Genomic DNA, 288,358 nt, shown 5'->3' on the forward strand with positions numbered 1-288,358 from the left:
ATGAGCACACAGTGCCACCATTTGCTTCAAAACCATTCAACACGGTTCCCCTATAGGCTTAAGCTTGCTGCATGGTCACAGCTTTGAGCACAGCCAGGGTTAAGATGCCTAGCCATAGCCATGGGTTTGCTGGCTATGCATCTTAACCCTGGCTGGGCTCAAAGCTGTGACCATGCACAGCTTTGTCTTTAATACATTTTATTTACCATATTGCTTTGAGTGCTGCTTCTTTGTTTTCTCGTCTGGGAAAGCAATGGTTCATATATATGTGTGTAAACTCTGTATATAATACAGTAATGCACTTCATAATCAATAATACAGCATACATGAAGATGCTATTCAACAAATATCATGCTAATATTTCTTTTTTAAATGGTCATTAGTTTTATTAATATTTTCATTTTAATGTCTCAAACTTCTGGTCACTAACCCCTAAATCACTGTAGCGGTTAGTAATCGCTATAGAAATTAAGGGGTTAACCCCCGTCCCCTGCTACCCACCCAGGAGGCCTAACCATCCTCCCTGGGGACACTACCCCCACCCCCTCCACCCATTGATTGTCACAGTGGTAAACCATGCCCCCAATATGGGCATGGATTGCCACAATGACAATGAATGGACAAGCAAAAAAAAAAAACCCCACAAAATACAATACATTCCAATGAAATAAAATCAAGCATTTGCAAAAAAAAATTAAAATAAATAAATATGCATTGTTTGTCACTGTGCTTATCTATACCGAGAAAGGGGCATAGATAAGCACACTGGTAGTCAATTGGCAGCCTAAAGAAAATACACAATTAAATAACATTCAATCAATGTGTTTCTTACCTTTGCTGTCTTCACCCTCCGAATCCTACTCGGGCACCATCTCTTGGTCCATGGTGTATACATTTAGCCACGCTCAGTAGCACTCCTTTTAACACACACACACACACACACACACACACACACACACACACACACACACACACACACACACACACACACACACACACACACACACACACACACACACACACACACAATGTGGTAATTTTTGGGGGGTTTCTAGAGCTTGCTGAGTATCTGTGTGTTTATTAACCTTGTCCAGGTGGTCTCAGCTGTTTTTGGAGGCTAGTGGCTCATCCTCCCCAGGGTTTAAGCTCACCCCTCCATACTTTACAAGTTGGCAGGTCAGTTTCATTTTGCTGGGTTAGGGCTGGAATCCCCACAGATTCCTGAGGACATGAGAAACACAGACCACTGGATAAAATCCTCCCTAAAAAGCAGTTTGCAGCTCACCACCAAATCTCCCTGCTTCAGCACAGACCAGAACAGTAAGACCGGGCAGGGAATTGAATTGCATTCAAAGGTCCCCGGTATACAGTATGCCCAAACCCCAGAACCCAGTGTGGGGTTCAGTACATCTCTCACCAGGTATAAGGTGGCGAGAGGTATGTTTTAAGTTACAGTAATGTTCAGTATGGGTAAAAATCCATTTGCATGGGAGACAGAGAGGCTACTCCGTCCTCTAAACTCCAAAGTTAATCCAGGATATGAAAGTATTAAACCCTTTGTTATCAAGGAAGGGTAAAGGAAGAAAAGCTTCAATAAGCCATCTTGGCAAGATGTCACCCTGCCCAAACTGAGCGGCACCAGGTAAGAGGGGCAAGGTCTCATATGCTAAGTGGCAAAGGTGCAAAGTTCGCACATGCCCACAGCAGAATGAGAAGCCCCATCTGTCAGGTTTGCAAAGTATTTGCAACTCCGTGATAGGGGGACGGAAATATTCCCACGGAGAGATAGGCTGCACTAGTTAGGTATAGGAATATTAACCCTATAAGAACCCGTGCTCAATCAAAGGATTAAGGTGTTAAAAGTGCTGGTCTCCCGTGACAATGACTTTGGGCGCTATTGCTAAGACTGCTGTCTACAAGCACTCCTAAATCCTTCTCCATCAAGGATTCCCCCAATTTATCCCCATTTAATTTGTAAGTCGCCAATTTATTCTTGTATCCCAAATGCATAACCTTACATTTATCTCTATTAAACCTCATCTGCCATTTACCTCCCCACGTTTACAGTTTCTCCAAGTCCTTCTGGAAAGAATTTACACCCTGCTCTGATTCTACTACCTTACATAATTTAGTAACATCAGCAAAGATGGAGACTTTGCTCTCAATGCCAACCTCAAGGTCATTAATAAGCAAGTTAAAAAGCAGGGATCCCAGTACCGATCCCTGAGGTACTCCACTCATGACTTGAGCCCAATCTGAAAAGGTTCCATTTATGACAACTCTCTGTTGTCTATCCTTCAACCAGTTTTCAATCCAGGTGCATACATTATTACTGAGTCCAATTTGCTTTATTTTGTACACCAACCTCTTGTGTGGAACCGTATCAAAAGCCTTTACAAAATCTAAGTACTGTAGACCAAATCAACTGCACTACCCTGGTCTAAATTCTTACTTACCTCCTCAAAGAAACAAATAAGGTTAGTTTGGCATGATCTATCCTTCATAAATCCATGATGACTATTACTAATAATTTTGTTTTCCATTAGGTATTCCTGAATATTATCCCGTATTAAACCTTCAAGTAGTTTCCCCACTATTGAAGTCAGGCTTACAGATCTGTAATTCCCTGGTTGTGATCTACTGTAGCTCCCTTTTCAATATCGGCACCACATATGCTTTACGCCAATCTTGTGGTACTGAGCCTGTGGAAATGGAGTCCATGAATATTAAATGTAATGGTTTGGCTATTACTGAACTTAACTCCTTGAGAACTCTTGGATGTATACCATCGGGACCAGGTGCCATATTTACTTGAATTTTTTCAAGCCGCTTATGAATTTCTTCCTCAGTTAACCAATTGTTAATTAATATGGAGGTTGTGGCTTTCTCCTGTGGCACTACTATTAAAATTGATTCTTCCCTGGTAAACACAGAGGCAAATCATTTGTTTAATACCGCTGCTTTTTCCTTATCTCCAATTATCTGCCTGCCAATCTCACACTGAAAGGGTCCTATATTTTCTTTTCTCATTTTTTTGTTATTAAGGTACTTAAAGAACTTTTTAGGGTTGATCTTACTTTCTATTGCAATCCTTTTTCCATTATCCATTTCTGCTAATTTGATTGCCCTTTTGCAATTTGTATTACATTCCTTATAATTCTGAAACGATGTCTCCGTCCCTTCTGACTTAAAGAATCTAAACGCCTTCCTCTTCTTGTCCATTTCCTCCCCTACCTGTTTATTTAGCCACATTGGTTTTGACTTATATCTTTTATACTTATTACCCAGGGGTATACACTGATAAGTGTGCTTTACTAACAATGTTTTAAAGACTGCCCATTTATCTTCTACATTTTTCCCTGCAAAAACATCATCCCAATGTATAACTTGTAGATTAGTCCTCAGTTTATTAAAGTCTTATTTTCTTTAAGGTCTTTGTTGAACCCATGTAATCTGTTTTTTGATAATTTATTTCAAATGAGACCATGTTATGATCACTGTTAGGCTGCGGCCCCGCTGCCTGCGCTGCACGCGAGCCTGCGAGGCTGGCGGCGCATGCAGCTGAATTCCCCGGTCTGCAGAGAGCTGCAGGGGGAAAGACAAGGGGGAGCGTGACTGGGGAGTGACGGGGGCGTGGCCATGACGTCACCCAGCAAGTTCACCCTCATTGGTTGAACCACCGGGGGGCATGGCCTAGTGCTCCGTGGTGACTCCTGATCTCAATTTTCTTGAGAGCAGGAGTTTCTGTCTGCGCAGCGGCCACCCAGCGGGCCTAGCCCCAATGTGGGGCAGCTCTTGTCCCTGCAGCGTCCACCACAGCGGGCACTGCATTAGCCAGCAGGGACCTGGCCTTACCCAAATGTTCCAGGACTTGAATATTTGTTATTAATTCTACATTGTTTGATATGACCAAATCCAATATTGCCCCTCTCCTGGTTGGTTCCTCAATAATTTGGGTAATTTAATTCCTTTAAGCACCCCCAAAAACCAGTTTCCTTTTGTTGTAATGCTAATCTCATTGCTATAGTCTATGTCTGGATAATTAAAATCCCCCAATATGCAAACATGACCTAGTTTTGATGCTTTCTCCATTTGCAAAAGTTTTTAGCTTCCTCAATCTCACAGATATTTGGTGGTTTATAGCATATCCCTACAAACATTTTCTTTATACTTTTACCTCCACTGATAATTTTTATCCACAAGGTCTCTACATTTTCATCATTCCCTTCATAAACATCTTCCCTTAAAATAGGTTTTGCTGTAGATCTGGTTTAACATATAAACATACTCCACCTCGTCCTCTATTTGCTTGATCCTTCCGAAAAAGGGAATAACCCTCTAAATGAACTGCCCAGTCATGAGTTTCATTCTACCATGTTCCAGTAATGCCTATTATATCATACTGCGCCCTTGCAGCTATTAATTCAAGCTCCCCCATTTTATCTGTCAGGCTTCTTGCATGCATTTCAGTTTTTTTTTGCCTGTACTATTATCTTATCTGCTCCTTCCTTTCTGCGCCAACTTGGTTTAGTCTTTAGAAGTTTTCTAGAATTATCTGTATGTACGATAGGTGTCTCACTGCTTGTCAAACTCGCAATTGTGGTCATTCTTCTTCTAATTATAGAGGTAAATAAGAATTTTTAACTCAGACAGTGTTAGGACCTGCCTTGAAAGTGGCAGCAGGCATAAGATGCTTTGGCCAAAGGGTTAAACTAAATGACCTTTTTCCAAGAGAATATATAGGTATTTCACTGTGTATTTTTGTCATATTGGAAGTAGCACTGGGCTTCTTTGTTTTTTTGTTGTATAACTAAATGGTCCCTGGACTCAGACCCTTAGGGCCTCAAGCTACCTGGGTTATCCTCATCTCTTCCCCTATTCCCTCATGAAATAGGGGGTAGTGGTCCCTTTCCCCTAAGGGAGGGGAAGGAAGATGGTCAGAGCCCTGACTCCACACTCCCTAGAACTAGACTTCTCCAAATGTTGGCTGTGCAGCCCCTTTTGTACACAGAGGGAGGGTCCAAGGTCTAAGCCCCTGATTGGGCAGTACACAGGCCTTTGCCCCCCCACTGTCACTCAAGGGAGCTGCTACTGCAGAGGGAAAACCCAGATTAACCCTAACACTACCTGCACTGGTACCAGGGTTCAAGGCAGATTAGTAGCCAAAAAGGATATATATATATATACGCTTGGGTATGGTGTGACAGCAATAGTATAATAATAAATGATCAGAAAATGTATAAATATATAAAAAACCTAAATGACAATAATAATATTTAACTGTGCAATCAATACGTTCACCAAATGCATATATAGTTATAAAAAGATGTGCTGTGGACCCAATAACAAACTTTTGTCACAAATCATTTGAAGTCCAAAAAATGCAAGAAACAGAAAAGCACTGACAGGAAAAAGGCTGCTTCTTTAAAGGGCACAACGACCTCCCTCTCCACCTGCATAGAAAATAGAAGAAAAAAGCGCCCAATCCTAGTGCATTACTGTGCAAAAAATGGTTTAATTCCCAATAAAAGGCTCATAAATTGACCTCACAAACATAAAAGATAAAAAAGCATTGTATGAGTAATACTCATGCTCCAAAGGATCTGTAAGGGCTGCTGCTCTGCTACTCTGCTCCGTGACACCACCGCATCCAGTACAGCCCTCGTGTATCTCTGCCAGCAGGAACTCACGTCATCAGGCTCCTCACAGTATTCTTTCCCCGGGAACACACCTCCAGATAGTTTAGGTTCCCACCGGGGACAATGTTTGCGGCGGAACGAACAGATGACGTCACGCCGTGCACGGAGATGGCAAGCAGGAGAATGTCAGGCAGAACTCATAAATCAACGCTGCAGGAATCCGCAGCACACCTGGCCCTACGCGTTTCAACAGCTAAACTGTTTTCATCAGGGGATGGACTATGGGTGTGCTAGACACATATATATACACCCACACATCCAATTAGCTATGCAAAGATAGATTAAAAAATCAGGTGTAAACAATTAGCATAATGAGAATGAATCTGATACCCCCACATAAGAAAGACATATGCAGCTGTAGATTTAAACCATTAAAATCTTAATCTTACACAGAATAAACTTGTAAAAAATGTATATTACATAAAATTACTATGCTTGCAATTGTCAAAATATTTCTGAGGTAAACAGACCATAAAATATCTATATATAATAAATATCTGAAATCAACTGAGTGAACAGTGAAAAAAACCATGGTAATGTTATCAATAATTAGCTTGAGGAGAATGGACTTGATAATAATACTAGATCTATAATCTATATAAAAATAAAAAGAAAATTATAAAAAAATATATAAAATAAAAGGAAAAATGAATATAAATAGAACCTAAAATAGACAAAATCAACAATTAATCCAAATAAAATAAAAAGTTACAAAGAAGAAAATATATAGGTATACCAATATGAATTATAGAAATGTTAATACAATATAGAATAAACACAACATGTATTAGATATATCTATTAGTTCATGAAAAATAATATATTCAATCAAATATGAAATGAACACAGAGAGAGGGGGAAACCTTAAATGTGCATGTATGTACTCCATGTGAGTGTAAGAATACACTCAGAGAACCAATATATGTGTATATAAAGAGACTGATTGTCTCATAAAATACCCCAAAGAAAGATAGATAAGCAGATAACACATGTATCCAAGATGAACAAGAATCTCTGACCTGACCAGACCGTGCAATACAGTCACTGACACCTCACTTCTCATAATGTGAATTGAAATAGTGATATAAATAACCTAAATCTGAATGTATAGTATTTATAATAAAATACGTGATGTATACTAATTTATAATAATTTGACATTACCACCCTGTGTAGGTATCAGAAAAGTGACCTATACTTTATACTATGTGAACAGTATATGTGAAAGTACATGAATAAAGACTACATAATATATTGTGTCTAGAGTTAATAAATAAAAAATCACATCTCCATATGGAATGACACGAAGGGAACATGTCTAGCATGTTCAACCCAGACCTCCGTGCCCATCCCACATGGGGAACAAAGACCACTAGGCAAAGGGAAGAAGAAAGAGGGAAAATCAAATAATCCCAGGATTCAAACAACAGTGCTGATGTCAATACAATCATTCAGTCCTTCTGGACTGAGTGTATTTAATACAGAGATCCAGTATGTCTCTCTTAAATTAACAAATTTATGCCTGTCTCCACTTAGAAGTGTTGAACTAATGGCTTCAATACCCATAACTTTCAAAGAAGAATGATCTTTATTGTGTTTGAGATTGTAATGTCTAGAAAGACTGTGTGATTGTAATCCATGAATTATATTTCGACGATGCTCTAAAAATCGTGTTTCCAGGGACCGTTTGGTGCTGCCAATATATTGAATCCCACAGGGACACATAATGGCATAGATGATGAAAGTAGACCGCAGTTGATGTGACCCTTAACTTGATGTATGGATCCATTTGAATGAGACCTGATGGTATTGGACTTGTACAGATGTTTGCACGTCAGGCATCTCGGACGGTTACAACAAAAATTCCCATCTTTTATACTTATACTGGGAGTAACGTCAGTATTGTTCTTGAGTTTTTTTAGTCTACTAGGTGCTACCATAGATTTTATATTTCTTGCTTTCTGAAAGACGATTGGTATTTTAGAGGGTAATTTCTTTCCTATAATGGGATCACTAAGTAAGATCTCCCAGTGTTTGTTGAGAATGTTTCTTATTTTTTGAGAGGCACAATTGAATTGAGTAATAAAGAGGGGTGAACCAATCTGATCCTGATTTTGTACAGTTGTTTTCTTTTTTCTAAAATGTATGTTAGTTTTTGATTTTTCCAACTGCATATGTCTATCATATTTAATAGATGCCTGACGTGCAAACATCTGTACAAGTCCAATACCATCAGGTCTCATTCAAATGGATCCATACATCAAGTTAAGGGTCACATCAACTGCTTGTCTACTTTCATCATCTATGCCATTATGTGTCCCTGTGGGATTCAATATATAATGGCAGCACCAAACGGTCCCTGGCAACACGATTTTTAGAGCATCGTCGAAATATAATTCACGGATTACAATCACACAGTCTTTCTAGACATTACAATCTCAAACACAATAAAGATCCTTCTTCTTTGAAAGTTATGGATATTGAAGCCATTAGTTCAACACTTCTAAGTAGAGACAGGCATACATTTGTTAATTTAAGAGAGACATACTGGATCTATGTGTTAAATACACTCAGTCCAGAAGGACTGAATGATTGTATTGACATCAGCACTGTTGTTTGAATCCTGGGATTATTTGATTTTCCCTCTTTCTTCTTCCCTTTGCCTTGTTGTCTTTGTTCCCCATGTGGGATGGGCACGGAGGTCTGGGTTGAACATGCTAGACATGTTCCCTTCGTGTCATTCCATATGGGGATGTGATTTTTTATTTATTAACACTAGACACAATATATTATGTAGTCTTTATTCATGTCACTTCACATATACTGTTCACATAGTATAAAGTATAGGTCACTTTTCTGATACCTACACAGGGTGGTAATGACAAATTATTATAAATTAGTATACATCACATATTTTATTATAAATACTATACATTCAGATTTAGGTTATTTATATCACTATTTCAATTCACATTATGAGAAGTGAGGTGTCAGTGACTGTATTGCACGGTCTGGTCAGGTCAGAGATTCTTGTTGATCTTGGATACATGTGTTATCTGCTCATCTATCTTTCTTTGGGGTATTTTATGAGACAATAAGTCTCTTTATATACACATATATTGGTTCTCTGAGTGTATTCTTACACTCACATGGAGTACATACATGCACATTTAAGGTTTCCCCCTCTTTCTGTGTTCATTTCATATTTGATTGAATATATTATTTTTCATGAACTAATAGATATATCAAATACATGTTGTGTTTATTCTATATTGTATTAACATTTCTATGATTCATATTGGTATACCTATATATTTTCTTCTTTTTAACTTTTTATTTTATTTGGATTAATTGTTGATTTTGTCTATTTTATGTTCTATTTATATTCATTTTTCCTTTTATTTTATATATTTTTTTATAATTTTCTTTTTCTTTTTATATAGATTATAGATCTAGTATTATTATCAAGTCCATTCTCCTCAAGCTAATTATTGATAACATTACAATGGTTTTTTTCACTGTTCACTCAGTTGATTTCAGATATTTATTATATATAGATATTTTATGGTCTGTTTACCTCAAAAATATTTTGACAATTGCAAGCATAGTAATTTGATGTATTATACATTATTTACAAGTTTATTCTGTGTAAGATTAAGATTTTAATGGTTTAAATCTACAGCTGCATATGTTTTTCTTATGTGGGGGTATCAGATTCATTCTCATTATGCTAATTGTTTACACCTGATTTTTTAATCTATCTTTGCATAGCTAATTGGATGTGTGGGTGTATATATATGTGTCTAGCACATCCATAGTCCATCCCCTGATGAAAACAGTTTAGCTGTTGAAACGCGTAGGGCCAGGTGTGCTGTGGATTCCTGCAGCGTTGATTTATGAGTTCTGCCTGACATTCTCCTGCTTGCCATCTCCGTGCACGGCGTGACGTCATCTGTTCGTTCCGCCGCAAACATTGTCCCCGGTGGGAACCTAAACTATCTGGAGGTGTGTTCCCGGGGAAAGAATACTGTGAGGAGCCTGATGACGTGAGTTCCTGCTGGCAGAGATACACGAGGGCTGTACTGGATGCGGTGGTGTCACGGAGCAGAGTAGCAGAGCAGCAGCGCTTACAGATCCTTTGGAGCATGAGTATTACTCATACAGTGCTTTTTTATCTTTTATGTTTGTGAGTTCATTTTATGAGCCTTTTATTGGGAATTAAACCATTTTTTTGCACAGTAATGCACTAGGATTGGGCGCTTTTTTCTTCTATTTTATATATATATATATATATATATATATATATATATATATATATATATATATATATATATATATAATCAGCAATTTGACTGAGTACAACAATCCATGTAGCTACATGAATAAACTTCAATATTATTAATCTTCAGACCTCAAGTACTGTAAATTTTATTGAAGGTACTAGAATGAGCCCCTATGACAGCTAATGACAGGCCAAGAGCCGTTTTGTTGGTTCAATTAAAGGTATCACAACCAGCATATCTATGCATCTCCAGCACCAATGTGGCTACCAAAACGTTCTACTAGAAATGTAAACCGATAATTTCTAACAATAGATTTCAGGGAAGATTCTGTATGTGGTATGTTTTAATTTGATGATAAATTCAAAGAAGGAAACCATATAAGGGAACTTTTAGCATAGTTTGTTTCATTATGTATGGGTTGTATTGTTTACTTTTGGGTTCTTTTACTGTTTGACTAATTAATAGTGTACGGGAATATAAAGCATGGGGAAAATGTTGAATATATCTTGCATAAACAAGTTTTTTCGCTGCATTATATTTGCAGTACAGTTTGGTATTCTTTCAATCCTTCCACTGAACAGTTTCCCAATACATTACGCTTCATTTACTTGTGTGTTTTAATTAACATTTTGTAGTTTATAATTTTATGAATAAATCAACTTGTAATTGATTTCTACATTTTGCGATACTTACCCTGATTTACTCCCCTCTAGTGATTCTGGCTTTAAGTCGCCAATAAAAATACAAATACATATAGAAGATCCTTGTAGATCTGCTTATTTTTATTTGTAAAACAACTGCCAGCAATCAGCTTAGCTAGACATATAGACCGCAGGAAGGAAATTAATGCCGACTTCTGGATTCTCAGAAAAACAGGATCATATCATATCAGAAACAACTTACAGACAAAAGGACATATTTAAGCCTTCATCAATTGGACAATTAGGCTTTGTTATGGTTCATAGCTGTGGGGCCTAGCAAAATTGTTTATACCCATTTAATGTTGGAAAGCCTGAAACTCACTGCAGGCCAATACTTTCCAGGAAAATAAATCTAGTTTCTGTTGACTAGATCTTATGGCATATATTGATGAAAAATGTATGGCAAATACTATATAGGACAGGGAGGTTATTGAAATATTTACCTAACACAAACATGCCTACAAAGGTTTTCCTGTATTTCATTAAAAAACTGAACAATCAAGTAAGACATCATTAAATAAATATACCTGTTAATAATAATAATAATAATAATAAAAAAAAAAAGTAAGGATTATGGACATATACATGGAAAAAAGTACAGGGTGTTATACATTAGAGTTTGTTTTTTATTTCTAAAAAAGGAATATAACCACAATTAATTTATTTCCACTTTATTTTTGTAAATAGAACATTTGTATAAAGAATTAATGTAAAGGAAAAATGTATATTTTGAAAATGCAAGCGTAATTATATTTATATTTTGTGGTGTACTAGAAGCAGTAGAATTACAGTACAAATTTTATTAAAATTGTATAGTTTTAAAAATGGTAGTACAGTTCACAGTTTAATTTATGTGCGTTTTTGCATACTACAGTATATATACAGCATTAGCCAAGCAGCTTATATTTAGTTTGTTCAAGCAGAAGTTTCTAAAGATGTTTTAACTGGACAGTAGCACTATTTCTTTACCACATAGCTGTAAACTGCATAAAGGTGAAACGTAAACTGTATGACATAACATTTTTTTTTTTTGGGTAGTCCAACAACTGAACTAATTTTCTATCTTGTTCACAACAATTTGCTATAATTTTACCATTACCAAACACAAGATCAAAATAGCTGCCATTGTGAGGATGAAATTAACCTTTGTGTTAATTCCATCCATTGGAAAAAAAAAGATAATGATTGTATTGTTAGAGGCGATAGCAGCATGTAGATGTTCAATGCACCGTAAGCCCCACCTGCACAGAAATTGTTAAAAGAACTACCTCACAGAAGAGGTATGGTGAATTAATTTTCAGAAGGGATTCAGTCGTATTCCTGTTCCTAAAGGTGAGAAGGGATTAACTTTTGCCCACATCAAAGCATCATTCAAAGAAATTGCAGACTTGCCATCTTCTAGAAGGAACACAGGCCCCTGTAAAAAAAAACAAAAACAAAAAAAACACAATGACAAAATTATACGATTTGGCTAATTCTGTGACTAAAAATACAAATTGTGAGCAAATTCACATGTCTCAGACAGGTCTGCAATCCTGCTTTTCACCATTATCTCCTAACATTCATTAGTTCCACTGCAGTCAGGGCTTCTGGGTAATGACATGCAAATGAGCACACAGCTAAGTCTGTGCAAACTGTGTAGAACAAATGCAACTAATGGTTTCCACCGTATGTCCTGGTCACATGTAGTTGTTTAAGGCTTCACATGACATTCATTAATAGACTGCTAACAGTTATTGACCACCATTATATGTCTCTTTGTTTAACCCCTCTTATGGCTGGCAATGGGAGACTTCTGTCAGCTTGGAGGGTCTTCCTAGTTCTATGTTCTCTACAACCTCCACATCTAAGCATACTTGCTTCATTTTAATAAACACGTAAAATAATATTTTTAAAGTTAATAAATTATTTGATAATCATAACACACATTCAAATACTATATGCATTGAGAGCTGTTTAAAAAAAATTAAAATCTTTTTGTGCCAAACCTTGTCATTTTTGTCTCCCTTTTGCAACTGGGAGAATTTAATATTCAACCACATCAGAGTAATCAGCACTATGTGATAGTTCACAATAAATAATTGATAAGGTATGTTGTTCAGAACAAATCTATAAACCATGTATATATCCTGAAGTAAAAAATATATAGACTATGCAGTCCGTTTGCTGGTAAGTGGAACTGCGTACTTTCAAACTTATAAATATGGTCAATGTGCTCAATTACAAACCATAATTGAAACCAAGCAAACCATAATCTTTATTTATTTACAAAAATGTTACCAGAAAAAATATAACTGAGTTAAATATCTCCTTATCAAGTATTGTGCATCTTAGGTGCCATTTTAGTAGCAGCCAAAATACTTCAAAGTTTATACAAACTGTCCCCATTTGTGAATTTAGTATATTCTATGAAAGTCAAACCCACCCCATGGGCTCTATGTATTAAAGGAAAAGTTATTAATTTGTTGCAACAGGTGCTGAACAATACCTGCGCCAGGCAGCGTCTATGTATTAATCTTCGTTGCATACCATTGGGTCTACGACGAGATGAGGGATTTGTGGAGCACGTGGGAGGAGTTAGGGCTGAGTTACATCTGCATATTGCTGCAGGTGTATATATTAAAAATGTGCCGCTTGTGCTACATTTCTTGACAGTTTTCACCGTTAGTTTTTACGTCACCTTAATGGTGGCATAAGTCATTCTTTTAGAGCAGAATACTAGCGCAGAATGGACCAAATTCTACGAGGATATAAATACTCCTAATAAATATGTTGCGTTTCACAAAAGAAAAAATGCTAAAAAAAAATACGCAAATGCATCAACTCAGACTAATTTCTTAATACAGAGACTCCCATATGTTTTCCATTTGATAACATCCCAAACGTGTTAATTGGTTGTTTAGAAATACAACATCCAGCAACATTGGTTTAATCCAGGGGTGTGCAATATATTTTTGGGGGGTGTGGCAGTTACCGAGGCCCCGTGCTCTTCCTCAAGGCATTTCAATTAAATGCCAGGGGACCACGCGAGGCCTGTGTAACTCACTTACCTTGCCTCAGCTGGGTTCAGGCGACATGTCGCCATGGCAACGCTGCATCAAATGACGCCGTGGGGTCACGTGATGCCACGTCGCATGACTCTGTGGTGTCATTTGACGCCGACGCAAAGGTAAGGGACACTGGGGGAGAGCAGAAAGGGGGGCACATCACCAAAAGTTTGCGCACCCCTGGTTCAATCCATCTTTTTTTATTTCTTAGATCCATTATAACTTTGGTTGAGACAGTAACTTAATAAAAATATACATTTTGATACAAATTCAGAAATATAGTTTGTATTCACAGAAAGTTTGACACAAAATATCAGTGCCCATTGACAAGGGGGACATTTAGAACACCTATTTTAATATTTAAATGTGGCTTTTACATTTATGTTTGTTACATACCCTTCAAGCAAGTAGCTGTATACTTTTTATTTAATGCTCCATCCTTACAAATTCTTCTATAGAAGAGGTCGTCTGGGGCTACTACCTTGCAGTTTTCTATTGAAGTTGAAACCACCTTTATGTTAAAGATTTCATATAAGATAAGTCCATTACAGAAAATGTGCAATCAAAATATTTCACTTATATTTTTCAATAAATATTTCTCTTTATACTATATTTGTATATCAAACAGCAAGTGCTTATAAATGTTATTTTATGTTTTTTTTTTTACATTTTTATTGAGAGGTACTTTTTGTTCATGGAGAATATTTCACTTAATCAAGAAAAACAAACCTACTTACCTAATGATCATGAATAAACTCTTCTGTGATTATTTACATGGAAACATTGCTTTGCTTGACCTTCCACAACATTAAATAAGTTTTTTGGAAACTTATGATGCATGAGGCTTCATAGGAAGTTTAATGTAATAATAATTTGAGTTGTGAAAAGTGTAACACATACAGTATCAATGCATCAAGACATACCTGTATTCGTAATCCTGTCAAACAAGATACATGAACATCAGAGTGACTTGGAAGATTGGTTCCTGTAACATAGTCTGGTCCGATCATTCCTTTAAGAGGTTCTTCTTTTATTTTCAATATAAGACATGCATAAATCTTTCTTTGCGATTCAGTAGGGGGGGTATATGGAAGCTCTTCACTGGATCTATGGATTAAAGAGCAAAAGAATAACGAGGTCAGATTGCAAACATACTATCTACATACCTAATATTTATTGTTTTTTTTAAATCATAGATACTGTTTATATCAAGGAAACGTAGACATTTAAGGGATAAAGAATTACATGGAGGCGTTTATTGTTATGAGAGAAGGAGCGACTCAGTGAGTAAAGACACTGACTGGCACTGAGAACAGGGGAACCTGGTTCAATTCCCATTGTCAGCTTATTCTGAATTTGGGCAAGTCACTTAATCTCCCTTTGCCTCAGGCACCAAAAACATAGATTGTAAGCTCCACGGGGCAGAAACGGTGCCTGCAAAATGTCTCTGTAAAGCACTATGTAAAAACTAGCAGCGCTATACAAGAACAAATTATTATTATTATTATTAATAAACACAATAAATGTCATATGACAATTTAAAATCATGTGATTTTGTACAAAAGAACACATTTCTTAACTTTGAGGTCTGTGAAGTTTTTTCCATTAACAAAACATAACCAAATACAGTAACCAATCCAAAAAGATAACTAGAATTTTAAATAAACACTGGCATGTGTTACATAAAGATGACTGGCTACAAAATATCATAGGTGAAAAACAAGATGTAATATTCTCTAAGGCCCCTAATTTAAAACAGAAATTGGTGCCCAATTATCTTAAAACAATAAGACAAGACTGCTGGCTAAGAAATAATACGACAAGTTTCTTTAGATGCCTCAATTGTAGGGCCTGTAATAATAATAGGAATAGGAATCCAAATTGAGAGAGTTTATTGCTGTCAATACTGGGATCAATTACAAATACGATCTAATATAGCATTTCAAACCAAGGGAGTTGTTTACTGTATGTGCTGGAGTGCAGCTGCAAACTCCATTACATGAGCAGAACTATCCGCAAACTTAAGACACGAGTGGGAGAACATGTACGTAATATTATTCAAGGTCTTGAGACACACAATGTGTCCAACCATTATAGATTAGTACATAGTAGCAATCCCAATTGTTTTAATATTTATGGAATAGAACAGGTTAACCATGTTTGGAGGGGGGGGGGGGGGGTGTGATTATATCCAGAGAATTTCCCAGTGGGAGTCCTGCTGGATTTTCACCCTCCAGGCATTAGCCCTTAAAGGACTTAATATTGATATTGACATTGCTTAATTTCTCTAATCAGTATATATATAGACCATTAATAAACAGCTAACCTTACTAATTTTAATATAAGAACACACCAAGTGGCCAAGCAAGGTCACTGAAAGTCCCTCATAATTGCACTCATACCTCGGTCCAAAATATTTATCAAAAAGTATCAATAAAGTGACTGGTACCAATAGTATTATAGTGGTATATAGACCAATATGAAATAATAGCCACTAGAGCTAATCTAAAGCTAAACAGACAATCATGACAACTTTAATACAAAATAAAACACGGCGAAATGCATAAAATTACATCTAAAGTACATCTAAAGTACACAGAAACTTAAAAGATCCCCTGATGGACGTACAATGAGCAGTAGGGTAATATTCAAAGGTTAATAGGACCTATATTAGTTTCCTCATGACATATATGGAAAAGGGTCAAATTTATATTAACCTGACTGTGTAGCTATACCTTACTAATGTGCAGAAAATACACTGTTCGTAATGGGGAAGTCCCTCTTATAAGGAAAGCTAGACACACTGAGTATATAGCTCTGCTAGAACATAACTGTAGTGCGACATACTATGATTGTGGTTAACCCTCCGAGTGAAAGCCAGCAGAATGTCACTGTGTCTGGTATCACTGGTAGGTAAAATACACTTGTAAATAGGTGTACAGAGGTAATGCAGCATAAACAAGAACAAACAGGATGAATACGACCTGGTAGATGTTGCTGCAACAATAGCTGAGTGATTAGAGCCCAGTATGTATAGCCATCTGTGTAGCTTTCTGAGAAAACTCCCAATCGTGGGAGCTGCAAAAACGCTCAGACGCCGTCCACGTGACCGTCAACTTGATGACGTCACTATAGCCCGACGATCGTTTCGTGCTATGACGCCCTCCTCCCCATGAAGAAGCGCGTGGTTTTGTGAAACTACGGTGGCGGACTAAGCTCATACGCCTTCTGCCAGTAAGAGGAAGACTTTTCCTGAGCCGCACGGACTAATCTACACTGCGTGATAGGAACCATAGACTGTCGGTCTGAACTGCCGGAGGGACGATTCTTCGTGATACGCCGCTAGCAGTGAAGACTGACGTCACGAAGCAAGCAGGCGGTGAGCAGATACATGTTGGCGCATGGGATTACCCATACAATGCTTTTATTGCATTGACAAATTGTGAGTGTTCATTTGTCTTGTCATTCTTTATTAAGACTTTGTATTTGGATTTTACACATGGATCGGGCGCTTTTTCTCTTTTTTTCTCATATATATATATATATATATATATATATATATATATATATGTATATATATTTATATATATATCCTCAAACGTCCCCCCAAATAACATATGGAGAGACACCGCTCAAAAATGAGCACACCTTAGATTCCTGGGAGATATGGAAAGTATATTTAAATGACTCACATCCAACACTCCCTAAAAAGATTTCCATAAGACCTATATTGGCAAACATTGTGAGCAAGGGGGTACTGGTTCCAGGCTCAACAGGATTACAAACCACAACCTCTGCTGTTCAGGATAGGAGCTCTAACAGTGTGAGCTAAACCAGCTCTTTTTTCCCCTGCTGACGCCGATATGAAATAACATCAGGGGAAGAGACGGGCGGCTTTATAAGAAGGGGGATGAAATACAACACACAGTACTTTTATATGTTTTGTAGGATACATGCACTAGAAATCCTGATCATGAATCTAAACAGCAACTAATTTCATAGCCATTTTTTTGTCAGGACTCAGACATTTGAATCTACTCCCTTAATCTGCAGAAGCAGTGGATTATCCAGCCCTTGACCTATCCTGTTGTTCACTAACCCATCCAATGTCTAGTCACTGGGGACCTGATTGCCTCCCAGTACTTTTATGAAAGCAACATTAGTCACATGCACAACAGATATGTAAACCTACTGTCAACAGCAATTAGTTGCCCACTCAGCATGGCTTCTAGCCTATTGTCCTAATCACTCCTATTCTTCAACTGGCCCTGACCATGGCTTGTTTTGCTGTTTTACTTGAGAGTGGACAGTTTCGATCAGCAACACATGTGAAATCTTATGGTTTTTTTTTTAAAATTGATCAATGCTGTAGTATTAGATAATACTTTCAGTATTTTTTTATTATTATTTAATTCTTAATGCCATTTTTAATCAATTTTAAAGTATGGTTTGATTTCAATAGCAGGTTTTAGCCCACCTCCCAAGCAGTGCAAGCTCTTTGCAACACTTTCCTGTTTGTAATAATTTGTTGCCAATATTCCCAGCAGTTTGAGCTGTAAATTGTAACAATAGATAATGTCACTCTAGTAATTTAAGGATACATTGTAGCTGCTGAGTTACACTGACTGAAGCAGCCATTATGTTAGCAACACTATAAGGATTTTGCCACAATTATAACAGGAGCACCTAACAATTGCCAGCTTAGGTAAGAATGTAGAATGATACATTGCCTCATGCTTTACATCTACAAATAACAAGAAAAGAAGGCAAATGTAGCATATGCTGCTTTAACCACAACTCTGCCTGAAAATGTGGCCCTGAAATAACATATTTTTGACATTTGTTGTTCACTTACTTGTTAGTGGACTGGCTGCAAGCTCTCCAAGCATCTAGCTCCACTGAAAGCTGCTCAATCTGCAAGGGAACACACACCTCACGACGTTTCAAAAGCTGACTGGAAATTGTTGCAAGGGGAAAAAAAATCCAAAATATAACAATGCTAATATTATATATCAGCTGAAAAGTAACAGCTGGAAAAATAACTAAATATATATTAACCATTTGAGCATTTATGGGAATGCGGAACAAGAGTGTACAGGCCCTTCGGAATGTAGTGATCATATGATTCTACTGCAGAGCACTGAACACGATCCCCCTCCTGCTACGGATGGCCCACTCTTCTGCCTAATCATCCTAACTGTCGGGGGATTGTGGGTGCTGTCACCAGTGGCCCATGCCTCTGCTTGAACGGGTGAGTGGGGAAGGAAGTGGAAAATATAAGCATGTGTTGAAGGACCACTCCTGTGCCTTATCAGGTGGGGAGTTGAGTTGCTGTGGTCAGCGGAGGCCCTCCAGCCATAGGGCCGAAGGATGTTACCTATGCCTTGATCCGGCTATGCCCAATAGAAGGAACATTGAAAGCCTTCTATAAATAGTCTAATTGAACACTTACTGCACTATTTATGTATGTTTCTCACAAGACTGCATACAGTAGATTGTATGTATGTATGCATGTATATCTTTATTTATATAGCACCAATAAAGTACATAGCGCTTCACGGCAGTAATACACGTGACATAATCATAATAAATAATATAAATAACACATAATGGGAAGAAGTGCTTCATACATAAAAGGGAGAGAGGACATCCTTGCACAGAACGCAAGATGGGATGGTGTGTAGCGAGAAATTAGGGCTTGTGTGTGTGATACGGGGTTTAACCTGAAACCAGAACAGGGCAGGAGAGACTCTTAGACAGATTTAGGAAAGAGTAAAGTGATTCTAGCAGCAGCGTTTAGGATAGATTGTAGGGGAGACAGGCAGGAAGGCCAGACAGTAGGAGTTACAGTAATCGAGTCACGAGAGAATGAAGGCCTGTGTCAGAGTTTTAGCAGTAGAGCAACAGAGCGTATCTTTGTAATATTGCAGAGGAAAAAACAACAGGTTTTTAGCTACCTTCTGAATGTCAGAGGAGAGTTTGAAAGAGGAGTCGAGTTTGACCCCTAGGCTGCATGCTTGTGCTACTGGGTGTATTATACTGTAGTTGTAGCGCTATTTCCCCAACGCTCTGGAAGATGTGGCGACTACTGAGTGTACTGTATGTGGTGCTTTACCTACGGCTCACAGGAGGCCTGAACCTCCGTTGCTGGATCATCCAGTGACAGCGCCTCCACCTGTGAGGGATCCTGACAGCGCCAGATAACCCCTTCACAGGACCCAATACAATAATTATGCATAGACGTATATAATAACAGGTTTACTGCAGGCAACTTAGACTACTATAACGCATATAACACAGAACTCGCACAGCCTTACCCCCACACTGTACCCCACTGTTCAACCTCCTTATCCACACACTAGTAGGGTCTTCTCCAATGTACCGAGATGCCCTGGGCACCTAACCACCCTGGTGTCCATAGGAGCCAACCGACCCCAAAGTGTGTGAGACAGCGCTGCCCACCGTAAGAGTATAGATGCACTTGGTGACTTTCTGATACCTGCCACGTGCTCCAGCACCTGGTACCGCTGACTAAAGAAAGGGCCCTTCTGTCCCACGTTGTCACCGTCAGCAATGGCATCCACCCCCACGTGGGGTGGTATCCAGCTGGAGGATCCCACCATGAAGAGAGTCTCTATCTGTGGGGTGGTCTGGTCCCAGACCACAGGCCGTTGATACGGCGCAGCATCTTGTTGCTGTGTCCCTGGCACTGTGCACAATACAGGGGCAATGTCCCTATCCAGAGGGGCTGTCCCAGTAGTATCCACACACTAGTGGGAGCTGAGGTCTAGCTGGGGCCTATAAGGGGGTCTCTGGCCTAGCTCAGGGGACACTGACACCATGAGCACACCCTCACCCTTCTCTGTCCCAGCTCCGACTATCATGGCTACCTGCGCACCAAATGTATCTATTCTAGGTGCAGGGGATCTCTGCAGCCGTATTGTCTGGTGCACACCATGTGTCCTTTATTCCAGAGGCTCATGGGACATGTAGTCGCTGTATAGAGCCTTTCCCTACTGGCCACCACTTGTGCTACCTGTGCTACCTTCTGCGCATGCGCACCATCTCGCGCATGCGCGGGCACCAACAAGATGGTTGCACCCTGCTAAGGGTGCCACCAGGGACCTCCGGCGACCTGGTCGCCCCTCCACCAGCCGCAGCGCTCCCTCCGGCACCCGCCGAACGCACCCGCGCACCTTCCTGCACTCTCCCCAGCCTCCGCTGCCAGTCGCAGCAGGAGGTAAGGGGACAGGGTGACCCAGGGGGGACCTGGCCACATAGTGCCTCCAACAGTAATGTAGAAGGAGGTAGTAGGGCCAGGTTTGGGAGAAAATATGACAAGCTCCATTTTTGTTAAGTTTAAGCCAGTGGAGTGCCATCCAGGATGATATAGCGGAGAGACATTCTGAAACTTTGGTCTGTACAGCAGGTGTAAGGTCAGAGGTTGAAAAGTACATTTGTATATTGTATCATCAGCATAGAGGGGGCAGAGATGCCATCTTTCTTATGTTTACTTTCATATCTGATTCTCCTCCTTAATATGCAGTTGCCTGCATTTTAAATTGCATATATGCTTCTATGTTTCTGCTACTATACATAAGCATAAAGTCATAAACAATAGCATTAATGCAGACTATTGTACAGCAAGTGTCAACCTCTCAGCATCTGCTTTTATCTATTGCTCTAGGGATTCTGAAACTCTGAATGCAGTAACTGGGGGTTTGGAATACTGTCTTCAAGATCTGTATGTTTGGAGTTTCATGTCCCCTTATCTATAACACTATTTAGTAATCTGCTAATGCTGGGCAGATGGTAATGCAAATGTGAAGATTTATTCAATAAAATGCTTGCCATTATGTAGATTGGGAAACTAATGTTACAGTTGTGTTAAAGCTAATCTCATGTACTCATTGAGATCTGTTGAAATGAAGCATAAGGTACTGAAGTTAAAGTCACTGGCAGCACATTGTAACATAATTAAAATGATTTTAGATGTCAAATTACATTTCTAGACTTATTATGCATGCCCCAACTGAATGCCACATAATGTTTACAGAATATTGAATTAAGGGGAAACTATTTCTTGGAACACCACTAAGCCAATAATTGTATTATCAGCATTTTTGTAGGTTTTCTATTGTCAAACTTTTAAAGATGCAAACACTATAATTCTATAGATTCCAAAAGGATTATTGTGAAGCGATACTTCAAAATATAAGGGTTTATACAACGAATGCAAATAAATCCCAGTAATAATACCTCTGAAGATTAAATACAATGATGCATTAAGCACTCCCATTAATGGGAGTAAAGGCGTGCTACAGCTTAGCACCTCTTGTGGATCTGGGCTTATGGGAAAGGGTTATTGAAAGGATTGTGTGTTGGAACTGTTTATGTTTTGCTTTTGTATGTAAAGTCATGCCCCTACAGCTCTCTCACACAAAAATGCTAAGGCCTATATTTACTAAGCCCTGCTATTCTGTAAAACACATTTTAATTTCATTCATTTAAGCTGGTCTTCTGTCTCATGGTGTAGCACCGCTTACTAAATTTGGGCGTAAGTCTGGAATTATAATGAATATGGGATGAGCTTGGCAAACTGGGGATTTAAGTTGTATGATAGCCTCATAATACACATTCTCCTATTTAAAATGTTATTTGCAGTTTGCTTTTCAACACATTGAAGGAGCCATCCATATTATATCCCTCCCCCCCCCTGTTTTTCCCCCTTCATTTTTCAATACAGGATTAAAAAATGGGGTCCCCGGAGCTGAAATGAATTGGGTTCAGATCCGTAAAACTCCCTGCTTCAACCCTGTATAAAAAAACAGCTTGGATTGCCTCTAAGTATCTTAGTGGTCAGCAATGTACTGAAATGCAATGTTTTGTTGGTACCATCTGGCACTCAATTGGTTAAGCCAGGGGTTCTCAATTCAAGTCCTCATTGTCCCCCAACCTCCAACAGGTCAGTCTCTGCTTCAGCACAGGTAGCTCAATTGAGCCACCTGTGCTGAAGCTGGGATACCTTGAAAAGCTGACCTGTTGGGGGCGCTTGAGGACTGGAGTTGAGCACCCCTGGGTTAAACATTGCTTCATTTTGGTGACTGTTCCATAAGCAGATCTTCCATAAATGTATTTTCATTATTATCAACTGATTATATAGTTAAAAAAAAAACAGCATTATTTACCTTGTGTACTCATAAAGTGCAGGAACAATGCTTGTGTAGTGTCTTCTAATAGCAAGCAAAGCACCGGTGTATCCACATAATATGAGCAGCTCATTGCGCACTCTGTAAGAAAACACAATGTTTAACGTTGTTTCATGTGAAATCAAATTGGTGGGAAAATGAACTCATGGTATATGTAACAATTCATTGCGTTATAGCACGGTCTATAACATTTACATTTGTGACATTATATTATCACCTTAGGTACCATTATATGAGCTGGAGCCTCTACGGCACTTACAGCCTGATGACATTTGTCACTAAAGGACAATTCACATTAGAGATTGTGCAAAGACCTACTGAATAAGAAACTATTCCTAAGGTCGCTGTTTAAAGCTTCATTTGCTTGATTTTTGTGAAGACAGTGATTGATTAATAAACCATTAAAGTAAATGTTACATATCATGAAAACAGACAATAGGGGTTAATGTATCAAAGCAAATTTGGAGCTACAGATGTACTGTAGCAGGTGTTATTACACCCGTTAACACTAGGCATTCCATCAACATGGGCATGTTATTTAAAAGAAGGGCATTGAAAACAATGGTTAAAGAGATGTATTTTTAAACGCTTTATTGTGTGTGTTATTGCGTTTTAATGGGGTTAATATTCTCTGCTATCATCTTGCATTTGTTTGTGTCAATGTATCACAGTCTTGGCTCCAAGTTTTGCCCTACAGTATGTGTGTCAGCTTGCGATTTACAGAGTATCCATAGGAGGAGCTGCAGGATGCAAGAATTGAAGTTGCAGAAACTTTTCTGGCTAACAATTTGCATTAAAGGTAGGAAACAGTTTCTTACATTTGATGCAAACACAAGCAGAAAAAACGCTTGGATTTCCTTCAGCTAGTGCATTTGTCATTCAGTTTGTAGAGAGAAAAATGTACACTACTACTTTTTCCATTTTTATCTATTATCTTTTAATACCCATGCTTCCTCTTTCTTTAACTCTCCCTACATTATAATCCTTTTGACCTGTTATCACCTCTCTACATTTTTTTGTAGGTATTTCTCCAAATTTATTAAGAAATTTATAAAGAAAAGATAAAAAGTCCCTTAAATGCTATACTCTATATTCTAAGTAAAATATAAAACGTAACGTTGAATAAAATATAGAATCCTATATTATATAATATATCATTTAACCTTTACTAATTGTGCGACCTTTGTTAATCATTAAGATTGGAAGTGTAAGGATTGTTATAGTATATTTTATTAAAAGTGACGTTTATACAGAATGTAAGGGACGTTTCCCCTCTCTGTTCTATGTATTTGTCTAACTTTTGCACCTAACCTTCATGTTATTAGATACATAAATTAGGCAGAGTGGATTAATTTCCTTAGGCCAAGGGTGCACAAATTGGGGGGCACAAGATTTTCCAGGGGGGGGGGGTTGCAGCGGTTACAGAGGCCCCACACTATTTCCCAAGGCATGTAAATGATATGCAGTGTGTAAGGGTTCCTGTCCAGGCTTTGGCTGGAACTTGCCCTTACCTGGTTGCTGTGGACATTTTGGTACCTGCTACATTGGCAGCACTTGTTCAAGGGGTTAAATAGCAGTCAGTGACTTCCAGTCCCTCCCTGGCTTTCGGGCAATGCCTTGCCATGGCAATGCGGTGTGATGCTGGAGCCAAGGTAAGGGGGGGGTAGGGGTGGGGAGAGCAGACAGGAGACACAGACTGAAAAGTTTGTGCACACCTGCCTTAGGCTATTCATGTTCTCCGGATTTGTAAGACCTTTGCAAGCAGAGCTGAAACAGTTTAGTTGAAGTAACAAGGAGTAGTCAATAGTCAGGAATTGTCACTCAGAATGTTTCCATTTGAAGCTCAATGTACAGTAAATAAAAATTCCCCTTGTGGTTCATTTCCATGTCTCACAGGTCTGCAATCCTGTCTTTCCCCATTATCACTAAGCAAACAGTGCTTCCACTGCAGCCAGGGATTCTGGCCAAAGACATGCAAATGAGCACAGTGTGTCACTCTTTACTTCTTATTTAACATGGGACCCTATAAACGTATGTCTGCTGTATTACACAGCTTTTCAGCATAGCCTGAGCTCAATGTAAAACTCACATAGATTAAGAGGAATTATTGAATATATTTTATAGTTAGATATAGATATCGGTTGCAGTGTTGACCCAAAACACACCAGCATGTGAGTTTGATTAAAGCCTCAGTCACTAGCCGCCTTGGCAAGTCTTTATCTCACTGTTCTGCAAGAATCCGACAGGAGTGTGCAAGCTCTATGGCTGAGGGTCACATTGTCTGTATCATTCAGTAATGTTCAGTGCAGGATACAACAGAAAAAGGAAAATTAGGTATTATTATTACTATTGAAATGAATTAAGGTGAAAACCTGTAAATACAGTGGCCCTGAGATATTTGTACCATGCATTGCGCACAGATGTCTGTTGGAAACAGATGAAAACATACTCACTCACTACATTTATGGAGTACTAATCTTTCAGTTCGGATGTAACTCAGAAGGTCAAGAACAGGGCAAATGGAGTCCAAAGTCCAGTCTGAGCTGTTAATTTGCTCTGTGGAATACAGAAAATAAAAAGATAAAAAGTAACTAGTAAGCAATGAATAATAAAATTATCAATGAAGCACAGGTGTGCTTAAAAATAAGGACTTTCATGAAGACTTCTCATGTAAATTGAAGGAGTTGGAGTAGTTGAATTAATAACGTTTGCAGAATGAAGAAGAGGAGCTAGATATAATGCACTGAAAATATAAAAATAATAATGTACAATATTAAGCACATTTCTTCTCAGTAAAAATCCATATTATAGAAAAATGTAGTGTATATTAAAATATTTAGAGAAAAAAAATATTTAACAGGAATTCCTGTATTCACTATAAAGTACCAATTGAGGATAATTGGCAATTAGCTGGTAATAGCGGCCACAGATTATATATATATATATATATATATATATATATATATATATATATATATATAGGCTATACGATACCGTGTAAGCAGATATCAGAGGCAGCACTCCAGTAGATAGTCAAAAAAAAAAGGTTGTTTAATGTGACATATAAACCAACGTTTCGGTCCTCCACACGGGACCTTTCTCAAGGTGATGGGTTCATCACCTTGAGAAAGGTCCCGTGTGGAGGACCGAAACGTTGGTTTATATGTCACATTAAACAACCCTTTTTTTTTTGACTATCTACTGGAGTGCTGCCTCTGATATCTGCTTACACGGTATCGTATAGCCTATTTGATTTATATAGGATTAGCACCCACCTATATCTACCTGACGGAGTGCCTTGTTCTCATTTATTCACTATATATATATATATATATATAACGCCCAAACTATCTGTCTAACGGCGGTTACTTTTAATGTATGCTAAATATCATGTTAAAAGAATATTTAAAAAAATGGACAGCAACACATTAAGCCATATCTTTCTCCATCTTATATTCAGCCTGAGACATTGTTGGTCTTTATAGTGCACGTATAAACTGGCTGAAAGTACAGTACCCAAAGTTCCTCGGGACTCTAAGAAACCACAAAATACTAAGATTTATAAATGGATAAGTACATTTTTTAGTTTCCTAATGAACATTGTTTATGTATTATTATTCTAATGCTGTTAAACTATATTTTTAGTTTTTCCATCAGGAGCAAAAAGATGCACATTTTTTCCAGTTCCCATAAAGTTTACCATGTCCAGCTAAATCCAGTTCTGCTACTTTAAGCTAAGCCAAGTTCCATGAGATTCCATTTTCTGATGTGATGTGATCATGCCATTTGTGATGTGATATGTGATCTCTTCAGTGATGTCATTTGTGACGTCATGTATGATGACATCAACAAAGCATGAGGGAGGGGGTGGGAGTTAATGTTGCATGTCACCTTAACTTCAAAATGTACAGACTTTTGAATGGTTTACTTACAAACCTTAACTACAGTATGTTTTATCAATTGAATATATATTTATGTGTTTGGTGTGTCTGTGTATAAGTGTATATATGTATGGTAATAAAATAGCCTGTTTGTCTGTCAGTAAGAGCAATAGCTCCAAGACCATGAAGCATATGTATATGCAATACAATCCTGCCGAAGTTGGTTAAAATCAGTGCAGTTTTTAAAGGTTCAGTCTGCCATCTTGATTCAAAATGGTGTCCTATTGTATGCAAACATAAACAAAAACCTGCTCCTGGATCTCAGGAACCACCATGCAAAATGTGGTTATAATATCTTAAGAGGTATCCAAATACATAACGAGCAGGCAAACAATTTCCCAAAATATATAGTAGAGATGTAATAAGGAGTCAAGAAACAGCCACTAGTTATTTGTTTCATCAATGTCTGAATGGATTAAGTAACTAGATTACTTGATGCTGCTGCTACCCATTTTACATTTTTTTTAAATGTTTTATACACCCGGATTTGGAGTAGCACTTAAACTGTGATTAACACAAATTTTTTAAATGTTGGCCTTCTTTTTCTAGTTTTAAGTCACATTAATTTGCCCTTCTATTCAAAACATCCCAGTAAGGTAACCCTTAAAAAGCGAAGAATACTGTAGCTTATGTTCATATATGCACAGATAAAAGAACCCATAAAAGCTCATTAAAGTTAAAGCCATATTAACCAAGTGTTGCTATTCCATAAGACACCTTCCAGCACTGGAAGGTGTGTTTTCAAATGACACTGTTATTAAATATGGGCCATAAATAAGATATGCAAGTTTTCAAATAATAAAGTATTCTGATATCCATCAATGAAGGTGGGTAGAAGATAAGATGCCTGTAGGCATATAGGAGACCTCTTACCCTATTGCTTCAGCAGCTTCCCTTGGAGGACATTCTATGGTTCTTTTTATCCTTGTCTGGAGTGCTTTTAGCTTAATTATATTGTTTTATCTTCAGTAGTTAGCACCAATGCCCACATCTATCTATGATGATTACACATAATACCTACTGACATAAGACAACTTCCTATTCCAGGGAATGGGCAATTGGGTGTTTCTTGTTGCCAGGTGTCTTATGGCAGAAGACTGCTTAGTAAATATGGCCCTGTATTCTTTATATATTGTAGTGGGATTCAGGCTTTGTTATTAGTTTTCCATTAGCAGGATTTTTTTTGTATCTCCTGCCTAAAACAGAACTTGCGGAAGCCAGGAGAATGAATGCATTTTTAAGGTGTCTTTAAATCTGGGCAAAAGGTCAGAATACTATAGTTGTGAATCTATTATTGGATTTATTGGACAAAGGGTAATATTTTAGTGACTTCCAGTACCTTTTACAAAATGAATTCCAATAGGAAGGGCCTTTTCAGGTTCTGAACTTAACAAGCAATACTTGACAGCCTGAAAGATATCTCCATCTGCACGGGAACTCTCTGCTAACGTCGTACATTCGTCCAAACTTGGCAGGTTACACTGCAAAAGCAATCATTTAGAAAAATTATCTGAAAATAAGCCAATTTATAAATGATTCACTAGAGAAGATACAACATTACCTTTCTCTTTTCCTAACTTGGTTGTGCTAGCAATGTAGCACAGTAAGCAATCTAACTCTGTGCTTGACCTGTGGTTGTATTATACACATGAAGCAAGAAGTCGTGGCACTACAGATAGTGCTCCCGCGTTCCGGCTGCAGGGGGGTCCATTCTTCCAGATCGGACCCCCCGCAGTAATAAATCTCCTACACTGTGGCAGTCCTGCAACTTGCCCCGGTGCCGAATACGATAAGTCTTGCGACATCTGTATAATGCATTTTCTCCTAGGCAGAGCATCGCTGAGAGGTTCACTGTGTTTTCTTTACCTTGTGCTGGTGTGTGGAAGGAAAGATGCTTTTAGAAGCGTGGGAGGAAAAAGCCTGGGGAAATATCTGTAAGCAAAGTTCTTTCTAACTGGAGTGCAAACCAGCAGCCAGGGAGATAAGTTGTGAAAACAATGCGGAGGATACTAAATGTGGAGGATGCTAAAGGCACACTCTCAGTTTTATTAAGTCTCTTAATTTCATGTTTTTAAACATCTCTGATATGGAAGACAATCTGTACATACAATTTACATGTGCACTGAATCTCTGCCTAGAAGTGCTTATAATGCAATGTTTTGTGCTCAAAGCACAGCCAAATAATAATATTTCATCAAAATCTTCCATATTTGGAGACTGTGCCATACACCTGAGAAGGGGCACATTACAAACCTGAAATGTGTCTTCAATGTTTTTTTGCCAAATTATTTTGAACACAAATATGCTCCAGGTTGGATATTTTGAATGCGATTGGCATTTGGCCCCTCTTTTTACAAATCATTTTACTTTTGATCTAATTTTCTGTAGGTGCCATACATCTGTGTAGGAATATGTCTGCAGTTGTGCTGTTTATTTACATTAAACTACAGTAGTTACATTTTTTTGTAACCACTGGAGTTCACTATATTCAACATTTCCCTTTAATTTTTATCCTGATAAAATGCCATTATGAAATATTGCAAAATGGGTAAAAAATAATAATGTTTGCTGACTAACAAATGACCATTAAATGTGAATTCCAGAGGCACGTTATTTAAATGTATATTTACATACAGTAAGGAGGTTTTGGGGAACAAAACACAATACAATTCCACTTCTGAAACATACTTTTTCGTGTAGATCATTTATTTCTGCAGTGCTTCCTGGATAAAATGTGCACAGCTTTACTAGGAAGAGGTGATTGCTTGGGCTCATCCTGAGAAGATCTGCTGCTAAATCCCTGCACAAATAACATGTTAACATACATTTATCAGCAGCTTTGACAATATCATTTTCCAGTGTGCAAGGCTCTTAACTGTACTGTAGAAAGCACCATTCAAATGAATGCCGGGTATCGATGCAGAAGGATGAGAGATCTCTGAGAAGTAAAGGCCTTTCAATGTTACAGTGGGATAAATAGTTTGAAGCTTATACATACACCTTACAAATTATATTCCACAAACACAAATGAAGACACTGAAAAGAATGTGATTTGCGGTGAAATAATGATTTCTTCCACAAAATATGTGTATCCCATTTTTTACATATACAGTAACAGATATTTGCATACTTATTTTGACCTGAAATATTGTTAATGGTATGAGAATAGCAAGTGAAAACTGAAATTGAGCTACAATTTTAATGGTTATGATGGCTTTCATAAAGAAAATATTTTCCTTGGAAAGTATACAGCACAGTGGCCCATATTGACCGATGTAGCAGACGTAATTGCTCTCCTTAACGCAAGATGTTGCGTCAACACTGGTGCAATATTTAATGCAGCTCTACTGAAACAAAATTGTAAGTTGCATGTCATTTTCTAACGCACAAATATTTAAAGTGTTTTTTTCATAATGACTGAGCCACTGATCGAGTCACTTGTGCTGAAGCAGGGATATCCTGAAAAGATATTCCTACTTCAGCACAGGCGGCACTGTCATAATGACTGAGCAACTGACTGAGCCACATGTACTGAAGCAGGGATAGCCTGAAAAATTGATCTGTTGGTGGCCCTTGAGGACTGGAGTTGGCCACCCCTGCCCTATGGGTCTGAAATAGAGCTGCATAGGGGTCATACCGTGACGTGGCTGCAGGCTAAGCCAAAGGCCCATTGACGGATCTCTTGTTTGGAGGGTACGAACATGGTTCCCTAAATTTGGTTCTGCTATCTCGGGCACCCTAGGTTTGAATCTCAGCAGCGCCTTCAAATGTAGCCCCCTTTCCCGATGCCTAATGGAACTACGCGCCAACTACGTGTGCTGCTGTACCTGTTGCTCACAGGAGGCCTAATCCTCCGCCTCTGGGAGCCTGGGGTGAGCTCTTTCTCCTTGCGTGCAGCACCTCCACCTATGAGGGATCCCAGCATTGGTGGGATAACCCCTCACAGGAACCAATTCACAGTAATGAGTAATACACCACACAATGTATGTAACTAAGGTTTACTGTACACACATACTAACATATATATCATATAACATCTGTACCTACAGTAAAACCTCAGTGACCCAACATTTGCTGGTTCCCCCAAACTACTGAGAGTGCTGCGGCACCAATACCCTGGTGTCCTGTCCCAACAATTACCACCCAAGTGTGAGGTAGTGCTACCCCCTGTGGATGTAGGTGCACGTTGGGTACCTGCCTGGGTACTCCAGTACCCAGGTGCTGCTTCGCGTGGTGAGTTGGAGTGACTCCCACGCAGCGGAGCCTCCAACATACGTCCCCTCACACCTTAGAGTCCTGGATGATATCTGTCCTGTAGGCCTGCACATGTGGTGGAGTCTCCGTCTGGAGGTACTCCATGCTGTCTGATGTTCTGCTCCGCTGCTGGGAATCACTGAGCTAGGGCAGACCCCACAACACTCCTCTACTGTGCTGGGGAAGCTAACTGGGGCCTACGGGGAAGTCTGGCCTAGTCCATGGGCTTACTAGCTCCCTGGACACTAGGCCTTTGCTGCCTCCATCAGGACTGCCTCGTGGGCTTTCCGTGCACAGAGGATATCCTCTTCCTTCTGCCTAAGTGAATCCCATTGACTGGGACGGCTCCACATGGGCAGTCCCTCCCACGAGGGATTCTGGGACATGTAGTTCCGCTATACTCTATGCAGAGCCATTCTAAGATGGCCACCGCCTCCTCCACTGCGCATGCGCGCCTCACTGCACTGCACATGCACGACTTGCAAAATGGCCGCTCCCACACTCCCGATCGCGTGGAGCCCAGGGCAAAAGACGGGCAGCTCCCCTGCACCGGAGGCAAGGTAGGTGGACTTGGCTACATAATTTTTCATGTTTCAATAGAATAAATACATTTAAAATAAACACAATACCTGTATCCAAGAGATGGAAAGCTAAAGGAAAAATATGACAAAATTAACAAAACCAGGCGCCATATCCCATTGCGACTTTGAGTGGGGAGAAATGTCTTATTAGATGTAAATGTGTGAACAGAATGTTCAAATCCTCCTACTTCTCTTGTTTGTGTGTAAATCGCTCCAGGACCCATGCTGCTTTTGGAATGTTCTCTGTCTTACGATTAAGTATTTGAAAAAGGCCCGTCACACCCAAAAGTATAATTTTGCTACACTTTGTAATACCTTTTTATATGCTTTCATTGCATATACTGTACATGTGAAGACGAAACTTTGGAGGTCTTGAAAGCTTGTGCAGAACTAGATTTATGATAAACTACCATGTTAGGACATAAAAAGATCTCAAACTGTATCCTACACTTCTTCACCAATATGGCTACTTGGCATGGCTACTAAACCTCTGTAATAAAGTGCCCCTTGGGAAGTGAAGACTATGGAATGTTTAGTTTCAAATGATCTATCTTTACAAATAATCTAGCGTTACATCTCTCAATCACTCTCACAAATATATCTGCTGCTTTAGGAACATGTCAAAGACATAGCTTCTCAGTTTTCCATGCAAGCTACTGTACATCCCAATGTAATAGTACTGTTTATCTCACACACTTACCAAGTGGTAACGGTCATACATTTTCTTGCGAGTAGCTCTAGTGCATACTGTGTTGCTTGTGCAGCACTTTCTCCTATGACTGTGCCCACACACACTGCCAATTCCAGTTCATTTCCACGGATGAGGTTTGCCATGGCGAGCTTGCTCAAAAAGAAAAATCAGACGTTCACTTTAGAATTTGCTAAATAAAACCATAGCTTTGAAAATGTGCCTATGTCAATTCCTGTGCATAAACAAAGTACATTGTGATGGTGAGGGGTAACCAGGCTCTCAAATAAAGGTTTGGTTACCTCTGATCCGTGTATTGGGGTTCAAGAGTCTCAGCTCTTGAGCCTAACTGTTTTATCTGCATAATATGTAATTGCGTGACAATAAAGAATTTTTATGGTTTTGCCTTTCAAGGGATGCCAGCAAGCAGGGATTGCTAAGGTATGAGTTTCAAGGGTGGGTTTGCAGAGGAATTGTTATCAGAATGTGCCTAGCTAATCGGGGTGAAGAGAAATCATGGTTCCCCTAAAAATGTACCCCAGAATCATGTTTGGTTCTCGGATACATGTAGGCACATTGTCCCGGCAATATCTCCTCTTGAAAATGCTTGCGTGACTCACCGTTAGAGTTCCCTGCTTTAGCACAGCCCAGAAAGGTAAATGGGGCAATGGGATGTAAAGTGTCCCTGTAACTATGAGGGGTCCCTAGGTTAAGGGGGATACCCAGTTAATGCCTAGGTAGCCCAGAACCTGTATTGGGGTTCATGGGCACTCCAACCATAATTATGAGGTTGTGAGGGGACCCTTAGAGTCCAGTCCAAGGCTATGAGATAGTGTGTGGGGAATAAAGGCTAGTAGAAAATAAAGTGCAGCTTTCTATTCTATTCCCCATACCCAGAGATTTACGACAAATAACAGTATTTTTTCTTTAACATTGTGTTTAATATAGTATGTACTATTGTGCACGGTAAATGAGCTGGGACTTCCAGAACCAATGTTTCGACAGGCAACCAGGGTTGTCTGTAGGACATCGCAGTTGAAAGCCACCAGAGGATGCCCGAGGTGTGAAGACCATTTGGATAACAGAGAAGGGCTTAAGTACTCACGTCCTGGGATGAATGGAAGTCGTCCGGACTACCATTTGCCCCACCAGACTTGGAGGAGCCTGACCCAGCGGGTGGCATCTGAATAGTAAGGGACTAGGTGGCAAACTTGTGCATGTCCCTTTGCAGATTCAGAATCCCCTCTTGTCTGGCTTCACAAGACCAGCTTCATTCTGATTGGCTGGTAAGAAAGTTCCCAAGATGTGATTGGCTGTAGTATTTTGTGAATGAACTCCAAAATACTATAAGAAACCCCTCAGCCAATCACCCGGCAGATTCTCAAGCGCCAAAAAAATGGCAGGCTTTTTGAATGTGTTAAAAAGTGCTCTTGCACAAATAGCAAGGCTCCGGCTTCAGAAAAACCTACCCAGAATAGTCCACCTTTTTGCGACCAAGTTCTGAGAATTGAACATAGTGGTCGTGGCTGGGATCTCAAGCCAATTTTAGTTCCAGGACGTTTGGAGCTAAGTCCTGGTCAAGCAAAACCAAGTCCTCCGGAGAGAAGGGAGCGGTGGCGTCTGGAATTGCATGCCGATTTGAGTTCCAGGACATTTCAGGCTAAATCTCAGTCAGGGTAAACTTCTTATTTTGAGGTCCCTGAAACTAGGACAGTCTAATTTTGACCCCCAAAACCCCAGTAAGTGTGTCCTTTCTTATGTAGTTTGTGTATCATAGTGTGTATGCCTTTTCATGTGAATAAATCACAATTTATTTTACTTTACATGTTTTGCTCAATGTATGATCCTTCTAAAAAGGTGTAAATGACAGGTCTCCTGTGACATACATAAATATTGAAAACCCTTCCCATGTGGAAACTTATGAAAGCTATGTATTAAAACACAGAAAAATGTATTTTTCTTATACATTGCACTATTATTTCTTCCAAGCTGCATCATATGTAACAAAATAGTTAACAATATTTACCAATGTAATAAAGTTGATTAACTAATTAGCTTATGACACAGAGAAAACTGAAAAGATTAAGCACAGAAGAGCATCTCAGAGAATGTGCATCATGTAATCCCCCATAAATTCTCCTATTTACCTCCTAATACCGCAAATTGATACACATGGTACCAAAATGGAGTCAAATTGCATTGCATTTAAGTGTGTTGCATTTTAAAGTGGGCATTTTACAGATGCAGCGGACGTTATTTTAACAAATAAAGTGGTGTATACCTCGGAATATCCATGTCATGGCGCGGGATTACAGGGTGAATAACAACCTACAACATTACTGAATACTAAGAAGTTAAATGAAGATAAGCGATAGAATCCTTATTGTAGCAGTTCAACATTCCCATGTGTTGTTAATATGTGGAACAAGAATGTATAGTGAATCCAACCTCAATATCATCCACAGCCAAATGGCAGCATGCTGCAAGGACTGCCCTTCCATCCTGGAAATACCATTCCGCTAACTCTGCACTGACTTTGTGAAGAAGTCTGCAAGTAAAAAGGAGGTGGAATGACTTAATTTCAATGTATCTGTTGTAATTAACATATGGCTGCTACAGATGCCGCAGATGTTATCACCTCAGTTGACTCAAAATTACGCATGAAATAACACGTTAAAAAACCTGTGCATTTTCTCCTTGCCCATTGTTTTTAATAGTGCTACTGTTAAATAATGCATCACGTTAACGGGAGGAGTAACGTCTGCTACATCTGTCCTCGCGCATTCATGCGCAGCTGGATATACAGTAACACATATTTTTGGAAGCTTTTTCAACAGGTACATTTTAGTAACAACTAATGAATTAGTAAACACACATGGATGCATCTTGATATATATTTTCATATACAAGGAATATTGGTGGTCAATCCAAAATGCCCGATTGTGCATTTAGGTTAAGAACCAGTTCTCTGGGAAAACATACACATCGGGATATTCCAGTACTCAGATATGAAGTCAGAAAAATATGTTCGTTCTGCAGAATGTACTTGTAATTTTATACCATTTTGATTGCTGTTGCTGTGATGCACAGTAATACTTAACTAAACAATAGAACTAGCTTTATAGACAGATAATTAACTTGACTTACTCATTATAATCCTCTATGTTGTTTCCATCAGTTGGAGATACAGTAGATATTGAAATATGTGCAGATTGCATATTGCCTTCACAAGCTGCCTAGAAATGAAGAAATCAGTTAACCAGTCATACTGTTTTCTGCAACTATTAAATTAAATTGAAACAAATGTGCATTGATGTATACAGAGTTTGAAGTGTACTGATGGAGGGCTGAGGGATGATCTTAATGTAAAAAGCGTTGTAAGTAACATGCCGATCTTTAGAAACAGTGGAAACCATGTTACCATTAATGTTTATTACCGTGTATGGTTGAGAGTCAAATGGAGAATAAAGTTTTCCTGTTTGCTGTTTGCTGTTGTTGAAGTACCATATCACCCACCCTAATGTTGGATGGCTGTGCTCTGGAGGGCTTATCGGCTATGGTAGCCAAAATAGGTTTTTTAATACACCGCATAAAACTTTCAGCTTCAACACTGGCTTTCGGAAAGTAAGGGGTGATATTTTGATGTTTATATCCTCTATAGTCAGCAACATTTCTAAATTGATGACTTGTTAACACAGGCCTATTGTCTGTTTTCATTTTGTGAGAAATGCCAAAAGTGGAAAATATGTTATCCAAATGGGTAATGACAGTTGAGGCCGAGGTGGATGTTATAATTTCCACAATTGGATATCTAGTTTAGAGTTCTTGTCCACTGTCACAAGAAAATATCTTGATGGAAAGGGGCCACAGAAATCAATATCAACCAGTAGCTATGTTCCTGGATTAGTGCAGACATACAGAGTGGTTCTAAGTTTCTCTGGGGTAAAACAGCTGGACTGGGAATGCCATATTTAGCCATGAGTTCAACCTTTTATCTATGCATGGGAACCACACATTCTCTCGTCAACAATGCTCGGTTTTTATTATTACTTGATGGCTCTCAAGCACAAAGCTATAGGGCATGGTCTTGTAATCATTATGGTATTATGAGTTTGTTACCCTTTAGCATATAGTCCTGAAGTCACTAGGTGTTAGGTTGGTGGGTTGCTTTCTAGAATACTAACGATTAGTCCAGTACTACCAGTTTGTAGTCCATGCCACGACAGCAGGGAGGAGTCTCTGAAAGAGAACCTCTGGGTGCAGCTTCCCCCTGAATGACTCCACTCTCAGGCAAGAAGGTTCTTTCAAATTGGACATTCTTTATTGTCATCTTTAGTGGCAGACTGCCTATCAGAGCCCTGGCAATGTGTTGGGTCAGACAGTCTCATTCAAGTGGGATGAGACACTCACACACCCTAAATTCAGGCAGTGTTGTACACTATATATCTCTAGGAGGCACCACCCCTGTGTCACTGTAATTGGACACAGAGCATGATGTCACTTCCTTCACTACACAATACACATCACAGGGGATGAGGGCAAACCTCATGATTACTCCTGGCAAACCTGCCCTTTTAACAGGGATTATTGCACAAGAGGAGAGAGGCATGTAACCCCAAAATTACACAGGGCTACAATCTCCCTCTGGTGGATCGAATGGTCCCCACTTGGTCCTAAATTTGCGGGGCCTTCCTTCAAACAGGCAACTGCAAAACATACAGGAAACAACAATATCCTCAATACAAAAATACATTGGCACACACCATACATAATTGCAATGTCCTCACAGCTATCCTCCTGGGTTGCACCCCGGGAATTCAGGCAGGACAGTAAAGGTGCGGCCACAGCTTTCGCGCCACTCCACAGCCTACTCAGTATAGGCGTCTCTGCACACTGTTCCTCCGCTGTCCACACAGCACGTGCGCTTCCCATCTCTGGCGCGAACCGCAATTTCGGACTCTCCGCACCACGCGGGACCTCATCACTTATAGTCGCCATCTTTACTTTTTCTTTGCAATCGCACATGGTGCTCCTCTGCTTGGCAGTCACCATTTTGATGTAATAAAGTATGCCAGTGCACCTCTACAGTATCGCAAGTGTGTCTTACTCAGTTGTGTTGCACTACCTCAGGCTAGGCTAAACTCTTTCTGGTGTATGCTGTACACGATATCAGTCCAGTATACGTGCTCTGTGGTTAGTAGTCTGGTTACTGGCTAGAAGTACTCTGGGCTTCTCCATGCAGTACTTTGGGCGTCACCTACTGTTGGCTACACCTAGCGCAGACCCTCCCAGGAGTTCCTGACCCACGTTAACCAGGCTACCCCCTAAGCCATCCTATGATTAGCTGCCTCAAGGTGACTAGAACAGCAATAGCCCTGTCTCCAGATCTACTTTACACCATACAGGGCCCTAGGGTGTGCGTTGCGAGCAGCCATACTACTCCTGACTACCCCTAGGCTCCCTTCCATTCTGCAGCACTTTCCTGGTAGCATACATGTTCCTTTCCTACATCAGTTCGCCTAGCTAAAGCCTGTCCTGATCTCAGCAGCGCCTCCAAAAATGTGTTTCCCCCCAATATCATATTGGCCCCTTACGTGAGGAAACTGCCCCATATTACATGTACTATAGTGTGGTGCACCTGCTGGCTTAAAGAACTCCTGAGTCTTCCGCGGTGATATGGGGAAATACATCAGGACTGGCTCGTGAGGTAATGCTGAGAACTACTCACTTCTGGTACAGCACCTCCATCTCTTCCAGGTCCCCACGACAGCAGGGAGGAGTCTCTGAAAGAGAACCTCTGGGTGCAGCTTCCCCCTGAATGACTCCACTCTCAGGCAAGAATGTTCTTTCAAATTGGACATTCTTTATTGTCATCTTTAGTGGCAGACTGCCCATCATTGCAGCCGGTCTCTAGCCGCTCATCATAAAGGTTGTCCACCTCAATGAAGTCCCTGGACACCACTCCTAGTTAGGGCCCTAGAAGCTGTCCTTGCTCTTCCCTTACTCTCTAATAGAGTAAGGGGAATAGTCTGCCACCTCTCCCCTAGGGGAGCGCCACAATTCTTGCCAGAGCCCTGGCAATGTGTTAGGTCAGACAGTCTTATTCAAGTGGGATGAGACACTCACACACCCTAAATTCAGGCAGTGTTGTATACTATATAGCTCCAGGAGGCACCACCCCTGTGTCACTGTAATTGGACACATAGCATGATGTCACTTCCTTCACTACACAATACACATCACAGGGGATGAGGGCAAACCTTATGATTACTCCTGGCAAACCTGCCCTTTTAAGAGGGATTATTGCACAAGAGGAGAGAGGCATGTAACCCCAAAATTACACAGGGCTACAATAATATCACATGAGTTGTCATGCTTGGATAAGATAGCTCTCAGGCCTAATGGGCTGGTATCCACCATCACTTCTGTAGGTTTACAGTAGCTGTGTCTAGCATCAATTTCAGTGCTATTCCTTATGGTCTGTTTTAATTTGTCCAGTGAGGATTGATGTTTGAGTTCCCAGGTACAGACCATGTCTTTTTTTTGTGAGCTGTGTTAGTAGCTCAGCTATTGGTTAAACCTGGCACAGTAACTCATCATTCTGAGCAAGCTTCGTGCCTCATAAGAGTTTGCTGGAACAGTCAGGTCAAACTTTAAACCACTCTAGGGTCATTGAGGTTATGTCACCTCAATGTTACCCATCAACAGTGGGTGCAATGTGGTGTTCTCTGTGGGCATTTGCCTCCACAATTCTGTCATGTGCTATTGTAATTAAAATGTATGAACCTTTCGTCCATGTTGGAATGTGTTTTGTCTCCGATTTGGTTTATAGACATGTGATTGTTAGTTCCTCCTTCTAAGCACTTTACTTGCTCCCTCCCTGTACTTGGTGTTCTAAGCTTTTAATGTTCTCCAAAAGGTTAGTAAATCTGTTGTTGTTGGCAACTTTATTTCCTATATTGGTAAAGTCACATGAGACTGCTAATTGTCTTAGTCTGGTCTGATATTCCTCCTGAAACTGCCTGGACAGTCTGAATGAGTACATTTATTTTTCCATTTTTTTTCTTTGCATGATATTGAGAAAGCTGACTAGTTTATTGTCTATTTCATTCACATTACCAATGCCTGTTAGAGTATCAAATACATCATAGACGCGTTCCTCTGCAGAATGAAGGAGCATGTCACTTTTTCTAGCATTGTCTGTTATGTTAAATGCAATAAGAATATTTTCAATAAACCACTTATTCCATCTTGTGCCAACAGAAGCGGGCTCTGAGTCTATACCAAATGGAGGAAATATTTGTAAGCTGTGTGTAGCCATGTTGCTTGGCAGAGGGTGGGTATTTATGACTAAGCTAATATATTCTTATTTGTTACTTGTTTTTATTTCATATATATATTCTTCACATAGATCACGCCCTTGTTGCCATTGTAGTGTATTTAGATCAGAATAGAGCCACACACACTCAGTATTAACTGGATATAACTTGTATTGTAGACAAGCAGCTAGTGTTCTGGATTCTTACATCAGATACATTCCCAAAGCACAGCTATATCCCACAATTCCTAGCAAAGTGGAAACACATCTAATGTGTCCTGACTCACAGTTGTTGGAACTGGTACAGTACATTACACTAGCAATTTTTTGTTTCAGCTTGTCAATTCCATGTGATGCAAATTTAGCATGCAAATGAGAAAATCTCAGCAAATGAAGTCTTTACATGATATTCAATGAATCGTGCAATTGGAAACTAGGGTGTTAGAGAGGGATAGACAGGAAAAGAGAGAAAGAATTGTCTAAACTTTCTCCCATTTTCAGACAACTTTGCACCTATTTTTTTTTTTTAAATGAAGAGGCCCCTTAAAATCTGCTTCACAATTAAGGATTTTAGCATCAACATCATGACACAAGAAAACAGCTGTATCTTACGTCAGTTCACCCGAAGTTTAGTTATGCAAAGCAAACCATTTTGGTTGGTTTACAGTAATGACCTTACTTGACTCCAAAGAAATCCCTCCAATCCGGCTTTATTTAGCTAAAAAAATGTAAGCCATGATAGTAATAAAATCTCCAAAATAAACTGATCTGAAAGGGACTTTAAAGATTATATTGATACCTGTGCCACAAGCAAAGCCTCTTTAAGTTGTCCTCTGGAAGTAAAAAAATTCACAAGCTTCTTCACATCAGCGGTAGCTATGCAGTAGGGAATGACAGCATCATTTTCTTCTTCAATTAGTTGACTTGCTCTTCTATAATTAAACAAGATGTGTTCACTTTGTTTTATAGCATGAAAGAAGGGCGCTAATGAGATAGCATCATCGTTGTGCCTCTGAATCATGCACCTTTAATAAAAACATGGTTCGACTGACTTTAAAGCAGCAATGCGTGATACTAATAATTGTTTTACTTTTTCCTCTCTCTCTCTCTCTTTTTTTTTTTTTAATGAACCTGAACCGAGAGCTAATCCCCTGTAATCTGACACAAAATGACCCCCTGGTTCCCAAGATATTATTCATGGTTAATTCCCCTGGATAAGAATACTTGCCCATTCAACACAAAATGGCTGCCGTGGTCAGCTGCAACATTATCGGGAGATGACGTCGTGTCTTTCTGTTGAGGCCCCCCCAAGTCCATATTACATCTATTTTTTTTTTTTAAAGAACCAAGAATATCTCAGGGACAGGGTTTCAGGAGTTTGGACAGCAATGTATCTCTTCCAGAGACCCCATAGGTTAAGTAACAAAATAATAATAGTTGGTGGATTACTGCTTTACATAGTGACACTGATTAACGGCAAATTTTATTTCTTTACCTCTGCATTAATTTTTTCCAGTATTTCATAGAAACACCAGGGGCAACTGATAATGCCTTGTCCCACTGAAAAAGAAAAGCCAAACAAATTAAATTGTTTCACAGCATTTCAAAGGTTTATGTATTTTTCACAGTGAAATGTATATTCACTTATTTTACAAACAATATACCACTAATATGATATTAAATCACGTGTAAGAAACATTGCACTAAATAATTCTTGCACAGCATTTTTCTTTCTTACTCAATATAACACTATCCACATTGAGTGTTCGGAAATACAAATGATTTCATTTGAAATCCGCTGTCTGCTTCCACACATAATGGGTTAATCAAACTTTGGGAATTCCTGCAACTTTCACAAATGCATTCATATATACAATACATCGAAGTGCACTGTTTTTGCCTACGGGCATTACAGTCCAACAGGATATCACAAGAAATACAGGCAGCTACACTCCTATGCTGCACTGCTGGGCATTTCCTGGTTCCTGTTTACCTGTTTTTTTATGCTTGATCCTTACTCTTGCTGATTGGTGTAGCGGGTAACACTGAGGCTTTTTTACTGAGGGAAGTACTTCAGGTTAGGTAGAACCTGGAGAGACAGGCCTGAAGATGGGGTTCTCCCCCGAAACTTTGCCACCCATGTCACTTTTTTTGTGTTTTTTCTCTCCCCCATCCTGCCTTTTTTTACCCCCGCCTGTGTGGTAGCTTATTCACTTATGGATATCAGTGTCCCCCCGTTTTATGTCTCCTATATGTACCGTGCCCGAATACCAGCTTTATTTTGTGTTTTTTACATTCAGTACTGTGGAGCTCACAGATAAGCATGTTCTGATTTATTTCAGCTGTCTCTGAGTGTGAGCCTCCACAATTTATTGTAGGTTTGATGTTTTGTTATTATCTTTCGCTATGTGTCTATACACTATGAGCTAATACACTTTATTTTTGCTTCATTCTTCCTTGGCTGCTGTGTATTCATTTTCTTTATGAGTGTTGGCTACCAATTTTGATTATCACAAGAAATACTTGTACTATCTTATTAATTCCCCCCTTTTTTTAAATCTATGTTCCTGGATATCTTCATCTCCCAAAGATATTGTATGTTGCTATCCTAAAATATTCTTATACTGTAATCAGCTATAATACTATGGGACAGATCCACAAAGCTCCGTCTGTTACTTAATGAGATGTTAACTTCAGTTAACGCCTGTTGTTTCTGCATAGATCCACAGTAGCTTTGTGAATCTACGTAAAAGTCAGGGAAGCAAACGTCTGTTAACTATTTGCGTAACATCACGTTAATTGCTGTGCCTTAAAGCAATAGTCCAAGCTGCCGTTTTATTTTTAATTTAAAATTTTTCTCTTTAATATGTGCATCAATACAATACACACAATGATAAGTAATTAGCTGATTGGCCGATCGATCCGTTCTCCTGTGATCGATCGGTGAAGATTCGGTTCTGGGGTTTACTAAATGGCTGTCAGTGCAGCAGAAGGGGACCAAAGATACAAAGTTCTGTGGGGAAGATCATGTGATTAGGCAGTCACGAGATATAATTGGTGCATTGCTAGAGAGACAGCGGGGCACAAAAAGGGGTGTGCCAGAGCCTGTTTCAGAAGAGATGGGGATGTGACTTTGTAAATGGTTTCTATAGAAATAAAATATGCTTGTTACATAATAGAACTTTAAAAATGACATTCGGAGTTATTTTAAAAAATGCTACAAGAATTTTCTCATAGTACAGAACTGATTTATTAAAAACAACATACATGTAGGATATTGCTTGGTCTTCAGCTGTAATGGAGATTGGTGGATGTGTCACATGAATAAAAACACAGTACAATTGTATTGAATGCTTCTTTTGCTAGCAAATAAAAACAATAATTCTTCCAGTTGGATGAAGAAAAGAATACCTCTCCAAGCTCCACCATAAGTTCACAGTATCTCTGAATCTGTCCTAATCTCAGGTGAATCTCTGCTGCATCTTTTAGCCTTTCTTCTTTGCTCGGTGCACCAATACCACCACCAAATTTTGACATCTTGACTGTTGTTAGTTCTTGTGCTTTCGACTGTCGAGAATAAGAAAGCAGAGAACATTGAGTAGCGTACAGTATTTGATCACAATAAAGCATTATTGCAAGTTATATAAATGTATTTAACACCACAGAGCATTACAGTTTACGTAAAGGTGCAATCCCAACCAGAAACAATGTGGCTCTACACGTATGAACAAACGAGTACTAGACACATTTTTTCACAAATTACCTAAAACAATCCTGATTGAAATGTACAATAGTTTTAAGGATTGACACCATACTAGGAGATTATGTGGTTACAAATATTCTCTGACACCCCTGCTTTCTGGTTCTTCTACCTCATCAAATGTCATCCCATCATATTCACGTTTTTCTATCCCAGCCATAGAAAGGTATAGAAAAGTTTAGTAAAACCTAAAGGAATAAGGAGGGATACTACTGTATTGAAGTTAAAGAAAACAAAAAAAAAACATATTTTAGAGTAGAGTGGATTGCATTTTTACATTTTGTACTTCTGCAATTTTTATCCATTGATTCATAGAAACCCCATCATACAGATAGTGTAACTATTTAACTTGACATACATAGTCATGTGATAAAGTGCAAAAAATAACCTGTCACTCATATAATTTAGTGACTTGGATTACAATTAGTACAACAAACCCAAAATATTGAACAACCTCTAGGTTCAGGTGGTAAGAATGAAAGTGAAGAAAAGATAAAAAAAAAGAGTCTATGTATTAAGAGTTGCAAATGGAATATTTGGAATTAAAGCAGCAGTCTCGCCTCACTAAGAATTTTTTTTTTAAGCATGGGAACTGGAACTTGGAATGAATAATATTAATTTCAGCTCTGGGTATCCCCAATATTCCCACTGAATTTACTAGCGTTTCCCCACAGAGATTTAAATGGCAGTCAAATAGGAATCTGCAACAAATGATTCTGTGTCCTCCTATTGGTCTGCTGGATCTGTGATGATATGGCAGCCATTTTGTTTCCACTGGAGGGACATTTAACTCTGGTAACCTCAGCATTAAGTAGAAATATATGAGGTTCAGTTCCAGAGGACCTTCCTGTTTCTATGCTGTAAAACAAATTCAGCCAGGCAGGATTGTTGCTGTAAATTGACTCAAGAAAGCCAACAAGTATATTGCATGTATGTCTGTACTAACCCTTTTTTTTTTTCAATGTTCAAAGGTATATTGGCACAAAGAGGTAATAAACCTTGCAGTACCCCGACTACCTGATACGTCATGTGCCCTGGTACGCCTGAGGCCCTCACGACATACCAGGTACATCAAGGACACTTGCTCAATGGAGAGGCCATCCGGATTGAAACAAAAGTAGAGCCCTCTCCATGTCTGTTTCTGGCATCCAGGGTACAGTAGATACTCTAAGGCCGCAATTATAGTGTTCGCACGTCCCCAAACAAAAGGCCGTACCACTATGAGGCAGACCATAGAGTATGCGACCGCACGCGTGACCAAGCTCGACCGCGTTCGCGATTCTCGGCCATACAAATGAATTTGTCTTTGCCGTGGTTCAGCCAATGAGGGCGAACCGCTCACGTGAAGTAATGGCCACGCCTCAGCCATGCCTCCCGATATCCTCCAGCCTCAGTGTATGTTTCGCACGTGATGTCACACGCTTGATCGCGCTAGCACTATAATCGCGGCCTTAAGGTTGAAAGAGGAGAGTATTACTGATGCCCATCATGCACAGATGTTAATGTTATGGATTAAATTCATTTGTACATATGCGTCAAAAAATGATCCAAAACTGCATCAATATTGAACACCAAGTTAACCACATTTGTAGTATTTAAGATGATATGTATCAATGCAGCACAGATATATAATTATACAGTATGCATTACACTCCAGGATATGTAGACATGTATAATGATTTAGGTAGATTGGAGGAATGGTCCAGAGTTTAGCAACTGCGATTTAGACCCCAAAGGGAAAAATAATGCTATTTGGTCACAAAACTCCAAAGGCACCATATATGATTAATGGCACTATAATATCAACTACTATAGAGGAAAGGACCTGGGAGTCATTAATTTAGGTGACTTAAATGTAGGCAAGCAAAGTAACAAAACAATGATTAAAGCCAGCAGGTTGTATAGTGAGAGGTATTAGCAGCAGGAAGAGAGAGAGAGAGAGGCAGCGATACCATTCTAGTAAGACCTCACCTAGAAAACGGGGCTAATTTCTAGAGACCATATTGGAGATTGTGCACAGAAGGGCTACTAAAATGGTGCATGATTTACAGCACGGGTGGAAAACCATTTTTTTTAGGTGTGCCAATAAATGGCCACACATTGCTTGCAGACCACCATCCTAGTGCCCCCCATATCCACTCTCTCCACCTCTTCTCTCACTCTCCCTCCCTCCTCTCACTCACTCGATTCACCCTCCTCCTTTCTCACTCAATCCCACCCCTCTCTTACTCAATTCTCTTCCCCCTCTAAGAATTTTATCTTGGAGATTGGGGGTAGGTTTTCGGTCCCTCAGCAGAGTGGAGCTGGGGCTCTGCATGCAGGTACTGAAGTTGGGCCAATTTCTGGGTGGGCCCAACATCCGGCACTAGCGGGGGAGGGGGAAGATGGCAAGCCATTCCAAATGCCATTGTGGCCCATAGGCCAAGGGATGGCTACCCCTGATCTAGCCAAGCATAAGACTCATCAGCAAAGGCCTTAATATGTACAATTTAGAGCAGGGGTCTCCAAACTACGTCCCGGCGGCCACATCAGGTCCCCCACAAGATTTTATCCGGCCCGCAGCAACTTTAAATATATATATTTTTGCTCATTATATATAATTTCCCAGTGTAAGCATCCTTCCTTTGTAATTGTCACATTTCTCTTTTGTTCTGGATCATATCATACTGATTACCCCAAAAAGATCCAAATAAAACGTATTCATTCATTTATAAAATATATAAATATATAAAAATGATAAAAATATTTTTTTTCTTTGGCCCGCAAAAATGTGTAGAATATACGATGTGTCCCTCGTACTGAAAAGTTTGGAGACCACTAGTTTAGAGGACAGATGGGGGGAATATGATTGAACGTTACAAATACATCAAGGGTTTCAACAAAGCACAGGAGTGAAGCATATATCAGAGAAAGGAGTGCTAGAACAAGAGGTAATTCTCTGAAGCTGGAGGGTGGCAGGCTAAGAGGAAAGATGAGGAAGTACTTCATTACAGAAAGGGTGGTCAATTCGTGGAATAGCTGCTCAAGCGGTGGTAATACAGTAAGGGAATTTAAACATGCTGGGTTTACACATAAGGTGATCCTAAATACGAAAGAAAGCCAAGGATCAAATACGGTGTGATGATTTATAGCAGTTAGCAAAATAGGCCAAGGTGTTCTAATCTGCAGTCACATTCTACAGTATGTTTCTCAAATGTAATACTTTCACAGGATTGCTATTACAAAATATATTAAACTGATATTTACTAATACTAGTTATGAACTAAAAAAAATACACATAATTATGTTTTCATTTAAATTGCATCAAGCAAGTATGTGATACAATGCGTCAAGCATCATTTTAGATGAGACACTGAGGGGCCTATACACTAAGCGCCGATAAAAAAAAATCGCCAGGGTTTTTAAATTGCCATTTTTTACAGCGTTGCTATCACAATAGTTGATGTAGGTAATAAAAAACAGAGCACAGCAAGCAAAAAGTTGAGGGCTGCAAACCAAGAGCTAAATAAAAATAGATTTTAATCAATGAAGTGACAACATGGAGGATGCCGGTATACCACTCTAACGCGTTTCGCGTGTCTTGCGCTTTTTCAAAGAGTGCTATCACGGTATGCAGAAAGCCCAAAATACCAGTGATAGCAACATTTGCAAAAATGTCGAGAAGCCGGCGACGTGAACATCACCCCTCTTAAAAGGGCTCTCTCGGCAAGTTCTTTCTGCTGCAGAGAGAGAGAGCCGCCTCTCTCTTGGCAAATCTAGTCGAGAAAATCTATATTTTTAATTTAAATTGTATTACTAGTGTATTGTAGCAGGGGGTCTCTGGAGCAGAACCATGTTTATTATTTGAGGTCCGGGGACCCCTTGCTTCCTGAGATAAGGGTCCCGTTATGGGGTGTAGGTATCTCTTATGCATTTTATTCCCACGGTCATGTGATGCATAGGAGATGCCAAATACACAAAAGACACAGCGCACAACGCTCATAGTGCATTAAAAATATATTTAAACAGTAAATCAATAGGGTAAGTATTGTGCGTACTGCACCGACACACTTTATTCGAGCAAATACCCGGTATGTACCTGGCAGATACCTGGAATGCGCCGCTCCTGACCTCTGACAAGCCCCGTTGCATTTGCCTTCCCAGCCTGGGTTCATGCCTGGCTGATGGGCGGCTGATCTGTTAAATGATAATGATTAGGATTTAATAGGCTGCAATGCTTCGCGTGTCTACCAGATGGCATAAATTCATGAATTGTAATGCAGTTTATATATATATACTGTGCAGTATTGCAGCCAGAGGGAATAAAATGCTTCAATCCCTGCTTGGAAAATAACTCAATGCACTCGGGCAGAAAACAGTCACAAACCTCAATACACCCGGGTATACCCGAATTCGTGGGACTAGCCAAGCTCGAATAAAGTGTGTCGCCAGTGTACATCAATAAAATTCAAATAGGCATGTTAGGGGTGAGTTACCCATACACCAACACTGTGGACCGGATCAGATGTCATCAGCAGGTGATGGAGCTGTTTCGTGATACCAGGTTCCAAATCGGTCGGTTTTTATTTGGAAATACGAGTGTTCTGAGACTTTATCTACCCCGTTTGTGCTGGTTGATCGCGCTACTGGAGAGAGACTGTCACGCGAGCAGCGCTGCACTTGAGTGATGACGTCATAACCCGGAAGTGCCGCGACGGAGGACTGAGAGAGTACTATAACCACCGTGTGTATCCGTGGGACAGGATTGTCTTCATATGAGCTGCGGAAGCTGGACACTGTTTATCCAAGAAGTGGTTACCTCTAAAGACCCCCCATCGACTGATTTGGAACCTGGTATCACGAAACAGCTCCATCACCTGCTGATGACATCTGATCCGGTCCACAGTGTTGGTGTATGGGTAACTCACCCCTAACATGCCTATTTGAATTTTATTGATGTACGCACAATACTTACCCTATTGATTTACTGTTTCAATATATTTTTAATGCACTATGAGCGTTGTGCACTGTGTCTTTTGTGTATTTGTCTGACGTTCTAGGGGGTGCTCTGGGCCATCCCCGGTACCACAGCTGCAGATGCTCCATCTTGCCTAATTATTATTAGGTCACGTAATATACTTCTTTATTCTCACTGTATTATCACTTCACGTGTGTGATATTGTTTAATAGTTGCGCACTTTGTTCCCTCACTTTGTCACATAGGAGATGCCAGCCTGTATCTCGGGAAGCAGCGTGTCCCCGAGGCTGAAATCAATGCGGTTCAGCTCAGGAGAACCCCTGCTCCCACACACAATTAATAAAAATTACATTAAAGCAGCTTCATTGCCTTAGCGGATAGCCGCTAAGGCAATGAAGGGGTTAAGGCACAATAGCAGCTTTATTGAGGACAGAGCGCGTGAGTGAAGCGGGTACTTGGCCCTTCACTCACTCCCTCTGCACCCAGTAAACATTACAATATGTACTAAACACCAATACACAACCAACCCACCTCCAGTTCACCCAACATAAAACCAGATTTAATATTTTAATACACAGGATTTATACCAGAGGCCGGCGGGATTCCCCGGATGGTCCCTGCAGATGTCCATGGGCCTCCAGCTGGTCCCTGTGGGTGTCCAGAGGCCTCAATGGGGTCCCTGAGTGGTCCCCACGGTTGTCTGGGGGCCCCTGGGTGGTCCCCACGCGAATCTAGAGGCCCTCGGGTGGTCTCCATGGGTGTTTGGGGGTCCTCAGATGGTCCCCGCGGGTGTCTGGGGTCCCTCAGGTGTCCTGCTGTACCAATCTTGTATCAAAAAATAAAATTTGGAATACATAGCAAGTGATGATGAATGAAGAAAAGGAGCACAGCAATCAGCAAGCAAACCGAAGAAATCCTGAATGGAAAAATATCACCTTGAGAAAGTCCCACGGGACGAAACGCGTTGGTGCGTTTGCCTTTTTCACCTTCCTGTGAACTTATTTAATAAATACCCTTCAGTTTTATTTTGGAGTTGCCCGTGATATTTTTTCCATTCAGGATTTCTTCTGTTTGCTTGCTGATTACAGTGCTCCTTTGCTCCATTCATCATCACTTGCTTCTACTCGTCAGGATTGCACGCAGTGGAACACTATCTACTACTGGACTTCAGGATACCCTCAAGGGCAGGTAATGGGCAATAGCCCTTATATTACTACCTTTGACCCTATTAGTGGGGATGCTCATATACTAAAAAGGGGTTGTGCATCACTGATCATATGTTCGGTAGTCTGGCAGACTGACCGCTAGGTCTGTATTTGCCCCCCTATATATACATTTATGAAACTTTATACCCTATGGATGAATTACAGTGTTCCTATATTTGATCTTTCAAAGACTGTGATGGTATATTAACTGTGTTCACACTGATATTGAGCACCATTTTCTACACAACTCTACATCGGAATACACAGCAATAATTACACCTCCCCCCCCAACACATACAGTACAGTAATGGATAATAGCTCATTTGCCCATTATTAAATCAAACATTAGCCAGGCAGCAGAAATAATGTAAATAAACCTTTCTACTTACCCCTGCCATCATGAAGGGCATCCTCGTCAGCATACTGCAGGTCCATGTCCTCCGATGCCAGCAAGAATACATACAAAAATACAATCTAATGGCCCCTAACCCCTTAATCACATTAGCGGTTAATACTCGCTACAGTAATTAAAACCCACCCTCCCCCGCTACCCACCTGGGAGGCCTAACCACCCACCCCGGACTCACTATACCCACCCTGTAACCATTGATTGGCATAGTGGTACATCATACCCATATCATATGGGCATGATAAGCTACTATAGCAGTCAATGTTCACCCTAATAAAAATACATGAAGTCCCAAAATACACAATAATAAAACATACACAAGCACCTAAACACCACAATTCAATTAATAAAAGCACTAACCAACAAAACAATAAAATAATTTTAACTAGTAACCAACAAAGCAATTGATTAATAAAACCACTAGCCAACACATCAATTCAAACAAGGAGTGAACAAAATAATTAATTAATTAATAACGCTAAGTAATTGAAATAATACATAAAAACAAGCCCCCCAAATTATAAACTATTTAATCCAAATAATCAAGAAAAATAGAAAAAATATCACTCAATAGAAAATAATTATTTGCCAAAAAAATGCATTGGCTATCACTGTATTTATCTGTACCCTAAACAGACACAGATTAATACATTAGTAGTCAATGGGCAATGAAAAACATTAAAAAGAATTAAAATTAAAAAACCTGTAAAAAAAAATAACATACGTACAATATTTTACTTACCTTTAGAAGCGTTGGCCCTCCGAATACAGGGGTATAAGGAAGCTCTTGTACCGAGACGTCATCAAACTCAATCCAACGCCAGCCACCTTGAAGATCCGGAACAGGTAACAAAATTCTTCTTTCTTTGATCTTCTATCACCTTCTTCTTTCTTCATCTGTCATAATTTCTATCTTCTCTTTAATCTTCTATCTTCATCTGTTAATCCACAAAGCCCCATGGTAAATCCACAACATGATGTTGTCACGTCGGCTTCTTGATGTAAAATGAGGCATCACGGCCTTAAATATGGCCTGTGACATCAAATTTTTAGGTCAGATGGTACAGCTCCAATCTGATTAGACGCTGTATCATGTGCCATTAATCTGTGTCAGAAAAATACAGTGATAGGCAATGCATTTTTTGGCAAATACTTGTTTTCTATTGAATGCTATTTTTTTCAATTTCTCTTGATTATTTTGATTAAATAGTTTGTGATTTGGATGGCTTGTTTTTATGTATTTTTTCAATTGCTTAGCAGTTTTAATTAATTAATTAATTATTTTGTTGGCTCCTTGTTTGAGTTGATGTGTTGGCTAGTGGTTTTATTAATTAATTGCTTTGTTGGTTACTAGGTGTATTTATTACAATGTATTCCAAATTAAATTTTTTGATACAGGATTGGTACCGCAGGCCAGCAGGGATCCATGGGGATCCATGGGGACCACCCCAGGACCCCCAGAAACCCATGGGGATCACCCAAGGACTGCTGGACACCCACGGAGACCACCCGAGGGCCCCCAGACACCCGTGGGAACCACTCGAAAGTCCTCAGACACCTGTGGGAACCACATGAGGGCCCCCAGACCCCTGTAGGAACCACCCGAGGGCCACCAGACACCTACAGGGACCACTTGGAGGCTCATGGAAACCCGTGAGGACCACCCGAGGACCTGCAGACAACCGTGGGGACCACGGACACCAGCAGGGACCACCTGGAGGCCCGCTGACCTCTGGTATCAGTCCTGTGTTTACAAAAATAAAATCTGGTTAGTTTTTGGGGGCAAGGGGGTGGGTTGTGTATTTGTTTTTAGTACATATTGTAATGTTTATTGGGGGCAGAGGGGGTGAATGAAGGGCCAAGTACCCGCTTCACTCTCCCCCTCTGCTCCCAATAAAGCTGCTATTGTTCCTTAACCCCTTCATTGACCGTAAATGCATTTTTCCATATTAATGGATATCAGCTCCAGAGACCCCGGCATCAATCCGATGCAAGAAAATGCTTTTTTTTTTCTAAGTCCCATCTCGCCGCTTATCACCACCTACTTGCCGACTTTTCCTGGCGGGACGATTTTGAGAGGAAATCTCAATTCTAAGCTAATCGGGGCTACTAGAATAGCACAAGTTTGAAAAGCTGGCAATAAGTGGCTTATCGCCACACGTTTGGCAAATTTTTTTTCTCGGCAAAATGTTTTGCTGAAAATGTCTTTTATCGCCGACTTATCAGGGCTTACTGAATCGCTGTAGGCTTTTTTGGCGATAAGGTGGCGATAAGTGGCTTATTGCTGCTTAGTGCACAGGGCCCTGTGTGTCATATGTATCAAAGTCAGAAAGCAACCTTCACAAATACCACACACATTTTTGTTAAAGTTTACTTGTGCTACTTTTATTTAGCACTATATTCTTGACACAAACATATTACAAAGATCATGTTAGTGTAATCCATTTACCATTAACAAAGTAAAACCACATCCTTAATTTGCACCTGGTCTTCAATCAGATTGCTTGTGTTGATTATCTAAACATTAATGGCAAAAAGCACAATTTCTTAATCAGTCTTCCAACAGGCAGTCTGATAAATACTGTCTTTAAAGCATTGGAGATTATTTAAATCCTTGCAAATAATTATTTTGATGTAGATTCATTTAGAAGTTTTGCCAGTCAACACTACAAATATAGCATACTATAGTGTGTTTTACTTGTGCTGCATAGTAGTGTAGAATGTGTCTCAACTACTGAGATGTCCTATATTTACACATTACAGTAGTATGTTCTAAATGCAATGCTTCTTTCTATTAAGTCTCTTGGACACGTTCATATATCATCGATATTATTAAGTATTTGTACTTACGGTTTTAAATCTAACCAAATGCTTCATGTGCATTATTCCTTTGCAGTAGTTTTGCGGAAGTAAACTATCATCTTGACCTTTCAATACAGCAACTAAATCCCATAAATTCTTACTACCTCCGGGGGGCTAAAACAAATACATAAGAATAATATTAATACATTGAAGTGAAGATATTGTAACCCATTTTTCCACATTGCTGAGAATAACCAATACATACAGTCCATACCAGGGGTGGCCAACTCCAGTCCTCAAGAGCCAACAACAGGTCAGGTTTTAAGAATATCCCTGCTTCAGCACAGGTGAGGCACCTGTGCTGAAGCAGGGATATTCTGAAAACCTGACCTGTTGGGGTACTTGAAGTCTGGAGTTTGCCACTCCTGGTATATACTATACTGTAAGATACATTTAAGATCCATATTTATTAGGTAAACTTGAAAAATAAATAAAAAATACAGTGAAAAATCTTAAAGGAAACAGTAGATGTGATTTAGCTGTGGGCTTGCAATGTGCAATCTGTGGGGGTTATTAATTAAGCTGCGATCATGATTATCTGGGCACTTTGCATATAATTGATTTAAATGGGAGTTTACATGTGAGAATGCCCCGATCGCACAATCCCATTTTCATCAATAACCCACTTTGAGTTTAGCCCTACTGATAGGTCAAATTCCCCTGCAGCTACCCTATTATATTTCCAAATGGTAGGGTAATACTTACAGAGAGACATTCTGAAAACCATCTCAGTTTCTTCCCCCTGAGGCTTCCAGTCAGTTTATCCACCTCTTGTTTAATATCCCGAGACACTTTTCCGCACAGTAAGGGTGGAGCACCAGGCTCCATAGCCCGATCTAAGAGACACATTTTTTTTTACACCAAACAAAAAACATTTACTGTAGCTTTTCTGAAAGTTTCCATGAAAACAGTTTTATCTCTTAACTTTTGTTAAATGCTTAAGGGCCATTTGTCCGCAAACCCTCCATAATGGTTTTGAAAGTAACACAGAAGGAATTAGATATTCAGCAGGTATCAATTTTATATGTATCGTCAGATACATTACAATTCATAAGCATTAAATCAAAACATTTGTTTTATTTCCATGCATTGACAAATCACAACCTCTCTGGCGCACTACACTGTAAAAAGAAAGTTACGGTATCAAGGCAATGTATGTATCACAGCATTTTGCTCCAAGCATAGCTTGCAACTTGGGGAGTGTCCGTAGGATGAGTTGGGGAGCGGTTATAATGAAATGTATCCTATTCTATATCTTATTTGCCAGAAAAGATCAGTCAAATCTGTGGTGGTTTAAGTTTAAAATTATGTATCAGATGTTTGAAACTATTCTTATATATGCCGCAATTCTGCTCCAAAAAAACAGAGCATTGTGTCTAAACCATGGCTGGGCAACTCCAGGCCTCAAGGGCCATGAACGGGTCAGTTTTTTTATTTATTTTTTCAACTTAATTTTTTTTAATGGAGTTACATGTTCATACAGTACATTGTATCACAGCCCAATGTGTCATCCCCAATCACAATTTTTATAACATACAACAACAACCTTCCATCCGAAACTGAAATGCAAGCTACTAAAAACCAAAGACAATACAGACAAGACATACCAGACAAGGGGGAGGGAAGAGGGAGAGGGAAGGGGGGAGGGAGCAAAGGGAATTGGGGCACCGTGCTTCCTTGCTCACTGCTAATGTTGTACAATCCTAATAATTGATGTTTGCTGTGTCTTCCTGGGGACAAAACCTTCCTCCCCGCCCGCTTAACGGTCCTCTGTAGTTGGGGCTGTCATCTACCAGTTAGTCACTATGTCTTGTCAGATTTCTGGCCCTCAAAGGAGAACGCATCTAAAACTATCATTGAAATATCGCCGTAGCATCCACCCCTGGGATGTCTAACTGGGCCAGCCAAGGTGCCCAGACTTAAAGAAAATTTGTGCCGGTGTCATTAACTAAACTTGTTAATTGTTCCATCCGGCAAACATGCCAAATCCTGTTTCTGATCTTAGGGATAATTGGAACCTCTTGTTGTTTCCATAATGCTGCGATCTCACATCTTGTGGCTGTTGCAAAATGTGCGATCAATTTATGCGCCGCATTTGACAAATCCCGGATCCGTCTGCCCAAAAGGAACACCCACGGGTCCATTGGGATCTCTAAACCGAGAATCCGCTGTATCCAGTCTCTAATTTGTTCCCAAATCGGGGCCACCATTATGCAAGACCATAGCATGTGTCGCAAGTCTGCCACCTCCCCACATTGTTTAGGACAGAGCGGGGAGTAGCCCCTAACGAATTTAGATAATCGAGTTGGGGTATAATACCACCGCATGCGTTCTCCTTTAATGTGGTGCAGATTGAGCTTTTTGGGGCTGCTTGGATAATTCTGTCCCACTCTTCGTCTTCTAAAGTCTCCCCTAAGTCTGACCACCAGTGTCTAATGTTACACAGTCTGGTCTCGTTGGACATCACTGGACAGATTACTTCCCTGAACGTTCTAGATGTAAGTCCCCTTGTGTCCGTACCTCTGGAACACAGCTGCTCAAAATTAGTTCGTGCAGGTCTGATTGAGGTTTTATTATAAAAATCTCTGATCTGAAGGTATCTAAAGAATTCCTTGTTTGGGATAGCTTTAGTGGATTTAATTTGCTCGAAAGTTTGTATGTATTTTCTGCCCTACAGATATTTAAAACGGGTTATCCCCGATTGAATCCAATTTAAAAGGTTCTTGCTATTCAGCCCTGGAGCGAAGTCTGGGTTGCCGGCAATTGGAGTCATCAGTGAGCCTTTGGTAGTCAAGTTACAGCTAAATTTAGTGGCCTCCCAAACTCTTAATGAATTAACCATGGTCTGTAGCGGTATTTCCATCTTGCGTACCCCTCTTTTGGGTAGCCAGATTAAATTTCGGAGTTCAATCGGTTCACAGCAGTTCCTCTCCAACTCTACCCATCTCCGTAAGCTTGGGTCCGTGTGCCATTGGAGAATTTGCCCTAATTGGGCTGCTTTATAATAAGCCAAAAAGCAAGGCACCGCTAAACCTCCTCTTATGGTGGGTCGCTTCAAGATACCCTTTGCAATTCTTGGGTTTTTCTTATTCCAAATACATTTCATGACTTGTGACTGTAGGGAAAGGATGTCAGAGTGTACCAAAGGTATAGGTAGACTCTGGAAAAGATATAACATCTTTGGGAGGAGGTTCATTTTCACGCTATGTATCCTCCCATTCCATGAAATACTACCTTTCATCCATGTCCTGAGATCCTCCCCCAATGTCTTAATCACCCTGGGAAAGTTTGCTTTATATATCGTTTTGTAATCCTTTGTAAGTTAAAATTGAGGTCAATCAGTTTTTCTACTTCTTTAGGTAAATTGATGTTGAGGGCTTCGGATTTGGACTGATTGATCTTAAATCCCGAAATTTGGTTAAATTTGCCTAAGATGCCAAATACGTTGGGCAGAGACGTGAGAGGTTTGGATAGTGTTAGATAACATCATCTGCATATTTAGCGGCTTTATGCACCTGTTCTCCAATTGGGATTCCAGAGATGTCTGGGCTATTTCTGATGTGCGCCGCTAGGGGCTCTATACACAGGGCTAACAGTGGCGACAGCGGGCACCCCTGCCTAGTTCCGCTTCTTATTGAAAATTGATCTGAGGGGAAGCGCTGATGCCTCACTCTTGCTGTAGGGCCCTCATATAGCGCGAGAATGGCCCGCAGGAGGCGTCCTTCAAAGCCAAATGCTCCTAGCGTTTCTGTTAGAAAGGGCCAGTCTATTCTATCGAAGGCTTTCTCAGCATCCAGACTTAACACCATGGATTGTATGTTTTTCTTTTGAGCCAGATCAATCAAGTCAATAATTCTCCTGGTGTTGTCTGCCGCTTGCCTACCTCTGATAAACCCCACCTGATCCGCATGGATTAACCTGGGAAGAACAATATCCACCCTGTTTGCTATAAGTTTGTAGTATATTTTAATGTCCGAGTTAATCAGTGAAATGGGCCGGTAGCTCTTGCAGTCTGCCGGGTCCTTTCCAGGTTTGTGGATCACAGAGATTGAGGCTTGTAGCATTTGTGCTAGGAAGGAGGCCCCTGCCAGAATTTCATTGAATAATTTTAACATTTGGGGGCTAGTATTTTGATATACTTCTTATAATATAAATTGGAGAAGCCATCTGGCCCTGGTGCTTTGGCAGGTTTGAATGCTTTAATGACCTCCGAGAGCTCCTCTAGCGTAAAGTCCGTTTGGAGCGCCTCTCTCTCGGCTCTACCCAAGACCGGCAATTTCGCCTCTTTTAGGAAAGTCTTTAACGTCTCTCCCGTTTTAGTGTTGTGGGCAACCTTATCTCCATTATATAGCTTTTCATAATATTTTTTAAACTCCTCTACAATTTTCCCAGGAATGGAGGTGAGATCGCCCTTTTGGTTCCGAATAGCGTGAATGTGGTAATTTAGAAGCTTATTGGCAAGTAGGGTGTCAGGCTTGTTCGCTTTTTCAAAAAAATTCTGCTTAGACCAGGCCAATTCCTTCTCAGCCTGGGAGGAGAGGAGGAGATTGAGTTTCGTTTTGGTGTCTAATAACTGTTTCAGCGTATGGTCCCTCTTATTCACCTTGTGTAGGGGTGAGAGCTCCGTTAGCTGCTTTTCTAATTCTTTAATCTTTGTTTCTCTTTCCCTTTTTCTTTTGGCGGCCAAATTCATTAGTACTCCTCTGAGGGTAGCCTTACAGGCCTCCCACAGCGTGGAGTGTGAAGCCACACTCCCCTCGTTCTCCTTGAAATATTCTTTACGTTTTTCCCCTATTTCCCGCTCTAGATCTGGGATTTTCAGCAGGATCTCATTTAATTTCCAGTTCACTCTAGGTCTGTCTAGTGGTATTAGTGTGCATCGCAGCTCGATAGATGCATGGTCAGACCATGAAAAATCATGGCTCTCGGAACGAGAGACCCCGGGGACCATTCTATTGGACACAAGGAAGTAATCTATCCTACTGTAGCTGTGTGTGGGTGGGAGAAGAAAGTGTATTCTCACACTCCCTGGTGTTGCTCCCGCCATATATTGAGGAGTTGGCAGTCTTTTAGTCCCCTTTTTATTGTTAATACATCCTGTCTGTGTGTTTTGTTAGTGGTCGAGCATCTGTCTAGCTCCTCATTCAGTGCCCTATTCAGGTCTCCCGCTACGATAATGTTCCCTTTTGCCACTTTACTAAGTTTGCCAAAAAACTTGTCCAAAAAGTCTGTAGCATTCTCATTAGGGGCATAGATTGCTGCGAGGGTTATTGGGTACCCACGTATGGATCCCCTCACTATGAGGTATCTACCTTCCTTGTCACTATATGTTCTGTCTGGTGTAAACGGTATTCGATTGTGTATTAAGATGGCCACCCCTCTTTTTTTAACCCTTGCGGAGGAGAGGAAGTATACCCTAAAATCCTTGTCAAAGTACTTGGGACAGTTGTTCTGGGAGAAGTGTGTTTCTTGCAGAAATAGGATTTCTGTCCCCTTACGTTTATAATCTCTGAATGCAATCCTGCATTTCGCTGGACTATTAAAACCCTTTACGTTGTGGGATATTAGCAGAAGTTCCTTACTCATTGATGAATATGTATCGACTGTCCTGTCTTAATCTGTTTCTTTCCTGAGGAGCGAGTCCTCTGCTGGAGCTGCGATTCTTTCTTGCGTCCCAGATCACTTCACGCCCGCATGAGGAAACAAAGGGAGGGGGACACACAAAGGGGAAAACCGGGGGGGTACATAAACACCACATAACATATTTTGAAACATAGTATTTTTCGACATCTTGTCGAGTATTTCCTCTCGCCGAGACAATCGTCTTTGGGTTCCCGTTCTCCTCTCAGGAAGTCCAGACTTGGCTTGGAGTGGGTGACGTCCCCTCCAAGAATCCTGACCCAAAGGGCCTTACTAGGGCCCTAAAGAGCCTCCGTTTTCATCCCTAGCATGTGGCCTATGCGGACTTCGAAGCAAGTCACCTCCTACAACCCCTGCCCCGCTCTTCACATATCCTTAATAACGAAACCTACATAACTGTAATAGGTGAACCTACATCCCAGATCTCCTAGCTTTCTGCTTTCTCACGCCCCATCTTTTCCCCTCAAACTTAGCGTTGCCTTGCCTTCCGCGTGCCCTTAATGTCTCCCACGGCCAATTAGTGTGTGTTATCTTCTGTTGCCTTCCCCCTCTATCCTGCTAATTATTTTTGGTCGAATTGGGCTAGTTGCTTGCTCCCCCCCTCCTTTTAGCGGTATGCCCGACTGCCTTCCCTTTCTCCTCTGCATCTTTCACATGCTCTATTTCTTCTGTTACGCACCTTCGCTTTCTACCTCTAATCATTTATTCCCTCTGTCCCCTTACCAGTAACTTAACTATCCCAGCCTCCTTCCTTATCACAGAAGACAAACGAATATAGTGCGCAACTATATACCTCTAGTGTAAAATAATAATATTTAACCCATTAACCACCTATGTGATAGTAGTTGAAAAAACAACCTCAGGATTGAGAATGGGCGTCTGCAGCTATATTGTAGGGATGAGAAGCACCCCTAAACGAACTGAAATACAAAGAAAACAAAAGCGCAAACGCACATAGTGAAGTATGTAAAAAAAAAAATATATTAGTTATGGTAAGATATCTGCGTACATCAGATTAGAAGTTTATCAGCATTTCATGTGCATAGACATTTGTTACCAAATGACACACAGCCACTTCTGGATCAACGGATGTCCACTTTTCTGCATTCGAAGGATGGCCGTAAAGTGAGATCGTGTGTCACTTCAATGATGCCAAAATCCACAAATGTTCACAGAGGTTTGAAAACGACTCAAAATGGTATTTAAGCACGTAGATTATGAACAGAATTACTGTGGGGGCTATAAAATCAATCCTCAGATTGATCTCACTTTATGGCCATCCTCACTTTACGGCCATTCTCACTTTGTGGCTGGGACACTCGATGTACCAGCCCGACGAGGGCTTCCATAGCTCTGGTCCCTGAGGGCGCTCCATCGGCAATCAGCTGGACTGAGAGGCGTTATCGACGGCCCTAACGTGCAGGGGCTTTCCATCTGGACCATGAGGATGAGCGGAGGGTCTTTCCCAGGTGCCGTGATGGCGTGTGCCCAGACAGAGATCGCTACCAAAGGCAGCAAAGTGGACATCCGTTGATCCAGAAGTGGCTGTGTGTCGTTTGGTAACAAATGTCTATGCACATGAAATGCTGATAAACTTCTAATCTGATGTACGCAGATATCTTACCATAACTAATTTATATATATTTTTTACATACTTCACTATGTGCGTTTGCGCTTTTGTTTTCTTTGTATTTCCTTCCTTATCACGCCTAACCTTTTCTCGTTCTGTCACTTCCCTTTCTCCCTCAACTAATGGTACCCCCCAATTCTCCCTCTATATCTCTCTGTGCCAACCCCTCTAACTCTCAATCTCCCTGTTCCCTACTCTACAACTTTCCCTTTTCTCTTTCTCGTTCACATTCTAACTTCGTCTACCTTCTCTTCTCCCTTTCCTGTGAGCCCTCTATCACTTCCCCTGCTCCAACCTCTGCTAGTCACCGCTCCCTACTCCCTCTGCGCTCTCACATCCTACTTCCCTCCGCATCCTATCGGAATGTAGCCTAACTCTTCTGACATCCCAACTCACTTCCCTGTCCTTTCTCTGTCACTTCCTTTGTCTATTCTTCCACTAAGAACTCCCTTCCTATCCCCTACCCTCTCTCATCCCCCTAGCCGTACCCCTCCTCTCCAACTCTAGTCTCACTTCCTACTATCGCCCCCTCATTTACTACTCACTTACTGCGTCCCTCGTCTTTCTGCTAACTTGTCCTTGCGCTGTCTCTCCTACTTTCACTACCTATTCCCCAGCTCTTTTCCCCTTTCACCCTGCTGATCCCACTCTTACTGCCTCTGATCTACCCGTTTCCGTTATTTGCGGCATCCTCCCTCCTCCTACCTCGCCTTTAGCTTTGTCTCCTGTTTTAAATCTCCGCCACTACCTTAGATTGGCGACCCTGTGTCCTTGTCTTTGCCTGCTTCTATCTTGCCAGGCTTGCTGGTCCGGCGCTCCTCAGCCACCTCTCGGGGCTTCCGATCTTGTCTTCTCTGGCTGCTGACGTCATCCGTCTGCGACGGCTGAGGTCCATCTGCTTGCCACCTCCAAGATGGTGTCGTCGCTCCCGACTCTGAATGATGACGCGCTTCCGGGCCGCCGCCATATTGGATCCCGCGTCTCACCAAGGCAGAGGTATGTGCGCGCTCTCCAGCTTCCCGCTCTTCTCACTCTTCCGGCTCCTGCGTTTCACCTTGGGTTCCCGCCATCTCAGGTACCAACGCCATCTTGTGTAGGGGGGTGCTTTTGTGGGGGAAGGAAAACAAACTTCTTTTGTCGGTTGGGGCCTGTGATAGCGCCCTTTAGTCCGAAGCCGTTAGGATACCAATTTTTGTCCTTTTGCGGTAATGTCTTTCTCTCTAGGTGGGCACAGCGATGAGAGCTTTCTCTATCATGGAACCACTGGGATGTGGTAAAAACTTTTTTAGCAGCTTAACTTAACTACTGCCGAACCGATAACTTTAGGATGCCTTCCTCTCAGTCCTTGTCTCTCTGTGCTCTGGGGGATTTTGCGTTCTGTGTCCAGATGGGTTCTGGGAGCGGGCCCACGGGGTCCGCATCTTTAGGGGCATCGCCCAGGCCCAACCTGTGCAGGAAGGAGGGCCCTTCTTCCAGCTCCTTCATCGTGACCGCCTTGCCCCCTTTAGCCACCAGGGGGCCGAAGAGGAAGGTCCATCTATACCTGACCCCCTTTTCCCTCAGGACTTTGGTGACCGGCAACAGGGATCTGCGGCGGGCCAGCGTTACTGGAGAAAGGTCTTGGAAAATTGTCAGTCTCGCGCCCTCGAACTCCACCACAGGTAAGGGCCTTGTTTTATGTAGCACTGCCTCCTTCGTCCGGTAATAATGCATCCGGAGCACAATGTCCCTTGGTTGCTCGTTTTGGAGCAGTTTAGCTCTCAGGGCCCTGTGGCATGTGTCCATCGCCAGGCAGTCCTAGCGGGTCAGTTTTTAAGGATATCCCTGCTTCAGCACAGGTGGCTAAATCAGTGGCTCAGTCTTTGACTGGTCTAAACACACTTTTCTCTTTGTTGATACACTGGCTCCTAAGAATCTGTTCAGTGGTTTACAGTTCAAGTATATAAAAACTCAATCTTACATGTGGAAGGTTGAAGCATTAAATGTAAATCAGGGCTAAAGCATGGGAATATAACGTATCCTTTTGAATTATAAAACAAGATTGCATTATGAATATGTGGTAAAGATTGATCAAGCTATTGATCAAGCAAATTGTTAATAAAGTGTATTGGAATTACCAAGTCTTGCTATTATTCAGTATTCTCTCTTCTTTCCTCAACTGTGTCATTCAATACAGGTTTGGTAAATTCAAACCAAGTTTTTTATGCAGGTAAAGTTAACGAAATCTCAGATTAGAAGGTTAACATTCTACAAAAACAAGAAATGTACAATACACACACTAAATCCTCTCTATTGCGTGGTTACTGGGTCAGCATTTCCAAGCATCTAAAATGTCATAATCAATTTCCTGTTGCTACAGTATGCATTACAGTTGCATTTTTTAAGGTATTAACAACAACAAAAAGTCACCATATCTGTTTTTAAGATTTACATTGAGAGCCTTTCTGTCAGGTAATAATTGGAAGTCAGTGAAGTGGTATTTGACACATTAAGGGGGTAAATGAATATATCTCAAAGCAGGAAAATCCCCATTTAGCACATATTAAATTAGCCCTTAAGACAGTGAATATAGGGCATTTGGGAAATCCCACCATGGTTGAACTAAAATCACCCATGTTCCCAAAATTAAACCTCCCAGGTTTGTCAGGAGTGATACAAAGTTAGAGGTTGCTCTCCGATTTTGTGGAACTAGTAGCTATTTTCTGTGGACCAATCTCACTCATCCAATTCCCCATCTACCCTCAGGCATTTTTAAGTACTCAGCGCACTCCAAGTAAGCGTTTTCCAAGCATATCTTTTAAACTAATTGATGCAGTGCATCTGTTTTGCAGAATATACATAAAGCTCACATATTAAGGGGGTCATTCTATGTTGTCCCAAGTGTCCAATTGACTTGAATGAGGGCTTTCAGGCGATGGCACGCTTTCGGTATACTGAATTACCTCCCTAGAGGCTTATTCTTTAATAGTTGAAACCACCTGTGCTGAAGCAGGGATACCCCTGAAAACCTAACCTGTTGGTGGCCCTTGAGGACTGGAGTTAACCCCACCCTGATATACAGTAGAATAAGTCCATTCGAAGGGACAAGAAGGGGAACTATCTGCTGGCTGTATCAAAGGACTAATACCCAGGTGATTTGGTTTAAACTTTGCTATTATATACATTGCATGCCTCAGATAACATATTTGATTAAAATGTATTTAAGGTGGGATTTACTAACTACAGAGTGAATACTAAAGATTCCTCTTGCAGATGATACTGAGGCTGCTAAGGAGAAGTATTTGTCTCTCAGTGAAGAGTTTGATGATCACAACCACTTCCCCTAATTTACTACAACAGTTCCAACATTAAAACGTGTGCATTTTAAGGAAACATTTTTAATTCACAATTACAAAGATTAGATATTAAAAAATAAAAACCCATAGATTATGATTTATTTATGTATGTATAAAAAGAGGAAAGACACAGCGCACCAGAAGTGAATATCCAATAAACGTATTTAAAACACACACAACGTGTATCCACAACTTACAGTTGATATAAATAAAATGCGCTCAGATTTAGAATCTGATAGGGAGTCAGTCCGTAGATGGCATTCAGAGAGGACCTGATGCACCGGGTCAGCTAGCAACGATACCTTGTGGTATCATTGCTATCTGTAGCGTCTCACATCATACGCCATATGTCATCTCATTCGTGCATCGTGACGCTGTTTCCCCTCACTTCTTTCCGCTGTGAGTTGCTGTCTGGGGACCCGGTTTACCACCTCCTGTCTGAATTACACGTACGGACTAACTCCCTACTGGATTCTGAAGCTGTAAGTTGTGGATACACATTGTGTGTGTTTTAAAATACATCTATTAGATATTCACCTCTGTTGTGCTGGGTGTCTCTCCTCTTTTTGTCTTTGGAGATTCCTCGGGTCTCATCTTTGGGCAAGTAAAGCGCCTGCTCGACACGCACTACAAGGAGGTGATTCTGTCTTCAAGACCAACAATCCTTCCCCTTGATTTAGAGGGAGAGGCTGTGCGATAAGGACTCTGTCTATGTATGTATGTACGTATGTATATATGTATATCTTTATTTGTATAGCACCATCCATGTACATGGCGCTTCACGCATAATGGGAATAAGCGCTTGAGACATAAAAGTAACATTAGGAAAAGGAGTCCCTGTACCAAAGAGCTTACAATCATGCGCAGAAGCGGCTGGCAGCGGCGTCGTTCCCCCCCACACGATCATAACGCCCATTGGCAGCGGCGCAATTCAGCCCTCCACTGACACAGGCATTCGCGGGCCCCCTGCGCCCGCAGGAAGCAGTGGCACACGGCGCAAACCCGGGCGGAACCCGCGTGGCACAGGGGCTCGGTCACTCATGCCCATGCCGGGCACATGTACCCCGCAGGGGGAGGTGCAGAATTTGCGTGCGGGGGAGGGGTGTGTGTGTGCAGAATTTGCGTGCAGGGAGGTGCAGAATTTGCGTGGGGGGTGTGTGGGCGCAGAATTTGCGTAAGGGGGGGGAGAGAGGTGGTGCACAATGTTACACCCCGCCCCTGGCTGCAGCAGGACACACACACACACACTGAGTGACCCACACACACACACAGACTTACCCACACTGACCGACACACACACACACACACACTGACTGACACACATACACACACTGACACACACTGACACACACACACACACTGACACACACACACACACACTGACACACATACACACACTGACACACATACACACACTGACTCACATACACACACTGACTGACACACTGACATACACACACTGACTGACACACATACAACCACACTGACTGACACACATACACCCACACTGACTGACACACACACACACACACACACACACACACACACACACACACACACACACACACACACACACACACACACACACACACACACACACACACACTGACTGACACACATACACACACACTGACTGACACACATACACACACATACACTGACTGACACACATACACGCACACACACACACACTGACTGACACACATACACACACACACTGACTGACACACATACACACACTGACTGACACACATACACACACACACTGACTGACACACACATACACACACTGACTGACACACACATACACACACTGACACACACTGACTGACACACATACACACACACACTGACTGACACACATACACACACACACTGACTGACACACACACACACATACACACACACACTGACTGACATACACACACACACACACACACACACACACTGACTGACACACATACACATACACACACTGACTGACACACAAATACACACACACTGACTGACACACATACACACACACTGACACACATATACACACTGACACACATACCCATACACACACTGACTGACACACATACACACAAGGAATTCACACTTAGTGCAAATAGAAGTTTCACTTACTATGCGCGTGTACAGCACACACAGCTTTTTATTTAACGTTTGTGTTTATGTCATTATCATGTTTTGCATTTTTTTTGCTGTATGTCTCCCTTAACATTGATGTTTTGTATGATGCCTTAAAATTTGTTATATTCTAATTGTGGGTTTGTTGGATATTACCCATCTCCTTCCTACAGTCCAGTTTAAGTTGCTTTGTTTTTGTTTAATTGGGTTGCTATGGCTCCCCTTCATTTGTGGACTTCGCCTCTACTGAGCAGAACGTCTGATGTCGGGGGGGGGGAGTGGGGGGGAGGGGTACATGGATCATGACATCACAACGTTTTGTGCACGAAACCGGGCACACAGGTAGATATTTACCGTAAATTCCGGACTATAAGCCGCACCTGTATATAAGCCGCACCCATTGAATTTTAGATTTTTTTTTATTTTGACCATATATAAGCCGCACCTGAATATAAGCCGCACCTGAATATAAGCTGCACCTGAATATAAGCTGCACCTGAATATAAGCCGCACCTGATTATAAGCCGCACCTCACATTAACCCCCCCTGCACCTCACATCAAGCCCCCAGCACCTCACATTAACCCCCCCCTGCACCACACATCAACCACCCCTGCACCACACATCAAGCCCCCAGCACCTAACATTGACCCCCCAGCACCTCACATTACACAGTAAATACCTGCCGTGCAAGCAGGAGTGCACGCGCTCGCTCTAGCAAGCAGCAGGCAGGAAGTGCCTCATTGCTAGAGCGTGCTACTACTAGGGAGGGAGGGAGGGACGGGGAGAGCAGAAAGCGGGAAAAATTCACATATAAGCCGCACCTGAATATAAGCCGCGGGGTTCAATGCATGGGGAAAAAGTAGCGGCTTATAGACCGGAAATTACGGTAAAGGGTACATTGGGGATCATTTATGTTACTCCTTGATAAAGCACCTAATGGTGCGAAATGCGTGCAAGAGTTTTTTGTACCTCCTTTTTAGTTCTGTCTGACTAATAAATACAATTTTTATTCATCTTTTTGACCCTGACTCCCTTGACTGTGTGCTGCTTCCTTTTTTTTGTCTTTATTGCTCCTTATCAGTTAAAATATCTGTTTCCTTCAGTGCTCAATGATCACGTTTCTGACATACTGTTATAAATATGTTTATCTCTATACGTGCCTAAAAGTATGCAGGATATGTCAAATGTATCCTGGGCAAGATCTATCATGGAAACTCTCGCTACAGAGGGAGTGTTTATACAGAAGCTAAGCCTTACCTTTATTCATTCCCTTTCCAGTACACACAACAACAGAATGTTACTATTGGCTGAGTCATTCCCACTAGTTTCTAAAATAGTATTACAATTGATCTTACTGACTGGTAACAAACTGTAACACTGCATCTTAAATATGCTTAAAAATACTTTCAATTTTACAATGAAATGCATGAATTGCTGCCTTAAAGTGAAAGATTTAGTACTGCGGTGTAAAAACGGTTTAAAGATGCAGTCCAAGCAATATCCTACATGTGTTTTTTTTTTTTTTTTTTTTATATAAATCATTGCTGTACTATGAAAAAATACTTGTAGCATTTAAAAAAAAATGTAAAGACATTTTTAACGTATTCTGATGTAACAAGCATATTTGTTTCTATAGCAACCATTTACAAAGTGACATCTCTTTCTTCTTCTGAGACAGGCTCTGGCACACCCCTTTTGCCCTCTTTCTAGCAGTGCACCAAATGTACCTAGTACCTGCCTGGTCACATGATCTTCCACACAAATCTTTGCATCTTGGGTACTTTTCTGCAGCACTGACAGTGATTTAGTAAACCCCCAAGTCGAATCTTCGCCAATCGATCACAGGAGAATGGACCGATCGGCAATTTAGCTAATCACTTGTCAGTGTGCAGATTGTATTGATGCACATATTGAATGGCTTGAACTGCTGCTTAAATCATACATCTGATCAATAAAATAAAGGCAAAAGTTACTCTTGCCAAGTACATACCGGTGTTACCAATAATCTCTTCCCAAGGACGGTCTGCCAGGATATTTATTTGAAGGGGAGAAATTAATGGCGTTAAGGACCAAAGCCTCACAGTGGAATCACGGGAGCAAGATGCCATTGTAAAAGGTCGATTAGGATGGCATGTTAATCCTAGGAAATAATTAAAACAATTGGATAATGGCATTAATGGATTAAATTGCTATACTAAATAACATGGATTTAAAAACCTTTTTGGTCGGGACATCGGAATAAACTTTACAAGTACAGTAGATCTATAATCCAGGTGTATAATAGTAAACCCAATTCAGAAACTGACTTTATGTAAAAAGAATGAGTGATAAATAAATATTCATCAGTGCATTTTTCTTAACCCTTTCACTGTCAAGGGTAATTGGCACCTGTGTGGCCAAGAAAATGTTGCTATATGTATATTTGTTTAGCCATGATTCAAATGAGAGACCTTCTATGTATTTTCTTGCACTTTAATCAATAAGCCCCATAATCAATACTCACAAACAAAGTTATGTGAAAATGTACAGGCATACCCCGGTTTAAGGACACTCGCTTTTAGTACACTCGCGAGTAGGGACATATCGCCCAATAGGCAAACGGCAGCTCGCGCATGCACCTGTCAGCACGTCCTGAACAGCAATACCGACTCCCTTACCTGTTCCGAAGCTGTGCGCAAGCGGGGAGACTATAGAGCCTGTTACATATGCGTTAATTACATCAGTTATGCACGTATATGCACGTATATGAAGATTGCAGTACAGTACATGCATCGATAAGTGGGAAAAAGGTAGTACTTCACTTTAAGTACATTTTCGCTTTACATACATGCTCCGCTCCCATTGCGTACGTTAATGCGGGGTATGCCTGTATGTAATTTGCATTCTTTTGCCCCACACTCAAAACATAAAAGGAAGAAAAGGCATATTTAATGGTCCTGTAGTGTAATTGCCATGTTCCAAGCTTGCTTAATTTCTGGAAAGTGGCAAATGATGGTTATAAAGTGTGGGGCTGCACAGGTCAATGATTCAGTATGACAGCATATCACAAAACACGGTTTGATCATAAGAGGCAGTGAAAACCTAAAATAGAATACTGTAAAATGAAAGGCAAAGTTGACATACCATAAACGTCTGCCCCATGATCATAAACAGTGTCCAAGCAAGTGCCATCCCTTGTGTCCCAAACTCGTATTGTATAGTCCCAGCTGCCTGATATTAAAAGGTATGGGATTTCAGTATTCCACATCAGTCCCCGAACTGGGGCAGTGTGCCCACTGAGAACATTTATACAAGCATCCTGTGTGTAGTCCCAGATCCTTACAGTTCTGAAAACAATACCATAGTACTGTTATCCTAAAGAAGACTGACATGTAAGTAATAAGCAAAAAATAAGGTGCATTCTCAGTAACTCACACCCTTGAGTGCTCTGTTAACCTGTGTTCACACAGGTACAGGATATCAGACAAATGTGTAGACAGACATGAATATATAAAGATAGTTTTGATGCATCAATGGTATAGCCCTTGACTGGATTTTTATCAATGTACATTACAAAAAAATCTCTGTTAACACACTGAGGTTTGTTTGTCTACTTGATCCTGGGACCTTCATTAACATTCCTTCATTTCTACTTTACATTACCATCCCAAAAACACACCAACACTAAATATTGGGTACAAATGACCACAGCTTTTATTGACCTGTAACATATAATATGAAGGATAAACTCAGTCCTGTTCAGCTTATACCCCAAAATGGTCGATTATCAACCCCAACCATTGTTGCTCACCACCCAGTGAGCTCTATTAATCCCCAAACTATAACCATAACCACCCTTAGACCCGCTGCGCCTGGTCAAACCCCAATATTCCTTCCCCCAATACCCACCATTAACATCCCATCACCTTCACCTCCTAGGCCCAGCTGACCAGTCCACCCTGCCAGCTGTGACAATGATTTCACCTTTGCACATCCTTCCACATTTACCCATCTACTGTAAATTATTATAATTCATCGAACTAAATGTATCATTTTATTTTTTTAGTATACATTATATACATAAACATATATAAACATATACTTTTCTTTCTTTTTATATAAATATATTATACAATAAATACATTATAGCATAATCCAACCATACCAACTTGTTCCCCAAACAAAACAAAATTGACCTAAAACCAAGCACGAAGGGTGTGTGAGATCCTGCTGCTGTCAGCTACTCGAGGTGAGAGGGTTCCTCTTCAGTAACCAAGCCACAACCCAACCCATTCTGCTCTCTCCTGACTTAGCCCTTCCTCCTCTTCCTCCCTCCACCCTACCACCACCGTATCCAGGGGCACTCAGGCCTCTGATGACGACACTCCTCACTTATAAGTCAGTGTTCTGCTCTTTAGTCTGATATGACATTAATTAAAATTTACAATAGTTGTGCAAATATGTCTCCAGTAGATTTTTACATTGAAATGAGAACATCAAAATATTTTTTTATTCTGTTTATAATTATGTTATTATTTATTTACATGCAACAAAAAAAGCATATATTAGAAATAATATCTGTATTGTCTTACTAATATTAAAGGGAAAAGTAACATTTTGATATGTGCGTTTACAAATATACTTTTCCTAAAAAAAATGTTTTCCTAATTTTTACTTTTTATTGATAACTAGTTCCTTTATTTGTGATTTTAAAGGTGTTGACTATCTACTTGTGACCGACCATAGCAGGGAGAAAACAAAACTTCATCAAAGTCTTGTGGCTGCAACACTAGAACAAAAGCATTATAGCAGACTTATTACACAGAAAGAACAGAAACCCAGTGAATAGCACTCACACTCCCAGACTGAATGATTTGTGTCAAAATTAGAAAAATATTTGTAATTATCATAAATATTAAAATAAAGATGGTATAAAATAGACATACAATGGACACACACTAGTGATCCTGTGTCGAGTGGAGTGTCACACCCTAGATCAGTAGAAAGTTTTAAAAGGGCTTAATTGAGCTTTATTACATCAATTAACACCTAGGATAATCAAAGTCAATTGTACTTTATTAATTAATATCTAAGAGAATCTGTGGTACAGTAGTCACTTAATGGTTGGTGTCCAAGGGTAGGGATGGAGTTAGAAATGTTATTGACAGGCTCTAATATAAGGTGACCAAAGCCACGCTTAATTGATGAGTAATACAATTAGAGGATGTGATCCACGTGTGTATGATTACCAGATGTGTGCTTAGAGAGCACAATGCAAGTCTGTGCCTGTGGCTAAAGGAGTCCTTAACTGACTAGAGAATAGTGCAAATAGTTGCTAAATTCAGACTCAGATAAGGGTATCACTCAGAAAAGGCTCCTATTAACTCTAAAGGCTTCAGAACTGAGGCAGCAATGTGTAACAGTGTAACTTAAATTAGCTGATGGTAACAAGGACAACTCCTCGTGCTCCTCCAGGCCTGCCTCCGCTTCCCATTGGTCAGCCGCAGTATATAGTACAGTACCTGTATTACCTCTCCCACATCGCTCGACATAGTATCTCTTGGTGGATGTCTATTTTGGCTCTCTCTTGTCTTCGCTTATTCAGGTTTTCGACTCGGCTTGGCGGACTACACTCTCTGGCACTCGACACCCGGCTCCCTCTTGACCTCGCTGCTTTCACATCCCTCGATCTCAGCTTGGACCCCGACCTTCCGGATCTCTCCACTCCCTAAAATTGGCTAACGGCAACGACTACATCTCTTCTTTTACCGGTACCGGCAAGTATTGCTACAGCTATTTCCACTTGGCCACGCCAAAACATCACACTCCGGACACGCTCCTTCTGCTGCGGGTGCGTGCACATATACGTCCCTACATCAGTATAAGGGACAGGTCTGGTCTGCGGGCAGCACCGGCGTAACGTTATGTCGAGCCCACAAGACGCAGACCAGACTGATCTGGCCTCTATGATAATGGCCATGTATCAACAAATCCAGGCCTTAACTGATCAGATGGCTCTCCTCATTCAACAGGTACAGGACCTTTCTTTTCAGGCACTACCTGTGGCCGCACCGCCGGCGCAGGTAGAACCAGTGTCTGCCGCAACCCCAGGCCCGAAGATTCCAGCACCTAAGCCGTACGCGGGGAATCCACACGCCTGTCGTGGATTTCTCAATCAATGCGAGATCCACTTTGAGATGGCCCCGCAGCAGTATTCCACTGGTCGTAAGAAAGTCGCATATGTTAATAGCCTACTGACGGGAAATGCGCTGGCATGGGCCTCCCCGATTTGGGAACTACGTCCCGAAATCACCCGAGATTACGCTGCCTTTAGACGAGACTTTCGGTAGGTCTTCGATACCCCCGCACACCAAGAAACTGCCTCTGACTCTTTGCTTCAGCTTTCACAGGGACGTCGGTCCGTGGCCCAATACGCCTTGGAGTTCAGGACCATAGCAGCCAAGACACGATGGGACCAGGAGGCCTTAGTCTCAGTCTTCTGGCGAGGCTTAACGGATTCTGTGAAGGACGAACTCGCCTCACAACCCAGGCCAGGACTTCCGGAGGAACTCATCTCCCAGGCCATTCGTGTGGATCAACGTCTTCAGGTACGCCACGCTAAGCGCCAACACCCCCGATTTATGCCTTTCCGTGCCCCTTTTCCCAGGCTCTCTTCAACCACGGGACCTGCCGTCTCCCCGGTGTCCGCTCTGGAGGCCCCGGAGCTGATGCAACTCGGAGTCCAGCACCCTCGGGCACCGATACGACAATTTTGCCAAGCCGGTGGGTTATGTTACTACTATGGATCTTCCAAGAATCTGGTCCGCGAATGTCCACTATGTCCGGGAAACGACCAAGCCCAGTGAGTACAAAGGGGCTCTCCCTGGGTGCTAAATCTCCTTGTCACCTTTCCAGGAAGGAACTTCCCAAGAAGTTGATTATTCCCGTCTACCTCTCTGGTCCCACCTTCGCACCTCCCCAGCGGCATTTATCGATTCCAGCGCGGGAGGAATTTCGTGGACCAGACTTTCTCTGAACAGAACCAGATTCCACTCATTAGGAAGAAGTCTCCCGTTGCCTTGGTAGGGATCGACGGCCGTCCGCTCATCCCGGCATACATCTCCTTCACACTTTCTTCTCATTCCGACAAGGAGACCCTGGCCGTTGATGTAATCCATGCTCCTGAAACACCGGTCACCCTTGGCTTACCTTGGTTGTAGAAGAACAACCTGCACATCAATTGGACATCCCAAGATCCCATTGTCCGGAGGTCAAGGTCAGAGGAGTCTTCCCCACCAGCTGTACTTCCGCCTCAACTGCTGGCTAATACATCCAACCCTAAGGGGGATTTACTCACCTCGTACGCAGATTTTCTGGATGTCTTCAGTAAAACTCAATCCGAGCTACTACCCCCTAACAGGTCATACGATTGTCCGATAGACTTGGTACCTGGATACACATTGCCCAAATCCAAATCCTACCCCCTCTCTCTGCCTGAGACGGAAGCCATGGACGAATATATTCATGAGAACTTGAAGCGGGGCTTTATACAGCATTCCAATTTGCCCGCAGGGGCTGGATTCTTTTTCATTAAGAAGAAATACGGTACTCTCAGACCGTGTATATATTACCGGGGTCTGAACCGCATTACGGTAAAGAACCGTTACCCACTCCCACTCATCTCTGAACTCTTCGACAGACTTCAAGGTGCTAACCTCTTTTCCAAGCTAGACCGTCGCGGGGCATATAATCTCATTCGCATCCGGGAGGATGACGAATGGAAGACCGCCTTCAACACCCGTAGCGGCCACTACGAATATCTCGTGATGCCCTTCGGTTTATGCAATGCCCCGGCGGTCTTCCAGGACTTTATCAATGACATTTTTTGGGATGTCCTTAACCGTTTTGTAATTGTTTATCTGGATGACATTCTTATTTTTTCTAAGAATCTATAGGATCATATCAGCAATCCGAAGTTTGTGCTCTCCCGCCTCCGAAACAACCGCTTGTTTGTCAAGATGGAGAAGTGCCATTTTCACTAGTCTACCACCTCCTTTCTTGGGTATATTATTTCCAACAGGGGATTGGCCATGGACCCAGAAAAACTTAAAGCCGTAGTGGATTGGCCGCAACCCGATTCCCTCAAGTCTATTCAGCGGTTTCTAGGGTTTTCCAATGATTACCGGAAATTTATCGGCAACTTTTCCACCATCATCGCTCCGATCACGGCACTGACCCAGAAAGGAGCTGATCCTTCATCCTGGTCACCTGAGGCAGTCACGGCTTTCAAAACATTGAAACAAGCATTTGTCTCATCTCCCATCCTCCGACACCCAAACACCAATTTTCCATTTACCCTAGAGGTAGACGCTTCGGACTGCGGGGCCGGCGCAGTCCTATCCCAGAGATTTTCTCCCCAGGATAAACTTCACCCTTGCGTTTTTTTCCCTAAGAAGTTTTCTCAAGCTGAGAGGAACAATGACGTGGGCAATAGGGAACTTTTGGCTGTCAAATTGGCCCTTCAGGAATGGAGGCATCTTCTGGAGGGGTCAAAAGAAGCATTCACGATTCTCACGGACCATAAAAATCTTTTATACATCGAGAGTGCCCGCCGCTTAGGCCCCCGCCAAGCCCGCTGATCGTTATTTTTCTCCAGGTTAAATTTTATTTTGTCCTATATTCCCGGCACCAAGAACGTCAAGGTGGATGCCCTCTCTAGACAGTTTTCTTCTGAAGAGAGACCGGAGAAAACTACAGAGTCCACCCTTCCCAAGCAAAAGATCCTCGCGGTCGCTGCATTCAAGAATCTTGAAAAGATCATCAAGTCTCAAAAACACCTTCCTAGTGATCTCGAGGTACCGAAGGACACCTTGTACGTAGAGCCCAAGTTTATTCCTCAGATTCTGGATTGGAGGCACGCTTCCCGTTCGGCAGGACATCCGAGATTCAAAAAAACATTGGACCTCATCCGTCGCACCTTCTGGTGGCCCAATATGGCCAAGACCATCCTTGAATTTACTCGGGCCTGTCCGGTATGTGCACGCAATAAGATTCCTCGTCAGAGACCCCATGGTCTTCTTTTGCCTTTACCCATCCTGGAGCGCCCCTGATCTGACATATCCATGGACTTTATTGTCGATTTGCGTAGGTCAAATGGCATGAACACCATTCTAGTAGTGGTGGATCGGTTTTCCAAGGTGGCACATTTCGTTCCTCTCAAAGGATTACCCTCCTCACCCGCCCTAGCCAACATTTTCTCCAAAGAGATTTTCTGGATCCATGGCATTCCCACATCCATCGTATCGGATCGAGGCTCTGAATTTGTTTCCAGATTCTGCAGGACCTTCACCAGAAGACTAGGTATTTCTTCTTCTTTTTCTTCAGAGTATCACCCTCAATCTAATGGGCCGACCGAGAGGGTTAATAAATCTCTCGAGAAGTATTTAAGGTGCTTCGTCTCTGACTCCTAGGATGACTTGGCGGAATTACATCCCTGGGCTGAGTATGCCTTTAATTCCTCCAGGAATGAATCCACTCGTGAGACGCCATTCTTTATTAATTACGGATTCCACCCGGCTTGCCTGCCTATTTCCAATATCTCCTCTGGAGTACCAGCCGTGGATGAACACATCTCCCCTCTACAGGACTCTTGGGCTAGAATTCAATCGGCACTTCAAAAGGCCTCCCTGACTTCGAAAATCTAGGCTGACCGTCGTCGCCGACCTGCACCCAATTACAAGCCAGGGGATAAGGTTTGGTTGTCTACCAAGAATATCCACCTTAAAACCCCTTCCCCTAAATTGGCACCTAGGTTTCTGGGCCCATTTCCTATCATGCAGCAGAAAAGCCTGGTGGCCTTCCATCTTCAATTACTTCAAAGCATGAGAATTCCTAATTTTTTTTCATACATCACTTCTCAAGCCATTCATCTCCAGTCCCCACTTTCCGAACCACACTCTTAAACCAGATCCAGTGATCATACAGGGCAACGATGAGTACGAGGTCCAAGCTATACAAGATTCCCATCTCTCGAGAGGTAAGGTCCATTTCTTGGTCCATTGGAAGGGCTTTAGACCCGAAGAAAGGTTTTGGGTACCTCTTAAAGACATTCAAGCACCAGGACTTCTTAAACGCTTCCGGAAAAAGTTTCCATCCAAACCATGGAAGGATCGTACTAAGGCTGACCCCGAAGGGGGGGGTACTGTGAGGATTCAGGGGTCACGGCGGTCGCAGCGTGACCCCCCCTCACCTCTTTTTGCTCCTGCAGGTTCCCTTCCTCGCCGCTCCCTACCGGCTCCCGTGTTTGGGGGTCTTCCCCGTCATCCCCGGTGGGGGGCCGCTGCTCCGTGGGCAGCTGGTGCTCTGCCATTGCATCGGCGCGCGTGTGCCTCCCCTCGTTACAGAGCATGCGCTAGACCAAGATAATTTATTCACTGCTCTTGCAGTGAAGCCACGCCCCCCACCCACGCGCTGGCTACCACTTAACCCCAAAGCTTCCCACCAGGCTGCCTATCATGGGAACCAATCCAGGACAACTCCTCGTGCTCCTCCAGGCCTGCCTCCACTTCCCATTGGTCAGCCGCAGTATATAGTAATGTACCTGTATTACCTCTCCCACATCGCTCGACATAGTATCTCTTGGTGGATGTCTATTCTGGCTCTCTCTTGTCTTCGCTTATTTAGGTTTTCGACTCGGCTTGGAGGACTACACTCTCTGGCACTCGACCCCCGGCTCCCTCTTGACCTCGCTGCTTCTCACGTCCCTCGATCTCAGCTTGGACCCCGACCTTCCGGATCTCTCCACTCCCTGACCTTGGCTAACGGCAACGACTACGTCTCTTCTTTTACCGGTACCGGCAAGTATTGCTACAGCTATTTCCACCTGGCTTGGTAACGCCAAAACACCACACTCCAGACACGCTCCTTCTGCTGCGGGTGCATACACATATACGTTCCCACCTCAGTATAAGGGACGGGTCTGGTCTGCGGGCAGCACCGGCGTAACAGTATAGTTCAGAAGGCACTGCTGCCCCTAAACACTCATAGGATACACTTGCTACATAGGTGGAAGCACTACCGCCCTGTTAACACCGTAATGAGGAGTATTTTTAGCCATAGTAATAGCGGGTACAGTCTCCCTTAGACGGCAGCAGGGACCCGCAGCTAATCGCAATGCAAACAGAGTGCTGCGGTCAGACAGACTTCCCTGCGCGTGTTCGTGATTGTAAGGAAATGCTTACTCAAGGCTATTATACAATGAGATTATTTGCTTTGATAAATATGGAGCGGTTTTCTTGCTCCAGTTCTACACTAATTTTGCAGCGAATAGACATAACCCCCGGATCAGTGTTTCTCAACCAGGATTCTGTGGAACTCTGCTGGTTGCCAAGCTGGCACACCCTGTGCTGCCTGGTGACGTAGAAGCTTTGATCTGCCTCTCCTCTCTCAGCCTGGCACAGAGGAGTGAACAGAGGGCTTTGTGTTTGTTGGCTTTGTGTTGGGAAGGCGAGGGAGGCTTGTGCTTATTGTGTGGTGTGAGGATGTGTGCGGTGTAAGTAAGAGAAAGGGGTTGAATGTGGTGTTTAGGATTAAGAAAGATGGTGAACGCACTGTGTGAGGGGGTGAATGTGGAGTGTGTGTTGGGTAAAAGGGTGAGTATGAGGATGAGGATGAATGTGGAGTGTAGAAGAAGGGAGTTGGCCAGTAAGTGTGAAGTGTGTGTGTGAAAAGCAGGGTGAGTGTGATACGTGTGTAACACCTGTACTTATTTTTCCCTAGTCAGTTCTGAAATCTGCCGGCAGTGCAGGGGTTAATCTACACAGTAGAAATGTAGAAAATATCAGGTCACTCATGCAATATCCACGGATTGAATGTAGAAAATGTTTTCTATATTCAATCCGTGGATATTGCGTGAGTGCCCTGATCTTTTCTACTTTTCTAATTGTCATTTCCTATTATCGGCGGCACCCGGAGGGGGGAGAAGGAGGTTCCTCTGAAGCCGTGGACGTGCGGTGTCGATTGAAACTACCAGCAGCGGGACTTCGGGTTTGACGTTGGGGTATACACAAGAGGTAAGAAGATTTCCCCTACCTCCACTACCCCATACCCAGACCCAGTAACGGAGCTGCATACATTGGTGGGATCCTGTTCAGGTGCTTACACAGAGCGTAGCCGCAGTGCCACAGTTTCCAGGACAGATACTTCTTCCAACGGACCATACACTACCTCTTCCCCCAATTCACATATAGCTAGATAAGCTATTAACTATGCACCCAAGAGCGCGAGACAGCGCCTTTCTACGTTAATCCACACAGGCCTCATTCCCCTATTTCCTCAATTCTAAGACCTTTGTTCCAATTTTCACATGTCTGAAATCGGGGTGCATCTTAGAATCGATGTATTAAATTTTTTTTTTTAAAAAGTGTCTACAGTACTAACCTCCTCTTTTCACTTACCATGTTTCAGGAGAGGCCCCATGTCAGCGGAAGATGAAGCGGGCGGTGGTAGCGGTGGCAGGAGAGGTCCCACTTCTGTAGATGGTTGAAGATGGACAGCGGGCGGGAGTGCGGCGGGTGCATGGTCGGAGTGTGGCGGGAGTGCGGCGGCAGGACAGGTCCCAAGTCTGCAGGTGAATGAAGATAAGAAGACAGCGGGCAGGCGCGTGGTGGCGGTGGCAGGAGATTATAATAGCAAGAGAGCCAAGCAGGAGCAGAGCGACATAGGGGAACGGCTTGGGAGGTGCACACTGTAACCGGAAGTCAGACACCGGTTAACTTCCGGTGTTACAATGTGCACCTCCCAAGGCGTTCCCCTATGCTGCTCTGCTCCTGCTCTGCTCTCCTGCTATTATGATCCCGCCCACTGTCCATCTTCAACCATCTACAGACGTGGACCTCTCCTGCTGCCGCCGCCCGCTTCATCCTCCGCTGACATGGGACCTCTCCTGAAACATGGTAAGTGAAAAAGTAATTTTCCTCGATTGTAAGGGTCAAATCGATGGTGCGTTTACCATCGATGGCGTCTTACAATCGAGGAAATACGGTATTTCATAGTTGTTACCATTATGTTGCCTTTTAAAGGTCAGTGTATAGTAGTGACTGGTTTCCAGAAGCTGAGAGAAGGGTCACATAATATGTTGTGATCCTTGTGCAACATATAATCTATCTTTACTCTGCCCAGTAACTGGGGTGGGGATGTGTTTTTCCCTCAGATTCCAGGAGGTTTTGAGGATGGGATCCCACTTGTAAATATGTTTAAAGTAATAATCCTTTTATTGTTTTGTGAGTTAGGGAAGTACACTTATAGACGGGGTTTCCCTAGTATGTGAGGAACCTGGCAGTATAGGCTCACAAAAGGGAGTCTGGATCTCACAGAAATTACACCAGTCTGTAACTGAATGCTGTAATGCATGTCAAGAAGATCTGCTGTTAAATAAATGTCCAAAAGTCCCTGGCACTCTGTTCTATTATTTATACTCCTCATCAAGAGCCAGCGGGATCCACAGCCCTGAGAAGATCTTGACTTGAAAAGACTTGCTCAACATCGATATAGAGGCGCCTAGATAGACACTGAGTCACAGTTCAGACTGCCAGCTGTAAAACAAACTTTTCTATCTCTTGGCAATCTCACAGGTGTGTGAGAGTCAATAAGACCAAAAAATAGTTATGGTGAGTAAAAAAGTGACACAAACCCTCCACTGTACAGTGTAGAGCAAATGAAAATACCACTAGTGAGCACATTAACATGTCTCAGACCCTGCCTTTCCTCATTATCTCTAAGGCTGTGTTTATAGTGGTGGTTTGCGTGCGACGTCACGAGCATGAAACAAACGAAGCTGGAGGCTGAACCCCTGATGAAGCCAAGAGACAGGTGAAATGCGTAGGGTGATTAGGAAGAGATACCTGGAACCTTGTGAGGACCCGTAGTTCACCTGTGCAGCTGTGTGCGATCACTGGTGTCTGAAGCTGCAGAAAGGACGGAAGTCCCCTACAGCAGCATTACCGGAGAGATCAGTGTTTGAACCAGCACACACAGCCTGGGGAGCCGACGGGTGAGGCTGGGAACCGGACAAGAAACATCAAACCGGTACCGGACAAGTGTGAGGAGTACAGCAGTCGAGATCGGAGTGCCAAGGAGAAGGAAAATCTCCCTGTCCGGGTCTGCTTGGAAAATAACTGAAGAAATTGCTGTGCAAGGTTGCGGAGAAAGATTCAAAGGCATTGGTGCAGCACCGGGTAGTTTGCTTGGACTGGGAGTGAACTTCGGTTCACATATACTGCTGCGGCAGCTTTTAATCTAACGTTCGCCGGGAGCGCCGCGGGTCTGCTCTCCGTTTAAAAACGGATTTTCCAGCGCGGCGGCCGCTTCAATAGATACGCGCTAATGGCGCTTACTATTGAAAGCGCCCGAGGCGCGGGAAAACCGTCCCGCGCTATTTTTAAAATGCGGGGGCAGCCGCATTAGGTTTAGCCTGGTCGCCTCTGTATATATATATATTATATATATATCTATCTATCTATCTATATATATATAGATAGATAGATAGATATATATATATAAAAAAGGGAAGAGAGAGCGCACGCCCCATAGCGTATACAAGCGATTTAATGATGGAAAAGGGGGAGGAGGGGGAAGAATCTCACTCACAAGAAATATAAAATAACAGGCAATTTGTGAATTATTTGTATGTACATACATACATATATATATATATATATATATATATATATATATATATAAGATTAGGGGGTAGAGGGTTTCCTATTCTCCCACCCCTACTGCATTTCATATTGCATCAAATTAGAAACCAATCATTTTATAATATAGAGCAGACATTGTATGCAGCGCCTGGTAGCTTACAATTTACTTTTGATGATTGAGGCACAGGGAGATGAAGGGGGCCATGTACTAAGCGTCACAAATGACTTTATTGGTGCAAGTCTGCATGTGTGCACCTACAGGGTATATACAAAGCTTAAATCTGAGGCAGGTGTGTCAAAATGTATTTTTTACATTTTTTTTTGATGCACATAAAAGGACTGTACACAGAATAATACATTAACAGTGAGTCTAAATCAGCCACTAAGTTTAACTTGGCGTAAATCATAAAAAACTCATAATAATGTTAGTGCAGAATTAAGTTGGCATGCATCAACTCAAAGATGAATTTGACACTGCACAGATTTTTCATTGCATAGGTTAACAAAATGTATTATTTTCACTATGATAAATTATTCGGTTGCCTTCTAACCATATGTTATCTTTATTTACATATGCTTAATTAATATCATAATTAACATTGCACAATTCCTGTTGATTTAAATAAAATGGTAAAATGTTTTCAGCTATAACTAACTTGTTCATTTTAAGGAGAATTCTTCATAACTGTAGTTAATGTTAATAACTAGATGGAATGCGCACAATACGATACATTGCCGAAAGGGTTTGCTCACGTAAGTACTGACAACTAGTATTATGAAATGATCCTAACAGGTATTTGTAGGACTTCAAAGTTCTTAACTGCAACATGTATTGTACTAGCCTAATAATCTTTTTCTAAAAGATTTTTGTTGTGTCTGCCATACAAAAGTCTAAATAAACTTACAGTCATTTCTCCCCAAAATAGTAAGCATGTTTTGTAAATTTTCAGGCATGGCATAATCTTACAGGGGTTCAAGTTAAAATGGACAAGAAGCAAACGGTGACACATTGTGTGCTTATTTGTACTGTATATCATTACCCCAAATCCCTGGCTGCAGTGGAAGCACTGTATGCTAAGAGATAATGGTGAGAGGCAGGGTTGCAGACCAGTCTGAGACTTGTGAATGTGCTCACAAGTGATATTTTTATTTGCTGTACACGATAGGATGGAGGGTTTTGATCGCTTTTTTTACTCACCACAACTTGTTTTGTGTCTGGTTATGCTGACAAACTGTGTAACACTGGTGTAATAATGAAGGTATAATCTTATAGAGGTTCATGTTAAATTGGACAAGACGCAAAATTTGACACTGTATGTTCATTTGCATGTAATTTCCCAGAATCTCTGGCTGCAGTGGAAAAATTGTATGCTAGCCGACAATGGGAAAATGCAGACCTGTATGAAATATGTGAATGTGCCCACAACTGGTATTTTTATTTTCTACTGTATGTTTATTTGCTACTGTATGAAAGCATACAACTGAAAAAAGAGAAACATTAACAATCAGAATACACCTACCCATCGTCTGAGCCGCTGCAAAGAATTCCTTCTCTGAGAGGGGACCACCTGACATGAAACACTTTGGCAGTATGCCCGGTAAAAACCTTTAGGGGCTGATCAGAGCTGGTTGCTAAGTAATAAACACGTACATTTTTGTCTTCACACCCAGTTGCAATCATGTCTCTGCAATATAAAAAATAATAATTATGTAATGTAGTATTTTTTTAAATGGTAATGGTAAAATACATATATTATCACTTCTAATATGTAATTGTCTTTTGCTTAGTGTTTATATATATATATAAATATAAAAATGCAAATGAGGAAATATAGGATATAAACAAATGCTAACTAATCACATACTAAGATAGCATTATGTGGAAGGGAGTCCCCTGTAGAATGGCATGGAAATGGATCCTGAAATTTAAATAAAAGCACATATATTGAAGTATTGTAAAAAATAGAATTTATATGCATATAGGTGGACAGTCACTTACAATATGGCAATAAAATCAGCTTTGTGGAATTAGATCCCTGTACCACAACCGATATGGAGTAAGCATTTGTGTTCTTTGAGTGCACGCTAGCAGACAAATGGCAAACAGCTGCTCAGCTGGCTCCTGGAGTTTCAGCACACCCGGCTTCCTCCACGCCTCCTCGTTACCAGGAGGTGATGTCATCAGAGTTTCAAGTGTCTGTGCGCTCTGATGCAGGTAGTATATTGCAATAGCTCTGTATAGCCCGCAGCTTCCAGAGACTGGATAAAGTTCATCAGGTATGTTGTTTGGGCAACTTGGAAGGGACCAACTTAACCCTACACATTTTGTTTCAAATTAAACTTTGTCAGGATGGCATTCGTTTTGTTCTTACCCATAATGTTTTTTGGTTCAATGGGAAGTATTACCTAAAGCAGTGTGGCACAGCCATGGGAACTAGGTTCACACCGAGCTATGCCAATATATTTATGAGCATGTGGGAGGCTGATAACATCTGGTCCAACCACCAGTTTCGGTGGAAACCTGGTCCTATGGAAACGTTACATAGATGATGTTCTCGCCTCATTTCTTAATTATCTAAACAATAACTCTCTAAATTTAAAATTTACATCGAAATGGAGTAGGGAAGAAATAGATTTCTTGGACCTGACCATTTATATAGAAAAAAATAAAATCAACACAAAAACATTCTTTAAAAAAGTTAATGCAACAACTACATTCTCAGATCCAATTGCCATCACCCCAAGTGGATTAATAACATCCCTTTCAGGCAATTTAGAAGGATCAGGAGAAATTATTCAAATGACGAAGTATTAAAGAGTCAGACTAACATTTTGAGAGAAAGATTTATTGAGAGAAAATATGACACGGAGAATCTAGAGAAAGCAGTTATAAAAATGAATACGCTTAATAGAAATGAAACATTGTTCCCAAAAGAGGTAGGTACCCGTCAATGAGTACAACACAGCTTTTGTTATGAAATATAATAGAGATGCAGGAAAGATCAAACACATTATTGATAAACACCGGCATTTGATAAAAAAAAAGACCCATTTTGGGTGTCCATATATCAGATCGCCCACAAATTATTTTTTTGAAAGCACCTAACCTACTGTAAAAGAAAAACTGGCACCCAGTGTATTTAAATCTTCAGGCAAAGACACTGCCTCAATTGACTTCCTAAACCATTGGGCTTTTCTACATGTTTTATGTGCAAATCGTGCACGCACGGATCTACCGATAAACTGAAGTTTTCATTGCACACTACAGGGGAACATTTTCCAGTGAAACAGTACGTGAATGGCAAAATGTCACACATTGTGTACCTCTTACAATGCCCATAAAAAAAAGAGATTGATCACTCACAATATTTTGAAACATTTCCACCTCATACATGATGGAAATTCTGTGGGCCTGACATATAGAGCAATATAATTTATTCAACTCAACTGGAGGGGTGGTGATGGACTCCTGAGACTTTGTGGATCTATCGATTGAAAACATTGGTCCCCAATGGTCTCAATGTCGACATTGATATTGGGGCATTTGTACAATAGAGTATTAGCTCATTCCATCAGTCACTAGCCAAATATTCACATATCTCCTTTTTACCATTATTGTCTATCACATACCCTGGGTGCACCCCCCATCCTTACATCATATTATTATGTATGTACTTACCTGAATGTCTCATATCATCCACAGATTTCTGTCTGCCACCAAACTGGATATTTGAACATAATGCAATATTTAGCATTTTATACATGATATAAATATGTAATTTTCTGACCTCTTATACAGTAGGTCGTACACCCTTCTATGTGTTCACCCTAGACACAGAGACATTGACACTCTCATATTATATTATATATGGACAATTCTTTTCCTGTCCATTTCATAGAATTAATTCTGACCGGTTTGGTCTATCAATTATAATTTTATGACTTTATCTATAATATCAGTACATATAATTGATATGGTTCTGCACTTTACTAGTGATCACATCATCATAGAAGATTTACTTCTTATATGATATATGGTGATTCTTTTACATCTTTGTACACATTTAATATATACCTCAGTCAGCTATTAATATTGTATATACCTAGCTCTTGAGGCAAATATATGAGATAGTGAACATCTTGCCTCTGTGTCTCATTTGCGTCATTTTCAATAATAGTCTGATGATATCACAATAAACCAGTTTTTGGCTATATCTATTTTTGCATGTGATATCATGTTTGATTTCACATAGATAATACTGTTTGTAGTTAGTATCAATTGGCTGCACCATCAGCTTCTAATATACACTATCTAATATACACTATCACATCTGTAGTTGATATATTGAAGATCAACGGAGCTGACTCTCATAAACCAATCACGATGGGGTTTTAAACCCATGAGCCTGTTGTCTGCTATCATGGTTTCCTGAGAAAGCAATTATATTGCGAAATGCGTTGAAGAAGGCTGTGATATTTTCAGCTTCAACAGCCGCCATAGGACGACCACGTGGATTCCCGACCAGTTAGCTTCACAGCTTGTAAGCCGAACACGGAAGTTCTACAGCTGATTTCTTCAGACCAACAATGCGCCGTCTATGTTGCTGCTCACTCTGCTTCGGGTCACCGTGCAAATTCTTATATGCAAGTGTGGATATATATTTGAATTGTTTAATACATAAACATAATTTTATACGTCTACTCTCTCCGTGTATCATCTTATCTGGGTCAGGAATACACTACACCATGACAAGGGAGCATTGCCCCTCCACCACCATATGAGAGGGCCATTCTTCCACTGACCATCTCCAGGGGATCCAGAGAGGACTGAGGCAGGCAGACGTAGATTCATCTGGTAAAGATACCTTTCAGTGCCTTCTGTCCCTACTGGGCCATGTGAGTTGTGGTTTTGTCAACTTATAAAGATATCCATTTACATACCTTTTTGAATTACATGCAAGCCTGCACAATATTCATTTAAAAAAAATCTTATTTATATGATTCTGCGCTCCCTAAATACAACACCATCAAATAGGAGAACAAAGAGTCTTTGAATGTGATTCATCAACCGGTAATGCATAGTATTGCACCTTAATCCAGAAGTCTCTCAAGTAACTGGCAGTTTTACCATTGGATAAAGTGCAATACCCTGCATCATGGCTTGATGGATCCCATCCTTTGTTGTTTGTTAAGACTAAGGTTCGTCAACACAGGAAAGAACATGAGAAGAGATTGCAGACCTAAAGGAAAAATCATCTCTAAGAGAAGAGCTGTTCTGGAAAAGCAGGGAAAGTCCTTGTGAGCACTTGGCCATATGCATAAGACCAGCAGAAATTGCTGTGAAAAGCACCTTACTTCAATAGTTCTACCAGTCACTAGAGTTACCATATAGCAGAAGTTAACCTGGTACACTGGCATTTGTGTATAAATCTGATGTAGAGTGATCTAGGTCAGGCGAGGTGTAATAGAAATACTATCTTGTAATGGCTGGGTTGGTAGTGATCTCATAAACTACTTAGTTGGCATATATATTAATTTTGAGAAATCCACAGCTACACCTCTTTGAACAAATCACATTATTTTAATGTAGGTTGTGTTAGAAATCCAATATTCAGTAAAGTCTTTTCTTACTACTGAACATTTCCCCAATCATATGCTTAATTTCTTTCAATAGTATTTTACTTACTTGTTGTTTTGGCTCCAATCACATCCAAACACAGCTGCGGGGTGTTTATACTTATGCAGAACTTTACCATCAATTGTTCGAATAATACTGAAATTAAAGGATTTGCATGTTATTCTTACTAAACTAGACACATTAACTGAAAATACTTCGACCCATATTACTAACCATTCTACATTATGCCATAATATACCTTCCAGTGCTTGAAGATATCTTACATCCCATTCAACTTAATAAGCCATGAGGTGTCTTCCAGCACCAGAAGGGGTCTTTTGGAATACCACTGATTAGCAAATATGGGCCTTAATTTAAAATATAACAAATGATCTGTAAGATAATGTCTGAAGATATAGATTTAAGTTGAACAGGTGTCAGCTCATTTCTAGCAAATACTAAAAGTTTTAAAAAATATAAATTGCAAAATAGGTACTCAAGGCATTATAGTTTTCGCTACAAAATATCACGCCGCCAAGTAAAAATGTATTCTAGCTGCTGTTCTGATCTCTTTCATGCTCTAGAGATTGTAGTGTTTTATTTATTTAATTGATTGGTTCGCTAGTGCTTTTATTTCTTGAATTGGTTGGATAGGTATTTATTTAATTTTATTCTTATATTTGGAAATAACATCATTTTTATTCTTTTGCTGTTTTAGTGATAGATAAATGTTATTCATGTGTAAGATTAGGCTTTTGAATTTTTTTATTGTTGGGGTGTTTAGGTGCTTGTGTATTTCTTTAATTATTGTGTATTTTTGGTCTTAATGATTTTTATTAGGTTGAGCATTGAGTGCTATAGTGGCTTATCATGCCCACATTATATGGGTATGATTTACCACTGTGCCAATCAGTGGGTACAGGGTGGGTATAGTGGGTCCGTGGTGGGTGGTTAGGCCTCCCATGTGGGTAGCAGGAGACAGGGGTTGACCCCTTAATTACTATAGTGGTTATTAATCGCTACGGTGATTAAGGAGTTAGGGGCCATTAGATTGTATTTTTTAATGTACTCTTGCTGGCTACGGAGGATGTGGACCTGCAGTATGCTGAGCAGGACGCCCTTCATGATGGCAGGGGTAAGTAGAAAGTGTTATATACTTCATTTATGCTGGCTGGCTAAAGTTTGATTTTGAATGGACAAATTAGATATTACCCAAATCTGTATAATAGTAATTTTGCCCATTACTGTACTGTATGTGTTGGGGAAGGTTTGGGGGGGGGGGGGCGTTGTTGGGGGTAGAGGAGGTGGGTAGTTGTGTTGTTGTGTTTTTGAATGTTTATTGTGGGTAGCGGGGATGGATGAAGTTGATATTTGGCCCTTGGTGGGTGTTTATACCTACCGAGTGGGTAGCAGGATGGATCAACCCCTTTATTACCTTAGCGGTATTAACCGCTAAGGTAATGAAGGGGTTAACACCACCCGCAGCCCCCTGCAAGGACTAAACACCCACCAAGGGCCAAATACCACATTCACCAACCCCTGCTACTCCCAATAAACATGGCACTGGTGGTTAACCCCTTCATTGCCTTAGCAATTAGCCGCTAAGGTAATGAAGTTGCCTGTAAATGCATTTTTATTGTATGGGATTCATGCCCGGGGTCTCCGGTGCTGATATTTGCTGATATTAATGGGTATCAGCTCCGGAGACTGCCGGCATCAATCCGATGCAGGAATAAGGCTTTTTGTTTTCTAAGTCCGCTCTCGTCACCTTCTCAGCAGGTTCTCCCCAGCCTCACGCCAACTTTTCCTGGCGTGAGGATTTTGGGATAAACTCGCAATTCTAGAGCCACGATTAGCCTCGATAAACTAATCGAGGCTACTAGAATTGCACAAGTTTCAGAATCTGCCAATAAGTGGCTTATCGCTGCTCACCCGGCGATTTGTTTTTGACGGCTATGGCGAAGGCCTCAATAAATGGATTATGAAGGCTTATAGAATTGGCCCCATAGACAAATACAGCAGCCATTGTTCAGGTTAAGGAAAGAGATACTATACCAAATGACTTGTATACTTCCCCCAAAATCTCCTTTATACAACACGTGGAGAGATACTTGTGAACAAAGCTGAACACACCTGAAATACCGTGGAAATATGCAAAGTACATGCAAATGATTTAAATTAGCATGTTTCCCAGGTATCCATTTCAAGCTAAATCTATGTTTCAGGGCCTGGATGGGAGTACCACTACCTTTAGGTAAAACTGGCTTAACAGCATTGTGTTTGAAGTTAACGCAATGCAGTGCTAACTTAACGAGGTATGAGGTCTATGCTAATGAGTTAATAAACAGTCAGTGTTTCTCCATATTACAAAACTTGTGGCTATGCGTTAACCTCAGGGAAAATAACAGCTTGTTAATAAAAGGACTAAATAAAAGGCAGGCTAAACCATCATACCCATATCTCTGTCCAGCCAGAAGTCACTTGCCATCTTATAAGCATCTTGCACTTTACTCAGATTATCGAAGGATTCATAACATCACCCACCCCCCTACCCACTAGAGGCTTGAAAACCATAGCATTCCCATAGTTTACAGGCCCCTATCGTGGGATAATATTAGTTATTGTTAGGAATGTTAGTAAACTTTAGGGGCCAGCTAGCAACAGGTTTACCATGCCTAGCTGGCCCCTTAGGTTATTAAGGGTTAATGTGTTAAACTGTTGTTTAAAATGTGTGTATAGTGATTAGTTGTGTTTACTTTTGGAGGGGTTGTGTTCAATGATAACCCCTTTGAGATATCAGTGGCCTGCAAGACTTTTTTTTTTTTTACAATTAATTAATATCCTTATTATCAAAAAGGATTATATCAATATGCTTTCAGAGGGTACTGTGATTATTATTATTACATTTCCCTATGAAAGTTTGCTGTTTGCATGTGAAATATCTGGCATTAATGGAGGAAATGGCGATGGTAACTACTGCGGATCTCTTCCATTACTGGCAGATTCCCGCATGCAAACAAGGTCAAAGTAACACATGTAACACACATATAACTAAGGGAATTAATCAGTAAATTGACAAAAACATTGTGCGATTATTTTCCTAACACAAAATATAATTTAATTATATTGCCAATTTGATGACCTTTAATGAATAAAGCCATAATATCACATTCAAAATAGAGAATGAAGTCACTCACGGTCAAAAACACCATAAACATGAGAACAGGAGAAAACATGAAAAAGGGAGCTTACACATTCATAAATTTCAAGCGCTACCATCTTTATCCATAGTCAATTACAGCATACAGCAAAAGCTATGCCAAACTAAGTGTACTTTACAGGAACAAATCCTCCCTAAGTCTGCTGGTCAGAAAGCGTATCGAACTAATTGGCTAATGCCAATTATCGACTATGGGGACATAGTATATGGCTCGGCACCCCAAACACATCATAGCAAACTTGATACCCTCTACAATTCAATATGCCGTTTTGTTAGCCAAAGCAACTACAACACACATAACTGTGAAATGCTCAAAGAACTAGATTGGTCATCACTTGAGTCTAGGCGCAAAGTTCATCTTTCCTGTCTTGCCTTCAAATACTTTCTGGGCAAGCTACCCGTCTATCTGAACAAGCTCTTCACCCCTACCACATGAAGCCCTTATCTTCTGAGATCTGACTCCAAAAGACTCCAAGGTTCAGCAAACTATCCGGCCGCTCCTCCTCCTCTTACCGTGCACCCCAAAACTGGAAAAATCTACCGGAGACTGTCATAGCCACCACAAGTCTAAGGGGCTTATGCAGAGAGGAACGTTAAAAAAGTTTAAAATGGCTGTAAAATAGCCACAGATTTGCCGTTAGTGAAGGTGTTATGCAGAGAACGTCGTTAACTCATTTCGGCAAAAAACTGCTAATTGCCAACTTTTTTTGGCTATTTGAAACTCGCCATACTAATGCACATATTGGCGTGTTCCAGCGATTCGGAGCTTCTGGAATACCAGCGAGTTTCAGGTTCTCGCCACGAGTTTGGCGAGTTTTACAGCTCTGAAAAATTTTCTGGGCACTTTTAAAAATCGCGCCATTTTCTCCCGAGTTCAAGGATTTCTGGCTAGTTTTTTCGCCAGAAGATGGCGCTAATTTCCTTATCTATGCTCTCTGCATGAGCCCCTAAATTCTTTCAAAACTAAAGCTGTCTCACATTTTAATCTGGTCTGCAACTGTTACATATGCCTATAATATATATTATCCCTAACTGTGCATGCAATGTCTTGTATATAATGTATATACCCTGTTCACTTACTGTCTGTAACTATGTATTTGTAATCATGTACAGTATTATTTGTCATCTTAACTCTATGCCCATACTTGAAAACGAGAGGTAACTCTCAATGTATTACATCCTGGTAAAATATTTTTATAAATAAATATAAATCATTAGTGTAACATTTCCCAGTCTATAAACTGACACCCCCTCCTCCCCACCCAAACCATTTATTTTGCCTTTGGTTCTCCTGTTATTAGTAAACAAAGAAAGATATCTAAGATTTGAACAAAAAAATCCCATTTAGCAGTATAAAGATTCTAATTACTTTAATATGTTATCTGGGTTATTGATACAGGAAAACTGCTGTTCTTTTGATTTGTCACTCAATGTCCTCCCTTTTCTGTCACTCTGAGCCCCCATATAAGTCTCCTTGGCACCCCAAGTTGGGAAGCACAATTAGTCGTATATTACCTAGTATTATGCAAACCATTAACAAGTAAATTACTCTGAAGCAAGCAATTCACAGTGCTAAGATTGAGGAATATGATTTTTACAAGTACTATATGTGTGTGCCCTTTTTCCTGTTTTTTCTTGTGCCTCAAGCATAATGACCAATGTTTTAAAACAAATCTCAGGGAGTAGGTACAGAAGGATGTGAAGATAGTAGGATGCTTCCTAATATGCATATATCTGTGGTGATCTCATTTGCTTTTAATGTTCTGTGTATAACAATATGGTGACACTGAGACAATATAAAAATAAAACAATTATAATTACTTTAATTTTAAAAAAGGCCCTCTCTTAAATTCAAGTATTACAAATGATTTGCAAACTTAAAAAATATATTTTAGGCATTTGATTTGTATAGCTTCTATAGATCTTTAAGATTTTGAGGCTCGAATTTAAAAAGTGAGCAGCCTTCCATCAAAATTGTAGAACACTTTCAATTTTATTTGGAGACTATATACAGGAGCATTCAAAGCTACTCTATATAAAGGAGCACTCTGGGTCTCCGGAGCTGAAATGCGTTAATTTCTGCTCCATAGACCCCCTATTTCCAGAGATTCTTACCTCCATAGATGCTGCCAGTGCTCCATGATTTTTAAATCTCCCATGGCACATAGGCCAATAGGAAGCTGCAACCAATGACGTTTATCAATACGGGGATGCTACAGGTAGCACCTTCAGATGCAAGTATCTTGGAAATCAAAGGGTTCCTGGAGCTGAAAATAACGCCATTCAGCTCCATAGACCCCAAGCTTCACACTTCGGGGGGGGGGGAGGGGTGAAGGGGGAGAAGGGGGAGAACCCTAGGAGGAACCGCACCTTTACCCCATGGCTTCAAAGAAAGTCAATAAGTACTGCACGACACACTTTATTCGAGCAAATACCCAGTATGTACCTGGCAGATACCTGGAATGCGCCGCTCCTCACCTCTGACAAGCCCCGTTGCGTTTGCCTTCCCAGCCTGGGTTCATGCCTGGCTGATGGGCGGCTGATCTGTTAAATGATAATGATTAGGATTTAATAGGCTGCAATGCTTCGCGTGTCTACCAGATGGCATAAATTCATGAAATGTAATGCAGTATATATATATATACTGTGCAGTATTGCAGCCAGCGGGAATAAAATGCTTCAATCCCTGCCTGGAAAATAACCCAATGCACTCGGGCAGAAAACAGTCACAAACCTCAATACACCCGGGTATACCCGAATTCGTGGGACTAGCCGAGCTCGAATAAAGTGTGTCGCCAGTGTACAAATCACCTCAAGTCATACCCGGCATTGAAAGGGTCGAACAATATGGATGGAAATGCAGATTGTACTATTCTCCCTCCATGAACATTATTCTCAATGTAGCTTGTGGTGCAGTAAATCAAGATATAAAGCAGAAAAGCAAACTCACCAGAATCCATCTCCACTGCAGGTGGCTATACGTTTTGAATCTTTATGACTCCAGGAGATACAGAAAATGCCATTCTTCCCATGCTTAAAAATATAAATATCTGTCAATGAGGCGACAAGGCAACTTCCTGGCCATTCCTTTCATTCAATTGTTGGGGTTCTTACTTACACATAATTGTGCTAATGTACATCATCTTGAAGTGAACATTGGTTGTAGTGTAGATATGTCCTGGTTATTCTCAGCACCATAGTAATGGTGATGTGTGAGGGCAGTTACTTTAGGGCACTATGCTCATGGTCATGTGGATAGGAAAGAGATGAAATGCAGATGAACAGTAGCAGGCATCATTGTTCCCTTTTAGTGCAAAATCTGTTTTGATATTCTGCACCCACTCTGCCATCGATTCTAATGAAAATTCTGTGATACTCTTGAGTTATAACAGGATATTCCTTGTTTTTTGGAGGAGCAATGAAGCCTGTTACATATGTCAACAGGAAAGAGCTTTGTAACAGAGGCATCATCTTATCACATAAATGTAGGAAAAAACAGTGTATCTTCATTTAGTGCGAAAATGTGTGTGACTGCAGAAATAGGCCTTTTCTGTGGTCACTTTGCAAAATATCTGTGGTACATTTGATGGACAATATGGAATACTAAATAAATTATTTCGACAAACTGACATGGTTAAAGTAATCTATAATTATAAATAAGGACAGAACTCACAGACATTTAAAAGGCATCTCAATTTAAATAAATATTATGACCATGATTCCTTTTTTTTATTTCTGAAGTGTAGATGACTTGACTTGTTAGCTTTGCTTATAGGTACTACCGCACCTAGGTGGAGATTTACTAAGATCTGTTGCTGGATAATGCTCCGGATCCGGCGCTAACTGCCATTGACTTAAATAACAGTTGCCTTGAGAATAGGATGCGTTAACTTGCAAAGGACCTGAGTGAATCTCCCCCTTAGCCCGATTTGATCGTTTCTGACATTATTAAGCATCATATTTCGAACTGACAGACAACATGCACAAGACTCCCACTATGTTGTGATAATGATTACACACATCATCTTCATACACTTCTTTAGATATTCACTAAAGCCCAGACACACTAAACTCCGTTAGCATAAAATTAACCCAATGTAACGTTAGATTAATAGTAACACTAATCCACTAAAGCAGGGCTCTTCAGCTAGGTCTCTAAGGGGCCAGCTGAGAAAACATGTAGGAGTAGAAGGCCCACAAGCTTATTGCAATGTAATTGTGAATACATTTAAAGGCTTGAAAAACACTATTTCAAAAGTTTGCAAGCATTTATAAATCTGTACCATATATTTATATTACCTTAACTTACAGGTGTGTTTCAGTGTTAAAAACGGCACTTATCTGCCTAAGGAAATGTAGGGATATTATGATTTGCATGTCCACCTCGGCTGCAGGGTGCCTTTTGAGGGAGTGCTTGGATGTTCCGCGGCGGTCTGGCAGCTCAGGGTGCCGCTATGTTGTTGTGCAATAGTAGGAGTGACTGCCAGAGCGGAGAGAGTTCGCGCAGGCGCAGGGCAAAGCACGCGAACGGCTGGCCAATCACAGAGAGGCAATACGATAAACTACAACCCCCAGGAGCCTCAGCGAAGTCACCTGACGCCAGGGAGCGAATAGGATGCAGGGATTTGTTGGCAGGCAGGAAAGGGAAGCTTGGGCGTAGGCCAGATTTCCCCTCAGGCCCTAGTTATACCCTGAGTCACCATAAGTTTGTGGTGCTGCACGGACGCCCTATATAGGTAGTGACAACTATTCCCGTACTGCATAGTCAGATAGGGACACAGTGTCGCGGAGCTGCGGTGGTGACAGTCATTTGGGCCCAAGCTGCTGGACATCATCCACTCGTGTGAGGCGGCGCTGGATCGGCGGATCCTTTTCGAAGTTTGTTGCCGGTCACCACAGTGACCGGAAGGTATTTTATAAGTGCACCAACACCGGTACCAACAGGTGCTGATCCCGCCTTGGGGAGGACTCTTTGGGGACACTGGGTGGAGTGGCCAGAGAACTGCGCATATATACATATTATAGTGGACACGGTGTGGGGTGCACGCGGTGATAGGAGTGACATTTCTCTATAGGAGAGTGGCCGAGCCACGGGTAGATGTTATTGCATGTAAACAGTTCAATGATATACATATTATGTGCGTTCTCATTTATAGTTATAAGATAAGGTTCTACTTCTGCATATCAGTAAACGGTTACCAAACTGAAGTGTGTTACTCTTGTTCTTGCCTAGGGGAATCTCACTCACTGGGGATCCTAGGTAAGTGGAGGCGCTGCCAAACGTATTATTATTGCCCCAGACTCCCAGTTAGCGGAGGCTCAGATCTCTCTGACCCAGCAGGTGTGTACAGTACCAGTAGTCATTCTAGAGCAGTAGGAAAGAGGGCTACATGTGGAGACGCTGCTGAGATCTCAGACCTGGGGTGCCCCTTCAGAACTAAATTGTGCTTTCCAGTTAAACATGTTTGTGCCCTCGCCGACTGAGGTGCGCAAGTGGGCCCTAAGATGCAAGATCCCACTGACCTGTGCCATAGCTTTTTGAAATGTCCCTGCCGCCACCTCATTGGGCACTTTAGGGGATCACGTGAGGAAACTTCCATTCCTGGCCACGGCCCGAGTGGTCGACCATAAGTATGATGTGGATAACACCTGGCGCAAAGCATTATTTGTCACCGAACGGGACATATGCCCAGAAGCAGTACCTTCCATATTAATTCTGCCTGAAGCACCTGGCGTCCATTGCTCCCTGGTGCACGTGGCCGTAGCTGAACCGCTGGCTGCATCCACGCCCCAGAAGGAGTACCCTGGCCCGTCAAGTGCAGTAACGGCCAAACCATTCAGTACCCCTGAGAGCAGTCTGAACCCCCGGTGGCCCGCCCACCATGGGTCTAGGCGTATCTTTTACCCTTTCCACCATCCGGCCCTCGCTAAGTAGAAGCAGCATGTCTAGACTTGATGCGTATGCACCTGCCAGCAATATCACGTCTAATGATATGTCCATCCCTATGCTAGCAGAGGCCATACATCAATCCACCCAGTCGCACCAGTACCGGAAGCTGAAGGCATTTTCTGGAGACAAACCGACACCCCTGGGAGAAGTCGGATTTGAAGAATGGCTGGATCATGCCAAGCAGGCACTTCCTGAATGGTCCTGCACGGATGCCATGAGGAGGCAGCGCATAATTGAATGTCTACGACCACCTGCCTCCCATATGGTGCATTGGTACCGAGATGGCCACCCGGATGCTGACACGTACGGTATAATTCACGCCCTCACCAAGGCATATGGGGTCCCAGTGGATGCGTTTGCACTGATGGCCAAGTTCCACACCCTAACCCAGAAAGAAGGAGAAATTGTGTCTGATTTCCTTAGGCATCTACACTTGGATCTCTGAACCCTGGTAAGGAAGAAAGTCGTGCAGAAGGGGGATGCTGACGGGCTGCGTACCACACAGTTGCTGATGGGACTTCTTCCATTACATCCGGTGTCAGTAAGAGTCAGCGTATGCCTGGTGCCGGGACAAACCTTGTCGTTTGATGAACTAATGGACCGAGTGCAGGCACATGAGATCTTGCTGTTGGGTCGGGACATGAACCTGGGGAAGAAGACGGGAGTGGCCTCCAAGGAAGCAAAGAAGTCAGAGGATAAAGCGGAGCCGGTGGAGGATGTGAACCCAGAGAAGGAGGAGGCTGAGGAACCCGCGGCTGCCCGGGGAAGCACCACCTCGGGACGGGCTTCCCCACATTCCGGGATAGCCCCCCACAAAACAATATCCAGTGCTACTACTGCCGTACGATGGGGCACATCTCGGCTCACTGCCCCGCCAAGCGAAGCACGCCGCCCCGATCGGCCAAATCCATGCTATGCATTCCTCAGACCACCGAACGCGGAGGCTGCCCGGGATGCCAGTGAAGCACCGGGATCTGTCCCGATGAGTAGACGCATCGGCCCACCGGCCATTGTCAAAGTCGTTATTGAGGGTATTTATGCATCAGCCCTGCTGGATACTGGTTCTCAAGTAACCATTGTGTATCGCCCGTTCTACGATCAGCATCTGCATCGGTTGCCGCTACTGTCTGCAGACTCCATGAGGTTGAGAGGGCTAAGCCACGAAGACTACCCTATCGACGTAGTGGTGAGAGTACACCTGGACATTCCCCAGTTGAATACCGGCAAGCATAACCCCATGGAGGTGGAGGCGCTAGTGTGTCCGGAACCCCAAGACCATCCCAGCGCCCCTATAATCATGGGGACTAATACGGATATAGTACAAGCCATAATCCGTATGTACTTGCAAGAAGCAGGGGAGCTACCACTGCTGGCCCTAGCGGCGTGTCCGGCCTTACAAGAGGCCTGCGGTAGGATCGCGGCTGAAGAAGAGCATGGGACGTTGTACAATATGGAGTGTGGAGTGACAGAAATTCCTCCAGGAGAAGGAAGGATGATGACAGCCGCTTGTCATTACCCGGCGAGACGTCGGGCGGATCGGCTGTTCTCCTTGGAAAGTACTGTACTCGATGACCAGAGGTTTGGCTATAAAGTGTTGGCCTCCGTTAAGAAGTGTTGACGTAGAATTCCGCACCACACTCGGGTCTATGTGAGAAACCTTTCTCCCTATCCTATGCCCATTGACCGTGGTAGCAGCTGGGCCGAATATATCTGGTGACCCATGAAGTAACAGCAGAAGCAAGACGGCCGATCGCCACCGTTCATGCCGCGACCCCTAAGTTGGCGTTTGATTTTGGGGATTCGCCTTTAATGGAGGATTGGAAGAACAGACTGCAGACCAAGCTGGAAACTCAAAGTGAAGTGTTTTCCACAAGCGATATGGATGTGGGGTGCAGCTGCAGTGCCCAGCACACCATTCGACTGAAAGATACGACGCCTTTCCGTGAACGGTCTCGGCGCATCGCGCCCAGGGATGTGGAAGATGTGAGGAGGCTGTTAACCGAAATGGAGGAGGCCGGCATTGTCTGAGGGTCACGTAGTCCTTATGCCTCGCCTATCGTGGTGGTGTGCAAGAAGAATGGGACTGTACGCCTATGTGTGGACTATAGGACGTTGAACAATCGCACGGTGCCCAACCAGTACACCCTCCTGAGGATCGAGGACCTCCTGAACGCCCTCTCCGGGAATAAGTGGTTCAGTGTGTTGGACTTGAGATCCGGGTACTATCAGGTGCCCATGGACTCTGAAGACTAAGAGAAGACGGCCTTCATATGCCCCTTGGGATTCTATCAGTTCATGCGTATGCCTCAGGGAATATGCGGGGCCCCCTCCAGGGTCCAGCGTCTGATGGAAAAGACCATTGGGGACATGAACCCTCGGGAATGCCTGGTGTACCTCGACAACATCATAGTGTTCGGGAAGACGCTAGAGGAGCATGAGGAACGACTGTTGAAGGTGTTGGATCGACTCAGCAATGAAGGGCTTAAGCTGTCCATGGACAAGTGTCGGTTCTGCCGTACGTCAGTGACTTACAGTATGTGGGCAACATTGTGTCGGCTGAAGGAATAGCTACCGATCCTGGGAAGATAGAAGCTGTGGTGAATTGGCCCAGACCAAGTAACGTTCATGAATTACGGTCATTTCTGGGGTTCTGCGGGTACTACAGAAGATTCGTGGAGGGCTATTCGGGTAAAGCCAAAGTTCTTAATAATCTCCTAAAAATATACCCCGAAGACACAAGGAAGAAAGCCACCTTGGCTCAAGCACCATTTGGGGACAAGTGGACTCCGGCATGTGAACAGGCATTCCTAGTGTTGAAGACCAATTTAACCCCGGCCCCGGTGTTGGCATATGCTGATCCTGACTGAAGTACGTCCTGCATGTGGATGCCAGCTTCAAAGGCTTGGGAGCAGTGTTGCATCAGAAATATGATACTGGGCTCCGACCGGTGGCGTATGCTAGTAGAAGGTTGACCCCAAGCGAGCAGAACTACCCAGTCCACAAACTGGAGTTCCTAGCCCTCAAGTGGGCTATAGTGGATAAGTTACATGACTACCTGTATGGCATTCAGTTTGAGGTCAGCACTGATAACAACCCGATGACATACATCAATACTTCTGCTAAACTAGATGCGACATGCCACCGTTGGCTAGCGGCGTTGTCAAACTATTGATTCAACCTCAAGTACAAACCAGTGCCCACCAATATAGGGTCTGACGCTCTGTCTCGAAGACCTTGGCTCCACCCTACTACCGACGAGGAAGTGTGGGAAGAAATTCTGGGGCCTGGCATACGTGCACTGTGTTCTCTAGCTGGAGTGGTTGACGATTGGGTAGCGTTCTCTGAGCTAAGAATAGCAGATTCACTAGGGTATCAGCCAGAGCCGTTCCTAGGGCATACCGACATCCAAAAGGGATGAATATCAGTGAGGATAAGATAATTTCATGGAAGGAATTGGTGCAACACCAAACTCAGGATCCAGTAGTGGGACTAGTTCGGCAAGCATTGCAACAAGAAAACCCCTCCCTACTTAAACGAGCTCCCAAAGAACTATGGGCCTATTAATGAAGGAACTGGGGAAATTTGAACTGGACAACTGTCTATTATACCGGATCATACGGTACCACAATCATCCCGACAGACGACAGTTATTTCTGCCCAAGATTCTGCAAAACATGGTACTTCGGACATTACATGACGATCATGGTCATCTTGGCATTGACAAAACGTTCGGTCTACTCCGTGATAGATTCTATTGGCCTAAAATGAGAGAATCGGTGGAGATACATTGTAGGCAGTGCACCCGTTGTATACAGAGGAAAACAACCCCATGAGGGCGGCACCCATGGCCCATCTGAAAAGTTAAGGCCCCATGGATCTGGTGTGTATGGATTTCCTGTTCATCGAACCTGACACCCGGGGCATCGGAAATGTACTGGTCATCACGGACCATTATACAAGATATGCTCAAGCCTTTCCTACCAAAGACCAACAGGCGGTGACAATGGCTAAAGTGCTGTGGGAGAAATACTTCATTCATTATGGACTGCCAAATCGATTGCATTCTGATCAAGGCAGGGACTTTGAAAGTAACCTCATTCGAGAATTGCTTAAGTTGCTGAGCATCACCAAATCACAAACACAAATCCGGAAGGGGATGCTATGCCTGAACGTTTCAATCGAATGCTGCTCGACATGTTGGGCACCCTCAAGGGCTCACAGAAGACTGAGTGGAGTAAGCATGTAGAGACTTTAGTGCATGCTTATAACTGTATTCGCCACGAGTCTACGGGTTACACACCGTACTTCCTAATGTTTGGACGAGAAGCCCGGCTGCCAGTGGATGTGCGCCTGCGGATATCTACCGATGGGGTATCCAACAGGATGCATTTCCGATACGTACAAAGATTACAAGACAGCTTGCATCAGGCATATAAGCTGGCCGAGAAGGCAGCGGCTCAATTAAATGCGAGCAACAAGAGGCGCTATGATCACGAGGTGCGCCATAAAGAAATCCACCCAGGGGATGCGGTCCTCCTTTGCAATTTGGGTGTCCCCGGAAAGCACAAACTAGCCGACCGAAGGAGAGAGGGCGTCTATGAAGTGGAGTCGCAGATGCCTGGCCTCCCGGTATACCGCATCAAAGATTCAAAAGGCCGGGTAAAGGTATGGCATAGAAACCATCTCCTTCCCATACCTCAAGTAGGGGACTGCGACTTGGAAGTGCCCACTGTTTCGCTCGATGGACGGTTGGATAGTACAGAGGATGGCCCAGAGACTATAGTAAATGCCACTCTGAGGATCCTATGGAAGGAACCTCTCAAAGGGGCCTTCCAACCGCGGGGGCATCTCCTGAAGGAGCTACGGGTAAAGGGCCCCTTGGTCCAACGGCAGATACGCTGACTCCAATGAGCTAGCTGCTAGATCCACAGAGCCCATGCTTTGTGCCCCAAAGAGACTGTGTAGAAACATTGAGCCCCTCAAGGGCAGAGTTTGAATTGCCAAGCGAGAATTGTTACCCTCCAGAGGGAATAACAGAAGAGCACCTGCGCAGAAGCCAAAGAACTGGTCAACCTCCCATGAGGATGGCATATGATCAATTTGGGGCACCAATTATGAAGCTCAGCAGTGGGCTCGCCATAAAGTGAGATCTGTGATTGGAATGTTCAATGAAATGTATAACCTCATATAGAGTATACAGTGATACGTGTAGCTCTTATTATGCATTTTTATTGTGTAAATATGTGTATTGGTACGTTCCCAAGCCGGGGCGTTGGATTCCACGAGGGGGAGAATGTAGGGATATTATGATTTGCATGTCCACCTCCGCTGCAGGGTGCCTTTTGAGGGAGTGTTCCGATATTCCGTGGCGGTCTGGCAGCTCAGGGTGCCGCTATGTTGTTGCGTAATAGTAGGAGTGACTGCCAGAGCGGAGAGAGTTCGTGCAGGCGCAGGGCAAAGCGTGCAAACGGCTGGCCAATCACAGAGAGGCAATACGATAAACTAAAACCCCCAGGAGCCTCAGCGAAGTCACCTGATGCCAGGGAGCGAATAGGATGCAGAGATTTGTTGGCAGCCAGGAAAGGGAAGCTTGGGGGAGAGACCACGCTAGCCAGAGGGTACCGGAGGAGCAAGGGGAGAGGTAGTGTGTGTGCAGGTGGTCAGTGACCCACCTGCGTAGGCCAGATTTCCCCTCAGACCCTAGTTATACCCTGAGTCACCATAAGTTTGTGGTGCTGCAGGGACGCCCTATATAGGTAGTGACAACTAATCCCGTACTGCATAGTCAGATAGGGACACAGTGTCGCGGAGCTGCAGTGGTGACAGTCATTTGGGCCCAAGCTGCTGGACATCATCCACTCGTGTGAGGCGGCGCTGGATCGGCGGATCCTTTTCGAAGTTTGTTGCCGACACCACAGTGACCGGAAGGTATTTTATAAGTGCACCAACACCGGTACCAACAGGCGCTGATCCCGCCTTGGGGAGGACTCTTTGGGGACACTGGGTGGAGTGGCCAGAGAACTGCGCATATATACATATTATAGTGGACACGGTGTGGGGTGCACGCGGTGATAGGAGTGACATTTCTCTATAGGAGAGTGGCAGAGCCACGAGTAGATGTTATTGCATGTAAACAGTTCAATGATATACATATTATGTGCGTTCTCATTTATAGTTATAAGATAAGGTTCTACTTCTGCATATCAGTAAACGGTTACCAAACTGAAGTGTGTTACTATTGTTCTTGCCTAGGGGAATCTCACTCACTGGGGATCCTAGGTAAGTGGAGGCGCTGCCAAACGTATTATTATTGCCCCAGGCTCCCAGTTAGCGGAGGCTCAGATCTCTCTGACCCAGCAGGTGTGTACAGTACCAGTAGTCATTCTAGAGCAGTAGGAAAGAGGGCTACAGAACTATTATGAAATTAGCAAGGTCAGAAAGTCTAAGGGCCACATCAATGTCCTTTGCGGGCTGCTAGTTTAAGAGACTTGCACTAAAATGTATAACCTAACGTTAACTTTTACACTTTTATAAAGCATGTCGAATGTACAGTATACGGCAGTTAGTGGTAATGATATGCAAAAGAGGTTCCCCCCCTCCCCCTAACATTGCATACCCACTAAAGGCCATTCAGGTTAACACAGGGAATTAATTTTACATTATTTTGGTCTGGGAGATGGGGAGGGGGAGAGGGGGAGAGATAGGGGTAGAAGAGAGAGAGGGGAGAGAGAAAGGTGGATGAGTAGAGAGAGGGGCAGGGGAGAGAGATGGGGAGGGGGAGAGACAAGGGGGAAGAGAGATTGGGATGGGGAGGGGGAGATGGAGGGGAAGAGAAAGAGGTAGGGGAAGAGAAAGGGGGAGGGGGAGATGAAGGGGGAGAGAAGACAAGGGGAAAAGAGAGGGGGAGAGTTGAACAGGGAGGGAAAGGGGAAGAGGGAAAGACAAGGGGAAGTCTGTTTTTGTAAAGTTCCAAGTGACTTATATCCCGGTGCTGGAGCATGGTTATCCTGAAAACCGTATCTGTTTGTGGCCCTTGTGGTGTGGCATTAACCACTCCTGAAGACGCACAGCATTTGCTTGATGTGCTATGCAGCTCCCAATTAAGTGTGCGTTAAAGAAATGCAGAGCCAATACCCAACTCTGACAGCTATTGATCCTTTTAACTTGTCATCTTAAACTGGTTGCTGCAAAAGCTGGGAGCAGACAGCCAGCCACAAAAAAATGTGTGGTGAATAATAAAGTGATACAAATCACTCACTTTAAAAAGCATGGCAAAAAGGAATAACAGTTAGGAAAAGAAATGTACGATACATTTGTGCACATTCACTCCTTGCAAAAACAAGTTGTGAAAATAATCAGCTTTGCCATACAATGCCAAAAATAAATATATCACTAGGAGTCACATTCACTTAGGCAGGGGTGCACAAACTTTTTTTGCTGCGCCCCCCTGCCTGCTCTCCTCCACTCTCGCTCCCCCTTTACCTCAGTTCGGCGTCAAATGACATCGCGGGGTTGTGTGACGTCACGTGACCAGCAGCATCATTTCACGTCACGTTCCCATGACAACGTGGAATGAAATGACGCCATTGTGGTGTAACGTCACATGATCCACGGCGTTGCCATGATGACGTGTCCAGAGCTGGCTGAACCTCGTAAGTAGAGGTTGCAGAGGCCGCACGTGGCTCCCAGCCTTGGGGAAGAGCGGGGACCTCAGCAACCGCCAGAGTCCCCCCAAAAAAATCTTGGGGCATGACCCCAGTTAATGTTCCCCTGCAAGTTAATGAATCCATATAATTTTGAACTGCCATTGACTTGAGAGTTAAAGCAGCAGTCCAATCAGTGTTTTTTGTTTTATTTTTTTCCCTTTAAAACTGTATGTGCATCAATACAATCCACACAATGATAAGTAATTAGCTAAGTGGCCGATTGATCTGTTCTCCTTTGATTGATTGGCGAACATTCGGCTCAAGGGTTCATTAAATGCAGCAGAAGAGGACCAAAGATGTAAAGTCCTCTGGGGAAGATCATGTGACCAGGCAGTCACTAGATAAAATTGCTGTGCTGCTAGAGAGAGGTCACGGCTCAAAAGGGTATGCCAGAGCCTGTTTCAGGAGAGGAAGGGGATGTAACTTTGTAAATGGTTGCTATAGAAACAAAAAATGCTTGTTACATTATAATACATTAAAAATGTCATTCGGAGTTGTTTAAAAAAAAGAAAAGGAATGCTATTAGTATTTTCTCATAGTACAGAACTGATTTATTTAAAACCCACACATTGCTTGGTCTGCAGCTTTAACGTCCGTTCGGTTTTGCTAACCCGTAACAGACCTTAATGAATAATCCCATCAGAGAGAAACTAACCCCATTTGTGAGAATGAATCCATTTTTTGTGGAAAGTGCTAGCTGAGACGTACCTCATTGAAACGAGTTATCATTTTCCCCTTCTTAACATCCCAGATAAAGCCTCCATTTCTGGAAGTTGCACCGGCTATGCAATTCAAATCCCCTAGGAACATAACATGTTAAAAGCAAAATGAGATCATGTACTATGTTGAGCTAAACATACAGTAGGTGAACCTTGGGATCATTAACCTTACCTGGAGCCCAAGAAAGGGAGTAAATAACTCCTTCATTGCCTGGTGAAGTATATACTGCTGTTAAAGTGTTTATATCCCAAACCTTTATTGTACCATCAAAGGATGCTGTGGCTAATAAATTGGGATCATCTGGTTTGAATTTACAGTCAAAGATGGTTTCAATATGACCCTAGAGAATGAAAATAAAAGGGCTGTCAGATAATTCCTGTGCCATTCCTATTTTATATGATAATACTGTATATTTTATATCTTTGGAAAATGTGTGTTTCTGGCTACAATAAAATATACACATCTTAGAAGTGCCATTAGTTACACTGTAGCAGTTCTGTGTATAGTATAACCATCCCAAACCCGAGGACAACTGCCATTGACATGAATGGTAATTAACGCAGGATCGGAGTGCCAAACCCTGCACCAACGCTGAGTGAATCTTCCCATAGCAAAGGTTAAGCTAAACTAAGATTATCTCTGTTTTTTCTTTCATGTTTTCTTGTATATTAGATTGAGAGATCACCTGCATCTGTATATATATATATATATATATATAGATATATAGATATATAGATAGATATATAGATATATAGATAGATAGATATATATCTATCTATATATCTATATATATATATATATATATATACAGATGCAGGTGATCTCTCAATCTAATATACAAGATATCTATATATATATATATATATATATATATCGGTGTCACTTGTCTTCCTTAGAAGAGCTTTCAATGTTTATTGAAGGCTTTGCAGCAGAAATTATAGAGAAGCGCCACTACCGCTGAACCATTGTTTTATGTTTGGGTTGCTTATAACATACAAATAACAAATATGGAGTTGCTTCTAGTGTAAACTTTTAGGAAGGGATACCCCCTACCAACTTGTTAGTTTTTACAAAAGCTGTACTATAAAAAAAATATATAATATGTTAACTAAATGTTATCGAAAGTATAAATATGTTTATACATATATATTTTTGTAAAGAGTGACCTAGGCGCACATATGCAGGGCATATGTGCGCCTAGGTCACTCTTTGCAATACATTTCCAGCGGCGTTGTGGAGCCGCAGACCTAACTTGGCTGCAAGTCTGTAGGGTTAGTAGATTGTGAGGGTATATACCTTGTATTGATTGATTGGCTGAGAGTGTGGTTTTATCTAACCATATTCAACATATTGTCTATATCTGCGCTGTTGTTTTTTGTCTGTATATATATTTTTGTAATTATATTATTGGTTGGTATTATGAGCACAAATGTATTCTGATTTTTTGTATGTTTGTTTTATAAATATATTTACTGTGTCCTAAGTTGCTTCCCATTTTTACATGGGTGAGCTCTTTACACTACATTAAGAGCTATCTATCAACACAAGGGAAAGAAATAATAATTACACAATGTTGTGTTTGAAATTGCATCCAATTTACGAATTTATGTTAATAAATTAGAGACAGGAATGACTCCAAGTAGGATATACACTCCGAAGCGGGTCATAGTGAAAAATCCCTGTTTACTTGAATGGCTCTTTTCGGACAAGTGAAGAGTGCAGCAGTTTTAATGCAAGCATTTTACAGTAGAGAAAAATTACGCACAAAAATGTAGCATTAAAAAAAAACAAATATATATACAGTATATATTTGTATATGTGTATATATGTACTTCAGTATTAGGTAATACATTTTTTATTTGGACTAACAATTTATGTAATTGGACAAGCTTTTGAGAGTTCTCCTCTCTTCTTCAGGTTTGCAATACTGATTAACAAAGGAATCTATGGCTAAAACAGAGTTTAGGAAAGCAGAAAAAAACAGAGATATAGATAAGGTACAGTGAGAAAGGGATGTTAGAAGACATTGGAAGGGTAATAAAATGGTGACAAGGAACAGCATGGAGGGGGAAGGGGATGCTATGGGGAGGGGTTGGGGGGAAAGGTGTGGATAAGAAGAGAGGCAGGCACAATAAACAATTGTGATAATGTGTGAGAAACCCCATATCCGCATTAAGTCCCTTGTTTTGAGTCAAAGAGTCTTATCATTCTGAGTTCAAATATTTTCCGTTCGTGGGTGCATTTAAATATTCCATTGAGGATTTTGATTTTTAAATCATTTATGGAATGATCTGGTAGTGAGAAATGATGTCCTACTTGTGAGCAGTATCTTCCTTCTTCGTGGTTGAGTATAGAGTGTCTGTGCACATTCATTCTGCTTTGAAGTTTTTGGCTAGTTTCATTAATGTAGCATCCTTGGTCACATTTGTTACATTATATCATATAAACCACATTCCTGTATGTGTATGATCCTTTAACATTGAGTGTCCCATGGTTGTGACTGGCTGTGGGATCTTGGCATATATGTTTGCAGAGTTTGCAACGTGTGTCGTTGCACAGTTTTGTGCCATTATCAGTGTCTTTAAGTTTTTTATGAAGATTTCTGTTGACTAATTTCTGTTTGAGGTTTGGTGGTTGCCGGAACGCAACAATGGGATGTTTGGGGAAGATTTCTTTTAATGTCACATTCTCTGCCAGCATGGGTTGCAGATCTTTGATTATTTTCCGTATTCCCACACATCCAGGAATATAGTGTATATGATTCAATGCAACAAATGTGACCAAGGATGCTACATTGGGGAAACCAGACAAAAGCTTCAAGGCAGAATGAATATGCACAGACACTCTATACTCCATCACGAAGAAGGAAGATACTGCTCACCAGTGGGACATTATTTCTCACTACCAGATCATTCCATAAATGATTTAAAAATCGAAATCCTCAATGGAATGTTTAAACACACCCAAGAACGGAAAACATTCGAACTCAGAATGATAAGACTCTTTGACACCAAAACAAGGAGGACTTAATGCGGATATGGGGTTTCTCACGCACTATCACAATTGTTTGTAATTATCTTGCCTGCCTGCTTCTCTGCCAATGTTCTTATCCACAACTCAATTGTTAATCCAAATAAAAAAGGTATCACCTAATACTGAAGTACTCATTTATTCTGCACTATCGCAACTGGACTAACATGGCTATATATATATATATATATAATAACATATCACACTCCAAAATATTAATACAACTTAAAATCACTTACTGCACTAGTTTGAGCTGTATCAGCCAATACTATTGCAGTAAGTAATTTTGAACTAAATAATACATTTTGGTTATCCAAAGGAATCCGTTCTGGAAGTAGCGGATGGATAGTGAAACCATTGTAAAGTGAGTCCCATGTTAATCAGTGGCGGCGAGCATTTAATAACGCATCCAGACGTTGGATAACGCATTCCAGCATCGAAAAACGGCCCTTAGGGTTGCATTGTAAAGCGTTGGATATGCCATTCATTGTAAAGTGAAACGTTGGATAACGAGGACTACCTGTACATTCATTTATGATGACACCCCACTTTACAGTCTGCAGTAAAAACTCAAAATTGAAACATTTTAGACTGCCATCCCATTATTATAAAAAGTATCCGATATCTCCTCTTTAACTCCTTCTTTTGACACTCCCCTAAATTAATGGTGATGCAATTGGGACAAATTACCTTGGACCACTGTTACATATAGAAAAATGGTCTGTAGAAGACACAACTAGGTTTTGAAAACGTACCGACAAAAAAAAGTTTTTTTTTGTTTAGATGGTTCCACAGATTAAAGTACTAAAAAGTAGTAATAAATGAAGATAAGATGAAGTAAGTGCATTTACAAGCTTTGTAATGTAACAATGGTAGACAACCAAATAGATACATACCAGATCCCTTAAAAAATCCCATTTCTTGGCTCCCATGTCATAAAGCCCCACCCCACCATCCATGAAGCAGCAGACAGCATGACCGGGAGGCAGAGAGAAGGCTTGGTTCTGAGTTAGCGTTGGAGGGGGTACAGCCTCACTAGTAGATGATGTGTGATGGTTTTTAGTAGGGGACTGTACTAAAAATGCTAATTTGGAAAAAGAAAAACAATATCAGTGGACTGTATATGACGGGTTCTAAAATATTATAGCACAAAGTAGCTTCTGATGGCTAAATAGTGTGAGACATACACATGGACCAAGATAATACACAACCCCAGCGCTAAACCCCATATACATGGACCACTGCTACACATTCGCAAGCCTATTTCCCTATGCAAAATTCTTAAATGTAAAATACAAAATGACACATTTATTCATAGAATTAATGTTAATATATATTTAAACCTTAATACAGGGGTGATTTATGTTTAAATATACAATACTGTACTTCAGTGACATAACTTTTTCATTTAAATGTGCCAAGCATAAAAAGTCTCTTCCAACCAATTAGATCATACCCTATACAGCACTGGTACCACATGTAATCTGCAATCCCTCTCCCTTCATGACCTGTGCCAACACAGTGCCTGCATTCCCTAGTGACCATACACTATTCAGGCAAAACTTTGTCGCATATCAGAAGGTCATTTTATATACTTTGAAGCAGCGGTTTGACTCGTTTTCATCCCAACAACCTCCACTAACGTGAATAGGGGTTTAGCCGCTTTGGCATATATCGAATTTCCACCTAAATTAAAAAAATGACTGAATTCATGGTGGCTTTAGGCTCGCAGCAGTGGCATCTATTCAACCGCTTTCAAGTAGGTAGCCGAGTAATCAGTGCTTCTGAAACATGGCAATCTAGACATCTAGCAGGGGTGCAATCTTCACCCACCTCCTAACACAATGCACTCAGTCAGAAAGCCTCCTACCGTACTTATAATCAGACTGAAGTGGGGCAGCTGCAGGCCATGGGGTTAGTTCTCTTTGCCCATATTCAGTATGCTGGGAAGCCATATCCCCCCAGCTCGGGAAGATTTAAGCATCATATAAATCAATTGTAAGAATACACAACTGACTTTTTATTAGTTTAGCTGTAGATAGCAGTACCAACAGTGTAAAATGGGGCAAAATGCTTAGCACTGGCATGTGCATAAGTTGAGAAGTGATTTATTTTAAATGTTTGCGTTGAAGCACTTCTAATTGGAGGCATATCAGGCTTTTCTGGTTGGTGCTGATGGCTTGGTTTGTATGTATTTTGATTGACATCTGTGTCTTAAATTGATGCTCTTCTAATGCATTTTGTATCAATTATATTTCTCCGTATTTCTTTAATTCCCATTTTGAAACAAATATCTTTTGGTAGGTTTGCAATATATATTTTTTAGTTGATTTTTATTTTTTGGTTAATGCTTTATTGTTGCTTTTCGCTTGTTTATTTTCTTTTAAATACACGTTCTGCTGCTGAAATGTATGCAGATAATGACCCAACACAAAGCCTCTTTGGTTTAAGTAGCTCCAGCACCTAATTAAAATGCATTTACTGCAAGAATAAATTGAGACCACACACTTACAATATAGTTAAATGATTATACTTATTGATATATAATTTACTCTTACAGTAAACTGAAAAAACAGAGCTGATATAATATTTAAGCTTTAGCCCATCTACAGTAGATTACCCCAAAACAACCTTTCTTTTAGAAAGTTTGTTTCAAATTTTTATCTTGATTAGCTACTTTAGTCAAGACGTCACTCCTCAAGCAGTATTCAATTCTCAGAGATGTATTGATATCAAGCTTTATAGCCTTTGAAATCATGTTGATTTTGTACCATTTCTTAAAAACCCTTTACTGTATGTCTCACATAAAATGATTGCAACTTTGCAATTACTACAGCAGCATTCTTTCCTTATTTATGGTCCCTTTACACCCCCCCAAAATAATCAATATATCACTTATATTCAATTGAATCTGTCCCTGTGCTCAGGGGGTGGCCTAAATATGGAAAGTTAAACACATTTATATCATATAAAAACTGTTAAAAAACACCCAGAAGGGGTTTTTATGTCTTCATTACAACGCCAATACACGGTGCTAACTGGAACTAAAAGCTTTGCATTGGAAATATGCTGCCAACCAATGGTAGCTGAAAAATAACTTGTTAATAGGGAAATACACTCTTGAACTCACTTTTTTTCTTTGGAGGGGAGTTGAGCACATGTAAAGCGTGGAATCCTGTCTTCTTCAGCTTAAAGTTATCTATGGGTGTTGTTTTGGACACATTCCATACCCGTAGCACTCCAACCTGAGAATCTGAGCAGATCACCAAGGAGGTGAAACATGAATTTCCTTATGTAAATGAAGCCGAATGTAAGTCAACATTACAATTAATAAAAGCATGTTTTTTTGCATTTATCAAAATCTCCCGAATGCACAATGTGTAGTACTGGTGCAACAGAAAATGAGATTTACCATATTTCCTCGATTGTAATTTGCCATTGATTGTAAGACGCACCATCGATTTGGCCCTTACAATTGAGGAAAATTACTTTTTCACTCTCCATGTTTCAGAAGAGGTCCCATGTCAGCGGAGGATGAAGTGGGCAGCGGCAGGAGAGGTCCCACGTCTGCAGATGGTTGAAGATTGACAGCGAGTGGGAGTGGGGCAGGACAGGTCCCAAGTCTGCAGGTGAATGAAGATAAAAAGACAGCGGGCAGGCATGCGGGAGTGGCAGGAGATCATAATAGCAGGAGGGCTGAGCAGGAGTAGAGCGGCATAGGGGACCAACTTGAGAGGTGCACACTGTAAAACCAGACGTTGACCGGTGTCAGTGACTTTCAGTTACAGTGTGCACCTCCCAAGCCATTCCCCTATGTCGCTCTACTCTTGCTCAGCTCTCTTGCTATTATGATCTCCTGCCGCCGCCGCCGCCGCCACCGAATGCCTGCCCGCTGTCTTCTTATCTTCATTCACCTGCAGACTTGGGACCTGTCCCGCTGCACTCCCACCTCCACCGCCCGCTTTGTCCTCCGCTGACATGGGACCTCTCATGAAACATGGTAAGTAAAAAGAGGAGGTTAGTACTGTAGACACTATTTTTTTTTTATTACATGGAGTCTAAGACACCACCTGATTTCAGACATGTGAAAATCGGAAAAAAGGTGCGTCTTAGAATCGAGGAAATAGGTTATCAAAGTATAGTTTTACTGAGATTGGTTTCTTTGTCAACCAGGAAATATTCCTAGATCTAAAACATTGAAATGTTGGATAAACTAAATATTTACAATTCCGTCCATCAGGAGTTTAATGTAGTTGTGGCTCCATGCATGCATTGCCATGGTCCTATGACAATAGGAGACTGTGCCAATAATACAGGGACAATCCTTTTGACAGTATGTTTCAAACATTTAAACAGGGTTAATGAAGCAGCCTTAACATTTACCAAATTCCCTGTTTTGTCAACCCGACTACTTTTTCAAGCATTGGAACAGTTTTGTAGCTGGGAAACTTTGGCAAACAGCTGAATAGACCCAAAATGCAATACAAGTTGTCAATAGCTGCTTTATTCTGTGAAGAAAGTGATAACTTCTAGGAGTCCAACATTAGAGTTCTTCATACTGTAGACGGAATCATAGTCAATGAAAATATGAGGAACTCCGCTAAAAAATACCACAACACACAACAAATCTACATTCCTCCCTGACCAATGTGATTATTTTAACTATATAAAAAGCTGTGCAAGAGACTTGCATTTTAAACATATGATAATTTCTATTTTAAAAACTTGCAGTGTTCTGTATTATAGTACAATATGGCTACAAAAATCAGCTGAGAACTGTAGTGTTGAGCATATAAGCAATGGAATAGTTCCAATATTTGGGATGTTTCTTAATTCAGTGTGACTTTTCTTAAATATTTTTTAACAAAATTACAAAAATGACCTACTGTACGGATGCAGTAAGACTCACTGCCACCATGAATGACAGTGAGAAGCTAAGTCGAAATCCCAGCCAATGATATTTACGTTTTAGAATCATCTAATTTTCTGAGTTTGCTGCTCCATGCTGCTAATGGTATTGGGGAAGGTACTTGGATGGAGGCAGGTAGTCGGGTTGGTGCATGTACTCGGGTGGAAGGAGATCAGAGTGATCAGTTCGGAAATGTTTATTCTATCTCTTTCTCCTTCGAAAGTTGCCATAATCAAACATACCCATCCAGGACATGTCTAGTGCCCAGTACAGGTTCCTCTTGCCAGGGCACGCTATTCAAATAAAGCAATAATTATTGCTTAAATTGTGTTGAATAGAATTCTTTTAGCCTTTTTGGGTTTGTTTTTTGTCATAGAAAGGGTAGTTTGTAGAGATATACTCTGTGGTGAAGCAAGACAAGCATGGGCCCCCAGGAAAGAACATTTTCAGGGCCCCATAAGTGAACGTATTCCATAGATTGAGGAGTAAAATTCACCTCAATTTAAATTGGTTCAGAAAAGCAGGATCATCTGGGTTCAGGCAGGGGTTGGCAGCAGGAAGGCAGAAACAGGGCAGGGGAGCAGGAACTGAGACTAGGGACTCAGAAGTAGGAAACAAACGGGGACAAGCCATAACACTAGCCTTTAATATTAATCAGGACTGCACAAGGAACAGAAGCAGAAGCATGGGTATAAGGAGTCAGGATACAAACCAAAGGCAAGGGAGGAACAGGAAACAGGAAACTATAAGAACAGAGGACAGGAGCACCAAGAGGAGACAGACTGACCGAGGAACCCCAGAGCAGACAGAAACAGCAGCACACCCGGTGGACAGACAAGGAACAGAAGGGGAGAGGGAGAACTACAGTAGGAAACTATGTCAGGGCTATTCCTGACAACTGTCTTGAATAGCACAATATATCATATATGCATAACTGCAGGTCAGTTTAGTAAGTGCCATGTTCCATGCCATGTGAGACAAATTTGGTTAATGCATAGTGATTTGTCTAAAGTGTGATACTGCTAAGTACAGTACAACTGATGAAAAGTACAAGGTCATTAAACAAAGAAAGGCAGTGTTTAAAGCAAGACATTTCTACATTGTGTCTCATATTCAGACAGCTGTGGGGTTCCTGCCATGCAAGGATACAGATACTGAAACATGTGCAATGAGCCATTTGCTGTATGCAATAAATAAATCAATTCTGGAACAAAACGGTTTCAAGTACTGTACAGTACAGATGTAGCAAGACATACTATTCTCCATGTCGCAAAATACCTAATCTAAATCCCAGGAATTTAGAATCTGTATTTGCAATCTGTGGCCCCCTTACGGCCTCTGAGTATATAGGCGAAGATATTCAGTGCACCAACTGCCAGGCAACATACTGCACCAACATAAACAACCGCACAAATAATTATTTTGGCTGACCGTAGTCAAAGTGCAGGTGAGCCTCGACTTGGTCGCAGACAACAAAGTGTTCACGCAGATGTCATCTCGCACCTTCTCGCGATCATGGTGGCAGTATGTCTTACTACATCTGTACTGTAGGAGAATCACATTAGATGATTAATCCAGACTGGTTTTCAATGTTAGCAAAAAACTGCAGGAGACTCAGGGTTCCTGGACCATCTGATAGTGAAGGGTTAAGGTTGTAATCTTTCCAGGCCAAAAAGGAATTCAACAAAAATCATGTTTTACTCATACTTGAACTGTATACAGTGTATTTACTGTACTAGTGTATACCGGCTGCAAAACTAGTAGTTATAGTTTATTTAATGAATCAAGAGTTTTGCAGGTAAACCTTTTAAAGAACTGAACACTAAACTTCCACTCCACCCCAAAAAAGGAAGCAATGTAAAAAAGACCTTCTAATCTGAGAATAACAAAAAACGGAATAAAACATTTTTTTTGTGTTAATTTTTTTATTGAGAACATACATCCACATGACTACAACAGTGTCATAGGCACATGACATGATTTATCAACTGAGTTTAACATAGTGTTGTTCCAAGAAGGGTGTATTTCAATAAGTGGGGAGTGGGATAGAGGGAGGTTTAGACATTCTGGGGGGGGGGGGGTCTCTGATTCCTTCCTCCTTATCCAACTGTTTGTGGGCGGCCTAATGCAGGCCAAGTCCAAGTGGTCCACCCCAGGGGTCCCAGGTATTCCAGAACTGTGGCATTTTTTTATGGAGCATAGCTGTAAGTTTGTCCATGGACATTACTTTGTCTGTTCTTCTTAATACCGTGTTTCTCGCTGGGGCTTTGGTGTGTTTCCACGCCGCTGCTATTGAGCATCTGGCTGCGGTTAGGATAGCGGTTACAAGTCTACTCATAGGGGGGGGCAGGTAGTTGATAGGTTTGCTCAGCACAAAGGTCAAAGGGTCTAGCGGGAAAAGAAGCCCTGTGGTCTCTTGTAGGAGCGTCTGGATCATAGTCCAGTACCTCTGGATCTCCGGACATGACCACCAAATGTGGGCCATGTCTCCCTTTTGACCACATCCCCTCCAGCACAGGTCGAGAGTGCCGGGGAAGATCTGACTCAGCCTAGCCGGGGTCAGGTACCACTGGAATAATATTTTATAGATGTTCTCTTTTGTCACTGTACAAATTGAAGTCTTTGTGGCCAACTCCCAGATATCCTCCCACTCATCTATATCTATCGGTACATTGAGGTCCTCGGACCACTTTTGCATATAATGGTGGGTTGGGGGGTCGGAATAAAACATTTTAATATACATTTGCATGTGTAAAATGTATATTTTAGAATTCACAGAATGCATACATAGAACATTGCATATTACCCAATTATTCTAAAATTACTGGATGTCACCATTTCATACTGTATTTTGAAACTTCTGTTTCAATCAAGCTTATACCTGCAACACGTAGCTCACCACAAACGAGGCGCGACCGCGGGGCTGAGCTAGGGATTTGTACAGAATGCCGACCACAACCACGAGGGCGCGTCTAGAGTGTAGGATAGTCTTCCAAGCCGGGTCAGAGTTATAGAAGACAGCATAATTGTGGTACTTGCTGGGTCTAGGAGTGGAGAGTAGCGGATCGTAGGGGTACGTAGCCGGGTCAGGATTGGAGAGAGCAGAGTCATCGTAATGCCAAAGCCAGGGTCAATGCAGGACAGTATCACAAAGTCAACGTCAAAGGCAGGGTCAGGCAGCAAGATAGAGGCAGACAAGGCAGGATTCGGTGAGATGCAGCGTCACAAAACAGGAGTTATGCTCATCAATACAGGAGAGTACTGACATGGTATATATAGGACCTCCCTCCAATGGGAGGCAACCAGGAAGTGAAGGAGCCCTCACTGATAGGCTGCTGGATCGTGCAGGTGTGTCCTATTGTGCAGCCGATTAGGAGTGGGGGTGGTACCACTAGAGAGCGTGCGCGTCCCGCGCGTAACCCACGCATCACGCTTATCTACCCAGTCGCGCCACTCGCGCGCGTCAAGGCACCCGTGTCAGTGCGGGGGCGGAGACCGGAGACGAGACCCGAGATGAGGGGGGAGGGACGATTGCAGCCGCTGCGCCACGTAGCTCCGTCATCAGAGTGGGGGCGGAGTCGGGGGCGGAGACCACGGAACGCTGGAGAGAATGCATACCACGCATCACTGCTGCCAGGGGGAGAGTGTACTCTGGACCTGGGGACCATGGTGACCACGCACTGCCCATGTGCCGCGCATGTGAACCGCCGCTGGGATGCCCTCTTTGATCGCTTCTGGAACCTGACGGACAGGTGAGTGTTAAGGGGACAGAACCGCTGGAATGGCGAATCCTCACAATACCTAACCTTTGAACATTACTACACAATAGCTTCTGTTTACAGTTTTTTTTTGAGACTTGTAGATTGCGAGTTTAAAATGTATATCTATGGACACTGCTTCTGCAGAAACTTTAGACAACCAAGGAGTTATTGTAGTAAAATAGCTTAGAGCTCCAGAACTGAGGGCCCCATGTAAAATCCTACATCCAGAATCACTAGGATTCTTGGAAGAAAATGTCAATACAGTGCTCTCTGAGATTTGCAAAATTCCACACAATCTTTAACATTGGCCTGAAACCAGAGCAAGGGAATGAAGAGTTCGAGAGGTCTGTCCGAACAAGTTTGAACTTCTAACCTCCTGAAGCGCACATTTGGGATACAGTTAGTTATAAATGGCATGCGAATGGCTAGAGTTTCAGGCGACAGACCTCCCAAATGGGTCCCATTTAGGGAACCAACAACCCTAGTCACTCAGACATCGATTAAGCAACACTTCACTGTGAATGATACTAGCATTGTATTACATATTTAGCAGAACCTCTTCTCTCTCTGGGTCAGGTAGCTCTTTTGTTGCTTGAAAAAGGTTTCTTGCCTGCAAAATCTGATGATAAAAACTGGGGACATCAGAGAGGCTTTGAATAATATTGCTCAGATCTATGTGGAAAAGCTGTTGACCAAATTGAAATCCATGCGACTGTACTTTAGAAAGAACAGTGCTAGGGTGCACCACTGTGGCCAGGGTTATAAAATAAGCTTTGCTGTTTATGGGCAAAAAGGTATGTCATTGAGAGTGCAGACAAATTAATTTGGAAATGGAGTGAAAAAGCTATATGATAATTGATAAACCGTCTTCTTTGTACTTCTGAACTAGCCCTTATCTGTCAGAATGCAAATCGTTTTCTTTCCATCAAACAAGATTTATCTGCTACAGCATGTGGAGCTATTCGTAAGCATCCGTTGAAGATATTTACACATGTTATGCCAAAGCTCTGCTATGACATTGTATAAAGGGCAGTTCCATCCAATACAGTTACAAGCCAAAAGTGTACCCTCAATACTTCCTTTTTTTTAACCTTTATATATGAGAAATGATACACTCAGAGTTTCCCCTGGTCCTTGTATTATGTGAGTTTGTGAATAATGGATCCCTATTTGTCATGTCTGCATCATTTAATATTTAGTACAATTCTATCATGTCTCGCCTCAGCCTGCTTTTTTTCCAAACTAAACAGACATTGGTCAAAAATAGAAAAAAAGGCACTCCACTGGTCTTCCAAAGATTATAACATTTATTGCACAAGCATCAACGTTTCGGTCCGCTTGAGCACTTTTGTCAAGATGCAAGCGGACAGAAACGTTGATGCTTGTGCAATAAAGTTTATAATTTTTGGAAGACCAGTGGAGTGCCTCTTTTTCTATTTTTCATCTACCTATGGCTCCGTATCCAGCGTCCCGCTGGTCCCCATTGTGGCTGTGCACCCGAGTTGCTGTGCACCAGAGTTAACTGGTATCGTGAGTGCACCTATTTTGGACTATAAATAGATGTTGGGGCATATTTGCTAACCTATGCTATGCCATAAGACACATCCTGGCCCATTTAACTGAAGTAAATATGGCCCCTATACTTTGTAGTCTTTCCTTGTAAGGTAAATGCTCCATACTGTTTCTCCATACCAATAAAAATAAATCCTGTTTATCATTCTTTTCAACCTTCTTTGCAATTTATCCTGTTCCATTTCCTTTTTAAGCTGTGGTGAATATAACTCTATGCAGTATTCTAGATGTGACAAATTCAGGTCCTACAATGCAATACAATCATTTCTATTTTATTTTCAAAACTTTTGTTGACCTTGTTTGCCTAGGATGCAGTTAATTAAAATGTTAAATAATCTCAGTGTCAATAATATAATGTCTAGAGATGGGCGATTTTTTTCCCCCTGTGAATTTGGATCCACCTTGGATTGGCTGGCTCCTTTAGTTCGAGAATCTCTTGGACTCAGTCTCCAAAAGAGCAATCCGCAATTTTTTTTTCAGAGACAAAGAAAAATCTGTTTCTGGACACATATTTTACAATCCGCTTGAGGGAAAGAGAGAGAGAGAAATTAGGGAGACATGCATGTGTTGAAAAAGGAGCACACCTGAGGTACCTGAGATATACTATGGCTATGAAAATAATATTAAAATGAGTCCTGTCCCACACTTCATAAAAGGAATTCCATACCAACTATATAGTGTTGATAATAAGCCTAAGGCACCAACCTAATGACAGGACTGGTGTCAGACCCTACAGGACAAGAACCCGCAACCACTGCTTTTCTAGGCCACAGCTCTAGCAGTGTGTGCTAAACTAGCTGATGGATAGTACCACTGTCACATCCTACTTTGAGCTACTTACTGCTCCCACATGTAGCTAATATAGCCATTAGCCAATCTCACAGGTACTGTATCTCAGGTGTGCTCCAGAAGGAACATTAAATTGTCAACCAGAGAGCAGAAGTGTTCTATTTTTAAAGAAAGCCAGGTGAGCCTATCTGTCTCTCTTTCTCTCTTTCCTTGAAAAGAAAATAGACATCAGAGGTCTTTATCTACAGTATGATCTTTTCTTAGATATCTTTAGTCCCCTATTCTATATAAAAAAAAACTAAAGCCATTTATTTTTTTGTTTAGTCAAAAACATACTGTTATGCGGAGCATTATATCTTCAAATAATTTGCATGGTCTTAGAAGCAGCAAGTTATGTTCACGTATCTTATTTGCAACCTTTTAAAACTTGGTCTAAATAAAACCATCTACATCTACATTATTACCCTTTTCCTGATAATTAAAATGATCTCCCTGATATGAGTAAGGTGACCATATTTTTTAAAATAAAAAATATTTCCCCCTTAAGAATCACACAAACAGCTCCCCCCTCCCCAAAGAATCACACACATGCACACACACACACTTCCTCCCCGCACCTAGCAAAATACATACACACACCCCCCCACCAAGAAAAACTTGCACATGCAGTGAGTGCTTGGGCATGCGTGGATGGCCACTCATGCATGCCACTCATGGTGGTGTGAAGAAGAGAGTGCACCTCTCGAAACACGCAGGGTTAATCGTTTTGACCCTGCACAGCAGAACTGGTCAGCACACCGAGGCTGACACTTACTGACAATCCACAGCTAATCTCCGGATACCGGAACCAGCTTCTCACTCTCTCGCGAGAGTTGGGAGCTTGTGGAGACTACAGGAGGCAGAAGGAGGAAACGGCGCGTATCAGGCACCCTTCAGCTCCGTTGGAGAGTTTGACAACACGCCACCCACGTGGACTATCAAGCTATCCTGATACCTACAGTATGAGAGGGGATACTCTAATTATCCACCGCGCCAATCCTACCTATGTCTAGTAAGTAGGGATCTATTTACTGCAGCCGATTGCTATTGGAAGCCGTCAAAACAACATTCAATATTGTGGTTACATTGTACTGTTATAGTACATGTTTTTTATAATTTTTAAATACATGTACTTCCCTTTTTTCACTTACCTGTCATTTATATCAAATTCCTCTGAAGCTATCATCTAGAACTATATTTTGTGCCTTTCAATTACCAAACAGTATGCTATATAATTGTTTTATCTCATTTCATGCACTGGGAATCCATCTACACTGAATTCCAATTGGAGCAACCAGGACATTTGTCTACAACCAAACATCTGACAGTTGTACTGTATACTACATCAGTGTGAATATTATCACACTACATTAGGACAATATTACTAGGCACCAAGAATATTCTCTTTTGTTGTGTATAGTGTTTATCTGACATAGGTAGTCAGCCTTGAATACTACTTGGCAGCCTCCCATCAATTATTTATGGTGATTATTTGGGTATTCACTTAATATATATATATATATATATATATATATATATATATATATATATATATATATATATATATATAATTTATTTTGTTAGCGCTAGAATATCCACCATTTTTTCAACTTACTTGCAAATGATACAGGCTTTCTATAATATGACTATCTAAACCAGTGGTTTCCAACCTTTTTTTTGTTAATTTATTTATTTATTTATAAAATATTTTACCAGGAAGTAATACATTGAGAGTTACCTCTCGTTTTCAAGTATGTCCTGGGCATAGAGTAAAACAAATAATACATGGTTACAAATACAGTTACATAAATGAACAGGGTATACATTATATACAAGACATTGCGTGCACAGTTAAAGAAAATATATATTATGGGCGTATGAAACAGTTACAGACCAGATTAAAATGTGAGACAGCCTTAGATTTGAAAGAACTTAAACTGGTGGTGGATGTGAGAGTCTTTGGTAGGTTGTTCCAGTTTTGGGGTGCACGGTAGGAGAAGGAGGAACGTCCAGATACTTTGTTGAGCCTTGGGACCATGAACAGTCTGTTGGAGTCTGATCTCAGGTGATAAGTGCTGCATGTGGTAGGGGTGAGGAGCTTGTTCAGGTAGCTGGGTAGCTTCCCCATGAAGAATTTAAAGGCAAGACAGGAAAGGTGAACTTTGCGCCTAGACTCGAGTGATGACCAATCTAGTTCTTTGAGCATATTGCAGTGATGTGTGTTGTAGTTGCATTGGAGAACAAAACGACAAATTAAATTGTAGAGGGTGTCAAGTTTGCTAAGGTGGATTTGAGGTGCCGAGCCGTATACTATGTCTCCATAGTCAATAATTTACATTAGCATCTGCTGTGCGATACGCTTTCTGACCAGGAGACTTAGGGAGGATTTGTTCCTGTAAAGTGCCCCTAGTTTGGCATACTGTAGGTCTTGGTTGTCAGGATATCAATGTGCATCCCGAATGTTAAGTGGAAGTCAAACCATAAGCCCAGGTATTTAAAACTAGTGACAGGGGTTAGGGTGGTGTTAGCATTGGTTCTAATCAGGAGCTCAGTCACTGGAAGCTTTACAAATTTAGTCTTGGTCTCGAATACCATTGTTACAGTCTTGTCAGTGTTTAAAAACAGTTTGTTTTGGGAAATCCAGTTTTCGAGTCTCAAAAAGTCAGACTGAAGTATGTGTTGAAGGTTAGAGAGGCTATGGCTGTGTGCATATAGGATTGTGTCGTCTGCATACATGTGTATTGAGGCTTCCTTACAAGCTGTGGGAAGATCATTAATGAACACTGAGAAGAGTAGGGGCCCCAGAACAGAGCCTTGCGGGACACCACAGGTGATATCCAGGGGGTTGGAGTTAGAGCCTGAGATGGACACATGTTGGGATCTTCCTGATAGGTAGGACTGAAACCAGTTTAAAGCAAGCTTCCCTATTCCAGAGCTCTGGAGTTTGTTGAGCAGGATAGCATGATCAACTGTGTCAAAAGCCTTTGCAAAATCTAGGAATACTGCACCAGTGAGTTGTCCCCGTTCCATTCCACACTGGATTTCATTGCAAACTTTTAGCAGGGTAGTTACGGTGGAGTGTTTGGGACAAAAGCCAGATTGGAATTGGCTAGGGAAATTTGTCTTGGTATAGAAATCGCATAATTGCGAGTGGACACATTTTTCCATGACTTTGGATAGAATTGGGAGAAGTGAGATTGGCCTGTAGTTTGAGACAGTGTTTTTGTCCCCACTTTTGAAGATTGGGACAACTCTGGCAGTTTTCCAGGTCTTAGGGATATGGCCTGCAGACAGGATAGAGTTGACTATGGATGCAATTGGTTTGGCAATGGCTGGGGCACCAAGTCGTAGGACCCTAGATTGCAGTAAGTCGGGTCCACACTGGCTGCTTAGTTTTAGTTTGAGGAGCGCTTGTATAATCTCCTCTTCAGATACTGGGCTAAATTGAAAATTGTGGGCAGTGTTGGGAGGGGGTGGGACTGTAGGGATACTCCCAGGATGAGATTCATGTTTGGGGTTCGTGCTGCGTTTCACTAATAAGTTAGTGGCACACCCCACAAAGTAATCATTGAATGCATTTGCAATGTCAGTGGGGTCTGTCAGAGTAATATCCCCCTTAGTGATATTACTTGGTTGTTGATGGTTAGGAGGCTGGAATATATTGTTGATAACCTTCCAGAAGTTAGCTGGGTTTGTTGTATTTTGGTGGAGATTGTCAGAGTAATATTGTGCTTTTGCATGCCTTGTTTGCCTTGTGCACATGTTCCGCATGCATCTGTAGTGATTGAGATCCTTGGTAGTGCCAGTTACTTTGTAGCTTTTCCACAAGGTATCCCTGAGCTGGTAGAGTGCAATAAGGTCAGTTGTAACCCATGGAAGGTGGCCCCCCTGTACCCTTATTTTGCGTAGTGGAGCATGGGTATCGCAGAGTTTTAAGAACTCTGATTGGAAATAGTCAAGCGCAGAATCAGGGTCGGGAATTAAATCGATTCTGTGCCATGGGCAGTTGGTAAGGTCATCCAGAAACTGTTGTGGGTTAAAGTTTTTAAATGTTCTAGTGAGGAGAACTTTAGGGCTTGATTGGGGCGTTTTAATTTTCCTTACACAGTACACTATTGCATGGTCACTGAAAATGTCAGGAAGGATGCCAGAGGATTGGATTCTGCTGGGGTTTGAGGAGAGAATCCAGTCTAGCAAGGAATTGTTATGCGATTTCAGGTTTATCCGTGTGGGTTGGGAAATGAGTTGCGATAGGTTAAGTGACTTGAGTTGTATCTGGATTTTGTGGTTTTTAGGGTCAAGCCAATTGAAGTTGAAATCTCCAAGAACTAGCAGCTCACTCTTCTCATTCAGAGAGGAAATGGAGCCAAGAAATTGGGTGATATCAGTCAGGGATTGTAGAGGGGCTTTAGGGGGGCGGTAGATGCCAGTAAGCAAGATGGACTTAGAAAAGGGGAGGCAGATTTTGCCAACTAGAATTTCAAAAGAGGGTGGGCTTGGTGGGCAATTTAACAGTGTAAATTGTAATGTGTCTGCAATATAAAATAACACCCCTCCTCCTCTCTTTGACCTATCTCTACTAAAAATGGAGTATCCCTGAATGGCGATATTTGCATCAGGGGTTTTAAGGGATAGCCATGTTTCTGTAAGAATGATGGCTTTGGGTTTATGCATAAGGCACCATGCCCTTAGTTCATCCAGTTTGGGCAGCAGGCTCCGGATATTTATATGGGCGACAGATAGCCCTTTTTGGAATTTAAAGGTGGGATTCTCAGGTGCATGGGACAGAGCTGAAATGGGAGGACCTGGGTTAGGTTCAATATCACCTGCTAAAGAGAGTAACAGTACAAGTAGGAATTTGGTTAGTTGTTTGTAGGTTGTAAATTTGTGGTGTATGCTATAAGAGTGAGCAGTGGTTGGTGTGATGCTTTTTAGAGTTCTCCACCAACATTCAGTAGATAGTGAAAGGCTTTTGAGTAGTCCAGGGTGTATGGTGATGTTGGGTGTGGGCCAGGATGGAGGAGTTTCTAGTGTATAGAGGGAGTAACATCTCCATGAGGCCAGGAGAAAGAAAAAAGTTAAAATACATAGCAGGTTCATGATGCCAGAGGTAGGCAGTGCTGCAAGGAGCTGTTGTGAACAAAGTGAGTGTGTGCAGACTAAACAGCATGGGTGTGCCTGTTCCTTGTCAAATGTTTTGGTGCATTGCAATGCTAGAGTCAGTTCAGGGTTTCAGTGTATTGTGCACTCAGTTTTGGGAGAGGCTGCAGTGAAATAAGTTGTAAAGGGGTGGGGGGTTAAAATATGCAGGTTAGCGAGCATGGGATCATAGTGTGATCTGAGTAGCTTACCGTTTGTTGTCGTGAGTAAAAGAGTTTGCAGAAAGATGCAGTCCCCAGTCACCTCTAGTCAAACTATAGTCTAACTATATTTATCACTTAAAATGATCACTTTAAATGGCTCACTATATCATGGCAAAGCAGTTCTTGCAAATGCAGGAAGGGTCTTAGTTATATACAGCTAATGCAGTCACATGACTCTCCCCCTCCCCAATAAATCAGCTTGTTCCAGTTGGTCAATTAGCAGCAGAGTTAAGAGGGAAAAAAAAACAAAAACACCTTTTGCTATTTAAACATACTAACTTCTATCAATGCTAGAGGCCAGACTCAATCTTTTACACAGGTCTTGCACATCAGGAACATACCTCTTGCTGAGTCAGAAAATGCAATTATTCCCACAATAAAGAGAGCAAACTGGAATTCCATCTTACAACAGGATACGCTGTTAATTGTCTTTTGTTCCAAACCTCCCAACTTGTTCCTTGGGCTTCAGCGCCTCTCTTATTAAACCCCAGCACGCTGGCTGTATAAATCCAATAGCCCCATGTGAACCCTTTGTGAAATTCTGAGGAACCCCAGCCCTCTCTAATAGCACGTCTGAGATCAGATGCATTGTAAGGAAACCCAACCTTCTCTAAAAGTGTGTCTGAGATCAGATGCATTGTAAATTCTTCTGTATTTAGTATAATTGTAAAATGACATAAAAACTACAGGAAACCCTTTAAGCCTGCCCAGGCAACCCAACAGTTCATAGAAACCCTGGTTTAAAAACACTGATGTAAACACAGAATCAATTGTAGCCCTGGACGGTTTGGCAGGATGTCATTCCAGTGCTAGGGGAATGAGTATATTTACTGCACTTTGGGTGCTTCAATAGCAAAACTGACCTAAACAGCTGACTGACAAGCAACCATAATGAGCTGTCACTATGGTAAACTAGCTCCATGAAAATATCCATTGTACTACCATTTAACTGCCTTTTTACTAGTTAAATTACACAGCTTGACAAGCAACCACTGTTAGCTGTCACTATGGTAAACTAGCGCCATGGAAATACTCATGGCGCTATAATCCAACTGCCTTTTCACTAATCAGTTACACTATTTGTCAGAACTGGGCAGTTTTTCAAAAGATACAACCACTCAGGATTAATTCCCTGAGAGTGATATTAGGGCATTGTTTGACTCCAATGAAATGATACATATGGTGACATTATAACACTGTTGCAATAATTTGAATAATGGCGAAAACAGCGACTGTATCACCATACATTTGGGACACTAACAACTCTGAATAACTCAGATGGTGTTTCCTCTTTCTCTAAATAATTGGGGTGTCTACGAATGTAGTGTATACTACTAAAAGGGAGCAAAAGAACAGCAATATACACAGCTTGTTTTCAATCCACAAAGTTATCTATACATATATATCTGTTTATACTTAGACTCCATGGTATAATAGGAGCCTAATGATAAAACTGATTTAAATCTGCCATTCAGCACAGGGCAATCAGTTTACAAGTCAACACTTCACTGGATCTCTCTAATAGCCAGTCTCATCATGTGGGATGTAACTTATAGATAAGACCCAAGATAAGACATAGATGTGAGTATCGATCTGATTATACTATAGAGAGACCAAATGTCATACTTAATACATCCACCAGATTAAATGGAGAAACTAGCAAGCCCATAGCTATCTCCTAGTTAACTTCTAAACATTAAAGCCAGCTAAATTATAGGAGTACTGGTGTCATAAGGAATTGTTTTCAAGTTATTGGTCTAATTATCCCCCCTTAGACTTTAAGTTATTTTAATGGTTCTAGTGACGTTCTATGTATGTGCCTTTATTTTACTTTTAGATATTATTAAAAGATTACGTTTTACTAGATCATTTATAGTCTGGAGGCATCTATAAGAGTGTGGCACAAGGTATCTTCTAGCCCTGTGCTTGATATTTACATTGCACAGATCATAGCCAGTACTTCCTGATTCACGTTAAATAGTACGTTACACTCCTATATTTGTGAAGCAGGATTACTCCTTCTCTTTAATTTACATACAAACAAAGTCACATTCAAGAGGGAAATTATGCCAGTACAATTTTGGATTGAAAGCTACATTTATAACAAATGATGAGCACGATGTCTAAGTAATGGAATGTATAAAGTAAATGCTTACCACCCGTAATAAACATTCCTGGAGCGCTGGGTACCCACGCTAAGCACTGAACAGATGCGGCTGCGCTTGGGAAGCTGAAGGTTGTGATACATGACAGGGACTCTGAGTCTACTAGTCGGATCCCGTTGTGCAAATTAGCAACAAGAAGGTAATCTGTAGAAAGCGGGTCCCATTCCAAAGCTGTCACTGGGTCCTCCTCATCTGTTCCCTCTAGGGACTCGGGTCTCAAAACATGTTTTTGACTCTTGCAACCTTAACAACATAATTTGTGTCAATGATGCATGCATTTCTTTATAACCATTGGATAAATAAAATAGTATAAAAATATATTGAACACTAGAATAGAATATAGTTGCTAACAAATGTCAGATTGCATCAATTAATCTTCGTAAAAGGAATAAAGACATCAGTAATTCCAAAAATGTACTGCTGGAGAGGCCAGAAATGGTGTGATGTGCAGCAAAGCCTTTCTGGCCTCTTTAGAAGTGAAGAAAATAAAATGATGAGAACGTTTTTGTCGGCCATGCTTTACGGTACCATAGGGGCAAGACAAATGGATCATAAAGTAATATTAATTAGAGGATTATGAACGTTTTTCTTCTCGCAGTAAGATACATTAGAGTACCCAGCTGTGCCTTTTCTTATGATTTCCCTAACTATTGAATCGTCAGAAACGGTCACTTGTATGAAGTCATACAAGTTCATACAACAATTACCTTTCTGAGTTACTCGTCAAGTAACCACACCATTGCATTACTATTTGTGCTTCACATCCTGAAACCATGCAGCCATGATTTTAAAATTGTGTTGTTGCCTCAAATGTACTTTTTTTCTTTACCTGGTTGGAAAATGGAAAGGCTCCCGTCCGTGTGCCCAAATACTACCTTTCCTTTTTTCCTTGAATGCCACCGAAATAGACAGATGTCTGTGAGAAAACTGTGTGCCTCCTTGTGAACAGCCACCCCACTGTCTGGTCCAGAAATAGTCCAAATGTAAAGAGGGCCTCTGTGTGACACAAATGCAACAGCATCGCCTGAGTTCCAGCACCAACTAAGAGAGGCAGGCATTCCTGGAAGAAAGAAATGAAGGGCGGAAGAACAAAAGAATAACACTGAACAATCAAAGTCAAATTATGGAATATATATATATATATTTATATATATACTGTACTGTATAAATTTGCTGAACACAGTGTACTGTATATATATATATATATATATATATATATATATATATATAAAAATATAAAAATATATATATATATATATATATATATGTGTGTGTATATACTGTATACAGTACACTGTGTTCAGCAAACAAGGGACATCTTTGGTTTTTCCTCAAATGTTATATCTTTCTCAAACCCTATGAAAATGTGCACAATTGTAGGTCTGTTATGTAGATTAACACTATATAAGAAGCACAATGTAGACAATCAACTGATCTTAACTATATTGATGTCACTGTATTATGTCAACAAGAACCAGATACACTGTGGTAGGTTCATGTTCATTAAACGAGAACTTTGAGTTTTCCCTTTGTAGAGTAGCTTGTAAATGTGTTAAACTGTTGTAATCTAATCTGAAACACTAAGAGGCCGATGAAAGGTCCATATGGACCTGAAATGTTGTTGTCTTTCCACTGTTTTTGGCTGTCACATTAAATGGATAATTGCATTATGAACTTGTGAGTAGAGCTTTACGTTGTACTGTATCTCTATTTTAGAGGAGACCTGTACTTTGAAGAAATTGTTTGTCTATGTTGTGTTGGCTCACAAGCAGGATTCTCCTCGCCTGAAGCTGTTTCCCCGCACTTTGGAACAGTATGTTAACAGTAAAGCAACCAAGGCATTCACTTTTAATGTAAAAATACCTATTTTTCTGTGTTTCCTGTGTGATTACATGGTATCTGCATTAATGGGCCAATAAAACAATGGAAAACGATATGTTTATAATTGAAGTGACTGGTGAAAGTGTACAGATGTACCAGAAATTTCACCACATCTCCAGAGTATCTTTCCTGCTAGCAGACAGAAGTTGACAAAAAAGACACGATCCGTTTCCTTAAAGATTTTTTTAAAATGATGATAATTAAAATCTGGTACAATTCACAATAATAAAAGATATTGTGATGAGTCGAAATAAAGCATTATACTGTCAGCAAATATGATGGGATGCCTGGGTTGCATATCTAGATATTTGTTTCCCTACCAAATTAGTTCCCAGGGCATTAAAATCATATGAATGCAATGATGAGTGTAGCATTATTCTAGGGGTTACAGGGAGAGAGTTCTAGGGTATTTCATACTCTCAGATTCATTTAGCTTTAAAATACTTCTCTCTCCGAGCTTTGTCACAAAAGATTGAGGAGTGGGAGATAAGAAACACTCACAAAAGGTTGGTGTGTAAACAGTGAATTTGAGTATCAAAAGCAGAATTCATCTGAGAGGGGTATCATATTACATCATTAACAAGTATCTACAACTTCAAGATACCTTTGAAGGGATCTAATATTGTTTGTTGGTAACAATATAGGTTTTCTGTTTTATTAGTTTACTTTATGAAACTGTCTGACTGACTGAAGAGACTGCTAATCTCTCCTAAGTACAATATAGAACATACCAGGTGTTCTCAGCACTCCAAATGAAGACTAGAAAGCTAATAAAGTATGTGTGCAGCACATTGGATTCTCCTGACCTGGACACAGCTGCACGCTTTGGGGAGAGCTGCTGGGGACTTGTGAGTACATATACCTGGGGCCAACCCAATGAGGATGGGGGAAGTGTCTCTGTATGCTAAACCCAACCTTCAGGGTGTTCTAGAGCCCCTTTATAGGTTTAGTACTTTGATTGCCATTATTACATTATTTACCCAGTATGCTCTTTCCCTTTTAATGAATGGACACATTTTGAATATGATCAGGTACTTGAGTACCATCCCCCATTCACATGTAGAAAGCTAATAAAGTACTACTCTCACTGCCTCAGCCATTGTAGATAGATATGTATGGTGTTGTGACTGTTAACTCCATAGACATGACAGTATTAATGTTTTCAATATATGGAACAGAGTAAAGCTGCATATTAATCCATCACTCTGTTTATGTTTTTCTTTGCCCAAGTGCCATAGTAACGTGAATGCAAAGGAAAGGAATGATTATCACCCTAAGAGCCAACAGGAAAGACACTGAGCTCTGCGCATGCCTGAGTAAGCAACACACATTGTGTGAAGCCTACTATTACAGGGAATGAAGTCGTTGACATCGCGAGCATACACTGAAGCAAGTGGTGTTAAGCTCCACCCACAGAATGACGTCACCATCGTCGCGTGCCAATCTGGAAGCAAGTGCTATGCAGTACCACCCACTATGACATCATTGACGACACGCGCATACCCGGAGGTACCGACAGATCAACCGAGAGAACTCCATTTAAGAGGGCAGGCTGATCAAGCAGCATCACACCACCCCGTTGGCTGATGTAAACAGGACTACACATCATAAACTCTTTGATAACAGGTTTCCCATTGATCATATGCATTGAGCATTTTTTCAGGTTTACTTATCTGTATTGTGGCCTTTTGTGTAATAGGACCTGTTCACTGAGAATATTGCCAGCCTTATAGGACCATTTGCTGAGACACATTGCATATATCTGTTTAATTAATTGCATATCACACTACAGTGTGCTTTTGTTTTCTGGTCCACTTTCTGACAAGGGTGTGTCAGGTGGTTATTGCATTAGGATACACACATGCTAGATGACAGATTCCGCACCATGTATGACTGTTTGCATTTTTTGGTATTATAATTGTGTGTTCTTTTTCACTTGTTGATTTTAAGATTAGGAGATTTAGTTGTGACGGAGTTGGGAAGTACCGTAGTCCTACTTTGTGGAGGCTATGGGAATGGGCCTGTAGAAGGGGATCATAACCCCGAAATGTTGCCCCCTGCATTTTCCTGCACAAACGTCCTTCCATCAGGGGTTTCCCTACCCTACCCTCATTATGATAGTGATATCATAACCCCCCCTTCCTTCACCACCCCTCCTGTTTTCACCCAGTATTTTGCATTTGCATATTATTGTAGCGTGTCACTTTTTTCAATGAATACATAATAGTATTTCTAAGCTTTATTAGCTTTCTTGTCTTCATTTGGAGTGCTGGGAACACTGTGTGTGTGTGTGTGTATATAAATATATATAATTATAATGTTTTTATAACATTCCTGTTCTGTATATAAGCACTGTACCCTTTTCGTATATTAAATCTATCATTTAATAAGCACTGTGTTTAGTCTCTAATTGACCCTAGAACCTTTATGAAGAGGCTAATCGTATTTTCGGACACATTTTGCTACATTTGGTTTTTGTGTTAATTACATATGTTTTCTAGTAAACTAGATCAAGGACTTCTAAGGGTAAGACCTTAAATTATTCTTGATGTTGGCGTAATTGAGGTGTAGTGTGATGGTTTTTGGGGAGATATTGCTCATTGTTAGTGCCCTGGAGGGAGGTAAGTGAGTCAGCTGGATATCTGGATGTTTTAACCCCTTTCACATATACAAGTCATGCACACAGGTGTGGCGTTCATAACCAGGTAAATCACTCAATAGAAAACAATTTTGCAAGTACCTTTCGTACTATCCAGTCTGGCAATAACTTTCTGTTCAGCCACATTCCAAATGATAACTAAATTGTCTGCGCTGGCACTTGCAAACATGTCAGGATTGTGGGGACACCAAGAAATTGCTGTGATTGTCTTCTTATGCTCTGACATGATTGCACGGAGCTTAAATTCATTGTAACGGTGGTCTAGCTAGAAACAAAAGAAGGAATATATTTAAGTAAAACAAAACAATTGTCATGATTCACTGAGCTCTGATACAGGTGTTCGCACACTGAGCCTGCGTTAACTACCATTGACTTGAATGGTAAGTAATGGGGGATTCCATTTCCAGTTATAAGTGATCTGCAGGACTAATTAGTCTTTTAGTGTTAAAATGGACACGCCTCTATATTTTATATAGTGTAAAAGAACCAGTGAGAAATAAACTGGTAACTATTTTAAGGCTCTCTCTCTATAGGGCCCATGTATTATGGAGATTGTGGAGCAAAACTGGCACAAGGAGTGGAATTTTTTGTCCTGCATCTTTCCTTGGGTCAATGTATCAAGGTCTTCACTCTTATTTTTGCCCCATGTGCATCATCTTGCAATTTGAGGAGTGTCAATAGGAGGTGTTAGGGAGGAGCTACAAAATGCACAGATTATAATTGTGTATAAATTGTGCACCTCTGTGCCTAACTTTGTCTCTCTTCGACCTGTGCCAAAACATCTGCCAAACCTGAGGTGCCATGTTTTAAAAACCAGCGCCAGATGTAAGACACCAGTGAAATAAACTTATTACATATAACGAGTAGAGCAAAACAAGTTGTTATATACTGTATGTTGGCACATATGTATGTGATATTCTATACATACAGTTGTGTGGCAAAGATAGTACACCCTCTTTGTATTCCCTGGTTTTACATACAGTATCAGGACATAATAACAATCATCTGTTCCTTAGCCGGTCTTAAAATTAGGTAAATACAACCTCAGATGAACAACAACACAACATATTACACTTTGTCCTGATTTATTTAACAAAAATGAAGCCAAAATGGAGAAGCCATATGTGAAAAACTATGTATACCTTATGATTCAACAGCTTGTAGAACCACCTTTAGCAGCAATAACTTGAAGTAATCGTTTTCTTATGACTTTATCAGTCTCTCACATCGTTGTGGAGGAATTTTGGCCCACTCTTCTTTACAACGTTGCTTCAGTTCATTGAGGTTTGTAGGCATTTGTTTATGCACAGCTCTCTTAAGGTCCAGCCACAGCATTTCAATCAGGTTGAGGTCTGGACTTTGATGGGCCATTGCAACACCTTGATTCTTTTCTTTTTCAGCCATTCTGTTGTAGATTTGCTGGTGTGCTTGGGATCATTATCCTGTTGCATGTACCAATTTCGGCCAAGCTTTAGCTGTCGAACAGAGGGCCTCACATTTGACTCTAGAATACTTTAGTATACAGAGGAGTTCATGGTCGACTCAATGACTGCAAGGTTTCCAGGTCCTGTGGCTGCAAAACAAGCCCAAATCATCACCGCTCCACCACTGTGCTTGACAGTTGGTATGAGGTGTTTGTGCTGATATTCTGTGTTTGGTTTTCTCCAAACGTGGTGCTGTGCATTATGGCCAAATATCTCCACTTTTTTCTCATTTGTCCAAAGGCCATTGTTCCAGAAGTCTTGTGGTTTGTTCAGATGCAACTTTGCAAACCTAAGCCATGCTGACATGTTCTTTTTTAGAGAGAAGAGGCTTTCTCCTGGCAACCCTTCCAAATAAACCATACTTGTTCAGTCCTTTTCTAATTGTACTGTCATGAACTTTAACATTTAACATGCTAAGTGAGGCCTAATTCATATTACATAATTCCATGGCAGCATCATCACGTGACCTCCTGGCGAAACACAACATGCAAAACGCGTAGAGGTCACGTGAGGCTGCTCAGTGGATCTTCAGAATTCAAAGTTGACGTCCGTGAGAGTGAGGGTGTTCCCGCAGTGTAAGTGAGTAGATTGGGTCCGGACCCGTGTATATCACTTGTTCAGTGATTTTATCATTGTACTGTCATGAACTTTAACATTTAACATGCTAACTGAGGCCTTTAGAGTCTGAGATGTAACTCTTGGGTTTTTTGCAATTTATCTGAGCATTGCACGGTCTGACCTTGGGGTGAATTTGCTGGGATGTCCACTCCTGGGAAGATTGGCAACTGTCTTGAATGTTTTTCACTTTTGAATAATCTTTCTCACAGTAGAAAGATGGACTTTAAATTGTTTGGAAATGGCCTTATAACCCTTCCCAGATTGATGGGCAGCAACAATTGCTTCTCTAAGATCATTGCTGATGTCTTTCCTCCTTGGCATTGTGTTAACACACACCTGAATGCTCCAGACCAGCAAACTGATAAAACTTCGGCTTTTATAGAGGTGGTCACACTTGCTGATGATCAATTAATCAAGGGCATTTGATTAGCAGCACCTGTCTGCTACTTAGCATCTTAATTCCTATGGAAGCAGTAAGGGTGTACTAAGTTTTTCACGCATAATTTCTCCATTTTGGCTTTATTTTTGTTAAATAAATCATGACACAGTGTAATATGTCATGTGTTCTTGTTCATCTGCGGTTGTATTTACCTAATTTTAGACCTGCTAAGGAACAGATGATTGTTATTATGTCCTGATATGTAAAACCATGGAATTCAAAGAGGGTGTACCTTCTTTTTCACACAACTGTATATAATTAAACTATATACAAAGTAGTAAACATTAATCATAATCAAAATTATCACAATTTTTACTTCATGTAAAGTTTAATCTAGGAATAAAAGTATGTTAATAGTCAAGTGAGTCTTGATATGCACAGAGGTTAAGCGTTACTATAAAATCAATGGTCAAAATAGATGCTCAACTCACCTGATAAACATAAATAGCAAGAGTGGCACAGTATGCAAATCTGTCTCCACTAGCAGCACACACATCTTTGTTCCAAGGTTGACATCCAGCAGCTAAAAGACCTACTTGCTTGACCTGTGACATCTTTGCCTATAATAATACAAATAAAATACATTAAATATGTTTCAATTAAAAAAGGAACATTTCTATAAATTTAGAATTGAGGATTTGCCTTAACTATACTGGTGCAGACGAGAACTGCCTGTAGATCTTGTATAAAACTTTACTTAGTTGTTTAGACAACATACAGATGCAAAACTCACTGTCCCGGCGCCGGAGTCGAAGAAGCAAAAGTGTGTGTCACCTGAGTCAATGTCTGCCGCGATCGTGCTGTAGGGGTGCATGCTTCCACATGGGACCCCTCAAAAGTGTTAACACCACAATATGTTATCACTCCCATGCTGTGACCGCTGCACATGCATGACCGCGGGTGGAAGAGGCGCCGGAGAAAATGAGGTTAGCTAAATCTGTGGTTTTAACCTTGTGAATAGGGGTTATCTTTATATGTAACACTGTGCAGTATCTGTTAAACATAAGAATTTTTATATGATCCTTGCAGAGAATGTGATTTTCTGTGTGTTCCATAAAAGCATTCTAACAGTAATGCCCCTTACTATTGTATATGTGAATAACAATAAACAGAAAAGTCTCAAAATTTGTCATTTAGAACATTTCTTTTTTTATATGTAGCGGTGTTTCCCCAACCCTCATGGAGATTTGACCTGCTACCTGGTGTGTAGTGCCTGGTACCTGCTGGCTTACGGGATACGAGTGGTCCGCTGATTGTATTGGGGACATCAGGACAGGCTTCTGGAGTATTAGCTGGTTCATTCTCACTCGGGTGTCAAAGCCTCTATCTCTTGCAGACTCCAGAGTGCAACGTTTGGGATTCTTTTTGGCCAGGACTTCTGTTCTGTTATATAATGGCAAGGACACCTCCACAGGAGAAAGACACCACAGCATCTCGCCGTCACTGACGGCGATTAGCAGGCAGTGATCCCGCTCCTGCGCCATCAATGATAGCGGCTCAGCCTCTCTCTGAGCAGTCACCTTACCCGGTGGTTCTTGTTTGCTTCTGATTCGGAGACCGGAGCACACGGGCACCCTGAAGCATCCGCTAGGGCGTACGGCCCACTGGAGCATCCTTGTCCATGTCTTTAGTTTTGGCCACATGTATTTGCGTGTTGGCCGCTGAGTATGGTGTCATTGGTGCTGCTGGCAGCATCACCGCAGGCTGCATAATAGTAAGCTCCACAAGGCGGTCAGATCACTATGTCCAGAGAGATAATATCAGACACATACTGCACATGTCCAGTATTACCAGTAACATTTTACTGGACAAAGTGTCCAAATACAGGACATTGTGGTTCAATACCTGCCTGTCAGTTATCATGACCCCATGGCATTGCCACAGCTTGTGATTCCAGCTACTGCCGGAACTCCAGACCAGCAGATGTTTTACTGATAATGAGGAACACTCCCCAAACCTAAAGGGAGTGAACCACAGTATACCAACTAATTTAACTTACCAAATAAATGTGCCCCAGGCTGGCAAGAAAACTCTGCTAAGCTGTGACAAATTACATGCACTTCAACACAACTACTGTACATGAATAATAATTTTCTACTTACAATTTTCCTTGTTTTAACATATATATATATATATATATATATATATATATATATATATATATATATATATGCAAATATAACTGTATGCTCATCTGCATGTCTTAGGCAGGTCTGCAACCCCGCCTTTCCCCATTATCACCCAGCATACAGCACTTCCACTGCAGCAAGGGATTCTGGGAAATGACATGCAAATGAGCACACAGTGTCACTTTTTGCCTCAATAACCATTTTTAACATGGTTCCCTATAGGCTTAAGCTTGCTGCATGGTCACAGCTTTGAGCACAGCCAGGGTTAAGGTGCATACCCAGAAAACCACCCACAGACAGCTGTTTCGACCTTGATGGGTCTCATCAGTGTGGGGTTGATTTTACTGGGAATGCAAGAGAGGCTATGGGATAGGCTAAACCAGGGGGGCGCAAACTTTTTTCCCTGCGCCCCCCTGCCGGCTGTCCCCTCACTCCCGCGCCCCCCCCAACCCCAACTTACCCGCGCTCCGGCAACGTGACGTCACATGACCTCGCAGCGTCATTTTGACGCCGCGTTGCCATGGCGACGCAGGGAGGAAGCCGCCGGAGCCACGGTAAGTTAGGTTTACAGAGGCCCTGCAGCTCCCCCGGCACTTAATTTAAGTGCCTTCGGGAAGCGCGCGGGGCCTCTGTAAACCCCGCGCCCCCCGTCGGCAGTGTCGCGCCCCCCCTGGGGGTCGCGCCCCACAGTTTGCGCACCACTGGGCTAAACCATAATACTGAGTTAAGTTATGGTGAGTAAAAAAAGTGACAAAAACCCTCCACAGGAAAGCAAATATGCAAATATAACTGTATGCTCATCTGCATGTCTTAGGCAGGTCTGCAACCCCGCCTTTCCCCATTATCACCCAGCATACAGCACTTCCACTGCAGCAAGGGATTCTGGGAAATGACATGCAAATGAGCACACAGTGTCACTTTTTGCCTCAATAACCATTTTTAACATGGTTCCCTATAGGCTTAAGCTTGCTGCATGGTCACAGCTTTGAGCACAGCCAGGGTTAAGGTGCATACCCAGAAAACCACCCACAGACAGCTATTTCGACCTTGATGGGTCTCATCAGTGTGGGGTTGATTTTACTGGGAATGCAAGAGAGGCTATGGGATAGGCTAAACCAGGGGGGCGCAAACTTTTTTCCCTGCGCCCCCCTGCCGGCTGTCCCCTCACTCCCGCGCCCCCCCCAACCCCAACTTACCCGCGCTCCGGCAACGTGACGTCACATGACCTCGCAGCGTCATTTTGATGCCGCGTTGCCATGGCGACGCAGGGAGGAAGCCGCCGGAGCCACGGTAAGTTAGGTTTACAGAGGCCCTGCAGCTCCCCCGGCACTTAATTTAAGTGCCTTCGGGAAGCGCGCGGGGCCTCTGTAAACCCCGCGCCCCCCGTCGGCAGTGTCGCGCCCCCCCTGGGGGTCGCGCCCCACAGTTTGCGCACCGCTGGGCTAAACCATAATACTGAGTTAAGTTATGGTGAGTAAAAAAAGTGACAAAAACCCTCCACAGGAAAGCAAATATGCAAATATAACTGTATGCTCATCTGCATGTCTTAGGCAGGTCTGCAACCCCGCCTTTCCCCATTATCACCCAGCATACAGCACTTCCACTGCAGCAAGGGATTCTGGGAAATGACATGCAAATGAGCACACAGTGTCACTTTTTGCCTCAATAACCATTTTTAACATGGTTCCCTATAGGCTTAAGCTTGCTGCATGGTCACAGCTTTGAGCACAGCCAAAAAAAGAGTTAATGCTGTACTCTAAAGACAATGGGCATGAGGCCATACCCATGTGACTATTCCATTATAAGATCTTGCCTGAGGACACTTCCACAATATACAGTCATGTGAAAAAGGAAGTACACCCTCTTTGAATTCCATGGTTTTACATATCAGGGCATAATAACAACCATCTGTTCCTTAGCAGGTCTAAAAATTAGGTAAATACAACCTCATATGAACAACAACACCTGACATATTACACCGTGTCATGATTTATTTAACAAAAATAAAGCCAAAATGGAGAAGCCATGTGTGAAAAACTAGGTCCACCCTTACTGCTTCCATAGGAATTAAGATGCTAAGTAGCAGACAGGTGCTGCTAATCAAATGCCCTTGATTAATTGATCATCAGCAAGTGTGACCACCTCTCTATATGCCGAAGTTTTATCAGTTTGCTGGTCTGGAGCATATGTAAAACCATGGAACTATAATAGGGTGCACTTTCTTTTTCACATGACTGTAACTTAACTCTTAGCTTGCCTTAGGAACTAGTGGAGGCGGGGAAGCAGTAGGGTTTTCTAATCATGCTGCACTAGCCTTAATTAGGGTTGCCAGGAGTCCAGTATTGAACCACAATGTCCTGTATTTGGACACTCTGTCCAGTAAAATGTTACTGGTAATACTGGACATGTACAGTATGTGTCTGATATTTTCTCTCTGGACATAGTGACCTGACCGTCTTGTGGGGCCGTGGGATTTCCCTGAGCAAGGAGAGAGCAGGGCTGTTGCTAGGAGGATGGGATGCACCTCCATCCTGGTTAGCTCAATTTACACAACAGAAGCCAATCAGGAGGAGGTGTCAGGAGCCTGAGGGTTGGGCTAATGAGAGGAGGAAACAGAATGGAGCAGAGTGCGTGTGTGTGTGTGTTTCGCACCTTTCACCATTGTGTTCAGTATTTTTGGAGAAGGCACCTGGCAACCTTAGCCTCAGTGCGTTGTTTAATTATTTAGGATACCCTACAGTTTATGCATTACATTTAACCAGCTGCAAAACAACAGGTACAGAAAATGTAATCTATTTTTTTCAAACACACAACTTTTCAATGGAATAACTTACTCGGGCTTCAGTAAATGGAACTCCACTGAATTTTATAAGACCCTCGATAATGGCAATCTATGGGCCTGCTTTCCACTGGAGCTCAAAATAAGTGAGACTTCTGTGTCCTGAATTTATAATGTGTGCAGTTATTTCCCAAGTGCATAATTCAAGGAAAATGAGCGGAATGAATTATTAATTAATTATTTGCTTACATTAAGCAGTAAAAGAAAAGGAAATGTGCACATTGCCCAAACAAGAACATGTAAACTAAAGCATGTCTTATGTATTAAAGCAAATATAGGATCACCGGCACACTTAAGAATATGTGGATTTGTGATTCTGCTGCTTGTGCTTTCTTGTATACTGTTTACATGTTGTGTCATTTATTAAAAAAAATTTTTTTTTTGGTCTTTGGGACTTTTGAAAGTCAGTCCGCAAAGAATAAATCAAAATAATAAGGAACTGGTTTCTTATAATGATCTACAGGGTAACTGCAAAATGACCACACTGGCAATCTAAATTACTGAGCGTACGACTATATAAGTGGCACACCAGCCTTGAATAAAGCAGTATCAGAACTTTATTTGCTTCTGACAAGCAGATAAAGAGCTAATACTACCATTCAAGACTAGTGTGTTGCTCTGCACACATTCGCTCTGGATATGTACTGTACAGATGCAGCTTCTACCAGTGCCGAGAACCCAATGAAGCATTCTTACAGTAAGGTGTGCATCCCCACCTCTATGCTCCATAAAATCAGCATGCGTTTTATTAATCAACATAGTGATGAGCTTGCAATTGCTTCAACTGCTGGTGGTCATTTCCTGTAAGGCTCTAGAAATCGAACGTGGAGATGCTGAGCACAATTTCCATTTGCCTTCTGGCCATTTGCCTGAGGACACTACTCTCTCTAGTCTGGTGAGGTAGTTGTCTGGCATGGTCATATATAGCTGTGTTTCTGCCTCAGTAAGTCACCTCAGATGCCTTTTTTTTTCAAACTCTTTAAATTGTCAGAGATATAATAACAGTATATCTACTGTACATATTGCATACATACAATAATAAGGATAGGGCGTTGGTAGACAAGTGAGGGTACAGAAAAAGTAAAAAAAAGTCAGGTTTCGGAGAGAGAAGTTTGTATAAGTTAGCTATTTTCAACAAATCTCTGGGTCAAAGGGTAACCCACATAACTTGGTCTCCAAGCAAGGGGCATATACGTACTGATTACTTTACTTCAATTATATTGAAGGGTTTAATCATATGGGTCTAAGTTTTTATATTCAGACCAAAAATTTAGGATTTAATCCAGGGATCCCAAACTCCCCTCTCAGGCTCTGTAAGTAGTGTAGATAAGAAAGAGCCATGTAAATGGGAAGAAGATTCAGAGCGGGACAGTAGAAGATGTAGCCCTAGAGCTTAAGTCCCTTATGAACTTTTGAAAAGTTACAGAAGTAAAAACAAAATGCTATTTATGTATTGTCTTAAAGTTCAATACATTTCTAAAAAGAAAAAAGTGCTAAAAAAAACATTCCAAAATGCTCATAACCAAATTGGATAACTTCTTTAGAAGTTTTAGGGTTAAAAGTTCAATCTAACTTTTGTCCAATTTTTGAAATGTTTCAATAGTAAGATGGAAAATATAAAGCAAACAACACACAGAACCCCAGCAAGCTCTTTTTGGGAACCCCTGAGCCCCCTCAAAAAATATATGTATATAAGTGTCAAAAAGGAGTGCTATTGAGCGTGGCATATGTATACAACAAGCGGCAGAGAAGCCCAATGCTAACTTCCTGCTCCGGAGGCTCAGTGTGTATGCGTATCAGTGTATATCTATGACACAATGATACACACACGCATACTCTTTCTCACACACACAGACTCTCAAACAGAGAAACTTTAACACTCACATTATTGGTGAGAGATCAGGGGGTGAGAGGATGAGGAGGGGGGAGGAGTGTGTGTGCGGGCAGAGTATAGGAGGGCTACGACTTGCTCCGCCCCAGCCCTCATCTGCTTTTGCCTCTTGCTCTCTGATCCCCACCCCACACTCCCTTCACTGAGCAGCGTGGCGGTGTCTTGACCTGTCAATTACAGCCACTGTCAGTCCCCATGTGTCAGATCCAGCTTTGATGTCGCTGGGGAGTACTCTTGCCAGGCAGCTGTAATTGACAGGTCAGTCATCACTGCACAAAGCACAGGCTCCAGGTGGGAGAGTTTAGGCACAGCGACCTAGGATTTTTTCATCCCTGTATATAACACAGATCCTAAAGCAACAGTCCCCACTGTGTGGATTCTCTTGTGTTTTGATTTTTAAATTACTGCTGAATCACGATCTCGCAGCTCAAGCTTATTCTATGGAACATGGAGAAATCAAAATGGAAGCTGGCTGCATCATTGCCAGTGAGCCCATCACTAACGTCGCTATAATATGCAGCATTTTGCTCACTGATGGGCTGAGACCATGATTTTTCTGTCCATGCTCTTGTAATCAATGGGGTCTCATGTGAGAATTCATTGGTACTTTTACTCCCTGGGACTCCCCTCATTCAGGTGAAACAGGGCCGAGTACTCATTTAAAGCAGGAAATCCACTCCATCATCACTTCTTTTAACTGTTTTTGATCTGGATGTTACATCGGAAATAAACTGCACAACCTACCCAACTGCAGGGAAAATACTTGTCTTGGAGAACATCATGGCAAGTTCATTCTAGTTGTGTACAGGACGCCACATAATCTGTAGATGACATCATGGCTTCCTTTTGGTTTTCTATGTGGTTATATTGATTTTTCTTTACAAAAAGGGGATCCCTGGAGCTGTGAGTCCCACAATTTAATTATGGGGAGTACCCCAGATTGAATACAGTACAGATTGCTGCTTTAAATAATGAATGTCACTATTTGCTGGTAGTGCCACAATGTATATATCTACATACATAGAATTTTTTTTTAATTACTAAGCAGGTGGCAGTGATGTTTAAAATGTTGCATGTCTAAAAAGAAGACCAAAAATCATTAGTTATATTCCTTAATACTGTAGCTCAAAAATATGCTAGAATTGTGCATGTCTGAGAAATTGTGCTAACACCCTTGGAGGCACTTCCAGAGTGTACAAGTTCCTTCCACTGCTGCTTCTAGGGTTGCCAGATTGCTTCTCCAAAAATACTGGAGACAATGGTGAAAGGTGCAAAATACTCGAGACACACACACACATCCCTCTCCATTCCATGCTGTTTCCTCCTCTCCTTGGCCCCATCACCATGCTCCTGACAAATCCTGATAGGCTGCATTACACATCAGCAGCCAATCAACATGTAGTAAGCTGTGCAGCCCCCTAGCAACAGCCCTGCTCTCTCCCTGCTCTGGGAAATCTCACTGCTTCCCAAGCCGGTCAGGTCACTATGTCCAGAGAGGTAATACTGGACACATACAGGTCATGCCCAGTATTAACTCTATTTTTTTACTGGACAGAGTGTCCAAATACAGGACTGTCTGGTTCAATACCAGACACCTGGCAACCCTAGCTGCTTACCCTTTTTGACCATGGACCTGGCAGAAATGAGAAGAAGGGGGGAGGAAATAGCAGAAGAAACAACACAGCTAGCAGCAGAACAGAAATGCCTTGCAAACTCGTCTACCAAACACCTCTCACCAATCCCTCACTCTCCCCTCCATCTGTGCCTTGGATTGACCACCAAAATCAAATCTGGGCCCTTCATAACTCAGTTCTTGCAGTCCCTTCACCAAAAGGAGGCCCTCCCTTTCCAAACTCCAACCTCCAGCTGTCCAGTCCCTGATCTACTTTTTTGTCTATCTTGTGCAACATTTAATTGTAATTGAGAAGCCATTATTAAAAATTGAAAGAAAAAAAGGATTAGGGGAAAGTAACAAAAGAAAACACTTTTCAGTGACGGAAATGTAGCACCAGACACAAGCTCAAAAGACTCAAAGCTACAAGGTTGTACAAGGGTTTAATGTGTTTCTTCATCATAATTATTTGGCTTTTAACTTGTAAATTAACTGACTAAAAGATCACTGTAAATCCACAGCTCTAGGGAGCTCTGTACTGTGAAATACAGTGTATGGCTGTGTGCACTGTGTGCCCTATTCTACAATTGGGAGCAGATTATTTCTGAAACTGCATACTGTACTGTAGCTACCTTGATTGTCCCAAAAATGCTTGGGAAAGAAATTCCTCCTTTTAAACATACTGAACATCTTGTATTAATCAATACATTGCCCGGGTCAACCATTCACTTTTGCCTGGTGCAGTACATAGCTAAAATCTATTATTTCTTACATGTTGCAGGCAGTGATGAAAATAGAGCATAGCTTGTGTTCCTGTACGTCAGTGAGCATTTGAAGTAGTAATCCTGCTGCCTGTAGGTACTCCGATAAATGCCAATTGCTCTGAAGAGATGCGTACTTTAACACACAGTAGTTGACTTAAATAAACACTGCAATACTGTTTTATAAAAACTGAAACAAAAGTACTTTAAGCACACATACTGTAAACACACATAAAAAGTTGGTTGTGCGTAGATATTTTTGTTCTTGGATACATCTAATGGAAGGTCCATTCTCTGGTTTGTGATGGTATATATAACGCCACTGCAAAGCGTGAGATCACTAAACAATATCTCTGAAATCCAACTGTGCTCTAATGGACAATGTGTAGAACATTGCATCAACTTTTTCAGACTTTCCTACATAACTAAAATATGCAGGTCCAAGCTACAGAAGTAGTGAGGATTAAGGATCTGCATGTTTAAAATGTTCTCCAGTAAAACAATTTGAACCCTACTAGACACGGGCGGTTGCTTTCCTTCTCAACATCACATTAAACATATCCTGCTGATTCCTCTTAGACATTACAGTTTTTAGTTGAACCTCCATGCTCATAGGAAAAGGCAGAAAGCAGCATTCATCAGATCACATTGAACAAAATGGCAGCAAAGGGGTTGACAAAAATCCTTTATAATACATAAATAATGGAACATTGCACCTTTCAGCAACGTGATTCTTTTCATCACCCTTTCCCTATAACTCAATGGCCCTTTTGTCACTAGCCGTTTTATGTTGATCACTACTGCATACCTTGCAGGGATAAACAGAACTGTGATAAAATACTGCATCTGGAATACTCGGTTAGTAGTAAAATGTTCCAGATGCAACAGCAGCTAATATAAAGAATATCTCAGTTTCCACGGAGATAGGAGAAATCGGAACAGTATTTTCCTTTGTAGTCAGCTCGATCAGTGGTAAACGGAGCCTTCCCTAGTTACTATTTATAGAACACAATTTTAAAACAAAGTCTATAATGACAAAGCACCAGTATATGAAAGAGAGTGACAAAAACGTGCAGTATGTAAGATACGATGTATTACTAAACACGTACTGTATGTATATATATAATATAATGTATATATGTGGTATCCCTACCTTCACGTAGGTATCATATTTTGTGAACCACTTAAGGATTTCCATGTCCATTCCAGATTTTTGCTGCTCCAAAAAGACTGCAGTATCCCGATTTCTCTATAGCAAAAACCCAGTTCACTAGAGAGATGAAGGGACCCTGCCTGTTCACAGAATAATGCAGACTTCCTAAAGGATGCAGGAGAAAAGCCTGAGCTTTGTGTCACACAGCACACACACACAGCACTGTCAGTAGCCTGGCAACTGCAGTGTTTAGGTGTTGTTTTGATATTTTTTACCTAAACCTACTCCTGTTATATTTTTTTAAGCTTTCTTTTTCTAACTTTCAACAAGTACAGAATAACCGTCAGAGAAAAACGACCATGATTAACATGGTGCATTTACATGCACGCTTATAAGTGTAACCCTGCTCCCCCCCCTTCCCAATCTCATATAGGGTCTATCTTGGGGAAACTTACACTGGTTACTTATGCAAACCTGCTGGTAACAGGGGGCCCTGGGTCTTCCGCATGGTGTTATAGGGGAATGACAGGACAGGCTTCTGGGGTCTTGCCCGAATCGTACTCACAGGTGCAGCGCCTCCATCTCTTGCAGCCCCCAGATGTATGGGGAGAAGTCTCTGCAGGAGAATCTCTTTATCTTCTTCCCAATAGACTTCACTCTCAGGCCAGAAGTATAGTAAAACACAGATCTCTTTATTCTCTCCGTATCCAGCACAGTAGTCAAGTTCTTAGCTTGTAGGGCTTCCACCCTCAGCATGTCCCTGGACCTCACTCCCAGCCAAAGGGTACCAGGAGCATTCCCAGCTTTTCCCTTACTCTCTGGTATAGTAATGGGAACAGTCTCCCACCGCTCCCCTAAGGGAGGGCACACAGTGTACAGAGCCCTGCACACTGCACTTGGGTAGACCACCCTCTCTCAAGGTAGAGGCAACTGCCTAAATACAGAAAGTGCAGTGCCTTAAATACAGATCTTGTAGGAACCACCCCTGTGCCTCTGATTGGACACAAGGCCCGATCACACTACCTTCTCTGACTCAATGCACTGCTATGAGTGCGGAAAACCCATGATTACTCCTGGCAACCTACCCTTACTAGGCATTACTGCCAGGAGGAGGACAGACCTATAGCCCAAAACCAATCAGGGCTACATAAGGTAGAAGCCTTTTGGGCTTTCTACCACATTTTAGATTTCTGATAATTATTCATTGGTATTCTCTTAACAAGTATTTTTTTTTTTTTTACATTTACATGGTATTAAGAAATAGGATACATTTTGTTGCATGCTGTTTAGGTACAAACTTGTGTAGCCAGGACTGGCTCTTGGCTACCAGTCTGCCCATACTGGCAGGAAGCCCTGGTAAGAGCAGGCCTGCCAGTACTTATCATGGGGTTTTCCCCACTCCCTGCAGTACCCTTGAGTGACAGGGGGAGCAGGGGGAACTATGCCCGAGTATACCCAATCGTGGGTCAGACCCAGTGCCCTCCTCCTGGCTGTACTTAAGGTGGATTGCCGCCCAAATTCAGTAGTGCCCCTCCCCACTTGAGAGAGGCAGGTCACACAGCAGAGTGTTTGGGCATTGGGCCTTCTCTGTTCCTCTTCCCCACAGGGAGAGCGAATGTGGACCTTTCCTCTGCTAAAGGGGCAAGGAAGAGCAAGGACAGCTGCAGGGCCCTTGACCTGTAGTGGATGTCCAGGAACCATCCTACAGCTGGATAGACCACCAGAGACTGCATAGGGCAGAGACCTGCTGTAACTGCATTGTACTGAACAGAATGAAGCCATTCCTGTTTCATATACCTCCTGCCTGGTGTGTGATCTTACTGGGGAAGGAGAGGGAGTATTTCTACCATAGAAGATCGCCTCCATACATCTGGAGCCTGCAGCAGATGGAGGCGCTGCACTGCTAGAGAACCATGTGGGGTATGTACCCCAGAAACCTGTCCTGTGTCCTCACAACCATCGGCGGATGGCTCAGCCCTCCTGCTAATCAACAGGAAGCATGCACCACACACACTGTAATGGCAGAATCTCCCATCGGGTGGGGGAAACACTGTTACACTTGTAGGATAATTTCATTACCTTTTCATATAAAAAGTCTGCCCCTGTGGTGTTTGCAAATTTGATTTTTAAAGCTAGACACCATAACTCAGTGCGTAAAAAAAAAAATAGTAACAATATACCTCCACCGTACAGCAAATAAAAATAACACTTATATGTGCATTCACATGTTTAGGGGTTAACACATTGTACAATTCAACTTTACTTGTACAGTAAGCTCACAATCCAAGCAGTTACAAAGCTTGTCTCTTTTCCTGACACCACAGACACTATTGCAAAGGATGAAAACGCATCATGTATAATTTTACTGCAAATGTAAAATCAGTAATTTAATTGATAAGGAAATATTCCCTGCAAATAATAACCTTTGCAACTTCAATCGATTAGCTGAAAATGTGAAGTGTATCCTATATAACTGGGATACAGTAAATGCTTGAAGATCTATTGTATCCTTAGGACATACTATATAAGCAAGCAGGATTTGTATGTTAAAATATACTTAATTGGCTACTGTACATGTAGTGCAGCACTTCAAGCATTTTGTGGCAATCTCTTCATAATAGAACATTTCTGGAAGCAGAAAATACAACTTCAATGCATTGTCTCCAAGGTAACGAATAATCAGAAATATTCTGCATGCATGCACGCTTTAGAGTACATTAAGTGGGTTCTATATTTAGCTCTAGCAGAAGCAATAAACATTGAAATGTTTGGGGTTATTTCATGTGAGGATGAAATGTGGTAGTTCTTTGAAAAATATATTATATTTTAAGCCCCATGGCCAGTAACATGCATTTAGCCATGTCTGGGCTACAATGATGACTAAGATCCCTTCTTCTGAAAATGTTCAGGTAAAAATCAGCCAGAAGAAGGGATATTTGCATTCCTGAAAGCTTTCACGCTTTTTAACCACTAGTTAGTTATTGAAGGTATCACTTCTACCTTTTTTCTATCTATTCTATTGGCTAACATTGTACCATCCCCTATAGGTAGATTAATATTAAGAGAAATAGAGGGCTATTGTTATTGATGCTCATCAGTGTAGAGAGGGTTAAAAAACATTTCTAAGGATTTGGGGCTCCACCAATCCATTGTTAGATAGTCCACAAATGGAGAAAGTTGAAGACTACAGTCACTCTACCCAGGAGAGGTCGTCCTATAAAAATCTCTCCAAGAACAAGCAAATCATTCAGGAAGTCCAAAAGAACTCCAGAGTAACATCCAAGAATCTACAGGCAACTCTGGCCTGGCTGATGTGAGTGTTCATGACTCAACTATCAAAAAAAGAATTAACAAGTATGGTGTTCATGGAAGGATAGCCAGGGGGAAACCACTGTTCTTAAAAAAGAACAATGCTGCCCATCTGAAGTTCACCAAAGAGCACATAAATGATCCAATGTTCTATGGACAGACAAGTCAAAAGTAGAATCTTTTGGCCTCTATGAAAAATGTTATGTTTGGTGAAAAGCAAACACTGCGTTCGAAAAGAAGACCCTCATCCCAACCGTCAATCATGGTGGTGGGAGTGTGATAGTTTGGGGCTGCTTTGCAGCCTCAGGACCTGAATGGCTTGCCATCATTGACACAACCATGAATTCTGCATTGTATAAGAAGAGTCTAGAAGTGAATGTCAGGTCATCTATCCGTCAGCTGAAACTGAAGCAAAAGTGGGTCATGCAGCCACACAATGATCCTAAACATATAAGCAGATCTACAAAAGAATGGCTGCATAATAAATTCTGCGTTTTAGAATGGCCTAGTCAAAGTCCTAGATCCCATCGAAATGTTGTGGTAGGACCTGAAGCGAGCTGTCCATGCAAGGAAGCCCTCAAAAGTCACTGAGTTGCAGCAGTTCTGTAAGGAAGAATGGGCCAAAATTCTGACACGCAGGAAACGCTTAAATTAAGACATTGCTGCTCAAGGGGTACTGAATCTAAAGGTTCACATACTTTTTCACACATGGATATTGAATGTTGAATCATTTGTATATAAATAAATATTGAACAAGTATCATGGTTTTTTGTAATTTGTTTGATCAGGTTATCTTGATCTATTATTAGAATGTAGATTAAGATCTAATAATATTTTAGGTTTGAAATATGTGAAATATGTGAAAATCCTAAGTGGTTCACAAACTTTTTCTTAAATAAAAGTAGTGAAACAATATTTGTACGAAATAGCACATTTGCATCTAATATAGATCGAAGTGAAGAATGATGATAAGTGTTGATTGACAAAAGTATTTTGTTCTTAAGTAATGCTTGTATAACAAATAGAACATTTGTAATTAGAATTGACAGCATATAAATGCCATTTAAAACACCTATGGGCTCTGTTAAGCTATTTATCGTAACGTTACCAACAATTATCGTAACAATACTCCTAACGCCTATCTACTAGGGAGGCTAACGTTACGATAAACTTGAGTTAACCAGTAAAATAGCGTATCGATAACATATGATGGACGTTAGGTTTACCAATATGTAAATCAAATGCTAATGAACCGTTAGCTTAAAAAAACAAGCTCGATTTAAAACTATTAGTAAACATATTTAAAAATTGTTTAAAAACATATATTTTTTAAAAACATTTTTTTTCAAATATTATATACAGTAGTTGCCAAATAACCATACTAAGGAACGTTCCTTAATTTATGTCTATATTTAATCCCATTGGCATGAGTGTTCTCATTTTATATATCCAAATATCCTGTTCAGTTATCCACTTTAGGAGTCTAGTGGTCCTTCCGAAATATTGGAGGATACAAAGGCACTCTATTTAATATACTACAAAGGTGCTTTTGCAATAGACATATTGTTTAATCCTTAATATTTCTGGTGTTGTATTTTACCTCATTTCACTCAAATTGTTGATTCCACATTTGCAAGCTTTACATTTTTCACACAAAGAGAAATCCGACGATTTACTAGACAGTCAATTCTTTCCTTCTTTATTACTTTTTTTTTTACTGATGATTTATCAGAATTTATGGGGTGCAGAAAAAAGCAGAACAATACAGGGAGCAACAACAGTTGTACCCATTAATAATCTTAATGTAAACTTACACATACTGATAACTAGCTGATAATCTTTTTTTATTTTCTTTTAAAAAGCTTGGGGATATCTTCTGTTTCAAATTCTCTGCCATGGTATAAATAATTTACAGTCTGAGGCAATAAATATTGTAAAATTTGATGTGGTACCCGAATATGCCTTACATCTATTGCCGGGCCAATTGCGGGCTACATTATTAGATGGTGGGAGAGCCCCTTAACTCCGGAAGAAGATGAAGCCTACCATAGTATCATAGACTACTTGCATGATTAGGTGTTTTGGGGTTGAGTTACATAGTTACATAGTAGATGAGGTTGAAAAATTACATCCATCCATCAAGTTCAACCTATGAAAATTTTAGACGACAGATATCCCTACTTACAGTATATTGATCCAGAGGAAGGCAAATAAAAACCCCAGTGAAATATCATCCAACGATATCTCATAAGGAAAAAATAAATTCCTTCCTGACTCCAATAATTGGCAATCAGATTACTCACTGGATCAACATCCTTCCCATGTATACTTATTTGGTACCCTGTATACATTTCCTTTTTATATACGTCCAACCTTTTTTTGAACATATCTATTGTATCTACCATCACAGTTTCCATGGTTAATGTATTCCACATTTTAACTTACTGTAAATAACCCTTTCCTTTTTTGCTGGTGAAATCTCCTTTCCACCAACCTTAAGTGATGACCCCTTGTCCTTTGTATTGCCCTTGGGACGAATAGTTCTTTTGAAAGCTCCTTGCACTGTCCCCGAATATATTTGTATATAGTTATTATATCCCCTCTAAAACGCCTCTTTTCTAATGTAAATAAATCTAATTTATCTAGCCTCTCCTCATAAGTCAGTTTATCCATCCCCTTTATTAATTTGGTGGCTCTTATCTGCACTCTCTAGCATAAAGTATTTTCTGAGGAGAGGTGTCCAAAATTGTACTCCATATTCAAGGTGTGGTCTTACTAATGCTTTATAAAGGGACGTAACTATGTTTATTTCCCTTCCAATGTACGTTTAATGCAAGTTAACATCTTGTTTGCCTTTGCAGCTACTGCATGACTTTGGTCTCTATTGCTAAGCCTGCTGACTACAAGCACTCCTAAATCCTTCTCCATTAAGAATTCCAATAATGTATCCCCATTTAATTTGTAAATTGCCTGTTTATTCTTGTTTTCCAAATGCATAACCTTGCATTTATCTGTATTAAACCTCATCAGCCATTTACCTGCCCAAGTTCCCAGTCTAGTCAAGTCTATCTGGAGAGAAATGACATCCTGCTCTGATTTTACTACCTTACACAATTTAGTGTCATCAGCAAAGATGGATACTTTGCTCTCTAAGCCAACCTCAAGGTCATTAATAAACAAGTTGAAAAGCAGGGGTGCCAGAACCGATCCCTGAGGTACTCCCCTTACAACTTTAGCCCAGCCTGAAAAAATTTACTGAGTCCAATTTGCTTTATTTTGTACACTAATCTTTTGTAGGGAACCTGTAAGAGATGTGTGCAGAGGTACGCAATGGAGACCGTTTTAAGGTGAAACTAAAATTAGGCTTTATTGCGCTTGTTCATTTAACATGGCAAAAACACTCAAAATAAACAAAATAAAGGCCTGCTCCAATTTGGAGAATATCTACACCTTTACTTCGTCCCTTTCTAACTGGGTGGGTAGCTAAGCTAATTACCACCCCCAAACATATATACATATAGATATACAACTGTCCAAGAAGAAAGTCCAAAAAGAAACTCTCCTGGGTCAGCACCCTTGTGTGCTGTCAATGTCTGTGTCCAGGTATAGAGGTCTGGTCCCCTTGTTTTGCTATCAGCATACAGTCCTTCTGCAGCTCAAGAATTCTGTTCCTCTGGTCAGCCCTAGTTGTGGGCTAAGGAAATCTACTTCCTGTTTCTCAGAACAGGCTTTTTCTAACACAGCCAGGTGGAGTCTGTTTGATTGCCTGTGCAATTAACCCTCACACTGCTGGATATAGAGGCAGTTTTTCTCAACAGTGATAAGTCCCTGTTACAGAACCGTATCAAAAGCCTTTGAAAAATCTAAGTAGTTCACATCAACTTCATTACCCTGGTCTAAATTCCTACTTACCTCCTCAAACAAACTAATAAAGTTAGTTTGGCATGATCTATTCTTCATAAATCTATGCTGACTATTACTAATCATTTTGTTTTCCATTAGGTATTTCTGACTATTATCCCGTATTAAACCTTCAAGTAGCTTCCCCACTATTGATGTTAGGTTTACAGGTCTGTAATTCCCAGATTGTGATCTACAATAGATTCCTTTTTAAATATAGGCACTACATCTGCTTTACGCCAATCTTGTGATACTGGGCTTATGGAAAATGCAAGGACCCCAACCATGTTAATCTGATGGGCCATTACAGCGTCTACGGACCATGCTGAGGATTTTCCTCGACAGGTTCATGGAATTCCTCAGAATCTGGCCAAAACCGACAGTTGCATCTTTATGTCACTATCATGTTAAATGTATTTCTTTACTTTTTCTCAGTAATAGTTTTGATAGGGACGTCAATGTTTTCAGCATTGGAAAGGTGTAACTCTCATAAGTTGGGACTGCTTAGTAGATATAATATGATGGGTTAATTAAATTAGGAGTCATCTCCATTCCTCCCCGTAGCTACTGTAGTGTCATCAAGGGGGAGGGAGGAATCTAATGACAGTGTATAAATAGCCCAGTTATTTCTTCCTTGATATATTTTAATTCTAATTCTACAGTTCTTCAGTTTCAGTTAGTGTTACTGCAGTTCAACCTAGCTTGAGAGGCCCATGCCATGGGTTTCATTACAGCCCAATAGAAGACATGCTAGGGAGTGGTGATCAAAGCCTATCTGAACCTAGAAAAGGTGTGTCCACTATCTTGGCACCAGGAGCCTCTCAGGCTTGGGATAACAGAACAAGAAAAATAAATGTAGGCTTTTATTTGGCCAAAATGCCATCAAACAAAAACAGGCATTTCTTAAGCCCAGATGCAGCAAAAATGGTAGCAAACATAAAGGTTAGGGCTTTTCTAGGCCAAAGTTCAGTTCCCCAGCGTATTGGAGTCCAAATAGGCCTACACACCCTATTGTCCCTAGGAGGCATGGACATGCACGTGTGGCCTGTAGTAAGACCAGAGAGAGACCCGGACTGCAGGAAGATCCATGCTTTTAAACCCTAACGAGCCAGGTGAAAGCTCATTAATTACCTCAGCCTGCTCCCAGTCTGAGGTTAACCAGCTACTGCTGGACTCCGGAGCTACAAATGTTTTCCGTGCATAGTTTTAGACAAGGAAACTACTTTGTCACATTCCTCCCCTGTTTGCGGGTACTCGTGGCTAAAGCCCATCACTCCACTTTTTCTCGAGACATTATAGAAGGTCAAAAAAGAACAGTGGAGAGGCAAAAAGCACCCAATTAACCTGTGATTCAAGTCTTCTCTTTTTCTTCCTTGACTTCCAGTCAATCAAGTCCTGAAACTTCGGACATTTCCTTTGGCTTCCAACGACACCTGTGAATCTGAGTTTCTTTGCTTTTCTCTTGAGGCAAAGAGCAGTGAGAATTGAGACTTCATGGTTCATCGCTTCGTTTTGTTCAACCTTTGACCATTCTGCCTCTGAACCTTCATGGTTTTCCTTAGTGCAAAATCTTTTCTCAAGGCGATTTTCACTCCTACCAATAATTTTATTGTTCCCCTTTGGTGCAATTATCTGGTACTCAGGAGATGACGTACAGATCCATGGGAGAATAAGGCCGAGGCCCCGCTGCACGCGCCGCCTTGCTTCCCGGCGGCGCTTGCAAGTCACTGCACCGCGATCTGCGATTGACTTTTCCTGGCGCGGGGGGGGGGGGGGCAAAACGGGTCGGGGGGGCGGGGTTTTATTGCAGGACAAACGGATTCACAGAATTCACAGGGCTACTTCTCACATCCCCTCATAAATACTCTGAGCTTTACTCAGATTAGTGGCTTCCAGCCCTATGTAGAACGAGTACAGCAAAGTTTCTCACAAGCTGAGTGCTGACAGTTAGTACGAGTCACTGAACCAGCATCAGTCATTTTCTATCCTTCTTGTAACTCTTCCTCTCCCTCCTCCCCCTCCTCTTCTCCCTCCTCCTCCCCTCCTCCCCTCCTTCCTCATTGGCTGACTCGTGCAAAACATGACGCGTCAGCGCTTCTGATCAGCAGGAGCATGTAGCTTCAGCCGGCTGACGCGTCACAACACTCAGTCAGCCATGTCGGAAGTAGCCAGCGGGGACCTCCAGACTGGAGGTAAGCTGCTGGTGGCCCGTGCGCACCGCCGACCGCAGCGGATCATTAGCCTAAGGCACCCCAGGCCACGCTCCTGCTTCTGCATCAGACATACAGGGGCAGGGACTCCAAGCAAAGAATAGAGCCCCACGATGTTCCTCTCAATCTTATCCAGATGAACACCCATGCACCTATCCATATTCACCATGGTCTCCAAAAGACGATCCATCTTGGTCTCCATTCGGTACCTGTATTGCTCTGTTGAGTTATCAGTGATTTCAATACCACTAAAAACATCCAGCATGCGGGTGACCGAGCTGGATCTGGTGCAAGGAGTGCTGGTGCATCTGTGTGGCTGGGTGCTGGAGGAGGTGAGCTGGTGGCTTTGAGATTTACATCAGCGTGGCTGGGTGCTGGAGCAGGTGAGCTGGACAAGCATTGGGGGACAAAGGGTCAGAGCGAGCAGATGTTTTGGAAACAGTGGCGGTGGGCGATGGCAGTGAAAAGTCCGGGACGTCAGATTCTGCTTTGGCGGGTTAAGGGGCACTTCTGGTGCCTGTCCAAACAAGTTTATCCTTGTGGATTTTGGCCATTTTCTTCTTCACATAGTAAGGGCTAGGTTTTGTTGCCTTGGGAGTCTTCAGAACCTTCAGAACCGTTTCTCTAGGCACCTTTGGCCTTGGCTTGAAAACAGCTTCCGACTTTCACTTTCTCATGGTCGGCACAGCAGAAGAAAGCAGGCTCCTGCGTCCGTAGACTCTGGGTTGATCCATCGAAGCAGATGGAAGAATGCACCATACAGTATCTGTTCAAGAGCTCGTTTAGATAGAGATAAGCATGTGGGAGTCTATGCAATTTGTGTCACCTTTTATGCACTGTGTCCCAATTTGATTTTTTGAGATTGCATGGATACGAGCTGCAGATGTTAAAAGTGGGCGTATACAATACTTAATCTGTCGAGCGAGGTCCATTACATTATAAATACACCATACCTTCTGTTGATTCAATGCACATTGAAAATACATAGAATAAACATCGAATATACATTTCTCTGTGCTTGATTTATTTTCTAAAGCAGCGATGCCAAAGAAAGTTATTTCAAAGGATCTCAGCATGAGAATACAGTACATGTAAAAGAAAGGACACAGAATTTTACAGATCAAATACTGGTTACTGAATTCGGGCCTCGATTTAGCACAAAGCACTGTAAGCTATCCTGCCCATGATCAGGCTAAAAGTGTAAAGCTGAGTCCCCCAGTCACAACAGAGTAAGTATTTTTTGTTTATTTCGGCAATTACTGTATTATTCAAAAAGCTTCTTGCATATCAAAAAGCATGTTTTTGTTTATATGTTTTCTTTGCAATTTTTTTAGACCCAAACAATTACTGTACTACCGTACTTTCAGAAAAAAAATATAATTTTTTTTTCTCTTTCTGCTTTTATTATTCTAAAAGCTTCTTGCATATCAAAAAGCATGTTTTTAATTACTTGTTTTCTTTTCAATTCTTTTAGAACCAAGCAATTACTGCGCTACCGTACTTTGAGAAAAAAATATAAAACATTTTTTTTCTCTTTCTGCTTTTATTACGCTAAAAGCTTCTCTTTTCCTTTAAACTGTAGGACGGCAAAGTGTCTGGTGGACAAAATCAGCGAGGCTAATGATGAGGGCTGTGTAGCAAGAGTCAAGACTGTTCTAGAGAACAGTCACAATATCACGGCATCTGAGACCAGCATCAGGGTGATGAGATGCCAATTTGCATGGAAATATGGACGTGTCAAGTAAGTGTCTTACTTTAATAAAGGTAAAAAGAGTGGACCAAGCATGGACATGTATCGAAAGTGGCGAGACTTTTCAGGATGTCCTCTTTTCTGACGAGACAACTGTAGCTCTAGAGAGGAACACCTGATGAAGTGCGCATGCACACGAAACACGTAGGGCAGTATTCTAGAGTTGTTACTAACAGGACGCAGGCAACTTGGTACCGGTTAATTGCATTGTAGCAGCAGGAGGAGGCGGTTTTTCCCTTAAGACCCACCCCCAGTGACGGATTTCCGGTCCAGGAGAGTGTGACAGCGTCGGAGCAGTTCCTGCATCAGCCCGACGCCATTGGAGTTATAACCAGCACCTCCCAGTGACTGCTAGTCAATGCACATTTACTCATAACATCTTGTGAGTAGGATTCTGGTTTTATGTGACCGGACCAGCTGCCTGCCACTGTTTTCATTTTGTTATTTTAAATATATGTTGTATTAAATTAACTCTTTTTATCTTTCAGCCTTGCTTGTATTTGTCTATTGTTTTGTATTTGTTTGTTTAGTGTTTGGTGTCTGTGTGATTAACCAGCAGTTTGCACCATGATGTTTTTTTCTGATTGTTTTTCATATACCACATAACATCTTGCCGTGGATCCATCAATATCCTTGGAAGTACAAGATTTGAAGCAATTTCTTGCACTTCATTACAATTGGACTCTATACAGACTGCTTTTGGACTTTTTAGGCACCGGTTTGTATTGTTTGTTTTGTGATTTTACTGACTGTGTCTTGGGTCAGTTATTCTTGGCAGTCTTGCCTTAATATTATAAGGTTTTCAAGTGTAAACACTTGTATTACACGCATAATATTTTTTAATATAATTTTCATTTCAGCTTTTAGCGCTAATTGCACCAAATCTTTTTTCTTCTAGAGAGATTTGCCACTTTTGCATTCCACAAAAAAGGGCACCTATCTCTGAAGCCGCGTCCCAAGCACCCAGTGAAAATGCATGTGTGGGCTCTAGGCGTGGACCAGGATGCCTCATCATATTTGAGGGTAAAATAATGTACAAAGTCACATGCTGTAGCTTTGTGCAACTGTAGTGTATTCTGTACCCTAATGTTCAGTTTTAACATAATTTTTTCTTCTCTTGTTCCAGGAATCATGGACAAAGTATTTTTCCAAGAGCAAATAGTCACCCGTATTGTTGAATACATTAGGCATGATTTCCCATCTGGTGGTCACCGGTTGTTCCAGGACAATGACCCTAAACATACCGCCTCTATGCCTATATTTTTGCGAGTAGTATCAACTGGATTAAGACGCCACCGGAGTAAGTGCTCCAGTGTACATGATTTTTTTCTCATTGTTTTAAACTGTTTGTATCTGTTCAACTAATTCACCATTTTGTCCCCCTCCCATTCCAGATCACGAGATTTTCACCCCATCAAACTGATATGGCATGAGCTGAAGGATAATATAAGAAAGGTTGTTAAACCGTCCAAAATGGAGGAATTAATACAAGGAATAATGAGTTTCTGGAATGACATACTGACTGTACAAAGATGCAACAACTACATAGACATTATTAGCAGCATTTTGCCCGTTCTTTTAGAGCGTAATGGGAATGCCACCAGCATGTAGTAAGGTACAGTACTGTGCTGTACGGTAGTAAGGTAAGTACAGGTACAGTAAGTATAGTACTGGTAAGTATGGTACTGACAATAACCTAATTAAATGTTAGCCTTCTATTAAAGGTAATTGAACGTTAACCATTTTATGTCTGCGCTTACTCTCCACTTATATATACTTAATTATATACAGAACTGTATGTATAGTATTTGTATTACATATGTGTGTATTACCTATATTAGTTAAAAATTAATTATAGTTTACATGTACGGCAAGTTATACTGTAGTGTATTTGTTTTGTTTGGCTTTCAGTAGTGTTAACCAGTCAAGGCCTTCAATTCACTAATCCTGCAGCCATTGTTTTTCTTTTCACAGTTGTGACACTTGTAGAAGGGGAGTGGGTGGGGGGAAATAATTAGTATTTTTTGGGGTGTTTTTTTCCCCGAATTAATTACACATGCAAGGTCTAATTATAACACAAAACGCATCAGAGAAATAGAAATGTATTGATTTTATAAATGTAAAAATTGATAAAATATGAGAAAAAACGCATAACAAAGTTTTCCCTAAAATCACTGATTTATGAAGGCCTGCTCAAGAAAAAAGAATATGACTTTATTCATTTATTTATTTTTGGACTTGAATTTCACTTTGACAGTGAAGTCGTTTGTAGAGGGAGAGAGGGTTTGTCCCGGTATTAAAGGGGTTGCACCCCATATGGCCACCCCCTGACCTCACCAGGGAGACAAGGGGTTAACTGGATTGTGGTCCAGGAATGTGGTTTACCCCTTGTTCTATCATGAAAATGTATGTTCCCCTGTTCCCATGTTTTATTATTATATCAGTGTCTGCACCACACACACACTGGGATCCATCTGGGAGGGCAAGGGTTAATAGTTGTATAGTGATTATAGCCCCTTGTTTAATTTTCCCGCCTTTTCAGGCACCATTTTGCAGGGTCCCATAGGCCGCCATTGGAGCTCCATTCATTTCAATGGTGGATCTAGCTGTTTTGGACCTGTTTCCCTCAAAGACCAGCAGGTGGCGTCCGAGAGGAGGAGCGCCGGTTTCCCATTGTAAGTCAATGGGCTCATTGACTTCAATGGAGATTCCTCGACGGCGCTTTCCAGGAACGAGTTGGCTGCCGTCCAAACCGCAAAGCGGATACTTTATCTGAAAAAGAGCTTTGATCACTGATTAGTCAAGTTCAATGTTAAGTGGCGTGGGAATCTTCGGTTCTAGGGCACCCAGAAATAAAATTATTTTTGCCCCTAGTTCCTAGACCTCCCCCCACTCGACCACCACCGGGTCCCCGAATTCAGGACCCCCAGAAAGGGTTGTGCTGATAGAGCGGGTCGCGTCAAAGGTTCCAATGGCGGCGGCAGAAGCAGCCCAAGAAAACGACTAAATCAGAAATGCTACAAACCATAAGTCCATATCTCCGGTTCTGGACGGTCCAGAGGGCCAAGGTTTGGGGTACCTGTAGTCACTGCTCCAGCATGGCTGCAGAACCATCTTTGACCCTCTCAGACCAACCTGATGGAGTATGGACCACCTTAAAGGTTCAGGAGTTTTTCCCATAGACTTCAACGGCAGCCGGTTCCCATTGACGGGCTATGGCGGAGAAACCTGCATAGGCTTCAACGGCGGCGATGCCCCGTTGAAAGTTTATGACGGCGGATTCCCATAGCCGCCAATGGTGGCGGTTTGCCATTGAAAGTCTATGGTGGCGGAGCCCGTTGTTTTCAATGGGGATTTAGTGAAAAAACGTGATTTAATTTACAGCGGAGAATTTTGTACTAAAATAGGAAACGGTTTAAGTAGTATTTGTGTATCTCCAGTTCCAAAGGTCGTAGCGGGCTGAAACTTGGACCATATGGTGTCTCAGTTCCGGCATTGAGATCTGGGTAGTTTGGACCCACTGGACCCAACGGAACCGGATATTTTAATATGTTTGTATTTTACCTTAATACTGTATCCCAAGGCAGGGATAAAAACCAGAGGAAATTCCTTTGCACAAAGGGAAGCAGATGGTCAGAGAGGTGACCCAATGTCTAGAATTTAAGTACTGTTCAAAGGATTTTGCCACCTTCACTGTTTTCCTTAAGGCGGCGACGCCTCAAACTAGAGTGGTCGGTGAGTGTCATGTTTTACACCTGTGAACAAAGGGCATCCTGCCAGATATCCCTTTTGGCAGACTGTCCGGCGTCCCTGATGTAAATGTGGGGCTACAGAAATGAGACCCTCAGGGTCCTAGTGCGCATGGGCTAACTAGCTGGGGGGCATGGGTTAAAATGTGTTCCCACGTTAAAGATTGGATACAGGTAATTGCTATCCAATAGCCTGTACTCAATGTTAAGAACAGGGTTACAAAGATATATAAACTGTGGTCAACCCTATATCCATTGTCTTCAAATACAATCTTGATTGTTACCTGATTGCTGGAGAATTGCTATCTGATACTTCTCATTCCCCATCCCCCAAGTAAGTGTTACTTCTTGCCTGTTACTGTACTATATTGCTGTGTTCACCTATTTAAGGAATAAATATACTTTATTATATCTAAGCCTCGTTCAGTTCAACCCTGTTATTTGGTGTTTATTATATCTTGTCATAAGTTACCGTGACATCGTTGTAGACCATTTAGTATGCAGGACATCTCAGGCATGCGCGTGAAACCAGGCAAAGCAAATTCTCGGCCAAGAACAAAAGGCTCAAACATAATGTTACTTTCTTGTTTAAGGTCCCATGGCCTGGGGGAGTGGAGGTGTCGATAAGGAGCCGAATGCCTTTTGCTCGGTTTACTGAGGGAGGTGTGGGGGAGGGTGCAACTCCGTAAATTGTTTCATTTTTGTGTAATTCTGAGTTGACCGTGTAAAAATTGATAAAATATTCTTGCCGGAATAAATTACACCTGCAAAGCCCAATTATAAAGTAAGAAGCAACCTCATTGCTAAAATAATAATGTTGATTTGAACAATGTTGAAATTGATTAAATATATATTTTTAAAAACATTACATAAAGTGTTTATTCAAATCACTCATTTGTGAATCCCTTCAAGAGAAAAAAAGAAGAAGAAAAAAGGATATGCCTTCTGAAGTCATTCTAGCCAAATTACAGTGCAGGTCTTCTTATCAACCATGCAAGACCTGAAGCATATGTAATGTTTCTTTCTGTGTGACCTGGGGAGGTGTTGATAACAAGTTGAATGCCTTTTCCTTGGTTTTGTGGGGGGGAAGGTGCAACTAAAATGTTTCATCTTGGTGTAAACTGTATCTCTACATAATGCTGTGATGAGCACGCAGGATTACAGTTGAAAGAATTCATTTGAAATGTTGTAAAATATAAACAAAAATGTTCAGTCCCTTGAAGAGTCATAGAGAAATAAAAACGTAGTGATTTTATAAATGTAAAAATTGATAAAGTATAAAAAAAATGCATTGCATAAGGTTTTGTTTACAGCTCACAATTATTTTCTCCTTCTCTAAAAAAAATGTTACCTTAATTTTTTTTGTTTACTGCTGGATTTCTACAGTACTGTAAGTCTGATTGGCAGTGAAGGCTTTCTATTGTACACAAGTTCACAATGCGCATGTGTGAGGAACCAGGAAATGTACATTTCTATACCAGCAGACAAATCATGAAACTATCTTAGACTTTTAGATAGCTACAGTACAGTACTGTAGACCCATGCATTTGCATTGTGGGGATTGGTAAGTTGAGATGCAACTCTGTTGGTCTGTCTTACAGTATTGCACGGATGATTGTGAAGGTTTAGAAAACAACTGTTTGAACTGTGTGCAAATGTAGTTATTTTCTAAATCTTAACATTGATTAAATATGTAAAACTAGCTGAGAGACCCAGCGTTGCCCGTGAGTTAAATTTCCCGCTAGGAAAAGGTGGGGGGAGGGACAGTGGACAGGAGATGGGGAGGGGGGAGGGACAGTGGACAGGAGGAGGGGAGGGACGGGGACAGTGGACAGGAGGGGACGGGGACAGTGGACAGGAGGGGACGGGGACAGTGGACAGGAGGGGATGGGGACAGTGGACAGAAGGGGATGGGGACAGTGGACAAGAGGGGGGGTGAGAGTGGACAGGAGGGGGGGTGAGAGTGGACAGGAGGGGGGGTGAGAGTGGACAGGAGGGGGGGGGTGAGAGTGGACAGGAGGGGGGGGGGGTGAGAGTGGACAGGAGGGGGGGTGAGAGTGGACAGGAGGGGGGTGAGAATGGACAGGAGGGGGGACAGTGGACAGGAGGGGTGGGACAGTGGACAGGAGGGGGGGACAGTGGACAGGAGGGGGGGTGGGTTTCTTAACATTTACGGGTCCCTCCTCTCCACTCCCCCTGTATGTTTCTCCGCTCCCCCCTCTCTCTCCGCTCCTGCTCCCCCGCTCCCCCATGCGTAGCTCCGGTCCCCACCCTAGAGTGTCTGACACACACACAGTGTCACACACACACACACACACACACACACACACACACACACACACACACACACACACACACACACACACACACACACACACACACACACACACACACACACTGTGTCCCACACACACACACACACTGTGTCCCACACACACACCCAGTGTGTCCCACACACACACACCCAGTGTCACACACACACAGTGTAACACACACACACACAGTGAGACACACACACACACACAGTGAGACACACACACACAGTGAGACACACACACACACTGACACACACACACACACACATGTACGTCACCTCTCCTTCCAGCCACCGCCATCTTAGTTACTCCGCGAGGGAGGAAGGGGGTCCTTCCGGCCACCGCCATCCTAGGTGCCGCGTGGTGGCTGCCTGGCCACTGCCTGTCCCCGCGCCGGTGTGGGAGGTGAGTGGAGCGGGAGGGAGGTGAGTGGAGAGGGAGGGAGGTGAGTGGAGCAGGAGGGAGGTGAGTGGAGCGGGAGGGAGGTGAGTGGAGAGGGAGGGAGTGGAGCGGGAGGGAGGTGAGTGGAGCGGGAAAGAGTGGAGCGGGAGGGAGGTAAGTGGAGCGGGTGGGAGGTGAGTGGAGCGGGAGGGAGGTGGAGGGAGGTGAGTGGAGCGGGAGGGAGGTGAGTGGAGGGAGGTGAGTGGAGCGGGAGGGAGTGGAGCGGGAGGGAGGTGAGTGGAGCGGGAGGGAGTGGAGCAGGAGGGAGGTGAGTGGAGGGAGGTGAGTGGAGCGGGAGGGAGGCGAGTGGAGCAGAGGCGAGTGGAGCAGAGGCGGGGAGGTGAGTGGAGCGGGAGGGAGTGGAGCGGGAGGGAGGTGAGTGGAGCGGGAGGGAGGTGAGTGGAACGGGAGGGAGGTGGAGGGAGTGGAGTGGGAGGGAGGTGAGTGGAGCGGGAGGGAGTGGAGTGGGAGGTGAGTAGAGCAGGAGGGAGTGGAGCGGGAGTGAGGTGAGTGGAGCAGGAGGGAGTGGAGCGGGAGGTGAGTGGAGGGAGGTGAGTGGAGCGGGAGGTAGGCGAGCGGAGGCGAGTGGAGCGGAGGCGGGGAGGTGAGTGGAACACCGGGGAGGGGGGGAGGTGAGTGTGATGGGGGGGAGAAGACAGAGAGGTGTGTGTGTGTGCGTGTTGTGTGTCCTTTGGCCCGTCACTCCGCCTCAGGCCAATGAGAGGTGTGCGGGGGCGGGCGGGCCAAGGGACCAATGAGATTTCCCCTAGGGACAGAGGCCATGCAGACAGGCATACAGTGCTTTCACAAATATAGTATAAGATAAAGCATCACTTAATGTTTTCCATTAACCATGAAGTGGAATAAAATCAATCAACATCTCCGTGTGAAATTTTATTACAGGTTATGACATGTAATTTAATCACAGTGCATAGTGTGTTGTCCAAAATAATACTCTAGCGTGGCAAAATGTTGAAAGCGTGAATCTGGTGATACTGACTGTATAAAAGTAAAAAAGAAACGTTTTTTAAAAAGCGATATTAGAGTTCCGTATCATATCTTTTGAAGCACGATTTCAAAGTTTTGTTTCCTTCTTCTTTTGCAGTCACCATGAGCAAACATACCGGCAAAAGCTGGGAGCACAGACCAATATCCTCTTGTAAAGGAGGGGCTGTGCGAAAAAAGCAATCATCATTAGTTAATGTTTGCCTTATCCAATGCTTCCAGCCACGTTGGCTCGGTGAAAATGTGAAGAATTCATATTTTTCAATTATATAGTCGTAAATCTTTGCTAAAGTCACCTCCTTATCTGTTCCAGTATTAATTGCAGAAAATATGAGAAATGCGTAACTACTGTTGTGGTTTGGTATAAGGACTTGACATGGCTTGACTTGACATGATGTCCATACAGCAATTGCAGGGATAGCAATGTAGAATAATGTAGAGCAATGTAATAACGGGACAAGCATTGTGTATACTGTGGAGATTTTAATTATGGAACGCCTACATTTGATCGTCTTCAGCAAGCAAGGTCAATTTACAATGGATGACTGTTGTGGCCACTCTTTATCTAGTTTTAAACACCTGCAAGTTGACTACACAGAAGTCACTGGTTGCCCTGTGCAAAGGGATTCACTTTTGCTATCTGGCGGAAACACACAGAACTGCACCCAAACAAATCACAATCACATTAATCACGGAAAATCAACAACGGTAAACATGCATGTGATTGACAGCCTTCACGGAAGATTAACTAGTGAATGCTGCGTGGAATACAGCAGACTTTACAATAACGGCGCCGAGAAATTATCAAATAATGGCTGCTACAGTACATCTGTACACAAAAGCAGTAATGATAGACAGCACTCACAAAATTTGATAATATATGCTAAATGCAGGGTGCACAGGAACACAGAAGGACCCAATATCCTCCTATACAAATATAAACAGTACTAATAGTTCCAGCACGCTCTGACTATAGGACAAATATACAAAAAAACAGGAAATGCCAAATCAAATAAGTATTTAATAAATGCACAAGTTATATACAAGGAGCAAAGTGACACAAACACAATAGTATAAAACACACAAAAAAATATATAGCAAAAAAACAAAGAAGGGGGAGTGGGGAAAAAGGAAAAAAAGGGGGGGGGCAAAAATGGGGGTGAACAGGGGGGCAACGTTTCGGGGACCGACTCCTTCCTCAGGCCTGTTCCCTCTCGCCCCAAAAGGAACAAGAAGTACTTCCCTTATCCCAATACCCCATAAACAATGAACAAAATAAGCCCTAAGTATAAAAAAGCAAAAAGATGGCCTCACAAGCAAATTGAGCTAAGGTACAATGTAATAGCAGCAGAACAAGGGAATATGAGATAAGTGCAAAAAATAGTTCAAGATCAAACTATTGATTAGTGGAATGCACACATTACACATAGTAAATTAAGCAGAGTAAATTCAATGTAAAAAGCCACGACTGTTAAAAAAAGGAACCCAAACTGATACCTGGAGGCAGAGAGGTGGAAAATAGGAGAACAGAAAAAAATGGGAGACTCTAAGCACATGGGGATTGGAAAAACTAAGGCAGGGGAGGAGTGCAAAATCCAAACAGGGAAAAAAGAAGGCAAATCTACACAAAGGAAGGGGAGAACAGAAACATTAAAAAAGGAGGGAAACATTTTGGGGCAGGAACCCCTCCCACAGGCCAAATGTCTGTAGTAGTTCCATAAGGTCTCCTCACACACATAGACATTTGTCCTGTGGGAATTGGCCTGAGGAAGGGGTTCCTGCCCCAAAATGTTGCCCCCCTTATTAATGTTTGTGTTCTCCCCTCCCTTTGTGTAGATTTCCCTTGTTTTTTTCCCTGTTTGGATTTTGCACTGCTCCTCTGCTTTATTTTTTTCCAATCCCCATGTGCTTAGTCTCCCATTTTTTCTGTTCTCCTATCGTCCACCACTCTGCCTTCAGATAAGTATCAGTAGGCTACTTTTTTGAACAGTCTTGGTTTTTTACTTGGTATTTACTCTGCTTCATTTACCCTATATCCTCGATACTAAGACGCCATCAATTCTAAGACGCACCTTTGATTTAATAAAAAAAAATTTGGGGAAAAAAACCCACATATTAAATATGCAGATTTTTTTTTTAAACTAGCAAACAGTAGCATACATTTATCTACACTAGAGAGAGGCAGACACAGAATGGAGAGAGAGACAGTATCGGATGAGCAGAGAGAGAATGGATGGGGGGAGGAGAGAATGGGGGGAGAAAGGAGGGAAGGGGGGGAGAAAGGAGGGAAGGAGGGGAGAAAGAAGGGAAGGGGGGGAGAAAGGAGGGAAGGGGGAGAAAGGAGGGAAGGGGGGAGAAAGGAGGGAAGGGGGGAGAAAGGAGGGAAGGGGGGAGAAAGGAGGGAAGGGGGGAGAAAGGAGGGAAGGGGGGGAGGAGGGAAGGGGGGGAATGGAGGGAAGGGGGGGGGAGGAGGGAATGGAGGGATGGGGGAGGAGAGAATGGTGGGGAGGGAGACAGTGGAGGGGATGGGGGGAGGGAGACAGTGGAGGGGAGGGGGGTGGGAGACAGTGGAGGGAGACAGTGGAGGGGAGGGGGGAGGGAGAGAGGGAGGGGGAGGGAGAGAGGGGAGGGGGACAGAGGGGGGGAGGAAGACAGTGGAGGGGAGGAGGGAGGGAGACAGTGGAGGGGAGGGGGGGAGACAGTGGAGGGGAGGGGGGGAGACAGTGGAGGGGAGGGGGGAGGGAGGGAGACAGTGGAGGGGAGGGGGGAGGGAGGGAGACAGTGGAGGGGAGGGGAGGGGGAGGGAGACAATGGAGGGGAGGGGGGAGGGAGACAGTGGAGGGGAGGGGGGGGAGACAGGGAGGGGGGAGTGAGACAATGGAGGGAGACACACAGAGAGACACATACACACATACAGAGTGACAGAGACACACACAGAGAGAGACACATACACACACACAGTGACAGAGACACACACAGAGAGAGACACATACACACACAGAGAGAGAGACACATACACACACAGAGTGACAGAGACACACAGAGAGACACATACACACACACACACACAGAGATACATACACAACAGAGTGACAGAGACACACACACAGACTAGGGAGGGGGTCGGAGGGCTGGCAGCCGAAGCTGTGAGTAGCAGAGGGGGGGGGGGGGCGGAGGGTTCATGGGGCTGGAAGCTGTGAGTAGCAGAGGGGGCGGAGGGTTCATGGGGCTGGAAGCTGTGCGTAGCAGAGGGGGGGAGGAGGGTTCATGGGGCTGGAAGCTGTGAGTAGCAGAGGGGGGCGGAGGGTTCATGGGGCTGGAAGCTGAGTAGCAGAGGGCTCATGGGGCTGGCAGTCACAGCTGTGAGTAGCAGAGGGAGGGGTGGAGGGCTCGTGGGGCTGGAAGCTGTGAGTAGCAGGGGGGGAGCGGAGTAGTGGGGGGGGAGTGGTCAGCTCGTGGTGCCGCTACAGCCGCACCGCTGTGGCTCACAGAGGGGGGGCAGGCAGTTCATGTTGCCTCCGCCACACCGCTGTGGGTCGCAGAGGAGGGGCTGGCAGTTCATGTTGCCTCTGCCACACCGCTGTGGGTCGCACAGGGGGGGCGGGCAGTTCATGTTGCCTCTGCCACACCGCTGTGGGTCGCAGAGGGGGCGCGGGCAGTTCATGTTGCCTCTGCCACACCGCTGTGGGTCGCAGAGGGGGGGCGGGCAGTTCATGTTGCCTCCGCCACACCGCTGTGAGTAGCAGAGGGGGGGCGGGCAGATGGCTCGTGGTGCCACAGCCCTACTGTGTGCCGCAGAGGGGGGAGGGAGTTCTCGTGGTGCTGGCAGCCGCACTGCTGAAATCATCTCTGCGTCGCATGGGGGTCAGCACTTAAAGCAACCAACATGAGAGACAACTGAGAGTCACAAGGGGGAGAGCGGGCGGGGGGCTGTGGTTCAAGCAGCCGGCTACCGCACTTTTTGGTAAAACGCTGAAAGCTGCACGCCCTCCTTCTGCAGCGCCCCCTAGCAGGTTTTTTTTTTTTTAGTACATCGATTCTAAGATGCATGCCTATTTCAGAGATGTGAAATTGGGACAAAAAGTGCGTCTTAGAATCGAGGAAATATGGTATTATGTGTAATGTGTACATTGCACTAATTGGATTAGTCTGTGTAGCTACTTTATCGTTCATTTGACAGTATAATACTATATCTCATTCATTATTTGAGTAAAACACTTTACTTTCAATATCACTTTTGCTTTATTATTCCTTTTGAGTGCTGGAAACCATTTGTGTACTTTGGTTATATATTTGTGGGATTTAGGGTCCCACTTTGTTCCCGCTGCACCACTCTTCTACATGACTTTACTTAGAGCAGATTAGTATAAGTGCTGTCTATACACTATACTTTTTATAATGTATAACCCTGTTCATTTAATGTAACCAAGTATCTGTCATCATACAGTAACTCTGTGCCAAGGACATACTTGAAAACTAGAGGTGGTAACTCTCAATGTATTACTTCATGGTAATTTTTTAAATAAATAAACTAGCTTTTGTTCCCGGCTTTGCCCGGGGACTGTAATATTGATTGAATAGATTGCCGCTGTTACTTAGCACAGACTTGGTCGAAGTTACCTTTACCCCGCTTCACCTGACAACTCGCGCAGACCAATCACAGCCCGCCTTTCCCGCCCTCACCCACTGGCTGTGAGGGGGGGGGGGGTGTCCGGGGGTCTATCTGGGCCGGGGGGATGTCTGGGTCTCTCTGGGTCCAGGGGGGTGTCCGGGTGTTTCTCTGGGGCCAGGGGGTGGTGTCTGGGGGTCTCTCTGGTTGTCTGGGGGTCTCTCTGGGAGGGGGATATCCGGGGGTCTCTCTGGGGCAGGCAGTGACAGCCAGGGTGACTTAGCACGGACTTGGCGTGAGTTACCTTGGCCGAAGTTACCTTTACCCTGCTACACCTGACAACTGACACATACCAATCACAGCCTGCCTTTCCCGCCCTCACCCAGTGGCTGTGAGGGGGGGGGGGTGTCCGGGGGTCTCTCTGGGGCTGGGGTGTGTGTCCGGGGGTCTCTCGGTTGGGGGGTGTCCTGGGGTCTCTCTGGGGCGGGAGGGTGTGTCCAGGGGTCTCTCTTGGACGGGGGGGGGTGTCCTGGGGTCTCTCTGGGGCAGGAGGGTATCAGGGGGGTCTATCTGGGGCGGGGGGTATCCAGGGGTCTCTCTGGGTCCGGTGGTGACAGCCGCCGTTACTTAGCATGGACTTGGTGTCAGTTACCCTGGCCGAAGTGTCTCTCTGGGGCTGGGGGGGGAGAGTGTCTGGGTGTCTCTCTGGGGTGGGGGGGGGTCAAGGGGTCTCTCTGTGGGGGTGATGTCCAGGGGTTTCTCTGGGCCAGGGGGGGTATCCGGGGGTCTCTCTGGAGCGGGGGGGGGGGGATCCGAGGTTCTCTCTGGGGTCGGCGGTGAGAGCCGCCGTAGCTTCACCTGCCAACTCGCGCAGACCAAATCACAGGCCGCCTTTCCCGCCGTCATCCTGTGGCTGTGAGTTGTAAGCAATCATTAGATGTGTGTTCCTGGCACAAACATGCCCCCTCCCTTAGTAGCCATGCCCCCCGCTCCTGCTCTAAGAGATTTGCTGGACATTAGAATGTTCACAATTTGGGAGGTGAGTGACATTGGAAGCTCAAAATAGTTGCGTTGACCTACAAATCCGCAGCAGAATGTCCAGTGAAAGTTTCGCTGTGCTATGCGGGGCCGTTTGTGAGATTTCAATGCTTCTGACATACAAACAAACGGAATCCAACTTAGAATTATAGTATAGATAAATACGCAGTTAATCATAAATAGCTGATTGACTACAAAACAGTTACATTTTTAGAACTTTTACCTAAAATGATCTTATACATTTACGTTATATTGACTTACCAGCATAATATATTATTAATATATTAATAAAGCATGTTTTTTTTTTTTTTTTCAGTTTCTGCAATATAACTTACTGCTGAAGAACAGTAATGCAGGTAATCTTAATGCTGTATAGGTGACTAACTGTTGCGTTCTTTACAGACACAAAGAGGATCAAGATAATCAGAAATAAAGAGGTTACATACAGTTTCAGTATATAGCACTTTTCATTAGTCAGCACATACAGTATATTGGTTCTTTCTTCCTACTGTACTTGATTGATTATTTACAGCAAAGGCTTGACATTTACAGAAACACAATTATTTTTTTTACATTCAATTAGACTACAGTAGGTCCAGTTTAATTAGAGCAATATGCAATTTAAATCATAATCTGAATTTATAATGTAGAAGAGTAAGTTATTTCAGCTAAAGCATTTCATACTGCCTTTTCTTTGAAGAGTTCAGTACGAGTTATATAATACTCTCTGTCTGTGAACTAAATCCACTAGATTATATGACAACTGCTGCAAGAATAATTAATCAGTCAAGAAGAATTAGCTAATCAGGGCAACATCTTATCTTTACACTAAAGGGATTTTCATGCTTCATTTTAGTTAGCTATAGGCTAGTAACCAACTGACAGGACAAAGCAGAATGCTTCTAAGGGTTATCTACGTATCTCAATGTTACTGAAAATTATATTTACTGTAGTATTTTATTATAAAGCAAACAAAAAATACAGTAATATGCATCATAACTGCACAAAGAAATCTATGTATTATGACTTCCAAACTTAAAATCCAAAGAAATAAAAGAAAAAGAAAAAGGGTCCGTCACGGCAGAGATATTATTCCACATTGTAAGAGCATAGTTTTTTTTATGTTGGTGGTAGTATCAAAATGTTGTTTTGAAGATGAACATATGATGGCTAAACGTATTGCAAACACTTCTGAAAACAAGAAGACTAGGTAAAGTTAAACATTTATAAAGGTGTATGGCAAAAAAAAAAAGATATTTCGTCTGACCCAATATTGGGTAATACTAATGTTCTTAGACTTCGTCCATAGTAGGACGCGCAAGCTTCCGCGCTCCTCTTTCTCCCCGGCATTGCACTTGCAAAACAAACTTGTTTGTATTGATAAGTGCCGCTCTCCCTGTAGCGCATGTGCAAACGCTAGCGTGTGCGCACTATGCACTACTACATTGCCGTCCTAGTGTTTGTTTCGGCACGAGCTACGTAGCTTATGCCGAATCCTGCACTATGGACGTGGCCTTAGAAAAACTAACAACTAAATGTTTCTAAGCATCAAACTCATTTAACAGGTTGATGTGTTTGAGCAATGTTTGAGTTCACAGTCTTTCAAATGAGGGTACCTATATAACATGCATACTGTAAAAGCTTATAATTCAAATACATCAATGTTTTTTGCAACATAGACGCACCATTTTTTTACTTGTAGTTGTATCAGCATGAACTATATAAAGTCATAGCGGAGAGGTGTAAAATACCTTCAATGGATGCATAAGGATCGCATATAAATATTGTTTGATGGAAATAAAACTATTTGCATCCTAACAGATAAGGGCTACGTCAAAGGTATACAAGAAACTATTTATCATTAACCGGTCAAAGGCAAACATAACACTGAAGCCATTAAGTAAAGAAGGCACACTAATATTGTTTCATTTCATGTATACAGGTTTGTATACGTAGAAGAAAACTGTTACTCCGCGTTGGTGCTCTTTAAATGTATTGCACTCTGTGATGTTAGCCCTCTTGCTGCCGTCTGCCAAAGGGACTCCACACCCCCTGAAATAGTGAGCTCCCATACAGGAGCTCACAGACAAGAAAAAGAAAGGCAGAATAGGCTCACTAAGTAGCTATTTAGTTTATATAAAACCCTGGGGTATAACATAAATTGTTAAAAACAGTTATAGGCAACACCATAAATAACAAACATGACACACAATAAAGTGAAACTAATATATAGTAAAATAACTAAACTCACAATTGCCCTTAACACATAAAGAGAGAAGCCGGAGAGCTCCAGTGGTCAGCTAAATGCAGTGATATACACGGGTCCGGACCCGATCTACTCACTTACACTGCGGGAACACCCTCACTTTCACGGACGTCAACTTTGAATTCTGAAGATCTACGGAGCAGCCTCACGTGACCTCTACGCGTTTCGCACGTTGTGCTTCGTCAGGAGCACATGTGATGATGCTGCCCTTGGAATTATGTATCCTTCTGCAGCCAATGGACATGCCTAGATCTAAGGCGTTCACTCCCTGAGTAAGACATCAGCTGTAGAAAGGCTGTCATCAGTCGCACTACCTTTGATGCTATGCATCAATGTCCCATACATAGGACAAAATCATAATAAACAGACATGACATAATACATTATTTAATAACGGTTAAAAATGTGTATAAATGTATGTAAACATGTATACATACACACATATCTATGAATACAGCATAAGCTACCTAATACTTAATAACAATCAAGAGAATTATTTAATAAAAGGAATAATGCTCAAAGTAGCAAAATAAGTTCATATAAAGTTTGTGCCATGCAGCCAGGCTTTTTAAGTAATACTTAGTTTGGTTGCATTGATGTAATACTGTATATGTACTTATTTTGCTACACGCCTTAGATCCAGGTATGTCCATTGGCTGCAGAATGATACATAATTCCACGGCAGCATCATCACGTGACCTCCTGGCGAAACACAACGTGCAAAACGCGTAGAGGTCACGTGAGGCTGCTCAGTGGATCTTCAGAATTCAAAGTTGATGTCCGTGAGAGTGAGGGTGTTCCCGCAGTGTAAGTAAGTAGATTGGGTCCGGACCCGTGTATATCACTTGTTAAGTGTTTTCTCATTGTACTGTCATGAACTTTAACATTTAACATGCTAACTGAGGCCTGTAGAGTCTGAGATGTAACTCTTGTTTTTTTTGTTGCAATTTTTCTGAGCATTGCACGGTCTGACCTTGAGGTGAATTTTCTGGGATGTCCACTCCTGGGAAGATTGGCAACTGTCATGAATGTTTTCCACTTTTAAATAATCTTTCTCACTGTAGAATGATGAACTTTAAATTGTTTGGAAATGGCCTTATAATCCTTCCCAGATTGATGGGCAGCAACAATTGCTTCTCTAAGATCATTGCTGATGTCTTTCCTCCTTGGCATTGTATTAACACACACCTGAATGCTCCAGACCAGCAAACTGCTAAAACTTCGGCTTTTATAAAGGTGGTCACACTTGCTGATGATCAATTAATCAAGGGCATTTGATTAGCAGCACTTGTCTGCTACTTAGCATCTTAATTCCTATGGAAGCTGTAAGGGTGTACTTAGTTTTTCACACATAGCTTCTCCATTTTGGCTTTATTTTTGTTAAATAAATCATGACACGGTGTAATATGTCATGTGTTGTTGTTCATCTGAGTTTGTATTTACCTAATTTTAAGACCTGCTAAGGAACAGATGATTGTTATTATGTCCTGATATGTAAAACCATAGAATTCAATGAGGGTGTACTTTCTTTTTCACACAACTGTATGTTATACCCTAGGGTTTACAATAAACTAAATAGCTACTTAGTGCGCCTATTCTGCCTTTCTTTTTCATGTTTGTATACGTATATCATTTTATTTATATAGTTTTTATGTTGCTAGTAGAATCAAAATGAGAATGGAGCCAATATATGAGACATCACTTAACAGTGATCAACTGAATCATAATGAACTGTTTTTGCAAATTATAATTGAAAGCCAAAACAACCCCACCTTCTTTAACAATGTGACTCATTTTATGCATGTTCTTAGAAACACTTTGTTTTCAGCTTTTTGGGAAATGTGAAAGCTTCTCAAACTTGCTTTTGACCTCAATCTAGTTGTCCAATGCCTGCAACCGCTCAATAACTTTGTTGAGCATTCCCCCGGCTCAATAACTTGGGCCCTGGGTTACTTTTGGGTGCCAGGCCCCATACAAGCTGGTGATGGGCCTGATGATCAGTGTAAAACATAACTTTGTTTAAACATTGATGTCTGATAATCCTAACCCCTGCCATGAATGCTGTATACCCTCCTCTAAACACCAATACAGAACAGTGGGGATATCTCAATCCTCTATATTTATGTGGGCAACAGAAGCACACAACTAATAACAAAACTCTGCTGAATTTGGAATGGATCTGTACGAGTCAACTTTAATTTATATTGTCCCTAATTAATGTCTTTCATAGGGGTTAAAACATCCATCTCGCAATTTACTCTCATCTTCATATTGCTCATTATCAAAAAGTACTTTCAAACATGATGCAAATTTAGCATAATGTGGACAAATAATGTAATTTTCTTTTGTTACTGTACTTAATCATTCTTACTCCTCACTATTGGACATTGTTTGTATCTCTTGTGCTGCATTATAATACATGAGGTTGCCAACTAGGCAAATTGCTGAATGAAAATTAAAATCTCCTAACTAATGGAGAGACCTAACACTGGTCTAACAAAATATTACTTATAGTCATAAACGGAATTGGATTTAACAAGCTATTCCTTTAGCCAATTTATTCAAGTAGTTGTGTCAAGCCACAGTACTGTACTGTACTGTATGTTAAGTCTTCATTTCTGCATACACATGGGAAAACATTACAACAGTGGAATCCAGTAAAAGATGAAAATTAAATCAAGATCTGGTTAATTTTATGGACATTTATGAAAGATTTTGTTCTCCAATAGCTTTAGATTGTGGAAATAAACATGGACCATGCAAGGCAGTGAGATTTGGTGAACTCCTACTTGAGATAAGGTCAAAGAAAGTCCAGGAGGTGTATGTTCCTTTTCTTTAATATAAACAAGACCACATTGAAATGTTTAAATGCTATTGCTTTGTATAAGTAACTATCTTAACTCTGCTTCTTACTGTATTGAATAAGGGTGGAAGCGTTGGCATGTTTTCTACCGATCTACGTAGAAAACAGTGTACACTAAAAAAAACATATTGTAAAAAATGCTCTTGGAAAAAATGAATCCTGGGTTGAAGGTAAAGGCTTTCATCAAACCTAAGCCTTAGTAACCTGATAATAACTACCTCGATACACTACCGACACACTTTATCACACTGCGGCCAGATCCGCAAGCCGGGAGATTTCCCGGCTTGCTAGTGGCCGCCCCTCGGCGTGCCGCGCGTCATAGACGCGCGGTCACGCGTCTTCGGGAGCGTGCGCCCCCTGCACGCGCGTCCAGGGGGTCCCCGAGGGAGCCCTGGTGTCCCGCGATCGCGGGACAGCGGCAGGGGGTTCCGGGGGACCCGGCGGACCCGGCAGCGGTAGGGAGAGCGCCCCGATCGGAGGGCGCTCTTCCGCTGCTTCGGCGCGCGCCCGTCACTCTCGGGCGCGCGCCAGGCTACTGCTGCGGCCAAGAACGGGCAAATGCTCGAATAAACTTGGCCGCAGCAGTAGGTGCTTCTTACCATTGTAAACTGTTGACATGAATAGAAAATATAAGATGTATTTGTTCTTTTGAAACTACACCCTTGCTCTTAGTATATAGCAACCTTCTATGGACTTATCCAAGCAAAGTTCCAAAGACACACACTCATTCCACCATAAATGGCAATCCTTTCTAGAACCAAAGTGAACTAATGCAAATGTGGTGTTTAATGGATCTAGGTGCTGTATTTCATGTATTTGTTACCCCCATCTGACACCTATAAATATTTGTTTCAGGTAGTATGTAAACATTATCAGCTAATATTTGGAGATGTTTCTTTTGCTCTTGCTACTACTTCATTAGTTTGATGTTACGGTGTGTTCAGCTTGTCCCTTCTCTTCTCTTCCCCTTATTTTTATTGACTCTCTGATAACAAGAGGATGGGATAAGGGGAAAGAAAACACTTGATTGACAAACACTTCCCCATTCAGATGCCCCTAAAATATTAAACTTGTAATTAATGTCCCTGTAACAGGGACTTATCCCTGTTGAAGAAATTCTCTCTAAAATCCAGCATGGTTCTGGTTAAGTGCAGCAGGCAATTAACCAGACTCCACATGGCTTAATTAAGTTTCTTAAAAAAGTCTCCTTTCTAACAGGATACATATTCCTTAGCCCACACCTGGGCTGAACTAAGGAAAAGAAAATGTCTTGATGCACACAGAAGGACTGTATGCTGCCAGGAAGACAAGGGGACAAGACCTCTATACCTGGACATGGAGAGTGCCATAGCACACAAGGATGCTGACCCAAGAGAATAGAGAGGCCTTCCCCTACAGAAACCCCAGATACAGATAAGACTTTCTTTTTGGACAGTTTGGTGTGTGTGTGTGTGTGTGTGTGTGTGTGTGTGTGTGTGTGTGTGTGTGTGTGTGTGTGTGTGTGTGTGTGTGTGTGTGTGTGTGTGTGTGTGTGTGTGTGTGTGTGTGTGTGTGTGTGTGTGTGTGTGTATATATATATATATACATACATATATATAATAAGCAGCTTAGCTACCCACCCAGCTAGATAGGGCTGCATTAAAATGTGTAGTGATTTCTCCAAAGTGGAGTAGGTCTCTCTTTTATATATATATAAAAAACGGAAATAGCCGTGTTAGTCCAGTTGTGATAGTGCAGAATAAATGAATTCTTCAGTATTAAGTGATATGTTTTTTTATTTGGACTAACAATTTATGTCATAGGACAAGCTTTCGAGAGTTCTCCTCTCTTCCTCAGGTCAGCAATACTGATTAACAAAGGAATATGGCTAAAACAGTGTAAGGGAGAGCAGGAAGAATACAAACAAAAAAAACAAAGAGACAACAGAATGGAATGAATGATCTGGTTTCTCACAACCAGATCATTCCATAAATGATTTTAAAATCAAAATCCTCAATGGAATGTTTAAACGCACCCGAGAACGGAAAACATTTGAACTCAGAATGATAAGACTCTTTGACACCAAAACAAAGGGACTTAATTTGAATATGGGGTTTCTCACACACTACAACAATTGTTTGTAATAATCCTTTCTGCCTCTCTTCTTATCCAGACATTCTCTCCCCTTCCCCCCCTCCACCCCGCCCCCCCCCCCCCCCCCCAGCATCCTCCTCTCACTCCATGCTGTGGGGTGTCACCCTTGTATGGCTTCAAACACTTTATCACACTACCTTATCTACAGTACATATCTGTTGTCTCTTTGTTTTGTAACTGGATTTTTTTGTGCAAGTATTTGTGTACTTTAATACATTTTTTCATTACTGAACTGCTGAGTGCTTTTGTCTCTTTACCTTTTAGGTATTGAACGCTGTGTATTTTCCTGACCTTTAGCACCAGCTATTACTATTCCACCACTGGAGTGCAGGATATCTATCAATATAGATACACGAGATCAGTGTATCTCGACAGCTCGCACAAATAAAAGCATTTACTTAGCCACAGAACGGTATTGTCTATTCATTTTTTATTATTAAGCTCGGCTAACACGGTACAGATGTGTGTGTGTGTGCGTGCGTGCGTGCGTATGTGTATATATATATATATATATATATATATACACACACACACACATACACACAGACACACACATACACACTCACACACACACACATATAGTACTACTGGTTTGTGAGTCAAACATAGTGTTACACTATACAATACAAATGTAGCCTGTTTTACTGTCTCCGGATCCACAGGATGAAAAGTGAAATGCAGCGACTCTGGAGAGGGCTAAACTTTCATTTCAATTGGGAAGTTGGAGCAGTCTGCTCGATCAGCCCAATGCAAACTATAATTTCCCCATGACGTACCTGGCAGGTGAACAGGGCTTCTGATGTGCCAAAGCCCATGCTGTACTAGGTATATCGTTAAGACACTAGAAATGTTATTAAGCAAAATGTAGTTGATTTACACATTTCAAAATATCAGTCAAGTATTACTATTTTAAAATAATAGTTAAATGTTTAAACAATCGTGGTAAACAACTGATTTAGATGGGTTTTACAATATGCAAGTCATGTCTTTTGGTGATAAGAGTGTTTGCCAGTAATCAACATTGTTAATTTACATGGCTCCATTCTCTGTTTGCAAAGTAATTATGATGCCATCATTAGTCAAACAGATAAACATTAGCAGCAGATATGCTCGAAACCAGTATTCCCGAGAAGAAGCGGAAATATTTGTAAATAAAAGGTGGGACATTGCCATTTAAAGATTGCGTTGGGGTGTGTAAATCGTATGGGTGTGAAAAGTAAAAAGAAAATGTTGTGATATGCTATAGCCATTAGTGCAAGCACACTTTGATCAGGTTAAAAGTAAATGTACAGTAAATGTAAAATAGTGGGGTTGCAGCAAACTAGTGAATGTTATGACTTTTTAATTTCCAATCCAGAAACATTATAGAAAAATATGACTGTCAGTTAATAAGAAGGGTTGAGTAATAGTGGCTGTTCTCTGAAATCAGGGATAGGATCCCTCTATACAGCTTGTGTTTTGGGACCTACCTTTTTCAGGAGGAAGAGGTGCAACTGCAGAAAGAAGAAGTGATGCTTTGAACTGCGCTGGACAGCACAGAGGTGCTGAAACCTTCCCAATGATACAGACACACTATAAACACAGCTACTACAGTACACACGGCAGAAATATGCAGCCAAGCAGAACCACTATTAATACAAACACAGAAACACCCAGCTAGACAGGGTCATCTTTAAGATTAAAAAGGAACACCCAACTTAAAAGTATCCACTACACAAAAACACACACAAAGCTAAATAATTAATATTCACCTAGAAACTCCAACCTAAAATAGTACCACCATTAATTCACAGAAATAACCATACACATAGGGCAGCTTTCTATACACCGTAATAACACAGGAATAAAGATACGGCCAGCCACACAGTGCTAAAGTCAATGCACATATAACCCAGCCAAGCAATGACCTCACAGCAAACCTGGTTACCAGCAACAACACACTAACACAGGTACCCACTGCAAGGCAAAGATAAACAGCCAGGTGACCACACACTACATACACATATCCCACGCAAGCTCACAACCTGGCAATGCTGTCCCTGAGCAGCACAGTGATAGTATTACTGCACACACACACACACACACACACACACACGCAATGCTGTCACAGCACAGTGATAGTATTACTGCACACACACACACACAAGCAATGCTGTCACAGCACCGTGATAGTATCACTGCACACACAACCAGGCAATGCTGTCACTGAGCAGCACAGTGATAGTATTACTGCACACACACAGCCAGGCACTGACCTCTCTAAGAAGATTACCACAGTCACACTGCAGGCCACACGCTGCCCCAGTAACACACCCCCGCAGCCTGTCACACACACTCACACCATCCCTGCAAACACCACTCTCTGCAAATCAGCAGGCCAGGGACACGCCCACAGAATCATACAGCCAATCACCATTGCCGAGCACTGACAAGGCCGTATCCGATAGGGGGACGCAGCTGTCTGTCAGAAGCAGGCACGGTAACGTCCAATGGCAGCAGCTGGTCTGGCGGTTGAATTTGTTTGCTTATTAACTCATTCCTTTCAGTATATGCAGTATAGAGAATATAGTATCTATATATAGTATATCATGCACTAACTCCTTACTCTCAGCAGCACATACATTGCACATGCATGTCCACAGCAATCTCCATTATGCACATACATTACACATGCATGTCCACAGTAATCTTCATTATGCATGTAAATGACGAGGAGCAGCAGCATACCCTATATACAATGATCACCTGTGACAAAAAATATAGTGCTTAGGCGCTCCTATACACAGTGTATTAACGTGATATATTATAAATACAATATTAAATCACTGTGAAGTGTTTGAAAAAAATACACTAATAATTATTTTAAAATATAAAGTGCAAGTGCAAATAATAAAGTTACAAAATCGCAGCTCAACCCTATGAACAAAGGTCCAGATTTATTTTCTTTAGACGGATGTGTCGGAAGCTTTGGGGAGCGCAGGTATCACCATATGCAAAATGAAGCAGAAAAATACTAACCCTAAAATATCTATAGCTTATGTGATATTTAACTCATCGCAAGAGTGTTTGTAACGAGTTAACTATCACATAAGCTATAGATATTTGAGGGTTAGTTACTCCTACTTATTAGTAATTATGTTTTAAAAAGCATAGATTAGTGAGACCGCATCACCATATGTAACAAGAGAATTGTGTAAGGTGAGAGGTGCTCTGGAGCAGCGGTGCGCAAACTGTGGGGCGCGACCCCCAGGGTAGGCGCGACACTGCCGACGGGGGGCGCGGGGTTTACAGAGGCCCCGCGCGCTTCCCGAAGGCACTTAAATTAAGTGCCGGGGGAGCTGCAGGGCCTCTGTAAACCTAACTTACCGTGGCTCCAGCGGCTTCCTCCCTGCGGCGCCATGGCAACGCGGCGTCAAAATGACGCTGCGAGGTCATGTGACATCACGTTGCTATGGCAACGTGACGTCATTACGCCGGAGCGCGGGTAAGTTGGAGTTGGGGGGGGCGCGGGAGCGAGGGGACAGCCGTCAGGGGGGCGCAGGGAAAAAAGTTTGCGCCCCCCTGCTCTGGAGGATATGGTTATAGTGTTAACAGTTTTGATCAAAGGTGATTATGTTTTAACACTGATTATTAATGTTAATTCAATATGTATGTAACCCTTATTCCCCCCCCCCCAGACTCATCTCTGGTGTCTAGGGTGCGTGAGGGCAGATTACATGCGTAGTGGTGGTGCATACCTGCGTGGAACAGGAGGGCCTGAGCTTCCCGCGTTGTTATTGGGGAGACAGGACCAGGCTTCTGGGGTGGTAGCCTCCATGCTTTCTTAGTGGTGCAGCGCCTCCATCTTCTATACTCCCAGGAATATGGGATAGGACCGGTACAGAAGAACCTCCCTGGTCCAGGGGTTGAATGCTCCAAACTCACACAACAGTCTTTGTACAAAAGTATAGTCTCTTTATTGGTCAGATCAGCGACTCCAAATGTAGTGGCGACCAGCAGCCACAACAACAACAGCAAAGCCTCGTTATTCACTCTCCTCCTCTCCTTTCCTCTATGTCTCCCCTCCGACAGGATGGTCTGGGGCGTCAATACCCCGCAGCCCACCTCAGAGGTTAGCCTCTGGGTGGAGACTGGATTCTCCCCATCACCCCCAGCAGCGGGGTGAGGGGCATTGGCCCACCGGGTCTATCGTGCAATCAGCTCTACTCAAAGTGGCTGAGTCTCTCCGCTCCTCTCTCTGCTCCTGTACGGCTGCACAGGTGGGACCGCAGTATCTCCTCCAACTCCTCGGACAGAACAGGACTCGAACTAGCCCAGGACTAACAGAACTGTCACTTACAGGAGCGGCTGCTAAATATAGAGTCAGCCCCACCCCTAATGATGTCAGCAGAGCCTCCCCTCTGTCTCGTGCCTGCAGCAGAGTCAGGGGCCTGCGTCTACCACTCAGGGTGGGCTAGGAAGGGGGAAAACCCATGATAACTACTGGTGCCTGCCCTTAACAGGACTTACCACATTAGGAGTAAGATAGATATAGCCCGTGCTGTTTACAGGGGGCTACACTCTTCCTATGGTGGAATCCAATGGTCCCCACTTGGACCTAGTTTTAGCAGACCCATCCTGCGGCGAACAACCTGGGAAACAGCACACAGTATGATACATTGTCATATACATTGTGTAATGAGGTAGTTAATCGACAACACAACCGGTTCTCCCAACATGGAAAACCCTACAGATAATGCTTTGGATCAGGCTTTCTTACCCGCCGCCCATTATGATCCGTGACGGTCACAGCGAACGATTGGACCGGCCCATGCTCAGGACGATAAGTTATACCATGCATGTAGATACATCTACCTATGCTCCATATGCGGACTAATTCGCTTATTTTATCCTCATTATGATATCCTCCCTGACCGAACTTGGTCCGAAGATACTCCTGCACAGCTTTCCTGAGCCAACTATCCCTATTCTCTTCTATCTCTCTCATGATGGGCTCAGGCACATAAGGATTACTCATATCCGTGGGACTGCCGGTATCTAGCAACTATGGCCCGGTCAGCTCGACTAAGTTTGGTGAGCTTGCGATGCCCCGCCCTGCTTGGCAGTACCCAAAACACAGGCTCTTCCGGAGCTACGTCATCGTACAAGATACTGGGGCCTCGGGGTACAAAAATTTTCTGTTCTATCTCCCGAAACCTGTGATCTAACTCATCCTCCACCTCCTGCGGAGTGAAAGAACCAGCCGCCCACCAATGGTCTACTACATTGTTCTTAATTAATAGGAACCGTGTACGGTCCATCCTCTCGTGGTATTCCGTGAACAAAGGTGCCCACCATTTGTCACGGTGCTCGTACTCAGTGGCAGGACTAGGGCGTTCTACCTCCGACTCTACCTGAGATTATACACCGGACGTACCCGCATCAGTAGATCGCGAGCAATCTCTCCTCCCTTTGGCGTTGATATATCTAGTAGGATTAATTTTGTGAACCACTTTTCTGGTAGGCCCAGCCTCTACTGGAGAGTGGGACCCACGGGCCCTCCCTCTAGCTGCAGGAGAAAATGGCACAGGGTTAGGCACAGGTATAACACTTGAATACGGTATCTCCCCATCAGAACCCTCATCGCTCAATTCCCAATCCCACAAGTCCTTGGAGTATTTGGGGTATTTACATAGCTTATCCCTGGTAGGTCCCAGGGACACTACTCGTGATGGAGCAGGGGCAGTGGCCGGGCCGATGGAGCTATGGGCTGGGGCAGGGGCAACGTTCATGTCATTGTCCAGCAAGCGGGTGATACCGCGACCAGTGGACACTTTCTTGGACGCGCTCTCCGCCATGCATCTGGCTTCCCTGGAGGGGCCTCGACTCTGTAGGGTAGCCAGGGCAATGGCTGAATCTATGCTTCGTGAGGAGAACACTCCTCCTGGCCTTCTTTTTCCGGTGGAATCAGAAACTACGTCATCAGGGGTGCCCGCAGAATCTCCATCCGCTTTGTGGTCACGCACCGGAAGTGCGTCAAGGACCGGCATGGGCGGTGGCGGAGCTTCCGGTGCACGGCCGGACGAGTAGGCCTCAAGCCTCTCCTTCTCGTCCTCCGCGGTCGCTGCTGTAACCTGGCGGGGGTGAGGGGGTGGTGGAGTCTCCTTACCGCTCCGCTGCTGTTTGATGATATCGGGCTCCTCTAGGGTTGTCTCGGTCTCCGTCTCCGCCGCACTGGGAGTCACCACGGCCGTGGGACTCTTACGGGCCTCTGGCCGCACCAGCGCTCGCCGTCGGAAGGTTTCCGGACTCGTCTGCTCCCTCTTGAGTCCTCTGGGGTGGCTCGCCTGTAGGCGCATCGCCACCGATGTCACACCAACCTCTTCCTCCGAGGATATCAAGATCGGTTCCTCCGCTAGGGAGTCACCCGGTTCTTCTGCGATACAACCAGTGGGTATAGGAACAAAGTAATCTCGCTCTGGTACCTCCACTGCGGTCGCGCTCTTCTCCGTCGACAGCTCGCTCAGTTTAATAGCGGGCTGGGCCTTGGTTCCTCCCGCTTGGGTATGAAGGGGAACCAGGGCAGTCTTGTTTTTGCCTTCCACCAACTTCGTTAATGTTCCCGGAGAGGCACCCCGCGGGGTCTCGATCAACGGCCAAGGCTCGTTCGGCCAAAGGTAGAACGTGCCACATTGAGAGCATCGGGCCTTGGTGCTTGGTACCGCGCCCGGTATCCCGCAGTGGACGCACAAACACCGGAGGTACTCGTCTCAGCTACCTCCACTACCAGTAAGCCTCCTGGTAGTTGGTAAATTGAAGTGTTCATCTCGGACATGGTTCGCTCAGGGTTGGAACAGCTCAGTGTCTCAGCTCCTTGCTCCTCTAATGCCAGACAGAAGTGAAGCTCCTCGCTATGGCTTCCGGTCCCTCCCTTCACTGGGGAGGACTCTCCTGATTGGCTCTCCTTGGGCCCCCTCCCTCTGGTGGAATCCAGAGGCGGGGCATTTTCTCCTTTAGTGTGACGTGGCTTGGCTTTCTGACCAGTCACAGCACATGTGGGTGGGCTTTCGGCTTTCGCACCGCTCCGCTCCTCCTGCAAGGAATCTGGGTTTGGCGCCAGACTCTTGCACATTTCCCGCCACTTTGATCTCACTGTCTCTTTGCACAATTCACGTGCTTGCTCCAGGATTGGTGGGAACCGCCATTTTAGATCGTCTCTCTTGCTCCGCGGAGCCCATGTAGGGATGGCCGCCATTTTGGATGCGTCCTCCAAATGTCCATGGGCCCTATTCTCAGTGTCTACTGGGCATCTCGTACCTAAAATCTGACTAACCTCCAAATGTGTGCTCTGCATTCTGTTTCCTACTAATATGAGGTGGCTTTACTCCAGGCTCAGCGGAACTCCTCTCCTCCATGCACTGTACTCGGTGTCTACCATGCAAGTGCTCTGTGGTGCGTTTGTGTGGGTGATAGCTAGTGTACTTCTCTTTCTTAGATACGGGTGTCTCTTACTTTTGGCCACTCATAGCGCGGGCCCTGGGCCATGGTCCTTGGACTCGTTAACAGACTGACCCCCCCAGTTGCCTCACACTATCTGCCTCAAGAGACTCGGACAGCTATAGCTAATCACCCCTCCTTCGCCACCTCCTAAGGGCGCCAGCGTACTGTGCGAGAGTCTACGCTCCCCTGACTACCCTCGGTATGTGCAATTGCGCCCTTCCTTCTCCAGCACTTGCACGGAGAGTGCATCTCACTCTTCCCGTTCCACCTCGCTATAAGCCTGACCTGTTCTGGCATATATCTCTCAGCAGTGCCTCCAAATGTAACCCTTATTCCCCCCCCCCCCCCCCAGACTCATCTCTGGTGTCTAGGGTGCGTGAGGGCAGATTACATGCGTAGTGGTGGTGCATACCTGCGTGAAACAGGAGGGCCTGAGCTTCCCGCGTTGTTATTGGGGAGACAGGACCAGGCTTCTGGGGTGGTAGCCTCCATGCTTTCTTAGTGGTGCAGCGCCTCCATCTTCTATACTCCCAGGAATATGGGATAGGACCGGTACAGAAGAACCTCCCTGGTCCAGGGGTTGAATGCTCCAAACTCACACAACAGTCTTTGTACAAAAGTATAGTCTCTTTATTGGTCAGATCAGCGACTCCAAATGTAGTGGCGACCAGCAGCCACAACAACAACAGCAAAGCCTCGTTATTCACTCTCCTCCTCTCCTTTCCTCTATGTCTCCCCTCCGACAGGATGGTCTGGGGCGTCAATACCCCGCAGCCCACCTCAGAGGTTAGCCTCTGGGTGGAGACTGGATTCTCCCCATCACCCCCAGCAGCGGGGTGAGGGGCATTGGCCCACCGGGTCTATCGTGCAATCAGCTCTACTCAAAGTGGCTGAGTCTCTCCGCTCCTCTCTCTGCTCCTGTACGGCTGCACAGGTGGGACCGCAGTATCTCCTCCAACTCCTCGGACAGAACAGGACTCGAACTAGCCCAGGACTAACAGAACTGTCACTTACAGGAGCGGCTGCTAAATATAGAGTCAGCCCCACCCCTAATGATGTCAGCAGAGCCTCCCCTCTGTCTCGTGCCTGCAGCAGAGTCAGGGGCCTGCGTCTACCACTCAGGGTGGGCTAGGAAGGGGGAAAACCCATGATAACTACTGGTGCCTGCCCTTAACAGGACTTACCACATTAGGAGGAAGATAGATATAGCCCGTGCTGTTTACAGGGGGCTACATGTATTTTTATTATTAATACATGTATATTTTTCAACATATTTATTTGTTATCTCCTCATCAGTTGTTTAGTTATTGCAGTATTAGCTTTAGATCACTATATTCATATGTTAGGTTTATTATTAATATATCATGTATTGTATTAATTACATTTAATTGTATTGTCAGATATTTTTAATATTATAGATTTTGCACCTTTATTCATTGTTTACATTCCATGTTAGACTGTCCTCCATTTAGACTGTATTAGCCAATAAGGATGCATCTAATGAGATTGCTTATAGCAATCCAAGAACCAATTAGAGTCCAGTTAGGGCTATATATATATATATATATATATGTACACATTTATGGAACGCAGTGAATATGATTCCTGAAGAAGCTGTGTCAAGCGAAACGCGTAGAGTCTGTGGAGTAGGCTCTTGGATACCCTGTCCGTTGAGACCGGATTGCCGACCGTCCTTTTCTGCATTACCGAGTGAAGTGGAAGTAAGGAGACGTGTCACCAGAAGGAGACGCGACGCATAACCGGGAGCACAGCAGACTGAGAGACCTTGTCTATAGACGGAGCGGTGAGGATATCAGACGCCACCCATCTATAGTTTTACATGCCCTTGCTGTTTTTACTTACAGTATGTAAGTGTGATATTATATGTTTAATACATACTTGAAGTATATACAGCCTTGCACTATGGTATCATTTTTTCTTGATTTATGAACACCACACCCGGACCATTATCATCCCATAACCCAGGAAGTGGAGTCTGAAGATCCAGGACCACATATATATTGTGGGATATGCTGTTTATTTTCTGAGTAAATGTGAGTCCCCATTCTGTCAAATTTCTAGAATTTGAGATCCATCTGAAGCATATTACGCTATGTAGTATTTTTCTGCTTTATTTTACATATGGTGATACCTGCACTCCCCAAAGCATTCATATTATGCAAGCTCCGGCATAACCAGATCCATAGTAATATTATTGAATCACTGTGCATGCAAATTACCCAATGCAACCCATTACAGTTTCATAGATGTGTGGCAGTGATACAAAATCTGAAGCAAGCAGATCCGTTGTGATTTCCCAGTGCATATACATATACATAAATACATAAAAAATAAAAGCACCCCTTGTAGTACACACACACACACACACACACACAGTGAGTGATCTCCGAGATCATTAATCTTATCCCAACAATTGTAGTGCACAGATTCATCATGCAGATTCTTTTGTCATTCAATTATTTTATCCCTTGCAGTTTGAATATTCAAAGTGTAGTTATAGGCTTCCACTATTATATATATATATATCTCAAATGGAAATATAACTGTATGCTCATTTGCATGTCTTAGGCAGGTCTGCAACCCCACCTTTCACCATTATCACCCAGCACACAGAACTTCCACTTCAGCAAGGGATTCTGGGAAATGACATGCAAATGACAGTTATATTTCCATTTGCTATATGCTTTGCTGTGGAGGGTTTTTGTCACTTTTTTTACATATATATATATATATGAATTTGTATTGTGTTATAGTATGCATTGGATTTTTGTCTAAATTGTATTAAACAGCAGCTATGTACTGGCATATGTAAATAATCTTACTGTGCCTTTTGTGCCTACCTACACATGTAAATGAAATTAATTTAACCCTCACTTCTTTTGTCGAGGTCTAAGAACATGTGCAGGAGGTACTGTACCAGTAAAATTCCAGATGAAAACTGTTTCAGTAGTAATCTTTCAGGACATTAGTAGTAAGTAAGTAGTAAACCTTAGGGACATTATATAACTAAACTGCTTATATGCATTCTTTTGCCGGGTTAGCTGGACAAAGCCGTATTTTTAAAATACAAATTAACATAACGAAGATCCATAGGACATTATTTAAGTAATAATCCCCTCAGAACAGGGCATTACTGGCCAATAATGCCCTGGCTGGAAGTAATGCCCTGTTCTGAGGGGATTATTACTATTATAGGCTAAATGTAGGCTTTTTTCATAAATAATAGACACTTTTGTATAGTTATATAGATTTTTTTTTTAAATAAAATGGTAAATACATGAAACCACCTCTATATACACTTACACTGCAGCTATCTATATCCACACACTGCCGCCCCCTCTGTGTACACACACACACACACACAGACGCACACACAGCACCTCTACAGACACACACAGCAGCTCAACACACACAAACTGCAGCTACACACACACACACACACACACACACACACACACACACACACACACACACACACACACACACACACACACACACACACACACACACAACAGCACACCACACACAACACAGCACCTCTACACACACAGCAGCTCTACACACACAAGCACACCACACACACACAAACACAGGAGCTCTAGACACACAACACAGCACCTCCTCTACACTCACAATACACCACCTCTACACACACAACACAGCAGCTCTACACACACACACACACACACACAAACTCTGCTGCTACACACATATGCTACACCCATAAACACTGCTGCTGACACTGACACACACACACACACTGGAGCTCTTTATACACACACAGTAGCTCTATACACACACAAACTGCTGCTACACATACAACAGCACAACACACACACACACACACACACTGCGAGATCCTGTCGTTAGTATCCTTAGGCAAGCCGTTGAAAAGAAGAACCCAGCCCTTCTGTAATGTGCTCCCAATGACTTGGTGGCCTTGCTCATGCGGGAAGTGGACAAATTCGAAATAGACAACTGCTTACTCTATCGGGTGGTGCAATACCACAACCACCCGGATAGGCGACAACTAGTCCTCCCTAAGAACTTGCAATACATGGTTTTGAAGTCTCTACATGATGAGCATGGACATCTCGGAGTAGAGAAGACCTTTGGGTTGGTCAGAGACCGCATTTTCTGGCCCAAGATGCGAGAGGCCGTCGAACACCACTGTCACCGTTGTACTAGGTGTATACAGCGCAAGACCCTGCCTACCAGAGCATCACCCATGGGCCATCTGAAGAGTTCTGGCCCAATGGATCTTGTGTGTATGGACTTTCTGTGCATTGAGCCCGATAGCCGGGGAATTTGCAACGTGCTGGTCATCACGGACCATTACACCCGGTATGCCCAGGCCTTCCCCACGAAAGATCAGAAAGCCATCACAGTGGAAAAAATATTATGGGAAAAGTACTTCGTGCATTACGGTCTTCCCAACCGCCTTCACTCACACCAAGGCCGGGACTTCGAGAGCACGTTGATCCGAGAACTGCTCAAAATGCTGAACATCGCCAAATCCCGAACGACCCCGTATCACCCCGAAGGAGAGGCACTGTCAGAACGATTTAATCGAACCTTACTGGACATGCTCGGAACTCTACAGAGTGCTCAGAAAACTGAATGGAGTCGACACGTGGAGGCCCTGGTGCATGCGTACAATTGTACTCGACACGAGTCAACTGGATTCTCCCCATACTTCCTCATGTTTGGGCGAGAGGCGAGATTGCCAGTGGATGTACGTCTTAGAGTCTCGACGGATGGGATACACAATGCTACCCATTTCAAATACGTTCAAAGACTTAAAGACAGTTTGCAGCAGGCCTATCAACAGGCTGAGAAATCTACGGCTAAGCTGAACGCTGGAAATAAAAGGCGATACGACCATAAGGTCAAATATCGTGAGCTTCGTCCTGGGGACGCTGTGTTGTTTCGGAATCTGGGAGTCCCAGGAAAACACAAATTGGCCGACCGATGGAGAGACGGTGTATATGAAATAGAATCCCAGATGCCTGGCCTCCCGGTCTATCGCATCAAAGACACTGAAGGTAAAGGTATGGCATCGTAATCATCTTCTCCCCATTCCACAAGTGGGAGATGAGGAAGCAGAGATACTGGCCACACCGCTCAACGGTGAGTCCAACTTATCAGAGATGGGTCAAGAGACTGTCAATAATGAGACCCACTCTGAAACTCCTGAAGATCCTATGGAAGGACCATCTCAAAGGGACTACTCTGCAGAAGGGGCATCTCCCGGAGGAGCTACGGGTAAAGGGCCCCGTAGGCCAATGCCTACTAAGGTGGCACCAACAGGCCAGCCTTTGGATACACAGAGCCCGTGCTTTGTGCCTAACAGAGACTGTTCAGAGACATTATTCCCCTCAAGGGAAGAGGTTGAGCCTCAGGACTGTGTTTATTACTCCCCTGAGGGAGTTGCAGAAGAACAGCTCTGCCGGAGCCAAAGAGTCAGGTACCCTCCAACTCGGGTAACCTATGATCAAATTGGGGCACCCCATTATGAGGCTCAGCAGTGGTCTTGGAGCAAGATCCAATCTGTCATTGTGATGCTCACAGAATTGTGCAATATTGTTTAGAGTTGTGCATGTGCTAAGTTATATGATCAAACTGCATTTTTATTATATCATTTCTGTACGGGGTGAGTTATGTATCCCAAGCGAGGACGTTGGGATTTTTACCAGGGGGAGGATGTAGCCATGTCCCATGTCGGTGCGGGGGCATGCGCGAGCACAGCGTGCCTCTCTCTTTAATGCGGCCATTGCTAGGGCCGCTGTCGTGTTGCTGTGGTCCCGGCGGGTCGGGGAGCAGGGCGCCGCCATTGCGAGTGGAGTTGCGCATGCGCAGGAGCCAGAAGCGCGGGAGGCCCACAGACAGCTTGCGCATGCGCAGTAAGGACAGTCAGCCCCCAGGGTGCACAGGGGCAGAGCCACATGACCCCAGGGAGCCAATAGGGCTACAGTATGTCCCTGCTCAGGGATGGGTACATTTCGTGGGCTTGGAGCACACTGGTTAGTTGGTGACCGGAGCAGCTAGGGGAAGGAGGTAGGGTGCAGGAGTCAGTGACTCTCTGCACTAGGCCAGCAGCCCCCTGGGTCCCAGATAGCCCTGAGTCACATTAACTGAGTATTGTAGGGACAGGCCCCAGGTTAGGGACCCTGCCCCTTATCAGTATCCAGAGAAAGTTAGGGACACAGCGGACACTGTGTTTCCATCTTGAGGTTTGGGCTCAGACCTCCGCTGCGCAGTCACCCATATCCTCTCTCTTTAGACTGTGGGACATTGTGTGGGATTACTGGACATGGGGTGGGATCACCCGGTGTAAGGGGGGTATCGTCCTGCGAGACGCAGTAGTTAGTGTCTCCTCTAGGGAGGGACACCTGTTGATATTATATGCAAGTACGTTCTATGCTCGCAAGTAAAGTCATTGGTTGTATTATATGCTGTTGTGGGATCTATATATACATATTGTCCTGCGAGGATCACTCCCCCTCGGGTGGGAGCCATCGCAGGTGGAGGCGCTGCACCGAGTACGAGGTTACTCTTATTATTACTATTCGTGCCCCAGGCTCCCCGTGGCGGAGGCTTAGGCCCCCTGTGAGCCTAACAGGTAACGCACCACACCTGGTAACACTAAGTTCCCCGCACACAGACATTATATTCGATTGTATGGGGGAATACCCGTTACACCTCTGATAGTTGCCGTACATTGTTTGGCGACGATATATGTTCATTTGACAGTGAATGATCTTTTCATGGCACATCTTCTGCATTGATAAGATTGGCGTAAAGCAGACGTTGTGGCTATATTTAAAAAGGGAGCTAGATCACAACCAGGGAATTACAGACGTGTAAGCTTAATATCAATAGTATGGAAGCTACTTGAAGGTTTAGAACAGGATCATTTTCAGGAATACCTAATTGATAACAAAATTATGGGTAATAGAATAGATTTATAAAGGACAGGTCGTGCCAAACTAAGCTTATTAGTTTCCTCAAGGAGGTAAGTAGGAATTTAGACCAGAGTAATGTAGTTGATGTGGTGTACTTACATTTTGCAAAGGCTTTTGATACGGTTCCTTACAATAGTTTAATTTTCAAAATAAAGCAAATTGGACTCGGTAAAAATATTTGCACCTGGATTGAAAACTGGTTGTAGGATAGAAAACAGAGTGTTGTCGTAAAATTGAACTTTTTCAGGTTGGGCTAAAGTTGAGAGTGGAGCACCTGAAGGATCTGTACTGGGACCCCTGCTCTTTAACTTATTTATTAATGACCTTGAGGTTAGTGTGGGAGTATAATATTTTCATATTATAAACATACAGTATGCATAACTATAATCAGGCTTTTCTATTCTATTTAGTTATAAAGGAAAGCCTTGCTTTGAGTTGCAGTGTATTATGGGTAGCAGTTAAACAGTAGATATATGAAGGAAGTTTTTTCTCCTATGAACTTTCTTTCACCTTTATAAAAGCTGATTCTGTTATTTTTCTTTTCCTGGTTGGCCCCTCGCTTTTCTCTTATCTGTTAACCCTCTTTCGAGCAGTTAGGCAAGGGAGGGATGCAGTTGTTTTTTGGGGGGAGGGTGGGTGGAGGGGATGAGTGTGCCATATATTCTTTCTTTCTTTCGTCTAATTTACAAAATATAATTGGTAATTAAGTGGAAACAAAACAGGATGTCCAATGAAATCATATGGACTAACATTGAGAAAATTATGTATGCACGCCTTTTTCTAAATGTTATTGTGATGTGCTATTTTATTTCCCCATTAAGTCCTGTAAAAGGTTTCTGGGGATTCAAGAGTTCCCACAGGAATATACTTTTTACTCCAGGATTTTGTGCCACTTGTTATATTCCTTCCTGATACAATCAAATCAAAATCTTACCAGTAAGTGTTGTATGTTCATATGCTCTCTAAATTATTGTTTGGGATCATTTTATTGCTGAACCCAGTTTAATTTATAGACAAAGCGGTAGTGAACGCTCTAGTGTTGCATTGTCAATCCCCTCTTCCCTACAAACAATTGAATATATAGTATAAGGATTCGTTTTTTCACTATATTGTCACACATGGGCAAAAGAGCTTTGAGGTCTCCAAACTCAAGAACACGATTTGTCAAATACTTTCCTTTGCCCACTAAATGATATCTCTATCTTAATGATATCACTTGAGTGACAGGGGGAAGCGGTGACATCAGGCCTGAGCATGTCCAATCATGGGACAGACCTGATGCCCTCTTCCTAGCTGTACTTAAGGGCGGTGCCGCCCCAAATTTAGCAGTGTCTCTACCCCTTTGAGAAAGGCAGATCACACAGCCAAGAGCCTGACTATTGGGCTTTCTCTGGTCCTCTTCCCTTCGGGGGATAGTGAGTGTGGACCATACCTCTGCCTCTGCTAGATGGGCAGGGAAGAGCTGGGACATCTGCGGGTGCCCTTGGCATGTACTGAAGGTCCAGGGACCATCCTTCAGTGGGTAGCTGAGAGTGGGACTGCATTGGGCAGAAGATTGCAGTGTATTGATATTGGTGTACAGACAATAAACTGTTCCTGGCTTCATTGCAGCAGAATCTTGATAGCATTTGTATTCTTTCCCATTCAATTTTTCTTACTAGTTTTGTCCAGCAGATGTCACTGAACGTTAATAGTATGCAGATGAAAAATTCAGCAAATGTCTAAAAATCAAGCTTTAAAATATAATAATTATATATCATTATACAATGACATACAACGAGCTTTAGATTATTTTCTTTATTTGAATATTCTAAAACACATCAATTACATAAGGTTAATTTTGTAACAGCCACATTTGTGCTTTTAGGAAGGTTCCCGTTTGCCCATATTGATGTAATATTGCTATTTTTACAATACATTATCTGCATAATATTAGAAACAGTTCTCAGTTATTTCAAACACAATAATCCCACCTACAGTATATTCAAATGATTTAAACTATAGGTCAGAAGCAAATACAGTACAGTGCTAATGTTTATATTCTCATTCTGTGCCCCTGTCTGGTTACTGTGGTAACTACAAAACCATGCTACAGACATTCAATTAGAAGTCAGCTGAGATGGCTGCTTAATAGGAAATGTTTAGTTTGTGTGCCAAGTAAGAATGAGTACTAATTGTTTTCCAAGCATAAGTAAGCAATTAAATGTGTATTTGTTCAACTCAGATTGATTAAAACAGTGGTTGTAGTTTTTCTTCATTTACCTGAAAGGGGGAATGGGGGGGGGTCTCAAAGCAAGGACACTCTGATCTTATCTCTGGAAGCTATAGAATGCCACAATGCCGTTGCCAGCCATGCCTTTCTAGTGAAAACTGGAACAAATATTTGCTGTTTCCAAGGACTACCAGAGGCAGGACCAGTGCTGCCATGTTCTTGGAGGCCATTCAGATATGTGAAGAAAAATAAATCCTTGTCTCTTTGTGCACTGGTCTTCGTGCAGAAAACTCAATCAAAGGCTGCCTGGCCTTCCTCTCCATAATAAACATGGCTAATTTAATGTTAAATAATCCTATGAAGTATTTTCATAGCTACAAGATCTTTTTTATTCCTTTGTAGAATCAAAGGCAATCTCTGAGCACATTGGCAAGTGTAAATATTGCTAAAGAACACAGAGACCCTCTAAACCTGCGGGAGCTACCGACCAATTTCCCTCCTAAATTCGGATCTCAAATTATACAGTAAAATGCAAGCAAGCAGATAAACCTGATTTTTCCAAACTCCTCATTATCGTTCAAGCTGGAGTTGTGAGCAAAAGGCAGACATCAGACAACACTAGAAAGATTATCAATAAAATTGACATATTAATTCTACCAAACACAAAGCAATCCTATTGAGTCTGGATGCGGAAAAGATATTCAAGAGGATCAGCTGACCTTTTTTAATTAAGATGTTAATGGTCTTTGGGTTCACAGGTGCTTACCTGAAGGAGATTGAAGCATTATATAACCACCCTTCGGCAACCTTAAGACTGCCGAAGGGAAATTCAAACAGGATTAAGATTTCTAATGGCCCCAGACAAAGATGCCCCCTTTCTTTGCTCCTTTTTGCACTAACTATAGAATCATTGGCTTGCACCATAAGGGAGAACCAAATAAAGAGGTAATACAAATTGGCTTCGAATCTTACAAACTTTCTCTCTTCGCTGAAAATATACTAACAATAGCCAACCCTTTAATGTCCCTCCCAAAATGACAGGCGGTTCTCTCAGAGTACAAACTACTTGAACTAGTGGCCACCAGGGGTCTTACCTTATCTTCGAGCCCCATACATACAGCCCGTCTTATCCTGGTGTACGTCATGTGACTCCTCCCCCAGAAGAAGCGTGTCTGAATTTTTTTGATTTTAATTACGTTTTTGAGTCTGTTGCCTTGGGGTCTTTGGATCACTTTTTTGGTCCTATCTCATATACTAAATTCACATCATGATGTCTTTAATTGGATGTTATAACTTTTGAGTGCAATGTTATAGGGCTTTTAGTGACCCCTGGTGGCCACTAGTTCAAGTAGTTTATAGTTTAGTTTCCCTATGCACCAAGTTTTTCAATTTTATACTATTAGGGGAGCGACGAGTCACTATGTTCACGGTTCTCTCAGAGCTCGGAAATTTATCAGGTTCTAAAAATAAACTCTGTTAAATCTGAGGCCTTGAATGTGATCCTCCCAAAACATGATGTGAAATTATAACAGTTCAATTTTAATTATAAATGGAGAGATATGCAGATCAGATACCTGGGTATCTTCCTTACCAAAAACTACAAGGAGTTGTTTGGATGGAATTTTCTCGGGTTTTTCTCCCAAATTAAGAAAGACCTTCAGGAATTGAATAAACACCAGATATCCTGGTTGGGTCGCATCACCTCGGTTAAGATGAATATTTTGCTTAGACTTTTGTACAACATCCAGGTGTTACTAGTAACTATCCCCTCCAAATATTTTAAGGAGATACAAAATACTATATTTCAATTTATCTGGGAGAAGAAGAAACTCAGAACTCCTAGATCAGTCATGCTTACCCAAAGACAGGAGGGGGCCTTGCAGTTCAGAACAAATTAATATTATCTGACTTGTCACTTAAAACAAATGACATACTGGCACTCTGCCCCAAAGCAGTACTGTTGGGCGGACATAGAATCATCTGTTACTATTCCTATGTCACTTCTGGCTATAATTTAGCTGGATAAGGAAAATGCCAAGAGATCTATCCAGAACTTATCATGTAGGATAATAGACTTCACATTAAGTATTTGATACCAAATCTAAATGTAGACTAAAAGAGTCCCCATCTAAACTAGTACCTCTGTGGGCCAACCCACATTTCACCCCAGGACTCATTTCAGGAATATATAATCTCTGTAAGAGCAGAAATATAGTAGATTTTAGGAGCCTAGTATATATGTGGACAAAAAACTGTCCTGCGCTCTGGTATACAGTCTAGGCACCGTAGGTTTCAGTGTGAGCCGATTGAGAGCGCAGTGTGAAGGGCAGATGCAGACCACTAAACAAAATTGGGGCTAGGAGGGAAATCCCTTACCTCTATGTGCTCTCCGATCTGGGTCCTGCTCTCTTCTGTCCTCCGCTTCTCTTGCGTGCATCCGTGAAATTAATGAAGACTGGAGTGGAGAGAGAATCCGGCGCTACTGCAGGCGGCAAAAAATCCAAGCAACTTCCGGTATGTATAAGAGAACTGGCTTTATTCTGACATCACACACATAGAAAACCCAGGCTACACTTCGGCCTCCCCCTGAGGCTGAGGTGTAGCCTGGGTTTTCTATGTGTATGATGTCGGAATAAAGCCAGTTCTCTTACACATACCGGAAGTTGCTTGGATTTTTTGCCGCCTGCAGTAGCGCCGGATTCTCTCTTCACTCCAGCCTAGTATATATCGGCTGAATTCTCAAATTTGAGGAAGTTTGCTCCAAATACTTTCCATTTTGGAACTTTTAAAATATCTTAAAATCAGACACTTTCTCCTCCATACATACTGTACACTGTCTGTTTTTCTACCAGCCATGATGTTCAAAAACCTGTGTAGAAGCAGGAGATATCAGAAAATGACCTCTATATATCAGGAGTTTATTTTGGGTGGTGACGCTCTTGACCATGAATATATGAGGAAGTGGGAAACTGATCTCAATACTGAAATCACAGGATTTTGAATATATATGGGAGGCAGTCTCAAAAACTTAAATCTGTGCAACCACTAAATAATATATACACAAGATAATTATTTTATGGTACCTAAACGGTTGAGTGTAATGTTTCTAGGAACAAAAACCCATGTTGGAGGAAGTGTGGGCTGGTGGGCGATCTTTCTCACATTTGGTGATCATGGCCCATCATGCCCCAAGATCCATCGGTTCTGGAAAATGGTACAGGGCCTATTAGAGGAAATATTGGACATTTCAATCCCATGGCTCCCACTTATCAGTATCTTGACCAAACCTATTGAAAGTTTAAACCCAGCCTACTGATCTCCCACTATCTAACAGCTGTAAGATGCTCAATTGCGGCCATGTACAACACTATTTGACCTCATCAAGGGCGGCAGTAGAGCAGAGATTAGATAAAGTAATGGGGATGGAGAGGCTTGCAGATTTCCTGAACCATAGGGTCAAAACATTTAATAAAGTTAGAAACCCTGGATCAATGGATAACTTGTACCCCTCCCCCCCTCCCCAAAAAAACCCAGAAATAAAATAAGAGACTTTAGGACCTTATGCTAGAGTCCCTTGCGGATACTAAATAGTAGGATTGTGTTTGGCTGAAATGTGCTTTTCCATGTTATTGGGGTAGTACTATAATAACTGTAACTATTAGTGTTAACTGTAGCTGATGGGGACCTTCCCTCCCTATTTTTCTTTTCTACCCCAAACCCCTCAAGTCTCAATAAAAACTTTTTGTGAAAAAAAATCCAATAAAAATGGGACATGAAACAGGAATGATGCAATGCAGTAGCAATAGTGGTGGCATAAATATATAGGGTTCTTTGTAGCCTATTTAAATCTTCATTAGTTGATTAGCATTGCACTTTATAAACTATTGTACAAACTACTGCTTAATAGCTAGATGGTATGTAAACACATGACATCAAGCAGTTATTCACTATTACGTTACCTCTTAATATATGTATGGATCACTCGCATGCACATTTAAATGTGTTGTGAATAGATTGTTTAACATTCAGATTATTTTCAAAGAAGCTATGTTGATATACAGGAACAGTAATCTACACAGTACACTTTTTTTCAAGGAGACCCTTATTTAAATTTTAAGGCAGTAGTAATGCATGTTGTTTGGTAAATTGGATGATATAAAACCGGTGTGTTAAGTATCCGCTGTTTAAGTTTTCCTTTATTGCGGGCTTCCTGTAACAAACTTTCTTCTTTATTCTATTCTGTTTACAGTGCCCAGTTTGTTCCATGAGTCTATTATTAGGTTTGTGCCTTGAATGTGCTGTCCTGCTCATGTCCTTAATTCCTGGGAAGAACATGCATTGAACTTGTCTGTTCTATGCCTTTACCTTGCTGTTGATTCTGTGCCTTACAACATCTGTCCAGGCCATGGTTTAAACCTACTCTCTGGTCCATGCCTTGAAGCTAATAGAGAGGAATACTGGCGCACAGCAAGAGAGTGGGTCACCAAGAAGTATGCTGAAAAATATCCTTTATTGATCCATAAAACTAAAGCACCTCCTACGTGTTTCGTGTATGGAAATACACTTTATCAAGGAGTACTCCGTGATAAAGTGCATTTCCATACACGAAACGCGTAGGAGGTACTCTACTTGTTTTATGGATCAAAAAAGGATATTTTTCAGCATACTTCTTGGTGACCCACTCTCTTGCTATGCGCCAGTATTCCTCTCTATTTGCATCAGTTTATCCCACTGGGCTGCACGCGATTCGAAACATGTGTGATGCGGACACCATATGAACAGTATGTGAGTACTTTTGAATTTTCGTTTACTCATGTTACATTGTGAGTTCAGGGTCTATCCCTTTGAAGAAACAATAGGGGCTTTATCAACAGCCTCATCTTCAGGAATCTATTGGCCCCCACAGAGGACTTCACATCTTTATTTACGAGTCTTAATCTTCATGTTCATATTATTGTCTGTCAATGGATCCAGCCCTGGAGCGCATTAATCACTTATTATCTACCATGCCTTGAAGCTGCCTGGGCACTATCTTAAATCTGCTGCCTGGTCAATGCATGGCCAGTAAAATAATGTCACCTGACTCACATTCTCTGTAGGTTTTCTTTTTTCTTCCTAACTTAAAGTCATGAATTATTGATTAAGCTTCATTAATTTTGCTTCACCCCGATGAACACCTCTTGGTGAGCAGTAGTGATAGCTATGAGCTGAATGTTTGGTCATTTTTACTTTTACTTTTCACTGCTTATGCTGGAAATACTGTACATGTATTATCACGTTTCTGTACTTTCTGTAACCCAAACAGGAGTTTGATTTTATTCTCTACTATTTGTTTAGATTCAATATTGACAGACATACTGTACTGCTGTTATTTACAGATATATAGACAAAAGTAAGCAACAGTATAACAAATAGTATAACACCTTATTCCAAGATGCAGATCACCTTCCAGGAGTGGCAACTGTGCCAATGAGCAAAGAACATGACAGAGAAGATGATGAACACTATAAGATATAAAAACAGCACCAGGACCTGGGAAACTGATAATAACTATGTTTTATTATAACATTATATAAATATGTTGGCGATATTAACAGAAAACCACGTGTGTTTCATTTTACTTCACGGGGAAGTGCCAAGAGTCATTACACTTTGTTGTGGATCCATAATCCCTTTGTTTCAATTTGTAAATATCTTTCTCTCTAATATTTCTAATGTGTTCTTTGTTCTTAACCTTTTGTTTTCTAACAGTACTTCCAATATACATCTTATTACCCGGACATTGTCATATGTAAATAAGAAATTAGGAATTACAATAATGAAGTGTCTGTTACATAGTTACATAGTTACATAGTAGATGAGGTTGAAAAAAGACATAGGTCCATCAAGTTCAACCTATGCTAAATTTAGACAACAGATACTTTATCCTATATCTATACTTACTTATTGATCCAGAGGAAGGCAAACAAAAAACCCCATTAAGGGGAAAAATTAATTCCTTCCTGGCTCCAAGAATTGGCAATCGGATTAATCCCTGGATCCACATCCTTCCCATGTATACTTATTTGGTATATCATGTATACCTTTCCCATCTAAAAAGATGTCCAACCTTTTTTTGAACAAATCTATTGTATCTGCCATCACAGTCTCCATGGGTAATGAATTCCACATTTTAACTGCCCTTATTGTAAAGAACCCTTTCCTTTGTTGCTGGTGAAATTTCCTTTCCTCCAGCCTGATTCTGTAATCCCCAATAGATTCATTAGGAAAAGTGGATTTTTTTTTCTATATCTGCAAGTATGTGTGTATATTTCAATTCATATAGCATCACCAATATACATGGAACTTTACAGAATTAGCAATACAATTCAGGAAGATAATATACATGGCATCACAAGTGCATAAAATAGGAAGTTACAAAGGGAATTATGAACTCCCTGGCCTACAGAATCTATAATCTACATGGAATAATGGCAAACCGACAGAATACAATAGAAGCAATTGCATCATGGGACATATTTGAGGGGGGAAGTAAGAGCACCTGGGATGAGAGGAGTAGCCACAGGCCTAAACTAGCCAAACGTTTCACTGAGGAGGTGAGATTTCAGGTGTGACTTGAAAAGGGGTAGAGGTGGGGATTGTTGTATACTTGGGAGGTGAGGGGGAGGAAATTTCACAAGCAGGGATCCAAAAGTGAGAGGTTTCACAAATTAGATAAATGGAGCAGAGAGGAGACAGTCTTTAGCAGAGCATAAGGGAGGAGAACAGGTTACAGGTTTAGCGGCAGATTAGGGCAAACAGGTATGGATCAAAAGAACATCCGCTCCAGGAAAAAAGGTAAGGCGCTCACCAGCAATGGAGGATTAAAAACAGCTTTAATGAACTACATAAAAAACAAAGAGACAAACAGTGCTAACTACTCTCCCACGCGTTTCACGCCCACTGTGGCGCTTTCTCCTTGGGAGAGTAGTTAGCACTGTTTGGGGCCTATGCAGAGAGCAGCGAGAAGCGCAATCTCGCCAGTTTTTCGCCAAATATGCCTACTGCACCGACACACTTTATTCGAGCAAATACCCAGTATGTACCTGGCAGATATTTGGAATGCGCCGCTCCTCACCTCTGACAAGCCCCGTTGTGTTTGCCTTCCCAGCCTGGGTTCATGCCTGGCTGACAGGCGGCTGATCTGTTAAATGATAATGATTAGGATTTAATAGGCTGCAATGCTTCGCGTGTCTACCAGATGGCATAAATTCATGAATTGTAATGCAGTATATATATATATACTGTGCAGTATTGCAGCCAGTGGGAATAAAATGCTTCAATCCCTGCCTGGAAAATAACCCAATGCACTCGGGCAGAAAACAGTCACAAACCTCAATACACCCGGGTATACCCGAATTCGTGGGACTAGCCGAGCTCGAATAAAGTGTGTCGCCAGTGTATAGCAATTTAGTAAATGGCGAGAAACTGGCGAGATGAGGAAAAACCGCCAGTTTTTTTTTTTTTTTAAAAACTCGCCGCGCGGGTGGCGAGAAGCAATATCTCACCAGTTTTTTTGTTTTAAAAACTCGCCGCGCGGGTGGCGAGAAGCAATATCTCGCCAGTTTTAAAAAAAAACCGTATGCAGGTAGCCCCGATCAGCATCTCGCCGCTGATCGCGCCAATAAAATGGAGAGATGTTCTCCAAATAGCTCCGCCAACAAAAGTTGGCAAGAAGCTGGAGCTGAGCAGCGAGAGGGGACATAAAAAAAGAAACAGGCCCTTTTCCTGGCTCGGATTGATGCCGGGGGGCTCTAGAGCTGATACTCAGGAATATCAGCACCGGAGCCCCCCCCGCCCCCCCGTGCATACGAAGCAGGAAAAATGCACGTGCAGCCCACTTCATTACCTTAGCGGCTAACCGTGCCCACTTTATTGTGGGTAGCGGGGGTGGGTGAAGGGGGTATTTGGCCGTTGGTGTGAGTTTAGGGCTTGTGGGGGGGTTGCGGGTGCAGTTAACCCCTTCACGTCCGTAGCAGTTAATACCGCAACGGTCATGGAGGGGTTAACCCCTCCTGCTACCCCCCCCCCCCCGCAAGCCCTAAACAAACCACCGTTGGGGCTAATACCCCCTTCACCCACCCCCGCTAACCACAATAAAAAAAAACACACACAGCAGCCCCACAATAAAGAAATAACTCTAAATAAATAAATAATTAAATGAATATATATATATATATATACACATCGCCGGAAGAAGAGATCAGTGTATCTCGAAAGCTCGAACAAATAAAAGCATTTCGTTAGCCACAGAACGGTATCATCTATTTATTTTTTGATTATTGAAGCTTGGCTAACACGGTACTGATACCTCTACATATATATATATATATATATATGCAAATATAGCTGTATGCTCATCTGCATGTCATATATATATATATATATATATATATATATATATAAAACAACAACCCCTATAACCCCTAACATACACATATATGCACATCAATGATACTATAGAACGGCGGGGGCCCTCCGGTGTTACCCGCAAGCCTGCAGTACCAATTATGTGCCACCCCCCCAAATTAATGAATAAACACATACATACTTTTAAAGAAATAACCCCCCCCCCCATCCTAACACATACAGTATAGTTATGGCCACAATTACTATTATCCACAAAGGGATAATAGTGAATGTGCCCATTTTAAATACATAAACAGCAATAAATACATTAAATACATATAGCACTTACCCATTACCGGTTGCCACGATGAAGGCCATCCTCCTCTTCATCCTGCCCATACCCCCTCCGCTGCTACAAAACAGACACAAGAATGAAAACATCCAATGTAATGTCCCCTAACCCCTTAATCACCATAGCGGTTATTAACCGCTGCAGTCATTAAGGGGTTAACCCACCCTCACCCACCACTCGGGACGCCTACATACCCTCCCACACTAACCCCCACCCCATGAGGCCTAACCACCCTCACCCACTACCCACAAGGGAGGCCTACCCACATACCGTTGGGGAACCCCCCCCCCCCCCACCTCCAGTACCCACAATAAAAACAATACAGTGACCCACAATAAACATCATTCTATTTATTAAATACATTACATGGTATACTAGAGCCAATCAGAGTAGGGATGGAGTTCCCACGCTCTGATTGGCTACCGTACCATGTGTGGACGGCCATGTTTCTTTTAATGACGTCATCTTAAAGGCAATTGAAGCAAAGCCATTCTGATTGGCTGTGCTTTCATTGCCTTTAAGTGACGTCATCATTTTTTTTTTATCGGCCAAAACACATGGTTTTCACGGCCCAATCAGGGCCGTGGGAACCATATGATGAAAATGTGACGTCATAGGCCTTTAAAAGCCTATGTCGTCTCATTTTGAAGCCAGCCGCCGAGGAGGAAGGACCTCCTACAGAAGAAGAAGGCCAGGGCGTGGCCGAAGACGGGAAGAAGACCCCGGAAGAAGATAGAAGAAAGAAGAATACAGATGAAGAAGGATTACAATTAGGAGACCTGTGGATTGATTTGGATTTTTAGTTTAATGTTTATTTTTTTATGGTTTTTTAATTTATGGGTTCCTGTGCCTGGTGGTTTTGATCGTGAGTAAGCTGTTCAACGGGAGTCGGTGGGGTCAAGTAATGGTAAGTGAACTAAAGAAATGTATTTAATTCAACTTGTTAATTTTTTTAAATTCTTTTCTTTACAGGTTTATTTAATTTTCTGTGGTATATCATTTCTTGCCACTGTATGTATGTATGTATGTCTAGAGAGATATATACATACAGGGTAAGAAATGATAGTGTTTTAAAAGCTTGATTTGATATGTTTTTAATTAATTTGACTATGCATGTATGCTTAAATGTGCGTTTAAAGTATTTTAAAATTAGATAGATGTAATCGTTGCTATTGTATGTTGTATTAGAGGTCAGGGTTAGCCTTGGTTGTCAATTTTTTATGCTTGTTGGTACTTATAAATTTTCACAGGCTAGATTGTTCAGTTGCAGGTTTGAATTAGTTAATTGTTTAATTGTTAGGGATGGAATGTAAATTGTTTAGGGATGGAATGTAAATTGTTTAGGGATGTCATTAATGAATGGTAATTGATTAATGTTTACCGGATTGGTTACAATAGTATATTTGTTTGGAGTTATCTGTATTTTGCTTGCAATGTTATTGTTAACATTCATGTGCAGAATGTATATGGTGCTTAGATTGTATGCATCATATATACAATGTAAATGCAATGTGTTGATTGTGATTTGAGGTTTTTGATTGGCATTTGATCTTTTTGATTGTAATATCAGTTAGGATTATGAAAGGAAATTAATTGTATTGTAGTGTGTATTTATGGAGAACTGTTACTTTGAGTACAGCATGTTTTTGATAACCCTTCTACATTTATTTGTATATTGGTTCATCATGTGTGTGTGTATGTATATATATATATATATATATATATATATATATATATATATATATATATATATCTCTGTATATATATATATATATACATATATATATATACATATATATATATATATATATATATATATATATATATATATATATATATATATATATATATATATAGTTATACGTTACCGTTCCAAGGATTGGTAAACAAGAGACAGCACTCAGTGTTGAAAATCAAAGTGTATTAGTGAAAGCAAAAATACATCCAGAAACCCAACGTTTCGGTCCTACAGAATGGGACCTTCCTCAGGGGGATACAAAGGGAGAATGACACAGTTCACCACATATTTATACATCAAACACTGAAAGTCAATTAACCAATCACCATCACCCAATTAAATTAACACAAGAAACCTGCAGCTCTGATGTCATGTGTTGATTAAGCTTACATAAGATTCCTCCATACTGCTAATCACCCAGCTGTGTATTCATCCATTGTCATGGTTATCAATGGGTGTGAGCTCTGATTGATATGGCAGGGGCAATAGGGAGAGGATATCTAAAGAATTAAGGCAGGTTGTGCCATACATAAGTGAAACATAATAAAACCAGGGACATATATATCAAACACTGGAAGTCAATTAACCAATCCCCATCACTCAATTAAAATAACACAAGAAACCTGCAGCTCTGATGTCATGTGTTGATTAAGCTTACATAAGATACCTCCATACTGCTAATCACCCAGCTGTGTATTGCATCCATTGTCATGGTTACCAATGGGTCTGAGCTCTGATTGATATGTCAGGGGCAGCAGGGAGAGGGTTTTTAAAGAAGTAAAGCAGGTAGTGCCATACATAAGTGAAACATAATAAAACCAGGGACATATAGGTGTGGGGGAGTGTGGGGGAGTGGTGGGGATCATGATAGGAATGTACTGACATAACTAGAGGGCAGAGCCAGACTATGTCATATGAACCATAAGTGCATATGGGAATACCACAATACGTAGAACTTGCATGTAAACAAATGATGAATAAATATGCATAGACTTCTAACCAAAGGAGAGCAACAGAGGATATTATACCATGAAGCACATCAGTGAAATTAATGTGATTGTCCACACACGCACATGTCCATAGGTATCATCAGGATCTGACCTAAAGAAAACAACTTAGCTTAAAATCCTCGTTAAGCCCTTTTGGGGTCATTGTACTTAAATCAAAGATAGCTTTAGCTTCCAGCTGTAATAGTAGTTTATTCCTGTCGCCACCCCTGGTAGGGGCACGAGCCTGTATAATGGGCATGCATCTTAGAGTTGGTAAACTGTGTCTGTGTTTCCTGAAGTGTCGTGCCACCGGTTGGTGTTTCAAATCATCGTCATCTTCAGCACCCAGAAGTGCCTTCCTGATTGCACATCGATGAATACTGATACGTTCCTTTAACATTCTCATCGTCTTTCCGACGTAGTAGAGCCCACATGGGCACTTGATGAAGTACACTACATATTTAGACTCACAGTTTAAATATTGTTTAATTTTTGTAGATTTGCCAGTCTGAGGGTGAGCAAAAGTACTTCCTGTTTGCATAAACTGGCAGTTGGTACAGCCATGGCATCTGTATGACCCCGGTTTTCTCGCCAGCCAGGTCTTTGCTGGCATGTATTTGTCAACGGGATCAGAATGTGTAAGCAGATCTCCCAGATTTCTGCCTCTTTTATAACAAAAAAGGGGTGGAGCATTAAAGTCTTTCCCAATCCTGCGATCATTAGCCAATATATGCCAATGTTGTTGTATAGACCTTTTGATATGTCCAGATGCAGTACTGTAAGTGCTGACCACCTTACAGCGATCAGAATCAGTGGTCCTCATTGTTGGTGACAGCAGCTCCTCCCTCTTTGGGATCCTGGCTTTGATGAGTGCCTTATTGACTTCTTTGGGATCATATCCCCTCTCTAGAAAGCGAGAGGCCATCTCCAGAAGTGCACACTCCACTAGTTTGGGGTCACTCACAATTCTCCGGACACATAGTAGTTGTGAGAAAGGGAGACCTGCTTTTAATGGTGGTGGATGATGGCTGGTTGCATGTAATAATGTGTTCCTATCTGTGGGCTTCTGGAATAGACATGTGCAGAGTTTTCCATTGTCCTTATAAACAATGGTATCAAGAAAAGGAACTTCAATGGTACTGTAGCTAGCTGTGAACCTAATTGTACATGGAATTTTGTTTAGATACTCAGTAAATGATAGAAGCTCTGTTTCCAGTCCTCGCCAGACCAGGAACACATCATCAATGTAGCGATAGTAGTTAGATATACGGTCCGCAAATGGGGCATCGGTAAGCAAATGGGTGTTCTCGTAGGTATCCATGAACAGGTTGACATACGCCGGTGCCATGTTTGACCCCATAGCGGTGCCTGTTAGTTGCAGATAAAAGGTTTTCTCAAACCTGAAGTAGTTCTTATGAAGTATCACCTCCAGCAGCAATAACAAGTATTCTGGAGGCGGCCCCTTGTGCTCTGCAAACTTACTGATTAGCAGTATGGAGGTATCTTATGTAAGCTTAATCAACACATGACATCAGAGCTGCAGGTTTCTTGTGTTATTTTAATTGAGTGATGGTGATTGGTTAATTGACTTTCAGTGTTTGATATATATGTCCCTGGTTTTATTATGTTTCACTTATGTATGGCACAACCTGCCTTAATTCTTTAGATATCCTCTCCCTATTGCCCCTGCCATATCAATCAGAGCTCACACCCATTGATAACCATGACAATGGATGAATACACAGCTGGGTGATTAGCAGTATGGAGGTATCTTATGTAAGCTTAATCAACACATGACATCAGAGCTGCAGGTTTCTTGTGTTAATTTAATTGGGTGATGGTGATTGATTAATTGACTTTCAGTGTTTGATGTATAAATATGTGGTGAACTGTGTCATTCTCCCTTTGTATCCCCCTGAGGAAGGTCCCATTCTGTAGGACCGAAACGTTGGGTTTCTGGATGTATTTTTGCTTTCACTAATACACTTTGATTTTCAACACTGAGTGCTGTCTCTTGTTTACCAATCCTTGGAACGGTAACGTATAACTACATTCTCTATATGGGATGTGCACCTGTGGCTTACCAGCATCTATTGGAGTGCCAACTGCCTTATCTGACTCTATATATATATATATATATATATATATATATATATATATATATATATATATATATATTTGCATGATGAAGCCAATGTACAAATTCATGGGTGAAGGGTGGGTATCGGGCCAGTGTGGTTTAACCCCTTAATTACCTTTGCGGTTATTATCCGATATGGTATTTAAGGGGTTAATTGATATCTGAATGTAATTGCAATGTATTGGCTTTGTATTGTCTATGTGTTTTGTGGGCAAGACAAGGATGTTGCTAGTGACTGAGACTTCTTATTGATAAGGTCAGTAGTACTTAATTTATTTGAATATGCTAGTTAATGTTTTTAATAATGGGCAAATAATCTATTATCGCTATCTGTATAATAGTTATTTTGCACATTATTGTACTGTAGGTGTTGGGGGGGAGGGGTATGTATTGAATGTATAGGCCAGGTTTATTTTTTTGTACATTCAGGGTTTGTTCCGTGGTTCCGCGTGGGACCTCTGGAGACCACCTGCGGGTCTCCATGGGTATCTCACGGATATCAGGCTTGTGGTTCCACGGGTGACACATGCGGGGATGAAGCGGTGGCCTCACATCTGTGGGGGCACCGCGGACCCGTAGTCTGCGGGGATGAAGTGGTGGTCCAACATCCGAGGGGGGAACCGCTGACCCATAGATGCGGGGATGAAGCGGTGGTCCCACATCCGTGGGGGCACCACAGACCCGTAGTGAGCACTCGTGAGTTCCCCAGACCCTTGTGGGAACCACCCAATGCCCCGCAGACACCTGTGGGTCTGAGCCGGGGCTCCCAGACATCCTTGGGCCTACCGTGGGGACCCAATTGTGGCCCACGGTGAAACAAGGAGACCACCTGGGGGCCATGGTGCTTGGCGGGACCCACCAGCAGGCCTCCAGAACCTGTTTGAAAAGGGCTGCTGGTACCCTGTAGGTCTGTCAGGTGCCCCGCCAGCCCACCGGGGACTCGCATGGGGCTGGGGTATGAACCCTGTATGTAAAAGGATAAATCTTGTATTTATGGGGGGGGCACAGGGGGTGGGTAATGTATTTAATAAATAGAATGATGTTTATTGTGGGTCACTGTATTATTTTTATTGTGGGTACCGGGGGTGGGGGGGGGGTTCCCCAACGGTATGTGGGTAGGCCATCCTTGTGGGTAGTGGGTGAGGGTGGTTAGGCCTCACGGGGTGGGGGGTTAGTGTGGGAGGGTATGTAGGTGTCCCGAGTCGTGGGTGAGGGTGGGTTAACCCCTTAATGACTGTAGCGGTTAATAACCGCTATGGTGATTAAGGGGTTAGGGGACATTACATTGGATGTTTTCATTCTTGTGTCTGTTTTGCAGCATCAGAGGGGGTATGGGCAGGATGAAGAGGAGGATGGCCTTCATCGTGTCAACCGGTAATGGGTAAGTGCTATATGTATTTAATGTATTTATTGCTGTTTATGTATTTAAAATGGGCACATTCACTATTATCCCTTTGTGGATAATAGTAATTGTGGCCATAACTATACTGTAAGTGTTAGGGGGGGGGGTTATTTCTTTAAAAGTATGTATGTGTTTATTCATTAATTTGGGGGGGGGCACATAATTGGTACTGCAGGCCTGCGGGTAACACCCGAGGGCCCCCGCCGTTCTATAGTATCATTGATGTGCATATATGTGTACAGTATGTTAGGGGTTATAGGGGTTGTTGTTATATATATATATATATATATATATATATATATATATGTTTCTTTTTTTATGTCCCCTCTCGCTGCTCAGCTCCAGCTTCTTGCCAACTTTTGTTGGCGGAGCTATTTGGAGAACATCTCTCCATTTTATTGGCGTGATCAGCGGCGAGATGCTGATCGGGGCTACCTGCATACGGGTTTTTTTAAAACTGGCAAGATATTGCTTCTCGCCACCACACGGCGAGTTTAAAAAAAAAAAAAAAAAACTGGCGGTTTTTCCTCATCTCACCAGTTTCTTGCCATTTACTAAATTGCTATAGGCATATTTGGCGAAAAACTGGCGAGATTGCGCTTATCGCTGCTCTCTGCATAGGCCCCTTAGACCCACATTTGTTAGCCTATTTAATGTGGCATTAATGTCCCGTGAATCATAATGTAGTATTCATTAAAGAAAATAATGCGACATTAACCAAGATTTACTCCTGTAAAAAGCATGGGATTATTAGTAACGAAGGTAGAATAAGGTGTGAATGATCTCAGGATTAAAGTGAAGGTAGATTTAAACCTTTCCAGAGATGAAGGACCATGTCCTCAGTGCGGGGAAGGTCCTCTATCCCTTTGTCTTAAAGACCTCTGGAAAGTCTGAACATTTGGAGCTTTGTTCCATCGAAGCGTTGTATATGATCATTCATTATTTTGAGACCTATTTTAATTAAGTAGAAATAGCTATGCTAGTCCAGTTGCGGTAGAGCAGAGTAAATGAGTACTTCAGGATTAGGGGGTACCTTTTTTATTTGGGCTAAATTGATATTATAAGACAAGCTTTATCTTGTCTTACAAGACAAGAGTTTTTTTCCCATCAAGCAATTCTGATTTACAAAGATTCCATGAGTTTAACACAGTTGTAAAATGAAAAAATGAAAAAACAAGATTGCAATCTAAGGCAGATGAGTAGGAAAGGAATGGCAGACTGAATGGTAAATAAACAAATGGCAAAAAATGGATGAAAGGGACAGTGAGACATAGGCCCATATGGTAACATCCATCAGCATTGTGTAGGGGGGTGAGAGTGCATGGGGCAAGAAGGGGTTTAACTGTAAAATTAACAGAGAGGCAGGGAGAAACATTACGATAGTGTGTTAGGAACCCAGCATCAACATGAACTCCTCTTGTTTTAGAATCAAAGTTTATTATCATTTGGAGTTCAAATGTTTTCCGTTCTTAACTGCTTTTAAACATTCCATTGAGGGTTTGGATTGTTTAAAATTATTTATGGAATGATCTGGCTCTTTGCGCTTAAATCTTTCTTTTGCCAGATTATTGGTAACGCCCGTTATTCTAAATGTAGTGCAAATTTCAAAGCTCATTACAGCCTAAATTACATTCATTCCATGTTCACTAAATAAAACAGGTGGTTTAGACGGCTGCTTTATAAAAAAGGGAAGCAATAAAAACTATTGTGAAATACATGCAAACTGTGGAATTTAGAGAGAGAAATATAATTCAAACTTCCAACCATTCTTAAAAAATATTTTCTTTATGTAGAATAACACTTTTAAAATGTTCAGTTTCAGTTTTCCGATTTCTTAACATACAGTACCTCATACAGTGTAATTCAATGTTTTTTTGGGGGCATTAAAAACATTTTTTGGTAATAGCACCATTTCCAAAATACACCCAATGTGAAAATAGGAGCACTCCCAATTTCTTTTTCAGTACTGCCACAGGTGCCCAGCCTTCCACAGTGAGTGAGCAGCAATATGCAAAGGCAAAAAAGAAGACGTCACTCCATTGAACTTGTGCATAAAGATCTGGAGGTTTATTGTAGGGTCGATGTTTCTTGACAAAGGTCCGAAGCAGGGACTGAAACATCAAGCCCTCAATACACGTGCACATCTTTATGTACAAGTCCACACTATGAAGATAAAGGTTGCTACAGAGAAGATAAAAAAAATGAATAAAGTGCGATATATGGGGGAAAAACCGGCTACATCTTTAATTTGGATTAATTATACTGTAGACGGTTAGACCTGGGGAAACCTAATGCTGATGCTGGAAAATGATGTTTGTCACATGAACCTATGGTCAAAATCTTTCAATAACTTTTTGTGCTTTGTTTTGTTAGTTGATAATATTTTCAATGGGAATGTTTCAATGTATGCATGCAAAGCTGTATTGGCCCTATATCAATGTGGCAGTGGCAAAAAGTAGTAACATACAGTATGCAATTATTAATAAATGATTGCTAAAAGCTTTACCTAATTGTGTTATTTGATATACCCAGCTGCAGTTTGCTTGTTGGAATAATAACGCAGATACAGTATATTGTAATACAGAATTTTAGAAATTAAATATAGTGTAATAAGTAGAATTGTATCTCAGTATCTCAGTATTCACTGCTCAGAACAATCTTATGTTTAATTCTTAGTGACCGTGCAACATTTCAGTTCTATAGAATTTAAAATCAAACTTTAAAGAGAACAATTCACCCACCTGCAGAGTAAAATCCTGGCGGCATCTTTCTGGCTCTCTGGTCTGAATTGCTACTTTTAGTGTGAAAAGAGGAAGAGAACAACAGTGATATTATTATAGTGTTGCAGGTGGGTAAGCGGAGGCGGAAGGTAATTAGGAAAAGTATGAGTTTGTCCGAAGTGTCACTTTTACAGTTTAATAAGGTACCCCCTGTGTATTTTTCAGGAGGGGAGCATTTTTTTTAGGTAATACACCCGGACGGACACGCTATTAAAATGCAAGACATTTTAATCTAACATGAGAGTAGTTGACCACTGAAAGGTAATAGATTCATAGAACAGTCCGCAATTAGCTTATTTTAACCAAATGAGCACGTCTGCGCGTTAACCAAGTTAGCACGTATGCGCAAAAACATTTAGCGCATCCACTTGCACTGTCCAATGAATTTGACCGAACAAGCCTAACTTCTGCTGCTAAAGTGTTAAATTCTTTATTCTCTTAAATGGCACAATAGACAATTATAGCAAACTTTTTAAAGAACTGTTATAAAACTAGCACCAATGAATTTGGGGAAAAATCCTTACTGATATTCATACTCTTGGACATCCCGAGATCACTGTACAGATAATAGCTTTATTTCATACAGCGCTTTTCTCAGAACGGAACTCAAAGCACTTCAAAATAACAGTATATAGTACGCGGTATGCAGCACATGGTAATTTTGCAGACATAGGGGGCTATGCACTAAGCTCAATGCTTTTACGTCCGGGTGAAAAAAAAAAGAAGCACGTCCGTTTAAAAGGTGAGTCCGGAGATTCGATTCACTAAGGCCTTAAGCCCATTTTCTAAATTACGTGCTCAAAACAGTCACAGCGTACGTGTTGCTTTTTTCCCCCTGGTAGCGTTCTTAAACTTCACGTACGCTAGCTGATACAAAAAATAAGCCGCCTGTAACATTTGCATGGAGATTTGGCATCTCCATTCAAGGCAGTTACAGGCGATCGTACACTAAATAAATACATTTTAATAATAGTGTACATGAGCATGGGGTCTCCGGAGCTGAACCGCATTGGTTTCAGGTCCGGGAACCCCCTACTTCAGGAGATACAGGCCCCGTTATGGGGTGCCGGTATCCCCTGCACTTTCAAGCTCCCGCGTCACGTGACCGGGATATTTACATTCTGCAGGGGATACCCCATAACAGGGCCTGTATCTCCTGAAGTAGGGGGCCCCCGAGGCTGAAACCAATGCGGTTAGCTCAGGAGACCCCCTACACATCTACACTACTGTCAAAACACACATATCAATAAACAATAATTCCTTACCGTATCGGCTATCTGCAATGGTAATGAAGCTGCATTAATGTACATTTTAATACTAGTGTGCCAGAGCAGGGGGTCCCTGAGCTGAACCGCATTGATTTCTGCCACAGAGACCCCCTGTGTCCCGAGTTACATGGCAAGGTATGGGGCATCAGTGCCAGTGTCGCCGCCATCTTTATAGCGTCCCATACGTGACGTGGACGCTATAAACATGGCGGCGACATTGGCACCGATGCCCCAAACCGGGTCCTGTAACTCGGGAAGCAGGGGGTCCCTGAGGCAGAAATCAATGCGGTTCAGCTCAGGGGACCCGCTGCTCCCGCACACTATTAATAAAAATACATTAAAGCAGCTTCATTACCTTAGCGGCTAACCGCTAAGGCAATGAAGGGGTTAAGGCACAATAGCATGTTTATTGGGGACAACTGCCCCCAATATACATAGCATTATACAACACACATCCCCCCTGTCCCCTAACACATACAATACAGTAATGGGCAAAATAACTATTATCCACATATGGATAATAGATTATTTGCCTATTATTAAACACATAAATCAGCATAAATAAATTGTGTTCTACTTACCCCCTGGCAATGATGGGATCCGGTCACCCACCCTGCCCCCATTCATTTGTACAGTGGGATATATATATATATATATATATATATATATATATATATATATATATATATATACATATATATATATATATATAAACATATATATATATATAAACATATATATATATATATATATATAAACATATATATACATATAACACCAATATACAAATAAATGGTTCAGGATTACATAAACATATCTACATAAAAACATCAAATCTGAATCTCATAATTATCACATAATAAAATTAATCCAGCAGCGCTTTTAAAAATAAATGATATGTCCTTCCCAACAAACCAGCAGTTAGACAAATGTATATCAAATGTGACACAATTGCAATGAGTGTGTACATGATGCAATTAATCTGTGCATCATGTAACACTATGCAAAATCTATTTCTAAATAAAATACACTATGAACCACCAATGCCATGCACAAAATCAAATAGAAACTAAGCAACATAAATACATTTACCATCAATTAATCAATTTCCTAAATCAATTACAATACAATCCAAATCAATTATACAATTTCCTATTCAATTCCTAAAGCCAAACCATTGCCAAATAAATTCTAAGTCAAAGTAACCACCATCATTCCAATCTAACTACCAGAAATAAACCATTAAAAATTACATGTTACTAAATAAAAATTACATTACACACACCAATGTATAAATTAAGCTGCTAAATACATTTGTAATACATGAAAAGAACATAAACATTAGCAAAACAATCATTCCTTATCCCTGTATGTCTATCCATATAGATAGATATACATAACATACAGGGGCAATAATAGAGCATAAAAAACAATGCATTTACATCCAAAAATCACATATAATATACCCATTCAGTGTCCCTGAATGTGTGTATGTATATCCATAGGGACATAGATCAATTCAGGGGCATTAAATGGAAAATAAAAAATAAAACACATGAATGAAAAATAAAAAAAAAACCTGTAAAAGTTAAAATAATAAACTTTTCTTTTGTTTACTTACCATTAGATGCCCACTCACCGAAATCCAGGGGACCCGGAAGCACTGGAACCAATCCACAGGTAACCATAAAATAATAAACCCTTACAATCCACAATGGTGTCTTCTTTCTTCTATTTGTAATCCTTTCCGTCAGTCTTGGGGTCTTCTTTTCTTCTTTGGTGTCTTCTCCGTCTTCTTCCATCATCTTACGCCACGGCCTTCTTATCTTATTAGGAGGGGAGGCCTTCCCTCCTCAGCGTCTGGCTTCAAAATGAGACGACATAGGCTTTTAAAGGCCTATGACATCACGTTTTGGTCAAATGGTTCCCACGGCCCCGATTGGCCCGTGAAAACCATGTGATTTGGCCGAACAAAAAAAAATGATGACGTCATTTAAAGGCAATGACGCCAGCCAATCAGAATGGCTGAGCTTCAATTGCCTTTAAGATGATGTCATCAAAACAAAGATGGCCGGCGACACATGGTACGGTAGCCAATCAGAGCGTGGGAACGAAATCCCAACTCTGATTGGCTCTGGTAGATCATGTGATAGAGGCTTTGCTTCAGCCAATCAGAGTGTGTCATGTTTGAAACATGGTGCTGGGCTACTTTGAGGTCTGTGAGGTGACCCGTCAGGCCAACCGGGGACTCCCGTGGGCCTGGGGTATTAACCCTGTATGTAAAATAATAAATCATGTATTTATGGGGGGGCACAGGGGGGTTATGTATAGAATAAATATAATGATGTTTATTGTCTGCTGTGTATTGTTTTTCCTGTGGGTACTGGGGGTGGGGGATGGGGGTATTGTCCCCAAGGGTATGTGGGTAGGCCTCCCGCCTGGGTTAGTGGGTGAGGGTGGTTAGGCCTCCCGAGTGGTGGGTGAGGGTGGGTTAACCCCTTAATGACTGTAGTGGTTAATAACCGCTAAGGTGATTAAGGGGTTTGGGGACATTACATTGGCTATTTTAATTCTTGTGTATGTTTTGCAGCACCGGAGGGACATGGGCAGGATGAAGATGAGGATGAAGACGGCCTTCATCGTGGGTGCCTGGAAAAGGTAAGTGTAATATGTATTTACTGTATTTATTTTTATTTATATGTATTTAAAATGGGCAAATGCATTATTATCCATATGTGGATAATAGTATTTTTGCCCATTACTGTATTGTATGTGTTAGGGGGGTGTATTTAGTTATACAGTACTGTAAATATTGTTTATTATTTTTGGAGGCACAACATTGGTACCGCAGGCCCGCGGGTACCCCGGGACTCCCGCGGACACCCCCGCGGACACCCGCCGGCCTGTTGTATGGGTGTTGCGTCTGCAAAAATGTAAACAAAGAAATTTTTCTAAGTCCAGCTTTTTTTGCGGCTACCTTGAGCTGACGTGTTTTCTTGAACGCAACTTTCGTGTACGCTAAGGTTGCATCCCGCAGAAGGGAAGAATTGAACGCAAACAGGGTAATGAACGAGCAAAGTTGTACTTAGAAAAATTTCCAGAAAAAGTCAGTTTTAGAATGCAAAGTGCCTGTTTGCGTGTCTCTGTGAATTGCGTTCATCGCAACATCACGTTCTTATCGGAGCGTAGTGCATGACCCCCATAGTCCCTGCACAGATGAGCTTCCAATTTATGTTTTTGGTGTGTGAGGCTCATGGAGATAAAGTGACTTGCCCAAGGTATGTATGTATGTATATCTTTATTTATATAGTGCCATTAATGTACATAGCGCTGTACAGCAGTAATACACATGACATAATCATATAAATAACAAATAATACAAATAACACATAAAGGGGAGAAGTGCTTCAGACATAAAAGTGACATTTAGGAACAGGAGTCCCTGCCCCGGAGAACTTACAATCTAATTGGTAGGCAGGAAGAATGTACAGAGACAGTAGGAGGGCGTTCTGGTAAGTGCGTCTGCAAGGGGCCAAGGTTTATGTATGAGGTGTAAAGTATCAGCCATGAAGCAAGTCCAGTGCTTCGTTAAGGAGGTGTGTTTTAAGGTGGGCCTTAAAGGTGTGTAGCCCATGTACCCCCACCAAATCTCATATTGGGTACCATAGGGTGTCTCAAGGTCTGGCTACATGTCTGAGTGTGGTGCATACCTGGTGGCAACAGGAGGGCCTGTGTCTCCCGCGGTGACATGGGGGACAACAGGACATGTTTCTGGGGTGGATGCCTTCGTTTTCCTTCTAATGGTGCAGTGCCTCCATCTGTTGTAGGCCCCAGGGATACAGGGTGGAATCCCTACTGCAGAATCCCCTCCCAGGGATGAGAGATTCCAGTCTCCACACAAGGTCTCTTTCCATTAGCAGCAGCTCTTTATTGGCTTCTCTCATCAGCATACAATCAGGTACAGACAGTATATAGCCAGCCAGCTGTACTCCTTCAGGATGTCCCTGCATCCACTCTGGGCCTCAGGGGCACCCAGAGTGGTGCTAGCTCTTCCCTCACCCCCTAAGCAGGGTGAGAGGTACTTGGTCCACCTATCTATCAGCTCTACTCCTCTGGATCCTAACCATTCCTCCTCACTCTATTAACACACACTAATTCCCTAGACTACATCTAGACTTCTTGCTAAATGGGAAATGCACTGCTCTTTATGATTTCAGCAGGCACCGCCCCTGTGTCTCTTGATTGGACACAGGGTCAGGTGACCTACCTTCACCATTTCAGGGCAAGTGCTTGAGGTGGGGAAAACCCATGACACCTCCTGGTAAACCTGCCCTTAACAGGGATTACTGCACAGGAGGATAAAAATATAGCCCATAATCTTACCAGGGCTACACTCTCCCTCAGGTGGATTCCAATGGTCCCCACTTGGACCTAATTTGCTGGGCCATCCTGAGTGAACAATCTGTGAACATACAAACATTTGCAGTTAATACGTTGTGTACACAGAGCTGTAACACCCAGCTAGTGACATAACAGTGGGAAACTCCCAACATGGAGAACCCATAACTCAGTAATAATGGCGGGGGTCAGGCTTCCTTATGTCCCATCCATTATGATCCACAATCTTAACAAAGAAGGGCTGAATAGGCCCATTCTCCGGCCTGTACACTATTTTGTGCATGAATAAAATCCTGCCTTTACTCCAAACTCTCATGAAGGAACATATTTTGTCTTCCTTCAGATAAGCAGAGTGACCACACTTAATACGTAGGTACTCATAACGGCATCTCTGAGCCAGGTGTCCCTCTGATCCTCGATCTCCTGCATGATTGGCTCTGGTACATAAGGGAACTCATACCCAATGTCTGTATCTCGCCACTATGGCTCTATCTGCTCGGCTAAACTTAGTAAGTTTCCGGTTTCCAGCCTTTCCTGGCAGTACCCATTACTTAGGCTCCTCAGGCACAATGTCATCATATAAGATGGATGAACCTTTGGGTGTTATTACCTTCTGCATAATCTCTCTCCATCTATTGTCTAGTTTGTCAGCAACCTCCTGCTTGGAATATGTGCCTACATCCCACTAGTGATCTACTATATCATTCTTTATTAGCACAAACCTTGTACAGTCCATCCCTTCATCATACCCTGTGAATAACGGTGCCCACCATTTGTCTCGGTGCTCATATGAGGATGACACACTCATACATTCCTCTGAATCAGCTCATGAGGACACACCAGATGTCTCTGGCTCAGTAGAGTGCGAGCCTTTACGCTTCCCTCTAATGACATTCTTGTATATTGTGGGATTCATTTTGTGTGCCTTAGGACTTACAGGACCCGCTTTTGCAGAAGACTGGGACCCTCGGGCCCTACCTCTAGGTACAGGGTTAAACACAGTGGGGTTAGGTACAGGTATAACACTTGACATTGGTATCTCCCCATCAGAACCCTCATCACTCGAAACCCAATCCCGCCAATCAGTAGAAAACTTGGGCGTCTTACTCGGCTTACTCCCACTAGGACCCAGTGGCATAGAACGGGGCAGGGGCAGTGGCAGTGGCCTGGCCAATGGCGCTAGGGGCGGTGACCATAGGATAGCCATAGTCCATCACAGTGTCTCTTAGCCGGGCGATGCCACGACCGGTAGGTGCTCTCTTACTGTCTATGACTGGAGCATGCTTTGCTCCTCGTTTAGCCACTTGTGCCTTGAATTTCTCAAACTCCTTCTCTAGCCCGGCTCTCTTCAACGAGGCGATTAAGGCTTCCGGGCCTCGGCTCCATGTCGACCCGGAAGTGACGTCAGCGTGGGTCATCGCAGAGTCTTCATCCACCTCTTGGTCCCTCACCAGAAGTGCATCGATCACCGGAAGGGGCGGTAGTGGACCGTCGGGGTCGCGGATGGGCAGGTAGGCCTCAGCCTCTCCCTCTCCACAGGTTCCTCCTTCACCTGGCGGAAGTAAGGGGTGGTGGAGTCATCTACCGCTCCGCTGCCTTGCGATGCTCTGCGGTTCCTCCGGAGCTGTCTTGGGTCACATCTCCACTACACTGGGAGTCACCACGGTCGTGGGACTTCTACACAGTTCAGGCCGCACCAGCGCTCGCGTCGGGGGGTCTCCGGACCCATCTGCTCCATCTCTGTGGTAAGTGGACTCTGTCTTTCACCGTTGGGGTGGTCCGCCGGCCGTCGCATCACCACCGATGACAGGCTGTCTCTCTCATCATCCGATGAGGACGGCAATGGCACCTCTGCTGGGGAGCCACATCTGGTCCTTGCTACACCACCAGTGGGTATAGGTACAAAATGGGCCCGCTCGGGTACCTCCACTGCGGTTGCTCTCTTCTCAGTTGGAGCACATCTTAGCGGCTCGGCCTGGGTCCCTACCACAGGGGTGATATATGGGACCAGGGCAGCCTTCGCATCCGCCTCCTCCACTTCGATCAGCGTCACTGGAGAGGCCTCTCGTGGGGTCACTATAGCAGGGAATGGCTCGGTAGGCCAGAGGTAGAAAATGCCACACTGTTAGCACCATGCTGTAGTACTTGGGGCCGGTCCCGGTAACCTGCATTGGATGCACAGGCACCGTAGATACTTACAGCCATCAACCTCCACATCCAGGAAGCCTCCTGGAAGCTGATAAGTATTCATGCTTAAGTCAGCCATCTTTTGCAAAGGGCTTGATTCAATCAGCTTGCTTGTTCGACAAGTAGCTCCCTCTCTATCTCCAGTCAAGCAAGAGTGAGGTTCCTCAGTCTCACTTCCTGTCCCTCCTTCCGCTTGGGAAGACCGTTGTGATTGGTTCTCGGCGTGCCCCCTCCCTCTGGTGGATGGTAGAGGCGGGGCACGCTTTCTCTTTGAGTGACGTGGGCTCGTTCTTTGGCCAGTTACTGCACAGGTGGGCGCAGCTACAGCTTTCGTGCCGCTCCCTTCTTTTAGCTGGGGTTTTGGTGCCAAACCCTTGCACATTTCTCTCCACATCTCTCGCACAGCCTGCTTGCACGCAGCACGTGCGCGATCTAGGCTTGGCGGGAGTCGCCATTTTGGATAGGCTGCAACACACGTTGCAGTGAGTGGTGCTGCAGTCGCCATTTTAACCTCCTCCAGGCCCCGCAGAGCACATGTACATATCGCCGCCATCTTTAGTGAGCCCTCTAAGCCCCCAATAGCACTACTCTCAGTGTCTGAAGTGCAACTCGTTCCTATGCACTCACTACTCTCAATAGGGCTCTAACCAGTGATAAAACGCATGGCATACCCCAGGCTAGGCAGAACTCTCTCCATGTACACCTCACTCGCTGACGTTCATTACAAGCACTCTGTGGTGTGTTTTCTGGGTACTGGCTAGGGTACTGGGGCTTCCAGCAGTACTTGGCGTCAACCTACTTTTTGCCACTCAAAGTGCAGACCCTATGCTGAAGTTCCTGTCCCAAGTTAACCAGGCTACCCCCACAGGAATCCTACACTATCTGCCTCAAGGTGACTAGGACAGCTATAGCCGAGTGTACCCAAATTTACATCACACTCTTAGGGCACCTAGGGTGTAATGTGCAAGAGAACAGTCCCTCCTGTCTACCCCTAGTTTCCAAAAATGCCCATCTTTCTGCAGCACTTGCTCTGAATGTGTTCTTGTTACTTTCAGCTCTGCTTCGCTGAAAACCTGACCTGACTCTCTCAGCAGCGCCTCCAATTGTAGCCCATGTACCCCCAACCAATCTCATATCAGGTACCCTAGGGTGTCTCAAGGTCTGTCTACATGTCTGAGTGTGGTGCATACCTGCTGGCAACAGGAGGACCTGAGTCTCCCGTGGTGACATGGGGGATAACAGGACAGGTTTCTGGGGTGGATGCCTTCATTCTCCTTCTAATGGTGCAGCGCCTCCATCTGTAGTAGGCCCAGGGATACGGGGTGGAATCCCTACTGCAGAATCCCCTCCCAGGGATGAGAGATTCCAGTCTCCACACAAGGTCTCTTTCCATATGCAGCAGCTCTTTATTGGCTTCTTTCATCAGCATACAATCAGGTACAGACAGTATACAGCCAGCCAGCTGTACTTATTCAGGATGTCCCTGCCTCCACTCTGGGCCTCAGGGGCACCCAGAGTGGTGCTAGCTCTTCCCTCACCCCCTAAGCAGGGTGAGAGTTACTTGGTCCACCTATCTATCAGCTCTACTCATCTGGATCCTAACCATTCATCCACACACACTAACTCACTAGACTACCTCTAGACTTCTTGCTAAATGGGAAGTGTACTGCTCTTTATAATTTCAGCAGGCACCGTCCCTGTGTCTCTTGATTGGACACAGGGTCAGGTGACCTACCTTCCCCATTTCAGGGCAAGTGCTTGAGGTGGGGAAAACCCATGATACCTCCTGGCAAATCTGCCCTTAACAGGGATTACTGCACAGGAGGAGGATAGAAATATAGCCCATAATCTTACCAGGGCTACAGGTTGATGAAGAGGGTTCTAGTTGGATATTGAGGGGAAGGGCATTCCAGTGGTGTGGGGTAGTTAGTGAGAAAGGTTTAAGGCGGGAGAGGGTTTTAGACACAAAAGGGGTAGAGAGAAGGCATCCTTGAGCAGAACGCAAAAGTCAGGATGATGCATAGCGAGAAATTAGGATTGGCATGTAAGGAAGGACAGAAGAGTGTAAATCTTAAAAAGTTAGGCGGACAATTGAGTGTGTGATACAGGATTTGATAGGAAGTCAGGAGAGGGTCATACGGAGCTGACACTAGGATTGAAACCAGGCTCACATGATTTAAACTCAGTGTCATTGTTCAGAGTCAGTGTTTTTACTCATTGATACACGCTTTCTTCCATGATCCAGATGCTCAAGATGCTAAAGAAGCAAGCACAATTCAAAAAATAGCTTGCAGACCATGCTAGGAAGACGAGCAAAAGAGGAAGAGGGCCACCTGAGGAGCTGCAACTTGCTCCCTACAAGCAAAGAATGACAGAGGTTATCTCCAGTACACAAATTCTGAGATGAGAAGGTCTAGTTGACGCAGAAAACCTACAAGAGGAGGGAGCCGGAAAGTGACAGAGCCCATACATTGTTACTCGGTATTAATGTAAGTGAGAAACTACTTAGTAAGCCAAAACTTTCATGAAATATAGCAGTGGCCACACAAAAAGTCAGACAAAAAGGCATATGTAAGGAGCAGCGCTCAATTGATAAAAGTCACTGTTTTTGAGAAGATCCTTCATTGCAAGGAAAAGAACAGAACTCAGCAAACTGAAACTGTTTAAAACAAGGATCAGCATTTACATTTTCAAGAGCATACAGCTGCAAGTTCTTGAAAATTAAAATGCTGATACTTTTTTTAGGGAAGTAGGGTAGAGATAGAACCCAAATGTAGCACTCAGGTTCACGCTCTGTATGATGAGTGAATGATTTAAAACATAACTTTATTAGTGTACCAATGAATTAAAATAATGGGTATTAAGAACAGACGACCTGAAGGTATTCTGACCTTCAATACTTGAACCGTATAGGTTCAGGCTCTATGATAGCTGTGTGTACCTTGATAGTCAGGTTACACACTAAACAACATTCCTTGTAAGGTTCTGATGTAAAGCAATTCTTACAGGGTGGCTCTAGGGTAGGTGTTGTGGTGCAATTCACTAGTAGCAGAGTATAATGAACCGAAAGTGATGTATAATCGTAGTGGATAAACTGTGATTATATGAAATCTGAACAGTTCCAATATACACTGAGTCTTAGTAGATTGTTTCTGAGGTAAGTAGGATATTGAGTCAGGTTGACCTAAGGTAACCTCCTTCTGTGTGCGGTGGTAGGGAGGATTTACCTCTAATAACCTTATGACACTAATGAAAGAGCTATTTGCACAGTGTGCATAGTGACACAGAATATACTCATTCTCCCATATATCAGAAACTAACGAGACCGCGTGGTAGGTTCACACAATTATAAAATAGTAGTACTGGTTCATACAGTATAAAAACACCCAATAGTTTGCAGCCTAAATAATGCTCTCTACTCACTCCTACTGTGATTAGGATAGTGTAGTGTGTATTACATTGTGTCACTTTGCCCATGTAAACCTGAGGGTTAACGCTGACAGATACCCAGATGTAGAGGTCTGTATATACTGGGTCATGTAGTCATACCCCTTGTGATAGTACTGCTCAGGGGGATCGTGACACACTAGTATTCACATGTAGGTGGGCTGAGTGGAACAGACTGTGTATTGGAAGTGAAGTATCCCCTTGTAGCTGCTGTCAGGAGATCCCTGAGTAGCAGCAGTGAACGGGGAACTAAACTAGATACTTTAGCCACATAAGAGCAACAGTTGCCTGTATCAAATTGTAACGAGGCTCACAGTGTCCGTCGGGGCACTCTGAAAGCCTGTATGTCTCGTGCAGGCAGGGAGCCGCATCAACTCATGGTTAGAGACTATGGATGCGGAGGGAATCAGACCCCTGCGCGTGCACGTGTAAGACCAAGCCGCCGACGCGCGCGTTTCGCGAGAGATTTCTCAAGGCGAATTATTCAGTGATTCCTTACAAGGAATGTTGTTTAGTGTGTAACCTGACTATCAAGGTACACACAGCTATCATAGACCCTGAACCTATACGGTTCAAGTATTGAAGGTCAGAATACCTTCAGGTCGTCTGTTCTTAATACCCATTATTTTAATTTATTGGTACACTAATAAAGTTATGTTTTAAATCATTCACTCATCATACAGAGCGTGAACCTGAGTGCTACATTTGGGTTCTATCTCTACCCTACTTCCCTCCATATATATACCCAAAGCACCGTTCACTTATTACTTGTTGAGGCAGCAGTAGGGGCTTCCCTATTAGTTTACTGATACTTTTTTTTAAACAGATTTAGTTTGCTGAGTTCTATTCTTTTTCTTGCAAGGATCTTCTAAAAACTAAACAGTGAGTATACTCAATAATAATGACCATAGGGAGATTAAAGGATATATATAGCTCCACTCAATGTTCTAGAAGCAGGTTCCTAGGAGTTCTGGTAGGAGCCTCATTGTGAGTCCCGTATATAGGTTTAACTGTATAGTTATCTCTATTAAGGATTTCCCGTCACCGTTTAGTGTTTTCAGTTAGGGAACATGCCCTATATAGTTAGTGCCTGTAGTAATGGCTCATGATTGTTCTCATGCAGGAAAAGGAGTAAGCAGGTGCTCGGAAGGAGTTCTCAGATGGAAGGTACGCAGTAAATACCCGATCCGACAAGTACCGATGCAGATCCATTCCATCGTCCACCCCTCACAGCTCCCAGACAGCAACCCCCGACCCCCATGCCGCAAGCAAGGGAGGCGTGCAAATGATTCACCTGGATTATTTAAAGCCATTGCGGATGACAGCGCACCATGGGGAGGTGCAAATTCCCCCATGGGCAGCCAGCGGATTACGCACAGAGCGTCCCTGTTGGCACGACCCGAACGGAGGACTGCATCTGTATACACTAAGAATGCCGTTGTTGGAGGTGTGTAGAGGTTTTAAAAACAAAAGGCAGTTTTTAAGGGAAAATTAAAATAGGCTTTTACTAGCCTGAATCTTCATAACATAAACAGCTTTCACCTGCAAAAACAGGGTTAAAAGCAAACAAAACATCCTAGCTCCTATAGGCATTGCTGACAAAACAGCATAGGCCCTCTCTAGTCCCTTACCAACAATATATAAATCAGAGTTTAGTTCAGTAACCTTCAGTGGGGTAGGGGTCATAAACTCTTTAGGCAGGCTTCTCTCCACAACAGTCCAGTATGTGTCTGGACCAGAGAGTCGTCCTTCTTTTGCGATCCCTCCAGCAGGCCAGGGCATCCCCCTGGATGAGAGATCTCCCTGCAGTGAATATTGCAGGGTTTTTAAAATAGCAGCCATCTGAGCAGGTTAATTTGCACAGTCTGCTCTGAATTGACCTACTCATTGCTGGACTTCAGCTATCTACACAGGTTTTCCTGTATAATAACTTAAACGGGAAGGCAACATGTTACAGCTTTATAGCGAAACAGGATAGTGATCCCATTACATAGTGTGTGTCCCCCAACAATGGTCCACATGAGATAGGGCATTATTGAAGCTACAGTATGTAGGAGATTGTCAATCTAACAAAAACTAAGGAAATAAGCACCTCCCGGCGTAGGAGTGAGAGCTACCTGGTGAAAAAGCACAGAGAAACCATATTGTTTTAGACCAGTTAATGTCTGAAATGGTCTGTCTGTTACATGGCGAGCATTATGAACGGCTGAGAATAAAGCTCTTGTTTCTACTATAAAAGTTCCTTACGCCCATCATTATTCTATCTGCATATCCACGCCCAGCCTGCATGATCCAGCTGTCTGGAGCCCTCTCTTTCTCTTACAGTCCCCATTCCCTTTCAAACTTCCCCCTGACTTTCTCCCCCCTCAGTCGCTCTCCCCCTGTATTTCTCTCCCCAAAGTCACTCTCCCCCTTCTGTCACTCTCTCCCCTGTATTTCCCCTCCCTCCAGTATCCCCCTTTTTTCTCCCGCAGTCACTCTCCACCCTGTATTTATCCCCCCAGTCACTCTCCCCCTGTTTTTCTCCATTTCCTAGTCATTCTCCCCCTGTATTTCTCCATTCCATAGTCACTCTCCCCTGTATTTTCCCCCTCCAGTCTCTCTCCCCCAGTATCTTTTCTACAGTCACTCAACACCTTATATTACTGTATTTTTCCCAACTGTTTTTCTCCCTCTGTCCCTCTCTCTCTATTCTCTATATTTCTCCCCCACCAGGAATTTCTCCCCCCCCCCCACCCCAGTCATTCTCCCCCTGTATTTATCCCTCCTTCGTCATTCCACCTCTGCATTTCTCCCCCAAGTCACTTTCCACACTGTATTTCTCCCCCACAGAAATAATGAAGTTCGGAGATGCAGTAAAGTGTTGCAGGCCTGTATTTCACTAAGGTGCTTTGGTACGATTTTGACTGCAGCTATTGAGGATCCCCTTCGACATCACTCAATGCAACTTCCCTGCGTGTATCCGTTTTGCCACTTGCCACAATGTACTGCCCTCACTTTGGCAACTCCCGGCACACTATCAACAGGACTCAAATTGTCCAGTGCCACTCTCTTGATTGAGCCTAAAGGCATTCTGGCTCATGCAGATCTGACTTACATGCGTCATGCCTGCCCCTCTTAAAGGCAGATCTCCCTCATAATCCCACCTCTTCACAACCTTTGTTACTGGCTGCTCTTATGTCCATCATCAGTCACATGTCCATAGCGCACTGGAGAGGAACGTGCCAGGGGGTTGTGTGAGTGTGTTGCTTGCATCACACAGGGGGTTACATCTGTATGGTAAAGGGGAGAGTCTGATTGTGCATGATACAGAATCCTTCAGTACAGGAGAAGTTTTGGCGGGGGAGTAAGGCGAATTAATGAGCTATCTGGAGAGATGTAGATTGTGAGCCAACTATAGATTTTGCATGTGGGAGTGCTTGAAAATTAGGCCAGAAATGTAGAGAGTAGCTGTGTCATGTAAACCTTTGTAGGTGAGCATGTGTATTGAATATGTCCTGTGGGATATGGGTAGCCAGTGTAGGGGTTTGCTTAGTGAGGCCACAAAGAAAGAAAATGAGTGAGGTGAATAAGCAGCAGCATTTAGAATTGACTGTGAAAGATAGTAGAACAACTAGACGCAAGCTGCAATACTTAAATCAGGAGGTAACCATTGAGTGAATACACATGTTGGTGGATTGTACAGTGAGGAAGGGGGTATTTTAGCAATATTGCAGAGTTGAGAAACGTCTGGACTTGGTGAAGTACTAAATATGTAGGATAAAGCATCTTGTTTGTAATAGTGAAGTCTTTTATTGCAAATGTATTTATTTATAAAAATGTTTTACCAGGAAGTAATTGTAATGGAGTGCTCACCACAAACAAGGTGAGGCCGAGGTGGGGATTGATATGAACACCACCCACAGCCACGTGAGTGCATCTGAAGTGTAGATTAGTTGAGGTACCCGGTTCGATATTGGAGAGGTAGACGGGGTCAGGAGAATAGAAGAGCGGAATCCGATGGAAAGCCGGGGTCAGGAACTGTGAGCTAGGAACAATGGTACAAGACAGGACTTAGGAGGCAAGGAAGCAGTGAACACTACGCAACATAGGTTTATGCTCAGCCAAAGTGCCAGTGGCACAGCTGAGCATATAAGAGAGAGAGGAACCAATGGGAAGAGAGGCGGGACGGAGGTGTGTTAGTTGCGATGGCCATGATTCGCCATTCCACTGCAGGAGGCAGGTGTAGGTAGGATTGCTAATGTGTGCGATGCGCGTGTTGTGTGCACATCATAGGCACAGCGCCGATGTGATTACTGCGCGTGCTCAAGCCGGAGATGGGGACATCAGACTCCACACTAAGTGTGGATGGGATATGCGCATGCGCGTAGTACAACGGGTGACAGCAGAGGTGCCAGGAGATGCGCTGCAAGGAGCGGGTGCACTGGACGCGGACCGGGGTAAGAGTGCTCCGTGGCGGCGTGACTCTTGGATCCTTACAGTACCCCCCCCCCCTCAGGTGCGACTTCTGGGTGACTCCAGACAGATTTGAGGGGATATCTCATGTGGAAGCGCAGTACAAAACTGGGAGCATGGAGACGGTGGTGGGGAATCCAAGACAGCTCTTCAGGTCGAAGCCCTTCCAGTGCACCAGGTACTGAATTAGTTCCTCTGGAAAACCTGGAGTCCACCATGGATTGCACTTCGTACTCTGGTTGATCCTGTACGAGGAGAGGAGCTGGAGGAGAGGAAGAGTTGGATGAGTAGGGATCCTGGATAACGGGTTTAAGTAGTGAGATGTGAAAAACCAAAGGAATTTTCATGGAAGAGGGGAGACGCAGGCGATATGCCACTGGGTTGATCTTTTCTGTTATGACATAGGGAGCAAGAAACCTGGGCGCCAACTTCAGCGTGGGTACTTTGAGCCGGATGTTCTTGGATGACAACCATACCCTGTCTCCTGGGATGAATTCTTGAATCCTGTGACGGTGACGATCTGCTTGATTCTTTTGTCTAGAAGTTGCCTTCTTCAGATTCTCCTGAATTTTTCTCCACGAATCCTGTAGGAACTGAATCCTGTCATCAGCTGCCAGTATTCCAGAACTGGGTATGGAAATAGGTAGGAGAGAAGGGTGAAAAACATAGTTTATGAAGAAATGTGACTCCAAGGTGGAATCGCTATGCAGGTTATTATGCGCAAATTCGGACCAATCGTCCTGGGTGTCAGAGACGAAACAGCATATGTACTGTTCCAAAGACTGACTGGTTCGTTCTGCCTGACCATTCATCTGGGGGTGATAGCCTGAGGAAAGGTGCAAGGATATACCGATCTGTTGAGAAAAAGAACGCCAGAATTTGGAGACAAATTGTGAACCTCGGTCTGAGACTTGTGGAACCCCATGCAGCCGAAAAATTTCCTTGATAAAAACATCTGCTAATTTGGAAGAATTGGGAAGGCCTTTAGAGAAACAAACTTTTCTTGCTTGGAAAAGCGATCAATGACCACCAAGATAGTGTTCATCCCATCGAAACCGGCAATTCCACTATGAAGTCCATGGACAAGTGGATCCATGGACAGTCCGGGATGGAGAGATGGCATTAAATTCCTGGTGGCTTGCTCCAGGGAGTCTTGTTAGGGGCACATGTCGAGCATGCAGCAACAAAATCTCGATGTCCTTCCGAATGCTGGGCCACCAGAAGGTCCGTTCTACTAGATCGGTGGTTCTTCCAGTATCTGGATGTCTAGAAGCTTTTGACGATTGACCCCATTCTAAAACTTTTCTCTGAGAGGATGGAGAAATGAAGAGGCGACCCTCCGGGACTACAAGTCCATCTGGAATGTTAGATTAGGTCAGCAAGAATATCGTCTAAAGCATCAAACGTATTAGCTGAAAGTATGAGTTTAGAAGGGAGTGTGATCTCCAGGCGATCCTCGGACTAGTCGTCAACCATTAACTGTCGCGAAAGAGCATTGGCTTTGACATTTTAAAAACCCGGTACAAAAGAAATAATAAAATGGAGCGCGCAAAGAAAAGCAACCGATTAGCTTGACGTTACCCTAGGCGTCGGGCTCCTTCGATGTAGAGTAAGTTTTTGTGGTCGGTCAAAATGATTATGGGGTTCTCAGTACCCTCTAAAAGATGTCTCCATTCTTGTAGAGCTAGCTTAATGGCAAGAAGTTCCCGGTTGCCCACATCATAATTCTGCTCCACAGGAGAATATTTCTTTGGAAAAAAAAGCACCTGGGTGGATTCTGGCTTGAGATGTCCTTCTTTGTGATAGAATAGTTCCGGCCCCGATGTCGGATGCATCCGCTTCTAGGGTGAAAGGTAGCTTGGGGTCTGGATGTACCAGGATGGGTGCAGAGACAAAAGCATTTTTTGGTTGATCGAAAGCCTGAATGGCAGCTGTAGACAAGGAAGCGCTATCCACACCTTTCTTTGTAAAGGACGTGATAGGGACTACTGCAGAGGAGAAATTCTGGATGAACATGCGATATTAATTAGAGAAGCCCAGAAAACGTTGTACTGCCTTAAGTGTAGTAGGACGAGGCCAATCCAGTACCGCCTTCACTATAGCTGGATCCATGGTGAGACCGGTGTCAGAGATGATGTACCCCAGGAATGCCATGGAGGTTTGGTGGAACTGACATTTTTCTAGTTTGGCAAAGAGATGGTACTCGCAAAGGCGTAGTAGTACCTGTTTGACATTTACGACTTGTTCTTGGATGGATCTGGAGAAGATCATTATGTTGTCCAGGTAAAGAATAAGAAACTGATTGAGGAGATCCCTGAAAATGTAATTCACGAAGTCTTGAAAGACCGCCAGGGCATTACAGAGACCGAAGGGCATGACAAGGTATTCATAATGGCCGTCACGTGTGTTGAAGGCCTTTTTCCATTTGTCCCCCTGGCGAATTCTCACTAAATTGTAGGCACCACACAAGTCCAATTTAGTGAAGATGGTAGCCCCTTGAAGGCGATCGAAGAGTTCGGATATCAGTAGCAATGGGTATCGATTCTTAATGGTGATCTTGTTAAGACCTCTATAATCGATGCAAGGACGCAGAGATACAGCCTTCTTTTTTACAAAAAAGAAACCTGCACCAGCCGGGGAAGACGATTTCCATATAAAGCCTTTTTGAAGATTGTCCTGGATATATTCTTTCATGGCCTTGGTCTCTGGGAGAGAGAGGATATGACGTTCCCCTGGAGGGAGTTGATCCAGGAAGAAAATTGATGGGGCAATCAAAGGGACGATGTGGTGGCAGGACATTTGACCATGCTTTATCGAACATCACGGGATTTTCCATATACTTCGGGTAGAGATCCTTTCTCCTGTTCGGGAGCAGCCAAAGCATATATTTTCTTTGCAGGAACCGTGCAGTTCTCAGAGCAGGAGGGGCTCCATTGGATCTGTTCCTGAACGGTCCAATCAATAGGGGCATTGTGATGTTGGAGCCAGGGAAGGCCAAGGATTACTTCGACCGATGGGGTATGGATGACATATAGGTGGATCTGTTCCGTATGATCCTCACCTATGCGTAGAGAGAAGAGAGAAGTTTGTAGGGATATGAAGGCTGGCTGATAGGGTCGACCATCAATGGCTTCTAGGCCCACCGGATACTAGAACGAGAGGGATATTGTTCCTATCCTCGAAGCTCTGGTCTATGAAGTTGCCTCCCAACCTGGAGTCCACAAATGCGAGTGGAACAGTATGAAAGTTTGTGCCGGATATGGAAAACGGAATAAGGATCCTGGTGGGCAAGATCTTTTTACTGATATGGGAAACGGAGAGTGTTCCCAATGTGATTCCCCTGGACCTCATTGGAAGTTTGGCGTTTCCCGACTTGTGGGGACATTTAAGTACCTGATGGCTATGATTGCCACAGTACAGGCAAAGAACAGCGTTGCGCCGACGTTGTTTCTCGGAGGAAGACAATTTGTTGCCACCTAACTGCATGTGTTCGGGAACCTTGGGTAGAAAAGATTCAGGTGTATTGATTTGAAAAGATTGGTCAATGTAGCCGGGTCAGGATTGGAGAGGCCAGGGTAGTTGTAATACTTGCTGAGGTCTGGTTTGGAGAGTAACGGACCATTGCAGGTACTATTAGCCGTGGTCAGATTGGAGAGAGAAGAGTAGTCGTGGTTCGTTGCCGAGGTCAGGGTTGGAGAGGTGCAGATCGTTGTACATAGCGGGGTAAGGAGAATAGATGAGCGAAGTCCGATGGAAAGCCGGGGTCAGGAACTGTGAGTTAGGAACAATGGTACAAGACAGGACTTCGGAAGCAAGGTAGCAGTGAACACTATGCAACATAGGTTTATGCTCAGCCAAAGTGCCAGTGGCACAGCTGAGCATATAAGAGAGAGAGGAACCAATGGGAAGAGAGGTGGGATGGAGGTGTGTTAGCTGCGACGGTTGTGATTCGCCATTCCACTGCAGGAGGCAGGTGTAGGTTGGATTGCTGAGGCGGCGAGACTGATGTTTAGCACTACGGGAGTATCTCTGGAGGTATTGTGTTCTGTTGGTGTGCCATGGGAAGGAGGCAGTAAGTAAGGGAGGAATGGGGACAAGAAGGGATACTGTAAATTAGAGAGAGATGAGAGAACCCAAGGTCAAGTGAGGGAGTAGCATGATGCGCATGAGAGCTGGTTAACTGGGAAAGACCAAAGTAAGAGGTTAAAGAGAGAAGATGGAAGCTGGGTATTAAGGTTATCAATATGAATATTATAGTCCCTTAGAACAGGGGTCCACAAACTGGGGGGCACGAGATTTTTTTGGGGAAGGGCGCGGGTGGTTGCAGAGGTCCCGCGCACTTCCCAGGGCAGTTAAATTAAATGCCGGGGGACAGCGCGAGTCCTCGGCAACCTCTACTTTACGAGATTCAGCCGGTTCAGGATGCGTCCACATGCATTGCCATGGGAATGTGATGTCAAATGACCCTGCGGGTCACGTGGCGTGACATCAAACGACCCGCGATGTTATCTAATGCCAAAATGAGGTAAGGGGTAGGCGTGAGAACGGAGGAGAGCATGCAGGGGGGCACAGCAAGAAACGTTTGCGCACACCTGCCCTAAAATGTGAGTGAAGGGATCAGAAGAGAGAAAGTGCGGAAACCAACCAGAAAAATTGTCCACAAACTGTGAGGTAGGTCCAATGGGCGAGAAGATGACTGTAAAACAGAAAGAGGAGGGGAGCAAATACTGATGGTGTGTGCTTTGTGTTGATGTAAGTGAAAAAAATAAATAAAAGAGAAGGCAGCAAATTGTATTTGTCCCTCCAGTTTCAGGTCAACTCAAGTATAATTTCTGATAATTATTCGATTAAATTCTAATGCTAAATAATATAGAATCTTTTCAAAATTTATATGGCAGGATTCCGGAAGAATTCCTATTTGAAATAGGAAAAAGTGCCATATTTCAGGACATATATGGGTTAAACCAGCATTACAGGTTTACACTATCGCAAATACAATTAGTCATTTAAGGATACTGTACCGTATTTAAAGAAAATGAAAGGATTTCTATTCCTGAAGTAATTTGGAGAATACATTTCTAATTTCGCTTCACCTATCCTGATGCCTATTCTTTCTTCTAACCACTTCCTCATAATGAGATGAATTACAGAAAAACTATAGTAATTAAACTGGAAGAGAAAAACGTATGGCAATATTGCAGGTGTGACATACTGTAATATAATGTTGACTTACTCACAGAGGTATTTATGAGCACCAAATCATATATCTACATATACACCATGAGTCCACAGAATAAAATATGCACATATTGGCAGTACATCCATCAAACTCTATTCCAATATACTGTGGTATTAACTACGTTTAAATGAAACCTGCCATGCTCCTCAAGGCAGTTAGAAATAAGCTTGCTCTAAATCTTAATATGGATGAAACTGCTATGCATGGAACATCTTTTTTTTATTATCCCTGCATAAAATCATCTTTTTTTCACCATAACTGCAATTGTAAAATGCAGCAGAGGGCAGCAGCAAATCTTGCATACGACTGCAAATCAGTCTATAAAAGCACAGTTTATAGCATAAAGTCTGCTATATGAAAAAGAAACAATATATCTTATCCCCTTGAGTGCTAGGCAATGTGTTCCTGACCCCTATGGTATTCAAATGGTCATATTGTGCATGGTAATATAATGCCAGTGTTTTGCTCACAGAAGGGGGTGCCTTTAGGGTTACCGAGATACGTACAAAGATGATTAAACAGTGTGCACAAAGCTAATGATAATCACCCAATTTGTGTACATAAAGATCTAAACTAAGAGAGGGAAACCAAGTACTAAAAGGGAACAGTGGGAAGATGGGAGGACAGAGAATCGAGCTAAAAATAAAAATGTCCGCTTCATAACATCTATGTGTTTGGTTAAATACCAGTTATCACAATTAGATGAAAGTCCCAATTTGTGTAGCAACATTTGAGCAGCCCAGTAAATGTACAGTATATAAATTCCATGTTGGGTATTCTAAATAAACATATAAAATAATGACATTAAAAAAATGTAATTTGAAAGAAAGTACATAAAAATAATATTATAAATTGGCAGAGACAGCAAGGTGTTTATTCTACAGCTAAAGAGCATATGGTATTAATAAGTTATCATTAAGTAAATTATCTTCTATTGCCACACAGATAGACTGAAGCTTCTTAATTTCTTATTCCAGATCATTTGCAGTTGTGGAACAACCATCCTGCTAGACCCCGCAATACCGAGTCTGGCTGCCGGATCCTCTGTTTGCTCTGGGCTTCAGCTCACTCCAACCTCCTCCCTCCTGCCAGTGTCCTGATCCTTGCCGGAAGTTGAGCATGCCCAGAAGCCGGGCCCAGCTTCCACATCCAGCCGCGTGGCCCAAGTTTCACCAACGCAGGACCAGAGGCATCCCCTCGTCACACAGGTAAATTCTTGGGTGGAAGGGGGATTGAGTGTGTGAGGCACTCTGCTTTTTTATCTATTACATGTTTAAGCATTTGTATATCCTTTTTCATACCTTTGTATTTTAATGTTTCCAAAGTTACTACATTCTTTGGAGGTTTTTTTCTTTTTTTTTATATATCTTTACTTAAAAGTCTAGATTGACGTCCTACTATTCGCAAGGAAACCGTCAGCCGAAACGATTCAACAGGACTTCAGTGAACATGCTGGGAATACTAGGTACAGTACTAGAAAGAAGAAAAGGTGGAGTCGACATGTGCATCACTTGGTACATGCCTATAACTGCATGCGCAATGAAGCAACAGGTATTCCCCCTATTTTCTCATGTTTGGATGCAAGCCATGTTGCCCATTGATTGGCCTGTGTTTTGGCATGTAAGCCAACAGGATCTCGCTAACGACCTGTTTATATTATTTCCAAATGCTCAAGGATCAATTGCGTGAAGCCAACCAACTTGCTTGCTACAGAGGTGTCCGGGTTCCCAAACCAAGGTAATAAGAACACTATGATAAAAGAGTACAAGGGCAAGAATTACATAATGGAGACTGGGCCCTCATTGGAAATCTAGCCATATCAGGCAAACACAAGATAGCTGATAGATGGAAGGTAGGACCTTATCTGGTGGTGGAGAAGATTTCTGGATTGCCTGTATATACAGTAAAGTAGTGCCTGTGAAAGAGAATAGGCTGTCCAAAACATTTCATTGCAACAACTACTGTCCATTGGACAACTATTGGGATTTCACGACAGCGTGGGACCGGATGGCTCCTTGGCATTTGGCATTACCGGGTGCTGGAGTACCTGGCAGGTATCACCAAGGGTACCAACTCTACACACGTTAGTTGTGGGCTGCACTGTATACACACTTGGGGTGGGAGTGCTTATTGTGGGCCGGACACTAGAACATTGGTGCCCCTGCACCCATGTACAGTGCTAATACTGTGCAGGATTATTGCTATACGCCTTATATGGCGTGGTTGCGTATTATATGTGTGCATTCATTTTGTACTTAGTAAATATTGTTATACCATATTCTGGCGTGTGTGTTACTGGGTACATTGTCCTGTGACGGAGTTATCCAACACTGTTAGGATCCCACACAGGTGGAGGCGCTGGTATCAGACAAATCAGATATACCCCAGGCTCCTAGCAGTGGAGGCTCAGACCTCCTGTGAGCTATAGGTAATGCACCACACACAGTAGCCGCCATATGGGGTGGGGGTAAGTTCGCTACATAATACTGGTGTAGCCAGGTCCAATCTGTCTACCCGTTCCTCCGTTTCCCCTTCTCTTACCTCCTTCACAGTAAGGGTAGTTGCGGGTGGCGACAGGCTGGCCGACGGCTCCCTCTTCAGGGCTCTGCCATCTTTGGTGTACTCACGCATGCGCAGAAGCGACGCAGCGGCCATTACAGAGAGTGAGGAATGGCAAATATGGCGCTCCATAGTGCAGGGACTCCCAAAAGTCATGCATAAGCAGTTGCAGGCAGCGGCGGCCATTAGAAGTTTGCACATGCGTAGTGGAGCAGGCACACACGGCGCAATGGTAGAGATGTCTGCAAGGGACTACAATTCCCAGCAGCCCCCGGGGCTGGAGCCCAGGTGACTCACGGCATCCAATAGGGCTTACAGATTCCCCTGCTGAGAGATACATTCTGGCACGCTGGGGAAGGACAGATCAGTAGGAGCTGGGACACAAACAGGGGAGGGTGCAGGTGCAGGGAGGCAAGTAGCCCCTGCACTAGGCCAGAGACCCCCCCTAGGCCCCAGCTAGGCCCTACTCATCCTAGGTTGTGGCTGCTATAGGGAAGGCCCCTTCAGTTAGGGACCCTGCCCCTTTAGTGGTGTGTAAGTTCAGGGACACAGCTGCAGTGCTGCAAGATCCTGACAAGTGTGGTCTGGGACCAGACCTACCTCACTAAAGATAGAGACTATCTGTATGGTAAGATCGCTCAAAGGGAGACTATCCCAGCAGGAGGAGGATGCCATCGCTGAGGCTTCGGCTGCTACCACATGCTGTAGAACAGCCAATAGGTCTCTGAGGATCTCGGCAGGCTAAGAGATACATTTGGCGCGCTGCAGGGACCACACCTGTCAGAGACAAGGAGCAGTAGGGGCAGGTAGTGTCCGGGTGTCAGTGGTTCCCGGACTAGACCCAGAGTTACCCCGCAGGCCCCAGTTAGATCCCGACCATTACTAGTTTGTGGTTGCTACAGGGAAGGCCCTGAGATAGGGACACTTCCAACATAGCAGCACCAGTATTAATACATCAAGGACAAGACGCCACATGGTGTGCGTGGCCTGCAGTCAGGGACTAGACCCGGCCACTGATAAAGAGATTCTAATGGTGAGACACTCCAGCGGGAGTTCACCCCACGCAGTGGATTGGAGCACGCAGTCAGATGACTAATGAGAGACCTCACATCGGGGGACCAGACTGATCCTTCTGTTCATTCAGCGTTACGTGGTACAGGAGTGCCCAGGGAGGTAAACGTGCACCAACGGTCCACAGGGGACTATGGAGGATCTTCGGAATCAGATGTATTCCGTAGCTCCTTAATCCACCAAATAACAACCCTCACCCCCGACTTCGACTAAGGCTCTCATGTTAGCCATGTTAGGCAGCTAGTGGAGACAGAGAATCTTCTCAGGATGGGGGGCCTATTCCTCCAGGAGAGGATGATTTTGAAAGTTATAGTTGAGCTAATTTCTCCCTTTCCCAAATTTCCCCTCGTTTCTGAGGATCGAGAAACATTTCATTAGTTTTCACCAACACGGTTACTTGCACGCATGTTCCATCAATCCTGGTACTTGCTATTGGGTGCCATGTGAATATGCATAAAACATTGGAAAAAAAACACATACGTCTCGTGTCCATTACTGTATATCTGTAATTTTCATTAAAGAGGGAATATTGTCTGTCTGGTATCAGAAGGTCCACATCGCTTGATACTGGTTGGAAAAAACAAAACGGGGTCTGTAACCCGGGAAGCAGGGGGTACCGAGGCTGAAATTAATGCTGTTTAGCTCCCTACCCCCTGATTCAATACTGTGTTATTAAAATAAAAGCCCAGCGATTGCTTTTTAGAGAAGCTCCAGGGAGAGGGACTGATTCAGTCTCACTCTTACTGAACGTCTCTTATAGACAAGTGCAACCCAGTAGGATTCACACAGCACAAGTCCCATTCAGACTCAGGGACCCCCACTGTGTTAATCCCAATGGGCCAATACCGACTGCTATGCACTGTGCCGCAGACTGTCAAGGCATTGCACATGGTGCACCAGCCCATTCTCAGCAGCCACGCAACCGACCATAGCACTGCATCTGTATTTTCTCATAGTACAGATCTGATTACAGATCTGATTTATTTTTAAAAAACGCACATGTAGGATTTGTCTTGGTCTGCAGCTTTAAGAGAAATTGTTTTCAGAAAAAAGATTTTATTTTGGAAGCATCAAATATCAAAGATAATGTTTTTAGAAAGGAGGTACAATAGGCGAATTTTTGAAGACGCATTAGATAGATTTTTAAAAATATATAGAAAGGAACTTATCCGATATCAGAAACGGGGTAAGAAAAATACCTTTCAAGAAACTGGGCACTAATTTTTCTGTAAGGTTCATGACTAATGATTTTATATTTTTTATAACTGTAGCCCTGCTTCCTATCACTAGCAAGCTGCTACTATGTGCTGTATTACCTGATGGCTCACAGGGCCTAAGTCTCTGCCACGGAGAGCCTGGGGTGCGCGCAATATTTATAACGGGTTCAGCGCCACCACCTGCGACAGCTCCCGCCAAAGGGGGAGTGAGTCTTCGCAGGACGTATATGCAAGAATTACACTTACACAGCCAAGTTCTAAAACCAATCTCTTTTACTTGCAGACCAAACTCACAGTACATTACATGCCATAACATTCCTATATATGTGTATACGTTATATAACACGCCACGGCGGACGTCAACATTACCTAGCGCCACGGCGGACGCCCCACAACCTGCGCCACGGCGGACACCAACAATAATCCCCACACCCGCCACCGGGTGAGCCCACCCCATGTCCGATCCTTACGGATTTGTCCTCCCGCTCACAGCAGGCCCTATGTGTGTGTATGGGTGACTGCGCAGCCACTATGTCTCGGGTGAATGAATGGTACCGTTGGTGCACGTGATGAAATACCCGCCGAGCACTCCGGTGCTCGGAACTGCCACAATCTTCAAAAAGGGTCTCTGTACGTCGACACCGCTCTCTCTCTCTCTCTCTCTATAGTCCGGGGCGCTCCCACCCGGACTCCGGCAACTCCAAGGGGGGTCTGAGCCAAGACCTTCCTCTCGACAGTATAGTCCCGGTCAAAACTTACAGTTTCTAGGTGGAACAGGAACCTTACTAAGGCGATCCCTAGCTCAGCTTGTCTCTAAGGTGACTCAGGGCTAACTGGGCCTGGGGCACCTGGCCTGCGCCGGGGCGGTTTAACCTCCCCTACCAGACTCTCCGTCTCCTCTCCTCTCCAATCAGCTCTAGCTCCACGTGCGCGCAACCACTGCTTATATCTCTGGCACCTCCTCCGCCCATTGGCTAGACTCTCTCACCTGACCCTCCCCGCAGGGCTGCTGGGTCAAGGGACTGCTTTCTCCCGCCAAATGCACTCTCCTCCTTCGCGGGCTTTTGCAAATACTATTTGCAAGCGCAACCTCCCGCTCTTTGGGGTGAATCAGGGGTCACGGCTACATCCTCCCCCTGTGGATTCCAACGTTCCCGCTTGGACAATGATAATAACACAACCAGTTATATAATGAAAAACACTAATACATTGGTTTCTCTATCAACTTGTACATTTCACTGAACATGATAATCACTGATTGAACCCGGCTGCGAGCCCACTGCTGAGCCTCATAATGGGGTGCCCCGAACTGATCATAAGCCAACCTCGTGGGAGGTTGGCCAGCTCTTTGGCTTCTGCGAATTGGCTCTTCCGCTACCTCTTTGGGAGAGTAGCAATTCTTATCGGGTATTTCCAACTCGGCCCTTGAGGGGCTGGGTATATCTGTAAAGTCTTTTTGTGGCACAAAGCACGGGCTCTGGGGATCTAGCAGCGGACTTACTGGAGTCAGTGTCTCTGTCATGGGGCCAAGGGGCTCTTTGCCCGTAGCTCCTCCGGGAGATGCCCCCGCGGCCGGAAGGCCCCTTTGAGAGGTTCCTTCCTTTGGATCTTCCAGACTTTCCTGTCCTGATGACAGTTCCCCACTCAGGGGAGATGTAGGCCACTCAAAGTCTCCTTCTTCTATTTGGGGAATAGGGAGCAGATGATTGCGATGCCACGTCTTTATCCGACCCTCCGAGTCTTTGATCTGGTAGACTGGAAGGCCAGGCATTTGAGAAATTACTTCGTACACCCCTTACCGCCAACGGTCAGCCAACTTATGTTTTCCCGGTACTCCCAGGTTGCGGAGCAGGACGGCATCACCAGGTTTAATGTCTCTATGTTTTACTTTGTGATCATAGCGCCTTTTGTTCCCGGCATTCAGTTTTTCGGTGGATCTCTCGGCTTGCCCATAGGCCTTCTGTAGATTCTCTTGCAATCTTTGTACGTAGCGAAAATGGGTGGAATTGTGCACCCCATTGGTGGAGACTCTTAACTGGATATCCACTGGCAGACGGGCTTCACGGCCAAACCTAAGAAAGTAGGGCGAGAACCTGGTAGATTCGTGTCGGGTGCAATTATAAACATGGACTAGAGTTTCCACATGGCGACTCCACTTAGTCTTCTCTACACCCGTTAGCGTGCCCAGCGTGTCCAGCAGAGTGCGATTGAAACGTTCGGGTAAAGCATCCCCTTCTGGGTGGTAAGGGGTAGTACGGGACTTTTTAATGTGCAAGAGGTTCAGCAATTCTTTTATTAGTTTACTTTCAAAGTCCCGTCCCTGGTAGGAGTGCAGACGTTGAGGTAGCCCATAATGCATTAAATATTTCTACCAGAGCACCTTAGCCACCGTAATAGCTTTTTGATCTTTGGTTGGAAAGGCCTGGGCGTAGCGGGTATAATGATCAGTGATGACCAGCACGTTCCCTATACCATGGGTGTCGGGTTCGATGCACACGAAGTCCATGCAGACTAAATCCATAGGTCCCGTACTCTTTAGATGGCCCATGGGGGCAGCTCTAGTGCAACAGCCGATCTTGGATTTCAAATTTGTCCTCCTCCCGCATCAGTATACCTCCGACATCCCCCGGGGTCTGGCGAAGCAGGCCCTGTCGCTTTTGTCGAATGGCATCACGGATAGTCCCTGCGACCGGATCTTGTTCTTGGTCATGTACCATGTCCTCCCAAGCAATTATTTGATCGGGGGTAACATGCATCCCACTCGGGTCACGATAGGCTTCAGGTATAGCAGAAGAGGTGCACCCTAGGGAGTCAGCCAACCGTAATTCCGAAAAGGCTACTTGCTCATCTATGATGGCTGCCGTGCCACAGAGTGCTCTTATCCCGGGCCCAGGAATCTCTTCCCACTGATCTTCGTCGGTGGTAGGGATCAACCCCGGTTGCCTCGACAGGGCGTCAGCTCCAATGTTCAAAGGCCCAGGTTTGTATTTCAAGGTGAAGTTGTAATTGAAGAGCGCGGCCAGCCAGCGATGTCCGGTCGCATCAAGTTTGGCTGAGGTCATGATGTAGGTGAGAGGATTATTGTCGGTGCGTACTTCGAACGACACCCCGTACAGATAGTCCCGAAGTTTGTCCACTATGGCCTACTTAAGGGCCAAGAACTCGAGCTTGTGTACCGGATAGTTCTGCTCACTGACTGTGAGACTACGGCTGATATATGCTACGGGTCGCAACCCCTCAGGATATTTTTGATGCAACACGGCTCCTAGGCCACTCAGGCTGGCGTCCACGTGTAGGATGTAGGGTTGGTCGGGATTGGCGTAAGCCAAGACCGGAGCAGCCATCAGGCTCTGCTTCAAGTCGTGGAAGGCTTGGTCACACTCGGGGGTCCATTTATCCCCGAAGGGCTGTTTGGCAGAGTGGTTCTTCTGGCCCGTTTCAGATGGGTATATGCGGAGCAGGCTGTTGAGGGCTTTGGCCCTATGTGAGTACCCTTCCACAAATCGCCTATAGTAGCTGCAGAAACCCAGGAATGAGCGCAGCTCCCCCACATTCTCTGGGCGAGGCCAGTTAACAACAGCTTCTATTTAAGCGGGATCAGTGGCAATTCCGGCGCCGGACACTATGTGTCCTACATACATTACTGAGGTCCGGCAGAACCGACATTTGTCCAGAGAGAGTTTGAGGCCTTCTTGGGACAATCTATCCAGTACCTTCAAGATACGGTTCTCATGTTCTTCCAGGGTTTTCCCGAAGACTATGATGTCATCTAGGTACACCAGGCATTCTCTGGGGTTGAGGTCACCCAACGTCTTCTCCATTAATTGCTGGAAGGTGGCGGGTGCCCCGCATATGCCTTGAGGCATGCGGGTGAACTGATAAAACCCCAAGGGGCAGACGAAGGCTGTCTTTTCTTGATCCTCTGGACTAATAGGGACTTGATAGTACCCAGACCATAGATCCAGTAAGCTGAACCACTGGCTTCCGTGTAGGGTATCGAGGATCTCTTTTATGCGAGGGAAGTTATACTGATCCAGCACCGTCCAATTGTTCAGCGTCCGATAATCTACACACAGTCTCACACCACCACTATAGGAGAGGCGTAGGGGCTTCGGGATTCTGTGACAATCCCGGCGGCTTCCATGTCATTGAGAGCGGCCGTCACATCCTCCACATCCCTGGGAGCGAGTCGGCGAGAACGCTCTCTGAAGGGCTTTTCATCCATCATGCGAATGGTGTGCTGGGCGTTGCGACTACACCCCACATCCATCTCCCCGGTAGAGAATACGGATCGCCACTGTTCCAGTTGCACCCGTAACCATTCCTTCCAGGCTCCAGGCAATTCGGACGACCCAAAATCGAAGTCCAGGGCCGCTCCTGTTTCTTCCACTCGGGTCGTGTTTACTTGCACGGCTTCTTCCACTGAACTAACAGGATAGATTCTTCCTATCCGCTGCCACACATCGATGGCCAGGGGGAAGGGTGATAGATTCTGCACCATCACATCAATTCGTCTAGGAATGGCGCCCCACCAATGGCGAAATTCGGGTATGAGCCGATACCCTCGCCTCACATTGCTGGTCTTCGGCTAGGCGCTCCACATAAGCACACCAAGTGGAAATTCTTTGCGTTTCTCCGGAGAAAAGCTTCGTCCACCCCTTCCGTCCACAGAACAACAGCCCGTAGTCATCTGAAGGAGGGGAAGGCTGGGCTGGGTTGGCTTGAACGAATTGCAGATGTAGGCTGGACATGGGGAGCTCTTTAGTCTCGTGTAGATAGGCCCGGATGACCGCTTGTACAATATCAGCATTGGTACCGAGGATAATAAGGTACTTGGGGGTGTCTCGGGGTTCCGGACACACCAAGGCGTCCACCTTCATGGGATGAGATTTTCCCGTGTTGAGCTGTTGTATTTCCAGATCCACGGTCACTAACCCGTCGATGGGGTAGTCGTCGTTGCTAAGCCCGCGTACCTTGATGTGGTCCGCCGGTTGCAGCGGACGCTTTTGAAGACGACGATCATAGAACCCTCAGTATATGAGGGTGACCTGGGATCCGGTGTCTAGTAGTGCAGAAGAGTAGATTCCATCCACTAAAACCCAGATCAATGCTACCGGTCCCACCCGACTACCATCTTCTACCGGCTCCCCGCAGACCATTGCCTTGGACGGGAACTTCTGGGGTGAGGGGCTCCGGGCCGAGAAGTGCCCAGGCGGCAATCGTAGGATAGATGCCCCCGTTTCCCGCACTTGTAGCATTACATATCTCTGGGGGTAGCCAGGCGATCAGGCGGAGGGGACGACCATCCCGCGAAAGCCGGTTTCTCAGAGCCAGGCTGGTCCGGTGGTTCCTCTTTCTTTTCCATACTTCCTTTGGATTTAATGCTACTGCTAGCTTTCGGCCTCTGAGGGGAGTGTAGCATTAGATGCATCTCGTGTTCCTTCACCTGTTGCAGTAGTTGGATGAACAAAGGGGGGGGCCCCCGGGTGAGGTGATCACGAATCATGCTGGCGATGGGGTGAGAAGGACTGGATCCGCGGAGGTACTGCTTCCGGAGATATTCATTCATCTGGGAGGGTAGCACATATTTATAATGCAGCAGCGGCCCGAGGGATATTTGCACATGGTGTATATAGGCGGACAGCTCTTCCCCCTCCTTCTTGTTTATGGTATATTACTTGGCCCACAACGCCCCGTCATCCTTTTTCACGCTATAGGCTTAGGCCAGGAATTCTATCATCAAGCAAGAGGTTAGATCGGGGTGCTGTTCGCGGTGTATACTGATCAGAGTGGCCGCTGGGGGCCGCAGGCACTCCATGAGTCTCTGTCTTTTTACTACATCGGTGCACGACCACTCTTCCATTACCCCCCGCGTGTGCTCTTTCCACGTTTCTACCCCATCTTCCCCGGTAGGCACAGGGAGGGTCCCGAGAAGGCTTTTAGCTTCCGGTAGATCTGGGCGTGGGTGGCTAAGGTAAGCGCTTCGACTAGCGGCGGCAAACTGGGGGGACTAGATAACTGGTCTATCTTGTCATTTAGTTTTTGCAGCATATTACTACTCATCCAGCCTCAACGGAGGCGCTGGATCCTGGGTCACTGGACACGGAGCGGCAACTACCGACCTCACTCGCGGCATAGTGAATCAAAGGGAGCGTGGGGTCGTCCTCATCCAACGGACGTACGAGGGGATCTCGGAAAGGGTAAACAAAAGGACTACTGCCGGGCGGTGCATCAGGCAAGACCAGGGATTGCGGAACGGCAGGTTCGAGCGCTAACAGGTTACGCCGACAGTCCACAAGTAAGGTATTCCACTTGGAGTCGTGATCTACCATTACATCTACCAGGCGAGCTTTGGCAAAACCCGGGAGTTGTCGCAAGGCCGTCTGTAAAGTCTCTAAGGGTAAGGCCATGAGCACTCGGGCCAGCGCTATGGCGTGACGAGTAGGCGTGCGTACTTGACGGGCCCAGTCTCGTATCTTGTGATGGGTGGGCAAAGCCATGGTGATCACAATTTAGGTTCGAGGGGCACCCCAGGTCTGAAATCTCAGCAGCGCCTCAAAATGTAGCCCTGCTTCCTATCACTAGCAAGCTGCTACTATGTGCTGTATTACCTGATGGCTCACAGGGCCTAAGTCTCTGCCACAGAGAACCTGGGGTGCGCGCAATATTTATAACGGGTGCAGCGCCTCCACCTGCGACAGCTCCCGCCAAAGGGGGAGTGAGTCATCGCAGGACGTATATGCAAGAATTACACTTACACTGCCAAGATCTAAAACCAATCTCTTTTACTTGCAGACCAAACTCACAGTACATTACATGCCATAACATTCCTATATATGTGTATACGTTATATAACACGCCACGGCGGACGTCAACATTACCTAGCGCCACGGCGGACGCCCCACAACCTGCGCCAAGGCGGACGCCAACAATAATCCCCACACCCGCCACCGGGTGAGCCCACCCCATGTCCGATCCTTACGGATTAGTCCTCCCGCTCACAGCAGGCCCTATGTATATGTATGGGTGACTGCGCAGCCACTATGTCTCGGGTGAATGAATGGTACCGTTGGTGCACTTCATGAAATACCTGCCGGTGCTCGGAACTGCCACGATCTTCAAAAAGGGTCTCTGTACGTCGACACCGCTCTCTCTCTCTCTCTCTAGAGTCCGGGGCGCTCCAACCCGGACTCCGGCAACTCCAGGGGGGGTCTGAGCCAAGACCTCCCTCTCGACAGTATAGTCCCGGTCAAAACTTACAGTTACTAGTGGGAACAGCAACCTTACTAAGGCGATCCCTAGCTCAGCTTGTCTCTAAGGTGACTCATGGCTAACTGGGCCTGGGGCACCTGGCCTGCGCCGGGGCGGTTCAACCTCCCCTACCAGACTCTCCATCTCCTCTCCTCTCCAATCAGCTCTAGCTCCACGTGCGCGCAACCACTGCCTATATCTTTGGCACCTCCTCCGCCCATTGGCTAGACTCTCTCACCTGACCCTCCCCGCAGGGCTGCTGGGTCAAGGGACTGCTTTCTCCCGCCAAATGCACTCTCCTCCTTCGCGGGCTTTTGCAACTACTATTTGCAAGCGCAACCTCCCGCTCTTTGGGGTGAATCAGGGGTCACGGCTACATCACCAATTACAAATCAGGATCTTTAAACATAAGAAAAGTGTTAGTACAGCATTGGCCCATTTTTAAGAAGAATTCGTTATTACAAGCCATCATATCTGAAAGACCAACAGTTATTTTTTTTAGTGCTCCGAACCTTACAGAAAAATTAGTACCCAGTTTCTTGAAAGAGGAAAAAAAGAGAGACTTGCTGGTTGAATAAAGGCTCCAAGGGTTTATTTTGATGCACACAGTGTAGAGCGTGTAGATATAATTCAATACCGTCTAAATATAGAGGTTTTACCTCACAACAAACTGGGGAAACCTTTGGGATCAAAGAAAATATTTCCTGGCACTGCAAAAATGTCATTTATTTATTTATTGGAATGCAGCTGTGGCAAGCAATACATTAGTCGTACTACTAGAACTCTTAAAGTTAGAATAGCTGAGAATGTATGCAATATACAATAGTAAAAGGTTTGGTTACTCATACACATACAGTAAGTGTGTCTAACCACTTTGAGCACACACATCAATGTGATCCCATTAGTTTATGATTTACAGGGATAGAATTAGTTAAAATCAATTGGAAAGAAGGAAATAATATCCAGACCATATCGCAAAGAGAGAAAACATTGTCTCCAGAGGGACTCAATATTGATATAGATTTAGCTTTTTTTTTTTTTATAAATTTGATATTTATGTAGCCAGGTCCCCCTCTGTCTTGCTGCCCCCCCCCCCTCTGGGTACTCACCGCAGCGGTCGGGAGCAGCAGCCGCTCGCAGGGAGGTGCGGGGGCGTGTGCGGGCTCAGCGTGCTTCCCTTCTGATGCGCCGGTTGCCGGGGACGCGTGCGGGGGGGTTGCCGGGGACGTGATCGCGTTGCGAGGCTCCCGGCGACTCCCATTACAGGGTGCAGCCATTCTCCACTGCCTCGCGCATGCGCAGGAGCTCGAGCGCCGGGTGGCCCTCAGACAGGTCGCGCATGCGCAGTGCGGAGGCGGCCACACTATCCTACCAGGAGAGGGCTCTAAGCAGGGACTACGAGTACCATGAGCCTTAGGGGACCCCACAAGATGCCAGGGAGCCAATAGGGCTGCGGCATCTCCCTGCAGAGGAGAATTAGATACTTTTCGCGCGCTGGGGACCACGCTAGTCAGTGCTGGACCAGGAGAGCTAGGAGAAGGAGGTGAGTGCAGGGGTCTGTGACCCACTGCATTAGGCCAGTAACCCCCCCTAGGCCCCAGATAGGTCCTGTACTCCCCCAGCTTGTGGTGCTATAGGGACAGGCCCTAGGTTAGGGACTTTGTCACATTAGTGCCAGTGATAGATAGGGACACAGCGGACGCTGCGCTTCCCGTGAAGAGACTTGGGCTCAAGTCTGTGCCCAAAGAGACAGAGACTATCTCCAGGGTGGGATCGTGCGAGGAAACACCGGATCAGACGGGATCACCAAGCGGCAGATCCTTTTCGAAGTTGCTTGCAGGCCCGAGTGCAGGAGCACTCGGCAGGTACCTTCCTAAGTGCACCAACGTATCCTATACATATTATCCTTACACATAGTGGCAGCGCTGACCATGGGACAAAGGGGTTAGGCTGTGGACACGGTGTGGGGATACACGGTGGTGGGTAGGTACACTCCTAGTGAAGTGAAAGACATTTTTGGACTGCGTTATAAACTGTGAGTTACCCCCTAGGGGGATTATATTATTAAAGTGTGTTGTTATTTCCTGCATATATATATAAACTGGTTATACTGTATACATTCCCGTGTATGTACTTATTGTGTATGTGGGTCCTGTGTATGCAACCTTCTACATTTCTAGAACCCTGCTCAGGTGGAGGCACTGTAACTCAGATCGAGCTGAAGGACTCCCCCCAGGTTCCCACCAAGCGGAGGCTCAGGCCTCTTGTGAAACTACAGGTATATGCACCACACTTGGTAACACATAGGTTTCCACCCACACACACTGTATCTGTGATTTAGATAGAGGGAATACCCGTTACATTTATATAATAACATTTGTAATTATTACTTTTTATCGTTGTTTTTTTAATACATTTATTAACCTGTTAGTTTTTAATTAATCTTTTTAGATCAACACTAGTCTATAGTCCCTCCATTGTTAACCAAGTTTATCAGTTCATCTTTACATTATTACACAGTAAATTTTATTTATTTAATACAGTATCTCCTTTTTGTCTTCCCTATCTCTAAGGTTTGCCTTTACACTTGTTAGCTCATATAAAGTTGCTTATATTGTGTTTATAGACTTATATTATATTTGTCAATTTGTATATTTATATCCATTCATATTGAGCAGGGTGTTCTCACCAGACATTATTTTGTAAAAGGAATACGATTGTACAGTACTGATCAATTTCTTTCCAATGTATATAGTGTAGTGCCAACGAATATTCTAAAACAAACCTGGGGCAATCACCAACAAGACCGAGGTACATGCTGGGTACATGCTGGGTACATGCTGCAACATGCCAGTGACATTTCTGTAGTCAGACTAATGGCCCATCGGATTAACAGCATTGGGACTGCCAGGGACCCCAGCTTTATTAATCTGATGGGCCATTAGTCTCTGCAGAAATGTCACTTAAATGTTGCAGCATGTACCCAGCATGTACCTGAGTCATGTTGGTGGTAGCCCCAGATTTGCCCCAGATTTTTAAGGCAAGTTTTACAATACTCGTCGGCACACCTGTATCTTAATTTGAGTCTGTTCCTTTAAAAATGTCATATGAAGAGGAGGGCAATTTTATTTTTGCTCTCTCTTATTCTGAGTATATGTATTACAGTGATATCTGACGTCTATTTTTTAATAAACATGCATAATATGAAATTATAGTTATTTTTTAACCTATTATTAATTGATTTAATATAGTTTTTAATATCATTTTAAAATTAATTTTCATTATGTTCTGAAAATAATGCAATATCTATATCATCATGAATAAAAAAAGCCTCTCCAGCCCGCATATCCTATATCTGCTGACCACAAGAGGAAGGCAACTATAGACTTTGTGCTCTGTCCATAATCACCGGAGCACCATAGTAATAATTGACACCTATAGCTTTGCCTAACAACCACAGATTCCACATTACAGAGAAACGAGTGTGTTAGGCATTGTCGTTTATGAGCAAGGATCAAAATGGCCGATGGTTCTGCTTAGGTGCCTGCGGCACTACGGAACGGCAAGTGGGACAAAAGTACAATGCACATGTGCAGAACGGCAATCGGGACAATAATGCAATGTGCATGCGCAACACTGCTTTATTTCAATATGGCAGACAATATTGTTCAAAAACTTCGTGGCAGCACACTAGAGATCACCGGGGCACAGGTTTGGCAGGCTTTTGCCTGATTTAATTGCTTCTGTCATTACTGTTGTGATAAGGCTCACCTGAGATTAGGGGTATATATGTTGTGCACAGTGATTCCCTCACTGCACAACACTGAGGAAGGTCCCGTTTGGGGACCGAAACGTTGACATTTTGTGCCTTGTGTTTTTCAATACAAACTGATTCATCTGCTTATGCCTGAGTGCTGAATCATGATTTCGTGTTAAACAGTATCGTATACCAGAAGCGGATCTCCCTTACGGTGGGGGGAAAGGGGTTACATATATACATACATACATACATACATACATACATACATACATACATACATACATACATACATACATACTGTGATATATTGAAGCAAAAGGTGTTTGAGGGGAGGTATATAGGACCCAGCACCTTCCAGGGTGTGTTCCCTTCACTATCACCTGAGCCCTAATTAATGAGCTTCAAGGTTAAAAGGCAGCACAGACAGCTTCCTGTGCTGCTGCTGTGCTGGTCTGAAGGCACACACACAGACAGCCCTGTGAGATACTGCAAAGGGAAGCTGCAGGTACAGTATCTAAAGTGGGGAATGACCTTAGGTTTCCCCCACTGTTAGTTAGGGACTAAGCTATATTAGTCAGAACTCTGAAAAGAGTTAGGTTTTTGTTTCTATTTTCTTACAAGTTAACCCTGTTCTTGCTTTGTACCTGGCAAATAAACCCTCCTGTGCATCAATACTACGTTTCCCTGCCTTTGATCTGGATGAAAGAGACTGCAACATGGTGTGGACATCACAATTGGTGGAGTTTAATGCGGGCAGTCCACAAGGCAGTGAAAGTGGAAAATGGAGGCGTTTCTGTCCTCGCTCCAGTACAAGCAAACAGAAAATGCTGCTATTCTGTTGCGGGGTTTGCAGGAGATGTCAATATCCCATAATGAGAGCTTACAACAGATTACAAAGTGTGACAAACGGCTTACTCCGGGGCTCCGCCGCCTGTCCGGGACTGTTAGAACACGGTCTTATAGGGTAGGTTAAATGACGAGGCATCACGTGCTGTTCCTTTAAGCAGGCTATGCCTGGTTTATTCAGTCCCAGGCACTGAGACTGCCACAGTGCATACAACAGAAACACATCAAAACAAAAAGCTGCTCAGGTGAGCAGAGTTCACAGCAGAACTCTTATAACCGGAATGCCAGACTTAGGGTGTTTGGGCCGGGAGATAAGGTGTTAGTGCTGGTACCTACAGTAGAATGTAAATTTTTGGCCACCTGGCGAGGACCCTACGAAGTCCTAGAAAGAGTAGGAGAGGTCAATTATAGAGTTAGTCAGCCCGGGAGGAGGAAGCCAGAACAGTTGTATCATGTGAATCTCCGAAAGCCCTGGAAAGAGAGGGAAGTGTTGGTTACTGTAGTTCGGACTGTACCATCTAGGAAACCTTCTGTTCCTGAAGTGAAAGTTGCTGACACCTTGTCTGGCCCTCAGAAACAGGAGGTAAAGGAGTTTCTTGTGCGCAATGCCCGAGTTTTCTCCCCTGTACCTTGGAGAACCTCGGTTATTGAGCATAACATCCATACAGAACCTGGGAAGGTCATACATCTTAAACCCTATAGACTACCTGAGGCTAGGCGACAGGCCGTTAAAGAGGAGGTACAGAAAATGTTGGACCTCGACATAATCGAGGAGTCATTCAGTAACTGGTCGAGCCCTATCGTATTGGTTCCGAAACCGGATGGCTCTATCAGGTTCTGTAATGATTTTAGGAAACTAAATGCAGTCTCCAAATTTGATACATACCCTATGCCACGGGTAGACGAACTGATAGACAGGGTAGGTGATGCCCGATACTTAACTACCCTTGATCTGACTAAGATGTATTGGCAGGTACCTCTAACACAGACTGCTAAAGAAAAAATGGCATTTTCCACACCAGGCGGGCTATACCAATATAAGGTCCTACCCTTCGGTCTACATGGGGCTCCAGCAACCTTTCAGAGATTGATGGATTGGGTTTTGAAGTCCCATACAGACTATTCCGCGAGCTACCTAGATGATGTGATCATTCACAGTAATGACTGGGAATCTCACCTAAAAAAAGTACAGGCAGTTTTAGACTCCCTGGAGGAAGCGGGTCTGACGGCAAACCCTGCTAAGTGTGCCATCGGTTTAGAAGAGACCAAGTACTTAGGGTATACGGTTGGTAGAGGGCTTGTGAAACCACAGGTGGCAAAGCTGAAGACAATTAGGGAGTGGCCGAGACCAGTAACTAAGAAACAGGTTAAAGCCTTCCTCGGCCTGGCTGGTTACTACCGTCGCTTTATACCAGACTTTGCCACCCTCTCGACTCCTCTCTCCAACCTAACGAAAGGGAAGAGTTCAGTCATGGTGAAGTGGTCTGACCAGGCGGAGAAAGCTTTCAAAAGCTTAAAAGATGCCTTATATGCTCATCCCGTCCTGATCACCCCAGACTTCACCAGGGAATTTCAGGTTCAGTGTGACGCTTCCGATGTAGGGATAGGAGCGGTCCTGTCACAAAGAGTCTGAACGGAGGAACACCCCATCATATATATCAGCCGAAAGCTAACTGTCCACGAGAAGAGATATGCCGTAGTTGAGAAAGAGGGCTTGGCCATCAAATTGGCGTTAGAGACTCTAAAATATTATTTATTAGGGAGAAAATTTACCCTAATAACCGACCATGCACCCTTAAAATACATGCAACAAAATAAGGAAAAGAATGCTCGGGTAACTCGCTGGTTTTTGAGTCTCCAGGGGTTCCAGTTCACAGTTGAACACAGGCCAGGCTCCAAACATGGAAATGCTGATGCATTGTCCCGAGTATACACCTCCCTATTTTCAAGTGCTCACCCGATAACGATTGAGCAATGGGGGGGGATATGTGATATATTGAAGCAAAAGGTGTTTGAGGGGAGGTATATAGGACCCAGCACCTTCCAGGGTGTGTTCCCTTCACTCTCACCTGAGCCCTAATTAATGAGCTTCAAGGTTAAAAGGCAGCACAGACAGCTTCCTGTGCTGCTGCTGTGCTGGTCTAAAGGCACACACACAGACAGCCCTGTGAGATACTGCAAAGGGAAGCTGCAGGTACAGTGTCTAAAGTGGGGAAAGACCTTAGGTTTCCCCCACTGTTAGTTAGGGACTAAGCTGTATTAGTCAGAACTCTGAAAAGAGTTAGGTTTTTGTTTCTATTTTCTTACAAGTTAACCCTGTTCTTGCTTTGTACCTGGCAAATAAACCCTCCTGTGCATCAATACTACGTTTCCCTGCCTTTGATCTGGATGAAAGAGACTGCAACGTGGTGTGGACATCACAATACATACATACATACATACATACATACATACATACATACATACATACATACATACATACATACATACATACATATGTAACCCTTTTCCCTCACCCTAAGGGAGATCTGGTTTTGGTTACCGGTGTAGTGCTGCTCACCTGTTAGGCTTACAGGATACTGAGTGCCGGTCGGTGTTGGTGGGGATAGACAGGACAGGCTTTTGGATCTGTACCTCTCATCTTAGTGAGGCACACTCACTTTTCTGTGTCACTGAAGCAAACTCCTGGAGCTTGAGGCCCCAAGAGTCTCTCCTTGACTGTTGGAGTATGGGGTAGAAGCTTCCACTCCCCTGCAGGAGGGAAAGCCTGGAACCTGGACTCTGGTCCAGCACTGATCAACACACCTCCATCACCCCCCACCCCCCACCCCCAGAGGGGAAGGTTAGAACCCTCTCAACTAAGGTTGAGGATTGTACCAGGGAGGAAGTGAATATTCACCTACCTCCCTGGCTGAATACCTCCCTAAACGGCTGACCTTACTGGGTGATTAACAGTTAAGGTAAAGACTAAGCATATAAAGGGTGAATCAGCCAATTGGTGAACTGCTGGTCAGCAGAGGCTGAAAGTGAAACCAGAGTACTGATTTGTTGCTGTGCAGAGTGCACACAGCAGAAGCCGATGAGGAAAGCCTGCAGCAAGTCTGAATCAAACTCTGGACTGGAGCCGGCATCCGATCATCACAGTACCCCCCCCCCTTCAGGACTGACCTCCGGACGCTGCAGGGATGGTTTCGAGGGGTGTCTCCGGTGGAATGTCCGAACCAGTCGAGGGGTGTGAAGTCGGTCCCTGGGGACCCAGGAACGTTCCACAGGGCCAAAGCCCTTCCAATGGAGCAGGTACTGGATTGTGCCTCTGTATAGCCAAGAGTCTAGGATCATCTAAACTTCAAACTCCTGTTGTCCTTCCAATAGGACAGGTTCTGGAGGACATGCAGGAACAGGAGACCTGGGATCCTGTACAAAGGGTTTTAGTAGTGACATGTGGAATACCGACGGGATCTTCATGGAGGCTGGGAGGTGTAGCCGGTATGCCACTGGATTGACCCTCTCGATGATAGGAAAAGGCCCAATAAATCTGATAGCTTTGCCATAGGTGCTTTTAGCCTGATGTTTTTTGTGGAAATTTGGTAGAAAGCCATACCTTGTCACAAGGATTATATGCTGTATCTCACGACGATGCCAGTCTGCTTGCCTTTTTTGCATGGACACCGCTTTCGTAAGGTTGTTCTGGATCCTCCCCATAACTTCTGTAGTTGCTGGATCCAGTTATCCACGGTGTTGTACTCCGGATGCGGCTCCTGAAGAGGGAAGAGCTGACGGATGAAAGCCATAATTAGCGAAGAATGGAGATTCTTGCAATGAGTCGCTCCGTAAGTTATTATGGGAGAATTGTGACCAAACTAAGAGGTCTACTCAATCGTTTTGAGTGTCCAAGGCGAAATAACGGACATAGTTTTCCATGGACTGATTAGTCTGCACCGTTTGTCCAATAGACTGGGGTTCATAATTGGACGAAAAGTGTAAGGACACTCCAAGTTGTTGGCAGAAGGCCCTCCAGAATTTGGAGATGAATTGAGAGGCCCGATCTGACATAATTACTTGAGGAGATCTATGGAGTCAGAATATCTCCCAAATGAAAACTTCAGAACGTTTAGCAGCATTAGCTAATCCCTTCAGAGAAACGAAATGAGCTTGTTTGGAGAACCTGACCACGACCACCAGGATCGTGGTCATGCACTTTGATAAGGGCACCTCCATCACAAAGTCCATAGAAATGTGAGTCCATGGACAGTCTGGGATCGGAAGAGGTTGTAGTAATGCTGTAGGGTGATTCCTGGGTGTCTTAGTCCGAGCGTATACAGGACAAGAGGACACAAAGTTCTTAGCATTCTTCCAGATCCCCGGCCACCAGAATTTCCATTCCTATAAATCGATGGTCCTCCTTTCTCCATGTTGGCACGAGGTTTTGAAACCAGGATCCCACTCCAAGACCTTTTGTTGAAAGGCTGGCGAAATGAAAAGGCGTCCACCTGTAACTTTAAGGCCCTCTGGAATTAAGAATTGGTCCAGAATGGTGTCTTTTAGAGAGTCAATAGTAGTAGCCGAGATAATGCGTGATGGTGGAAGAATGGGTTCTCCGCGGTCTTCTGCATTGTCGTCAACTAGGAATTGGCAAGAAAGGGCACCCGCTTTTATATTCTTGGACCCTGGCAGGTAAGAAATAATAAAGTTGAAATGAGAGAAGAATAATGCCCACCGCGTTTGTCGCAAACTCAATCGATGGGCGCCCTCAATGTACAAGAGGTTTTTGTGATCTCTGGGTATAGTCACCGGATTTTTGGTTCCCTCCAGCAAGTGTCTCCATTCCTGGAAAGCCATTTTTATGACCAAGTGTTCTCGGTTGCCGACGTCATAGTTCCGTTCGGCTGGGGAGAATTTTTTGGAGAAGAATGCACAAGGGTGCAATTTGGCGTTTGGGTTTTTCCACTGAGATAGTACCGCTCCTGCCCCCACATCAGATGCGTCTACCTCTAGGGTGAAGGGTAAAGCAGGATCTGGGTGCAGCAGAACTGGAGCCAAAGCGAAGGCTGTTTTTAATCTGTCAAATGCATCTGCTGCATCAGGAGACCCTTGAGAAGGGTCCACCCATTTCTTGGTCAAGGCGGGGATAGGCGCCAGGATGGATGAAAAGTTCTGGATAAATCGGCGGTAATAATTAGCAAATCCTAGAAACCGTTAAACAGTCTTCAGGCTGAGGGACGTAGCCACTCCAGAATGGCTTTGACTTTAGTTGGATCCATGGCTAATCCAGAATCTGAGATGATCTATCCCAGAAAATAGGTACTGGATTGATGGAATTGGCATTTTTCTAATTTAGCGAACAGATGATTCTCCAGCAGGCGTTTTAGAACCTGCATCACATGGCCTGGATGTACTTGTGCTGATTTAGAGAAGATCAGGTTATCATCCAGGTATACGATAACATATTTGTCGAGGAGATCCCTAAATATCTCATTCACAAAGTTCTGAAATACTGCATTACAGAGTCCGAAAGGCATAGCAAGATACTCGTAGTGTCCATCAAATGTATTGAAAGCTGTCTTCCACTTATCACCTTGACAAATTCTCACCAAATTATAAGTCCCTCATAAGTCAAATTTGGTCAAAATAGAAGCTCCTTGCAACCTGTCAAGCTGTTCAGAAATGAGAGGTAAAGGATAGTTGTTACCGTGATTTTGTGGAGTCGTAGATAGCCAATGCACGGTCATAGCGTTCCATCTTTCTTTTTAACGAAGAAAAACCTTGCGCCAGCAGGAGAAGAAGACTTACGAATGAATCCCCTCTGAAGGTTTTCGTGAATGTACTCCTTCATGCAGTGGTTCTCCGGAGGTGACAGTGGATATGAACCTCCTCTGGGAGGAACCAAGCTGGGCAAAAGATCAATGGGACAGTCAAATGACTGATGTGGTGGCAACTCCTCGGACTGAACTTTGTCGAATACATCCCGAAATTTGGAGTAGATGGTGGGTAGGCCGGGGTTCACCTCGGATGGTAATGAAACACCAGCGAGCGTTTGGGAAGGAACGGAACATTTCTTTAGACATCGTGAACTTCAATGGATGAGTCGAGACTCCGCCCAACCCACGAAAGGGTTATGAAGTTGAAGCCATAGTAACCCCAGAATTACGGCAATATTGGACAACTGGATTACATCCAGTCAAATCTTCTCCGTATGGTCTGTATCTGTCTCCAACTGTAGTAAAGTCATCTCTAAGGAAATTAACGCTGGCTGTAACGGTCTGCCATCGATCGCCTCCAAACATATAGGAGATTTTCTCTGTACCAATGTAATGTCATGTTTCACCACGAAACTCTGGTCGATGAAGTTACCACCTGACCAGGAGTCCAGAAAGGCCTGTGTCTTGACCGCAAAGGATTTTCCGGTCAACTTGATCGATAGCAGCAACCTATTAGGTAGAGTAGAGGGAGAATTATGTAAGTATGTTCCCAGCGTGATTCTCCCTTCTCTCACTCGGATTTGGCATTCCCCAACTTATTGGGAGAAAGGAGGGCCTGATGTCCAGCGACACCTCAATAGATACAGAGACCAGAGGTGCATCTACGCTGCTTCTTGCTGGTCGATAGGCTATTACCCCCGAGCTCCATTTGTGAGATCCGATCTTTGCTCCCAGATAGGAGATACCCACGTCAAGGCATCATCAGTTAACAGGGACATGATGTATGCAACATTTGAATGCTGAGACGCAAAATGCAAAGGGGTAAGTTCAAATTAAATGAATTATTGGTAGAGAAACCCCCGACAGATGAGGGTGTCCCCGCCATAGCGATTCGGCAAAGGGAGTTGTGATTCAGAGGTGGCATGGGTAAACGTCTGTGTCGGGACAGGCGCTGTGTGAAAGCAGGATTGAACGCTTCACGCTGTAGCTGATCTATGATAGATTGCATCTGATCCACACTTTGTTATTCTGATCTGCGTACTGTTGCATTTGAGTGTTCGGGTTGTCGTGCAGGGTCAAAACTCGACCCACCTCAGCGTGGTCCATGTTTTCCGGGCTGAGCATACTGTAACGAGTGCTCGCCACAAAGAAGATGGGACCATGAGGCAGAGGTGGGGATTGGTAAACACCGACCTGGGGCCAGCGGCCACGTCTGGTGTGCAGGTTCGTAGTTGTGTAGCCGCGTAAATGTAGGAGAAGTCGGGTAGTAGGTATACTCGCCGTGGTCAACGGCAGAAGATTGGATGATAGTAGGTGTAGAGCACAAAAGTGGGTATAAGTGGCACACCACTGTTGAAAAAATAGAAAAACGTATTATGCTTGTGGTGCTTACCTCCTGTTGATCCTGGCATCCCAAAGCTGGATCCAAAGACTGGTAGATAATGTGGAAAAGAAGGAGCACACACAAGACTAAGGGAGAGTTAAATAAACTTAAATCTTTATAAAGTCATCAGAGCTAATACACAGGTAATGTTTCAGAACTTAAGGTCCTTTCCTCAGACGCAACACCTGTGTCTGAGGAAAGGACCTTGAGTCCTGAAACGTTACCTGTGTATTAGTTCTGATGACTTAATACAGATTGAAGTTTATTTAACTCTCCCTTAGTCTTGTGTGTGCTCCTTCTTTTCCACATTATCTACCAGGATAGTAGGTGTCACGTAGCCGAGGTCGAGGAGATTGTAGAATAGAGGATGAATAACCGTGGTCAAGGTTCAGGTGAGACTGCAAGGCAAAACAGGCAGGGCAAAGCAAGGCCGGACAAGAAACAAACTGTTATGCTCAGTCAAATTACAGAGGCAAAGACTAAGCATATAAAGGATGAATCAGCCAATCGGCAAACTACTGTTCAGCAGAGGCTGAAAGTGAAACCAGAGTACTGATTTGTTGCTGTGCAGAGTGCACACAGCAGACGCTGATGAGGAAAGCCTGCAGCAGGTCAGAATCAAGCTCTGAACAGGAGCCTGCAACCAATCCACAAACTGAAATTGTAATTCATATTTTTCCTGTTTTTATGGATATTGTGAATTATCGCCCAAATTATTTCTTCACTGTTCATTTTAATTATGTTATGCTATACTCCTATATTTTCAAATTTTGTATGTATTCTCTCTTCCTTATCTTTCATAGATTAGAATGAGTAGAATCTAACTTTACATAATCCGTAGAGTACATATACTAGCATTAATAGACTAGAATTACTAATCCTGTTTGAATCATTAGCTATGGTGGGATGGTAGCCATTAGAATTACTAATCCTGTTTGAATCATTAGCTATGGTGGGATGGTAGCCACCTATTGCTCGGCGAACAGCCCTGAAAAGCTGGCGATATGAGCAAATATCGGCGCTTTTTTTGCAGAGAAAAAAAAAACCACCGAACGCACAGCGATAAGCCACTTATTGCCAGCTTCTCATATTCGCTCAATTCTAGTAGCCCCGATCAGCTTATCGAGGCTGATCGCTGCTCTAGAATTGAGATTTCCTCTCCAAATCGCCTCGCCACAAAAAGTTGGCATGAAGGTGGGGAAAAAAGCTGCCTTGGGAAAAAAAATTTGGACCGGGACCGCTCTGTCTGTACACAACTTTTATTGGCACATTACAACAAGAAGTCTGCTCTTACGCGTTTCACGCTGCAGACCACGCTTTATCAAAGAGTTCAAAATAATAAAACATTCACAAGATTAAAATATCAACCATGCCCCTGCAATTGGACCAATAGCAACTTGAAACACACTAACCCACCCTCCACCTGAGGTTAATTACCTCTTGCATTCTTACTCATAAGGGGTGGGCTATGCCAATCATTGCAGGGACTCCGTGGACATTTATAACAAACATAAAACTAATCTGGTAAAGTGAATAGAAAAAACTATATCTTTGGACAATGACACAAAAGAGAATCATCATTTCATAGTGCATCAAATAAATTGTAAAGATCCATTAACCAAACATGGCATATATAAAAAGACATAAACACCATCACAAAAACAAAAATAGACCATAGCTGTAGTTAAATCCTGAAAACTAAGTATATAAAAATATCATAATTACAGACCAGACGTCAACAGTATCCAAAAATAAAATTAGGATGAGTCAGTGTCTGAAAAATGCAGCATGTTGTAATATTGTATTCTAAAGCATGTTGCAAATAAATGCCTATAAACAGATAAATTAATAGAATGTTTAAAGGCTCTATAATATCTATATTGGTTCAAGACACCTATTGCCTCGTCATAAATAATGAAATAGTGCATGCATGGCTACCACAATATATAACCTACTGGTAATAATAAATGTCTTAAAGTTTTTGTAAATATACATATATATTGCATGCATATCACATTTCTCACCCAGTCATCATTTGGGAGAATAAGATGTATGACAACCTCACTGAAATTTTTTTTTTCTAACAATTGTTTTATAAACAAAAAAATAAATAAATAGTAGAGGAAAGAGAAGGGGATGGAGGAAGGAGATGGAGAGGGAAAAGGGGTGGGAGGGGAGGGAAGGAGAAGGGAGAGGAAGGGGGGGGAAGGGGAAGGGGAGGAAAAAAGGGTTGGGAAGGGGGAGAGGAAAGGGAGAGGAATGGGGGGAAAGGAGGGAGAAGGGAGAGAGGGGGGTAGGAGAGAAGGATAAGGGAAAAGGAGAGGAAAAGGAGACGGAAATCTTCAACCATCACGGACCCAGAGATTGGTTTGAAATTCCTGTTACATTGTACTGTCTCCATTCCTCTTACGTACAGGTAATATTAAGTCAGTATACGAAATGTATGAGTTCCCAATCGACATTTATCCCAGAGTGTCTATAGAGAATATCCAAAACATCTCTATCTTATTGAGGAGGTTTAATCTATCTTCTCCCTGGATAGATGCCTGGATATGCTCTATAGTCATAAAATGAAAAAATGTTAACACTCCCTGGGTACATTGAGTAAAATGTCTAGATACAGGATGCTTTAAATCTTTGTTTTTTTATCAAGCGAACATGCTCCATCATGAGTTGTTTCAGGGGTCTAATGGTTCTGCCCACATAACCTCTAGAACAACTGCACCAAATGTAATATACTGTACAACGTACTGAGTGTTGCAATTGATGAAGGTTTTGATTGCATAAGCATTTTTCATCTTTTTCACCTTCATCAATTTGGTGGGACAAGCATATTCACCCATTTTGCAGGAACCACACCTAAAGAAATCAGTCGTTGCTTTCATATGAGTAGTTGTTGGTATATCGGAAGTGAATAGACTAGGTGATAAACGAGTCACTAATGTGTAGCCTTCGTGAAGACAAATTTTGGACCATCTTTAATAAAGGGGTGGAGTTCTGTATCCAAACCTAAAACTCCCCAATGACAATTAATGATGGTTTTAATCTCCTGGGCCTGGTTACTAAATTTAGTAATAAAAAATGGTGGGGTTGGCTTATTTTTATTAATATTTTTCATTTTCAGTTCTTTCGTTCTTCCACATTTTGATATTAGTTAATTCCGATCTGATTACAGAGCTTGATCAAACGCTTTTTGTATTATAGACTGATGATAGCCTCTTTCCTTAAATCTGTCCATCAGTACTTTTGAACGAACCATGAATGTCTCGTCATTGGAGCATAACCACCTCAACCTTAAGAATTGTCCCTTTGGTATTCCATTGATTAACAAACGCGGGTGGCTGCTGTCTGCTCTTAAATAGGTGTATCTTGAATTGATCTTTCTAAATACATCCATCTGGATGATAGATGAAAGATCAATGTACAAGTGTAAATCAAGATAGTTAATAAAATTATGGTGATATTCATAAGTGAATTTTAAATTAAATAAATGAATATTAAGTGAACTAATAAAATTCTCCAAAGTGATATGATCCCCATCCCAAATAAGGAAGGTCATGAATGTATCTTTTATAGAATATAATGTGCTTACGAAATAAATTCCCACCACCATAAATGTGTGTGCTCTCCCTTAAACACATAAACCAATTAGCATAAGATGGGGCAAATGATGTCCCCATTGCTGTACCCCATGATTGAAGATAAAATTGAGTGTCAAACATAAAATAATTGTGCGTTAATAAGAAAATATTTGAGTCCAACAAAAATGTTTGTTGTGCTGCAGAAATGTTAGTATTGTGTAAATAATATTGGACAGCAGCCACCCCCTGAGCATGATCAATAATGCTATAAAGAGACGAAACATCCATGGACACCCGTGGGAACCACCTGAGTGCCTCCAGAAACCCGGGGGGGTGACCTGGGACCTCCAGACCACAGCAGGGACCACCCATTGACCCATTTGGGGCCAACGGAGCCTAGCAGGGACAACATGAGGGCCCCTAGGCACCCATGGGAACCACCCGGGGTGCAGTGTGGGGCCTACAGACATCCATGGGGACCCCTGTGGACCCCTGCCGGCCTGTGGTATTAATCCTGTGTCTAAAAAAATAAATCATTATTTAATGTGGGGGCAAAGGTGGTGGTGGGTTGTGTATTGTTGTTTATTAGATATTGTAATTTTATTAGGGGTCTAGGAGGTGGGTAGTGGGGCTGTTCTGTATGTTTTTATTTATTGTGGGTAGCGGGGGTGGGTGAAGGGGGTATTAACCCCAAATAGTGTTTAGACCTACCGGTAATGAAGCGGTTAAGTCCACTCGCAAGACCACCGCAAGGCCTGAACACCCAACAAGGGCCAAATACCACCTTCAACCACCCCCGCTACCCACAATAAACATGGCACTGGTGTTTAACCCCTTCATTGCCTTAATGGATATCCGCTAAGGTAATGAAGCTGCTTTAATGAAATTTCTATTAATAGTGTGTGGGAGAAGGGGTTCTCCTGACCTGAACCGCTTTGATTTCAGTCTTGGGGACCCCCTGCCTCCAGAAATACAGGCCACGTTATGGGGTGCCAGTATCTGTAAATGTCTCGCGTCACGTGACCGGGACATTTCAATGCATAGGAGATACCAGCACCCCATAATGGGGCTTGTATATCGGGAAGCAGGGGGTCCCTGGACCTCAAATCAACACAGTTCTGCTCCAGAGACCCCCTGCTCATCTACACTATTAATAAAATTAAAATTTAACAACTTTAATTTCCGGCGAGATTTGCGCAGAGTGAGAGACGTCTCCCTCTCTGCAGCAGAAACAACTTGCCAGTTGAGCCCTTTTCAGAGGGCAGATCATCTCGGCGTTGGCTACTCGCTATTTGTTGAAATGTTGCTATCACTGGTATTCAGGGCTTTCTGCATACTGTGATAGCAATGCTGTTAAAACCGGCGATTTAAAAACCCTGCCCATTTTTTCTATCTGACTTTAGTGCATGAGGCCCTATGTCTACTTCTATTTATTTCTGAGAGGCTACTACAACATAGTGTACACCCCGGGGAGGAGGAGATCCATCTCTGACTGGCGGGATCAGCTCCAGACTTCTATACCCATGATGGGAGATGCTCTTTTAAAGAAAACTTGAGATAAGTGCAATACTTACCACACGAGGAGATTTACAATTGTAAACAAATTACACTGTTTTCTCTTTTCTCTGTTCTTTCCTGACACTTTGCTCCTAGGAACTTTTTCTAAAATATATATCAGAATATATAAATATAAATGTAACATGGTCTGTATCTTTTGGCCTATCTCTCCTCCCTGTCATGTAACTCCTAGCAGTCTAGGCTATGACAGGTTAATCTGTTGGTTTTTGACCCCCCCCTCATGCCCCTCTTATGAGTGACAGAAGTGTGGTGGTGACTCGTGGCCTTTGTAAGCCTATCTGGTATAGATATAGACCATGAGCCCGCTCCTTCTGTTTCCTCCTAGGAAAATGAAAATGAAAATGTATTCAGTCCTGCTCTGGAGGAGTAAGAGAGCAGTAGATCTGTAAGTCTCTCCCATCGCAGAATGAGCTGTGTATATATATAAAGAAAACAGCAAGCACTCCAATTTAGAAATCCAATAAGCCTGGTGCTAATCGCATAAGAAATGTAAAAAGTACATTACCATCCAACATGGCAGAAGAACAGCAAAGAAGAGGCAGCACTGAGATGTAAGTATTAAAAAAAAGTGTATTAGAACAGACACAAAAGACCAACGTTTCGATCCCGCAGAGGGATCCTCTTTTTGGGGCTGTGCAGTGAAGCCTCTGCCCTTCGTGACTAAATATCCTATAACAACGTGCATCCATCACCTGAAATCAATTACAATATTCATTGAAACCACGTGATGTCCCTCCCTCTCTCTGAACTGCTGCTGTCGGCCATTTTGGATCAACTGTATCTATGGTGAACAGTCAGAAATGCGCGTCAGCTGTTAGTTGTAACAGCTGATCAAGCCCAGCGTCGTCATGGCAATCAATTAAACTCATGTGCACAGCACATCACTCTAGAGCTACAGCCAGCAGCTTCTGTTGAAAGATGGCAGGGAACTGCAACAGCGGAACATGAAAAAACACCAGGGAAGGGAAAAAACAGTGGATCAACAGTGAGAGAACACAAATATAAGATAAAATGGAGGATAAGCAATTCTCTGTAAAAACGAGCATGGACCTATAAGCACAAGAGATCATATTATCAATGTATTAAAAAAAGAACACAAATCCAGCAAGCAGGAACCAGGAATACATCACCAAACATAGTCAGATGAACATTATGTCAGACGAAAATGTGGTGAATGTAGTGCTCAAATTATAACCAATTCCATCTGTAGTAAATAATATCATAAATGATAGTCCAAATGAAGATGGAGTGCCCCCAATATGTAGAATGAACAAAACTGGAAGGGATAAGTGACTAGTGGAGTCTGCCTGACATCCACAACATGTACACTTCAATAAACACCCAATAAACACCCAACCAGATATGCTATATATAAAGGACAATGTCCGTGGTATACAGGAAATAATAAGGCACTGGGGCTCTTTACCTGTGTATCCCAAGGGCCACTCTCATCATCCGTGGCGTGCAATCCATCCGTTGTAGATTCAAGGAAATGGTGGGTGTAGATAGGCCAGGCAACTCCAAAACTGACTTATTGCAAGCTAAACATACAGTAAAAACGGTATTGCCTGGCCTTTTTCCTTTTTCTGGATACCGGAAGCAGGATGTCTTCAGCTGTGCTCTATCTACACCCACCATTTCCTTGAACATTATGTCAGTAATGACATAAATTAAAGATATACAGGGCACAGACATGAATCCATCACAAATGGATGTCGCCATGGGGCCTGAATGAGGACCTTAATATGGGATGTTTCTGTAAATGGATGTGACATCATCCCTTAAAGTGACATCACATCCTTTTGAACTAAGGTAACCTATGACATGGTACAGCAACCAATGGGATTGTCTTCAATACCATTGGCTGTAATGTAATGCATGTAATGTAATGTAATGCAGCCATGTGGTTTGAAGGATGTGACATACCTCCCTTGGAGATGACGTCACATCCCTCAAAGAAAAAAAAAGAGGCCGGCACATGGTATAGCGTCCAATCAGATTGGAGCTGTACCATCTGACCCCAAAATGTGACATCATATGCCATATTTAAGGCCTTGATGCCTCAGTTGAGCTCAAGAAGCTGACGAGTCAACATTGAGTTGTGGATCTAATATGGGGTTTTTAGATTAACAAATGAAGAAAGAAGATAAAGAAAAGAAAGAAATAACCACAGATGAAGAAAGAGGATACAAGATACAAGAAAGGAGAACTTTGTTACCTGGCCAGATCTTCAAGGTGGATGGCAATGGATTGAGTTTGATGACGTTGCGGTACGAGAGGTTCCAGATTCGCCGGGATTTAAAGGGTCAACGCTTCTAAAGGTAAGAAAATTATTGAATGTATGTAAATGTATTTATTTTACAGGTTTTTGGCTTGGATTTTTTTTTTTAATGTTTTTCATTGCCTATTGACTGATAATGTATTAATCTGTACCCCTTTAGGGTACAGATCAATACAGTATTAGCCAACGCATTTTTTGGCTAATGTTTGCTTTGTATTGAGTGTTCTTTTTCTATTTATGTTTATTCTGTGGATGTCTTTCTTTGTCATTTTGCTGGCTTGTGTTGTATTTATTTTTTTCAATTGATTAGTGTTTTTAATTAATGATTTCTTGTGTTGGCTCCTGCTTTTAAGTGATGTGTTGGGTAGTGGTTTTAACAATTAACTGTTTTGTTGGCTACTGGTTGAAATTAATTCATTGCCCATATATATTATATGGGTATGATGTACCACTATGCCAATCAATGGGTACAGGGTGGGTATAGTGGGTCCTGGGTGGGTGGTTAGGCCTGCAGGGTGGGGAGCGGGGGACAGGGGTTAACACCTTAATTACTATAGTTATTAACCACTATGGTGATTAAGGGGTTAGGGGCCATTCAATTGTATTTTTTATGTATTGTTGCTGGCATCAGAGAGCATGGCCCTGCAGTATGCTGACGAGGACACCCTTCATAATCATAATAGCACTGGTAAGTAGAACAGTTTTATTTACTTTATTTATTTAGGCTGACTAAGACTTGATTTAATAATCGGCAAATGGGCTATTATCCATATCTGGACAATAGTTATTTTGCACATTACTGTACTGTATGTGTTTTGTTGGGGGGTGGGGGGTAGGTGTATTTATTGAAATGTATGCCATGCTTATTTATTTTACAACAGGATTGGTATTGCAGGCCAGCGGGGACCCATGCTGACCACCCAAGGACCCCTGGACACCCTCAGGAACCAACTGGGGAACCCTATGGGGCAACCGGACACCTGTGAGAACAGCCTGAGGGCCAACAAACACCCGTGGGAAGCACCTAGGGACCCCAGACACCCGTGGGAACCACCTGAGAGCCCCAGGCACCCGTGGGGACCACCAGGGGGGACCACCGGCCTCTGGGTTCAATCCGGTGTTAAAATAAATAAATAATGGTTTTATGTGGGGGGCACAGAGGGTGGGTTGTGTATTGGTGGTTATTACATATTTTAATTTACATTTTAATACTAGTGTACTGTAGCAGGGGGCCTCCAGAGAAGAACCTTGTTGATTTGAGGTCCGGGGAGCCCCTATATCCTGAGATACAGGCCTCATTATGTGGTACTGGTATCTCCTAAGCATTGAAATGTCCTGCGTCACATGACCTTGGGAATCAAATGTATTGGAGATACGGCACCCCATAATGGGGCCTGTATCTCGGGAAGCAGGGGTGTCCCAGAACCTCAAATCAATGCAGTTCTTTTCCGGAGACCCCCTGTTCATCTGCACTAGTAATAAAATGTAAATTTAAAAACTTTAATTTCGGGAGAGATTTGCGCAATGAGAGGCATCTCTCTCTTTCTCTGCAGCAGATAGAACTTGCCAGGTGAGCCCTTTTCAGAGGAGCGATCATCTGGTCGCCGGCTACTCGTCATTTTTGCAAATTTTGCTATCACTGGTATTTGGGGCTTTCTACATACTGTGATAGCAACAGAGTCAAAAATGGAGATTTAAAAACAATGGCGATTTTTTCTATCGGACTTTAGTGCATAGGCCCCAAAGTCTCTGAACACAGCAATAAAGGGTTTCGCTTATCTGTTAGTCCAGGATTTGGAACAGATGTCCCCGCTTCAGCACGGCCTCGTGTCCTTCCTTCCTAGGGGAGCTCGGCCCCACGAGAGCTCAGAGAATCTCTCCACTGTAAGTCCAATGTTAAGGATAGCACACCCCCCCTTCAGCACAGTCTCTCGTCCTTCCTTCTTCTTCCTGGGATTAACAACCCAGGCAGTCCCAGCAGGCTCTGCGACCACCGTCTAGTGAGCCTAGGGGGCTGTGCCAGCTTCCACAGCTGGGAAGAACTCTTCTCCGTCCCCTTTCTGTCTGGGACAGCAGTCAGTCTCTCAGCTTGGCAGCTTCCTGTGTCTGACTTAAAATACTTCCTTGTTCATTCAGACCAGGCTGATTAGCTGCACCTGGCGGTAGCTTATTCAGGGGAAATTAACTCTGTGTGTTGGAAAAGTCACATAGCTGCCCTATTCCAGCACCTAAAGGACAGTGATTGTATCACTATATATATATATTTTTTTATTTTTTTTTATTGTTATCATCATCCTTTGTTTTTGTTTTGACCACACTTTCAGTTTGATTTACCTCTTTTATTTATTTATTTATTTATCTCTTTCCTTTTAAGATATCTTGCAATTTATACTCTTCTTATTGCATAGTTATAGTGTTCAATTATATACAAAGATATATATGTCAATTTTCACTGACTTGATAGTGTGCACCTGAACAGTATCAGCATGTTTTTGAGAGTCTATTACAGCAGTTATGCTGATCTTTTTTGCCATAACGTCCAGGCTGTGTGTTTGGTTTAACATATGCATATAATGTGGTCCACTCTCCTCTTCCTTTTAACCCGTGTGCATTTTTATTATTTATTCATATATTTTTTTATCCTTATATATTTTCTGTATCTAGGTATATAAACCATGATATGCCTTGATCATCCCTCCCACATGGGAGGAGTTATGACATCATCTAATCAGTGTTGCAATCCTCAGCTTTCTCACTCACCTGATATCATCTACAGTACATCACATTAACTGTGACTACAAATATGGCTCTACTCAGTCAACACATCAAGCCCCCAGACGAAGCAGGTGGCGAAACGTGCGCGTCGGGGCTCTTTTGTTTTTTCAGGATCCAGCGGTGACCCAAGCTGATTCTTCTCTCCCCTGCTGCAATTTTCAATTTGGCGTTCTCACTGCTCATTTGAGCATGCGCATTGTGGCGATTTCACCTATCTGGACTCTCTACCAGCGCTCCAGTTGCAAACACCCAGCCACTATTAACCCTCACTTGGACCAGTGCTAAGTTCTCCATTATACTTATTGTTGACATCTGTCTTTAGCTCTGCTGCTTATCTGTGTGTGCCAATTCAATGTGCAATACTCATACATGTTTGCTATATATTACCAACTGTCTGTGCACACATCAGCATATGCATCTATTTTGAGCTTTTATTATTGGTGATTCTGACCGGCCGGTCCCAGTGCTAGGAGGAAACTTAGTTGCCTCCACACTTTAGGGGTTGGGTCTCTGCATGTGCATATGGTAGCCTATAAATAGTTACTTCTGACACATTAACCTCTTCACTACTTCTGGTTTTTCACACATTAGCTTACAGCTTTTATACCAGCTTATTTGTGATCTGTTGAATGTGTTCATACTTATGTCTGTAACTTCATGTATTTTCAATTCATTAGTGTTCAGTAGCAATCAGTCCTTGGTACACTGTGGATCCTTTTTATTATATATTTTGTTATATGTGTTTAATAAATGTTGATATCTTTTGTATGCTAGAGTGCTAATCTGGGATTCTTTTTTCTTTGTCATGTTCACATATATATATATATATATATATATATATATATATATATATATATATATATATATATATATAAGAAAAGAAAAAGCGCCCGATCCTTGTGTAAAATCATATTTAAAAGGTTTCATTTCCCATGAACAGACAATTGCAAACTCACACTTTGTCAGTAAAATAAAGGCATGTTATGGGACCAGCCCATGCACCAGCTCGACGTCAGATCTGGCATCTGGACTGCTCGACCACCGTAGTTCCTATGCCACGAGCAGTCCAGACGCCAGAGTGAAGACGTCAGTACAGGATTTCCCTGTTCCCCGATTGGTGAGAGTTCGGTTGCAGCCGTGTTGACTAGAGACCTTCCGGGGTAACGGAGAGAGATTCAAACGGTGATACCGACAGCAGCAACACCTACTTGCAGTTTTAACAACCGTATGCAAACGGAGGACGGCTGTGGAAGTCTGACGTCGAGCTGGTGCATGGGCTAGTCCCATAACATGCCTTTATTTTACTGACAAAGTGTGAGTTTTCAATTGTCTGTTCATGGGAAATTAAACCTTTTAAATCTGATTTTACACAAGGATCGGGCGCTTTTTCTTTTTCTTTTCTAATAGGTATCGTTGGGAGGTTGGTGAGCCCAAGAAGAAGCAGCCCGGACCATACATATTTTTTAAAGGATTCATATGGACTTAAGTATTATTTTATCTATTTTGTGGTTTTGATTTTTTACATTTTTTAGAGATTTTTTTCTTTAATTTTGTTCTGTATGATTATATATTTTTTCAAATTGTGATTTTTTTCTTTGTTTATTTTTTAGCTACACACTTTTTTCATTTTTATTTTCATTTTTTAACTATCAACATTAGATTTTATTATTTATCCACTTGTTCCTAACCACCACTGAATTTAATTTTTATCCAATTGCCAATAGGCATCTGTGCTGGGTGTGTCATCTTGCTGTGCTGTATCAGGGTTGCAGCATTTTGGGTGTATGCTGATAAGGGCGCTGTCTTTTACAAATTCCTTATATATATATAAATATATATATATATATACAGTATGTGTGTGTGTGTGGTCAGGTCCCCTTGGCCCCTTTACCTCGCAGCAAGGTGTGGCAATGCAGGGAGCTGCAGGATGGGATAGTAGGGGCGAGTGAGCCGCCGGAGGTCCGCGGCGGCTCCCTTCACAGTGCGCTGCCATATTTCCGATAGCAGTGCATGCGCAGTACACCTAGCGTATGCGCAGAATGTCCCAATAGTTGTGGCGGCCATTACAGAACTCGGCGCATGCGCAGAGAACAGCCAGTAGCTTCCTCTCCTAGACTGATGCTATGGGCCGTGGACGCCACTCACGCAGACCCCGTCCCCAACCTGTTCTCTCCCGTCCTGAACCCGGCCTGTTTGACTACGAACTTCGCACTCCTGACCAGTCTGCGCGGTCTAAGGTCAGTGATTTCATAACCCCACCTCAGCACCGCGGTCCGGCCTCGGTTTGTGGCGAGCACAATCGTAACAATGTTCAGGCCCCAGCTAGGCCCGACCCCCAATAGGTTGTGTGTACAATAGGGAAGGCCCCATGAGACAGTTAGACATTAGTTGTATAATGTCAGGGACACAGCAAGATGCCGCACAGTATTTGCGGCCTGTGGTTTGGTACCAGACCACCACCGCAAGTAAAGACCATCAAAGGTGGGACACTCCATGGGAGTCCACCCCACGCAGAGGCGGACACCATCACGGATGACAACTATGTGGGATGACGTTCCTGATCCCTTTCATCAGTTGGCGGTACCCGGGTGCCGGAGCACTCGGCAGTTATCGCATTCCAACAAGTGCACCAGCTATGCACACACTTCCTGTGGATAGCGCTACTGCACACTTAGGGTGGGTTGTGGCTTCTGTGGATATCGGGTGGTTAGGTGCCCAGGGCAAATCAGTACATTGGGACAAAACTCACCAGGGTGTGGACATGGTGGTTGGACAGTGGGCCATCGTGTGGGGTTAAGGCCATGCAAGGTCTATAAATATGCATTAGAGTGTTATAAGTTGCATTTCAGTAAAACTGTTAAACATATACTGTGTGTGTATTTATTGCATTGGGTCCTGTGAAAGGGTTATCTGGCGCTGCCAAGATCCCTCACAGGTGGAGGCGCTGTCACCAGAATGAATTCGGTACACCCCAGGCTCCCTGCAGCGGAGGATCATGCCTCCTGTGAGTCATCAGGTATAGCACTGCATGTTGTCACCCTAGACCCTGGGAAAGCGGTATATATATATATATATATATATATATATATATATATATATATATATATATATGTATGTAACCCTGCTTCCTATCACTGGCAAGCTGTTACTCTGTGCTGTGTTACCTGCTGGCACGGAGAGCCTGGGGTTACCTGCTGCCACGGAGAGCCTGGGGTGCATACAATATATAGGTTCGGTGCAGCGCCTCCACCTGCGACAGATCCCGCCAAAGGGGGAGTTAGTCTTCGCAGGACGTCTATACAAGAATTACTCTTACACGACCATGTTCTAAAACCAATCTCGTTTACTGATAGATCAACCTTACGATACATTACATGCCATGACATTCCGGTATGCTGGTACACATCATTTAACACGCCACGGAGGACGTCAACATCATTGCGCCTCGGCGGACACCAACAATAACTTGCGCCTCGGCGGACGCCAACAATACTTTACCCAATCCCGCCACCGGGTGATCCCAACCGGTGTCCAAATACGCTAATCAGTTCTCCCGTTCCCACAGGTCGTATGTATGTGTATGGGTGACTGCGCAGCCAATATGTCTTAGGTGATTTGAAAGGTAGAGTTGGTGCACTTGATGAAATACCTGCCGAGCACTCCGGTGCTCGGAACTGCTACGATTCTTCGAAAAGAGTCTCTGAGGGCACCACGCTCTTGCCCTCGCTAGGATCCGGGGCGCTTCTTCTCGAACTCTGGCCACTCTACGGAGGTCTGAGCCCGATCTCCTTCCCGACAGAATAGTCCCGAACAATACTAATAGTTAGGGGGTAAAACCCTTACTAAGGGTGTCCCTAGCTCAGCTTGTCTCTACGGTGACTCGGGGCTAACTGGGCCGGGGGCACCTGGCCTGCGCCTGGGAGTACAACCTCCCAGCGCAGTATCTCCGTCTCCTCGTCTCTCCACGAAACTCTGACTCCACGTGCGCGCAACCCTTGCCTATATGTCTGGCAACTCCTCCTCCCATAGGCTAACCGCTCTCACCTGACCCTCCCCGTAGGGCTGCTGGGTCAAGGGACTGCTCCTCTCCCGCAAAATTGTACTGTCCTCCTTCGCGGGCTTTGCAACTACTCTTTGCAAGTGCAACCTCCCATTTCTCGGGGTGAATCAGGGGGTCACGGCTACATCTATATATATATATATATATATATATATATATAAAACTACAGGGGGTGGGGGGGTGAAGGGTTGGGGGGTTGAAGGGCAGGGGGTGGGGAGGTGAAGGGCAGGGGGTAAGGGAGGTGAAGGGTAGGGGGTAAGGGGGGTGAAGGGCAGGGGGTAAGGGTGGTGAAGGGCAGGGGGTGGGGGGGTGAAGGGCAGGGGTAGGGGTGGGTGAAGGGCAGGGGTAGGGGTGGGTGAAGGGCAGGGGTAGGGGTGGGTGAAGGGCAGGGGTAGGTGCAGGGCAGGGGTAGAGGGGGTTGAAGGGCAGGGGTGGGGGGGTGAAGGGCAGGGGTAGGGGGGGTGAAGGGCAGGGGTAGGGGGGGTGAAGGGCAGGGGTTGGGGGAGGTGAATGGCAGGGGTAGGGGGGTGAAGGGCAGGGGTAGGGGGAGGTGAATGGATGGGGTAGGGGGGGTGAAGGGCAGGGGTAGGGGGAGGTGAAGGGCAGGGGTAGGGGGTGTGAAGGGCAGGGGTAGGGAGGGGGGTTAAGGGCAGGGGTAGGGGTGAAAGGGAGGCACAAATTGTTGGCAGGAGTAAAATGTCCCTCTCCACACACACACACGACGGGAGTGAGAGGTGGTGGAGAGTAGGACTGGCGCAGATCCGAGGAGGCTGCTTGGCCCCCCAGCGGCCGGGGAGGTAGCGCCGGGGAGGTAAGGGAGCGCCGGGGAGGTAAGGGAGCACCGGGGAGGTAAGTGAGCATTGGCGGCTGGGATAGGAGGGCCGTGCCGCGCTTCCCCTCCGTCCGGGAGCCGGTGCAGGGCGGCGCACGTGATGGGGGGGGCAAAGGAGGGAGGGAGGGAGAGAGAGTGAGAGAGTGTGTGTGTGTGTGTGTGTGTCCTTTGGCCCGTCACTCCGCCTCAGGCCAATGAGAAGTGTGCGGGGGCGGGCGGGCCAAAGGAGCAATCTCATTGGCCTGAGGCGGAGTGACGGGCCAAAGGTCCAATGCGATTGCACCTAGACACAGGGAGACACAGGACAAACAGACACGCATACAACGGTTTGAGAAATATATAGATATATAGATATAGATATATATATATATATCTGTATATATGTGTATATATATATATGTGTGTATATATATATATATATAATCAAAAAATAAATAGATGATACCGTTCTGTGGCTAATGAAATGCTTTTATTTGTGCGAGCTTTCGAGATACACTGATCTCTTCTTCCGGCGATGTTACAATGAATGAAGCAAGGATTACTTAAAAACAGTGTCTCTTGGAATGTTATCTGTGCTGGTCCTCCCCCCCGATGTGGATGTGTTTTATGGCTAGAGGTGTCAAAGGGTTACTGAAAGCAAGTGAAGAAAGAGTGTGTATGTGTATCAGTGTGAATAAGAATGAATGGAGAGCCCACAGTATAAACAGTGCTCTACACAAGGTGTGTGTGGAGTGAGAGGGGATATAAATGGTGTGGGTGGGTGTGGAAATGTGAGAGTTTGTAGCACAACTAAAAGTGTGTGTGGATACTATGTGGTCCCTATTGGTGTATAGGGATGGAAAAATAAGGAGTATTGGTATGTGTGAGAGACAGCTGTGTGTGCATACATATAGCACAGTATGTACAGACATGGCCTTTAGCGCTCATGGGAAGAGAGTTCGCTAGTGTCAGTAATGACTCATAAAATTTCGATCTCTGTTTAGGCCACTGCTAAGTGTCCCGAACTTATAAATATATATATATATATATATATATATATATATATATATATATATATATATATATATATATATATATATAGTGATATATATATATAGTGATATATATATATATCAGTTGTAATTTCTACCAATATCAGAGCTTTCTATTTTAAATGCCAGACTTCCACCAATTAGATGGCAGACTCACGTTTGTAGAATGTCACAAATCTCCTGTACCATTGGATGCAGATGGATAAAGTACCCAATTTTAATTTATATATCTTTTTATGTAATGTTGTTAGTAACCAGTAGTATACTAAACACACAGAAAGAACACAGTGCTTTATAGGATGAGTTTAACATCATATAAGAGAGTTAAAATAAAATCAGTATCATGGTGCTAATAGAAAAAAACACTGAAGTCCACATAATTGTATTTCTTGTATCACATAATAGTTACGTTAATGAAAAGGAGTTCGGAGTTAAACAGATTAATAAGAGGAGTCATTATTGCTTATGCAGGCTGTCTCCTTTTACACCCTTTCTACTCTGCCTGGTTGCCATAGTGACTGGTTTATTCATGATGCACAGAACCACTTCTAATTATATACTGGCATAAAATTAATACTTGAATTCTTGACTCAAAAACAACTTGCAGCTTGTTGTTTTGTCATCTCATTGTGGCACATCTTGAAGTCACACACTGTATCTGCACCTCACATTTGTCAGTCTGCAGTTATTGTTCATAATGTATTAAAATAATTCCATAATGAGTTTAAAATAATGTATCGTTTTGCAGAATTTGTTTGTTTCCAAATACACCTTATTTACTTTCTTCATATTTATGCTGTTCTAAAATGTCAACTCTTTGTGAAACTGCACTTATTTAACTAATGTTGTATTTATTTTTAAGACCATGCATTCGAGGACAAAAACAAAGGCTATACCTACATATACTGTATACCCTCTCAGCACATTGTACACAAATATGCCATAAGTTGTTTGTGTACAGTATGGGATGATATTTAATAAAGGTTCAAGAGCGTCTTGGGCAGTTGAAAGATACTTGCTTTTTAAACATTACAATATAAATATCATAACGTAACCAAATCCATGCATGCTCAGTTAGATAGCTTTAGCAAATTGTCATGGCAACCATTTTTAAAGGCTCGGCAAAAATTGTATGTCAAGCAATATTTAGCTATTATTTCACAATTAGGTATGTACAGTATACACAAAGTAGGGGCAACTTTGATGGTTTTCTTGAACCATCCACACGGGATAAGAGAGAATATAAGAGACGACAATCTATTGTGATCTATGACTATCAATTGTTGTAGAACACTGAAGAGTGTGAAGGGGTGACTGCCTTAGCTAAAACCTAATTTTACAAGTTCCTGTACATCTGTTTATATTACCAATTCACAATCCTTATTTTATTGATCACATTGAAATGGATTTTTGTGAGACCTGATAACGTGAAAACTCAAATTTGTTTATCTAGACCAGTGTTTTTCAACTTTTTTTCTCTCGGGGCACCCCTAACCACAGTGTTCAGTTGCTGAAGCACCCCCACAACTGGACAGGGTCACAGAAAACATAGGACAGAGAGACAGTTACAGGAGACAGAGGGCTGGGGAGTCAGACTGGGCAAAAAGTCATAGAAAACAAACACACAACATAAATCTCTCTACTGCCCATGCTGCTTCCTTCCCCTCTGCTTGACCACACCCCTCAGGCTCCTGAGACACCTCCTCCTGGTTGACTTTATTACCCAACAGCAGCCAATCAGGATAGAGGAAACAGCCCTGCTCTCTCCCTGCTCAAGGGAGATTGGGGAAATCCCGCTGCACGTTTTTGATCCTCCCACGAAACCCCAGGGTAACACGGAACCCCGGTTTGGGAAACACTGATCTAGACATTATATATTAGTTTGGGGGAAATTAACAACATGCAAAGAAGGTACTATAGACACTTTTCTATACTTTTCCAGATATTAATATTTATTCATTTAATAAATAGTATTTTGGCATCATTAAAGCATAAGTGACATGTAAGCGATTACATTATCTTTCAGAACGCATTGATAGATTTAAAACTTTTTAATACCAGTGACCTGATTTTAATTGATGATTCATTTGTAATTATTTTCCATTTGTGGTTCACTGTTTTATATTACCAAATTGTCTAAATCTTTACAAAATATTTTTTTTATAAATGTTGTCTCCAGGATTTCAAATTTCACATCTTCAGAGGTTGTTCACTTACAGCAGCAACCCCCCATAAAAAGTATATGAGTTTAACTCCTATAATGACAGCATCTGGACCCCTAAACATTTTCTTATTCGCTAATGTCTGAGGTTACCGGCTCTGGGGAGACACCCATTTTAACCTCCCGGGCAGCGAATATTTGTACTGCTCATCTCTCCTGAACGTAGCATCAAATTTGAAGTATCAAAATATCCCCTGAATGAGCAGGAGGAAATATTTCAATGTAAGTACAGTATGCAAAGAAATCAGTATAGGCTGCTGCTTGGATGAATAGATCTGTAAATAACCCTCTTAGTCAACCTCTAAATCTGTCCCATATTTTTACTGCTGCTGATCTGAAGGAGAAATGAAGAAATATACCCACAAACCTCAAAACAGAGGAGTTGCAAAAAATAGAATAAAAACAATAAGCTACAGTATGTGTCAGCTCTAAAGAATACAAAAGAGAGGCCAATTAAAGGTACTACAAAAATATCTCAAAATCTACTCAGCTGTAAACACTTAAAAAAATGTATTATTGTCACTGTGAGAGGTAAACACTGCGTTTACCATTTATCCAGAATCCCTTGCGTGTCTCACTGTCCATGTTTATTATCTCTCCCCCCTACATGAGTGCAATGACATCAGCACACTGGAATTAGAACTCCACCTGTGTCAATACACCATACTGTTCTATTCCTGAAATCTTGGATTTTCAGGAGACTTTCTTTCACTTAACCCCTTTAGTGCTCTTTGGACATTCAGTGTTTGTCATAGGGGGCTGGGAACCCCCTTGTCTGTACGTCATGGTGCTATGCTAGTTTTCTTGGGGCAGACCGCAATCTGAATCGGAATGATGCCAAGATTATCTGATCGATCAGGAGCAATGACATGATCAGAAAGTGCCGAATCGGGTCGTGTCCAACAAAGAGCCAGGACCCTGTAGCACCAAAGTTGTTAAAAAGGTCTTGGGATGTTTACAAGGGACCTTAAGGACTATGGAGGGATTCCTTTTCAGAAGTTGAAGAAAATCATTTAGGGCGAATTGACTATTAAGCCCATTCCTACCAAGGGAATAAGGCATAGTTTGTCTCCCCATCACTGAAGGGGTTCAAAATCTTAGAATACAAAAAGGAAAAAGACAGGAAATTTACGGTTGTAAAATAATATTGGACAAAGTGTGTATTATCCTTTTCACTTCTCTACACTACTCACCAGAAGCACACAAAATACTATTTAAAATGTGTATTACCTCTAGGGTACTGGAAATAATTTTTAATGTATACTGTATGAAAAAGTATGATTTCCCACATGTAGTTTAGTACAGAGTGTCTTATATGTGGTAAGGCCTAATTATCCTTATTGTCTGATATGCATAGTTTACTAATCTAAAATTAGGTTTCAGTAACTGCAGTCAATCAATAATCAAAAAAATAACCTGCTATTACAAAATAATAGGAAGATTACCAATCCCTGGCAACAAGCAATATGAATTTTAAAAAAAATGCCTTTTAGGTTCAGAGGGCGTTTGTACTCCTAAGTGCTGAAGATATTGTGTAGTTTTTGCTACTAGCAATTTCCAAACCACAATAACAATAATATTCTTAATATAGACCTTGACAAATCATATATGCTTTTTTTTAGCAGATTCTGTTGGTTAATATACTGGTTAATCCATACTGAAAGAAGTCATGCCTTCATTTCATTTATCCTGCACTTGCCAGATAATTGTGCTGCAAGATTATTTATTTCATATTGGACACTTTCCTGATATCATTACCGTGTTTTAGACCCTGCTCACGCTGTTTACGGGACTTTGATCGCTTTATTGATAATTGAATTGGCCGTCGCGGACTCGCGGCATGCCAAAGTGATGTCAGGATTCCGGTTTACGATCGCAACGGGCGGAGGTTCACTGCTCCTTGACGAGTTTCAGCTGGAGGGGGTCTGCTGCTGTTGGAGAGTGTGCTCCAGTGTTTTTCTTCTCTGCAACCCTGTGGGTAGTGTGTTACGGACTTTGATTCAAATCGTGATTGGATACTCCTGCTGCAACTAAGGTTAAGGTTTCCTGACCGGACCAGAAGCGGTGCATGCTGAGGGATCCTCACGAAGCAAGTTTCCAATATTCAGAGTGGTAACATGTACCCTAAACATGCCCTGCTTATGTGACTAATCTTGTACGTGCAATCATTTACACTTTATTAGTGTAACAATATAATTACTTTTTTACGCTATGAGAGTCGTGCGCTTTGTTTTTTCTCTTCTACTTTACTTGCCAGATAATACCTCCAAACCAAAACCTCTTCCACTCACAAAAGTGTTAGGCAGAGTAAAAAAGGATTTGGACCCTAGTATTTTTGCTAAACATTTTAGAAAGTCTTACATTTCTCCCTCAGTCCCCAATACTTGCTCTCTCATGTTTGCATTCAACAAACAACATAAAGGCAACCTTTGGTTTTCTCAAGAGTTAAGAATCCAGAGATCTACCCTGCGTTCGGCAGAAAAGTGGTGGGCTAAAGATAAATGCCCCTCTAACTTTATGGATCTTAGAAAAATTATTTCAAAGCCGTTATAGAGGCCAAAAAACATTATTTGGCCTCACAGATTGTAAATTCCAGTGATAATTCATGGGAACTATTAAAAGATGTCAACTCTTTGCTTGAGCCGGCCTGTCTAAACAAAACCTCCAGTCCTGAAAAAATTCCACCACTTTTTTTTCAACAGGCTTTCTCCTCCAAAGTCTCAAAAATGTGGAATTAAATTTCAACCACACAACTGTCACAACTCACAAATCTGATATTTTCACAGTCGAACCAAATAAAACTAGGTGAAGCACCTTCCAATCTATCACTATGGACAAGCTCCTTACCACGATCAGAGGGATCAAACCATCTATCTATCCAGGGGATCCTTGTCCGGCCTTTCTAATAAAGGAAGCAGTGTTAGATCTGACCCCTTTCATTCTCAAAATTGCAAACTTCTCATTGTTTTCAGGCTTTTTACCAACCTAAAGGGAGCATGCATTTCCCCTCTATTAAATAAACCCTCCCTCAATCACATGAACATGGATAAATACCGACCAGTTTATAATATTCCATTCGAAGCTAAAATAATTGAAAAACTAGCCCTAAAACAGTTAGTGAACACCTTACCCAATTTAATTTGTTGAACTCCTAGCAATCAGGATTTCAACAGCACTGAGAATACCTTGATAGTTGTCACTGACTTCCTGCTCAACACTGTAGACAAAGGAGGCGTGTTGCTCTGATCCTTCTGCAACCTGTACGCGACTTTTGGCACAATTGATCACACTCTTTTGCTGACCAGACTTACAAGCTAAAATCTGCTATTAATAAAGCTGGCTTGAAAAGCAGGGATGACTTGTTACTTCCAGACTCCACACGTGTTAGAAATTAGAACCTATTTTGCTTTATTAGAACTTTCAGAACAGCTTCAAATGCAATAAAGTGTAGCATCCTACAACACTGGCATATTTTGACCAATCATGTACGAATTGGGGACCTCTTACAGACCGTCCTCTTTTTTGTTATAAAATGGGTAAAAATCTCAAAGACCTATTGGTCCAAACAAACAATACAAAGAGTATTGGAAAAACTTTGAGAATTTTTTTCCCCTTTAATGCCTAAGGGCAATCTATTAATGTAAACTAGATTGGTTGAAATGTTTTACTTTTCGAACCTATATATATATATATGTGGTATGGCCATGGGCGCCAGGTTTGCCCCCAACTACGCAAACCTCTTTATGGGGTATTGGGAGACCAAGTACATCTGGTCAAATGCGCGGCTGGGGGCCGGCCTGGTGTTCTATGGCCGCTATATTGACGACATCCTTATCATATGGGATGGAGATGTTGGCACTCTCGAGCAACTTCTTGTCGAATTTAATGACAATTATTTTGGCCTCAGATTCACCCATCAGATTAGCCCCTCATGTATGTTTTTTCTAGATCTTGAGCTGTCGGTGGATGATGAATGTAACATCAATACGCGAGTGCATTTCAAAGATGTGGTGGCGAATAGTTATTTACACGCAACCAGTAACCATCATTCGAAATGGTTGCAAAACATTCCCCTGAGCCAGTTTAATAGGCTCAGGAGAAACTGTTCATCTGACCCCACATTTGAGATGCAGTCGTGTCACCTTATTGACAGCTTTAAGAAAAAAGGTTATAATCACAATTTAATACAGGAGCCCTTTAATAAAGTTAGAGCTACTAAACGTCAGGATTTGCTTATGAAATCTAAACTTAAGCATACAGTACAGACATCTCAGACTCAAAATAAGAATTCTTTTGAAGGTAGTGTCAAATTTATTACAAAATTTACTGGTTACTCAAATAAAATTAAAAATATTGTCAACAGACATTGGAAGGTTTTGCTTTCAGATCCTCATCTAAAAGATCTGCTCTCTCCTTCGGCACCCATTATTTTCTGCAAAGCTATGAGTATAAAAAATCTAATAGCCCCAAGTAAGTTTAGTAGTACTATTCAAGCTTTGGGTAGTTATCAGCCGGAAAATGGGAACAGGAAATGTGGCAGATCTAGGTGTATCACCTTCAATTGTCTGACACTTTGTCTTCACATAGTAATCACTCTGTACATAAATTGAAGAGTTCTGTTAACTGTTTATCTACCTATGTTGTATACCTTCTCTCCTGTTCATGTAACATCCAATATGTAGGTTGCACCAAAAGAGCACTGTGTGTCAGATTCCTTGAGCACAGGCGTGCTATTATCAAGGGGGTTCTGGCACACAGTGTTCCTAGGCACTTCTCTCAGATTCACTCTAAAAACCCAAATGAACTTAAAATCATGGGTTTTGAGACTATACCTGATACGAAACTAGGTGGTGATAGATTCAAAGCTCTCTGTGTCAGGGAATCCTTTTGGATATTTTCCCTCGACACGCTTTCACAAAAAGGTTTGAACGAGTGTATAGACACTAGTACATTGGTCTGAGTCTGCTCTTCTTTTGCTGCCTGTGTTCTCCCGGTTCTGGTAAATATCCCCCTGTTTATGGGGGGGTCACTAGTATTGTCTCTGTTAAAACAGAGTATGGTTTCTCCCCACTCATGGGAACTGTTTTTCTCCCTCTCCATTTGCTAATATCACTAATAATACTATTACTCCTATTTAGTCTACTAAATTCAATTTATGTTACTTATTCCTATTTTAAGGCTATACAGTACACCAATTTTTGTTTTAAGGAATTTTTTTTTTTTAAATTTTTTATATTATTATTAAAAAAAATTATTTTTTAATTATTCTAATAATTTCTTAAAATTAGCAATTTATTAGCACCTTTATCATATAGCACATTCATTAATATTCTCTTCACCCCTTATATTTATTCACAGATTAGATTAGTTAATGTTATCTTTATGGGTATTACACACACTCACTGTTATTGCTAGTTTATTCATTTAATTATCACTTATGCATTTTGTCTTTTGTATCCACTATATATTGTTATTTATGTATAGCACAAGATGCACCTTAAGTTAATTGAGTATTTTTTAGTTATTATTATTTAATTGTTTTAACAATATTAAATTACTAGCTGTTACGATTTGTGTTGAATCAGCATTGCTGATTCCAGTCTTTCCTGAGCTTTTTTGTCGTGTTTACATGGACTCTGCCCTATAAAAATGGCTACAGAACATCAACCAATCAACTCCTGAGGAAGTCACGCAACGTGACGAAACGCATAGAGACGGGTGACGTCATCTCAGACGGTCGTGTAGGAGGAGGTCCTGTGTTCTTCGGCACTTTTCCAGCTATTCTGCTTGTGCTTCTACTATTGCACCTTCAAAAGAAGCTCCTTTAACATCAGAGACGCTGAATTGCTGCAGGACTCGTGGCAGGAGTCAGAAGCAGTCAAACCAGGTGCTCGGTATCACGGACGAAATCCCTCTCCCCCACTCCTGTAGATGACGCCTCATACAGATTCTCTCCAATGTATATTTTATTCTAACTTTTTGTACGTGTATCTCCTAGGGACACTTTTCTTAATAAATTCACCCTCATTTGTACACAGTTACTTGCTATGGAGCTTGCGCTTTTTTGTGTTTTGTTTTTCTAGATCTATGGTGGGTGGCTACACCACTTTCTTTCAAAGCAGCAAGGAGCTCCTGTGGTCAGTGTATCGGTGGGACTCTCTCCTCCTCCAGACCACCACCAAGTGGAGACATTTGGACTTATCCTTTTTTTTCTTTGGACACTATCTATTTATTTGTTGGTTATTATTATTTTTATCAATTTGCATATACTTTAAGTTTTTATATTAATTATTCACAGTTATTTACTATACTTAGAAGGGCTACTTTTTTTGAGTGTTTTTTCAATATATATATATATATACAGAGAAAAAGAAGGAAAGCTCCCTAATATATCGCACTAGAGAAACACCCCTGCTGAATTAAAAATAAATTTTATATAAACTCATCTAAATATGATTGTAGTGGAGTGAACAAAGTACCGAATGATTAAAACAAATTAAAAATGAATAAACGGAGGTATCGGTGTGCTAGATCTAGACGCTAATTAAGAAGTATTGGTGGCTATTATGCACTATTTTGTTACCACAGTTATGCTATTGAATTAACTGTGGAAATAGCCACTTGATAACTATTGTTTAGTCGCCAGTCTATTAGGACTTCATCTCATGACGAAACACATAGGCTTAAAAATATACCAATAAGCTCTCCCTATCCCCAGAATTGTTATACTTCGAACTCCGGTTATAGTATTAGTCTATGCTTTGGACATTACTCCCTGTTGCTCCGGCACGAACACAAGCTGAGTGACGTCACGCTCGCTATCTCGCGAGACTTGAGGGGCAAACTGGAGAACTGGAAGGCAGCTGCAAACGGATCTGTTACAGAACGCAGAATCTTGGCGTTCCACGTGGTGACAAGGCAGACCGCCACACAGAACAGCAGGAAGGAGAGGATTTTTTGTATCCTACATCCCTAAATCATCTGCTACTTTGTAAGTAGCTTTCTACTTGTGCGCAGTTCAAGAATACAAAACGTACTTCACTATATTTTGTCTGTTTCTTATTTATTTCAGAGATTTCATTTATAAGATATCAGCCACTGTCTCCAGTCTATGTTATGCTCAATTTTATTATTATATAGCAATACTGCCGGTTGTAGACTGCTTGCCTTGAGAATTCTGCACAAAACCCACCCCACTCTTCGAGATTCCTGCAGCACGCTGCAAAATTCCTGCAGCCAGACTAATGGCCTAATCGGATTAACACAGCAGGGGGTCCCTGCATTTGAATGGGACTCACTCTGTGTGAATTCTACTGGGCTGCAAGTCCCATTCAAATGCCGGGACGCCCGCTGTGTTAATAGGATGGACTATTACAGTCTGCTGTGGCAAGCAGACTAAAACCAGCAGTTGCATCTGTATATATATATATATATACATACACACTGTATATTACAAACTCATACTGTACATCATACCACTTTACACATATGTGGGGAGGTAATTCATGGAAGAAATTAATTTGAAACAAAAATTTTGGAATCTCCTTTGCAAAATTATTTGGCTGACTATAGTGAATATACAGTACAGTAATTGTACACAGTCTTTCTGGTACTCAAGGGCCTATATTATTTGAGGCAAAATCCCTTAAATAGCAAACCCACAGGTATTTAAATTTGTAGAAACTAAAGTGTGCCTTTTATCATCTGAGGGCCAGTAAGCATCCTATATGTTTGCTAACATTTTAATCTCTACAACGCTACATATATGTTAACTTTTACATTTAAAAGAAGCAGGAAAAGAAATAGCAAAGATGATGTGACCTAAGCAACGACTTGGCTGCCTGCCGTGATGGTGACTGGAATCAGACAACATCATGCAGCTACATCAATGAAGGAGCATTTTCTATATACAGTAGTTTTGTATATTTTTCTGCAAGGCCTGTCACAGTTGCTTCTATTTCCATTCAGGCGTCTTACTTCTGGGCTGGTGATTGAAACGATATATATTTTAATGGCATTTAACATGCTTGGTATCTCCAGATATGCCGGGAATCAAATACTTTCATTTCACATCTTTTTGTGGCTATTTTGCCATAGTAGTTCCCAAGTATCAAGTCACTTGTCCATACGGTATGTGATTAATTACTGTTTGATGTAGTGTAGTGTGACCCATTTACTGTTCTCACTTCTAACAGCCAATAATAAACTTATCAATATTTGATTAAACAGACATGTCTGTTCCTGTATTCCACAAATGTGAGAGATCTGAAGTCTTCTTGATTTCATCTTAGGAGGTTATGTATCAAGGCAACCTTGGAGAAAAATTAACACAAATTGCATCACTTTGCATCAGTGTATTAAGGTCTTTGCTCAAAGTTTTGCACCATGTGCATCAGCTTGTGACTTGGGGGGGGGGGGGGCGACAGGGAGGGTGTTACATGATGCACTGATACTATTCATCAAACACTTGCATTTGCATCAACACATTCTTCTAGGTCTGAAGTGGCATATATGTCGGGCTTACATCTTCTCATACGAGGGGAAGACAGTTTTACCTAATATTGAGCAAGGGTTAAGGTGTGAAATGTGCATTTCCTTTTAGCAGATAAATTATTATGAGCTCTATAGTGTTTAATCAACCTTTTTACATCCAATTTATAGTGATCACTTATTTGTTCAAAGCAACATGTATGTTATAGAGGACATTGCAAATGAAATATGGAACAATATGCTTTGATGGAACTGTCAAATGTAAATGGAGGAAAATCAATATGTTTCTGCGAGAGGTTTAAGATTTACCGTACACTACTTAACCGTTTCTGTATGTGTGATGCAATCAATGTAACCTTTACAAGTAAAGGGTTGTTTAGTTGTTAGTTGTATTAGATTTTAAATACATTGTATTGCATGTGAAGCACTGCAGTCTGTACATATATGTTTTTAACATGTACACCTTTAACTCTAGTTCTGTTTACATTACAAGGAATCACTTCTGAAGCCTTTGGTACTGTATATGTGCACCTCCAACTTCACTACAATGTATGATTGACATAAACTGTGACAATGACAGCAAAATGATGCCTTTCATGCAGAATATAAGGAACTATCCATATATACTGTACGTAGTCTGTGTGTGTGTTTATATAAATGTCATGTTAGTGAAACAATTTGTCTCAAGTGTCAGCATACTAAGGTTGTTTTTACCTTTTTATGTCCCCCAATAAATTGCCAGCATCTCCATTACTGCTGTAAAGTCACAGGCTCTGTTTCCATTTTGCAGGATATTTTCTCGCATCCAAGACATTTTACCCATTTCCAAGATTGATTCTTTAAAAAGTGTGATTCAAGAATGTCTGTGAAATTGGAGTTCAGTAGTATTGCAGCTTGATCCTGGGGAATATTCCTATACTGTACATGTTATTGCACATGAAGCATACCGTATCATTCTTTAGTGACAGGCTTCTTTGTGTGTGTGTTCTAAAGCTAACTAGGGACATGTCACTAATGGTAAGATAGAAGGTGTGCATCAGTTTATGCGGGAAATACATACTGTGAGTCATGCTCATGTGTGTAGTAAACGTTAGTGTATATGCAGTGCATGGTGCACTGGGACATGTCACTAGTCACACGTGTGGTTGTATAAAGCTAGCACTGCTGTATTGCCAATAAATATGAATATGACCTTGACAAGAATATGAGTTGGACTGTGACTACATCTATCTCTCTCCCCCCAAAAATGAAAGTAAGCTTAATTCGGCCATTTATGGAAAACCTACAGTAACTACAACGTCCAAACAGCCAGACCACCATTGTGGCAAACCACTACATTCTTTCTCAGTCTAAATAAAGAAGGAATGGAGTAGTTGCTAAAAATACTGAAAGCCGGACTTTAAATTACTATGAAGCTGCCACAACATACTGTATGCAAATAATAGGGAAGGTTGCTAAACATAAAGTTAATACTCCAATGGGAGAAAACCACTGATCATACAGGTAATATGCTGACATCCATCCAATCAGGTGAAATTGTACTCAAGAACAAACAATGATCAATGATTTCTAGTATTTTGACATACTTTAGGTACAATGATATGACTACTTATTTGAATGTAAAAAGAAGAAAAAAGGTTGTATCTTTAAGTTTAATGTACATAAATAAATTGTTTCAAAGAAATCAACGTGTATTTGCAATTATGTTGTTGTTGTATGTCCAAATATATCTACTATATATTTCTGAAAGCACTCTATGTCTGCATGGCCTGTGTCCCTCAGGCCAATGAGATTGCTCCCTTGAGGCACCCGCCCCTGCACACCTCTCATTGGCCGGTGTGGTCTAACAGTATATACACACACATATGTCTCACCCCTCCGGATTTCTGCCCCCCCCCCCCCCCATGGCTCTCATTGGCCGGTGCGCTCTAACCCCTGGCCACACTATTACTACTACTACTACTACTGCTACTGCTACTACTACTACTGCCTGAGGTGAGGAATTGGTATTGCTGGAGGGGGGGGTGAGGGAGGGGGGGTTTGACCCTCCATTTTTGACCCTCCCCAGCTCCGTTTTTGACCCCTCCCCCAGCTCCGTTTTGGACCACCCCAGCTCCGTTTTTGACCCCCCCCACAGCTCCGTTTTTGACCCCTCCCCCAGCTCTGTTTTTGATCACCCCCCTGACCCACCCACCAACCCCCCGTCATACCGAGGGACAGACACACTGACACACACAGGGACAGACACACTGACACACACAGGGACAGACACAGTGACACACACAGGGACAGACACACTGACACACACAGGGACAGACACGCTGACACACACAGGGACAGACACACTGACACACACAGGGACAGACACACTGACACACACAGGGACAGACACACTGACACACACAGGGACAGACACACTGACACACACAGGGACAGACACACTGACAGACACACAGTGACACTCCCGCCCCTGCCTTCCCCCCTCTCTCCTGCCAGCCCTCCCCCTCTCCTGCCATCCCCCCCTCCCCCATTGCCCGTCCCCTGCCTTCCCCCCTCCCCTGCCTTCCACCCCCTTCCCCCCCTCCCCTGCCTCCCCCCTCCCCCTTCCCCTCTCACCCCCCTTCCCCATCCCCCCTCCCCCCTTCCCGCTCCCTCCCTTCCCCCCTTCCCGCTCCCTCCCTTCCCCCTTCCCACTCCCTCCCTTCCCCTCCCACCTCCCCGCCCATCCCCCCTCCTCCCTCCCCTGCCTTCCCCCCCTCCCCTGCCTTCCCCCCCCTCCCCTGCCTCCCCCCCCTCCCCTGCCTTTCGCCCCTCCCCTGCCTTCCCCCCCCTCCCCTGCCTTTCCCCCCCACCCCTGCTTTTGCCCCTGCCTCCCCCCCGCCCCTGCCTTCCCCCCCGCCCCTGCCTTTCCCTCCCCGACCCTGCCTTTCACCTCCCTCCCCACCCCTGCCTTTCACCCCCCCCCACCCCTGCCTTTCACCCCCCTCCCCGCCCCTGCCTTTCACCCACCCGCCGCACTCCTGCCTCTGCCTTTCACCCACTCGCCGCCCACACGCCCGCCGCCCTCACGCCTTTCACCCACCCGCCGCCCACACTACCGCGCCTCCCGCCTCTGCCTTTCAGCCACCCGCCGCCTCACACCCCTGCACCCCACAACCGCCGCCCTCACTCAACAGACACCTGCCGCCTCTCACCCACCTGCCACACTCGACACACACCCGCCGCCTCCCGCCCCTACGCACCGACATCACAGACTAGCCGCCGCACCCACTCACCACCCACCCGGCGCCTCCCGCCTCACACCCACCCACCACACTCACACCCCTATGCACCCACATCACTGACCAACCGTGGCACGCTCTCACCAGACACCCGCCGCCTCACACCCGCTCACACCCTAGCGGGACTCCCGCCCACAGCCAGCACTCCACTACCCACCCGCCACCCGTACTGAACACCCACCCGATGCCTCACACCCACTCACACCCTAGCGGAACACACACCTCACATTTTTACATCACTTATGACACCAAAATATACATTGTACTGTGGTGTGTTTACAATAAACCATTTTTAAACAACAATATCGTATTACATTTTCTTCCATGTTTCTTTTCAACTATTTATAAATAATAATACCTATTACGGATTTACATCCCGGGCAACGCCGGGTATATCAGCTAGTGATATATAAAAGTCCAATGGATGGCTCGGGATATCCAATAAATGGTGATCGAGTCCAGTGGACAGCAGGTTCCTCAGCAGCAACAATGATATGACATGCAGGGAAGACAAGAGAACAGGATCATAGCGTAACAGAGTATGGTTATGACAATTAACACATAGACATAGACAGACAAGCACACACAACACTAAACAAGTAGGCTGACTAATACAATAATGATTTAATGAACACGATAAAATACAGCAAACTGGTGACGAGCAGGTCTAGGATCCGGTATGTAAAACCAGAATCCTACTTACAGCAAGTCCCCAGGATATGAGCAGGTGAGTGGAGTATAAGTGGTCCGGCGACAGATGTTGGTAGATACGTGCCATGTGTAGATGCCTGCAGGTCCCTCTCCGGATTGATGCCGATGATAGCGACGCTGCCTTCTGTTTCACAGGACGCCTTCCGTTGGTGCCCGGAACTGCGTCACAGCGGGCGGGACAACACACCGGATCTCACTGCAGGAACAAGCTCCTATACACCGTGACTCCAGGAACTGCTTCAATGGTCTGCTCCTCTACCAGACAACAAAAAATGATTAAAAGGGCACTTTAATGTGGCAAAAGAAGTAAGTGATCCTATACCTGAAATGATAGGCCTACCAGGAGGGTTCGTGATGCTTTTATGTATTTTGGGGATGAAATAGAAATACAAAATACATAAAGACAAGAGAAGAGTGTACGAACACATCTATAATATAAAAAGAGGTTTAAATACACACAGTGTTTCACATCATTTTAATATTCACCATAATAGGAATCCGATGGGTCTAAAGTGTCAAGCCATAGAAACTGTACAAAATAATTGGAGGGGAGGTAATTTACTTAAACAGATCAGTAGAAGCCTAATGGATCTACGAATTAAAGACACTCTCACCTAACGGTCTCAACATTGATTTTGATCTAGGTGTTTTTCTTAAATTATATTTTCAAATGAATCTTTTAAATGACCTTTTAATGAATTTTAAGATAAATGTATTAAATTATAAGTTTTTAACATATATATAGATTTTAATATATATTTTTATTTTTAAATTTTTAATATATAGATCTTTTATTAAATGGGTATTCAAGCTAATAACAGCTGCTGCAAATACAAAAGCCACAGGCGTGCAAATAAGGTTAAATCAATATGGAATAAGATTATATCATTAATTTCATTGAGTGTATAATCACAATATCTATTATGGTCTGATTAAAAAGATGTATTAGGTATGATCAATAACAACTGTCTAATAGTATGTGTTTTTATGTATATATGTTTGTTGCATTTGTATACATGTTTGTTCTATTTGTATGTCAAGGCTGCCTTTTACACAGGACATGATTGACAGGTATTGTATCCAACCATGGTTAGCACCAATTATGTTTGAGGGACATTTTATTCAACCAATGGTGTGTGCCCTGTCTGTATTTAAAGTCATCATGGACTGTGCTCATCATCCCCTGAAGAAGTGCGCATGCGCACGAAACGCGTTGGGCCTTTGAGAGTCATTCACCAGCTGTACTGGTAGAGGAGCAGACCATTGAAGCAGTTCCTGGAGTCGCGGTGTATAGGAGCTTGTACCTGCAGTGAGATCCGGTGTGTTGTCCCGCCCGCTGTGACGCAGTTCCGGGCGCCAACGGAAGGTGTCCTATGAAGCAGAAGGCAGCGTCGCTATCATCGGCATCAATCCGGAGAGGGACCTGCAGGCATCTACACGTGGCACGTATCTACCAACATCTGTCGCCGGACCACTTATACTCCACTCACCTGCTCATATCCTGGGGACTTGCTGTAAGTAGGATTCCGGTTTTACATACCGGATCCTAGACCTGCTCGTCACCAGTTTGCTGTATTTTATCGTGTTCATTAAATCATTATTGTATTAGTCAGCCTACTTGTTTAGTGTTGTGTGTGCTTGTCTGTCTATGTCTATGTGTTAATTGTCATAACCATACTCTGTTACGCTATGATCCTGTTCTCTTGTCTTCCCTGCATGTCATATCATTGTTGCTGCTGAGGAACCTGCTGTCCACTGGACTCGATCACCATTTATTGGATATCCCGAGCCATCCATTGGATTTTTATATATCATATATTTGGACTCTAAGGCGCCGGTCTGTATTGTTTTCTTTGTCTTTCACTAACTGTGTTTGGGTTAGTTATTCCTGGCAGCCTTGCCTAATTCAACTTAATTAATATTATTAATATTCATCACGTTGATGTTAATATATCTTGTATTGTATCTTGTATTCACTTTCATTTTTAGCGCTGTACACACCACTCTTTTTTCTAGTTGTTGTATACAGTAGAAACTGTACATTGTTCTATAAAAAACTGTATTTCTGACAAGGATTGTTCAGGAATTTTAGATCTGCAATCGGGATTTTTTTTTTTTTTTAAATATTTTTTCCTTTATTGGTGTCAGACAGCGTATTGGTACATGTTACAGACATTGGAAAACGAGCCAGCACAGGAATACGGCGCGGTACACTGGCGACACACTTTATTCGAGCTCGGCTAGTCCCACGAATTCGGGTATACCCGGGTGTATTGAGGTTTGTGACTGTTTTCTGCCCGAGTGCATTGAGGTATTTTCCAGGCAGGGATTGAAGCATTTTATTCCCGCTGGCTGCAATACTGCACAGTATATATATATATACTGCATTACAATTCATGAATTTATGCCATCTGGTAGACACGCGAAGCATTGCAGCCTATTAAATCCTAATCATTATCATTTAACAGATCAGCCGCCCATCAGCCAGGCATGAACCCAGGCTGGGAAGGCAAACGCAACAGGGCTTGTCAGAGGTGAGGAGCGGTGCATTCCAGGTATCTGCCAGGTACATACTGGGTATTTGCTCGAATAAAGTGTGTCAGTGCAGTACATGTAGATAGCATGGGAGGAGTTGATGACACACAATAGTCCATTTTCCCATTTTCAGTGGTGAAAAAGAGAGGGGATGACGAAGGAGGGGTGGATAGTTGGGAACGACTTGGACAAAGAGGGGGGGGAGGGAAGGCGGTGGTGGGGAGCTTTGGGGTTCGGTGGTCGGGGAGTTAGTCCTGCGGTAAAATTTATGTGCTAGTCAGGTCTCCTGATCCTGGCCAGGGTTCCCAGGTTGAGTAGAATTGCGGCATTTTTTGTCTCAGCATTGCCGTTAGTCTTTCCATACCCATAATTCCATCTATCCTAGTGACTACCGTTCTTCTAGAGGGAGCTTTGATTTTCTTCCAAGCCACCGCTACGCAGCATCTGGCGGCCGTTAGGATCGCTGCCGTGAGTCTGGCTATAGGGGGGGAAGGTCGTCGACTGGTTTTCCCAGCACGTAGGTCAGGGGGTCCAGGGGTATCTCAACATCCAGGGTCTCGGTCAGAAGGCCCTGGATCCGGGTCCAGAATTTTTGGATCTCCGGGCATGTCCACCAAATGTGGGACATCTCCCCCCTTTGACCACATTCCCTCCAGAATTCGTCGGGGATGCCTGGGTAGATTTGGCTCAGTCTACTCGGGGTCAGGTACCAGTGAAATAATATTTTGTAAATATTTTCTTTTGTGACGGAGCAAATTGAAGTTTTGGTAGCTGCCTCCCAGATATCCTCCCAGTCCTCAAGGTCTATATTGGTGTTCAGGTCCTCGCTCCACCTTTGCATATATAAATGACTAGGGGAGGGCTGGGTCGCCTCCAGTATTCTATATATCTCGGAGATGAGGCCTCTTTGGTATTCGCCTCTGAGGCAGAGGGTCTCAAATCTGGAGCGCGGTGGGAATTTTAGGCTAGGGGATTGGGTTCTCAGGAAATGTCTAATCTGTAAATTTTGGAATATAGGGAGATCAGGGGACGTTAGTTTAATTCGTAGTTCCCGGAGGGGCATGACCTCGTCGCTTTCCAGTAAGTCCGCAACCACTCTGATGTTTAGGCCTTGAAATTGGCTGAATTGGGGTCGGGAACAACCGTGCGGGAAATCCGGGTTCCCGAATAAGGGGGTCAATTGAGAGGGGGTTGAAGCTAGGCCATATTTCCCTTTGGTTTTCAACCATGTTGACCACGTGCATCTCATTGCTCCAAGGCTGAGTCTCATGGGCTTCTTGCCTTTGTGGGCGTGG

The 288,358-nt window shown here is 42.9% G+C and overlaps 1 protein-coding gene across 9 annotated transcripts; it reads right to left on the minus strand.

The window, feature by feature from the left end:
- Positions 1-11,344: 11,344 nt before the first annotated feature.
- WDR17 (WD repeat domain 17) lies at positions 11,345-176,576 on the minus strand. 9 transcript variants are annotated; one of them, XM_075611116.1, is made up of 31 exons: positions 176,477-176,548; positions 132,681-132,809; positions 129,790-129,973; positions 125,998-126,228; positions 125,160-125,411; positions 109,701-109,823; positions 107,467-107,654; positions 103,712-103,880; positions 103,529-103,620; positions 92,115-92,197; positions 86,014-86,100; positions 81,848-82,012; positions 68,773-68,975; positions 67,640-67,789; positions 53,618-53,748; positions 52,901-53,026; positions 43,131-43,286; positions 41,215-41,279; positions 40,519-40,651; positions 35,549-35,637; positions 34,850-34,949; positions 32,414-32,553; positions 31,762-31,782; positions 29,567-29,678; positions 28,218-28,359; positions 25,391-25,493; positions 22,917-23,018; positions 18,584-18,682; positions 14,652-14,835; positions 14,125-14,239; positions 11,346-12,098 (listed from the first exon to the last, which is right to left on the minus strand). In XM_075611116.1, exons 2-31 carry the CDS (start codon positions 132,801-132,803, stop codon positions 12,049-12,051), a joined length of 3,918 nt encoding a protein of 1,305 aa, XP_075467231.1. In that variant the 5' UTR covers positions 132,804-132,809; positions 176,477-176,548; the 3' UTR covers positions 11,346-12,048. The 9 variants fall into 9 exon arrangements, 8 of the variants coding, with proteins under 8 accessions (XP_075467176.1, XP_075467231.1, XP_075467204.1 ...); XM_075611089.1 differs by lacking the exon at positions 176,477-176,548 and adding an exon at positions 142,635-142,925; XM_075611053.1 differs by lacking the exon at positions 176,477-176,548 and adding an exon at positions 133,470-133,965.
- Between the last annotated feature and the right edge of the window lie 111,782 nt (positions 176,577-288,358).

Source organism: Ascaphus truei, chromosome 1, assembly GCF_040206685.1.
Source record: "Ascaphus truei isolate aAscTru1 chromosome 1, aAscTru1.hap1, whole genome shotgun sequence".
NCBI classification, from domain to species: Eukaryota; Metazoa; Chordata; class Amphibia; order Anura; family Ascaphidae; genus Ascaphus; species Ascaphus truei.

Excerpts from the sequence above, each read along its gene's own strand:
- WDR17 (XM_075611053.1), bottom strand. The coding sequence starts at position 133,892 with ATGTGGCCAAAACTAAAGACATGGACAAGGATGCTCCAGTGGGCCGTA. Across the intron at positions 67,790-68,772 it reads TCATGGGGCAGACGTTTATG|GATTAACATGCCATCCTAAT; the intron begins GTATGTCAACTT and ends ATTATTTCCTAG. Across the intron at positions 31,783-32,413 it reads TGTATGACCGTTACCACTTG|CTTTCCATCTCTTGGATACA; the intron begins GTAAGTGTGTGA and ends TTTTTCCTTTAG.